We start from the raw sequence: 288,358 nt of genomic DNA, 5'->3' as shown, positions 1-288,358 counted from the left end.
CCTGGGGAAGCTCAGTACTGGGAACCTCTATTTCCAATTGAGTTGGTATTCTCCTGGGTTTCTGATTCCTGAAAATATCATATTGCCTCTAAACTCATCCCATTACAGGCTAGTAGACTGTAGCAGGTGAGATTGTCCTGGAATCCTGGGTGGGTGTTGGAGGGTAATTGTCAATTTCTGAGCACTTTTCCTTTTTAATTTCACAAGTACCAAGTACCCTCAAAATAACGGATAAGTGCCATGTTTCGGAAATCAGAATATGAGGGAGACTTTACCCCCACCAACCTGCCACTTCCATCCTTGTTTAATGAAGAGATATTTCTGATTCCATGGACTATTTTGCTACAGAACATAAAACTGCAGCTCCTAGAAGGTCTTCAATCTCATAAGGGAACTGTTTAAAATTTTCCAAGTTTTTATTCCCCATGTACAGCTCACCATCCTCAAACTAGCAATTTTTATAAATTGGATCCTAGAAGAATAACTCCATTGCTCAACTCCTGCAGACAGCAAACCTGGCCACATCCTTGGCTAATATAACACACTGTGCTTCTCAAAACACAATACTCCCGTCAACAACAACTGTAGCCTACAGCCCTATGATCTCTTCCCTTTCCTCCTGCATCACATACAGTAGGAAATAACACGTCCCCAGAATGACCTTTAGGAAATTCTTGGATAAGCTGAGGAATGAGATCATCATTTAACAGAAGTTCCTGGATTGGACGTTTCATGAGAGATGGTCTGGCTTTCTTCTAAACCCACACATACCACTAAGCCCCAGAAAGAAGGAGGGGAGAGATATATGTGGTTTTTCATCAGTGCTTTTGATCTTCTACGTACAGTTTCTTTTTTTTCTTATGTTCTGCCAAGGAAGGAAGTACTAGTGTCTTAGTCCATTCAGGCTGCTCTAACAAAATACTATAGACTAGTGGCTTATAAACAATAGAAATTTATTTCTCACAGTCCTGGAGCCTAGATGTCTGAAACCAGGATGCCAGCCTGGTCAAGTTCTGATGAGATCCCTCCTCTGGGTTGCAGACCATCAGCTTCTCATTGTGTCCTCACACAGCAAGGAGCAGAGAGGGGAAGCAAGCTCTCTCGTGTTTAGGGGCAATAACCCCGTTCATGAGGGCTCCACCCTCATGACTTCATCTAATGTTAATACTTCCCAAAGGCCCCACCCCTTAATGCCATCATATTGGGGGATAGGGTTTGAACATATAAATTCTGGGAGGACATAAACATTCAGTCCATAAGAGTGAGATTCAGAGAGATGTCATGACCAGCTTTAATACTTGGTCTTTTGGAAAGAGAGCTACACCTAGGAGTTTGACTCCTACATTCACATCATTTCTTATCAGGTCTTATTCTGAGTAAATCAAGGATACCCCCAGCTAATTTATACCTGTGCAATAGCTCAGCACCCTTAACAACTACACTATTTTTCCTACTATTTGCCCTAACTATGTCCTCTCTTATTTCTATAATATATGGAAGATAATCACAATTGTTATTCAATGTGTTTCCTAACATTGCCAATGTAGTCCCGACAGACTTAAAAAACAAACGTATGGTTACCAAAGGGGAGAGAGAGGGGTATGGGATTAATGGATACACATAGAGTAGATAAGCAACAAAGATTTACTGTATAGCATGGGGAATTATACCCAGTATATTTTAATAATCTATAATGGAATATAATCTGTTAGAAAAAACAACAAATCACTATGCTGTACACCTGAAACTAACACAGCATTGTAAATCAACTATACCTCAATTTAAAAAGAAAGAAAATGTAGCTCCAATCTCATTTTAAGTATATTCACTAGTGTTATGTATTCATAACCCATGGTGTTCAGTTTAAAAGGTAGCTTTCTTTCTATAAGGAATATTTTCTTGTTTGGAGGCTTCAATCAGGCTACCTCTTACTAGTTCTTAAGATCCATGGCTATTTTCCAGTAGAAAGTAGGTGGATACTCACAGGAGCAGAATGGATACCAGACGTGGATACATTTACAATTTAAGACCTTGGCAATGAGAGCATATAAATAATTGTATTAGTATATGAACAACAACTTTGAGTGAATCATAAATTCTATCACTTAAGCCCAGAGAAACCTAGCTCTAAGAAAAAAAATAAAATCAGAGACTCTTCTTTCCCTTCTTCCTGTAATTTTCTTGCAAATAGCATACTCACTGGTATTTTTGGAGGGCTCAGTTATTAGGGTGAAATCTTAGGAGGAGAAGTAGGCTATAATATTAAAATGTTAATGGATAGTTGCCATAATATTTCCAGCAAGAAATAATCTCTTTCTCATGTTCAAAAATAAAACTAGAATGTCTTGTTATTTCAGTTAACCAAACTCGGAGAGTTACTGGACAGTTATGTATGGCATTTTGTGGGCCAAGAAAGAGGCAACATACTGTTTCTGCTCTTAGAAGAACTTCAATTCTGATCAGGAAAATAATAAAGGTATATAAATGCTAGAATATGGTAAATTTCTAAAAAGAGAAGATCACATCAATCTGAGACAAACAGAAAAGGCTTTAGGCTTTATGGAGATGGAAACTTCAAATCAGGACTTGAGAAATTAGGTAGGATTTCCAAAAGGAGCAATCTGGGAAAGGTTTAAATAAATCAGTGAGGGAATAAGTAAATTCATCCATTAATTAAGTTGTTTATGTATGAATGACTGAACTAAGAAATTCCTGAATGAGAGAATAATAAATTGCTGCTGAATATGTGAAGCTCTTCAGCTGTTTCATTCAGAAAGATGTTGCCCCCAACTAGAACACTTGATGTTACCCTCTGGCAAGATACAGCTGGAACTCTGAAGCTGAGTACCAGTGGTTTAAATTAAGAAACAGCTTGTGATATTAAAATTAGGATATTTTTGAATAAAGCAACAAGACATATCACATACTTCACAGAGATATAGAGCTTTTCACATGGTTCAGCAAATACAGGAATAAGATTCGATTTATTTATTAATTTGATATTCATTCATTAGTTACCAAGTGTCTACCCCAAACTGCACTAATTACTATGAAAAAATAAAAGAAGGTAAGGAAAGAGTCCTTGCCTGCCAGGTTGCCTAATATCTAAGAGGTGAAATAAGATGTGTAGAAATAAAATGGGAGAAAATTTCTGGACAAAATATGAGAAACTGAGAAATGCAAATGCTACCTACAGTTTTTCTCTCCCCCGGGAGCTCAAAGTACATCATAATTACCTGGCAGAGAGTACCATTCTCGTAAGCGTTTTACAGTGTGATTGGCAGGGATGCAGGGAGTCTAAGTGATCTGCATAAAAAACATGTGAGTTGAGGGGCAGAACCAGAAATTAGTTTTCTATATGATACATTGCAAGGGATATTGGTAGGTCCAGATTCAGAAGGCCTCAAGGTTATTTTTCACTCTACTTTTTAGGCACCAGGTGATTCTAGGAAAGTTATTTAACATCTATAAAATAAAGTTTCTTCATCTGGGGATGACATCCTGAGATATCTAGCTTACCTACCTGTGTAAATTGAATGGCTGGAGGGAGGGGGCTGGATTTTAAAGAGCTTTGTAATGGACAAAGCATTTTATAAGTGTATGTTAGAATATCATTATTTTTTTGGCAAGGGGGGGGACCTAGACACTATTTAGGTGAAAGGTGAAGGGTGTATTCTGTAAAGAGCCTGAAGATACAGACATATCTCTCATTTCAGTTGATAATGGTTCCAGTAGGCATAGTGCCAAATTCTGAGTGGCAGAAGAAGTGAGAAGAAGAGCTAGAAAATAGATTTAGAAACCTCAGATGCCCAGGCACAGACGCTAGAGAACAGTAGAGGTAGATGTAGGAGCATATGGGTTACAGAGGATCGAGGCCACCCCACTACATCTCTCTCAGCTACAAAACACAGAGAAGTCTTTCTGTTCCCCAAGATGGCTTCATAAATTAACTGAAAAAGAGAGAAAGCCAGCTGGCCCAAAGGGGACTCCCTGGTTGTCACAAAGATGTGCCACAAGAGAAGGCAGCAAAGACCATAAAATCAGGGAGAGGATGGAAACATGGGGATCTGACTGCTTAGTGGACAACTGTATGGAGCAAAGGCCATGCCTGAAGACCTGCTGCAGCATAGACAAACACCACAAATGGTAATGAAATTCCAGATGACACCATAAAACTGTGTAAGTCCCTAGGAATTTTGATGCCAGGGTAAGATGAAAAGTAAAGAGAGGCAAATCATGACTGACGGAGTTTAAATGTGAAGTGACTGAGGAAAACATGAAGTGACTGGGGTCTTCTAGAATTGACTAGAAACATTTTCCACCATCAGACCGTATAGAAAACCTGACACAGAAACTATATTCTGGAGACAAAACTACAGTTATATCTTGGGGCTACCTGATATCGTAGACTGAAATATCATCTCTGCTACAGGATGGTATTCTGTAACTAGTGGAGAGGTATGGAACATTTCAAGCAGAATGTGACATAATCACATCTATGTACTGTAGGGAAAGGTGTATGGAAGGCGTTGATAGAGAGGAAATGGATGGCGGAAGGATACTAGGCGGCAGCCCGTAGGAGTCTATTTCAGTGATCCTCAAATTTAACGTGAGGACAGATCACCTGGGCGACATGTTAAAATGCACATTCTGATTTCTCCTGGGGGGGGGGAGTCAGTGAATTCTGAATTTCTAACAAACTGCCAGGTGAGGATGATGCTCCAGTACGTGGCACGTATTTTGAGTAGCAAAGGTCTAGGTGACAGGTGACCTAAAACTGAACTCGGCAGTGACAGTGGAAAAGCAGGAGATGAGACATGGGCCAAGAAGCAGCCAGGAAGTAAAACTGACAAGACTCAGTGACTGATTAGGGTAAGAGGAAACATTCACGATGACTCTGAGAGTGGAGATCGCCAGGCTTGGACAATACAGTGGATTATGGCGCCGTTAATTGAGTCCTCGATAAATAAAGTTTTATGCAGAAACACTGCAAGACCCTTTACACATATGTGTTTCTACCAAATTATTGAGAAATACGCCGACTGAGTGAGGCTGCTTTTTTAGCTCTTTGCCCACTGAGAGTTCTCTGTAGAGCACTGGCTGCCTGTGTACCCGCCACGCCGTATTACTGCTCCGCCCAACAGACCTCCACAGCACGGGATGCTTAGTGAGTTTTGGCTTCTTTGTTTTCATTGCATGTTGTTAATGGTCTGTCCTTGAACAAACAAAATATGCCATTAGGGAGATTAACACACATGGAACGCCTAAGAACCTAAAAGTACTTTAAAGAAATGTGAGTATTATTAAGTGAGTTCTTGCCTAAGTAAGGGGGAAACCATGGCAAACAGGTGTTTTAAGATTCCCCCAAGTAGTAGTCCAGAGAGGGTTCTGGAACCGAGCAGCCATCTGCAGTCATTGTGTGAGTTTGGCTCTAGGTCTGAGAGAGTGATAAAGAGATCAAAGGAGGCCTCTGCTTCCGCTGATGCCCAAGAGTCATTATCACAAGTGAAGCAGCAAGTCGAGTGGTCCACGCGGTTGCCAGAAACCGGCCATGGAGATGAACTATTGGAAATGGCTGTGGAATTTCATGCCTCATTTCCGATTCTTATTGAAGTGAGAACCAGATTAGACTCAAACCCTTGTCTGTGCTCTGTGTGTGCTTTTGGAGATGAGGGAGGGGTGAAGAGAGCAGAGAGGGGGCACCCGATACTGTGCTTCTGTGAACCGGTTTCCTTAAGCCATGGAGGTAGCGCTGAGAGCAGTGTACGGCTTCCCCAGGAAACCATTCTAAGTGGGCCACGTGCCCAATGGTTTCTATTCCAGTTAAGTAATAAATGAAATATGCTAATTAGCACCCTATTAGCTCACAGCAGGGAGTAATCCATGGCATTTTGATTGGAAAGAATTCTGTCATCCAAAAGGCTGGTCTGTAACACAATGCAAACTGGCCCAATTTCCTCCCTCTCTTCCTCGTGGCAGTAGTCCAAATGTCTGAGAAGCAGACCTCACAACTGTGTGCAATTCCGAGGATGTCACTCCTCTCCATGAAAGCAACTCTCGGCCTCCATGGGACCTGGCACCGTGCCACTCCGAACATGGATTTATACAATCCAGAAATGTGGTACAGAGCCCAAAAACACCGAGCAGGTTTGAAAGGATCTTTAGGGGGCAGCTCTTATTTCTTTCATTATGAGACTCTCCCCACTTTTTTTTCCCCTCTGGTCCTCCCAGATGCCAATCCAGGATGCATTTCTTTAACTCAGGAATGCAAGCAAGCATGTTGCCACTGAGTGGCTGGGCTGAAGGAGGCCTTCTTATGAAATGGTAGAGCTTTGGGGGTTTTGTTGGGGAAAGGCAAGCTCATTTAGGTTCACGTCTTTATATTTTTATTGTTTCAGCTGCAAAGAAACACCATCTAGCTCCTGTTTTCCTATTACTGTTTAAATGCCTAGATTTACATCTTGCTTATCCCTAGTGCTTTGCAGAAGGAAGGACTCCAATCCTGGGGGGCAGTGTGGACAGTGGGGGAAAAAACTCAATACAAAAACAGCATTCTCTCCAATTTTTCTCTTTTAAAACATCCACTTTCCAAGAGCTCTGGGTGTTTAAAGGGATTAGACATTATGACACATCTGTCAGGTTACCTTAGAATTTATCAGGAATCCCCATCAGAGTAGGACTTATGCAATGAAGCTTAGTTATACCATGAATTGGCTTGGAACACATTTTCTGTTCCTTATACCCAAAGTTACAGGGATCACTTGTGTACTGGCTGACAGCTGTTTAATAAAAGAGATGGGGGGGCAAGATTTTTAATCATCTGAATGTTACAGAGGTAAGTTTCCAGTGGGTTTACTTTCTCAAGTTTGAGTCTCCCTTTCTATGATGATCTACTAAGGCCAAATAGATATTGAATGCCTATGACAATGCCATGTAAAACCATGTTTCTCTGCATGCTGTTTTGTTTCTTCCCTAATAAAAACTGGTTATACTTTCTTAAAGTTAAAATATATCAATGGAATGTATTGGCTATAAGATTATAAGCAAGTTACTCTTTTTTTCCATACTAGTTGTTCTTTTACCTGTAAAGAAAATCAATTTATCTTGATTCGATACAAATTCAAAACAAATGCTGAATACGAGCTGTTATATCAGCAGCATTTAGAATTCATCCTTAAATGATATCTTCAAGAAAGCAAGTCCAAGAAAAACTTCATAGTAAAATATGTATCTCACTCCATACCGTTACCAAACAAACCACATTGATTGCAGTACCTGAAGACATTGTAAGGCACCATATGACACTGATGTCTGTTTAGAATGTTTTTTTTATTCTGTATTGGAAAATAAAGCACACTACCTAAATGATTCAAATGGCAAGAAAAAATCATCACTAAAAACCATCTGTGAATTAGCATATGGGCTTCTGGAACCCAACATCTTGGTTCTATATGTGAGTCAGAAAAAAAAAGAGGAAAAGAAAGGAAGATAATGGGACCCTGTCTTTAAATATAAAACAAGGAATGATTTTTTCCAGTTAAGGGGACTTCAAAGAGGGAAGGTATTTCTGAGAATGAAGCAGTCAGCTGGACCTCACAGCGCCTCGACCCAGGACTGATCCCAAGAGCTGTCAGAAAACTTTGCAGCCAAGACCCAGGCTCTGCTAATGGAAAAATGTGTTCCTGAACCAGTGCCCTGTAAATCTAGGCATGTTGTCTATGCAATAGACACTTTGTCATTTTGGCAAATCTATCTATCTTGAACTAAAAAGCAGTTCAGTGAAGAATTAAGAAAGAAAGGTCCACGGGTTGCCAAAAAGGCAAGAAGCCTAATGGTGGTAGCAGCCACTGATATTACTAGTCAAGTGTGTTAGCATTAAAAGACCCTCATCTGCCTGTCCCCAACACAGCTAGCAAAGTGGAACTTTGCTTGGTAAGAGGCTTAATGTCTATCTTACATTTCTCAGATACCATGTGTCTGCCTTGAATATATAAGCTGATATAACACTACCAGGTCTTGTGGATCGAGGAATGATGCCTAAATGCTTTTACATTTTGGAGGTTGCTGGGGAAATTTTTTCCTTGAAATTCACATGTTCCAAATACTGTCTTACTTTGAGTCTGGATTCTAAAGGGAAAACTCACAACCTGGCAGTGGAAACAAAAGACAGAAATAAACTTTCTATTGACACTTTAAATTGAACATGGTTGCAAGGCCACTCCAGATGACAGTAATCCCCACAGCAGCCCAGACTGACAGATCACATGCAAACACTGCCTGCTACCTGGTAATTCTACCTGCTAATTACTTGAAAAGATTCAGGTACTCAACAACTGACCTGAATGTTTTTGTGAGTTTGAGGACCAGTTAGGGAGGGGTAGGGGGGACATAAGTCACACGATGAAGTTGACAGTCAGTCAGGCGCTGCTGAAATTCTATCAAAAATGTTCTTACAGCATAATGAAGCTTTTCAGGCAGTCAATCTCCCCAGACATTTGCCTTTGCCAACAGTGACAACAATAAAGACAACTTTATTAGTGGCGTGGCAGTTTTATTTTAGTGCTGACTATAAAAACACCCACTGAGCTGTTTGCAGGCTCTGCCAGGTGGCAAGTGCACAGTGAATTTCAGATCAGAGAAGACTGTGGAGTCCAGCCCGAAAGTGATACTTGGGAGACGTATGTGTGTCTTTCTGGATGGAAGACAGCAGACGTGTGTGTGTGACGTGTGTGTGTGTGTGTGTGTGTGTGTGTGTGTGTGTGTGTGTGTGTTAGGGAAGCAAGAAAGATGACAAGAAGCAGATGAAGAAACGCTGAGACAAGCGAATGCTACTACTCTTCCTTATTTTTCTCCTGCCTCTTCTCAGTCATCCCAGTGGGACAGCATCTCCCGTGATAATGACAAATGTTCATGCTGGTGCTGGCTCTGGCTGTGAAAGAACTGACCCCGGAGGAGTTCCTGTTGATGGAGGAATAGCACTAGTGAGAGGCAGAGCAGAGGGATACGATGGTGAAACGCTTGTCAAGGGCCATACAGGTCACCACTCAAGGTAAGAGGAAGTGGTCCTTTCATGCAGTTGACATTTGCTGAGTGTCCATCATGTGCTAGATGCTGGAGATGCATGGTCCCTATCTGGAAGCTGCTATGGAATTCACTCACTAGAAGGAGAAAAAGGCACAGTTCCCTGCTTCCAGGACGCTCAGGATCTAGGAATAACTACTATCTTTATATTGTGACTTTGTACTTGGACTAAAGCTATTTAATTGTATCCTCGCTACCCTCCTTATAAGGTGAGAATTATTAGCCCATAAATTTGTAATTGAGGAAAATGAGCCTTGACCCTACTCAAGGTCACACAGCTAGTAAGCTCAGATGCCTTGCTTCCCAGGGGTTTTGGACCACGGTCCCTGCTATCTGGATTTTGGTGCACTTGTGAGTATTGATGCAGCAGAACTCAACTGAAGTTAGTGTCTGAGCTCTTCAAGACCCCACTAGGAGCTGTCTGCACTCAGACTACATGCCAGCCAGTCTCAAGAAGAGACACCAAAAAAAGACCAGAAAGATCTGAAATCAACAACCTAACTTTACAACTCAAGGAACTAGAAAGAGAAGAAAAAACTAACCCCAATACTAGCAATGGGAAGGAAATAATAAAAATCAGAGCAGAGATAAATGAAATAGAGAATTGAAAAAATAAACCAAGAGGGTATTAATGGCGATTATATAAATTCCTGTTGCTTTGTAACTAAATTGCCCCCCAAACTTAGCAGCTTGAAGCAGCAAGCATTTATTATCTCAGAGTTTTTTGCAGGTCAGGAATTTGGGAGTGGCTTCACTGAGTAGTTCTGACTCAGGGTCTCTCATGAAGTCATGGTCAAGCTGACAGCCAGGGCTGTAGTAACCTGAAAGTTTGACTGAGGCTCGAAGATCTGCTTCCAAGAGGGCTCACTCACATGGCTTGTGGCAGGAGACCTCAGTTTCTTGTTGTCTATTAGCAGGAAGCATCAATTCCTCACCACGTGGGCCTCTCTGAAGGGTTTCCTGAGTGTCCTTACTAAATGGCAGGTGTCTTCCTCCAGAGCAAGTGATCCAAGAGCAGAGAGGAAGCCACATGTTTTCTATGACCTAGGCTTGGAAATCCCACGTGTTTTTACTGCCACCACATTCTACTTGTTAGAATCAAGTCACTAAATCCAGCCCTCACTTAAGGAGAGGGGAATTAGCGTCCCCCTTTTGAAAGGAGGATTATCAAAGAAATTACAGGTGTATTTTATAATCACCACAGTAATCATATTATAATTACAGGAGTGTGAGTCATTTGTTTCTTTTTTTTTAAAGTTTTATTTATTTTTATTATTTTTATTTTTTTGGCTGCGTCGGGTCTTAGTTGCAGCATGTGGCATCTTCGTTGAGGCATGCGGGATCTTTCCTTGTGGCGCACAGGCTCTTCATTGCGACACACGGGCTTCTCTCTAGTTGTGGCTCCCGGGCTCCAGAGTGCATGGGCTATGTAGTTTGAAGCACTCAAGCTCTCTTGTTGAGGCGTGCGAGCTCAGTAGTTGTGGTGCGCGGGCTTAGTTGCCCTGTGGCACATGGGATCTTAGTTCCCTGACCTGGGATCGAACCCACGTCCCCTACATTGTAAGGTGGCTTCTTTACCACTGGACCACCAGGGAAGTACCCCATTTGTTTCTTTCTTTTATTTATTTTTTATTGGGGTATAGTTTTACAATGTTGTGTTAGTTTCTACTGTACAGCCAGTGAAGTGGAGTTCCCTGTGCTATACAGCAGGTTCTTATTAGCTATCTATTTTATACATATTAGTGTATATATGTCTATCCCAGTCTCCCAGTTCATCCCACCCCCCCTTCCCCCCCTTGGTGTCCATACATTTGTTCTCTACATCTGTGTCTCTATTTCTGCCTTTCAACCCAGTTCATCTGAACCATTTTTCTAGATTCCACAGGTATGCGTTAATATACAATATTTGTTTTTCTCTTTCTGGCTTACTTCACTCTGTATGACAGTCTCTAGGTCCATCCATTTGTAGAAACATGCGTGGACCCATTTGTTCCTTTTTTAACCAATTTTATTTGTATATTGTATATATTTTATTTTTATAATAAAAACTTTAAAAGAGAAAGTTGTATTTAAGTAGTTGTAAACATTATTTCTATATATCAATGCACTCTGCAAACTTTTTTTAAAAGATACCTCCAAAGGTCAAATTCAACTCTCTCAACTACTCCTCTGGTCTTTACCACACCATCTGACAATAGCCACTAGACAGACAATTCATTGTCAGATGTCTACCATACAACTGAGAAGAAGGAACATTTGGGAGAGCTGGCCTAAAGCTCAAGCCTCACCTCTGCATTCTCACGTCTACCCATCAGCCCAGGCAGACCTCCACATCAGCTTAGCTGCTTTGACAATTGTCTTAAGTTGAACAAAAACCCTGAGCCTTTAGCTTTTCTTAGTTCTTACAAGAAATAGCCATATGAAATCTGTAAATCTGTTTTCAAGGACACTGTATTATGTCTCTCAGTGCTTTCTATAATAGATCATTGGGGAAATATCTTTTAGAATGCACTGCCATGAAAAAATTTCTCCCTTGAAGAATGAGCGTACATAGTTATAAAGCTTGGCATGTTACCTTTCTCTGTCCTCGCTACAAGGAAACTCACAGTAATGTTCTGTCTTTTGCAATTAACGTTGGACCTCTTCTTTTACATGATCCTGATTTTACAATATTGTAAACTTATTTTACATCAGCCCTTTATTTAAAGCCATGAAAAATATTTTTTTATTAGAAAGAAGCAGGCAGGAACAATAGCTACTCTTTTAGTGCTTATCATATGTTAAACACTGGCAAGAACTATATATACGTAGTGAGGTCTTCAGTGAAAAAGGAATTTTTCTTTTCTTTCTTTTTAAGCAATAGAAGTGCAATTTGGAAGTGGTTGACAGTTTTCAGTTTCTCCAGATAGAGACCTCTGGGACATTCTTTTACGGAGTAGGAGGTTGGAATTATGATCAGAAAAAAACTTGCTATTACTAGTACAACATAAGTTCTATCCATAGATTTTTAGGAAAAGAAAAACTGTGACGTCACCATAAACCTTAATGATGATACTGTAGACTAATATATTGTTTGTTTATTACTACAGTACAAACTAGATCGAGCTCTAACTATGCTATATCTTTGCAGATGCAGAGAAATGTGTTTCCAAAATATGGATTTAAACTGGATTTTAGAACTCACACATGGTATTACTTAAGTTGGAAAAAACTTTTTGAGTGATGTAAATACTTTCAACCTTTGTGATTGTCTTGTCAGGACAATGGAATTCAGGCTATACCTCTGGGTAGGGTTAGGAGCGTCCCCTGAAGGAAGTGAAAGTTTCCACTGTCAGGTAGGAAGGAGCGTGGCCTTTGAAAGAGAGAAGGAAGAAGGGATTAGTGGGTCTTTCTCCATTAGGAGAGACTTTTGCCATTAGTGGGTCTTTTGCCATTAGGAGGGACTTCCATTAGGAGAATGGAAACACAGACCAACAGTCTTATAAATGGTATCTTCAAGAAACTATGGCCAGAGTATGTCATAGCCTGTCTGTGCTCACACCCGTTAGAGTGCAAATTTGCGGGAATACATGCACTCTGCATGAAATGGCCTACGTGTATATTATCTCATTTAATATTCATAACAACCCTATTATTTTGAAGATTGTGAAACCAGAAACCCTGAAAGGGTAGGACAAAAGCTGCCCAAGGTCTCACAGCTAAGAGATTATCGCACTGCCAGTGTTTGGACCCAGGCAATCTGACTCTAAAATCAACGTGCTTAACTGCCTTCAGCTCTCTGCAGGATTGTTTTCTTATTCTTCTCTGTATTCAGTTAAACTTTATTAAATTAGTCTTTTGGCACTTTTGCACTGGGGGATAGGGCGTGGAGTAATGATAAAGGAGTGACTCGGCCCATGTTTAGAGCAAAGTAGAACTGGGAACAAGGAAGGCCTTGTGAGAAATTGCCCACTGCCTACTTCCAACATTCATTCCCCCCCTCCTCAATAATAGAACCCCACATAGCAGTGAGCCCCACTAAAACATTTCTCAGTTTCCACTGCAAGCAAGCACGGTCATATGATCAATTTCTGGTCAACAAGATTTATGCCAAAGTATCCTTACACTGCCCATCTTCATCTCTTCCTCCATCCTGGATGGAGGATAAGATAACGTGAGCTCTGCAGTTATCATGGACTACTAGATGACCTTGACAGTGGAAGCCATTTACTTAGGATAGCGGAGCAGAAAAACAGGAACCAAGCAATCTAATGACACTATGAAGTGGTCAGATCCACCGTTGAAGGCCTACTTTCTTTTACATGAACAGGAAATAAACTTTTATTTTGTTGAAGCCAGTATTGCTTTGGGATTTTCCGTTACATGCAGCCAGGGACTACCCAGGGTTGCACATGCCTCTGTTGGTTTTTTATTGCACAAAAGCATCTGGATGGGTAAGAGAGATGGGGGCTGGAATCAGACTGTACTCCCCTCAACAAACCATGAATCCGATATGGGACTGAGTCCACCTGGATAAAGAAGACCCTATTTTCTAATTCATCCAAAGGCCTAGTCTGTCTGCTCCTGAAGCCCTGACCCTATCTGGAAAGGACATCTTTCGCTGATTCACACAAAGGCACTATATGGCCTTCATTCTAACTGATTCAAGCCCAGGGAAGTGAATTATACAATGGCATGAGGTTACAGGCGATGTCTGGAGCAGAGATCTTTCATAAGAAGAATAATCATCAGGGGTGTTTTGTAGAACTAGTGAGTATTTTCTTTGGTATTCCCAGAAATAACTTAGGGAAAGGGGATCCAATGGAAAATTGGACTTTCTATAATCAGTAGGGTGAGGGCTTAGGGTAATTTATGAAAGGGAATATGACTTTACTTTTTAATCACGGACGGTTGTGCATTCATTATCTCATTTAATTCTCAAAACGACTTTATAATTATAATTGTCCCAGATTTGCAGAAGAGAAAACAGACTGAGAGAGAGTAAAAAAATTGTTCAAGGTCACAGCTAATAAAAGGCAAAGCCAGGATTCTGACCTAGATCTGTCTGACTCCTAAACCTGTGCCCTTAAGCATTATTGCATATTTCGGCCTCCTTATCACATGTCCGAATTAGTGAAGTCCTAAATTTGGTTGAGATTGTGGAGACTTAAAAATTCTTCGTAATGGGCCCAGCTGATGTGTTAGAATTCCTTCATTTAGAATGGAGAGGTTGCCTCACTTCTTCAGTTTTTTTCTGTTTCTGAGAAGTCGAGGGTCCCCCACATGTGTGAAGCAGCCAGGATTCCCACTCAGCATGACACAGCCCTCCCAGCTTCAAGAAGTCAGACCCAGAGCTCTCTGTGGGAAAGGGCAAGTCCTCTTTAATGAAATTTCTCCTCTGGAGGTGCAGCTTCCTTCCCTCTGGTGCTCAACTCGGGTTCATCTTGGGATCACCCTACCCTAAGTTATTTTAAGGCAGTATTAATGTTTTATGACTCATTTCCTAGTTTCCTGCTGGGGGAAAAAAAAAATCACAGCCCAGGCAGTCAGTCTCAGACACTGCTGATGTGTAATTTGAAAACGTATATTTTACTATGAGTGGGAGGATATGCAAGAAAGAGAAAAGTATTTCTGTTGAAGTAGGCTGTTTCTGTCCTCCCTTTATCCTGGTGCCCCTGGCATGCCCCCAACCTCACACACACATACACCCGGGCTCCTGCAGAACTCTGCACTGACATTTCCTCTAGGACTATACAATTCACCTTAGAGAGACAGGGTTTTGTTATTGAGTTGACTCAAGATCATTTCAGGAATGTGTCCTTGGATTATCTTACTTTTTTTGTTTGTTTGTTTGGTTGGTTGTTTTTCTTTTGCGGTACACGGGCCTCTCACTGTTGTGGCCTCTCCCGTTGTGGAGCACAGGCTCCGGACGCGCAGGCTCAGCGGCCATGGCTCACGGGCCCAGCCACTCCGCGGCATGTGGAATCTTCCCGGACCGGGGCACGAACCCGTGTCCCCTGCATCGGCAGGCGGACTCTCAACCACTGCGCCACCAGGGAAGGCCGGATTATCTTACTTTTATCTGGTCTCTCTAGATCTTCCTCAGCCTCAGATATGCATGTATCAGATGTGTGTGTGTGTGTGTGTGTGTGTGTGTGTGTGTGTGTGTGTGTGTAGCCATTTGAAATAATATAATATTCTTCCTCCAAATAAAAGCTGATGCTAAATAAAAGAAATACAAATGAAATTGCCCTAGTACCTACGTGAGGTCAGTAATGCCTGCTTTTGCACGTGGTTGAAGAGGAGGCCATGAACTCTTAACATCTCCATCTGAGGAACACAAAGGGCCTTAGTCTGAACTCAGCCCCGGTGGAGCTCTCTCACATCTGACTCCACAACAGGCAAACACGTCATGCCTTCGTCATTCCTGGAGCTACTCCTCCCACACCATTCCAGAGAGAGCAAAGAAGCTTTCTGTAAAGCAATTGATGAAAATTGTGCTTTAAAAAAAAAAAAAAATGAAAGAAAATGGCTTAAAACAAATCCTGAAGACTCACTCACCCCACCAAAGGACTGAGACCTGAAAGTTGCACAGTCATGTAGCTCATGAGGACAATTACATTTTAAATTCAAAAGGTATTTTATAGAGCAGAGATCTGCCACCATTTTAAATTTGGATATTGTCAGGTTTGTATGACTTTCTGGTATAATTGTGATTATGTATCCTAAAGAAAAGTAATTCTTTATCTCACGTTAGAAAAGAACTCCCTTTCTTAAACCCCATATACTTAGCCCCACCCCTTTTCTAATGTTAACAATTGTTGAGTGATGGCTTTATGCTAATCACATGATGTACTATTTAATTTACATACATCAAATAGTACATACCCATGATGTAAATACTATTATTCTCCCCATTTAAAAGATGAGGAAACTGAGGCACAGAGACTTTAGGTAACTTATCCAAGGCCATATATGTTTGAACCAGATCTGTCTTGTCCTAGTGCTCAAGTTTCAGAATCCCAGTCTTATGATCCCTGATGCTTTGTCTGGATTTGTTTGGCAGGAGATGGGGAAAGTGTCAGGGTAGAGTGCTGGGGATGTGTCAGGGAAAGGACTAAAATTATAGGAGGAACTCTTGTGACAGAACATTTTGTGTATATCAGTAGACGAGAGTGTAATTTTAATGATGTGCTATCTTAGTATGGTAGCTTTAAAACTGCACATTTTCTTTGTAATCACCTTCTAATAAACTATTGCACATTTTTACATAGACCAAAGTGATAAAATTATAAGCTCACGAATGATCACAAACAACTTGTAGACTTCCACTGAGCAAGGCATCATAATTTTCAATAAATTGAAGCTATTACATCGCTGTTGTTCTTGTCCTTATTATGGAGACACAGCATCTAGATGTCTTTAGAGCAAAAGTGGTTGCACAGCCCTTTTGTTACAAATCCTAATACCCTCAGGGCCATTTAAACTAACCTAAACTATCTCTTCATTCAATCATAAAACATTTACCAAGTGCATTCTCCAGGCCAGGCACTATTTTAGGCTCTGGAGATACTGCAGTGAAGGTGATACCACAGTGAAGAAAACAATGTCCCTGCATTCTAGAGATCTCATGTTCTAGAGGGAGAGATTCGCTTTAAACTAATAACAAATGTGCATTTGCGTGTTCAGAAAAATAAAGCTGATTGAGGAACAGAGAGTGGTAGTCAGCAGTGCTAATTTAGACAAGGGTAGGCAGACTTCCCCGAAGAGGTGACATTTGAGCAGAGGCTGGAACGATGTGGCTCTGCGGAGGGATGAGCATCCAGGCATAGGAACAATAGGTGTGAAAGTCCTGAGGTGGGCCCTTGACTTCTGAGTGGTGGGGAAACGGCAAAGAGGCCCATGGGGTTGGAACACAGTAAGTAAGAAAGAGAATGAGATGAGGTCCCAGAGTAGGCAAGGCCAGGTCCCTTGGGCTCACCTGGGTCATGGGATGAAAGGCCCTGATCTTATTCTAGGTAAGATGGGAAGCCACTGGACAGCCCCGAGCAGGAGAGTGTCCTTTATTATCTGACATGTTCTAAAGAATCACTCTGGCTGCTGTTTTGAAAATAGGCCATAACACCTAGTGGTACTAATGTTAGGTGACAGCCTCTCAGGGGTTTGGAGGTGACCATGGTATTGAATGTCAACTGCTATGATGGCTGGTGTCTCCATGCTCACTTCGAACAGAAACAGGCAAGGCAATTCGAATCTGACCCAAGGGGAAAGTTTTAAGGTGAAGCTATATAAATTGAGCAAGAGTATGAATTTAAATCATGAATGTGAACTTTAAAATTATGCATGTTTCTACTGAAGCCATGAGGATTCAAAATAATAGACTTCTGTTCTGGCAGAAGACTACCTAGGGCACCTCCAAGAATCACAAACTCTCACCTTCCCTGTGAGATCAACAAAGAGATGCTGACCAAGTTACAACGTCACAGGAATAGTCCAACTATAGGGTGAGCCAATGATTATTTATTTGCCTCAGTTTGGAGCCAGGAGAAAAGAGAGAACAGAGAAGGGCAGTCATGAAACAAGAAAGCTAAGGTGGGCCCCTAGGAAGTGATCTAAGAGGAAATTAACACTGCAGGCCTACAAGGTACCAGGCCCTGGACAAATGTGATCTTGTTTAACTGGAACAACAATACTGTGAAGAAAATGTGGCTCAAGTATGTTCAATAACCAGCCCAAGGTCATGCATGCAGTTGACAAGTGACAGAGCAGGCATTTAAGCTCAGGTTTTTTTCTTTTTCTCCAAAGCTATGTTTTTTTTTGTTTTTTTTTTTTAATGCAACATCTAGTTGTACTGATGGTGTTGGCGCAGTGACAGTGAGAAGATTTCCCTAAATAAATGTGAAAATAAATCTTGGGCTACTCATTACCCAAGCTTTATAAGCAAGCCATCATCCTTGTGGCAGGATTGAGCTGCACTGGAGAAATATCAATGCACACATAGGGAAAAATCAGTCTATATTATGCTAACTCTACCTGCCAGATTGCAGGGGTCAGGTGTGGAAGAGGCAGTATCCCCCAAAACTGTCTTAACTTGGAGCTGAAAAGACAAAAAGAGAAATAGAATTCCAGCAAACAAAAAATATCTCTTAGGCTGAGCTCTCTATTTCATTCAGGAAATATTTATCATTAGTTTTAATCAATTTTTGTTAAATATCTATCTGGTTTGGAATTCCATAGGGAGTCGAAATTGTGAAATGTTTTAAATATATAGTTAGCTGCCTGAGTCCATATCCATGAATATCACCATTACAGGTAAATATATTCTTTTATCTCTTTATTCAGTGAATGTTTATTGAACACCAATTATGTGCCAGGCACTAGGGTAATTTAGTAAAGAAATTCCTAAATCCTGCTGGTGTTCTTTCTCAAGCAAGGCCTCCTGATGCATTGCTGATTCTCAATTACAAACACCTGATGGAAAGATCCTCAGTTAAATTATATATAAAATCTGCTGCCTTTGGAATTTGGAAATTTACTCTATATGAAAAAATATGACATACAGATTATTGCCCTTCATTTTTCAGTAGTCTTGCATCTTGTTCTCATTCTCTTAAGTCTGGTTATTATTAAGTAGAGAGCATTCCCAGCACACTACAGCATATTAATTTCCATTGGCAAAATGTCAACTGCTATGACTGATTTTTTGTGTGTGGTTGGCATGTACGCATGTGGATGTTGCTAAAGTTTCCTTGCATGTTCTAAAACTCTGACGGGCCTGGGTGTGGGGAGATGATATTCTCATCATGGACCAGCGTTGCCCATCTGGCTCGTCACCTCTGGCGCCACCATCATGTCCAGAATTCACATCTGGAGGCCCTCCAAGGAAACATTCTCTGTGGCCAGTGTGCAATAGAGCCTCAAGTCATGCTGCTGAAATTATATAGGCCAGAAGAGAGCATGGATTTATCTTAAAGCCATCACTGTACTATTAGACCAGGGTGTGCTCCCTTCCCGGAGCCCTGCATGTCAGAGACACTAATTCTCCTGCCTGAGGAGAATTAAATCAGGCCAAGGTGACCAAACTGCTAAACGAGGCAGCACCGCATCAGTCAGAGACTTCCTCGGGGCAGCGAGATACAGAGAACTGAGAACTTCGCAGCGAAGGCCGCCACAGAGCTGGTAGTGGGCTGTCATATATTAGAAGGTGAAGTCACAGAGTTGAATTTTAGAGCTGGAAGGGAGCTACAGCAACCCCTCATTTTACAGATGAGGAAATAGCCATCCAGAGAAAGTAGGTGTTCTCTCTAAAGACATTCTGCTGTTAAATTGCAAAGTCAGGCCTGAGCTCCATGCCCCTAGAAACCCAGTCCCGGCTGTGCATTTACCACTATCATAGGCAAGTTCCCCTGGTGCTGTATCTTCCAGAGCTGTATTTTTAATGACTACAAAAGAAGCCCCCATTAATGTGTTAGCTGGTAACATGTCCAGACCTCTCCATAGAAGCTTCTCTCTGCCTTCCCCAACTTTTTTTTTTTTAATTTTTTTTTTGTCTCCCCCAACTTTTTAAAAAATAATCTCAAACTTGTAGAAAATTGTGCATACAGTACAAAGAACTATTTTTCCTAAACCATTTGAGAGTAATTTGCTAACATGATATCCTGAATCCCTAAATACTTTAGTTTATATGTCCTATAAACAAAGATAAGTCTCCTATATTATTTTTAAAAACCCACAATATACTTCTCCTATGTTTTCAAATACAGTCATCAAAATTAGGAAATTAATGCTGATATATTACTACCATCTAATCGTCAGATTCCACTTAAGTTTCCTGTTTCCCAAAAAGTCCTTTATAGCAGAAGAGTCCAGTCAGAATGACACAAAAGATTTAGAATTGTTCAGGAGGGAAACTTCTGTACGATACTATGATGGTGGGTACATGTCGTTATACATTTGTCCAAAGCCATAGAATGTACAACTTCCAGAGTTAACCCTAATGTAAACTGTGGACTTTGGGTGATAAGTGATGTGCCAATGTAGGTTCATCTATTAATTGTGAGAAACATACCTGCTCTGGTACAGGATGTTTATAGTGAAGGAGGTTGTGCATGTGTGGGGTTTATGGAGCTCTCTGTACTTTCCACTCAATTTTTCTGTAAAACAAAAACTGTTCTAAAAACCAAAATCTATTAATTATGCCAAAGAGATTGTATGAAAGTCATTTAGAAACAGAAAACTGAAGGAGCACTTTCCTTTGGAAATCCAGAAAGAAAAAATAGTGACAATTATGAAGCCATAATGCAATGAAAAGAAGTAAGATGATGGGTGATGGAACTTCATTATTATTAAAAGACAATTTAGAAAACAAAGTTAGATTCATAGAATGTTTACTGAAGGCAAGTTGCATGCCAGTCAAGAAGCGTTCAAATAATGAGACATTATCTCATGTAATTTCATTTAATCCTTATCTATTCCTCATGAAAATGTGTCTTTAGCCCATTTTAAGATGAGGAAACTAGGGCTCAAAGTTGAGGGGTGGCTAGGCCAATTAGATTGATTCAAGTAAGCAGGTTGTCTACTGTGGGCCAAAAAGTATGCTAAACTCTGAAAAGATTCCATGGTAAGTGAGAACAATCTTCTGTAGAGAAAGAACTGACAATTTAAAGAGAAAGCTATCTAATCCACTAACCATATAGCATTCAGGGCCAAGGAAATGGGGAAGTGCATGGATCTGTTAACTTCACTTGGAAAGCACAGAAAGGCTCCACAAGGGAGATGGCATTGGATCTGGGACTTGAAAGATGAGTACAACTTCTAATAGGCATAAAATGTGGGAAAGAGTATTTCTGATGGGAATGATGGCAAAGGCAAAGATCAGGAACTCCAGAGTGGTTGAATTATGGCCCCAAAAAGGGATATGGCAGAAGAGGAGGTTGGAGGAGCATTCCAGGGAATTATGGTCCTGCCAAGGAGCATGAACTTGACTCTGAAAACAATAGAGAGCGACTGGATCCTTTGAGGAGGAAGGCTACACAATTTAACCTATAGTTTTAGAATATCATTTTGCAGCAATGTGGGATTGTTAATAACAGAGAACCAGGGCTGGGCAAAGGGAGACCACAAGGAGGCAACGGTAATGTCATGACATCCAGATAAGACAAAGGCAAGGCAGTGTTCTTGGAAGGATGAAGTAATCAAGTCAGAATTACTGAGGCTTTATTGAGTTAGAAAAAGGGTAGGATAGTGTTCAAATTGTTTCCAAGTTACTTTTCGAAAATGTTTGTCTAAATGTCACCTTCTCGGTGAGGTTACTTCTAACCACCCTATTTAAAACTGTGACTCGGGCTTCCCTGGTGGCGCAGTGGTTGAGAGTCCGCCTGCCGATTCAGGGGACACGGGTTCGTGCCCCGGTTCGGGAGGATCCCACAGGCCGCGGAGCGGCTGGGCCCGTGAGCCATGGCCGCTGAGCCTGCGCGTCCGGAACCTGTGCTCCACAACGGGAGAAAGGCCACAACAGTGAGAGGCCCGCGTACCACAAAAAAAAAAAAAAAAAAAAGATATATGTTTGTTTGGCTTGTTTATTGATCATCTCAAACACCTAGAGCACTGCCTAGGACATAGTAGATGTACAACAAATATTGTTGAGTGAGTGAACGAGCGCAGGCATGTACCGGCATGCTCCCAGCAGTACTTCAACATAGGCAAAAGATATGGCATGAACTAGAGACAATTTCAAGTGTACTTAGAGATAAAATATTTTCTATTAAAACATTTATACCTGTACCTAAGGAGAAATAATTAGAAAAGGATTTCATGATTAGTAAACCGTATGTAACACCAGTCAAGGAGACCAGATTTTTTACATGTGCTAAAGCCCTCTTGATACTGAGTATACTTGTAGATTCGGCAAGAGATTGATTTTAAGGAGGGACGCTTTAGGTGTGGGGATTGAGTCATGGCAGAAATCCTTGACAAGATTTGATAAGCAGTGTTTATCTCTTTATCATATCCGGCACCATGACGATTTATTTTTTATCTATGTTGTCTCAGTATTTGAAATAGCATATCAATGCTCGAAGGCATTGATATTTCCATTTAACAGATGAGGAAACTGAGATTCAGAAAGGCAACTGGCTTGCCCAGTGACATAGTTCAAACAAGTCCATCTGATTTTAATGCTTCCCACTATAGCAAGAAAATTATAATAAGAAAGAAAAGATTTTATTAAGCATTTATTCTGAACCAGACACAGTGGTATTCACTTTGCAATAACCCTACAAGATGGATCACATTAATTTACCCATTTTACAGTTGGAAAACCTAGCACAGAGAGTTGAAGTCAATTGCTTAAGATCTCATGTCTAGAAAGTTCTAGAACCGGGACTCAAACCCAGGCCTGATGGACTCTAAATCCTGTGCTCATAACCACTACACTATATTGCCATGTGGCAAATGAGGATATTGCCAGATGGAGCAGGCTGAGGTTTTGCTGATTTAGGGGAAAGAGAACCAGTAAAAGATCAGTTTCCACAAGTGCAAAGGCAAGTGCAAAGAGATAAACATTTAGCAAATTAATGCAGTAGTTTCAAGGGTAGTTTGAGCAGATGCTATGTGGAAGTTATCAGAGAAAACATCAGTTCTTTAAGCCAAATGGTATTTTGAGAGTATGAAGAGAATATGATTATAAGAGTTTTAACCATAAGAACAAATCTATATGCGTAAACACTTAGCTAAGAGAATAGGGCATATTGCTAAGACTATTACATTAAACATGTCTTTTACAAATTAATGAGATATTGGTCATTAAGAAATTACAAGCGCTCAAATGCAGTGATTATGTTGGGATTTGACGTATGATCACCGGGGTTAATATTTATATAGAAATACGCATCTTCCTCCTCAGTTCTCCCAGTAGAGGATCCCAAGAGGCCAAGACAGAAGCAGAGAATACCTCATCCGTGATAATTTAGTGCCCTCCAACTCAGAGAACAGAGCCAGGAACTGCGAGAAATGGAAGTCTGAATGGGGCTGGAGTCAGTCACCAAAACAAGGCTGCCACGCAGAGCTCAACAACGGCCTGCCACAGATGTGGTGCTTTTCATGTGAGCCATCTGGCCCTCCTGCTTTTACCTGCATATTGGAATGTCTGTGATCTAAAGGGCCAGGTGGTAAAGAGAAAGAACTTAAGAGTTTATGAAGAATTCTCACATATATGAATTATCTTGCTAGACTATGAATAATTCGAAGGCCGTTAAGTAAAGCTAACCCATCTTTGTTACCCCTACCTATATGTAGCCCAGTTCTTTCCTGATTTCTTGGGAGATGATGACAAGAAGCAAAATTCACTAGTCTGACATGAGAACGACCTCAGCTGAGTTTCAGCATCCCACGTCAGGTACCGAGCAGGTGTTAAGGGTACGTTTGCACATAACAATGTGGAAAGAATATGACACATTTACACTGACCATTATGGGAACTAGAAGCACAGGGAGAGAGAGGAAAACTCTAATGAAGAGCAATCTTTGCCCTTCAACAGTGAGGAACTCTCAGTCTCTCCCGACATGGTCCAGCCTGCTTACTCTGAGGAATGGAAAGAACAAATGTTTTCCTCATCCTATAGCATTTATTTCACCAGCAGTCAACATCTCTGCCTTTGCCCTTCTGCATGCCAGGCTCAGATGGAAGTCTCTTCCTTTTTTGTACTGTATAAAAAAATCTTAAAGTTAGAAGTGGAAATAAACTGAAAACAATGATGGGACCAAAACAAAAGAGCAGATAAATACTTGCCGGAGTGAAATCCAACAAACCTATTTTGTAGCTTGCATTAGGCTAATCATCTGCAAGTTGATCTCAGGAAAATTATAAATGAAAAATACTATAAACCGTCATGTCCATGATACGTAGTTGGGACCCGGTAAATATTTGTTGAATGGATTAATTAATGCTAGCTTTTGCAGTACAGTTCCAGATGTGACGATTCAGCATTCTTGTTAAAATATCTCCAGCTCTGCTCACCTGGCTTCTGTCACAGCACACTCTGCTGATTCTCATTTTTCCTCTGTACCCAGTCTCCTTCACTGACATTCTTTTCCTCTGTCCACTCAAAAAGGTCGTATCCATGAGAGGATCGAGCTTAGTCTCTTGTTCTTACTGTGCACACTGCACAAGAACATGCTAATCACCATTAACCCCAGCCTACATGGTGGTGATTCCCACATCCCATCTCCAGCCTCGACCCTCTCTGAGCTTCAACTCCAGAACGTTTTCCACGTCCATCCTGCTGTCCTTCCCAACGTCCTCATCCATTCCCTCCTGGACTACCGCAATGTCCCTGGTCCTCTACACCAGCATTGCCTTTCTCAAATCTATTCTACCCAGGTTGCTAAACCCAAATTAAAGCATGCTGTCCTTCACTTTATGACTTTTAGTACTCCATCCCCCACCACTACCTATAGGACCAAGCTTCACCTCTTCAGGAGATGTACAAGCATCTCCAGGATCTGTCTCTACCTACTTTTCTACCGTCGTCTCCTCCACTCGTTGTCTTGCTCTTTACTCACTAGAAATTCAAACTGCTTGTTGTTACCCACATGCTCCATGCTGTTTCATGCCTCCCTGCCTTTGCCCTCATTGTTCCCCTAGTTCCTACTCCCTTTCAAAAATTCAGTTCCAGCTGCCCCCCCTTTAACCTTCCTGTCCTCCTCCTCTACTCCCTGTAGACTGGGTCAGGTGCCCTTTATCCTGTGCAACCCTGCATAATACACATTGCTACCACTGAGTTTCCCACGCTGCATTAAAACAGGCTATGAACAATTCTTCCTCTATCAAAACCTGCACTGAAAGAGGGGAATAAGACAGGTTTGGCTTCACAGCACATAACATGGTATCTGGTATAGAGGGCAAAATATATATATATATATATATATATATATATATATATATTCTTTATATATCATATATATATTCTTATATATATATATATATATATCTGAATCACTTTGGTGTACACCTGAAACTAACACAATATTGTAAATCAACTATATTTCAACAAAAATTTAAAAATTAAAATTAACATTAAAAAACTAAGTAAATATTTGTGGATAAAACTGAGCTGAGAGTTGCAGACATATAAATTAATTAGCATATCAACCATCTCTGAGTGCACAACTACTCAGAGCACAATCAATTATTCCATTTCCTAAATCCCCCTGAGGAAGACGCTCACCCCACTCAATGCCATTCAGAGCCACAGTTGCTAAACTGATATTGCCAAAACAGGCCTCAAGTAATGAGAAAGGTTCCATTTCCCTCTACCGTGAAATTTTTGAGATAGACAAAGTGATGCTAGGACCCTAGCCACTTGTCCTGCCACATTTAGGATCCTGGCATCTACTGTTATGAATGTACTGCCTAATTGAGCACTCTTTGACCAATACTGTCACGGGCCAGGAGAACAAGCCAGCCACGGGTAGGTTTCTCATTAACCTCACTAGAATAATCCATTTCTCTGTCTTGACACTGTGTGCAGAAATAAATTGCCCATTTTGTTGAGGCAAGCACATTTTCAAACAACTTGAAACTACTCCAAACACCAATAGCCACGTGTGAGGGAAAAAGATGAAATGTAGTTTGTAGAAAATAAATTCTTGATTATGTTAGACTTACAGGGTATACGCGTTGTTGCTCTGTCAGAGTTAGAGGTAAGAGGCCCAGCAGTGTTTTGCTCCTACGTCAAACACAGAGCTGGCAACTTACTGTGCAAAATAAACTGCGGAGAAAAATAGAAAGGTGGCATCTCTGCTTTTTAACTATATTCCTCAAAGGTCATCATGAAGAGAGAAGTCATCATTATAGCAACCACGTGGGTGTTCTCTTGCTTCTTGGAAAGCTTTATAGGCCAGTTGTTTACGGCTAACTTTCGGTGAAAGACTAGTTCAAGTATATCAAAGCTTTATAGGCTGCGTGGGAGCCATTACACGTGGAAGCTGACCCGACGGTTACTTATAAGGAGGCCAGAGACTGTTATTCAAGAAATAATAATGTTACCATTGCAAATAGAGACCAAGATTGTCCTAGGAGATCATTCTGAGTAATCAAAGCACTAGTTTTCTGCCACCTTGATGTGCAGGGACAATATGTGTGGTGACCACATTGAAAGAAAGAAAGAAAGAACCTCTAGCCTGAGAATTGGTGAGCAGGTATATGTGTATAGGGTTTGAACAAGTCATCTATGGCTCACTTGGAGGTCAATGAATGGATAAGAAATAAAACTCAAGACAACAGGATCTATACTTAAATAGTGACTGACTTTTGTTGAAGTGTTGAATCGTAATGGATATACTAATAGCAGTGAATGCTGTAAGGTCCAAGTTTCCTTAACCCCTTCTTCATAACAGTACTCATAGCTGGTCCTTCATTTACTTTCCCACAGTCATCAGCCTTGTCCAAAACATTAGCTCTTCAGACCCAGGCTACAGTCTCACATCTGGGCCTCCAGCCTAAAGACTCTCCCTTCTCCAGTTTTTTCTTTACACCCTTACCATGTTTGTCTCCTTAAATACTCTTCGAGTAGCACAAACTTCCATCCACTTCCATTCTTTTAGGGAACTGTTGCTTCCCTATTCTAACCATGTGTTTTGGGATGACAGAAAGTTTCTCATCACAGATATCCCCTCCTAGACACAGGGGGAAGCACCTGACCTAGAGGGGACTAATCATGGTACCTATTACCCTTGCCATAGTCCGGATTCACGCTCAAACTTTTTACCAAGGAATCAGCAAAAGTTGGAGACTTCTGCACAGGTGGATTTACTGTGACACGAAAGAGGTTTAACAGGCTCCTGGGAGTGGTGGATATTCTGGGATGTACAGAGTGTCCGCCTGGGAAGGGAGTGAAGCCAGGTTGCAGTCATGAGCATTTCTATGTAGGCCGTTCTGGTAAATTGCTTAAAGAGATCTCAGAGGGTAGAGACCTGATCTTCAAGGCTCCACTAATATGATAAATTATTTTCTCATTGTAAATATTCTTTCATTCACACATGTAGTTTTACATTAATAATTTTCTTTTTTTTTTTTTAGAGGAGGTCCCTCAAATTCTATAAGCTGCAGGTTATTGTTTCAGGGCAGAGATCTCTAGGTGTCACTCTTAGAAGTTCTCCAGGATATGCCCCATATTCAGTCCAATCCCTCACAGCCTTCCATACCACATGCATCCTGGGTTCCATACTCCTCACCTCCTCATCACTCCTTCAATAGCCTGTGTCCAGCTTAGCAGCATTCCCCTGCCCTTTCCATCTTGGAATGCCCATCTGAATCAGCCAAAGACCCATCCTTCAGGCCCTGCTAAAACCCCATGCAAATAAATTTGCCAGACTTTTTTTTTTTTTTTTTACTTTTACTGGCTTTCCATTATCCTTGTAAGAATGGAATGAATATTTGTTTAATGAAATTGAATTGGATTAGGATACTCATCACAATATGCCCTGCATTAGTTACCTGTATGTCAATCTTTCCATCTTTTCTTTTTTTTTCCACATCTTTATTGGAGTATAAATGCTTTAAAATGTTGTGTTAGTTTCTGCTACATAACAAAGTGGATCAGCTATACGTATACATATATCCCCATATCCCCTCCCTCTTGTGTCTCCCTCCCACCCTCCCTATCCCATCCCTCTAGGTTGTCACAAAGCACAGAGCTGATCTCCCTGCGCTATGCAGCAGCTTCCCACCAGCCACCCATTTTACATTTGGTAGTGTACATACATCAATGCTACTCTCTCACTTCATCCCAACTTCCCCTTCCCGGCTGTGTCTTCAAGTCCCTTCTCTATATCTGCATCTTTATTCCTGCCCTGCCACTATGTTCATCAGTACCGCTTTCATAAATTCCATATATATGCATTAGCATATGTTATTTGTTTTTGTCTTTCTGACTTACTTCACTCTGTATGACAGACTCTAGGTCCATCCACCTCATTAGAAATAACTCAATTTCGTTCCTTTTTATGGCTGAGTAATATTCCGTTGTATATATGTGCCACATCTTCTTTATTCAATGATCTGTTGATGGACATTTAGGTTGCTTCCATGTCCTGGCTATTGTAAATAAAGCTGCAATGAACATTGTGGTACAAGTATCTCTTTGGTTTTTTTTTGAATTTTATTTTATTTATTTTTTGTACAGCAGGTTCTTATTAGTTATCTACTTTATACATATTAGTGTTTATATGTCAACCCCAATCTCCCAATTCATCCCACCATCACCATCACCCTTGCCATTTTCCCCCCTTGGTGTCCATACATTGGTTCTCTACATCTGTGTCTCTAACTCTGCCATGCAAACAGGTTCATCTATACCATTTTTCTAGGTTTGTGGTACATGTATCTTTTTGAATTATGGTTTTCTCATGGTACCCAGTAGTGGGATTGCTGGGTCGTATGGTAGTTCTATTTTTAGTTTTTTAAGGAACCTCCATACTGTTCTCCATAGTAGCTATATCAGTTTACATTCCTACCAACAGTGCAAGATGGTTCCCTTTTCTCCACACTCTCTCCAGCATTTATTGTTTGTAGATTTTTTGATGATGGCCATTCTGACTGGAGTGAGGTGATACCTCATTGTGGTTTTGATTTCATTTCTCTAATGATTAGTGATGTTGAGCACCTTTTCATGCATTTGTTGGCCATCTAGACATCTTCTTTGGAGAAATGTCTATTTAGGTCTTCCACTCATTTTGGATTGGGTTGTTTGTTTTTGTGGTATTGAGCTGCATGAGCTGCTTCTATATTTTGGAGATTGCTTTGTTTGCAAATAGTTTCTCCCATTCTGAGTGTTGTCTTTTTGTCTTGTTTCTGGTTTCCTTTGCTGTGCAAAAGATTTTAAGTTTCATTAGGTCTCATTTTTTTAGTTTTGTTTTTATCTCCCTTACTCTAGGAGGTGGGTCAAAAAGGACCTTGCTGTGATTTATGTCATAGAGTGTTCTGCCTACGTTTTCCTCGAAAAGTTTTATAGTGTCTGGCCTTACATTTAGGTCTTTAATCAATTTTGAGTTTATTGTTGTGTATGGTATTAGGGTGTGTTCTAATTTCATTCTTTTACATGGAGCTGTCCATTTTTCCCAGCACCACTTGTCAAAGAGGCAGTCTTTTCTCCATTGTATATTCTTGCTTCCTTTGTCAAAGATAAGGTGAGTATATGTGCATGGGTTTATCTCTGGGCTTTCTATCTTGTTCCATTCATCTATATTTCTGTTTTTGTGCCAGTACCATACTGTATTGATTATTGTACCTTTATATTATAGTCTGAAGTCAGGGAGCATGATTCCTCCAGCTCCGTTTTTCTTTCTCAGGATTGCTTTTGCTGTTCGGGGTCCTTTGTGTTTCCATACAAATTGTAAAATTTCTTGTTCTAGTTCTGTGAAAAATTCCATTGGTAGTTTGATGGGGATTGCATTGAACCTGTAGATTGCTTTGGGTAGTATAGTCATTTTCACAATATTGATTCTTCCAATCCAGAAGCATGGTATAGCTCTCCACCTGTTTATGTTATCTTTGATTTCTTTCATCAGTGTTTTATAATTTTCTGAGTACAGGTCTTTTGCCTCCTTACATAGGTTTATTTCTAGGTATTTTATTCTTTTTGTTGCGATGGTAAATGGGATTGTTTCCTTAATTTCTCTTTCTGATCTTACATTGTTAGTGTATAGGAATGCCGGAGATATCTATGCATTAATTTTGTATCCTGCAACCTTACCAAATTCATTGATTATTTCTAATTGTCTTCTCATGGCATCTTTAGGATTTTCTACGTATAGTATGTCATTGGCAAACAGTGACATTTTTACTTCTTCTTTTCCAATTTGTATTCCTTTTATTTCTTTTTCTTCTCTGATTGCTGTGGCTAGGACCTCCAATACTATGTTAAATAGTAGTGGCAAGACAGGACATCCTTGTCTTGTTCCTGATCTTAGAGGAAATGCTTTCAGTTTTTCACCATTGAGAATGATGTTGGCTGTGGGTTTGTCATATATAACTTTTATTATCTTGAGGTATATTCCCTCCATGCCCACTTTCTGGAGAATTTTATCATAAATCGGTGTTGAATTTTGTCAAAAGCATTCTCTGCATCTATTGAGATGATCAATAGATCAATGAGATGATCATTTGATCATCATCAAAATAGATCATCATTTTTATTCTTTAATTTGTTAATATGGTGTATCACATTGATTGTTTTGCTTATATTGAAGAATCCTTGCATCCCTGGGATAAATCTCACTTGATCATGGTGTATGATCTTTTTAATGTGTTGTTGGATTCTGTTTCCTAGTATTTTGTTGAGTATTTTTGTGTCTATGTTCATCAGTGATATTGGCCTGTAGTTTTATTTTTTTGTGACATCTTTGTCTGGTTTTGGTATCAGGGTGATGGTGGCCTCATAGAACAAGTGTGGGAGTGTTCCTCCCTCTGCTATTTTTTGGAAGAGTTTGAGAAGGATAGGTGTTAACTCTTATCTAAATGTTTGATAGAATTTGCCTGTGAAGCCATCTGGTCCTGGACTTTTGTTTGTTGGAAGATTGTTAAATACAGTTTCAATTTCATTACCTGTGATTGGTCTGTTTATATTTTCTAATTCTTCCTGGTTCAATCATGGAAGGTTTTACTTTTCTGAGAATTTGTCCAGTTCTTCCATGTTGTCCATTGTATTAGCATATAGTTGCTTGTAGTAGTCTCTTATGATCTTTTGTATTTCTGCAGTGTCAGTTGTAATCTCTCCTTTTTCATTTCTAATTTTATTGATTTGAGTTCTCTCCTGTTTTTTCTTGATGAGTCTGGCTAAAGGTTTATCAATTTTATCTTCCCAAAGAACAAACTCTTAGTTTTACTGATCTTTGCTACTGTTTTCTTTGTTTCTATTTCATTTATTTCTGCTCTGATCTTTATGATTTCTTTCCTTCTACTAATTTTGTGTTTTCTTTGTTCTTCTTTTTCTAGTTGCTTTAGGTGTAAGGTTAGATTGTTTATTTGAGATTTTTCTTCTTTCTTGTAGTGAGCTTGAATTGCGATGAACTTCCCTCTTAGAACTGCTTTTGCTGCATCCCATGGGTTTTGGATCATTGTGTTTTCATTGACATTTGCTTCTAGGTATTTTTTTTTAATTTCCTCTTTGATTTCTTCAATGATCTCTTGGTTATTTAGCAGTGCACTGTTTAGTCTCCATGTATTTGTGTTTTTTACTGTTTTGGTTTTTTTTTCAGTAATTGATTCCTAATCTCATAGCATTGTGGTCAGAAAAGATGCTTGATGTGATTTCAATTTTCTTAAATTTTCCAAGGTTTGATTTGTGACCCAGAAAGTGATCTACTCTGGAGAATATTCCATGTGCACTTGAGAAGAAAGTGTATTCTTCTGCTTTCAGGTGGAATGTTCTAAAAATATCAATTAAGTCTATCTGGTGTATTGTGTCATTTAAAGCTTGTGTTTCCTTATTATTTTCTGTCTGGATGATCTGTCTATTTGTGTAAGTGGGGTGTTAAAGTCCCCCACTATTATTGTGTTACTGTCGATTTCTCCTTTTATGGCTCTTAGCAGTTACCTTATATACTGAGATGCTTCTATGTTGGGTGCATAAATATTTCTAATTGTTATGTTTTCTTCTTGGATTGATCCCTTGATCATTATGTAGTGTCCTTTCTTATCTCTTATAACAATCTTTATTTTAAAGTCCATTTTATCTGATATGAGTATTGCTACTCCAGCTTTCTTGTGATTTCTCTTTGCATGTAATATCTTTTTCAATCCCCTCACTTTCAGTCTGTATGTGTCCCCAGGTCTGAAGTGGGTTTCTTGGAGACAGCATATATAAGGGTCTTGTTTTTCAGCCAGTTTGTGTCTTTTGGTTGGAGCATTTAATCCATTTACATTCAAGGTGATTATCGATATGTATGTTCCTGTTACCATTTTCTTAATTGTTTTGGGTTTGTTTTTGTGGGTCTTTTTCTTCTCTTGTGTTTTCCGCTTAGAGAAGTTCCTTTAGCATTTGTTGTAAAGCTGTTTTCGTTGTGCTGAATTCTCATAGCTTTTACTTGTCTGTAAAGGTTTTAATTTCTCCATAGCATCTGAATGAGATACTTGCTGGGTAGAGTAATCTTGGTTGTAGGTGCTTCCCTTTCATCACTTTAAATTTGTCCTGCTACTCCCTTATGGCTTGCAGAGTTTCTCCTGAAAGATCAGCTGTTAACCTTTTGGGGATTCCTTTGTATGTTATCTGTTGCTTTTCCCTTGCTGCTTTTAATATTTTTTCTTTGTATTTAATTTTTGCTAGTTTGATTAATATGTCTTGGCATGTTTCTCTTTGGGTTTATCCTGTATGGTACTCTCTGTGCTTCCTGGACTTGATCAATTATTTCCTTTCCAATATTAGGGAAGTTTTTGACTGTAACTCTTCAATTATTTTCTCAGAACTTTTTTTTTTCTCTTCTTCTTCTGGGACCCCTATAATTCGAATGTTGGTGCATTTAATGTTGTCCCAGAGGTCTCTGAGACTGTCGTCAATTCTTTTCATTCCTTATCTTTATTCTGCCCCGTGGGAGTTATTTCCACCATTTCATCTTCCAGCTCACTTATCTGTTCCTCTGCCTGTTATTCTGCTATTGAATCTTTCTAGAGTGTTTTTAATTTCAGTTATTGTGTTGTTCATCACTGTTTATTTGCTCTTTAGTTCTTGTAGATCCTTGTTAAATGTTTCTTGTATTTTTTCCATTCTATTTCTGAGACTTTTGGATCATCTTTACTATCATTAGTCTGAATTCTTTTTCAGGTAGGTTGCCTATTTCATCTTCATTTATTTGGTTTTTACCTTGCTCCTTTGTTTGTAACAATTTTTTTGTTTCATTTTTTTTTAATGGGTGGGGCTGTATTCCTGTCTTACTGGTTGTTTGGCCTGAGTCTTCCAGCACTGGAATTTGCAGTCAGTTAGATAGAACCAGTTCTTGGTGCTGAGATTAGGACCTCCAGGAGGTCTCACTCCAATGAATATTCCCTGGGGTCTGAGGTTCTCTATTAGTCCAGCAGTTTGGACTTGGAGCTCCCACCTCAGGAGCTTGGGCCTGACCTCCAGCCTGGGAACCAAGATCTTGCAAGCCATATGGTACAGCAAAAAAAAAAAAAAAGAAAAAGAAAGAAAGAAAAAGAGAGCAGTACAATAACAAAAAAATAATAATAATAAAATTAGAAAGATAAAAAATATATTAAGAAAAATTAAAATATGACTGAAACAACTGCAACAAGGTAAAATAAAACCATAACAGAAAAAAGAAAAGAAAAAGAGAGTGTGTATGTGCCACATCTTCTTTATCCATTCATCCGATGATAGACACTTAGGTTGTTTCCATCTCCGGGCTATTGTAAATAGAGCTGCAATGAACATTTTGGTACATGACTCTTTTTGAATTATGGTTTTCTCAGGGTATATGCCCAGTAGTGGGAATGATGGGTCATATGGTAGTTCTATTTGTAGTTTTTTAAGGAATCTCCATACTGTTCTCCACAGTGGCTGTATCAATTTACATTCCCACCAACAGTGTAAGAGAGTTCCCTTTTCTCCACATCCTCTCCAGCATTTATTGTTTCTAGATTTTCTGATGATGATTATTCTGACTGGTATGAGATGATATCTCATTGTAGTTTTGATTTGCATTTCTCTAGTGATTAGTGATGTTGAGCATTCTTTCATGTGTTTGTTGTCAGTCTGTATATTTTCTTTGGAGAAATGTCTATTTAGGTCTTCTGCCCATTTTTGGATTGGGTTGTTTGTTTTTTTGTTATTAAGCTGCATGAGCTGCTTATAAATTTTGGAGATTAATTCTTTGTCAGTTGCTTCATTTGCAAATATTTTCTCCCATTCTAAGGGTTGTCTTTTGGTCTTGTTTAATGTTTCCTTTGCTGTGCAAAAGCTTTGAAGTTTCATTAGGTCCCATTTGTTATTTTTGTTTTTATTTCCATTTCTCTAGGAGGTGGGTCAAAAAGGATCTTGCTGTGATTTATGTCATAGAGTGTCCTGCCTATATTTTCCTCTAAGAGTTTGATAGTTTCTGGCCTTACATTTAGGTCTTTAATCCTGCCACATCTTCTTTATCCATTCATCCGATGATGAATGGATAAAGAAGATGTGGCACATATATACAATGGGATATTAATCAGCCATAAAAAGAAACGAAATTGAGGTATTTGTAATGAGGTGGATAGACCTAGAGTCTGTCATACAGAGTGAAGTAAGTCAGAAAGAGAAAGACAAATACCGTATGCTAACACATATATATGGAATTTAAGAAAAATAAAATGTCATGAAGAATCTAGGGGTAAGAGAGGAATAAAGACACAGACCTACTAGAGGATGGACTTGAGGATATGGGGAGGGGGAAGGGTAAGCTGTGACAAAGCGAGAGAGAGGCATGGACATATACACACTACCAAACGTAAGGTAGATAGCTAGTGGGAAGCAGCCGCATAGCACAGGGAGATCAGCTGGGTGCTTTGTGACCGCCTGGAGGGGTGGGATAGGGAGAGTTGGAGGGAGGGAGACGCAAGAGGGAAGAGATATGGGAACATATGTATATATATATAACTGATTCATTTTGTTGTAAAGCAGAAGCTAAAACACCATTGTAAAGCAATTATACTCCAATAAGGATGTTAAGGAAAAAAAAAAAAGGAGTGTGGGAACAATCCAAAAGGAAAGAGCAATAACAACGTATAAAGAATAAAATAAAATTAGAAAAATAAAAGATTCATTAGAAAAAAATAAAAATATAAATGAATCAATACCAATGAATCAACAAGGTAAAACAGAACCCAAATCTAAAAGAAGAAAAATGAAAAAAAAAAAAGCCTTGGCTATGGGGACAGAGTTTAGGTGGGGACAGAAATTAGGCAGGGGCAGGATCTAGGCTGGTGGAGGGGGTGACGTTTGAGCATGGGGCAGGGCCTAGGCTCAGGACCCACAGCAGCAGCTGGAAAAGGCCTTAGGGGTGGGGCCTAGGCAGGACGACATTCAAAAGCATGGGACGGAGCCTCTGCTTAGGACCTGCGTGGAAGGGGAGAGGCAGCACATGGAAAGGAGGACCTCTGTAGTGTGGAGTTCTGGAGTTTGGAGGTAGGGCCCTAGATGAGTCTGTGCAGGTGGGGTTTAGGCCCAGCATATTGGAGGGGGTCTCAGAGGGGTCTCAGAGTGTAGGGGTGGGGCTTGGGCTTTGCACAGCAGGAGGGAGGCTCCGAGGACAGAGGATTAGGCCCAGGAGCCCAACAGGCTCCGCAGTGCCTAAGTAGACAAAGTGCTGGCGGCATTCCCTTCCGTTCCTCTGTGCACGCCCCCTCCCTGTCTCCCCCAGTGTCTCCCCCATCCCTGCTGGACCCCTAACTGTAGGTGGGTTCCACTGGGTGTAGGAACTCCTCCCCTCCCCCCAGGCGCCCCTCAGGGGTGCGTAGGTCCAGCCTTTACTTTCTCTCCCCCTTTCCTCCCTCCCACTCCCTCAGGACCTGCACTGCTGGATGGGGACAGAGCATCAGTCCCAGGATCTCATCTGGCTCCCGGGCACCCAAGTGGGCAGGGAAACCTGGCCACACTCCCTTTTGATCCTCTGCCCTCCCAGTGATCCCCCAATTTCCCCTTTCAGGCGTGGGATCCCTTCACCTCCCCCAGCTGCCCCTCAGGGGTACCGGTCCCATCCCACCTCCACTTCTCTTCCCCCTTCACTCCCCCCATGCCCAAGTCCTGCCCGGTTGCTGGGGATTCCTCCTGTCCCCTAGGTATCCGTGGTCCCCCACTGGTGCCTGGTAGTGCCCTAGTTGCGTGGAGCCGTGAATTCCACGTCCCCCTAGTCCGCCGTCTTGACTCCACCCCTCCTCCATCTTCTTTATGAACCTCCCAAGGCCAGGACTCTATTTGCTTCAAGTGTGTATCTCTACAGCTCCCTATAACTGCTTTGCACATAGTTAGAGCTCAACAAATAACTGAATTGAATTAAACACATTCTCATTAAGTGGTTGTTGATTGACTGAAGGGTAAGGATTTTTACCTTGGCAGGTATTTCCTGAGCTCAGAGACCTGGTATACTGCCATAGAGGCAACTGTTACCATTTCTCAGATTTTCTCCCCTTGGCACAAGGAAGCACACAGTGCAGAAACAGGCAAGGAACCTTGTACTACCCGGAGCAGGAACCACAGTCCTGTTCAAATGATTTCCCTTCCTCTTAGATCCCAGCCAACAATTATAGCTCATTATGCTCCCTGCAAGACCCTGCCACTACTAGCTAGCTCTTGGTTTGTAACATCCCTCTGGCAATCAATACCTTACTTACTTACAACTTTCACTAAGCAAACCTTGCTGGAGGGTATACGAAGAAAGGCATAGCCAAGGAATCTAAGTGGTAGCTGGTAAAGCAGAGCCATTTTTCCAACCTCTCTGTTTAGAGAATAAAAACCACCTAAAGTAAATAAATAGTAGGACCAACCATGATTCATGCGGTTAAGCTATTTCTACTCAAGATATGTGAGGAGAAAATAATAAATATTGTAAATTGCTCATGGGGCTGGATTGCTCAGTTCAGATTCAAGGCATATCGCTTGGGGTTATCTGGGGTGATTTATTAACCATCTTTCTAGTTTTTGTTAAGAGAAAAAAATATTCTTCAGGCAAGTTTTAGGCCCAGATCTATATGGCAGGGCTTTTCCTGAATTAGATGGACCTCTCGAAAAGGATGCTGTTCCACGAGAATAGTTACTTTCTGAGGCTGGAATGTGAGAAGGTTTGTTCCTTTTTCCAGCGCAACTTGCTAACACGAGGGCACCCAGCCTCAGGTATCCCACTTATGATGCAGAGAGTAGCTCAGACAGGCAGAGGAATTGCCAGGATCCACAGGCTGAAAGAAAAAAGGGATTCCATTTGGAGCTCGACCTCTGCCTGGCTCAGGAAGATTGAGTTTGCTATCGGTGTCTGAACAAGCTCCCAAAGGTTAGCGAGCTCTCCCTTTCAAGACTCCCCTTTGTCACAGGGTAAAATGTTTATTAGTGAGGAATTTCAATTTCAGACCTTAAAATTGTCTTGCTTGGCCTCACGCTCTGTCCATGCCATGTATTTATAATACACGTCCTATCACTGTTTGAACATTTTTTTTTCACCCTATGATCCTTCCCATGTTTGTTTTTAAAGAGATTTTCTTTTAAAACAAAGACTTATTACTTCATCTGGGCCATTTTATCCAGCATCCCAAAGGATTCTTAACAGGCTTGTGGTAGTTCTTAATGGAGTTTAGTGGAGAATCACAGCTGCAAGTGTGTCATGTCCACGTGCTGGTTGGTCTGCCCAGGTCTGAATGCATCACAACTGCCATTCCACTGAGATGCAGCGTACGGGGATCACTGTGTTAGTTTGTGAAGATTGCCATAAATAAGTATCATAGACTGTGTGGTTTAAAACAATAGAAATTTATTGTCTTACATTTCTGGAGGGTAGAAGTCCAAAATCAAAGTGTCCACAGGGTTCTTTCCTCCTGGGATGGTGAGAAGGAATCTGTTTAGTGCCTCTCCCCTAGCTTCTGGTGGTTGGCTGGCAACCTATGGCACTCCTTGGCTCTTAGATCTATACCTTCATTTTCACATGATATACTTCTGGTGTGAGTGACTCTCCGTCCAGACTTTTTTCCTTTTTATAAGGACACGAGTCCTCTTGGATCAGAGCTCATGCTAATGACCTCATTTTAACTAATTATATCTGTAACAACCCTATTTCCAAATAAGGTCACATGAGGTACTTGGGGTTAGTACTTCAATATATGAATTTGGGAGGAAGACACAATTCAACCCTTAACAATCCCTAAGGAGACACCAAAAGACCCTTAGAAAAAGCCTGTTTCTTGGGTCCAGACTTTATGTCATTTATCGTATGACAATCCTGAACTAGCAGAAGAGAGAAGGATGTGCTTTGGTCACAAACTAATGCATGGCTTAATACAACAAAGGTTTATTTCTCACTCATGTCAAAGTTTGTAGTGGATCTGGTAGCTATTTTTTGAGGGCAGGGTGGGGGGTACTACTTGCCTCTAACAGTGACTCAGGGATCCAGACTGTTTTCATCTTGCATCTATCACCATCTCAAAGTTCTTCCTTTCCAGCCTTGAAGATGAGTGAGAAAGAGCATGAAAAACTCACCCTTGCTCTTAACCGCCTTGGGTTGGAAGTGACACAAATCACTTCTACTCCCAATTAATAGACCACAGTTAGTAACGTGACCTCAACTCAGTTGCAAAGACAGCTGGGAAATATAGAGAAGCACATGGATATTTAATGAGCATAAACTACCTTTGCCACATCTTTCTTCACCTAGAACATGATAGGTTTGATAAACTGATTCTGGGATAGTTTAAAAGCCTGGACTTTAGAGTGAGATTGGGTTTGACTGCCAGCTCCACCACTAAATAGCTAAGTATACTTGACCAATTCGCTTCTTCTCTCTGTCCCTCAATCTTCTCCCTATCAAATGAAGATAATAATACTGCCTCTCTTATAAGCTTGTTCTGAGCTTGTAAGTTTTTATTATGAGTGTTTCTAGAGCAAGATACCACAAGAATTGAGCCATTTCATTTGCAAAAGATAATTTACAGATGTTAAAACCAAAAAAGGGTGGAGGGTGTGTCATGTACGAAATAGTCTGAAAATTTTATTCATCTCTGTCCTGAGTAATTATACCTTAGTGCTTAGCAAAAATTTTATTAAATAGAGGAATTTGCCTTGTTGGTGACCCCATAGAGAAAGAAAAGTCATAATTGATGTCATCATTGTCAATCATCTCTTTATAAGAGGGAGTCAGAAAACTTTTCTCCTGTATAGCTTGGAGCATATTGTTTTCATGGAACATTGTTCACCCCTTATGTAGCAAACCTCCATCTTTGTGCCAGATTTTCACCAGTAAAGTTATGAGAAAGAATGTTGGTAATAATCTGATTCTTAATATCATCCTTAGTGGAGAAAAAAAAAATGGGACTTTGTTGAAAAAAACCTTTTCATTTTTAAATTGAGGTAAAATTCACACAACATAGAATTAATCATTTTACTGTGTACAATTCAGTGGCATTTGACACATTCAGAACGTTGTGCAACCATCACCTCTACCTCCTGCCAAAATATTTTCACAGCCCAAAGAAACCTCATAACCATTAAGCAGTCATTTCCCATCCCCCACTCCCTCTGAGCTCTTGAAAACCAACCACATGTTTTCTGTCCCTATGGATTTACCTATTCTGGACACTTCATATAAATAGAATTATATCATATGTGACCTCTTGCGTCTGGTTTCAGTCATTTGGCATATATTCAAGGTTCATCCATTTTGTAGCACAGATCAGTACTTCATTTATTTTTACGAGTGAATAATATTCCATTGTATGGATTTACCACATTTTGTTTATCCATTCATCAGTAGGTGGATATTTGGATTGTTTCCATCCTTTGGCTATTGATAATAGTGCTGCTATGAACATTCATGTACAAGTTTTTGTTTGAATATCTGTTTTCAATTATTTTAGATATATATCTAGGAGTAGGATTGCTAGGTCATATGGTAATTCTAAATTTTATTTTGGGGGGAATTTCCAAACTGTTTTCCACAGTGACTATATCATTTTACATTCCCACTAGCAATATATAAGTGTTCCAATTTCTCCACATCTTTGTCAGCACTTGTTATTTTCTGTATTTTTTTAGCCGTTCTAGTGGGTGTGCTTCTCTAATGATTTGCATTTCCCTAATTCTAATTATGTGGAATGTCTATTCATGTGCTTGTTGGACACTTGTATATCATCTTTAGAGAAATGTCTGTTCAAGTCCTTTGCCCATTTTTAAGTGGATTTTTTTCCTTTTTCTTGTGGAATTATAAGAGTTCTGTACATATTCTGGGTTCTAGGCCCTTATCAGATGTATGATTTGCAAGTATTTTCTTCCATTCTATAAGGTTGTATCTTTACTTCCTTGATAGTGTCCTCTGATGCACAAAAGTTTTTAATTTTGATGAAGTATAATTTATCTACTTTTTCTTATTGCTTTTGCTATATCTGAAAAAGCCTCTTAGAAAATATCTTTCTTAAAGTCTGACTTACAAACTCATTGAAAAGAAAAACTAATTTGTCAATTTGACACATAAAGAGTAAGGAGTATTCTATGATCTTCTACACTCATCTATTAGCAAGAATTTACTAAAACTAATTTCCAATTTGTAATACATTTCCCCAAAAATGTATCTGTCATTAGTATGTCTTTATGGCTATTTGTAGAATCAGATGTGTAAATGAGAAATATGCAGAATCCAATAAGATGTCATTAAAATATCCATAACTATTGTGGCCCAGAGGCAGAAAGGATCCAAAATTTAATCAGAAAATTTAGAAAATAAAGTGTAGTTAGTTATATCCTGGTTGAAGGTACAATATTATAGGCTGGCAACTAAACTAATCAGCTGAAGCAATTAGATAAAGCGTACCTTGAACCCAGAAGATAGGGATTGTAAAACAAACCTCATCTGAAGAAAGTAGCTTGAAATCCTTGTTTTCATAGCAACTACTAAAAAGGGGTCCAGGTGTCCATATCTGAGATAAAAATAATAACCCTGAACATGCAAAGCCTTGGATTCCACATCTGAGATGAAAAAACTATTCCTTTAGTGAGTGTCTTTCCAAATCCAGGATGGTTTAGAATTAATTATAAAGTTGATGAAGTATTAATACTTTCGTGTTAAGTTCAAGAATAAGTTTTTCATCATTGGGACAACCTGTGTATATTCAGTATTTAAAGTGTTCGTAATAATTTAGAATTGGCATATTAGAGAGTCTGACAGATTAGCCTTGTGATTCCAATTTAAAATATGTAATTGACTTGTGATTTCAAGTTGAGGTATAAGATTTTTGGCTAAGTTTGTAAACAGAATTAGAACGTTTAAGAGAATTAGATTTACTATATTTATAAGTTTAATAATTTATTAGACTGAAATGACTTATTTGAATTCTCAAGGCAGTTTTGCTCATTAGAGACATCAACTTGTCTGGTCAAGTATCTAAAGTGCTTAAAAAGAAAACTGAATGCATTACATTTATAGCTGCAGTTTAAAATGCCCAAGTTTGTAAACGAGCCTGACTATTTAAAGAGAAACTAGTTTGTTAAGTTGATCAAACACTTAGTCAATTCCCCCTCAAAGTTATGCTCCATAGTTGTTTAAAAATTTAAATTTGTAACAAGAACTATTTATAAATTGAACTTCAAAGATTTAGAAAAAAAGTAGGGAGTTTTAATTTTGAGAATTCAACATTAATTTAAATTATAGGTAACCTTAATCATACAATATATTGGATTTTAAAATTTCAAAATTTTATAAGTGATGAAGGTAGTTTCTAATACACATAGTAACTAGTAATAGGACTATGGATATTATAAAATAACTTTTAACTTATCTATTTTTGTTTTGATTACATTATTTAAGGAGAAACAGAACTTTCTGGATAGCAAACCATAGATATGATAAGCTGAATATGGTTCTAGTCCAAAGTTACATTTGGTATGAATCATAGGAGATAAGCGCTTTGTGGTCACACACACAATACATCACACAGGAAAAAAAGAGGGAAATGCCTTAGACAGGCAATATATTTGAAGCACCCCTATCCTCAAGTCATCTTCTAACAGACTGGAGTTATGTGAGGTGCCCATAGCTCATCATGACCATTCAAGTTGTTCAATCAAGGAGCAGTCCTTCTGGGATAAAAGAAATGAAATTCATAAGCAAATGTCAACATGAGATAGACTCAGTAGGGGCAATTCTGCATATATTAGGTAAAGACTTAGCATTTTTTTTTAATAAGTGGAAAAGTCAGTTTCCTTACGAACAATTAAAAAAGAAAAAACAGCTTTAGAATTAGGTATTATTCTATGAGTTCTGTTAATGGAGAAATATAATTGCTGCAACTAATATGTGTCATTGAAACACTAGCGACAAGACTAAAACTCCCAGGAAAGACACGGTCTTGACATTCAGGATGGCTGAGCTCAACATCCTTTTAAACTGCCTGCATATAACTTTGTGGTTTTAAAATGGAAAAAATTGGAGATTTTTAACAATCTCAAGGAGTGACTATCCGATACGGTTCTCTAGTGGGAAATGAAGTGCCATCAGATGGCTAAAAGGCATGACTTTGGAGTCAGATAGCTTGGGTTCAAATCTTAGCTCAGGGGCTTCCCTGGTGGCGCAGTGGTTGAGAGTCCGCCTGCCAATGCAGGGGACACGGGTTCGTGCCCCGGTCCGGGAAGATCCCACATGCCGCGGAGCGGCTAGGCCCGTGAGCCATGGCCGCTGAGCCTGCGCGTCCGGAGCCTGTTTTCCGCAACGGGAGAGGCCACAACAGTGAGAGGCCCGCGTACCGCAAACAAACAAAAAAAAACTTAGCTCAGTCACTTATTAAAGGAATGACCTTGGACAAGTTACTTATCCTCTGGAAGTTTAGTGATTTAATAGAGCTGTAAGTAGAAAAGGCAATAGCTATCTCCTAGGGTTGTGAAATACTGTAAAGACTTAGTACCATGATCACCACGTAAGAACCACTCAATAAGTTATACTGCTGCTTTCACTGTATTGTTAGATATAGGAAATTTCTGTTAAAAGGACACGAGTCCACCATTAACATGGCTGCATTTTTTTTTTTCTGTCTTCAGCCTCTGGCCAAGAAATATACATTACTGTTTTACATTAAGTTCATGTTTTTCATATGCTTGAAGCAAGTTGTCTCTTTAAGAATCAAGAATGATACACTGTCATCTGTTAAACATTTGAAGAAAGGACATGAAAGCTGAAGGCTTTTATTAAAATGTCTCTAGATATGAAATAACATTCTTCTCATTGAATGGTCATAAATTGAGAAAGATGAGAAAAGCCAGTTTGCACAGCTGTGAACGTGTAGTTATTTTAAACCAAAATTTGACTTCTAAAACCTTCACCCATACATGAAGAAACTACAAAATTATTAAAATTTGTGAGAGTTTGGGAGTGTTAGATATGATTTTACTGTTATCCTAATTGGTCTTTCAGTATTTCACTGTTACTTAAATTAATTCTCACACATTGGGATTGACCAGTACAAAGCATTAAGTAAATGACCATGGTCATACCTTGTATTTTTTGGTAAATTTGGGAAGCTGGGTATACAGTATGGATCAATGTCATCTAAGATCTCTGAGCCCACCCTGGGAAAATACAGCTTCTAGAAAACTGCCACATGGTTCACATTTACCTACGTCTCCACGAAGACAGTCCTCTTGTAAGCAAACTGCTCTGTTCAATAACTGTTTATTACAAAGAGACTTGAAACTTCATTTAGCGGCAAATACCATTTTTTCAAAACAATGTGTTCCCTATGGGTTCAATAAGTAGCAAGTTTTACTAAATGTATAAGGAGCTGGAATTTCATTTTTTAATTAATTAAGGAGTATTTTAGATAGAGAAACTAGTATTTCATTTTTTAATAAAGCAAGGAAGGAATAAGATGATCATAAATTTAAAAATGTTATACAAATATGGACCATCTGTACCTTATCTTCACTAGAAGAAAAAAAATTAAGAAAGGAAACCTTCAAGTGCACAGGACATTTAGATGGTGAAGAAAATTGAAGAAGGTTTTGAAACCTCTATGCCTGAAGGTCTTCCAGAGGACAATCCATACTTACCTGGGGTGACTAAGTCCTCCTAAGCCAGATGCCATCACAAAGCCCCAATTAATCAAAATATTCCATTTTTGACAGATATACTCGTGCATATTCTATGACAGGAAAGTCAGATTTATAGTTGGGAAGTGCATCTTTGATTGTTAAGCACTGAAATATCTGCCCAAATTAGCCTGACCCTGGATGTGGACTTTGATCTCAAAATGGTTGAATCCTGAAAATACTGTCATTGTCTTTAAAAGCGCCAAGAACTGGAGACAACTTTTTAAGTAGCATCATTAGTGTAGAAGCATCTTTCACAGATTTCATGGCATAACCTTCCATGAACCTGAGAGAGAAGACTTCATCACACCCAGACTCTGGGAGGGTCTTTCTTTACACTCCCATTTACCCGATTAAAAACAATTTGTAAAACTAACTAAGGCACAGTTAGGGCTCAAAAGGTGGAGTACTTAAGAGGATTTATTTAAATCTCCCAAAAAACAGCTTGAAAACAAATCCTGTCAAATGTTCAATTTCCCTATTCTTCTCAAAATTTTTGCTTGGCTCTTTCCCTTTTATTAAGCTCTGTAACTACTCATTATATTGCAAAATAATGTATATACGGTTGTTAGCAATCACTTGTACCTAGAAACATTTCTCAAAGTTGTTTGAAAGCAAAGCCTTGAGATTTGCCAACATGGTAAAGCTTGATTATGAGCATATGATTCATCAGAGAAAATAAACTGAGAGAATATTTTTGTAATGCTATGAACACACGCCCTTTTCTTCAGATCTTTTTCCCCATTAGCATCACCTGCATGAATTTTCTTCTCTCTGAGGGGGTACCAAAACAAAGTTTTAAACTAAATATATACAGCAAAACTCAGTGAGCTTTACTTGCCCCAGGGGCTGGCAAGGAAGGCCAACCAGATCTCATCTGCAAGAAGATTCAAGGTTTCAAAATGCCTTAGTAATACTGAGACTGACACGTGACTACTAGGGCTAAGATCCTAAACTCTCCAGCAATGAGCCTTCCCAGGGGCCCCAAGCAGTGCACCTGGATAGACACAGTGAAGAAATGAAGGTAATGATGCTGGTGGTCAGATGGGGAAACAAGCCATCCTAAGAAGAGAAGTTGGAGGTTCAATACTTGACCCAGGGATGAGGTTGGGGGACGGGCAGTCACAGAGGATGAATGACTTTAAGCATCTCTCAGTTTGGTGGCACTCATATTACCTTCAAAGGAAAATGATTATAGATGCGGAGTCACTTGGGAGATCAAGCCACCAGAGATGAGAAAGGAGCAAAGCAAGAGAGAGAAGAGAGCATTTCCCCACTTCCATGTGCAAGACTGAAGGACAACTAAGCCATCTGAAAACAGCAGAAGAAGATGGGATTAACATGTACACACTACTGTATATAAAAGAGATAATCAACAAGGACCTACTGTGTAGCACAGGGAACTCTACTCAATATTCTATAATAACCTAGATGGGAAAAGAATCTGAAAAATAATGGATATATGTGTATGTATAACTGAATTACTGTGCTGTACACCTGAAACTAACATGACATTGTAAATAAACTATACTACAATTTTTAAAAGGATTTTAAAAAAAGAAAGAAAATAGCAGAAGATACTACAGATACCTGAGAGCATTGTGGCCATTGTTGAGAGTGTCAGAACAGAAATAACAAGGGGAAATACGTGGAGATCAGCAGGATCAAAGGACTTGATAACACAGATACTTCTTTCATTGATAGAAAGGATTTGGGGGAACTAGGGTGCCAGTGATTTCACTGGGGGTGTTAAGCTGGAGATTATTGTTTTTCCCCATTATTGTGATCCTATTGTGGCTGCAGATAAGAATCTCATGGAAAGCAAATATAAGTGGTGTATTGAACAATCTGGACACTGCAAGGCTCAGTCCCTGCTACATACTTTCTTGTAGGGGAGATGCTCTCTGCCATGATTTCTTCAAACTTTCTCTTTTTATTGGCCCCTTGTACAATTACTACAGCCCCCTTGCTACTGGTGTCACTTCTTTCAGCTCTTGGTCGGCATCCTGGCCAGACGGTTCAAGCCCAGCTAGCTCCCGTGGAGTCCAAGAGGTCAAAAAGAATCTCATAGAACCCTCCTAGGCCAGACAGTGGTGTAGCTGTAAGCAATATTTCCATTCTCATCTCTTGCCAATTCCTTTTTTCTTTATTCACATCAGCAAGTCCTCTTCATACAGAGATCCACCTGGAGAGAAGAAGCCAGACTCTCTCCGTTTTTTTCCAGTCCCCCTTTCAAACTTAAGTGGCTCTCCCCTCACTTGTTCTGGTGGCTGCAGTGTATAGGTGCTCCAAGAATGCATTGTCCTCTAAGCTGACAACTTCTCTGATTATTCTTCTTGACTTCCTTATATAAATGGAGGGGCTAGTTTGGCCACCTCTTAAGTATGTCTTGCAAGGATTTTTGGAGACAGTTTTTAGAATGGGAGGCCTACTGTTCTATTTTGGGGGATTGCCTGCATATCTGAGGCATAGAGAGAGTTCAATTCAAAGTCTTGTCCAGTAAACACCTTAGTAAAGAGATGTTAAGTGGGTCAGCAAGAACACTGTTACTCAAAGGAACAATCTCCACATCTTTCTTAAAGCAATGTCACTGCCATTCTATTGGTACAAAATATTATAGAAATATTATTTTTTATTCCCAATCTATAGGCAATGACAATGAAACTTAAGCATCTTATCCAAGATCATCCAACTAATAGATAGGGTGAAGATAAGATTCTAACTCAGTTCTGTCTTGAACTGAGCTTCATGATTTGACATGTTATTTGACATACTCTCACTGCTATCATATCTTGTTTCTTCTTTATAGTGAATCTCTTATATGGTTAAATCAGTATCCATGCATTAACATACCTGAATATTTTATGTTGCTAAAGGCTAAAATTCATTGTTTTAGCATTTCAAGTAGATGTTATTTGGACATTAACCTAAACATATAGCTAAATCCTCTATACCTAAGAGACTAAGCATTTGTAAATTGATGCTTCATATTCCAACTCTTTAATTGATTTGGTAAAATGGAGAATCTATTCTCTAATTATATGAGGAGAACCCAGAGTCAGTATGTTAGTTCTTATGTAAAAATTCAAGGCTGTCTCATATTGTACATCCTCTAATAAACAGCAGGCCAATTATAGGTCAATCAGGTAATGGAAAAAAGTCGTTAACAAAACTAGATCTAGCATATCTGGCTTTCCAGACAAACACCCTGCAAGAGAAAAACAAAATCAATCTGACCCAGCTTGACCCTCAAGAAATTGCAAACCTATTTAGTCATCGTACCATGTCCAATACAACACATCTCCTAAATACTGGGGAATTTTAACATTTTGTCTAGGAATATTCCTGAAAAATGACACATCAATTTGATAAACCTTTTTATAAGGTAGCCAACTTCTAATATTTTTTTCAGATTTTTAAAGACTATTTTTTTAGAGAGGTTTTTAGGTTCACAGTAAAAATCAGAGGAATGTAGAGAGATCTCCCATATACCCTCTGCCCCTACACACGCATAGCCTCCCCCGTTATCAGCATCACTTATCAGAGTAGTACATTTGTTACAATTGATGGACCTACATTAACTCATCATAATCACCAAAACTTCATAGTTTACATTAGGGTTCACTGTTGGTGGTGTACATCCTATGGGTTTGGATAGATGTGTAGTGATGTGTATCCATCATTATAATATCACATGGAGTATTTTCACTGCCCTAAAAATCCTCTGTGCTCCACCTATTCATCTTTCCCCCAATCCCAACCCCTGAAAATCACTGATCTCTACTCTCTCCATAATTTTGCCTTTTCCAAAATGTCATATAGTTGGAATCATAGAGTATGTAGCCTTTCAGGTTAGTTTCTTTCACTTAGTATTATGCATTTAAGGTTCCTCCATGTCTTTTGATGGCTTGGTAGATCATTTCTATTTTTTTTAAAATAAAGTGTTCAGGTATCCTAGGATACTTTTATTTATTTGCTTGTTTGTTTATTTATTTATAGATCTTTATTGGAGTATAATTGCTTCACAATACTGTGTTAGTTTCTGTTGTACAACAAAGTGAATCAGCCATATGCACACATATATCCCCATATCCCCTCCCTCTTGAGCCTCCCTCCCATCCTCCCTACCCACCCCTCTAGGTGGTCTCAAAGCACTGAGCCGATTTCCCTGTGCTATGCGGCTGCTTCCCACTAGCTAACTATTTTACATTCGGTAGTGTATATATGTCGATGCTACTCTCACTTCGACCTAGCTTCCGCCTCCCACCCCGTGTCCTCAAGTCCATCCTCTATGTATACATCTTTATTCCTGCTCTGCAACTAGGTTCATCAGTACCATTTTTTTTTTTTTTTTAGATTCCATGTATATGTGTTAGCATGCGGTATTTGTTTTTCTCTTTCTGACTTACTTCACTCTGTATGACAGACTCTAGGTCCATCCACCTCAGTACAAAAAACTAAATTTTGTTTCTTTTTATGGCTGAATAATATTCAGTTGTATATATGTGCCACATCTTCTTTATCCATTCATCTATCAATAGACATTTAGGTTGCTATGGTTTTCTTAGGGTATATGTCCAGGAGTGGGATTGCTGGGTCATATGGTAGTTCTATCCTTAGTTTTTTAAGGACTCTCCATACTGTTTTCCATAGTGGTTGTATCAATTTACATTCCCACCAACAATTCAGGAGGGTTCCCTTTTTACCACACCCTTTCCAGTATTTATTGTTTCTAGATTTTTTGATAGTGGCCATTCTGACCGTGTGAGGTGATATCTCATTGTAGGTTTGATTTGCATTTCTCTAATAATTAGTGATGTTGAGCAGCTTTTCATGTTCCTCTTGGCCATCTGTATGTCTTCCTTGGTGAAATGTCTATTTAGGTCTTCTGCCCATTTTTTAACTGGACTGTTTGTCTTTTTGATATTGAGCTGCATGAGCTGCTTGTATATTTTGGAGATTAATCCTTTGTTTGTTGTTTCATTTGCAAATATTTTCTCCTATTCTGAGGGTTGTCTTTTTGTCTTGTTTATGGTTTCCTTTGCTGTGCAAAAGATTTTAAGTTTAATTAAGTCCCATTTGTTTATTTTTGTTTTTATTTCCGTTACTCTAGGAGGTGAGTCAAAAAAGATCTTGCTGTGGTTTATGTCAAAGGGTGTTTTTCCTATGTTTTCCTCTAAGACTTTTATAGTCTGGTCTTAGGACACAATGCCCAAAGATAAACCCACGCACATATGGGCACCTAACTTATGACAAAAGAGGCAAGAACATACAATGGAGAAAAGACAGCCTCTTCAATAAGTGGTGCTGGGAAGACTGGACAGGTACATGTAAAAGAATGAAGTTAGAACACTACCTAACACCATACACAAAAATAAACTCCAAATGGATTAAAGATCATTTCTTTTTAGTGCTGAGTAAAATTTCATTATCTGGATATACCACAGTTTATTCATAAACCTACTGAAGGGCATATTGGCTACTTCCAAGTTTTGGCAGTTATGAATAGAGCTGCTATAATCATCTGTGTACAGGTTTTTGTGTGAACATAAGTTTTCACATTTTGGGGGTAAATATTAAGGACAGCAATTGCTGGATCATATGGTAAGAGTATGTTTAGTTTCATAATTAACCACCAAACTGTTCTAAAGTAGCTGTACCAGTCTGCATTCCCACTAAGAATGAATGAGTTCTTATTGCCCCACATCCTCATCAGCATTTGATGATGTCAGTGTTCCAGATTTTGGCCATCCTAATAGGTGTGTAGCAGTATCTCATGGTTGTTTTAACTTGTATTTCCCTGATGATATAGGATGTGGAGCATTCTTTATATGCTTATTTGTTATTTGAATATCTTCTTTGGTGAGGTGTCTCAGGTGTCTCTGACTGACAAAATCATTTTTTTAACAGAAATTGTTGGCAAGTTAAGTCCCCTTTTCATTTCCCTGATTCTATATCATTGTCATTTATTTAATTTTTATTTTAACACACATACATAATCTTACAGTTAACTCATAAAATCTTGTCTTCTTAGATTCTGCTTACCCCTTCAGCTTGTCAGTATCTTCAGTCATACTAGTAATTTTGCCTTCCAAATCAAAGTGGCTGCAGAATTTCTACACAGGAGTGTCTCTAAGGGTGGGGGAGTATGAATCTACATGGAGGTGAGTTCTTAAAGGAGTATTCACTGAACATGTTTGTCAAGACTAAGAAAACTTCTAATGGAGGTCAACGTGGAGAACAGGTTTTCCAATTCAACACTTGTTGTATTCATTTAACAAATATTTGATATTCTTCAGCCTCATCTTATCAGCAAATTTGAAAATCACCCTTTCATATTTTCAAGCAAACTATTAACAGAACATTATACAGAACAGGTTTGAAGACAGAAATGTTACAAACTTGCTATCAGATTAATATATTATTATTAATATATTGAATTCATCAGAAATATTTTGCCATAGTTGCTTAATTTGTTATGACACTGCCTAATTTTACTTCCAAGCAGTCTTTTTGTCCCCTCAATTTAAGCTTATCATGACACAGAGGAAAATGTCAATATAAAATAATACATCTCCAAGATCTTCTAGTAAAATAGCTCTGGCAAAGAAAGAAATAGATTAACATGTCTTATTTTTAGTAAATCCAGCCATCCATTCAATAGCTTGCCTATAATTTTGCCTGTAGTTGACATTGATTTCTAGAATTTACCTTTGGGTTTAATAAAGGTAAATGGAAAGCCCCATGACAGCAGGGTACCATAACTGCCTTGTGTCCTGAGAGCCCTGCACAATGCCTAGCATCCAGTAGGCACTCAATAAATGTTGGTTAGTTGGTTAATTGATGGTTGGTTGGTTGGTTGGTTGAATGAATGGATCTGTGGTTCAGTGAATTCACTCTTGTCCCATTTTTTTAAAATCCAAATGGCATGTGTTTCTAGTCTTCTGATCCTCACACAATTTCTCAAGAAGTTCTCTGCTCCAGATGTGCCAGAAGTAATATGAAATTACAGACAGAATCAGCCTTAAATTGATACTGAGGTGATAATGGCAAAGTACTATCCTTCCCAACCAGTGAATATGTCTGTAGTTCTCACACCCTATGATTCTGTAATAAATTTTGTGCCCTGAGTATCTAAAAGAGTTTGACCTCTAGCCCTTTGTTCTAACATTGAGCACATATGTTGGACTATTTGTTAGTATAAGCCTGACTACCCATGTACAGTTTTTAACTGCAGCTGAGGCCTGGCACTAATTCCTAAGCTTGGGGTACTGAACTCTTCTCTTTATTGCCAGCCAGAGACTGGACCTTGCTTCTGATACTCCTGTTATTGACTTTATACAGCAATATGACCTGCCAATTACACACTATTGCCATGCCCTGTCTACCATCTCGAAGGGCCTCTTTACATCACTAGAGTCCTGGCTAGAATTAGAATTTGTTATCTTCTATTTAGGGACCTTGGATGTCTGTCTGGCTTCACCGTAGATAGGAGTAACTCTTCTGTAAGTTCTTAGGTATTCTGGTTTGTTTCCTCAACTCCCATTCAGCCAGTCTCTGGGTTCCTAACATGTTCCATGACCAAAGAAACAATGACATTTAGAGTATAACCAGCTGTGTTAAGGACTCAATATCATTTAGATATCTAGGTTTTCTCGTCTCCTTGGATCTATTTTTCCTGTATAATTTCAGTTCTATCATATTTAGTTTGAATATTGAGAAGTTCTGAAGGTTTTCTTTTCCTTCAATATTATACGATCAGTCTTTAACAATTACATTAAACCTCAGTATTTTGTGTTTTAATCTGGTCGACACTGTTATTATAGGTCTGGTCCACTGTCTTTTAATCACCATAATTAAATGTCCTCATTTAAATCTTTTGTACATATCCTTTTAATTCATTTATTCCAAAAATATTTCTGGGAGCCTTCTATTTGCCAAATCTTTTGTAAGTGCTGATGATACTTCATAAACAAAACAAAGGGCAAACAAAGATCTGGTTTTTGGTGCCTATATTCTGATCTGAGGAGAAATAAATTCAGCAAACAAGTGTAAATATAATGTCAGGTGGTGAAAATGCTATAATGAAAAATAAGGCAGTGCAAGAGAGTTAATGAATAGGGTGATGAAGGAAGTCCTCTCAAGGTCACATTTGAGCAGAGTGGAAGGGAAGGACCGAGCTGTAAGATATCTGTGTGGAGCACTTAATAGGCAGATGGAATAATTAGGGTGAAGCCTTGAGGAGGAACTGTGTTTGTCTTTGTTCACCACAATGGATGAAAGTGAGCTGGCAGGTAAAATAAAATGTGACACTATAAAACAGAAAAGGAATACAGGAAAAAATAAAATGAGAAGTAGACAGATGGGACAAATTGAAAACAAATAGCAAGATGGAAGATGTAAATCAACCACATCAATAATTACATTAAATACGTATGGTCTAACCCAATTAAAAATCAGAGATTGTCAGTCTGGTTAAAAAAGCAAGACTCAACTATATGCTATGTATAAAAAACCGCTGTCTACAAGAATCTTTAAATAAAGATTCAGAAAGATCAAAAGCAATCGAATACCAAAAGATATGTCATATAATCACTAACCATAAGACACCTGGTATGGCTTTACTAGTGTCAGACAAAAGAGACTTCAAGACAAGAAGTATTACCAGGTATAAAGAGGGACATTTTATAACATTACAAGTGTAAACTCAACTGAAAGACAACAATCATTTTTTTGTGGTAGAATATATATAACATAAGATTTACAACTTAACTACTTTCAGGTGCACAGTTCAGTGGCATTAAGTACATTCACATTGTTGACCAACCATGGCCACCATTCATCTAGAGAACTTTCTCATCTTCCCAAACTAAACCTCTATACCCCTTAAACAATAACTTCCCATTTCCTGCTTGCCCCAACCCCCTGGATACCACCATTCTATTTTCTATCTCTATGAAGTTGACTACTTTAGGTACCTCATATAAGTGGAATCATACGGTATTTGTCCTTTTGTTTCTGGCTTATTTCATTTAGCACATCTTCAGGGTTCCTTTACGTTGTGAAATGTGTCAGGATTTCTTTCCTTTTTAAGGCTAAATATTATTTCATTGCATGTATATATCACATTTTTATTATCCATTCATGTGTCAATGGATGTTTGGATTGTTTCCACTTTTTGGCTATTGTGAATAATGTTACTGTGAACATGGTTGTATTGATACAAATATCTGTTCAATTCTCTTCTTTCTATTCTTTTGGGTATATACCCAGAAGTGAAATTGCTGGATCATATAGAAATTCTATGTTTAATTTTTTGAGGACCAGCCATACTGTTTTCCACAGTAGCTGCACCATTTTACATTTCCACCAGCAATACACAAGAGTTCCAGTTTCTCCACATCCTCATCAATACTTGTTATCTTCTGGGTTTTTTAAATATATAATGACTATCCTAAAAGATATAAAGTAGTATCTTATTGTGGCTTTCAATTACATTTCTGTAAAGATTAGCGATATTGAGTAGCTTTTAATGTGCTTATTGGCCATCTGTATATCTTCTTTTGAGAAATCTCTACTTAGTTCCTTTGCCCATTTTTAAGTTGGGTTGTTTGTTTTTTGTTGTTGAGTTGTGGGAGTCCCTTATATACTCTATATTAATCCCTTATTAGATACATGATTTGCAAATATTTTCTCTTATTCCATTGGTTTTCACTCTGTTGATCATGTCCTTCAATGTACATATAATAATCTTAATGAACTTCAAAATACAGGAATCAAAAACTGACTGAATTAAAAGGATAAACAGACAAATCCACAATCACAGTTGATTCCTTTAACATTCCTCTATCAGAAATTGATGGAACAACTAGACAAAAATATCTATCAAGATAAAGATTTGAATAACAAAGTTGACTTAATTGACATTTATTTTAAAAATAACTGACTGCAGGCCAAAATTTTATAGAATATGTTATCTGAGCACAACAGAAGTAAACCAGAAATCAACAACGGAAGAGATCTATGAAATGCCAAAATATTTTTAACTTAAGTAACACATTTCTAAATAACCCATGGGCCAAGAATAAATCACTGTTTTAATTCAATTAAAACAATTTTAATTGAATAATTGAATAGCAATAAAAATACAACATATTAAAATTTGTGTGATGCAACTAAAGCAGTGCTTAGAGGGAAATTTATAGGTTTAAACACATATATTAGGAAGGAAAGATGGTATAAAAATAGTGATATAAATTTCTACATTAAGAATCTGGAAAAAGAAGAGCAAATAAAAACCAAGGTAAGTAGAGGGAAGGAAATAAAAATATTGGAGCAGAAAAAAAAAGGAAATAGAAAAAAAAATCAGGGAAAGTTAACAAAATCAAAAGATGGCTGTTTGAAAAGAATAAAAATAACTGATAAACTTCTAGTGAACTGAGCAAGAGATTAAGACATAAAATATAACTTAGTGAGAGGGGATATCACTCCAGATCCTACAGACATTGAAACTATAATAAGGGCCATTCCAACACTGGCTTAGATATAGAAAGTTGCAAGAGACCATCACTCTCATCCTAGCAACCAAAACAAGGCAGATCAGATAAACTACAAAATAATAGGATTATAAAACCAATCAAAATACTGAGCACAAAAAGAACCGCAAATAACCCAAATGTCAGAAATAGAGGAGCCATATTATGTTGGAAAAGTAAAACCTCCAGATGCTCTCATCCCAGGCAGAAACGTGAAGAATCTACCACTGGTGGGATTAGGATACAAAGTATTGGGTTGTAGGCCAAAATGTGCCTTCGGTTCTTAAATAAAAATAAAAGACACATTTTTCATCTTTACAAAGAACTTTATTGAACTACATATTCGCCCTTTTGTTCCACTGCCTTCTGCCATTTTTCAGGCAATTTCATAATTCCATCTTCCCAAAACTTTTTATCTTTCTGAGCAAAGAACTGTTCCAGGTGCCTTTGACAGTCTTCCAGGGAATTGAAATTTTTTCCATTAAGAGAATTTTGTAAAGACCAAAATAAATGGAAATCCGAAGGTGCAATGTCTGGTGAATACGGCGGATGAATCAGAGCTTCCCAGCCAAGCTGTAATAGTTTTTGTCTAGTCATCAAAGAAACATGTGGCCTTACAGTATCCTGATGGAAGATTATGCGTTCTCTGTTAACTAATTCCAGATGCTTTTCATTGAGTGCTGCTTTCATTTGGTCTAATTGGGAGCAGTACTTATTGGAATTAATCGTTTGGTTTTCCAGAAAGAGCTCATAATAGAGGACTCCCTTCTAATCCCACCATATACACAACATCACCTTCTCTGTATGCAGTCCGGCCTTTGGTGTGGTTGGTGGTGGCTCATTTCGCTTACCCCACAATCTCTTCCATCTCACATTATTGTACAGTATCCACTTCTCATTGTCCATCACAATTTGTTTTAAAAATGGAATGTTTTCATTACCTTTAAGTAGAGAATTGCATAAGGAAATATGGTCAAGAAGGTTTTTCTGCTTAACTCATGTGGAACCCAAACGTCAAAGCCATTCACATAACCAAGCTGGTGCAAATTATTTTCAACACTTGATTTGGATATTTTGAGTATGTCAGCTATCTCCCATGTGCTATAATGTTGACTTTTCTCAATTAATGTCTCAATTTGATCGGTATCAACTTCAACTGGTCTACCTGACTATGGAACATCGTCCAGTGAGAAATCTCCAGCACAAAACTTCACAAACCACTTTTGACAGGTTTGATCAGTCACAGCACCTTCTCCATACACTACACAAATCTGTTTTTGCATTTCGGTTGCATTTTTACCTTTCTTGAAATAATAAAGCATAATATGCCAGAAATGTTGCTGTTTTTCTTCCACCTTCAATATTAAAATGGTTACACAAAAATTCACCAATTTTGATAAGTCTTTTTTTTAAATGCGCGCTGATAAGACAGCTGTTACATACAGTCTAACCAATTTGTTCTGAATGAAGTTAAAGACGACTAAGTGCTGCTAGAGCCATCTTACGGAAAAAAACCGATTGAACCTTTTGGCCAACCCAATAATAAATAAAGCAATTATATTTCTGTATCCTATCAGCAAAAACTTAGAAAATAAAAATTTTCCATTTAAAAAGCACCCAAAATACATACTTATGAATACATCTAACAAAAAAAATCAAGACATATATATTGAAAATTCAAATCATTCTGTGAAACACTAAAGAATTCCTAAATAAATGGACAGAGATAAACCATATTCAGAGATTAGAAGACTCAATAATGTTAAGATGTTAATTTTACCCAAATTGGTGTAGAGTCAATGTAATCTCAATCAAAACCCTAGAAGAATTTTGTAAAAATTGACATATATATCATAAAATTATATTATGCTATAAAGGACTTAAAACAGCCAAACAAACTTTTTTTTACAAAAAGCAAAATAAAGTTGTATTGATGCCACTATTTGATTTCAAGACTTTAATATAAAGCTACCATAATTATGTGATATACATGTAGTGCTAGTGTAACGATAGACAAAAAAAACTCTGTGTAAAAATACGTTAGGGTGTATATATGGTCAAGATAGTTTTGACCAAAGTACCAAGATTACTCAATGAGGAAAGGAAAATCTTTTCAACAAGTAGCACTGAAATAAAAGGATATCCTTATGGAAAAACAAACAAACTTCACCCCCTATCTCACTCAATATACAAGAACTAATTTGAGATGGATTACAGACCTAAATGTAAAAGCTAAATCTATAAAACTTGGAGAAGAAAATATAAAAGAACATTTTCATCACCTTGTGGTATGCAAAGATTTCTTAAATAGGACACCAAAAAAGCATTAACCTTAAAAGAAAATATTGAGTAGACATCATCAATATTAAAGACTTGTTCTTAACAAAATATACCATTTATGCATATAAAAAAGCAGGCAATGGACTGTAAGGAACTCCTATAATGCATACACCTAACAAAGGATTTGTATACAGAGTATAAAAGGAACTACTACAATCAGTAATAAAAAGAAAAACAATCCAATTTTTTCAAATGGGCAAAAGATTGAACAATTTACAAAAAAGATGCACAAATGGTCAATAAGGTCACAAAAAGTGCTCATTGGAGAAATGCAAATTTAAACCAGAATGTGGTACTATTTCACACACACTTTTTTAAATGGCTAAAATTAAAATACTGACAAAATCATATGTTGGTGAGAATGTGTAGCAACTGGAGCTCTCATATACTTCTGGCAAGAGTATAAAAATGCTACAACCACTTTCAAAACCAGCAGTTTCTTATATAGTCAAACATACATTTACCCTCATTACCTAGCAGTTCCTCTCCTAGATATTTACCCAAGAGAAATAGAGACATATGCCAAGACAAAGACAAATATAATACTTGTACAAGAATGTTTGTAGAGACCTTATTCATAATAGCCAAAAAAAAAAAAAAATGGAAGCAATGCAAAATCTCAACAAGAGAATACAGTAAAAACAAAAAAACCATCTGTGGCATATTCATAACATCAGTTACTATTCAGCAAGAGCAAAAAGAATGGATTGATACAAACAGCAACTGGATGAATCTCAAATGGATTGTGTTGAGCAAAGAAACACAAACACATACTTTATTATTCTATTATTCCATGAAATCCAGAACAGGCAGAACAAATCTAGGTACAAAAAATCAGAATGGTGATTGCCTATGGGGTTGAGAAATATTCATATATATATATGTGTGTGTATATATATATATATATATTTCTCAATGAGAGAAAGAGTGAGAGTTAGAAAGAGAGAGAGAGAGAAATAGAGAATGAGAGAGAATAGGAAAAGAGAAAGTTGAGATAGCAAGTAGGGATAACTCTGGGGAATTTCTGCTACAAAGAGATTCAGAAAAACAGAGCAGGAAGGGAATGTGGGGTCAAGGTAACGTTGTTTGTATAAAGTCGGGTGATATTTCAGCCTTTTTGCACCATGATTCAGAAAAGAAAGAGTACGTGAAGATACAGGGCAAGAAGACCTAAATATAGAAGTGACGTTCTTCAGAAGGTAAGATGGGATGGATCCAGAATATAAATGGAGGGACTCTTCAGAAAGGTTTTTGAACAACCATCGTGGTCTCTTTAAACACACCAAATTAAAAGAGATAGTGCATTTAAAATGTTTAATGCAGTGCTGGCATATACTCAGTTGCCAAACAAGAAACACACACACACACACACACACACTACTATTGCTCCTCCTTTTCTTTTCTTTGTTTATACAGATTACATACCATGGGTGATTTCACAATTAACACTTCTCACAGCATGCAAAGAAAGCAAGTTTGTCACTAAGGAAGGATGATGAATTTGGGTTAAGGAATTTTCACAGAAGGTTTTAGAAACTGATAACTTTTAATGGCTATTCTCAAAAGACAAGCACAACATAAAGAGGAAATGTAAACTTCTTGGTCCAATGCAGGTTCAAGAGCTGAATTAAGGTTACAGTAGAATAACTGGTAATCATCCTTTCCTCATTTTGAAAAGATTGAAAGCTCCAGCTCTTCCATAAATGTTACAAATATCCTAAACTGCCAGTGATTTCCATAAGCCTCACTGGTTTAGAATTAATACCACTAAAGCTCCATTCTCACCACTTACAGGACTGTCACACACACACACAAACACACACACACACACAGCCTGTGTTCAACATCGACAAATACCCACAGCTTGAGACTAATAGTCAGGAATTAGGAAGGCAGGAACCTTTGATAAAAACCACATATAAAGGCCAAAGTGGATTTTAATCTTGGGGACAACAAGAATTTACTAATTTTTTCTACTGTAGTGCACTGTCCTTCAATCTCTATTTCTGCTCCTAATTGTTCCTGCAGGTAGTAGGTTAACATGCATCGTACTTAGAAAAGGAAGCAATTGAATATGGCATAGATACTGAAAGAAAGGGCTCAATAAAAGAGCAGCATGCACTTTAATCTGGCCTTTTACAACATCCACTATCAAAGAGCTTTGGGGGTTTAAGGGGATTAGATACCATAACCCATCTGTCAGGTCATTATGTAAAGAAACGCTCCTGCTGTTTTCAAGGGAAGATACCCTACTGTATATTATTATCATTAAGCATTTACAGAATACCGTAGGCTCACAAAGTACTTTCAAGGCATTTTTATCTGTTTTTCCTCAAAAAACACTGTCAACTCTGAGAATTATTTACAAATGAAGAAACTGAGGTTCAGGAAGATGATGGCAAACATCTCAGTCACCCAGGGAGTAGCAGGAGGTATGAGGTGAATTCAGAGCCTTAAGAAAAGGGAATACTTCCTGTCTCCCTTTACCTAAAAATATTCCAAAGGATTTATTTTCTTGTTTGTTAGTTTCCTTTTTTCAGCCAAGACCATTTCTCCTGTGTTTTTCTGCAATCTTATGCATTATTTTATAGCAAATACTTATGGGTTATTTTCTGTAGACATAGGATGCATCTTAACAACAGCTGTACATCAATGATTGACATTGTTCCATATGGGAGGAGAAGCAAGATGCATTCAAGCATAAGCATGTGTAAAGATGGCCTGAAATATCATAGCTATCATTTACAAAACTGGAGATCCCAAATCTAAGGCATAATGAGGCAAAAGTGAAATACTACATGTCCATTCATCCATATTGCTCATAATTTACTAGAAATAATTTAGCATTCCAGTAAACCCTAAGCAAGCCACTTAGGATACAGGGAAAAAAAATAAAGATGCCCGCTGGAAAATAGCAAAGCTATCTAATATGGGCTCCCTGGAGAGATGTAACATGTCACAATAACATGGGTGCAGTTACCTGATTACGTTTGTTTTCCTGAGATTTTCCTGTTTTTGAGTTTTTTCCTTTTTGTCTGAGACATTCTTTATTTCTCCTTTATTTCTTTTTCTTCTTTACATCTTTATTGGAGTATAATTGCTTTACAATATTGTTACTTTCTGCTATATAATAAAGTGAATCATCTATGTGTATACAAATATCCCTATATCCCCTCCCTCTTGCACCTCCTTCCCACCCTCTCTATCCAACCCCTCTAGGCAATCACAAAGCATCAAGCTGATCCCTCTGTGCTATGCAGCTACTTCCCACTAGCTACCTATTTTACATTTGGTAGTGTATATATGTCCATGCCACTCTCTCGCTTCATTCCAGCTTCCCCTTCCCCCACCCCCATGTCCTCAAGTCCACTCTCTACATCTGCATCTTTATTTCTGTCATGCCCCTAGGCTCACCAGAACGATTTTTTTTTTTAGATTCCATATATGTGTTAGCATACGGTATTTGTTTTTCTCTTTCTGACTTACTTCACTCTGTATGACAGATTCTAGGTCCATCCACCTCACTACAAATAATTTAATTTCGTTTCTTTTTATGGCTGAGTAATAGTCCATTGTATATATGTTCCACATCTTCCTTATCCATTCATCTGTTGATGGACACTTAGGTTGCTTCCATGTCCTGACTATTGTAAATGGTGTTGCAATGAACATTGTGGTACTTGTCTCTTTTTGAATTATGGTTTTCTGGGTATATGGCCAGTAGTGATATTGCTAGGTCTTATGGTAGTTCTATTTTTTGTTTTTTAAGGAACCTCATACCATTCTCCAGAGGGGCTATATCAATTTACATTCCTACTAACAGTGCAAGAGTGTTCCCTTTTCTCCACACCCTCCCCAGCATTTATTGTTTGTGGGTATTTTGATGATGGCCATTGTGACCAGTGTGAGGTGACACCTAATTGTGGTTTTGATTTACATTTCTCTAATGATTAGTGATGTTGAGCAACCTTTCATGTGTTTGTTGGCAATCTGTATATCTTCTTTGGAGAAATGTCTATTTAGGTCTTCTGCCCATTTTTGGATTGGGTTTGTTTCTTTGATATTGAGCTGCATGAGCTGCTTGTATATTTTGGAGATTAATCCTTTGTCAGTTGTTTCATTTGCAAATGTTTTCTCCCATTCTGAGGGTTGTCTTTTTGTCTTGCTTATAGTTTCCTTTGCTGTGCAAAAGCTTTTTTTCATTAGGTCCCATTTGTTTATTTTTGTTTTTATTTCCATTATTCTAGGAGGTGGGTCGAGAAGGATCTTGCTGTGACTTAGGTCAAAGAGTTTTCTTCCTATGTTTTCCTCTAAGAGTTTTATAGTAAACAGTCTTACATTTAGGTGTTTAATCAATTTTGAGTTTATTTTTGTGTATGGTGTTAGGAAGCATTCTAATTTCATTCTTTCACATGTAGCTGTGCAGTTTTCCCAGGACCACTTATTGAACAGGCTCTCTTTTCTCCATTGTATATTCTTGCCTCCTTTATCAAAGATAAGGTGACCATAGGTGTGTGGGTTTACCCCTGGGCTTTCTATCCTGTTGATCTATATTTCTGTATCTATGTCAGTACCATACTGTCTTGATTATTGTAGCTTTGTAGTATAGTCTGAAGTCAGGGAGACTGACTCCTCCAGCTCTGTTTTTCTTCCTCAAGATTGCTTTGGCTATTCAGGGTCTTTTGTGTTTCCATACAAATTGTGAAATTTTTTGTTCTACCTTTGTGAAAAATGCCATTGGTAGTTGGATAAGGATTGCATTGAATCTGTATATTGCTTTGGGTGGTAGAGTCATTTTCACAATGTTGATTCTTCCAATCCAAGAACATGGTATATCTCTCCATCTGTTTATATTATCTTTAATATTTTCATCAGTGTCTTACAGTTTTCTGCATACAGGACTTTTGTCTCCTACATAGGTTTATTCCTAGGTATTTTACGCTTTTTGTTGCAATAGTAAATGGGAATGTTTCTTTAAATTCTCTTTCAGATTTTTTATCACTACTGTACGGGAATGCAACAAGTTTCTGTGCATTAATTTTGTATCCTGCTACTTTACCAAATTCGTTGATTAGCTCTAGCACTTCTCTGGTAGCTTCTTTAGGATTCTCTATGTATAGTATCATGTCATCTGCAAACAGTGACAGTTTTACTTCTTCTTTTCCAATTTGGATTCCTTTTATTTATTTTTCTTCTCTGATTGCCATGGCTAAAACTTCCAAAACTATGTTGAACAAGGGTGGTGAGAGTGGCCCTTTTGACTTGTTCCTGATCTTAGAAGAAATGGTTTCAGTTTTTCACCATTGAAAATGATGTTGGCTGTGGGTTTGTCATATATAGCCTGTATTATGTTGAGGTAGGTTCCCTCTATGCCCACTTTCTGGATAGTTTTTCGCATAAATGGGTTTTGAATTTTGTCAAAAGCTTTTTCCTCACCTATTGAGATTATTATATGGTTTTTGTCCTTCAATTTGTTAATATGGTGTATTGCATTGATTGATTTGCGTATATTGAAGAATCCTTAAATTCCTGGCATAAACTTCACTTGATCATGGTGCATGATCCTTTTAACGTGCTGTTGGATTCTGTTTGCTAGTATTTTGTTGAGGAGTTTTGCATCTATGTTCATCAGTGATATTGGTCTGTAGTTTCCTTTTTTTGTGACATCTTTGCCTGGTTTTGGTATCGGCGTGATGGTGGCCTTGTAGAATGAGTTCGGGAGTGTTCCTCCCTCTGCTATATTTTGGAAAAGTTTGAGAAATATAAGTGTTAGCTCTTCTCTAAATTTTTGACAGAATTAGCCTGTTAAGCCATCTGGTCCTGGGCTTTCTGTTCGTTGGAAGATTTTTAATCACAGTTTCAATTTCAGTGCTTGTGACTGGTCTGTTTGTATTTTCTATTTCTTCGTGGTTCAGTCTCAGAAGGTTGTGCTTTTCTAAGAATTTGTCCATTTCTTCCAGGTTGTCCATCTTATTGGCATAGTGTTGCTTGTAGTAATCTCTCATGATTCTTTGTATTTCTGCAGTGTCAGATGTTACTTCTCCTTTTTCATTTCTATTTCTGTTGATTTACATCTTCTCCCTTTTTCTCTTGATGAGTCTGGCTAATGGTTTATCAATTTTGTTTATCTTCTCCAAGAACCAGCTTTTAGTTTTATTAATCTTTGCTCTCATTTCCTTCATTTCTTTTTCATTTATTTTGATCTGATCTTTATGATTTCTTTCCTTCTCCTAACTTTGCAGGGGTTTTTTTGTTCTTCTTTCTCTAATTGCTTTAGGTATAAGATTAGGTTGTTTATTTGAGATTTTTCTTGTTTCTTCATGAAGGATTGTATTGCTATAAACTTCCCTCTTAGAACTGCTTTTGCTGTGTCATAAAGGTTTTGGGTCATCGTGTTTTCATCATCATTTGTTTCTAGGTATTTTTTGATTTCCTCTTTGATTTCTTCAGTGATCTCTTAGTTATTTAGTAGCATATTGTTTAGCCTCCATGTATTTATATTTTTTACATTTTTTTTCCTGTAATTGATATCTAGTCTCATAGTGTTGTGGTCAGAAAAGATGCTTGATATAATTTCAATATTCTTAAATTTACCAAGGCTTGGTTTGTGACCCAAGATATGATCAATCCTGGAGACTGTTTCATGTGCACTTAAGAAAGCACATTCTGTTGTTTTTGGATGGAATGTCCTATAAATATCAATTAAGTCCATTTGGTCTAATTTGTCATATAAAGCTTGTGTTTCCTTATTTATTTTCATTTTGGATGATCTGTCCATTGGTGAAAGTGGGGTGTTGAAGTCCACTACGGTTATTGTGTTACTGTCGATTTCCCCTTTTATGGCTGTTAGCATTTGCCTTATGTATTGAGGTGCTCCTATGTTGGGTGCATATATATTTACAATTGTTATATCTTCTTCTTGGATCAATCCCTTGATCACTATGTACTGTCCTTCTTTGTCTCTTGTAATAGTCTTTATTTTAAAATCTATTTTGTCTGATATGAGTATTGCTACCCCAGCTTTCTTTTGATTTCCATTTACAGGGAATATCTTTATTCATCCCCTCACTTTCAGCCTGTATGTGTCCCTAGGTCTGAAGTGGGTCTCTTGTAGACAGCATATATACAGGTCTTGTTTTTGCATCCATTCAGCCAGTCTGTGTCTTTTGGTTGGAGCATTTAATCCATTTACATGTAAGGTAATTATCAATATGTATATTCATATTACCATTTTCTTAATTGTTTTGGGTTTGTTTTTGTAGGTCTCTTGTGTTTCTTGCCTGGAGAGTCTCCTTTAGCATTTGTTGTAAAGCTGGTTTGGTTGTGCTGAATTCTTTTAACTTTTGCTTGTCTGTAAAGGTTTTAATTTCTCCATCAAATCTGAATGAGATCCTTGCTGGGTATAGTAATGTTGGTTGTAGGTCTTTCCCTTTCATCACTTTATATATGTCCTGCCACTCCATTCTTGCTTGCAGAGTTTCTGCTGAAAGGTCAGCTGTTAACCTTATGGGAATTCCCTCGTATGTTATTTGTTGTTTTTCCCTTGATGCTTTTAATATTTTTTCTTTGTATTTAGTTTTTGGTAGTTTGATTAATATGTGTCTGGGCATGTTTCTCCTTGGATTTATCCTGTATGGGACTCTCTGTGCTTCCTGGACTTGATTGACTACTTCCTTTCCCATGTTAGGGAAGTTTTCGACTATAATCTCTTCAAATATTTTCTCAGTCCCTTTCTTTTTCTCTTCTTCTTCTGGGACCACTATAATTCGAATATTGGTGTGTTTAATGTTGTCCAGAGGTCCCTGAGACTGTCCTCAATTCTTTTCATTCTTTTTTCTTTATTATGCTCCCTGGCAGTTATTTCTACTATTCTATCTTCCAGGTCACTTATCCTTTCTTCTGCCTCAGTTATTCTGCTATTGATTCCTTCTAAAGTGTTTTTAATTTCATTTATTGTGTTGTTCATCACTGTTTGTTTGCTCTTTAGTTCTCCTAGGTGCTTGTTAAATGTTTCTTGTATTTTCCCCATTCTATTTCCGAGATTTTGGATCATCCTTACTCTCATTACTCTGAATTCTTTTTCAGGTAGACTGCCTATTTCCTCTTCATTTGTTTGGTCTGGTGGGTTTTTACCTTGCTCCTTCATCTGCTGCATATTTCTCTGTCTTCTTATTTTTTTTAACATACTGTGTTTGGTGTCTCCTTTTTGCAGGCTGCAGGTTCATAGTTCCTGTTATTTTTGGTGTCTGCCCCCAGTGGGTGAGGTTGGTTCAGTGGTTGTGTGTAGGCTTCCTGGTTGAGGGGACTGGTTCCTGTGTTCTGGTGCGTGGGGCTGGATCTTGTCCTTCTGGTGGGCAGGACTGCTTCTGATGGTGTGTTTCGGAGTGTCTGTGAACTTAGTATGACTTTAGGCAGCCTCTCTGCTAATTGGTGGGGTTGTGTTCCTGTCTTGCTAGTTGTTTGGCATGGGGCATCAAGCACTGGTGCTTGCTGGCTGTTGGGTGGAGCTGGGTTTTAGGGTCGAGATGGAGATCTCTGTGAGAGCTCTCAACAATTAATATTATGTGGGGCCAGAAGATCTCTGGTGGTCCAATGTCCTGGACTCGGCTCTCCCACCTCCTCAGCTCAGGCCCAACACCCAGCTGGACCACCAAGACCCTGCCAGCCACATGGCTCAGAAGTTAAGGAAGAAAAAAAAAAAAGAACAGATAGAACCCCAAAACAAATGGTAAAAGCAAAACTAAACAGACAAAATCACACAAAGAGACATACACACAAACCCTCATAAAAAGAAAACAAACAAACAAACAAAACAAACAAAAATGAACAGGCACAACCATAGGACAAATGGTAGAAGTAAACCTAAACATACAAAATCACACAAAGAAACACACACACACACACACACACGCACAGAAAGATCAAAAGGAAAAAATAAAAGGGAGAGAGCAACCAAACCAATAAACAAATCCACCAATGATAACAAGCACTACAAGCTAAACTAAGATAAACATAAAACCAAAAACCAATCAGATGCAGAAAGCAAACTCCAAGTCTACATTTGCTCCCAATGTCCACAGCCTCAATTTTGGGAATTTTTGTTGTCTATTCAGGTTCTCCACAGATGCAGGGTTTATTAAGTTGATTGTGGAGATTTAATCTGCTGCTTTTGGGGCTGCACAGAGAAATTTCTCTTTCTCTTCTTTGATCGCACAGCTCCTGGGGTTCAGCTTTGGTTTTGGCCCCGCCTCTGCATGTAGGCCACCCTCAGGCATCTGTTCCCTGCCTAGACAGGAGGGGGTTGAAGCAGTGGCTGATTAGGGCTCTCTTGCTCACTCAGGCCAGGGAGAGGGAGGGGTATGGGAGCCATAATTGGAATGCTGGACGAGCCTGTGGCTGCAGAGGCCAGTGTGACATTGCAACAGCCTGAGACACACTGTGTGTTCTCCTGGGGAAGTTGTCCCTGGATCACAGGACCCTGGCAGTGGCAGGCTGCACAGGTTCCCATGGGGAGTGTGGGTAGTGACCTGTGCTTGCACACAGGATTCTTGGAGGCAGCAGCGTCAGTGTTAGTGGTCCATACCTGCCTGTGGGGTTTGAGATGATAGCTTCAGCTTGCACCCATCTCTGGAGCTCACTTAAGCCAGCTGTGGGCACACAGAGCAGGAAGCCCCTCTCCACGTGCACCCCAAAACAATGGTCTCTTGCCTCTTAGGCAGATCCAGACTTTTTCTCAGACTCCCTCCTGGCTAGCTGTGCCACACTAGCACCCTTCTGGCTGTCTTCACGCAGCCAACCCCAGTCCTCTCCCTGGGATCTGACCTCCAAAGCCCGATCCTCAGCTCCCAGCCTCGGCGGGTGAGCAGACAAGCCTCTCGGGCTGGTGAGTGCTGGTCGGCACTGATCCTCTGTGCGGGAATCTCTCCGCTTTGCCCTCTGCACCCTTGTGGCTGCGCTCTCCTCTTTGGCTCTGAAGCTTCCCCCCTCCACCACCCGCAATCTCCGCCCACGAAGCGGCTTCCTAGTGTGTGGAAACTTTGCCTCCTTCACAGCTCCCTCCCAGAGGTACAGGTCCCATCCCTATTCTTTTGTCTCTGTTTTTTCTTTTTTCTTTTGCCCTACCCAGGTACGTGAGGATTTTCTTGCCTTTTGGGAAGTCTGAGGTCTTCTGCCAGCATTCAGTAGGTGTTTGGTAGGAGTTGTTCCACATGTAGATGTATTTTTGATGTATTTGTGGGGAGGAGGGTGATCTCCATGTCTTACTCCTCCACCATCTTGAAGGTCTCTCCTCCTCTGCTTTTTAAAACAGAATTATGGGAGTCATTTTTGTGAGTTTTACTATTGAAGGATTGCAGTTTTCCTTTGAAAAAGAATTAATCCCTATTTAAAATAAAGGAATGAGTAGCATTTATATATTTAGATCTTAATGTCAGAAAATGGAATCTTCAAGTGTGCAAAATTTTATGAAGATTACGATCAAACTGAAAGACTTAATTAAAACTATGTTTTGTATCTTTTAAAGTTGTTGTGTCTCCCCCACATTGAAAAGAGGAAAATATACTATTCTTTTAATCACGAGTTGGTAAACATGATTACCAATATTCACTTACTTATTATCTACTGAGCACCTATCTTATGCCAGACATGATCCCTTTCCTAAGGAGTTCACAGCCTGATAGAAGAGATAAGATATATTCATATATAACCTTATTGCATGGTAAAAGGTGATGGTCCATCCACGAATTATAGGTTAATTATTCTGGAGCTTGAGGCAGGATTATCATCTCAGTCTCATTCACTGGATGAGTCTGGGTTTGGACATGTGAAGAAGGAAGAGGGATGTGAGAAAGCTTTACATGACAGATTTTAATTGTGGTGGTCCTCCAAGGATGTCTAGGAATTGGCCGTGCAGGAAAGTAGGATACTGGACATTTCAAAAAGAAGGTAGTGGCACATGTAAAGGCACAGGGGCAGAGAAGGGACTTATGGGGAGCACTAACAGTAGCTGGTAGACATTCAGATTTACTAGGTGGTTAGACTGGATTGTAACTACTAGTAAAAGGAGGTAGGAGAGAAGTCAAAGGCAGACCAATCAGTGCCACTATTTGCAAATCTGGTTAATCGTCAGTTTTAAGAAATTCCGACTGAGGTGGCCTGGGGTACAGCCTTTGAATCTATAGCTATAATGATCCACAAGTGATCCGATACTCAACCAAGTTGGGAGTCACCGGCTACTTTCAATTTCCTCTCATTCAATATGTCTCTTCCTTTCATACCCACCCCCACTGCCCACCTCAGGTCCTCACTATTTCTCACCTGGATGACTGTAATAGCCTCCTGCCTCACTTTCTCATTACTGCTAGAATCATATTCCTAAATTGTATGTATATTCCTCACCACCCTACTTCAACACCGCTGATGGCTCCATATTGCCTATTAAACAAAGGACATGGTATGTACTTGGTTAGCCAAAAGCAGACCCATAATCTACCTTTTATCTGCTTCCAACACAAATGTGCACACACACATACACCCTCCCAACATTTCCTAAAGCCCATTCAGCCTCTGTTGCAATGTCCTGTGCTCCCCTTCTCTCCCAGCAGAAATACTAATGACATTTATCATTTTGTTCCAGGGAATCTATTCTAAAGGAAGAGTCTAAAATATTAAACTGTCTCTCTTTAGCCCTATCTCTGTCACTTCCCACAGCACTCTCTAGCTCCAGCTGTAAGGAACTACTGGCAATTCTCATTGTCTTTTGTTAACAGTCTCCCTCTACTTAATGGCTTCCAGCTGGCTGATTCCCCCCCTTGCTTTTCACTTCTCTGTATTTCCTCCTTAAAGAACAGTTCCAATGCCCCTTCCCTGACGAGTCTTCTCCATTCCGCTAAGCAGTTAGCTCTTCCCCAGACTCCATAGCAGCTTGACTGTGTCTCCACTATCACACTCATCCCATTGCATTGCAGTGACTTACTGATGAGTCCATTGCTCTCTAAACCACAAGGGCCCAGAGAACTAGTAGCATTTCTTATCTAGCTGGGTAGGCTTTATCATAGGCCTTTCTACATGTGTGAATAAATCAATAAATGGTTCAACTCAGAAGTAATAAAGTCTTAAACTAGGGGTGTTTTGGAGGCTGTTGCATAGGTTTGTTGCCTGTTAAACATGAATGATAAAGCTATGAAGGGTGTCAAATACAAAGTCAAGCCTAGGTGATGGTGAGGATGATCTTGCAAAAGAAATCAGAAAACACAGGCTAGAATGAGTAAGAAAGTAAAAGATAAATGTTAACAATTTCAGGCTGGGGCTTGAAGAAGACAAGGAGAAAGAGAGGTCAGGGTTCCAGGCACAGACACAATAGACATGCATGTCAGCCCATTCGTACCTCTCTGTGAGCTGGGGAATCTGAGCCCCTCCATGTTCTGCTTGGGATCCTCCATCTTCTGGCTTTCATGCTTGGGATTCAGTGTGGGTTGCTATTAGTCATTGTATGACTACATGAAAATCAATAAATGTGTAACCAGTCTATTGAAAGGACTGAACATACTGAGTACAAACAGGAAGCAGCTGTATCTTCCTCCTACCACTGCCTTTCAACATGTCAGATTCCCTTCTCCCATACCTGAATGACATTTTAGGCAGCTTCATTACTTTCTAGTCATTTTCAATAACAACAACAAAAATTAGTCCCATTTCAGTAATTATGACACACTTCCAGATAGTAAAAGGTTCTCTTAAATTTGAAACTTGAGGCCTTTCTCACCTTCTGATACGGCCCACACTCTGTCTGTGGAGCGTGTTTCTCTCTAAATAAATCCACTTCTTACCTATCACTTTGTCTCTCACTGAATTCTTTCTGCGATGAGACATCAAGAACCTGAGCTTCATTAAGTCCTGAAACCAGATACTGAAACCCCCACCAGGTGGGAGAGGTTAACTGTGTTCTACCCACAGGCACATAGACCCCCAGACCGATAGGAACCAGAAGGCTGATGATGCTGACTCCTGCTTGCCTCCCCACCAGCCAATCAGAAGAATGTCTACCAGCTGATCATGCCCTCCTCTTTGTACGATTACTATGAAACTCCTCACTACCCCCTCCAGGTTGGGACACACAGTTTTGAGGGCATGAGCCCACTATGGCCCCCATTGCCTGGCAAAGCAATAAAGCTATGCTTTTCTACTTCACCCCAAAAAAAAGAAAGAAAAAATTGAAACTTTAATCTCACATCTCATTCAAAGCTTCTCTTCTCCCCCAAGCACGGTTCAGGCCCAACCTGAGTCCAGGATCCTGTAGCAGAAAAGCTGGACATTGTCTGTTCCTCTCTCTCTCTCTCTCCTCCACCAGCTACTCTGACTTTTCTAGAGTCAGGACAGGGAGAAGGAGTGTCCAGAGAAAGGGACAAAATATTGTTACTTAGGCAATGATGCTTATAGTTCTATACTGGCTGCTCCTGATACTTTACATGCCATCTGTGTATTCACATGTTAGCTTTTCTGCGGGGGCCATTTGCGGGTACATCATAGCCCCCTATTTAGTAGATGTGGGCATGCCCCACCTAACTTCTTATCACACACACACACACACACACACCAGGGTCTCATCAAAGCAGTTGGAGCCCAGTTACATTGAGAACTTGTTCTATGGAAAATACATATTTGTGTGACACCAGCTGATGGGAGCAGAGACCTGCCTTAATGCTGCCACTTCTCCCTGCACAGGTGCCTCCATAAGCCCCACAAAATCTTGATGAACCCATCACTCAATAATGAATATCCTTCTTTGTCTCTGGGAGATCAGCCTTGTTATAACAGGAATGAAAAGAGAGAGAGAAGAGAAACGGTCAGTGCTCAGTTTTTAGTTTTTTATTTTTTAACATCTTTATTGGAGTATAATTGCTTTACAGTGGTGTGTTACTTTCTGCCTTATAACAAAGTGAATCTGCTATACGTATACATATATCCCCATATCTCTTCCCTCTTGTGTCTCCCTCCCACCCTCCTTATCCCACCCCTCTAGGTGGTCACAAAGCACTGAGCTGATCTCCCTGTGCTATGTGCCTGCTTCCCACTATCTATCTAGAGTCTGTCATACAGAGTGAAGTAAGTCAGAAAGAGGAAAACAAATACTGTATGCTAACACATATATATGGAATCTTTAAAAAAAAAAAAAGGGTTATGAAGAACCTAGAGGCAGGATAGGAATAAAGACACAAACGTAGAGAATGGACTTGAGGACATGGGGAGGGGGAAGAGTAAGCTGGGACGAAGTGAGAGAGTGCTCAGTTTTTAAATTTTAAAGTAGATTTGCGAAACTGATAGCAGAGAGCAAAGTGTGAACACTGAAGTTTTTCCTTGCAAGAACCAGGTTATTTTGCAAGAAAGACTTTTTTTAATTCGAAAGCATGGTTTGGGGAATTGGGTAAGAAATAAAAAGGCAAAACACTGAAAGAACTTGGGACATAAACTTTATGCCATAAACACTAATTGGAAAGACCAAAAGAGAGCCAGGTTACTGCACTCTAGAGAAGATAAAGATTCACGGGGCTGGAAGAGGAAAGACAATAATGAAAGAGGATGTGACTAGGGGAAGAGGTCCCTGAGGCCCAAGACGGGGGCCTGAGCCTGAAGGAAAAACAAAATGCACCCCGAAACTGCCCAGCCTTTGCCAGAGCAAAAGGTACATGTTACGAGCATCAGAGAGGCATAGAAAACCCTCTCATTGTCCCATGTCCATTCTAAGAGCATCCAATGGACCAGTACACATCACTGATGCTAAGAAATTCCATTGGCTTTTCTTTTTATTACCATCCAGGAATTTACTATTCACTGCAGTCTACTTATCACCTGGTGATCATGCCTATCTGTTTCAGCCCTATCTGAATCATCCTTTATGGACAATCTACTTTCTCCTACTGACTCTCTGGAAGCTCAGGACACTTGAAAGTCTCCAACAGAGTGCACTGGAGTCTTAGTGTGGTGGTATCACAGTAGAAGGAGAGGCCACCAGCCCCCAGCTTCTGTACATGGGTTATGTTGAGTGATTACTCCCACCCAATGCCCCTAGCAGCCCCCATGCCAAAACACCACAGTTATCATTGTTTCAAACATACCAAGGTTTACCTAGGAGAAAAGCATAACAACAACAATAAAACCTGACAATCTGAAAAAAGCAGAATACAGCAAAGTAAGTTTCCATCTTACTACAAGTTATCACACCAGCTATTGTAACTACTTTCTCAACTAGAATATGTGGGGAAAATGGGCTTTCCTGGATAGCAGGGCTTCAAACCACTTTCTCCCATAGTCTCATATATTAAGAGCAATATAACAAGAATATTTTATTCTTTTCTAAAAACTCTAAGTTATGTCAAATAAGTTTCTTATTAAAAGAAAACAGAGAGGAAGGAACATATGCAGAGGTGGTATGGCTATGAGGAATTCTAAAGTCAAATCAACACAGGCATTTAAAGACACTCTATACTGAATTCAATAATACTCGGTTTTCAAAATTAAATACCTAAAATTTATTGGGTCGTAAAAAATGTTCGTGGTGCATTCCACACTTCTCTAGATATTCACAAGCAAATATTTATTTCAACTTCTTAGAAATTTTTTCGGTGTCTTTTGAAATGTATTTGTATTGACCATTTCAGAACATATCAGTGTTGACCTCAACAATTATAAGTCATGACTCCTTCTTCCATTGCTTTCCATATTAGTAGGCTAAAGCATAATGGAAAACCTTCAATATTCAGTGAATCTCTTACAGTCCTTGGATGAGTGACTACAGTTTATATATTCTGTTCATGCCTGTAGTTGCAAAGTACCTTTGTAGGCTACAGGATGAGCTATTACTCAACAAGAAATTGTTTTCTGTTTTTTCAACATTTTAACAAACATTTACTAAGAACCTACTTTGGTGTACTAGGAGCTGAAGACACAAAGATAAATGAGAAACAAGCCTTGCCTTTAGGGAGTTCATAATCTCTTTTATTTAGTGTATTTATATGGTGTTCTTTTCTTCTATTCAATTTATCTAGATAAATGGGGTGTGCCTGTTAAACTTTGTTTTCATACTTGTGTTGCTGTGTTTGAGGGGAAATCTGATTCTCCTTCCCTCTCTTGGTAGCTGTCCACATGAATGTCAGAAGTCTATTTCTTTTTCTGGTCCTCTCCCTCCTTCCACCTCAAACTTCCTTATATTTCTTCTCCCTTCCTTAGGGAGTTAAGTGACAGTATACTTTATTTTATATTTGTTAGATTTGTTAGATTTTTGTGTTCCCTGATCTCAAATCTTAATTTTTACACTTAAAATGTCTCTTTACTGCTTAGGTAGCCTATATTTCTCCCTATATATGTCAGTAGAACTCAACAGAAAAACAAGTTCTTTACCTTCTGAGCTGACAACTTTGAGGTTCTTTTCATATTTAGATGCTTCAATTATATCCCAAAACAGTTCCTCATGAAATATAATGATAATAATAAAAACCCATAAATAATAGAAGGTGATTACATTCATTTCTCATTTCTACTCATTGTCTGATAGCAAGTGTCTCACTCTATGATTTTCATTAGACTTGACCTCATTTCTTTTATGTTCTTAGTATGTGGGCCAAAATAAAGCTATTTAATTTGAGAGCAATAAGAAATGCCCTTAAAAGAAATCAGAAAATGAACAGATTATGAGCAAGAAAAAAAATTCCATCACACCTAGAAAATAACATATGAACAAACCTGGCTCAATCATCATTTTACTTTATTTCATGCCCTTATATAATCAACTCCCCCGTGCAAAGCAAGATCAAGTTTACATGTATATTAAGTAAACAATATTTTGTGAAACTCCAACATTCTAAAGTCAGATTATTCACCTTATTTATTCTTATTTGGGGACTCTTTTACTATTAAGACTTACCCTTAATCTTAGCTCAAAGTACTGAGTGAATATATTATCAACTGTTTTCTCCTGAAAACTTTGCCTCCGCCAGTCCGCTTTATGAACTCCTGGCCACGGCTGTAGACTGCTGCAGCTCCCTGTCTCTCTACCACTGCACAGCTCCCTGTCTCTCTAACACTGCACAACAAACATGTCTGAGTTCTCTCTGTAGGGACCTTGGATCCTTTGTTCTAACAGCTGCCTTCTCTCTATGCTGTGTGATGGGAGAAGTTTTAAATCTCTTTGGTCACATGTCTGCATTTGGCGTTTAAACTGAAAACGGACTGCACCACTGCACTGCTGCCTAAAGCATCTGTGTAGCTCCAGTGTTCCCTGCCCTCTCCTTACCCCCACAGCAGTCCTTACTGGCTTCATGCTCCACTCACACCGTGGGACTAAAGTAATTCAACTCGGTCAAAATGTTTGGGATATGTACTCTATGCTGCACAATCTGATCGGTGTTTAGAGATAAAAAATGAAAAGACATGTTAGGGGCAGGTGGAGATTTCAACCGATTTCAAGTAAAGGGAATAGCATTTTAGAAAAGGAAAAGCAAGGAGGTAACCAGCAGAACCTCTTCCAAGAATTGCATGAAACAAATGTTACGGATAAACAAAGAGCCTCAGAGAAGCTTAATATAAAAGAGGCTTAAAAGCTCTTGTAAAAGTCTTAAGATGACAGAACTAGTATCAGATTTAGAATTAATACTCAGGTCTGACTCCAGAGCCCATGCTCTCCACATTATTGACCCAAACAGAATGCGATTCACTGTCCATATTACACATATGTCACATATGTAGCAACATGAGATACCTTCTTAATTCCTAATTCCTTGTTGATATTGTGCTTCCCATAATATGGTCAACCTAATTTAAACTGGCTTCCTTCCCTACCGCTCTATTGAAACAGCTCTTGTGAAGGTCACAAACTGTCCCATGTTGACCAATTCACCTCTTTTCTCAACTCACTCAATGTCCATGCAGCTTTCATCTGCTTGAAACAATTTCTCCTCTTGGCTCCTATGACCCTTCCTACCCCTGGTTTTCCTTCGACCTCAGTTGTGGCTCTTTTTCTGTCTCCCTTGCTAGCTTCTCCTTCAACACCTCTAATGCAGGAGTGTACAGGCATGGCTGGGAGTCTTTCTACTCCCTATCTACCTTCTCTTCCAGAGGGAGCTCCTTCCAACACCATGATTTTAAAAATCTCCAACCCTGAATGCCAAAATGACAGAGAAGTGGCTTAAAGAGTAGACTCTGGAGCCAGACTTCCTGGATGGTAATCCTAGCTCCACTGACTAAACTAAACTGGATGATCTTGGGTTAGTTGCTTAACCTCTCTGTGCCTCAGTACTCTCATTTGAAAATGGATATGAGAATAGTAGCTATTTTTATATACAACTATCTTCCTAATAATTCCACTTGGATATCAAATTTAACACATCAAAAGTGAATTCTATATTCCCCAGCCCCTCACAAACCTTTCCTCCTCATGTCAATAAATGTCAATAAACCATACACTCAGGTGTTCACGTCAAAAAATCTAAAAACATCCTTGATTCTTTCCCTTTACTGACCCCCAATACCAGCAAGTCTTATCCTTTACCTCCCCAATATTTTAATTTCTCCTTTCTTCATCTTCATCGTCTCTTTCACCCTCATCAAATCTACTAACATTAGTAGCCTCCCAAATGACGTTATATTCACTCCTTCCACCCTACAATCTGTCTTATGCATAGGAGTAAGAAAGGTCTTTCTTCAAAGGTATAGTAGCGCCTCACTCTTCTGCTTAAGACTGTGCAGTGGCTTTCCACAGAACTTAAAAAATCCAGCCTCCACACTATGACCTAGCAAGCCCGTGTGAGTAGCTCCTTCGTCTCCATCCTCATCTGTGCCACCCTCCCTGACCTACCACAGGCCACCCCTCCCTCTTGTCAGAGCCTTTCTCTGTTCCCTAAACTTGCCATCTTGTACTTTTCAAGGACTTTGAGCTTTGGTGGGATGTCCTTCCACTGGCAGAGATATTTTACCTCTGGATCTCTACTACTCATCAGACTGCCTGGAACATAGTGCGTGTTCTATAAATAGCAATAGCTTTTTGATTGATGGATGGCCCTTTAAAGTCTACAAGTCAAAATTTTATTCATTTAATTTGTATTTTAAATGCTTTAGGGGAATTTTCTATATAAAGAAACCAGAAGTAAAATATTATTAAATGTGCAAAATAATTCCTAAGTTACAACTTTAAAATTGGGATCTTGCAGTTATAAGTGTGTGTTATACGAATTATATGAGTGTGTGTGTGTGTGTGTGTGTGTGTGTGCACATATACATGATCTGAAGATTTTTTTGCAAAGTAGGTGGCTCACTGAATACATAAAATTTGTTATATTCTGAGGTAACTATGTCTAGTATAGAGTTAGGCGCAGGATGTTAAATATAATTACTGTTTTTTCAAAACTAAGTACAATATGAAAGGACAAGAGCAGGACCAGACCTCAAGGGTACAGGGCAACGCCTCCTTGTGGCATTAACATTCCTAGCACACGCCTGTCAACATTCCCAGCAGCAAGCTACAGAAACCAGGCAAATATTTACACAGAATTTTTTAAAGCCACAAGCTTCTTCTTATAAAGAATTCTAGAAGTAAATCTTTTAAAAATAAATGCTTTAGGTGTATTTTTTCTGAATTTTCCTGAATTAAAGTAACATGAAAGTAACTTTCCTAAAAGCATAGATCTGATGAATTTATTTGCAGCCATGACCTTTTTTTTTCTTTTTCTGCCCTCACCTGGTAAATGCACTCCCAGAGGTTGACAAGTATCTAAAGATCCATAAAACTTGAATTTAAAAGTATAATAAATCATTTGTCACTGACATTTTTAAGATTTGGCCTTATCGAGTTTTAACTGATATGTTTTGCAGGCAGTCCTGCTGTTATATGGAAGCAGTATAAGTTTAATATTTAGTTACTGCAACCTAAAGACACTGTCTTACTAAAATATGAAAACCTTAAGAGGAAATTTTGTCCCTAAAGTAATTAAGGCAAGACTTCGAGACACAAAATCCAGCAAAATGTCCAATTAAAGTTAATCACAATTAATTCTTTGAAAGCTCAAAATTTATTGGTGACATCTTCACACTTCCACTTTATGGTCAAGTGCCAGTTGTTTGTATTCAGAGTTGCCATTCCATTTAATAGAACTAAAATCTCCCTAAAGAAAAGTTCCAGACATACCAGTTCTCTTAAAGTTGGATATTATACACCTTAATTATTTTCAAACAATATAAAAATTAAAAATCCACCACTCACACATTTAAAACTCCTGCAGTTTCACTTAACTTCATTATATCAGATGGAGAAAATATATCTTGTTGAAAAACATTTCTGACAGGACAGTGTCAATATTCAGAAACTTAAACATGGACGATAAATGAAATCGTAATGAAGAAACATATTGTGCATAGAAAAATATCTGAAGGCAAAAATATGATCTTTATAGAGATCGTCAACTGCCATAACCCTAACTAATCACTGCACCTCATCCATCATGTTCAGAGGCAGGTAAAGTAATAGATTCCTAAGTAAAGCTCGGACACGATTCTACCACTTACAGTGTAAAATGGCCACTTAATGTATTTTTGTAAAGCGTGCTTATGTTGCTCTCTCTTGGTGAAAAGGTAGTACTGTTCAAATTGATTGCCACCGATTTTTTTAAAACTTTGTTTAAAGGTTTTCTTGTTAAGAGAAACAGTCTGTTTCAAAACAGCATTTTCAGTGCCATTTGCACAAATTGAAGTGCTAATTGCTAACCTTAGAACAGCTAGAACTGCTTCAAATAATTCCGAGTTTCTAAATTGACATGAATTAAAAGCCAGTTGGAGCACACACTTAAACGTTTTCATTTATGGCCTGCCAGGAAATTTCATTTTGTAATAAACAAAGTACCAAAGAAAATGAACAGGAGGGTACTAACTACTTAAAAAATGCAGCTTTGAGAAACTGATTTACTGAAAAGTGAAAGTCTTTGCAGTTTCCTAAGTGCTCTATCCATTTACATATTTGCAGAAACAAATTATGAACCATTTGAAAAGAAAACTTACTGTATAAACATAAGTAGTAGCAAAAGTCCAAATGATTAATAAAAAAAAAAAACTTGTGTGATTACCAATTTTAAAATCAGAGCCAGTGGTTTGCTGGAGCCAACTCTTACCAACTTGCAAAAGCTGACTCTGAAAATAATGTCCCAACTCCACGTTCACTGACATAATTTTGATATGAGAAATCTGTCATGTGGGAGTATTAACACTACAGAAATTGGCAAACACTGTAAATCAGCGTTTTGTTTTTCTGTATGTGTGTGTATTTACCAGCACACCACCAGAAATGTCAAAAAACATGCCAAAAAGGTCTTTCCCACTGGTTAATGACAATTGATCTATAATTAACAAATTAACAAAAAACAAATTTTTTCCTAATTACGATGAATATAAACACTGAATAAAGAACCAGGGGAAGCCATTACCTACTAAACATTGTATAAATGAAAACACAACTAAACTGAGTGTAGAATCTTGGAATAAACAGGCAACTTTTCCTTTCTCTTTAATTCACTTATAATTCAAGCAACATATAGCATTTTATTGTCAGAATAGAAACTTCACAATTACCATTTCCTCTCCTCCAAATCAAGAGTCTTTTCAGAGAGTCACTCCAGTCATACTTTAACCAGTTCTCTGCATTAGTCAAATAGACCTGACTAACCTTTGGGAAATTTAGCTTACCAAAATACCACACTCAACCAACAAAGTGAAAGAACGTTTTGTATGCTTTTGTATTTTAAATACGAGACTGAATAAAGTGGATGTTCTATCAGGTGAACGAAGATATGAAAGATGTAAGCAAAAGTTTCTTTGACAAAGACATGAAAATGGTATTCCATAAGCCAAGCCCCTCTTGTGCTCACTGGGTCATCTTTGGAAGGCAAGACTCAGGGACTTCAGAGTTTTCCTTTCCCTTGGAAGACTTACCCATAAGTTTAGAGAAATAACCTCAGGAAACAAGTGTTATGTTGTTTAAAACCTTAGAGCAGGACCTTCTATCTACAAGGTACGAAAACTTAACTTCTGAAGTATCATAGTCTTCTGCAGCTCACAGATGTCAAAGGCAATGCAAGGAACTCACAGCGCACGGTCTGGTAGCTTGCATCTGCATTAAGTACAGCTCACTGTGCAGGGAGGATTATCGAATAGAGGTTTGATTATTATTATTTCAGTTCTGCCTCTTCCCACAGGATCTGCTTGAAGATGTTATACCACAAGGTGACTATTTTATTGAAAGTAATATAATATTAATTAATGATTACATATAAATAATGGAAAGAGACTAACTGAGCAATAGTTCAGTTAAGTAGCTTAACAATGTCACTAAGAGTGACAGCAGAGCTGAGCAATGGATAAACAGTACCAGATACTGAGGGCAGAAACAGTGTCTTTTAAATTAATCTTTCCATGTATTTCCTCCTAATGAAAACCAATAACAGAAGCACACTTTAGATGAAAAGATGTTAGAGAATATATAATCATTAAAGCAGCAAGAGTTGTCTCTCTATCATTTAAACCTCAGAATAGAATATCTAGCGATATAAGGTTGTTGCTAATATTGACAGACAAACAGGAAGATCATCATATCAGTAACGTAGAAAGAAAGAATTATCACACTGCAAAGATCAATGGGAATGCAATTTGCACTGTTACAAGTCATTCAGTTGAAGATATGTGAGAATCAAGTTTTAAATACAACATATAATCAGAATCTATTGTGAAACCATATAATAAAAATAACTTTAAAAACTGCATCAAATCAATAAGGTATTTCCTTACTAAAATAAAAGCCTGACCTCTGGTACAGCTATTTTGAAGGTTATCTAGCATAAGGAATGAAATGCATCTCTCTCATTGATGACTTCAGAAATGCACAAAAAATCTTCATAACCACCCTATCAACACTGTCATTATTCTCCCCATTTTACAGATAAGGAAAGTGAGAAACAGGGTATTAAGGTCAGACTCTTAGGAGGTGGTAGGACTGGGATTCAAATCCTGACAGTTTCACTTCTGAGTCCTGCCTCCGAGCAGCTGCATTACACACCTCTCATCATTTGGACTAAAGCTGAAACTGTAGAAAATCCAGGAGTCCTTTCTGAAGAGAAAGTTTAACTTTTTTGTTTTTTTTTTTTACCTCTTCCTATTATGTGCTCCTATTTTTAATCTAAATATTAAGTCTCAATTCCGCTTTCTGTTAAGCAAATTACTCATGGTACCTGGATGCCTATAAGGGCAATTCCATCTGGCAACCAGAGCTAAGCCCTCACATTATAGAGGTCCTCCATGTCACCAAGAATAGAACATTTTACAGAGTTCCTTACATATCTCTCTGTTATTTATCCTTAGTATATTTTATTATAACGATCTATTTAGCTGACTTTTTCATCTGCTGGAATTGCAGCTCATGGAAAGTGAGCATGTTGTCTTATTAATCATTTGTTTCTCTGGTAACTAGCACAGCTCCTGACATACAGCTAATACTTGATACATGTTTGTCAAAATGAAATTACATGCCTCAGCCAACAAAAGCAGGCTTGAAAGGAACAGCTTCAGCCTGAATATTAAACACAAGTTTTTTACACTAAATTTTTCACAATAATTTTTTAAAAAGTAGACAATCCCTTGATCTCTCTCCTTCATTCCTCATATAAAATTGGTCCAAAGGTCTGAAGGATTCTTCCTCAGAAGTGTCTCTTGAATCTGGATCCACCCACCTAAGTTGAGGCCCTGGTCCTAACTCCAGTCCTAACTACTTTCCTGCCGCCCAGCCCAGTCTTCCTCCTTCTCCCACCAGGCCAGCGTAGCCAACTCCATAAGTCGCAGACCCCACCTCCTTACTACTTGATTTTTTTTTAATGCCCATCGATTCCAGTGTGTAAAGGGTATAATCCAAACTCTTAACTGTAGCATCTAAGGATTTTGCAGTTTGGGCTCAACCTACATCTCTTCATCCACTCCATACCCCAACCCACGCTGAGCCACACGGAGTTTCTCGGCTCTGTGAGTGAGTCGGGCCCTCTCACCTCTGATATTCCCTGTATCTGGAACCCTCTTCTTTTCTTTTGAAATCCTGCTCATATATCAAGATCTAACACCACTGCTGTCTTGTGACACTGTTCCCAGTTCTCCCACGCAGGATGCTCGTGGTTTCTGCTGTTCTCGCACAAAACCCTCATATCTCCATTGTGCCACCTGCCTGCGTTACCGCTACCTAGCAGTGCCTATGTATCTCCCCACCCAGAATGTGAGGTCTGTATACCCCAGAGCTCCGTTCAGCAGTGCTTGACAGGTAGGAGGCCTAGTGCTGTTTGTGGTGCTGACAGCATACATCAAGCCCTAGTGAGCAAAACCAAGAGCAGCCCATAAAAATTTTCACTTATTATGATTTTTCTTTACATCTTCTTGTTTCAGAAAAGGCATGTGCACGGTAATTCTGTGATGTTTATACTTAGCATTTCCTAAGAACAAATATGTAAGTCTGTTCCTTACAGAACACTCTATTTTCCCTTCTATTCAGTGTATTCAGAGATCTTGATGGTTAGAGGAACTTTTGGGGAATTGAACAGACACATTGTTCCCTTGACCAAAACTGACCTGCTTCAAGAGGAGGAACGAGCTAGACAGCAAGGCTGGAAATATGTGATGGGAGGACCTGGAGCATGGCCCAGAGTGCTGTGACAGTTCGGGGAGCTCTCAATCCTAAAATATCACCACAGAATTGTGTTTCTCTGGGATGGTGGAGAAAGGCATCACGTGGAAGTAAAATGACAGCAACGAACATTTATTGGGAGGTATGCACCAGGCTCAGAACCCTGCATAGAATAGTCCAGTTAGTTCCCTTACGACACTATAGGGAATGCCCTATTCTACCATGAAGAAACTGAGGCTCAGAGTCATTGAAACCCAGGCCATCTGGCATCTGAGGCCAGTCTTTCAACCAGCATCTTACTTTACTTAGAATAACAAAATCTACAGATTTTGGTTTTGTTTTGTTTAAAATCCCTGGCTGTGTAAATAACTTTTTTTTTTTTTTTTTTTGCGGTACTCGGGCCTCTCACTGTTGTGGCCTCTCCCGTTGCAGAGCACAGGCTCCGGACACGCAGGCTCAGCGGCCATGGCTCACGGACCCAGCCGCTCCGCTGCATGAGGGATCCTCCCGGACCGGGGCACGAACCCGTGTCCCCTGCATCAGCAGGCGGACTCTCAACCACTGTGCCACCAGGGAAGCCCTGTGTAAATAACTTTTAACTTACTTGTGATCTTGAGACTGAATTTAGTGGGTATATGTACGGTGTTTTTATAGAATGGGTGAAGATGATCACCACCTGGTAACAAGTTTCCTTCGTCTCATTCTTACAGATCCTGACATCCTGATGATACCCGACAGACTCAGAATCACAAAGAAGAGTCTTCTGATCGTCGGTGAGATTTTTTTTTTATATACAATGGGGAAATGACACTACTTCACTACAGAGACTAGTGCTTCCTATTTTCCTTACAACACAATTCTCATATAGACAAAGTTGGTTTTTATTTTTAAGAAACGAAGACCCTGTCCCACTCAGGTAGATCATAGCAGAACCAGGATTGGAACACACATCATCTGCTTCCTATTCCATTGGATGTTCTATTACATAAGAAAAGTAAAAAAGACAGTAGATGAGAGATAATAAGCTAAGGAAGGTAATAAAGCAGACTCCAACCTTTATAAAGAACTTCCTTTTATTTTCCCAAAGCCTTGGGATTACTTAGCAAGGTGTTATGGTGCCATGGAGTTCTCTAGAAATCTGTAATCCCCTATTTAATAATTAAGTACCTAGGTCAGATGTGCAAACTGGTGTGGAAATTTCTAGCACGTATAAGAAGCAAGATCGATATTAGAACATTTCAGCTCTAGAAGTGAGCTTCTCCTGGTTTATCAGGATGTACATTCTCAGGAGATTCTAAACCACACAACTTAAGAGAAGTGAAACCATTTACCTGTTGCTCAGAAAAAAATGGATACTATGTGGACCAAAATGCTGAAAAAAGTATTAATCCAAAAGTGTAGACAGTAATGCAGAAGTGGAATCTGCCTTTGCACTTTGTATACATTTATAAGAACTCAATGTTTTAGTTAAAACAACCAAAATAGGCAATGATCATTTAGTAGTTTTAGAGTGAGAATAATGTGGTAATGCTTCACATGGTAATAAGTGGAACCAGAGGAGATGAAATGCAGAAAATTAGAAATGATCAGGAAAAAAATTCAAAAACACAAATATAAGTAATCTGTGGCTGAGAAACCTGAGGCTAAAATACAAAATGAAGCTAACTTCTGAGGAATGTACTTATTCTTTATTTGCAGTAAATGTTTCATGACAACAAGATTGTTGCTTCAGTTTGGAAGTCAAAAACATAATGGGATTAGCTAAAGTTGCTTTTTAAAAAAATAATCCCTTCATTTTCTTCCACAAATGTGAGATTTCCTTTCTACATCACATTATGGTGTAGAACATTTACTGAACAAATACCAATTTGAGTTTAAATGATATTAGGTTTTGATGATCTACCTATTTTTAGACTAAGGACTATGTGATTTTCTGAATTCATATTTTCATCATTTTAATGAAAATGAGGTAATATGTTGAAATTGTATTTTCTTAGATTGCATTAAGGTTTATATACTCTGTATTTTTCACACACACTGTCATATATTTTCCACAAAATCAGATATATTATAACCATGGCAATATATTAATGTTTTTACTGCTAACAGCATACTGTACTGCCATTTAAAAAAATAAATTTTATTATGTTTCTTGACCTTTAAAAAGTTATCTTATTCTATCACTAGCAACAGCAGCATCTGTAATAGAACAAAGCTTGGCTAAATTTACATAGTTTTGTTATTATCCTTGAAGGTTTTTGTTACAACAGTGCCAATTTATGTGGTTTATGTCCGCTTGCACCTGTTCTTAGGACAAAATTTGGAATTTGCTTACCTTCACTGTATATTTCTACTTCTATATAAAATATTGAAGGCTGCCTTCCTATAAAGTTATAAAAATGGTGTCATTTCTGTACAAAAGTCTAGACACTACTTTCCAAGCCAAAATTTTAGTATTTTTGATAACTATATAAAATAGTTCAGTTTAGGTCATTATAGTACCATTCAGTGTATAACTCCCTAAATATACTGAATAGCAGTATTTTTCCTATATTTTTAAAGAGGGAGACTAATTTGGCAATATTTCATAAGGACAAATAGAAATGAAAGATGAAACTTCTGAAGGCTCCCAAAGTGTCTAACATACTGCTTAAGGAAAACTTAACCACAGAAAATAAACTGGTTCAGTAGATTTTGTCTCTCACAAATACAACAAATTTTTAATAAATTCCAGCTCTGAAGGAAACTTATCAGCCACAAACAGGCCTTTTTGTTTATATAAGAAGAGTCTTTCAGATGGCCAGCAAGGGCATCTAGATATATTGTCTGTTATACAAAGCTCTTATCATCTGCTGATGGGTGACATTAGACTCTCATTAAAGACAAACTTTTATCATGTTAGACCCAATACATCATTAATAGTTTTTCATAAGGGCTTGAACCACATTCTGACCACATCTTAAGCATTTTATATTACTTTGCATATCATGATTATGTTTCAAGTATCTAATATAACTCATGTTTACCATTAAGACTACTTATCTGCAGTCATCCTTCTTGGGTCAAGACATTCCTGCTGAAACACTTGTTCAAATATTCCTCTGGAAATGACCAAATTCTCAAGCAACAAGTGCAAGTAAATTCTTGCACTAGATTTGTCAGTGTTCATAATTATATCACAGTATATATTAAATAAATAAATTAATAAATACCTTGATTCCTTTATTAGTGAATGACTTGGTGTAGTTAAGTGTTTTCCAAACCTTAGTCAATAGAAGACTAGTCCTGGGAGATGCATTTTAAATAAGATACCATAGCGAAATTAGTTTAGGAACTAGTGTATGTCCCAGTCCCTCACTGGGGACTCTCAAAGCATCTTAGAATACTAAAGACTCTTGACACGTCCTGAAAGTAGAAGGAAACACATTCCAATTTATACATCCAATGTTTTCCACATTTACTTGACTGTTGTGATGGACATTTTCGTCACTATATTCTATATGTACATGAATAATCACTAAGAGACTACTCTCTGCAAATTAAAGATCTATTATCTTACTTTCTACAAAAGAGTGAAATGTTAATCTTATTTTAAGGCACTACAAGAAGTTTTCTAACACTTGAGATTATTTCAGAATGATTTATTTATAGTGTTAAAAGATTTTCAATCATTTACTATATGTATATTTATCTTACAAATTATTTGATATAATAGGGAGATACTAAACTACCCACATTGGTCTCATCTTTATCTATCACTGAAAAAAATTCAAAGTTTAAAGCTTTTATAGAATATTTTTACTTTATAAAATAACAAATCTTTAAAAATACATTTAAAAAGTCAATATCTATATCACTTGTTGCTGAGGTATACATGCATTGAAGTTCCTATCATGATAGATTTTTATCCAAAGAGCTTCCTTTCTTTAAAGGAAAAATATTCAATTTCTTTATATACAACCGTCTTATAGACAATGGTAATAGTGGCAATAAGACTAGGATATGCTACTTATTGAGGTTTAGTATATTTTAATAGTGATAAAATTATAAATTCCTGAAAAAAATGTCATAGCTGAGATGCTGACATATTTCTATTCAGATTAGTAATACTATTGTTATAATGATGCTAGAAAGATATAAAAATGTCATTTCTAAATTTTAGACCAGTCTACCTTCCAGCTAACTAAGAGAGGAATTGACACCAATTCTGTTTACTCAACCTGACTTTAATAGCAGGTAAAGTTATCCCCACAGTTCTACTGCTGACTCTACAGCAGAAGAAAATTACTGTGAAAATATATTTCATTACCCTGAAAGCTTAATTGAGAGCCAGTCTCTTCTACTACTAAAAACAGTGTGTGTGTGTGTGTGTGGGGAACAGAAATAACCATCTGATGACATATGTAGCTTTCTTATATTAAATATTTTTTATTATAGTAACATATCTGAGTAATTGAAATAACTTCACCATACAGATATCACATGCTGAAGCATGACAATGCAATACTAATTGCACATTGTGTTGACATTTCAAGCATATTTTCTGTAACAACATTTGCATTCATATACAGGTAGTAAAACACATGGGGATAATTTGCGTCATGATTCATGGTAGCAAATGTATTGCTTTCAAGCTAACCCTCAAACCCAGAATCTTCAGCAAATCTATTAATATTCAATGTAGTAGCATGTACATTAGTTATTGTATGAACCAACCAGCTCAGGACCAAGAACTGTCATTGTTAGCCTTTGAAAGAGAAATATCAGCATTATCTGATTATTTTTGTAAGGTAAGTCTTACTAATTTAGAAAATATTAGTGTACTGAATGATGACTTTACCAATAGTTTTCAAATTAGCAGGTGGGGATAAAATAAAAACTTTACGTAGCTCTTTTTAGGTAATACAGCCCAGTTAATGCAGAATGTTTCACCTGAATAGTTTTCCTTCAATACCCATAACAAGGCAAAAAAGCACCAAAAAAGGGCAAGAATCTCAAAATGTGCAATTAGTTTTAATTTAACAATTTTTGGTCGCAAGACTGTTATTTGTGGCCATTATCTTGGTTCATATGGATCCAGACAATTAATGCTTTTTAGACATTGAAAGTTCAACCTTGTTCTTAAAAATCTCAGCAGAAAAACTGAACTTGATCCAATAACACATCTTATAAGTTTTATTGTTGCTGAAGCAAAAATACACCACCATAAACCAATGTTTAAAAGGCAGGATTTCTCTTTTCTTGAATTTGTCCATGCAAAGGTCAAAACTTCAAATGGAACTTAAGTTTAAAAAAGAAGAAGAAAGAAAAAACAGTGTAAGGAGTAAAATTTTGATTATCAAAATACTTTCAAAATTTTAATTTATTGGTAAGTAGCATTAGTGCAAAATATTTAGATAACTAATTCAGTTCTTGAAAGCTTTATTAAATTTCTCAATTTAAAGAGAAAAGAAATTTTCAAAAACCATCAGGTCACAGGAACACAACTAATTGTACTTACACTTTTTATTGTTTAACCCTTAGAACCAAGTAAACTAAGACTCAAAATGTAAAACAGCATTACAGAACAGAAAAGGAAAGTATTTATTGTCACTCTTCTCAAGGTATTTGGTATTATATTTTCAAGAATATACGTTTAAGAATGAAGCAATGCTTTATATAGAGTTTATGCAACTATCAATTTTTTGGTACTTTTGAAAATAAGTAATTGGAAGTTTAGATTTAAAGAGAAGTTTTAAATGGAATGACTTTGTCATGCTAAAGAAGAAAGCATTTGGATTAATTTATATTAAAATGTGAAATTTAGAGTTAGGTAACAAAATTCTATAATCATATACTTTCCAAATTAAAAAAAGAATTAGAATGAAATCTTTTTCTTGATGTCTAGAAGCCACTATCATCTAGCTGTGTGTAAATATTAGATGAGAAGAAGATCGGGGTTTTTTGCTTGAGTTTGGTTCATTTTAGCTCTGGGGGGAGGAATTAGTAGAAAAATTTTGTATTTAGACCTAATTCAGATATATGAAAAAATTTGTATAGATCTTTGCATCTGATAGAGGTTACCATTGGCATTTCCATATTTGATCCTGTTATAATTTCATTTTTACACATGCAACATGAAATAAAATTTGTTGCTAATAATCATAATATGAATCACAAATAGTTCCTTCAACAGAATACATAAAGCAAATGGTAATTATTACAATGCTGGATTATTACAGTGAAAACTAATCTTCAATCTCATACAATGTTCATAGATGATAATTTAACATTAAAAGGTTACTTCTTATACAATTCTGCAATCATTCCAAACATATACAGTTCTGGAAAGCATTAGTCACAGAATGAGCAGGGATATATTTTTTAATAACAGAATGAAAATATGCTTTCATCATAAGTAAACCAAATTCCCTATCAAAATCTCTTGGTAAGATTGAATAGCTTCTGAGTTTTTCAGATAAAGTTATTTTCTCTCCTAGAAGAGAGAGAGTCAGACCCATACTATCACTTATACTGCTACGTTTTAACTCTATGAATAAAAAATTTATAATTAAAAACTAAGGAATATTTTATATCACTAAAATATTTCTATGGCCTCTAAAGACTTCCACGGTTTATTACTGTATCTTCTTTTCTTAGTTTCTCATTAGGGAATAAGCATTAACACAACCGTAGTCCACAGCATACCAGGTAGTATACATAAATAATGAGCACATGGCTTTTATTCACAACTTCATCATATCAGACTAGATCAGTATAAAGAGGCAAATGTGGGCAATAAAATTCTAGCACTCAAACAATGCCAGACTTAGGTAACTAGAGGAATGAAAATGAAATTTGCTCATCAGTAACTAACTGGGTAGTTTCATACATTTAAATTTACTTTTTTTTGTATTTATTTTTCCCCAGGGGGAGACATGTTAGATATTCTTTTCTCGTTTTAAATAAAAATTTCACTTTTATACAACTAAGAAAAGAACTTCCAAAGTACCCACTCTAGCAAATTAAGTCACCGTTGTGATTTAAGCTAATGCAAGTGAGTGGCCAACAAACTGGGTTGATATCATATATCAGACACTTGAAATTGTGTCTCATTCATGAACAAAATCATGAATTTCAATGAAAAATGACTAAAACTGCTCCATGAAAAGGCCTACCTGACGATCATTCTTATAATAATTTTGTTAATCTCCCAATTTTTGCATTATTTATTCCAAAAAATTCTAAACATATTTAAGAATTCACAAAATGGCGTCATAAACACTCAGAGCTACACTGCAATTTCCTTCATCCTGACATCCTTATCCTCTTTTCCCACAAAGACAATAACAAACTCTTCTTTGGGATGCAATTAGCAAGGAAAAGTATCCACTGGAATACGGATGATAGGTAGTCATAAAGAATCAAGTAGCCAGCAATAATTTAGGGAAGAACCTATTTTATCCTAATCCAGCCTCAGAACATGGCTTTAAAAGCACAATATATCAACTTACAACTTTGGGTTGCCAGTTATCCAGCTTGTGAATTAAAGCAGGCCAGTTTGCCCCTCTCAATTCTCCTTCTGCTTTGGGACCATTTCTCCATTTACTGGAAATAGCTTTCAGGATAGTAAAAGGAGGTAAAACACTCATGAATGTTGCAAATAATTACCATCTGTGAGAGAATAAAACTACTGGGAGAAGTTTAAATAAAATTCTAAAAGGTGAATATTGCAATCTCTAAGGATATCCATGGTGCTATTTATATTTGTATAGAAAACTGAAAGCTCACTCATTGTTTTTGAAACTGTAAGCAAAAAAAAAAAGGAAGTAAACTGCTATGAAACTTACACATAATAACTTTGGACAAGAAGAAAACTTCAAACTCTATTTTGACTTTTTTTTAAATTCTCAAGGGCACATCGATAACTAATAATATTTAGTAATCAGAATCTCCTATTTGCAATAATTTAGCTTATTTTCTATGGTGCAATATGAAACTCTGTATTAGTCTTTGCAATGTAATTTGGTCTCAGCATTGAGAGACTTATAAAATAAGTGTGACACTTCTGTAACACTGAAATAAGTTTAAAATACCAGCTCTTTGAACAGAAGAAATTGTATTTGACCATATGTACTCATCAGAGATATACTTTCCAAAAAAAAGTGAGTGGTAACAGCGGTAAGAGATACCAAAATCATATGGAACGATTTTGTTATTACCACCATTTTCTGTTCCCTTTATGTGACTCCCAATAAAAAGTAAAAATACAAGCTAGTAAGTTTTGTTTATTTTTAACCCACTGGATTGTCTTCCATTTTAGATCATAGTATGACCTTACTAGATCCTTACTGAAAATTTACATTATCACTTTCACAAGTAGCTAAATTTCCACACTGAGGGATAAAAATCTTGGAGAATCTGGTTGGGATTTTTATAGTACTTTACAGTGTGCTATAGTAATGACAAACCTGTTTCCTACTTAATCCTATCATCAAGCAACACCAGGCTTCTAATTTTTGTTTTCATTTTAAATAGCCACTATATATGAGAATTAATAAGGTAATTTACTATTAATGCTTTTTCAAGTCAAAAGACATATTACCTAGAAAATAATTTAACACTGTAATGGGATCTTCAAGATCAATTCTGTTTTATACACTCTGCAGCAAAAATAACATTTCTAGTAGGAAGGTATTAATTATAAACCTAGCAAATTCTAGACATTCACATATTTGTGTAAACAATTTTAACATGGTTTATTACATTTCCAGAAAGGTTAAATCTTATATCCAGTTTCCTGCTAATTCTTCCTTCATATATTATAATAAATATATATGTTATTTGAGTGCATGTGTGTATATAGTTTCACACACATATATGTCATATATACATAAAACAGCACTTAATGGTCACTGTCTTTGCAATGTTAAGTTGGGAAAAATATGAATTGCTATTGTGCATAACCCATGGCGATCTTCCCTCTGTTTCACAAGTGGCCATACCGGGATGTAAACAAAACATTGGAGCGAGCCATTCCAGGTGAACTGTATTTCAAGTTGTAGGTTGGTGTTCTCATGAAGAATTGTGTACTTCCTGGTAGTAAATACCTAAAAATGATAGTTAAAAAATTAGACTTTACAAACTAATATTAACATCTCTCACTAAAATATTATGTGGTTAATAATTTGTACATCTTACATGAGAAATGATACTATAACAATGCAACCCACATAAAAAGATTTCCTCTCCTGAGTTGAGGAGGGGAGGCAGGGAGAGGGTCATAAAGCCTCACCCAAAGAGTTGAATATAGATGTAACATGTGATCTTAGTGTCCCGAGACATCCCATAAACAGCCATGAACTCACATGCTAGGAGACTGTTTATATGACTCATGTTAATTTGGAATTCATCATTCACCTCTGTAAATAATGTGTGTAACCAGTCAAATATTTCTTAAAAACATGTGACATGAGAATTTGGCTAACCAATTAAAATAATGTTTCAAGGATGTTGAAACCATTGATTATTATTTAATAAATATATCATTGATGTGTTATGACTATAGGTAATCTAAAAGAAAAAGTTAAAGATTAACATTCATAACTAGATTGTAAATTTTATATTCTTGGACTACTGGGTGCTTGTGATTACAGAAAACCAAAAACAATCATAATTACAGGTTGCATGCAACCGTTTCAGCCAAATATATTTCAGAATACATAAATTTTCCAGATTTTAGGACACTATAGTATATACATTATATATAATGTAACATCATCAGGGTCTTGGGGCAGCATCCTGTAAACAAATCATTAATATTTCTGTAGTGAAACAGAGAAATATTCACAATAAATTGGATAAAGACTATAAACAACTTCGTGTCAATTCAGATGTGCCAATAAATGGGTTACTTTTATTTTACTTTTATTCGTTTGAGTTTTCAGAGCTTTGGGATTCAGTAATTACAAGTAGGAGTGTGTGCCTGTATAATCTGTTTTCTCTGGAAAACCTCTGATTAGCATTAGGCCAGTCCAATCTATATGTCGAGAGAGAAATGATCAAGGAAATCCACATGAGCAAATGCAAATAAGCATCACTATTAAAAGCGTTAAATCCTGGTAATGATGAGAAGGACATGCTAGAAAGTCAGGACAAAGATATCTATAAAAAATTCCAAGAGCAGAAGTAGCAACAGAAGGAGATTTATAATTAGTCTTGAAAAAAGAAACGAAGGTAGAGCATCAAATCACTTATTTTCTTCACTTGACTTTAGCATCTTCCAGCCACAGTATCATACTTCCAAAGACACATGAAGAAATTGAAGGCCAAGGATTAGCTACCTATTCTATATGAAATAATGTTGGTAACTACTAACCTCTGCGTCAATGGGAAATTACATTTATAGTTGTGTTATATGAATTTTGTAGAAGAATATGAATTCACTATGATCAAACTGCATATAGCATTCAGATTAAGATGGCAGAATTCTCCATAATATTCATAAATATCATTTGATCATGAATTATCTGATAATATCCCCTTAATCTATTACTTAATATCACAAACTATAAATAATTGCTCAAATCATTAAGTTAATAGAGCAGTTAAATAATATACAACAATATAAATTAAATCAAAATTGCACAATGGGTGATGAATAATGAAACAATTGATTTCTCACATCACAGATTATATAAATTATTTTCTTAATACCACTTGGGTAATTTATATGGATTAATTATTATGTCAAGAGCTAGTGGAGTCATGATGATTGATCTGATATCTTCTGCCAGGAAAAGGCTACCCTTCCTATCTAGGGCAAAGGTGCAAAAGAAACTAAAGTGTTTGATCAAAAACCACTATTCCATATTAGTTGAGAGTTATTCTATCTTCTACTGAAAATACATTCTGATTTCATTGATAATTATTATAGTAAACAGTAACTTTTGCTGACTTTCTTTTGAAGAATTTCCAAGCAGTAGTTACTACTGACATTACGATAACATTCACATAGCCTTCTGAGCTAAAGATCTCCATTTTCACAGATGAAAAAATAAAAGTACAAAGTCCAGGGTTAGAGCTAACTTACACTATTTTCTTTAACACTATTTTGTATTTTAAAAGTGTTTTTGTGTGCCAGGACCATTATAATTGATTTAAAAATATTAGTTATTTCTAACGATTCTCTATGATACGTATTATTATCAGCTCCATTTTAAAGATGAAAACACCAGAGTGCACAGGAGTTAAATGCCTTGCCCACAGGCACGTAGCTAGTAAGTGGCAGAGCCAGGATTCAAATCCATTTGGTCTCACTCCAGAACCAGTGCTCCCAGCAACTATACTATACTGTCATTTCTGTGTGAATCCCAATTTTAAAACTAAAGGATATAATGATTATACTCATTTTTTTCAGAAATATAAAGTATAAAAAACCTAAAACGTAGAAAAATATTATATATCTGCAAACCTAAACTTTTTAATAGAAGCAGAAAAGGCTAAAATAAAACTTTTTTAAAGACTTAGAAAGGAAAAGAAATTCAGTGTGAACTAGAAAAAGCATATAAAATCACATTGGAAGAAACATTTTGCTTCCCTAAAGCAAGTGCTGTGGGATATTTTAAAGCATTACAGGGAAACACAATGGATTATTTGCCTTAATATCTCCATTAGTATCTCTTGGGAGATCCCACACTAGCTGAACATCAAAGATTAGTTTTGAAATGTTCTTTGCAATGAAGTTAAATAATACAATTTGATTTTTTTAGCAGGAAGAATCTCTAGAAAGTGGTTCTATAGACTGTATCTAAAGAGTTTGTGCTAAAGCACCAAAAAATGTGAAGTTTCCAGCTTTATTTTTATTGTAGCTTACTCTCGAAGTACAAAACTAGCTAACTTGTAGCTAACTCATCCCAAGGAGAAACACCTTAGACTTACACATTTTTGTTACATTTATTCCTAAGAATTATTCTTTGATGCTATTGAAAAATGATATTGTATCTAAAATGTCATATATTCTAGCTGTTTGTTATTAATATAGAAAAACTACAATTGATTTTTTTTTTTTTTTTTTTTGCGGTATGCGGGCCCCTCACTGTTGCGGCCTCTCCTGTTGCGGAGCACAGGCTCCGGACGCGCAGGCTCAGCGGCCATGGCTCACGGGCCCAGCCGCTCCGCAGCATGTGGGATCTTCCCGGACCGGGGCACGAACCTGTGTCCCCTGCATCGGCAGGCGGACTCTCAACCACTGCGCCACCAGGGAAGCCCCTACAACTGATTTTATCCCAACTTTGATTTCATCAAAATTGTTAAATTTACTTAATAATTTATCTGTAGATTTACTTAGATTCTGTGAACACAATCATATCCATTAGTAATTAGTTTTAGTTCTTTCTCTCAAATCCAATGCCTTTTACTTCTTTGGCATGCTTCCTTGAATGAGCTAGGTCCAACACAATGGTAAATAGAAGCGGTAATAACAGTCAATCTTGTTTTGTTTCTCACCTCAGAAGGAAAGCCTTCAACATTTCACCATTAAGTATATGATTGTAGGGTTTTTGTACTTATCTTTTATTAGATTAAGGAATTTCCCCTTGGTTTCTAACTTGCTAAGCATTTTTTAAGCATGAATGTAATATACTGAATTCTAACAAGTGACTTATCCTTTTTTTTTTTTTTTGCGGTACGCGGGCCTCTCACTGTTGTGGCCTCTCCCGTTGCGGAGCACAGGCTCAGCGGCCATGGCTCACGGGCCCAGCCGCTCCACGGCATGTGGGATCCTCCCGGACCGGGGCACGAACCCGTGTCCCCTGCATCGGCAGGAGGACTCTCAACCACTGCACGACCAGGGAAGCCCATCCATATATTTTTAAATGATTTTTTATTCTACTAAAATTACATTGATCACTTTTTAATGTTATTGTACAATTAAGCTGATGCAATAAACAAAAGTTAGTCATGATACATTATACTATTTAAGGTTTCTGGGTTTGTTTTGCTAATATTTTATGTAAGATTTTTACATCTATGTACAGGAGTGAGATTAGACTGTCAATGTCCTGGTCAGGTATCAAAGGTATGGTAGCCTCATAAAACAAGTTAGAGAACATTCCTTCCTTTTCTCTCTTCTCTGGGTGGGTTTAATTAGATAGAATTAGATAGTACTTCTCTCTTCTCTGGGTGGGTAGAATTAGATAGAATTAGATAGTAATTTTCTCTTCTCTGGGTGGGTAGAATTAGATAGTAAAGACCTATGAATCTGGACTCATCTTTGTGGGAGGGTTTTTAATTACTGATTCAATTTTTTCAATAATTAAGAGTATATCTTCTTCTCACTTTTGGTAATATGTGTTTTTCAAGGAATTTGTTAACAATCTAAATTACCGAATTTATCAGCATGAAATTATTCATATTTCTTATAAAATTTTCAATATTTGTAATATCTGCAGTAACATCTCTATTTCTATTCTTGACGTTACCTATTTTTGTCTTTTACATTTTGATCAGTCTCACCAGTTGTTTATCAATTTTATTAGCCTTTTAAAAAACCCACTTTTGCCATTTTGATCTTCTTTATTCCGTTTGCATCATTATATTAATTTCTGCTCTCATTTTTATTATTTCCTTTTTCTGTATTCTTTGGGTTTACTTTAATATCATTCTGTCATCATTCAGGACGGTTGCTTAGATCATTTAATTTTTGCCTTACTCCTCCCTAATATGTTCATTTAAGCCTATAAGTATTCCTATAATAATGATTTATGTACATACTGTGTTTTTATTTGTAATATTTTTGTTATCATTCAGTTAAAAATATTTTCTTACATTCATTATGATTTCTTCTTTGATTCATGGGTTATTTAAAGTATATTTTTTATCTTTCCAAAGTATGGATTTTCTGGATATTTTGTTATTTTTAATAGCATGTGATGAGAAACAATACTCTGTGTGATTTCAATTTTTCGAACTATGTTTTATTATTCCACTATATAGTTGATTTTTATAAAAGATTCAGATATGCTTGGTGTATTGTATTCTGAGGTCACTGAATTCACTATTATATGACTTAAATTTGTTAATCATATTGTTAAAATGTTCTTTGTCTCTAATTTTTTGAGAAGTATATATTAAAATCTCCCTCGATGGCTGTAGATTTGTCTATTTTTCCCTGTAATTTTGTCAACTTTTGCTTTGCAAAACATCTGGGACATTGTCACTTGAAGGAACCTATGGTGTTTATCAAGGCCCCAATCTTTGACAGGCCCTGAACTCCTACTTTTTTCCCTTAGGCCCATGAGTCTGTCAAAAGCATTATTCAGTACTAACAAGTACTCACTAACAAGTACCTGGTTTTAACTCTCTGATGTCTTCAAGCAAATGTTTTGGTATTTTGTCCAGCTTTTCTTGTTGTCATCAGAGGGAGGATTTGTCCAAATACCCAGTGCTTGCTCTATTACCAAAGGCAGAAGCCCTAACTCAGTGGTTTTTAAAAAATGTTTTTACCCACGTAAATGAGCTTATATGGAAGCTCAGTACATGAAAGATAGAAATACAGAGATGCTGAGACTGAAAATTGTCTCTGAGAGTACTACAACTTACACATACTAAAAGTCACATATTCGTCTTTAATTCTAAATGGAACTACGACTGTCTTGAGAAGTGCTAAAATGTACTTCCTGTTTATTCATGTATCTTTGCAGCTTAAAAACAATATTTTCATACTTTTGGAAAACTACCTATTTTAACTGGACAATATTTATAAAAATCCAGTTTTTAAATGGAACTTAAAATCCACCTCCCATAGATCTTTTTGGTGATGAAGGAAATAGTAGAGGCATACTGAACAATAAAAATTAAACTAAAGGCATCTTCTCAACTATATTAGGATAAAGGACAAATGTTGAAATATCCCTACTGGGGGAAAAATTAAATTTATTACCCTTTTGTATGCTCTTACTTGGCTTTTGAAAGCAAAAGTATATAAGTTAAATAATACCATCTCCATGTAGGTTATTTCTGTCACCTCCGGGTTTGTAATTGCTGTCCTTGTTCAGTCCTTTAAAGGTAAAGATTGTTCAAATTAAAAGGATCTTATAGATAATAGCATGTATGAATTTTTAGTCTTTAGCTTTTTCTCTAACCATATAGACAAAAAGAGACTTTCAATTTCAAACTGCATTGTGGCATTACTTTATATAAAACTCACAGGGTCTAGGAAATGTAAACCAGTACCTGGAATTACCCCAATTGGTACCAATGCCTGAGAGTGATCCTCTTGAGTCAGTTGCATATTTGTAAACCACTAGCAGGCACTGTTTACAAAGCTCGACCAGGCGCTGGCAACATTGGAGCTGCAAAGGAGTCACCACCTCCCGGCTTTTACTGAAAATACTCTCCCAAGAGGATCTGTTGGCATGGAAACAGACATGACCTCATGTGGCTGTTAAAAATGGCAACCAACTATATCACTTACCTAGCAACAAACCCATTAAAAAAATGTAGAAATGGCCTCACACATTTGAAGTGACTACAGATGGTTGAGAGGTATGAAGTAAATATACAAATTTGGAAATTAATCTTTACATGAAAAAAAACACAACATAGAATTCATACCTTTAAAGACTTCACTGCTGCTAGCTCTAAGTAACAGGATGGTTTCCCAACACCTCCTAAAAATTGAGTTACTCTACATTAAAGTAACTGTAAAATACTGAGCTAATTTCTCACAAGTTAGGTATTCTAAGAATTTACATTTTCTAGGAAGCTACATTTATTTTTATATTAATAATGATCCCACAAATTAAAAAGTTGCTGCAACTTAATTTGTGACCTCTTAATTGTTATCTCTCAGATTCTCTCTGAGAATTTTGGTTAATCCTTTGCTTATGACCACCCCTTTCAAAACACTTTCATATGTAATTATGTCCATGATATTCCTAGAGCACAGGTTCTATACTGTAGATGTAATGTAATCTCCACAAGTCCTGCCCTACTGCAGTTCCAAAGGTAGTGTCTTCCCTCCTTCAGTGCACTCAGCTTAGTGCACAGCAGGCAGTAGTACATACTGTCTTGGTAAATTTAAATGTGTGCATGCATGCATGCGTGCGTGTGTGTGTGTACACATATATATGTATTCACAGTTCCTAAGCTGATTGTCATGGCCCAAATCAGGAAACATCTTATCATCCTACCACCATCGAGAAAGGGAGAGAGAGACAGAGAGAGAGAGAGAGAGAGAGACTGACTTATTTCCTTAGTGTAACTGAAACTCCTTTCAAGCCTCAAGGGGAAGGTTTGCTTTAAGATTTGGTAATGGTTCAAGTCTCATTTTACATAAACCAATTCGCTTAACCCGCAGAGAGAGAAAAGACTAGAAAGAAAAAAATATTAAGGAAAATATTTTTCTGAAGAAATGTACTTCCCAGTGGGAAATTCAAAGATTCCATTTTCAATCTCCTGTGGATATTTGATATCTTTGGAATTTTTTAAAAATGCTTTAGAAACTCAGAAAGGTATTTTTTAGTAGAAAGGCTACTGTTTATTTTTTCTGGAGAAAAGACAGCATGTCATCAGTGAATGACAGATTTTCTTAAAGGGAATAAGATTCAAATAAGTAGATTGAAAGGAATAAATTTTCCTCCATTTTCTAAGATGTTCAGGGCTAAATATAATACTGTTTTTATTATTTAAAAAGGATTAAAAGTTACTTTCATTCAAGAAATAGTAATATGTTAGTTAAATTAACTCTAAAAATTTAAATTATTACTAAATATAAGAAAAACTAGATATGATATGCATATTTGTGTGTATATAGATATATCTCCAATTTACTTGATGTAATCAAGAAAAACAGGAGAACACCAATTAATAAGGGAATATGTTTATAACTGATAAGTCTTGATCTAGCAAGGCTTACATGCCTGGGCCCAGAGAAATCAAAATTTCATACAAACGTAAATACACGAAGAAAACATTCTGACTGTCTGACTCTCAGCTGAGCACTTTTACTTTCTCTCCCCTGGGATTCTGGGTATTTCTGTAAAAGCCTACCTCCATCACCACCCTCCCCCCTGAATTTGAATATATTTATATTTTGGTACTTTGGAGACATCTGATTAGATTCACTATCAGGTTCCTCACATCACGGTAATTTTTCTTTTGCTGACTTGGAGTACAGACGTAAGAAAAGAACACATAAAATGGAAGAAAGGCAAAGGACCTTCTTCAAATAGCACCTTAATTTGATGTAACACTCTGAGTAATATGTGAGTTATAATATAAGCAGCTTTGGCTTCTCATTCTCTCATTGTTCCTTAAATATTTAAAATAAACATATGAATCAAGGTTCTCTACCTAATTTTGGTGTGTATGTTCACCATCACTGACCAAAGACCACATTCTACTCTATTAATCCATATTTAAGTGTCAACACTCCAGAATCACTCATAAAGAAAAAAGAAAATGACCAGGACTTGCTTTGTTTGGTACTAGGCTAATGGCACCCCCTCTGCACAAAAGAAACCTATTCTTCAACCTGAATGTTTTTGAACCGTGTCCCCTCCCTCCTACCCACTACCTGGCACAGCTGAGTAATATGAAATGCCTCTAGAACATGACAGTGTTCTCAATTTTCAATACTAACACACAAAATTTTAAGAAGGTGAAAGGATGGAGAAATAATTTAAAATACCAGTGCCTTTATCAAAGAACCCAGGGTCTTATCTGCCTGCTTTCTAAATCTAAATTCCAAGGAAATGGGAGGGCCAAAATCTATGAATTCAAAAAGAAAAATTAAATGGTTAAAAAGTTCTCTCCAGAACTCCCTAATCCTCAGAGAAATATGAAAAGAAATGACTTCAAATGACATTTTTAATAATATAACAATAAGATACAGAATACTGAATAACCTCCCGGTAACAAAGGGGAATGATTAATGAAATCCAGAGACTTGAAAAGCCTCATATTATCCAGTAATCCAATAATCTTTACCAGCTTTTTCATCAAAATATTTAATAAAGCAGCTATCTAAAAAGTGAAACATTCATTTCTTTCTCCTCTGGTAGAAGCCCAAATGAATGACTGAGTAGCCCAAAGAAGAAAGGAAAGTAAAAAAAAAAAAAAAAAAAAAAAAAAAAATCTGGACTACACCAACCGGACAATCAGCAACAGAAAGATTAATGAGCTGAAAAGTATGAACAACGCAACATCCAGTTGAAAGTGATATAAGAACAGAAAGATTCACATCATTTTAAGTAGTCTATATGATACGCATACATTTTCAGGTAGGCATATAATTCAGCCTAGAAGCAGACTGCTGCCTTAGAATATTCCTTACAATTTCTTCTTTCCCTGAGATTGTAAAAGAAAAGCTTTTCTACGACAAACTTCCATAGGAAAATGTCTTTGGCTAAAGGGTCTAAACTAGATTCTTTTCTTTGGGGTTTACATATCAGGAGTTTGAGTGGAAAGAGGGCTTTTCCAAATAATACATTCCTTCTCCCATAGTCCCCCTGCCTCCTCCTCTTTGCTTTACCTGGCAGATTCCTCTTCTTCCTCATCCTGCAAGTCTAAGCTGAAATATTGCTTCCCTTGGCCACCCTTCCTGAGCTCTGTGGCCTGAGTTTGAGTCCCATAGCACCTAGGCTTCCCCTAGCTCAGTAAAACATGGTGGATAATTTTATGCATGAAAATTCCAAGAGCTGTTCCCCTGGAGAGGACACATTCAGAACGTGGAGCATCATTCTGAATAGCACTCCCAGGAGGCTGCATGTGATAAAAAACGGTCACTGAGCATGGGCTTCAGCAGCCTGGAAGAGCAAGAGAGGGGGATGAGGGTGTTTTCTCTTTGATGCATCAGCCAAACCCCTGGGCCAATTCTAGGAAAACCTATGACAAACATCTACAATATTCTTTGAAGTTTCTGGACGTGGACAGGGAATGGTTTATTCATTTTGTTTTATTATTGAGATGTTGACAGGCAGAGGCAGGAATCAAGGTGGCCCAGAGTTATTTGGAATATTTTTTCTAAGAGTTTTACACCTAACTGTGAAAGACAGCTACACCTTTTATTAAAATCATTCCTTTAGAAATGAGCTAAGAGTAGATTTTTACCTAGACCGCTAGGCTGTTAGATCAAAGGTTAAAGGAGTATACATTGACTAGATACGATTCAAAGAATAAGCAGAACTAGTCTGGGTTCAAAGTGACAATCAAACACACACAACACTATGTGACTTCACTAAGTTGAAGAAGCCTAGGAATGCCATTTGTAAGGGTACAAAAAAAAAAAAATCGGATGTAAAACTCATCTCTACAAGCCTCCAAGTTTTTAAAGAAATGGATGGAGAGTGGAGGTCAAATAGGACTCAAAGCTACTCCTGCTCCAGCCGCTCCAGTGCAGGGGGCTGGGGATTGGGCTAATGCTATGGGCTTGCAGTATAGCAAGCTCGGCAACCATGGGCAATGCTGCTTTGAGAGGACTGAATAAAGCATAGAGTTAAGAGCTTGGGCTCTTGACTCAGACAACCTGGGTTTAAATCCAGGCTCACTATGAGAACTTGGGCAAGTTATATACTTTATGCTTCCATTTCCTTATCTATACAATGAAAATAATAATAATAGTTTATTCAAAATATTGTAGTGGTAATTATAAAAATGTTTACTATGAAAAGCAGTATCAGGCACTTAGTAATCTTTCAATTAATGTTATTTACATTCTTTATGATTACTAGTAGTAATAGATACCACCAGAGACATCTGGGGGGGAGTAGTGTGCTAGGTACAAGAGGAAAGGATTCTGAATGGAGTCAGAGTAAATTACCAAAATGGTGTCATCAGCACCAATTTCAGTAGCAGACTATCTCAGTGCCTTCCATTTGTGAAGAGTAGCTGAAATCCATGTTCAACATTCCAACCAATGGATCAACAAACAGAAAAAAATTCTAATTATGACTTTAGATTAATTGAACTTCTACAGACAGCCATCAACTAAGGGCCATGGAGTACAGTTCAAATGTTTCACTTAAGTCTCTGGAGAAATAATTTATGGCCAAGATTATTCTCAGATTTCATCACAACCCAGAGCACCTTGTGAATTCTCCCCGTCGGTGAATGGTAGCTGAGGAAAATTATAGTGGTGAGAATAAGTCTGCAAATGGTATAAATGATTCAGTACTAGATGACTAGAATATTTAAATGGAAGACATTCAGAGATCATGTCAGACTAGAATAGTCTGTTAAGGTTTTACCAAAAAAAGGGCATGGTCTGGGTCTTTACATAGGATTTAAATAATGCAGAGGGGATTGGAGAAATGGGGTTGTAGAAGGCAGCCCAATCAGCTACTCATTGACACTAACAGTTCGGAGGCAGAAAAGGACAAATTTTTAAGATATTTGAAAAATAATGAATTTATTTTTGGGGAGCAAAGTTTAAGTAGGAGAGTAATGAGAGGGAAGACTGGAGAAATAAGAAAGAATCAGCATATTAGAGAGTCTTATATCTCTAGATAAAAAGTCTAGACTTTAATGATAAATGAGGGAAATCATTAGATTTTAGGAAATGACTCTGACAGTAGGATGGATAAGGGAAACAAAAAACTGGAGGCAAAAATGCCTGGGAATCTATTAATTTCATTTAGCCTTTCTACCAAAAAGGCTCCTCTTCTCTGAAATCCTACAATAACGTATCTGTCATCTCCTTCATGATCATGACTTTTGCATGTATCTTATTTTGTCTATTAGAGACAGCAGAGTTTTATTGGTTAAGAGCATGAAATCTGGGACCAGGCTGCTTAAGTTCAAATCCCAGTTGCACTAGGTCCTTAGCACCTATCTGTGCCTTGGTTTCCTTATCTATAAAATGGAAATTATCATAAAACCTGCTTCAAAGTGATGTTGTGTGGATTAAATTACTTAATACATGTACAGTGCTTAGAACAATGCCTGGCACATAGTATAAGTGGTATAGTGTTAGCTATTATCATTTTTAAGTTTCTTCAGGGCAGGATCTATGTCAGATTCAGCTTTGTATCTCCAAAAGTATTTAAATTATCAAGTAAATACTCGATAATTGTGAAGAACAGTGAAAAACAACCTACAATTAAATAATTGATAATTGTTAAGAATAATGAAAAATAATCTAGAGTAGCCACAGTGGGGATGTGACAGAAAAACTAACAAGATTTAGCACATGACTGAATAAAGAAAATGAAGGAGAACAAGGATGCGGATGCCCCTGAGATATCAAACCCATGTGATTGGGAGAATAACAATGGGGTTTTGGGAAGTCCAGAAGGGAAGCCATTTCTGAATAAAAGGGAGGTATGGAACGTTTGGTTTTAGATATCTTGAAGACAAAATGACAGTGAGTCACAACAGCTTTGACAGGACTGAAAGTCTGCAGAGGAGCAGGAGTGTAGCCATGATTTTGGAAGTCTGCTACATAAAGGCAACAGCAGAAGAGCTGTAAGGATACAGAGGTCTAACTGAGACTTTTTATTAATTAAGACTACTTTCTCTCCACTGAATTCAAATTTGTTGAGTGGTGGTGTGTTCATATCCATCATCTCATCTACATCAGCTTAAATGCTATAAATTATAGTTGAGTACTGAAACTTACATGCAGTTACAAATCCACACTTTAAGAGATCAAAGAAATTCAGCCATTTTATTGGGCTAACTTTATAACTAAATAGTAAATTATTAAAAATGACAATAATAAAAGGTAACTTAACACTTACCCTGAATCACAGAAACAGTTCCACAGTCCTTGGCCATGACTCCAGAGTAAGCGATTAAAAACTCGGTTGAAAATCCGATATAAATTTACTTCCTCAACATCAGGTACCTTCCAGATGCGTGGAAGAACTGTACGGACACTTGTTTTTACTATGTCCAAAACCTAGTGGAAAACCCAAAATATTTCAAAATCTAGGTGTATACATGTGTGCCTAAAATTCAAAGATGAATATATATAATTCAAAAATGAATACACACACACACACATACTCACTCACTCACTCACTCACTAAACGACAGCACAGAATGAAAAGTCCAGAAATAGATCCAGTATTTATGAAACTCTGGTATATGACATAGGTGGCAAGTCTGACTCATTGGAGTAAGAAGAGATTAAATTTAAAAATTAAAGTTAAGTGAAATTTAAATTAAATCAATAAATGGAGAATTTTTAAATAGTAATCTTCATGGAAAAAATAGATAAAGTTGAATCATTCCCTCAATTCACAAAAATCAACTCTAGAGTGATTAAGGTTTTAAGTTTGAAAAATAAGCCATTAAATATCTTAGTGAAAAGTATTAGTGAATATCTTTTAGACCCTGGTTTAGAAAAAGGTTACTTAAGTAGCAAAAAAGTATAGAACATAAAAGATTAATAGGTTTCCCTTATATTAAAATTAAGAACTTCTGGCCGTCAAAAGATAGCTTAAAAGAAATAAAGATCAAGTTACAAACTGGGAAAATACATTCAAAACATATACATCTAACAAAAGATTAGTATCAGGAATATATAATGAATGCCTAACCAATTGTTAAATACACACCAACAAATTAACAGAAAAAAATGGACAAAAATACATGAACAGGAATTTCACAAAAGAGGAAATAAATATGTCTGATAAACATAAAGAATAAAAATTAAGACATATAAGACATCATTTTCTATCCATTTAATTGACAAAAATTAAAAGTCTGACAACACCAAGTGCTGGAGAAATATGGATCTACAGCATCTCTTAGACTTGTTGGCAGGAGTACAAACTGGAAAATAGCTGGGCATTATCTCCTAAAGTTGAAAATGCATATACCCCAAGACCCAGCAAGTTTATTCCTAAGAGAAACTCTCTCACAGGTTAAAAACAAAAGCCACGTACAAGAATGTTCAAACAGCTGTTCACAATTACAGACAACTTGAAAAATTCTAACTCTCCATCAATGGGAGAGTGAATAAAAGTCGTATACTCATTCCCTTGGACTTTTATACAACAGTCAAAATGAATGAAATTAAAGGGCACACAACAATCCGGAGCATCTTAATTATCAATGGTTAAGTTTTTAAAAAATACATACCAGTCATTACATACAGTATGAAACTCTTTTAATAGAAGTAAAGACAATTAAATTTTAAAAATACTTACGAGGAATACACATAGATATAATAAGAATATATAAAGAAAGAAAGCAAGGGACTGGGGAATACTGAATTTAAGAAAATGGCTACCTGAGACATAAAGGGCCAGGGGGATGGAAGGTAGTCATTTGATAAGAAAATAGATTATTGCCAAGATACTTGATTTGGGTGTTGGGTTCACAAATAGTACAATAACTTAAAAACACTAACTAAATAAAAGCAGACCACATATGGACCAATAATGAGGAAGTATCATGAAATAGGCCTAGGATTAATCTAATTCTGGGAAACTAAAATCCTAGAGGTTCTGAAAAATTTATAAATCCCAAAAAGCTACTTTGACTAATTCAATGTATTTAATACTTCTGCAATTCAGGTATTTGCAAGGGAACACTTTTTTTAAAAAGTAAATATGAACAAACACAGTTATCCTAATTTCAGTTCACCAAAGTAGAATTTTCACTTCTTATTTTATCTAATTAAAGGGACTCCTTGTAAAGATGACAGTGAGAGATGAAAAGAGAAAGACTTTCAAACATACAGACTGAATGAAGATACGATTTTTCTCCATAGGTACAAACGTATAGAAAATTGGGAGCATATAAAAGAAGAATTGAATTTGTTTCTCTTTAAAACAGCCATATTTAAAGAAGTGATATTGGTTTTCTCGGAAAAAGGCAAATTTAGAATAAACATCTGTTTAAAAACTCATTCTACGAGGCCACCATCACCTTGATACCAAAACCAGAAAAGGATGTCACAAAGAAAGAAAACTACAGGCCAGTATCACTGATGAACATAGATGCAAAAATCCTCAACAAAATACTAGCAAACAGAATCCAACAGCACATTAAAAGGATCATACATCATGATCAAGTGGGGTTTATTCCAAGAATGCAAGGATTCTTCAATATACGCAAATCAAACAATGTGATACACCATATTAACAAATTGAAGGAGAAAAACCATATGATCATCTCAATAGATGCAGAGAAAGCTTTCAACAAAATTCAACACCAATTTATGATAAAAACCCTGCAGAAAGTAGACATAGAGGGAACTTTCCTCAACATAATAAAGGCCATATATGACAAACCCATAGCCAACATCATCCTCAATGGTGAAAAACTGAAAGCATTTCCATTAATATCAGGAAAAGACAAGGTTGATCACTCTCACCACTCTTATTCAACATAGTTTTGGAAGTTTTAGCCACAGCAATCAGAGAAGAAAAGGAAATAAAAGGAATACAAACTAGAAAAGAAGAAGTAAAGCTGTCACTGTTTGCAGATGACATGATACTATACATAGAGAATCCTAAAGATGCTACCAGAAAACTACTAGAGCTAATCAATGAATTTGGTAAAGTGGCAGGATACAAAATTAATGCACAGAAATCTCTGGCATTCCTATACACTAGTGATGAAAAATCTGAAAGTGAAATCAAGAAAACACTCCCATTTACCATTGCAACAAAAAGAATAAAATATCTAGGAATAAACCTACCTAAGGAGACAAAAGACCTGTATGCAGAAAATTATAAGACACTGATGAAAGATATCAAAGATGATACAAATAGATGGAGAGATATACCATGTTCTTGGACTGGAAGAATCAACATTGTGAAAATGACTCTACTACCCAAAGCAATGTACAGATTCAATGCAATACCTATCAAACTACCACTGGCACTTTTCACAGAACTAGAACAAAAAATTTCACAATTTGTATAGAAACACAAAAGACCCTGAATAGCCAAAGCAATCTTGAGAACGAAAAATGGAGCTGGAGGAATCAGGCTCCCTGACTTCAGACTATACTACAAAGCTACAGTAATCAAGACAGTATGGTACTGGCACAAAAACAGAAAGATAGATCAATGGAACAGGATAGAAAGGTCAGAGATAAACCCATGCACATATGGTCACCTTATCTTTGATAAAGGAGGCAGGAATGTACAGTGGAGAAAGGACAGCCTCTTCAATAAGTGGTGCTGGGAAAACTGGACAGGTACATGTAAAAGTATGAGATTAGATCACTCCCTAACACCACACACAAAAATAATCTCAAAATGGATTAAAGACCTAAATGTAATGCCAGAAACTATCAAACTGTTAGAGGAAAACATAGGCAGAACACTCTATGACATAAATCACAGCAAGATCCTTTTTGACCCACCTCCTAGAGAAATGGAAATAAAAGCAAAAATAAACAAATGGGACCTAATGAAACTTCAAAGCTTTTGCACAGCAAAGGAAACCATAAACATAAACAAGACCAAAAGACAACCCTCAGAATGGGAGAAAAATATTTGCAAATGAAGCAACTGACAAAGGATTAATCTTCAAAATTTATAAGCAGCTCATGCAGCTCAATAACAAAAACAAACAAACAACCCAATCCAAAAATGGGCAGAAGACCTAAATAGACATTTCTCCAAAGAAGATATACAGACTGCCAACAAACACATTCTTTCATGTGTTTCAACATCATTAATCATTAGAGAAATGCAAATCAAAGCTACTTTCATGTGTTTCAACATCATTAATCATTAGAGAAATGCAAATCAAAACTACAATGAGATATCATCTCACACAGTCAGAATGGCCATCATCAAAAAATCTACAAACAATAAATGCTGGAGAGGGTGTGGAGAAAAGGAACACTCTTGCACTGCTGGTGGGAATGTGAATTGGTACAGCCACTGTGGAGAACAGTATGAAGGTTCCTTAAAAAGCTACAAATAGAACTACCATATGACCCAGCAATCCCACTAATGGGCATATATCCTGAGAAAACCATAATTCAAAAATAGTCTTGTACCAAAATGTTCATTGCAGCTCTATTTACAATATTCCAGAGATGGAAACAACCTAAGTGTCCATCATCGGATGAATGGATAAAGAAGATGTGGCACATATATACAATGGAATATTACTCAGCCATAAAAAGAAACGAAATTGAGCTATTTGTAATGAAGTGGATAAACCTGGAGTCTGTCATACAGAGTGAAGTAAGTCAGAAAGAGAAAGACAAATACCGTATGCTAACACATACATATGGAATTTAAGAAAAAAAAATGTCATGAAGAACCTAGGAGTAAGACAGGAATAAAGACACAGACCTACTAGAGAATTGACTTGAGGATATGGGGAGGGGGAAGGGTAAGCTGTGACAAAGTGAGAGAGTGGCATGGACATATAAACACTACCAAACGTAAAATAGCTAGCTAGTGGGAAGTAGTCGCATAGCACAGGGAGATCAGCTCAGTGCTTTGTGACCGCCTGGAGGGGTGGGATAGGGAGGGTGGGAGGGAGGGAGACGCAAGAGGGAAGAGATATGGGAACATATGTATATGTATAACTGATTCACTTTGTTATAAAGCAGAAACTAACACACCATTGTAAAGCAATTATACTCCAATAAAGATGAAAAATAAATAAATAAAGCAAAAAAAATCAATTTAGGGAAAAAATTTCAAAATAACATTTTATTTATAGAAGAATATCAACTACAGCTTCTCACAGTGAATTGTGTAAGCAGCATGATTCCTTCCTTTCCTACTCCAGCTTCTTTCACTGTGAAGTGGGAACAGTATGTAAACCCTACAGGTGTCAGGGGTGTGTGGGCTGAAGGGGAGGAGAATGAGGAGAGATAATGCAATCTGTAATAAAGTAGCTTGTGAAAAAAATTGTCCTGGAAAAGCTTGTTATTAGATAATGAAATCTTAATTATGAAAAGGGATTTAAAAATTTTTGATATGAGTTGTTCACAATAATACTGATATAATTTGGATATCAGACATTAATTCATACTTTTTATCTTTTTACGATTTTCAGTTAAGCTAATAGTTTAACCTTTTATATTTTTAATGTAGAAAACAGGACTCATAATTGATGTGATACAAGAATCAACACTAGCAGTAAACAGCAAATTTTAATCAATTCTCTTCTCAACTTCCCTCCCTCCTTTCTATGTATTAGTGAGTAATAACAGGCCAAAAGTCATAACGCAGGAAGAATTTAAAAAGCAGCAAAGATAACCCATAAATTGGTTTCAAGAATAAATATGAGTTCTACATAATAAATGCAATTAAAATGTTAACAATACTGGAAATTTTAACATTATCTTCGTTTCATATTCTATTATTAAATAATTATTCAGCTTTAAAGTGACACAGCATTTGAGATGACGAGTTATTCGTTATTCCTTCTGAATATGTGCACAGTGAAATCCATAGGATGCAACAGAACCAAAGAGGAGGGCAGCTCACATGAACTGGCTGCCTGCTCCGCGCCAAGCACTGCTCTCCGTACATCACTTAGAGGAGGCTCTCTTGGCCGCTACTCTGTATATGCTTTGTTCTTAATTTCGAGGGAATTTTAAAGCATGATGGTCTAATATACTAGCCTACACATGGCTAAAAGCAGCAACTTCGGAAAACGGCCCAGGAGTTAGGGACAGGGAATGCAGCTGTGCCACTCCTCATGTTTCCTCCAACATGGAGACGGATAAATCTTCAGGCCTCTTGCAACCCAGCAAACAACTCTGCCTGAGGAGTGATCTCCCAGATTGTGAGACCAGCATGGTCTGGGCAACCCAGAAACTTGCTCGTTCTTTGCCAGAGCACCTTCTGGGAAGATACATTCTCCTTTGCTTCCCTTCATCTTTCAATTTCAAGCTCTGGTCCTGGAGAAAGGAGTGGGTTAGAGAGACCTGTAATTTGGAGGATATGAGGGCATATAAACCAAGGAAGCAAGAGCCCAAACCCTTCATCTCTCCTCTGAGTCTTCACACAGCCTCACTCCTCTGCCTGGAACAGTCTTGCTCCAACTGTTCACCTGGTGAACTTCTATGTTTTACCTCAAACATCACTTCTCCAGGGAGACCTTTACCTGCCACTAAACTATTGTATGATCCCTGAATGCCCAACTCTTCCCCTATTAATAATTATCTCACTTTATTTTAATTTCCTGTTTAGTTAATGGAGACTGTTGGCTACATAAAAAGAGGAATTATACCAGTATACCTACCATGTCCCCAAGGCTCAAAAGAGGTCTAGCACTTAGTAGGTGTTTGTCTTAGTGAAAATGCTTCTTGCAAGAAAGTGAAACCTATGCAAACAAGGTAAAAATCAGAGCTAACACTTATTGAAGCCTTACAATGGACCAAACACTGTTCTAATCACTTTTACATATAGCAATTCATTTAATCCTCAAAATAAAAACACTGAGATAGATAACACTGGTCCACAATCCCTTTCCAAAAATCTTGAGGCTAGATTTCATAATCATACACATTACTATTTCCACAGGAAAACATGTGAATATTCAAACCAAGAGACAGACAAAAATAACTTCCTGTAGGGTCATTGTCTCCAAAGGAGTTCCGGCGGGTTAGGTTTTGCTGCCTAATGGTTATGAAAAATGTTTGGTTCTGAAAACATTTTGGATCTCATTTTATGGATGAGAAAACCCAGGCATAGAGCAGATAAGTAACTTACCCAGGATTGCACAGTTAGGTAATGGATAGCTATGTAGCCTGACCCATGATCTTAACCACTACCTGACAATGCCTCATAATTAATTTGATCTGTCCTGGTGCCAACAGCAAAATCCTAGAAGAGATTGTCTCTTCTTAGATTCAGATTCACCTCTAGTCAAGTAATACTTGGGAAAATGGGTGGAGTCACTGTGTACAAACAAGGTTGCCCAGGCACCCCCTCCAATAAGGCCATGCAGTCCATCAGGAACCAGTTTGCTTAAAAGGCCACACAGATGGGGAGACAATGCCTGTACCTCTAGCAAAACACTGGCTGAGTAATTTTAGGAAGGCAGAAAACAGGCAAGAAATCAGACTGGGATGAGGAAAATTAGTGTCAGTTCTATCTGCAATGCTATTTGGATTTCTGGGTGTTTTGCAGTTAGAAGTAAATGGATGGGAGATGAATAACTTGTGAAACACAAAAACAAATAGTCAGCAAGGTGCCCTTTGTGTTTACCTGTGGACTCATGTGAGGCTAACTTATAGAATATATTAGGTAATGGATCCATTTCCTGACATTGTGACTTTTAAAAGCATCCCGATCCAACATCAAGCTCTCCAAGGGAAAAAATAAATGGGATATTCAGTCAATGAAAGCATTAATAAAATGAAAAGATTTATCTTTTCCATATGAAATATAGCACACTTGAAGGCATAAAGCCCACAGACAAATTCATATTTTGCAAGAACATACAGATGCTGAATGACAAACTGCTCCATATGGCTGAACAGTTGGTCCTAAATTAAAATAATGGCATGAGGTGAGGGAGGTTTAGAAATAACATTAAAAACACTACATGCTGTACTAATGATGCATGCAGCAGCCGTGACATAGAGTAAAGGCATCTTTGCTGATGGAAAATGAACAGCCCTGTACAGCATCTATGTCAGCCCAAATGAAAAAGAGATGGAAAATAATAACGTCAAAATTCATGCAGAAGCAGCTACAGTAGGTATTTAAAAAATTGCTATTTAGAGAAGAAATACTTGATAAACAAGGGTTTCTTAGAACCCCAAAATAAATGCAAATATTGTACAACCTTATTATCACTACTTATTTCTCTTCCTTCTCCAATCTTAGTTTATGCCTAGATATCAGAGAATAAGCTTTTCAGAAAATTTGGCATTCTTCACAGCCCACCATTGCTGTGATATTTTCATACTTCAAGTATATTCCTTACAAACTATATAAAGCAACTGCATTCTTAGCAGAAAGCTGAATTATGCTAGTGTGGAGTTACCACAACATGCATTAAGTAAGATCAGCTGATTCCATTTTCACCTGGTGAGGATGCCTTTCAGTAGTTTAGTCCTACATCACTGACCTTTAAATTTTACTCCCATTAAGAAAAATTTGAAATAAGACATGTGGAAGAGTTTGTGTGTGTGGCATTCTAATCTTAAGAGTTTTGCAATATTCAAATGAAAAACTAGCAAAAGCTTCCAATACTGGAGCAGAAAAAGTGAGATACATATTTCAACAATGGTTTCTAAATGGAATTAAGAGATTTAAATGAGTCTTGTGCATTCCACATCTAGAATTCTCCTTGCGACATGGTCGTCTCTCAATCAATATTGTTGAGTGCATGTTTTAATGAGCAAATAAATAAATGAATGAATAAACAACTCTCAAAATCCCCAATAGTGCCTAGTATAGCTCTTGAACAAAATTGGCAACCAATAAATGTTTGTCAAATTAAATTGTATCACACACAACCTTTGTGGTAGTCATGGAGACATGCCATTTGAATCAACCAGCTTCTAAGAGTGCAGTTAGCTGACAGCATCCCCATTCAGGATTTGTTACAACAGTCAAGCCAAGCTTATACTCTCCCCAGGCTGCTCCCGACCAAGGATTGAGCACGGTTGGGATACCAGAGGGGGAATATTTCTGCCCAGTGTGATCCTTCTAACAGGCAATCTGTGTTCTGGGCTCCCCATCAGCCTGACAGGCCTTTCTCAGAACTTCACTAAAGTCTGAAGATCTTCCTCCCCAATCCTCCTGCCTTCCATTCACTGGTGTTAGACCAATATTGCAGGTGGAAGGCTCTTCTACCTGCTCAAACTTTCTCTCCCCTTTATCCTTCTTGGGTGTCTTCTCTCATAAATGTCTTTCACTTCTAATTCTGTCTTATGTCTGCTTCCCAGGGAACTGAACTGACATAGCCATCCAATGATTATTGACTATCATCATAGTCCAAAGGATAGATCTGATTAATCCACATCTAGATGTTAAATGAGTTAAGTTCTTGGCCTTCTAAATGGGTAACTTTTAATAATACCTAATGCTACATTCTAAAGCCGACCCACATTTCTAGGTTTCTTTTTTGTCTTGGTTGCAGTTTCTAGCTTTATAAAGCAATAGCACAGGTTTCAAACAGATAGTCAAATGAAGAGTCAACATGTTACAACCCAACAGACAAATTTTTATACTTCATTTATACATATTCTACATAAAATAATTCTACACATGAAGAGTTCTTAGTAATAAAATACATCAGAGAAACAGCCTGGCATGAAGATCCTTAGAAGGAAAAAAATTCACCTGCATTTTATACCTTCTAAGCCTAGAGCACCTTTGCCATATGATGGCTTACTTCCTCACAAGAACTCTCCAATACTTAATGCTACGAACCTCAGAGAAGTTGTGAGAGGTTACCTGCCCCCGCAAAAAGGGCAGGGGCAGTACTGAACCCAAGTCCATACGACTACAAGTCCAGTTCCTCTTTCCACTACCTATTATTGCCCCTTTAGTTTAATATCAACATATAAAAGCTTTAAAAAAAAAATTTCAATACACTTTGCAGCTAATTATTATATTGGCTCTCTTGTTGTCAAGAAAAAAAATATTCCAGTCAGTCAGTCATTCTCTGATCCCACTTTACCTCTGATTTCATCTGAAATAAACAAGGTAGGGAATAATGTATAATATATACATTATTATAAATACATAAGGAAGTCTCATCCATCGCTATATATCCAGGAAATTAGAGTCTGTTTTGGGGGAAAAAAGCCTTTTAAAGAACAAAATGTTGATGAAAGAACAGGAAACAGAGTAATCGTAACAACTGGAAGAAAAGTTGCTACAGATAAGTTGCATACTGTGTAAATACTGGGCTTCCTCTTCTCATCATAACCTACACCTAGCATCCCTCAGCCACCTTTCTGGACCCTCCATGAACCTGGGCAACTTTGCAAGATAAACTTATTCTTGTTAAGATCAGCCCTTACTCTTCTCTGAGAGTCAAAATTCAAGCTATGAAATAATGCCATTTGCAGCAACATGGATTGCCATACTGAGTGAAGTAAGTCAGACAGAGAAAGACAAATATTGGGTTGGCCAAAAAGCTCATTCGGGTTTTTCCGTACAGTGTAATGGAAAAAAACACAAACGGACTTTTTGGCCAACCCAATATCATATGATATCGCTTATATATGGAATCAAAAAAAAATAAGGTACAAATGAACTTATCTAAAAACAGAAATAGAGGCACAGATGCAGAAAACAAACTTATGGTTACCAGGGTGTGAGGGAAGAGGAGGGATAAATTGGGAGATAGGGATTGACATATACACACTACTATATATAAAATAGATAACTAATCAGGATGTACTATATAGCCCAGGGAACTCTACTCAATACTCTGTAATGACCTATATGGGAAAAGAATCTAATAGAGTGTATATATGTATAACTGATTCACTTTGCTGTACAGCAGAAACTAACACAACATTGTAAATCAACTATACTCCAATAATTTTTTTTTTTTTAAATTCAAGCTATGAATTCTTCTGCCCCAAATAGAACTGTCTATTAAATTACCTTGTAGAAGAATGACTATAACTGCTTGGGTAGCTTTGTGTTGGAGATGGGACATCTTATCACTGATAACAAGCACAAAGGAAATATAGTAGCTTTGAGTAATGCCAAAATGGAAGATGCAACAAAGGAGTTCAAAGAAAAAGAAAAAGGTGTTTAAGTTGTAATAAAAAACATGCCCTCTCTCATCAGTGCTCTCACTCCCTTAACATAACAGGGTATGATGAATACAGAGATGCAGATGCACATCTGAGAACTGGAGGGAAGGATTACACAAAGATAACTTACTCCAAATATTCTTAGAGTAAATCAGTATAGCAGAAGTCACTATACTGACACAAGTACTTGCTAGTAAATTTAGAAGCAAGTATTTACTTTTACTCGAAATTTATAAACACAATCGAGCATAACAACCCTAAAACATGAAATAGATTGTTTCTTCTAATTGATAAACATTATTACTATTCATGCACATCATTTGATCACCCCATACAATGTTTTATCAGACCTTCTCATATCACATGTTAAAAAAAATAACAGCATTATCTTAATTTGTTGATGTTCAGATAAATACATAGCACTAGTAAAGAAACAAGGGTAAAGAAAGAAGAAGCTAACTTGCTATTGACAGGATCCACAAAAGAGTCTAGATTTGAATCAACTGAACAAATGTTTATAGAAAGCCTACAGCTGACTACAAAGTAAGACACACCTCCCCCCCTCGCCCCTGGCTTTTAGAAAGGTGGAAAAATTAATACAGAAACCTCTCAAGTCAGATCATAAGTACAACTGAGTATGAAGTACTGTGAGGATTTAGAATAGGGAAAGATAATATCTGGTTATGGGGGAATACAGACAGGCCTCACAGAAATGCCTGTGTCTCCCTGTCATTGTTTCATTTCTAAAAAGATTATGTTCACTTGAAAAAAAACAGAAATATACAAAAACAAAAGGAAACATGACACCAAATATTACCACTTTCCTTCCTCTGGCTCAGTAAGTCTATCCTCCAGAAATAAAATATCTTAATTTTTGAAATTTTTTAACACTAGATATATATTTTTAAAACAGTAAAAATCAGAGTGGTGATTTAAAGTAGAACAACACATATTACTGTATAACTTGTTTGTTTAATTTACTATCTTGGTATAAGATGGCATATGAAAAGGAAAAAGGCACTCTCTCTTTGAGATGCCCAAGGCAATGGTGACCTTAATGGACATCCTTGCAAACCCTCTGATAGAATTTCTCAGCAGGAAAATAACTGAGAAGGTTCTCATGTAAGAACTTAGAAGGCTACACGTGGTCTGTCTAGATCCACGCTCTTAAATGCAGTAGTCACTAGACACATTTGGCTATTTACATTTAAGTTAATTAAAATTAAAAGTTCAGTTCCTTAGTCACAATAGCCACATTTCAAGATCTCACTCAATGGCCACATGTAGCTAGTGACCACCGTATTGGACATCACAGATACAGAACATATCCGTCATTGCAGAAAGTTCTATGGGACAACACTCACAGTAAATAAACCTGGTATTTTTATTTCACCTGGCTAGAGAATGGATTGGTCACAAAGACTGCATGGGTAACTAATGAAGAATAAAGATGAAAGTCACCCCAATCTGGAAGGCTCCCTCAGTGCCAACGTGAACCACACTTAGTTGGCCTTCATCACTCTGAACCAGAATGCTTCCCATATGTGAAAAGAAATGCCTGACGGCTGATGGACTCATGACCTCCCAGAAACCATGCACTTGGTGGCTGCTTATCGCTTATATTCTTCACTCATGATTAGTAAAATCTGGCTAATTCTACCAATGTACATATGTTGCATATGTCACAAGTCATAATCTTGTGCTGTATCTCAAGTTAAGATCTATGATTCCAGAATAGCACTCAATTTAACACAACTGAATAGTATGGATGTACTATAATTTATTTAACCATAAATCTACTGATAGATATTTAGGCTGCTTCAAGTGTTTTGCTTGTACAAATACCACTGCAGTGAATGCTCATGTGCATAAATCTTTTACACATACATTTTATACAGATTATTATTCTGTAGGACAGAATGCTGGAAGTGGTTTTGCTGAGTCATAAGGTTGTGAACATTTGTAACTTTAATAGATACAGCAAACTACCTTTCTAAAGAGCTGTACCGATGTGTTCTCTCTCTAATAGTATAATAAAGCCCCTTTTATCCAGACTATTTCCATCATTGCATATTATGTCTTATTAATTTTTGCCGATATGTTTTTTACTTGCTTTTCCTTCAGCATTAGTGAGGACAAGATCTAGTTACATGTTAATTGGCTCTTTGAAGATCCATAAATTGTCTTTTCATGGCTTTTTTATATGCTTTTCCATTTTATTTATTAACTTTACAAGATAGTGTGTCTTCTGCTGATTGATCGGTAGGAAGTATTGGTTTACTTGTGCTACTTTGTGTTTTATGTGCTGCAAACATCTGTCCTCTTCAACATCCACCCCTTTCCCCTGCCACCCAATTCTCCTCACCATTTCTGCCTTTTAACCTGGTTTAAGACATCTTTTGCCATCCATTAAGTTTTTATGTCATCAAATATGTCGTTCTTCTCATTTATGATTTCTGGGTTCTAAAACCTAAGTCTTCCTTATGAAGTTGTTTCTTCATTCTAAGATTATAAACATAGCTTTCTGTATTTTCTTTTAAACTTTTAATATTTTTTTACATATAAAACTATCATCTATCTGGAATTTATTTCTGCATATGGTGAGAGGTAATGCTCCAACTTAATTTTCTTACAAATAGGTAGTCAATTGTTTCAGTATCATTTAGGGGAAAAAATTATCTTTACTCCACTGATTTGAAATGTCACATTTATCAAGTATTAATATCTTATAAGTATTTTAATCTGTTTCTGGGTTATCTATTTTGCTTTAATTACCAATTTAGCTAAACTCTTCTATCTTCTAGGTTACAAAAAGTACAAGGACTTGAAAAGATTCAGGGTTCCAATTCCATGAAGAGGTCCTTATTTTAATGAATAAGGCCACAGTTAGTGACTTGACAAACAGGAGTACTGGGCTTACAGTATGTTTTCAATCTACTTCTGTTACCAGCTTTGTTACACCCTCCTCAACAGCAGCAGTGTTTGGCACATGACAGGACACTAAGTTGTCCTTTGTTGAATGAGTTAATGCTTAATAATGAGTTCAGTTTACTCAGAGGAAAGTACGTAACTTCAAAGTCATTATTTGATCGCTGTCAACTTTCAGCTTACTAGCAATAAGTCCTAGAAAGGGGAAGTAATAGTTTGCACTATTTAGGAATACAACAGCTTCACTAAAGCTATTAAAATAGTACATCTCCCCCCAGATAATGTTGCAATGCATCTATGGGCCCCTCGGGCTGCTGGCCACTCCCCTCTCCTACTCTCTGAGATGTTGTACTGTCTCTGAAAATCTCCAAAGCCCCTCCCCATTGGAGGAGAACCTTCACATCTTCCCACCACAATGCCACAGACTCTACCTTCCCTCCTATTAGAATAAGTGCTCCTGGTAGGACAAACCTTCCCAGCTTACTCACTTCGAGGATTTTCTATCACCTCTCTTTTCTGTACCATTCCTCTCTTCTAGATCATTCTCATCAGCAACTAACAAGTGTAAATAGCTTCATCTTAAAACAAACAAACAAACAAACAAAAAAATACCTTGTCCTCAACCCACATACCTCTCCAGCTACCACCACATTTAACTTTCCCCTCTATAGCAAAATTCCTTGAAAAAGTGCTTGGACTAGCTGTGCTTTTTCCCATTTCTTGAACCTACTCCATTCAAGTTTTACTCCCCACCATTCCCCTGAATTTGTTATGATCAGGTAACCATTAACCTCCAAGTTGTCAAAAACAACAGTCAGGTCTTGGTGTTCATCTTATAACTCCTATCAGCAACATCTGACTCAGTCGATCACTCCATCCCTGAAATAATTGCTTTACTTGGTCTCAAGGACCCCAAGTTCCCATGGTTTTTCATACTTTACTGGCTGCTCCTTCTTAGTCCCCTTAGATTAATCCCTCCACCCCATCTCTCTGATTTCTATACATAGAAGTGGCCCAGGGCTCAGTCCTCAAAACTCTTCTCTTTTCTAACCACACTTACTCTCTAGGTAACCTCATCTAGTCCCAAGGCTTAAATATCCTAGTGACCCTTAAATTTTGTATCTCCATATGCAACCTTAGCTCTGAACTAAAAAACTCATATATACACCTACACACTCAATATCTTCAGTTGGATGTCTAACCAATATATCAACCTTAGCAGGTCCAAAACCAAAATCAAAGTAAAACAAAACAACAGGAACAACAAAGCCCTGCTCTTTCTCCAGCATCCACCCAATTCAGTTACCACCCTAGCTAAGCAACCATTAGCTCTTGCCTCAGTTACTCGAAAAACCTACCTGGTCTCTACTTCTGTTCTGCCACATTCCCTCTCCCCTAGTTCTATTCTTCACAAGTAGCTCTCATGAACCTTCTAAATTATAAACCAGACTATGTAACTCCTCTGCTCAAAATTTTCCAGTGTTTTTTCATTACTTGGAATAAAACCCAAAGACTGCCCATGGCCTGTAAAGTTGTGATCTGACCCCTGATTATCTATCCAACTGTCACCTCCACATCACTCACTCTTAACCAGCACAAACCAACTATCCTGTACATAAGGAAATAAATGGTGTCTCCTGTCTCATGGATACATCAAGCTGACTTCTACCCCAGGGCCTCTGTATCTGCTCTTCCCTCTGTCTGATGCATTGTACCTACAGATGTCTGCATAGTAATTTTCTCATTTCATTTAGGTCACCTTCTCTCAATTTTTTAATCCTGATTTATTTTTCTTCATAGTACTTAATACTACCTTACATTCCAGTATATATTGGTTTATTGTCAAACACCTTAACTAGAATATAAGCTCTATGAGACCATGGAATCTTTTTTTAATCTACTTGTTTATCCTCAGAAGCTAGAACAGTGCCTGAAACATAGCAGATACATAATAAATATTTGTTGAGGAAATGAGTAAGCAGATGAGCATTTATATAGTTTGATTATGAATGTGGCTTAATGATCCTAGCTTAATACATAATCCAAAAGAGCAAACCTGTTTTTGGATATTCATTACTCACTTTTCGTTGTTTTACAGAGTCCAATTTTATGAGCCAATATGAAGCCACTTTTGTTTTATGATACTTCCAGTTATCAATCATCTGTTTTGGAGGAGAAACATTAAGAAATTTAATCTAATTAATTTGTGAAATGAAAGCACTATAATACTATTTACAATAAAGAATGTCTACTTTCATAAAAAGACATGCGAAAAGACTTTTAATGTAAGATAAAGAAGCCATCTGAATTTAAAGCTTTTCTCTTTTTGCTGTAAAAAAAGCACACAATCTCTAATGGTTGAAAGTCAAATGTCTTCAGGAATATAAGGTTTGGGAAGAAGCCCAAAACATAGATTTTTCATTTTAATTCCAAGAACTGTATTTACAACATCATTCACAGTAACAAAATATTGAATAACACATTAGAAGATAGCCTATATTTAATTAGGATTCCATTATGCCCCTGTTTTGTTTTTTGTGCAAATCTGCAAAATTTCTGAATATATATTCTAGTTATATATATTATAATGAATAGATAAAAAGAGTTGCTGCATAAGTAAACATATAGTAAATAATCTAATGTCTTGTATAATTATTAATATCTTTTATCAATTATATAAGCCTATATCCACGTTTTTTATAGAACAATCACAGTAGCCACAAATATTAGTTCTACTCTGATTATCTAATTTTTCATCTAGCTGATTCAGAAAGGTATTACATAACTTATATCTCTAAGATATAGAAATAAAATGTCTGGTACAAAGACATCCTACTTTATTGAATAAAATAACATATGTAAATAAAAATATATCTAGCATAATGCTTTATAACTAATGTCCATTTTTCTTCCTTTTCCCCTGATGTAACAAATAGCACCTCATTTGCAAACAAAATACCATTTCACTTTTTAAAAAATATATAACAAATGCAACGCATAATATTTGGGGATTTTGATTATAACTATGTTATGACTACAAAATACAAATTGCCATTATTGATTTGTTAACTAAGAAAGTCTTTTTTATTATTGTTTTTTGTTTGTTTTGTTTCTAGACAGCGCTTTTAGACAGGCCTAAAGTAAAGCTAAAAAGTGAAAAAAGCCAAATGTATGGCTGTGGTTTTTATCCTACAACTGGCCACTAGATGGTGCCTTCTCCTCTGGATTAAAAAAAAAACAAAAAAAAACAGGGAAACCAGAAAACAACGTTCTATTCTGAGGAATTATCTAAGAAGGACAATTTGAGAAGAATTCTTGAATGAAGAAATAGAACTCTGAGTGAAGAAATGCTCTTTCACCAAAAATATTCGAATACCTTGGACCTTCTTTCTAAATTAGGAGTAAGTCATTGACTTTAATGTGAATTTTAGGACTCTGACATTTTAGAACGTTCCACTGGGTGGTGCAAATGCTTGTGTAACAAGAAAACACACACAACATAAGCCATTTCAAAATCTGACTAACACCATGCAAGGTGTCACATTCAAATATTCTGGACACTTTATGCCCATGGCCCCACTTTTTTCCTTATTATCTCATTCCATAATAGATCTTTCTAAATCGTTACAGAAGCAGGCTTAACTTGATGTGTCTTTAATCATTAAGAACGATAATTATTTAACACTAATTATTTTCACTTGATGAAGCATCATTAAAATAGGACTATACACTAAAAGATATTTTGCATTGCTGATTATAAATGTGATTTCGTTGCTCGTGAATCATAACGATTAAAATAACCCCTGTATCTTCTAAAGCTTGTGGAGGTTGAAAAGAACATCAATTAAGTTTACTATGTCATTGAGGATAATGCCATCAAGCAATAAATTTTAATATTTTAAGAAGAAGAATAAAAAGGCACGAGCTCCTTGGTATTTTATATACATCAAATACTCACATCTTCTATCAGAAGTAATGATTCTGCATCTGATTTTCCTGGAAACCGGATCTTCATGTCCTTGAGAACAAATAAGGTCTGACTTGTTAGATCGTCTTCTTGTTCTTTTGGTCTCAGTTGCCGCAAAGACTCACTCTTAAATTTGAAAGAATACAGATATTTGGAGGGGGTCTTATTTCATTGTGCCACTATAATCTGAAAGATATTTCTAGGTAAAAATGATGCACTTTTAATTGACAAAATAACAATAAAAAAGGAAGAAAATAATGTTTTTACATTTATTCTTAGCATTAAAATCTTAGCATTAAAAGGGTATGATTTCCCAAGAGTGTCTTTCACACTTCCACACAGTTGTATTTTATGTAGCTCAAAATACTAAAACAAAAATACAAGTGTTTAAAAAAGACTTCCTGGTCAGTTTCATTTTCTACATATACCTTAGGCAATTCTTGATTAGAAAAAAAAGCATTCATTGTTACCCAGTGAAATTCATTCACTTATGTTCTTCAGACTCTTCCCTTTGGAAGCAACTTCCACATTAAATAAACAAATTAAATAAGTCCCTGGTCTATGTGAAGGTACATGGAGATATCTATTTGAGCATTTATAAAACTAATACTATATGTTAACAACACACAGGAAACATTATAAACAATGCCGTACTTCAGTGCTCTAAGGCTAATTTACCAATAGTTTATTTTTTAAAACTATTAATCAATAGTCCCATTAAGGAAAATTTTCCATACAACAAATTTCCCCAAATTTACAGATATACTGTACAGTACACTGGAAAATCACATATCTACTCAGATGATTTTCAACAAAATTATCCTACTCCATCAGCAAATGGAAAATAAAATACTATTCTCAGTGTTCATCCTCAAGTTCTGTGATACAGTGAAGTCTGCCTTTTAAGAGTCCATACTCAGTTATAGGTGAAGAAAGATGAATAAACGCAAATTCCAGGAGGCCATGAGTTGAATTATAGAAAGGATCTGAAGTTCAATCTGTCCTCCTTCCAGCTAATCTCTTTGCCACTTAAATCCTAAATACAGCGCTAATCTCAGGGGAGCAAAACAGAAGACTTACCATCGGAGAGTCGGTAGAGCTGGAATCATTTCTTTGAGGCGGATGCCCCACGTAGGAGGAAGCACGGTTTAAAGAATGTGACCGAGACCCTGAAGCTGACCGGGATGATGATATCACTTGTTGAGCAGAAAAGGGGCGGTTGTCTGCACTGGATGGTGATTGAGAAGAGATGGACCGAGGGCAACTGACTGAACGCCTTATGGAGCCTATGGATGATGGAGAGGAGGGATCGCACAGCAGCAGAGTTAGTAGAAGTTTTCCACTGTATTGGATCTATATAAAGTAATAATTAGCAGGGTGGCAGTAAATGTCAAAGCATAGGCATCATCATGAGAATATGAGTTTGGAGTTAATTCTTCAATTTAAGCAGTGAACTTGGTGCAGAACCCCTGTCATGTGTAAAGAATGGCTATCATGAGAATAATACTTATACAGTACTTTAATGTTCTAGTCTCAAAACATGACATAAAAGGAACAAAAGAAAGGAACGCTAACATGTATGGAGCTCCTTCTATAAACCAGGCATCATGCTAGGCGCTTCACTTTTATTTTTGTTCTCACAGAAACCCTCTGAAGTACAAATCTCCATCACCTGGAGACTCAGAGAAAGAAATTTCTCAAGGTCACATGACAAGAAAGTTACCAAGTTCAGATTTAAATCCTGACTTAATGGCAGCAGCCTCCCTCTTTCTATGACATCATGATGCCACCTACTATCTTCAGACTAGACTGGTCGCTCATCAGAATCTGTGTAGAGGTTAGAAATAGAATATTTTACAACAGGATTCATAGGGGGAAATGGATAGGAGTCTATATAATGGCCAGGATAAGTGGATGTTATAAAATTTAGGGCCCATGAGAATAAAATAATGATAATAAAACAGAAGAAAAACAAAGATTATCCTAATGAAGTTTAAATATGTAACTGGTTATTATAAGAGTAGTACTAGACAGATAAGTCTTCTTATTCACAGGACAGAAGAATTTTAAAAATTAGATTTACATTCCTATAGTAAAAGATTTAAGTGAAGAAAAATGTCTGGATCAAAAGGGTTGTTATCAGAACAACTAGGGAAAACCACAGAACATCTTCCTCAGGGCATATTGAGAACATTTAAAAAAGAGAACCAACTATTCCAGGTAAATTTTAATTCCTGACACAGAGAAATAGAATATCACTCAATATTATCAACATTTATATCTTTTTTAATACATATATTCTATATATCCTCTGTTGTATATTCTCTCTCGGCTTGGGAAATATATCAATCACTCTTCATTAATTAAATAATTTAATAAAACTCACATGAAGGCAGGATGAATACCCAAATATTTCTCTTCATTAGCTGTTGAAAAAAATTTAAACCTTTATAAAGGCAATGGACATGAACCTTATGTTTAGGGAAGTATTTCTAAAGAATATTTTGAATTGATGATAAGTCTAATAGTCCTCTTTTGGTTCTGGAGAGGACCAAAAATGTATACTCATTCAAGCTATAAAAGATGTTAAAAAAAAAAAAAAAAAACCTTCCATTTGTTCCAACCTCCTTCTGAACCTGAAAGTCACACTATTTTTTTAAAGAACGGTGCTTCTAAAAAGGGCTGTGTGGGGTACATAACACTCGTCAATCTTCTACTAAGAAATACCCATAAGCATGTACTAATACCTACACCTTGGCCCTGCTCTCTTCAAGGGCTTACAGTGATGGGTTTGGACATATATAATCTGATCATAGCTGCAGAAAGAAATATCCTTTCTCTTGAGTCACCAGAGATTTCCATTTTTTCTTCTGCATACACTAGAATTCAGACAGAATAACTAAATAGCTAGACATGCCAATGATACTTAGGTAGATTAACAATAAATGGTTGAAACTTGCATACACAAATTATCTGAGAAAAAAATACTTCATATAGTTTTGTGTAGGACTACCATATATCAAATCTAAATATATCCTTTGGTACTGTAACAATTTTAAATTGCCTAAATTAACTATCTACAACAGAAAGCATTGTACATAATCTGGATTTTTGTCCTCGGTTATCAACATCCCTTTGTAGAGAAAACTCAAGGAGTGTTTGTGGCTAAAATATTCCTTAGTGTAAGATTAAAGAGGGAATATAAAACAAATTGAAACCCTTGCTGCAATTCTTAATGACTATAAAAACGAATAACCAATAAGGAAAAAGATATTAATTGAAATAGACTAGCTATAAAGTGTGAATTTATGCTTAAAAACATTTCTAGTACACTCTTTGTCTGATCTCAATTTATTAACCTATTGGTCTGAGAAGAAAGAAGAATCTCAGAGCTATAGGAGCCCTAGCAATTTTTTCTCACCACTACCCTTATCCTCTGTCAGTTCCTGCTGTTAAGGATACACACATTAGCCAATAGAAAAGGGGCTCCAAAACTGACAAGATCTGGGCAGAACAATGTCAGCTTCCAAAAGAGAAACAGAGTCATATTTACACAGAGATGCACTGAAAGTACTTAAGGAGCTTTTAAGAAAAAGGGAAATAATAGATAAAATAGCTTACAAACTCTGGAACAGGTGCTCAATAAACATATATTAAAGGAGTAAATAAACAAATGAAATGGAACATAATACGTTATTTCCCCTCCAAACACATAAGCCCTCAAAGACAGGAACTTTAGCACGTATCTTTATGGAATAATTTGGAAGTAAAAGAAAGACCATTGAAAACCTTCAACTATTAGGTCTGCATTCCTTATGCATCTTCTCATAAGTCTGGAAGGCCAGGTTTAAAACATACATATTATCAGGTAACTATTAAACCATTGCTGGAGATAGAGCAACAAAGGCTCAGAAATGTGTTTATTGCGTGATTGGACCGGTCCCTTTGTGGAGCCCTAGGATGAGGGAGGACAAGGCAAACAGCGAGATGAGAAACAGAGGTTAAGAAAAGTCCTGCTTTGGAGGCAGCATCAGGAAGGGGTATCCGACTGAGCCTGGGCAACAGCAGTACCACACTGGACATCTGGGGATGAAAGACGAATAACAGACACAATAGTGGACATTTGGGATCGAAGAAGGAATGAAAGACAGGAGAATGGAAGAGAGAGAAAATGGGAAAAGGAATAAAAGAGGAAAGAGGAAAAAGGCAGCAGGAAAGGAAGGAGACAGAGAAGCTGGTTGGTTCCTCTCCTGAATACTTCCTTCCTATACACCGAAGCCCTGACTGAAGTGCTTACCCGTGACGAAAATGGGAGGGAACAAAACTTCTAACTATTTCACAATTGTGTGGCTCACAGATACAGTCAAGTCAAATGCCTAGGGAGATACACACATTTTTAAAAACAGGCGAGAATATGAAACAAAATGAGTGCCAGAGTGGGGAATGCAATGAGAGAATATTTGGGCTTAAAAGAGAATGCAGTCATCAGATCAACCATGAGGCACATTTTACACAATTCATGCAGAAATCTAGGACTTAACAAAAACTTTGAAATATAGAAGAATGGACTGTAGAGATCCTTAAGTCAACTCTTTTGTTTTCTATTTGCAGACCCCGAAAAGGGTTGTGGGATCCAGACCTAATCAAGGTCTGGTTGGAGAAGGAAGTGGGATAGAATCCAGGTCTCCTCACACACAAGGGTTCGTTTGGCCCAAGGTCTTTTTATTGAGTTCAGTAATTTCAGTTCCATAATTTGTCACATAACAACTAAATTAGAAGAAATTAACTTACTGGATGGTTGGATTAATCTGTAGTGGTTGGACTGTTTAAGATTATATGTAACTTGCTTTTCTCTTTTCTTATTTTGGTACTCTTCTTTTTCATTTTCTTCTGATTCTGAAGAGCTGCTGCTACTACCATAGCTGCTGTCACTGCTGTAGTACTTCTGTCTTTTTGTTATCTCGGTACTCTCGGGCATGGAAGACAGAGGCTAAAATGGAAGGAAATGTGATATTTTGTTAGAATTCAGAAAGGCTCATTCACATGATTACCTACTATTTTTAATTTCTCACTTACGATTACTGCTTTTCACTTAAGTCTGAAAAATCCCCCCGAAGTACTACTGCTCTAATGCTATCCACTAATTGTTGTGTTTCTATGAAATATTCTTTCTTAAATAATACAGTTCAGTCATGATGAGGAAAATGCCGTTTATGCACGATTCAAATAAAGGACCAAAATATCCACAAAGAATAACAAAATAAAGAAAAAACATTTGAGCTAAAAACATAAAAAATCAAACATAGCTTTTCTTCATTCCATGCAGAATGATTACTCATTACTCATCAAGACTCAGAGGTATACCTCTGTTGTATCCCTAATGTTCAAAATCACTCAACAAATGTGTATTTGTGTGTGTGTGTATGTGCACTTGTGTGTGTGAGAGAGAGAGAGAGAGAGAGAGGAGAGAAGAAGGGGAAGGAGGGGCAAGAGAGGCAAAAGTAAAATAAAATAAGGAAGCAGAAGCCAGATAAACCACTATAAGTAAAATAATCCACTATCAATAAAATAGGTCATATCTTAAAACAGAGCCTATGAGCCTATGATACACTCAGATAATATGCAACAAGAAGCAAGGCATTCCTCACATGTCTAATTTCTCTTTGGACATTTTTAGAAATAAAAATTTTTAGTTAATTATCCACTTTCCAAATTGGCCATGCACAAACTCACAGCTTTGCTTGGAGAATTTCTACCTCTGTTACATAGGATCTGGACATAATGGAGCAACATTACTTTTCATTGCCCACACTACATTTTTAAAAAGGGATATAATGTAAAAATCAGTATGGCATAAATTTTTTAGAGGATAAGTGCCATGTAGAAGGGTAAATCTGTAAAGATTTTAAATGCCAGGCTATCATGTTCCAATAATATCTCCATCAGAATCACTTGTCTCTGAATCTCCCAATCAATGTGTTTCCAATGATGCCAGCTGAAGGAATAAAAGATAAGTGGGACATCTTCACTTCAGAAAGAATGTGCACAACCAAGAGCACAACAGTTTTGTAACTTAGTCATTTTAAGAGACAATTACACATGCCACATGCCTCTTATTTCCTGGGGAAGGTTCCTGCAGTTGTATACTAGTTTCTTGTTCTCTGTTAAATCAAACAAAAATGCTTTGATGTTAGCATATACCATAATGAAATCCTGGGTTACCCTGAGATTTCACTGAAATAAGGTATATCCTCTCATGTAACAGTGTAGGATGAAAGATAAAGAAAGAAATAACATTTCACGAAGTGCCTGGAATACATAGTAAGCCAAAGCATGATGTTCTTAAAGTTACTGTCTTAGCAGAGGATGAAAAATAACCAAAGCGGGGAAGTAGTTTAATACACTAAGGTACCAACTTGTGTTTAAAAATATGTTCTCCTTTTGATAGTCTTAATATTTACTGAGCACTAACAATGTTCAAAGAGATATGCATAAAAACATTTACCAGTAACACAATCATCAAACATTTTGATAGTCTTAGGGAATATGAATTCTAGAGGAAGGATGTTTCTTCAGAAGTCTAGCGTACCCAGAAGAAACAGTGGCACAATCAGGCTTGCTAGTAGTGCCTTCCTTCAAGTAGGCAAACAGCTTTAAAGTTTCTTAAGGAGCTTGACTACATAATGAGTTACTCGATCCTATAAAGAATCACAAAGGGAAACGGATAGTTGAACCTTTGTGTCATATATGCATTTGGGATTTGTTAACCAATACACTGTTAAAGCAATAAGTAATAAGAAGTCACAGCAACATAAACTCCAAACAGTGCCGTAACTACAAATTGGAATTTGTAAACCGGCGCTGAGTTCTGACACAAACCATACCATTTATTTTTATGTCCAATTGTATTATGAACTGGCTCATATATTAAAATATATATAAATGGCATAAAGAATAATAAATACTAAGTACCTAGCACTTGGCTGAAGAACAATGCTAATACTTTACGTGATATTATTTACATAGCTAATTAATACTTCTTAGATTCTCAAATAAGTGAAAAGTTATTTCTCCCAAGTTCAATTTAACCTTGATAACCTTCAATTATTCTACCAGTAAAGACACTGGAAATCAGTGTTTGACATGTGATAACAACCCTCTAAAAAGGAAAGGCTGCTTTGAAGTTTGGCTCACTCCAGACCCTCAGTATACCTAAGGTTAGAAGTTATAAAAATAATTTTACTTTTTTTACTTTTTACCTTTTTACTGATTATGCAGTTTTCAACACTTCAAAACATTTCTGGTGTTAATAACTATAGGAACTAACCAATTCATTTCATTTCAACGAATACATTGTTAGTTCCTACTATTTGCCTGGAATAAGAGGGGTTGAAATATACACAGTGTGAATTCTGCCCTCTAGGAGGTTATATTTTTATTTGGATGATAAGCCTTATTTGATGAAGCAAAGGAAAATATAAGACAGTAGAAGACTGACTTAGAGCCTTTGCATTTGCCAATCTTCCATGAATATTGTGCCCCCAGGTTGCCTCATATCTGGTTTGCCAAATTGCTAAATAATTAATATACAAAGTTTAGAGACTTTCCGATGTTTTCCAAAATGAAGCAATAACTCACGAAGGTATTGACTTTTACAGATACCCTAAAAAATATTTGTTCCAAAGGAATTATCAACATCTTCTACAGTTCTTTGATATAGAATACATAATTCAGAAGAACAGTGCCTGACATTCAAGGTCTCTGGTCTTCATCAGATATGTATCTTTTACCAGGTTCATCTTGCACCAATTTACTCTCCAAGAATCTTCCACCTGAGTCATACCAAATTCCTTCTCATTTCTCCAACATCCTAAGCAGCATCATACCTCCATGTCTTTGCCTTTAATGTTCAATTCAAATGGCACTGCCTTTATGAAGCCATCCATAATCTACCAATCCCTTTCTTCTCTATGTTGCTGTAGCACTTCCCACTCCCTTAATTACAGTACTTGCCACAATATACCCTGGTTTTTGGTTCACCTATCTGCCCTTCCACTAGTCAGTGAGGTCCTTGTGGACACATTCAACAAATTTAACTAATGGTTTTGAGAACCTACTAAGTGCCAGATGCTATGCTAGGTGCTAGAGATGTAAAGATGGAATACACCTCCTATCCTCAAGGAACTTACAAGCTCATACTAAGGCAAGCATGCAAACAATTATTTGTCACATCTGCTCTATAAAAGTGTCACTTGTGGTACAGCAATAGAAGGAGGGAACAGAAGATCTAAGTCCAGCTAGGAGAAAGAGGGAAGATTTCACAAAAGCAGCTGGATTAGGAGGGGGGTCTCTAATCAATCAAGCAATTAATCAATTATTCTTTTAATAGGCAAGCATTCCAGGCGTATAGAAAAAGCATGACAGAGCATGATGTATGTAAGGATATAGTAATAGTTCAGTATTGCTGAAATGTAAAGTGAAAAACAGCAGAATGAAAAAACTTTCCAAGACTTTACAAATTCAACTCTTTCCTACTCTACTAGCAAGGACTTTGACATATAACAAAAGAACATGTGGATGTCATCACCACAGAGCAGATGAAGGTAAAGCAAACACCTGCCTATTTTTGCCAGCATGACAGCTTTCTATGTCTTCCTAGAAACTGTAACTATTTTTCCTTACAAAATTTCAATATTGCCGTGCCAGCAAAAGATGGGGCTCCCCATTAGGATCTCTGGAGTCATGATTTGCCTGATCTATAATGCTACACGTCTCTGATAATTATATGTTTGGAGATAGGAAAACATAATACTGAGTATAGAATGAGGGTACCAGTTCTAGGTCCTGCTTGGCCCTGACTCACAGGGCTTTCACTAGATGAGGGAAAGAGTCAGAAAATGAGGAAAACTATCAAAACAAAACAAAGCTTCTCCTGAGTATAAGAAAGCATGATCTTCCTAATTCTATCTTCACTGGAAACACAGTCCACAGAGTTCCTTGAAAGTAGCATCAGTCATTCTTACAGTGAGAAATACAAAGGGAAAATCAACTGTCCTTAGTAGAGTCTATCTACTCTGATATTAAGGAAGATAAAGATACTGCACCTTTGGTCCTCGAGACTTGGCAGTTTTGCCCATCAACTTTTCGTCGTCAATTTCACATTGTTCCAGAAGATCCAAAATATCTTCCTCCTTAAAAAATATTTAATTAAAATTGTTATGACTAATGGACTCCAGAATTAATTAAAAGATTATTAATCTTGTGTACAACAAGGATTCCGAAAAGTATTTAACAAAGATTGCTCAGATCAAATGAGAAATAAAGGGTCATGGCAAACCCTCTTAAAGAAACTTTCACTAAAACCTGGCAATAAAAATAATACTTAGCTGAAATCTATTATGTATTGATTATCATAAACAAATATATCCTTATGTTCTAGTATACTATTAAAATCTTAGTATACAATACTTCAATAAATTAGCCTATTGGACACTTTAAAATTTCTAAAAGTTCACTCTAATTTTTCCAGACCGCAATTTCATCAATCATTGCTGTATCAATTAGTGCAAAATAATATTACGACTGCAGACAGAACACTGATGATTGGCCTAATAGTTTCATTTAGAACAATCTAATGTTAGTATTTAGGTAATAGGCACAATTTAATGAAACTTTAAAATTTTTACCTATTGCACACGAGTATCTTTAGAACTTTATGAAAGGTTTTCACTCTATAGGCCTAACACCTTTTCTCATGCTCTTCTAGAGTCACTTTGAAGTCAAAGGGTAAAGTTACAAAAACATACACCCAAGTGGATGTTGAGCAAACCAGAGCAATAGGAGTACAACAGCTTTACTAAACGAGGTAGAGTTAACTGCTTTCATTGAGTTATTTATTCAACCTATACAAATATCACAACTTCATTTATATATTTATGATTTATATCTGTGCTTTTTTTAAAAAAAGGGTTTTAGAGAAACTAGAAATCTCACTGTGCAATGGAAATCTGTAAAATAGGTTACTCTTCATCGCAATCTAAGATTTAGCTATTAAAATATCAAAAGACTCTTAATATAAAGTTTGATTAAACAATAACCCTACAAAGGATTCCAAAGACAGCAGCACAAGACAGTTAAAAAGTAAGGAGTTCTGCTTCTGTTCAGGAGAAGGAAGGTCATATAGACAGCATTTTCATCAAGAGCTAAAAAAAGATGATAAACTAAATAATCATATATTTTAAGACATTAGAAAGCTGTGGATAAAAGTAGTGTAAAAGGAATTATACCAGAGAGGGAAAAGTTCCCCCCCAGGTGAGCAGAGATAAGTGGCCACTTTCTACTTTACGTTCATTTGTCAGGTCTGGACACAGATGAGCAGAGATTAGGTCTATAATAGAGAGATGCTGTGGGGGTAAAGAGAATCCAGTGGAGTTTTCAAAGGTCACGTGGGCTACTGAGATATCTAGAAGAGCCCCACAGAGCTGGTTCTCTTCGCCTGCTGGGTCTTTCCAATAGCAATTTTAGTTGAGTATGTAGTAGAATAGGAGGATAGAGGCATGGATGGAAAACCAGAACTAGAGAGAAGCTCACGCACTGCAACAAAGAGCCCGCGCTGCAACGAAAGATCCCGCATACCTCAATGAAGACCCACGAGCTGCAACTAAGACCCACCGCAGCCAAAAAAATTAATTAATTAATTAAATATAAATAAATAAATTAAATAAATAAATAAATAAAACTCTATAACCATCGCCTGTAGTGTACACATTATTTTCAAGTAGACTTGGACATTCACTAATATAAGTACCATATTGAGTTAAAGCAAGTCTCAATTTATTTTACAAGACTGAAATCAGAATATGTTTTCTAACACCAATGAACTAAGCTAGAAACTTTACCAAAACTAAAACTAGAACATTTTAAATGTATGGAAATTAAGCAACAAACTTCTAAGTAACCAAAATAAAAATAAAAAAATAATTTAAAATGCAGTTAGTAAAAATACAATATATAAAAATGCTAGATATAAGGGTAATATACAAAAATAATCAGGTGTTCACATCCTGGCAACAAGTTAAAAATTTAAAAAAATTACAAACAATATTATCAGCAACAGCAGCAAAAACATCAAATACTTAAAAATAAATTTAATGAAAGATGTACAAAAACTATAAACTGAAAACTACGAATATAGCAGAGTTATTAAAGATCCAAGTAGATGGAGAGATATGTCATATTAATGGATCGGAAGACTCAGTATTGTTAATTCCCCAGAAATTGTTTTGTAGATTCCTCAGTCCAAATTAAAATCCCAGCAGCCTTTTTTTGTAATTAAAAAATTAATCAAAATCTAGAATCAAACTGATTCTAAAGTGTGTATGAAAGCATAAAAGGACCTAGAAAAGCCAAAAGAGTTTTAAATAGAATAAATTTAAGGACTCACACTACCTAGTTTTGACACTCATTATAAAACAACAGTAGTAAAGACTGTGTGAGTGTTATATAAGAAGAGGCTCCCAGATCAATGGAAGGGGGCAGGCAAAGTGGTGACATTTAAACTAGATTTTGAAGAATCAAATTGAGACTTGAAGCCTATTTATTATGTGCCAAGGTACTTAAAACAGACTATTTTAATTAACCTCAATTTTAGTTTCATAACCTGTCAAGTATACTTTTAATACTACTATTTTAGTGATCTGATTGATCAAATAGTTTAATGTAAGTTTACAAAATTAACATGTGGGGGAGCTGGAATTTGAATGTAGGTCTATCTGGCTCCAGAATCCTTAGGATTTCTAGGAGCAGAGTGATGGGAAGATGGAACAGAGGCTGCATCCAGAGGAGAGAGAAATGACATTATAAAACAGGTAGAGGAAAATGAAAAGGTCTCTCACTGTCTGGGTCAGGAAAAACAAAAAGACCACAGAACATAATTCTAATGGTGAAAATACTTGCATATGTCAAAAGAGGGATATTTAAAGGAAAAGAGCATTGGGGTATACAATATTCCTTCTGCTTCTGTCCCTTAGGCCTAGCCAGCTTGAAAATGGCTTTATATCCTCCTGTTGCAGAATTTTAGTGAAAAGACCACAGCAAAATCTATCTATAATAAACTTTATCAAGATTTTTGAATCACTCAATATAACAGGGTATCCAAGATACTGGAGGTATCACTCTAGGGAGATTTCCAGTAATGTAAAATATAAACAATTTTAATAGGTCTGTGTGATGGAATGAAGAACACAAGGAAGAGTAAGTACGTGAGTAAATATGAATACTTAGAAAACTATTAAAGACCACTGACTGTTTAGACAACAAATAAAAACTTGTTTGTCCAATGGAACATTAGCAAGCATGATGCTAGCAGAGGCTTGATTAGTCGCTGCACTCTGGGCTTGTCCTCTTGAAATGCTCCATTTTGGAACCCTGAGCTATCGTATTAAGAGATCCAGTTACCCTCCTTACATGGTCATGTAGAGAGAAAGAGACACCCAGCCTGCTCCCCAGATGTTCCAGCTATCTCATCTGATGCACCAGACACAGAAGTGAAGCCTTCTTGGATTTCCTTCCCCATTTGAGTTGATAAATGCAAATATATGATTCACTCCAAGCTAGCTCAGCAGAAGAACCACTCAACTAAGCCCAGCCAAGACTGTGGAATAATGAGCAAATAAATGCAATGGCTCATTATACTGCAAAAGATAACTAACAGACCTTTTAGTAAGGCAAATAGATTACTCTGTGTGTGTGTTTCAATTACTTCTCATATGCCAGGTCTATGCAGTATCAGGAAAAAATTATTGTATAACGTTAGTTACAATCTAACTATGTAGCAATATAGTTACATAGTTAACTATATTGTTAACTATGTAACTCATATCTCATTCTCAAACAATGAGAACATCACAAACCACTAGGTTATTTCAATCTATTTTTTTATTCAGTTCTGTATAAATAACTGTAATAAAACATTTATTAAAATAGATTACAACATAATATCAACATTTTCTACTGCTTAACTTGTCTTGTTAAAAAACATCTTATTTATGAAATCATTTGGTTGGTTATGAAACATTACCAACTGTTAAAATGGAAGGAAAGTGCATCTTAAAAGTAAAATGTTTTTATATGTGGAATTAAGATGGGTTGTTTATAAAGACATATTGTGTGGCTTCATTCTTTTTTTTCTTTATAAACATTCATTCCTTTACCTTCATCTTTTTCAAAGGATTATTCATCTCTCGCTGGAATGAAGCTGCTCTTCCTGAAAGGAAGGTCTGAAAGGCAACAGCCAACAAATTTTCATACTTTTCAAGTAGTGTTTTATCTTCAGGAGGATAAATTCGCCTACAATAAAATCAGATAAACCAGCTTGTTTAAAAAAAGCTATCATAGCACAAGAGTTAAGGTCAACTACATAGATAATTCTTGACCATCTACTCTGTCAGTCACTTTACTAGGTGCTAGAAATAAAGGTGAATATAGTTACAAGAAATCCATAAATTTTCATTTGTTACCAATACAAATTGAAGTTTATCTAGAAAATTATCATTAAACAATGCAGTTCCAGAAGGCACAGTATAAAGGTTTGGTCAAGGGGAGGTGGTTGAAGAAGAATCACAATTGGGCATATTGAGAAATATAGAACTTTACTGGAGAGAGTTTAGGTGATGAGGGATAATTTGAGAAGTTTTAAGACTCAGTGTGATTATTGATGTATACCAGAATGTAGGGATTAATCCTAATGATCTTTTGAGGGGTGGTGGAATTTGTCTCTCTGGTGGAGAGAATTAGGTAGACGTAGGGTGAGAGGAATGTGTTCTCATCATCACTGTTGATAGTGTTAAGACCGGAAAGAACATCTTACCAGGAGTGCGGGAAGCTCTATGATGTCAAATCCTCCTAATTCTGCTGAGTCAGTATCAAAGCTTGGGAGGAGGGGCTGTCTTTCCAAGAACACAAAGAGCTTAGGGGATCCCCTTTTCTCCTGTCAAAGGTGATACTGTGGAGGAGGTCCAGTTCTGTACAGTCCAAACCCCTTTCTATTGTCTCATACCTGCCTCCTCCAAACATTTTCATTATTTGCCTGGTTCCTGATATATTTGAACTTAAAACAAAGTACAGGGGCTTCCCTGGTGGGGCAGTGGTTTAGCGTCCACCTGCCGACACAGGGGACGTGGGTTCGTGGCCCGGTCCGGGAAGATCCCACATGCCGCGGAGCACCTGGGCCCGTGAGCCATGGCCGCTGAGCCTGCATGTCCGGAGCCTGTGCTCCGCAACGGGAGAGGCCACAATAGTGAGAGGCCCGTGTACCGCAAAAAAAAAAATAGTAATAAATAAATAAAAGTAAAACAAAGTACAGCAACCACTCTGAACTGACAGAAAGAATACTAAGAGACCTGAAACCTGACTTTTTCAAAATAGTGTATTATAATTAAATAAGGTCATATGATTACATCAGCCTGAAAAGACTTCACACAAACCACCCCAGGAGCTCTCTCCAAGTCTGAACCATCTACTTGCTAACTATCTTTTCTTTCTGGAAATAAATTAAACAAAAAGCACTTTCTCAGAATGAAATAAACAGCGCTTAAGATAAGCTTAAAAGTTAAAAAATGCAGGCACTTCTGTTTTGACACTTCACTTCTTCAATCTATTAAAAAACAAAAGCACAGTTACCTGTAATTCCCCATGTGTCGATTTTCATGTTCTTCTTTCGAGATCTGCTTCCGTACCTGAGCAAGTCTCTCCTTCTAGAAATGAAGAAATTTTACAAATAAAACCTGACAAATGAATTATGCAATTCAAATTGCAGGTACATTGTTAAATTTTTCATACCAACTCTTCTTTCCGCCTCTCCAACTGATGTCTCTGCTGTTCTGAGTCTGAGGAACCCGGTAAAAGCCTTTTGATTGAATTTTGACCATAAAGCCTCCTTTGAGCCTCAGCTTTTTGTTTAGCCAAGTTTCTCCTTTTATCACTGGTCCTAAAATATAGAACACAAGACCATATTCAAGAATTCAAATAAGCTCTAACCTTATCCCTGTGAGAATCAGCAGAAGAGGGGACCCAGTGGAGATAAGAATCAGTTTTTATTAAATTTATATATTCACATATGTTATATTCACCTAGTCATTCATCAAATATGGATCTCCATACAGTAAATAGACGTTCTGAAGGTAACAAGATAAAATGGAGACAGTATAGCAACTTACTAGCAATACAACCTTAGGTCAATTAACTGCGGGGTCTGTTTTCCCATACATTAAATGCTAACAATATCATTTCCCTCCTAGAGTTCTTATAAAGATTAACTTGGGGTAACATTAATAGGTCCTTAATAAATGTTGTTTCCTTACTCTTCCTTCAACCAATGCCCTTTATATTTAAGCATTCTTACTTATACTGACCACCCTTCAGCATATTTTCAATTCAGATTGAAATCTCAGCCTAACAATCATTACTGAATTGAAAGCATCTGCATAGTCCTTCTCATTTTTGCCCAGTGATGCAAATTTAATCATAGCTGTCTGATTTTTATTGGAAAATTCCTGTTGTAAGAGTGCTTTCCTCTGAACTTGTTTTCTCTCTCTTCCCTCCCATGTAGCTGGTACGATCAGATAAGCCTGAGGTCTCTTCTCTCTCCCTCTGACTTACACTATTATATACCAATCTTAAAGATCTAGCAGGAACAGGGTGAAAAAAGAAAAAGGCAAAAAAGAAAAGGCAAAGCCAATTTTTCCCTCAGCCATAGGAAAAAATAGAGTTCTTATTCTTGAGCTTATATTTCCATGCCTTGCAATGTCATTAGTCTGGTAGGGCCCAGATGAAGGTGTAAAGCAAAGGAAAGGGTACAAAGAGGCCATCTGGCCAGCTTCTAGTGTGGAGAGGTAAAAGACACACCTAAGTTTACAGGAGGTCCCATTCTATTCAATAAGGGATTGCACTGAAAATACTGGGCCAAGGCCCTAGATAATAGAGAGTGTTCTTTTGCCTCAAGTATGCACCACCTCACAACTTGAACTTGCAAGGGTATTAGGAAACTGATCTATTATCTTTCATAACAACATTACGGTTTGAGTGGCAGGAGTTCAACAAGTGAACAGGATAGAAGGAATAATTTGAGAAAAGGAATAAACACGTCCAGAAAATTGTAAGTCATTTAGTATGTCTGGAGCTATCAGTGAATGCAGGAAACTCAGCTAATTAAAGCCTTCTAGCTTTAATACTAGGTTACTGACTCTCAAATTGAACTTTAGGCAATGGGGGAGAGGAGAGAGTGAGTTTTAAAAGGAGAAGAGAATAATTATATTTGCAGGTTTTAAATGTTATGCCTTGGCAGCAGAAGCAAGAAGAACCACAATCCTGCAGGCTGTGGAACGAAAACCACATTCACAGAAAGATAGACAAAAAGAAAAGGCAGAGGACTATGTACCAGATGAAGGAACAAGACAAAACCCCAGAAAAATAACCATATGAAGTGGAGATAGGCAATCTTCCAGATAAAGAATTCAGAATAATGATAGTGAAGATGATCCAGGACCTTGGAGAAACAATGGAGGCAAAGATCAAGAAGAGGAAAGAAATGTTCAACAAAGACCTAGAAGAAGTAAAGAACAAACACCTAGAAGAATTAAAGAACAAACAAACAGAGATGAACAATACAATAAATGAAATGAAAAATACACTACAAGGAATCAATAGCAGAATAACTGAGGCCGAAGAACGGATAAGTGACCTGGAAGCCAGAATGGTGGAATTCACTGCTGTGGAACAGAATAAAGAAACAAGAATTAAAAGAAATGAAGACAGCCTAAGAGACCTCCGGGACAACATTAAAAACACCAACATTCACATTAGAGGGGTCCCAGAAGGAGAAGAGAGAGGGAAAGGACCGAAGAAAATACTGGCAGAGATTATAGTCGAAAACTTCCTAACATGGGAAAGGAAATAGCCACCCAGGTCCAGGAAGTGCAGAGAATTCCAGGCAGGATAACCCCAAGGAGAAACACACTGAGACAAAGAGTAAGCAAATTGACAAAAATTAAAGACAAAGAAAAATTATTAAAAGTAACAAGGGAAAAATGACAAACAACATACCACGGAACTCCCATAAGGTTAAGAGCTGATTTCTCAGCAGAAACTCTACAAGCCAGAAGGGAGTGGCATGATGTATTTAAAGTGATGAAAGGGAAGAACCTAAAACCAAGATTACTCTACCTGGTGACGATCTCGTTCAGATTCAATGGAGAAATCAAAAGCTTTACAGACAAGCAAAAGCTAAGAGAATTCAGCACCACCAAACCAGGTCTACAACAAATGCTAAAGGAACTTCTCTAAGTGGAAAACACAAGAGAAGAGAAGGACCTACAAAAATAAACCCAAAACAATTAAGAAAATGGTCACAGGAACATACATATCGATAATTACCTTAAATGTGAATGGATTAAATGCTCCAACCAAAAGATACAGGCTCACTGAATGGTTATAAAAACAAGACCCATATATATGCTGTCGACAAGAGACCCACTTCAGACCTAGGGACACATACAGACTGAAAGTGAGGGGACAGAAAAAGATACTCCATGCAAGTGGAAATCAAAAGAAAGCTGGAGTAGCAATACTAATATCAGATAAAATAGATTTTAAAACAAAGAATGTTACAAGAGACAAGGAAGGATACTACATAATGATCAAGGGATCAATCCAAGAAGAAGATATAATAATTATAAATATATATGCACCCAACGTAGGAGCACCTCGATACATAAGGCAACTGCTAACAGCTATAAAAGAGGAAATCAACAGTAAAACAGTAATAGTGGGGGACTTGAACACCTCACCAAAGAACATATCATCCAGACAGAAAATTAATAAGGAAACACAAGCTTTAAATGAAACAATAGACCAGATAGATTTGATATTTATAGGACATTCCATCCAAAAACAGCAGACTACACTTTTGTCCCAAGTGTGCACGGAATATTGTCCAAGATAGATCATATATTGGGTCACAAATCAAGCCTCAGTAAATTTAAGAAAAATTGAAATCATATCAAGCATCTTTTCTGACCACAATGCTATGAGATTAGAAATAAATTACAGGGGAAAAAAATGTAAAAAACACAAACACATGGAGGCTACACAATATGTTACTAAATAACCAAGAGATCACTGAAGAAATCAAAGAGGAAATCAAAAAATACCTAGAAACAAATGACAATGGAGACACGACAACCCAAACCTATGGGATGCAGGAAAAACAGTCCTAAGAGGGAAGTTTATAGCAATACAATCCTACCTCAGGAAACAAGAAAAATCTCAAATAAACTATCTAACCTTACACCTAAAGGAACGAGAGAAAGAAGAACAAATAAAACCCAAAGTTAGTAGAAGGAAAAAAATCATAAAGATCAGAGAAGAAAACACTGAAATAGAAACAAAGAAAACAATAGCAAAGATCAATAAAACTAAAAGCTGGTTCTTCGAGAAGATAAACAAATTGATAAACCTTTAGCCAGACTTATCAAGAAAAAGAGGGAGAGGACTCAAATCAATAGGATTAGAAATGAAAAAAGAGAAGTTACAACAGACACCACGGAAAAACAAAGCATCATAAGAGACTACTACAAGCAACTCTTCACCAATAAAATGGACAACCTGGAAGAAATGGACAAATTCTTAGAAAAGCACAACCTTTGAAAATGAACCAGGAAGAAAGGAAAAATATGAACAGACCAATCACAAGCACTGAAATTGAAACTGTGATTAAAAATCTTCCAACAAACAAAAGTCCAGGACCAGATGGCTTCACAGGTGAATTCTATCAAACATTTAGAGAAGAGCTCACACCCATCCTTCTCAAACTCTTCCAAAAAACTGCAGAGGATGGAACACTCCCAAACTCATTCTACGAGGCCACCATCACCCTGATACCAAAACCAGACAAAGATACTACAAAAAAAGAAAATTACAGACCAATATCACTGATGAATATAGATGCAAAAATCCTCAACAAAATACTAGCAATCAGAATCCAACAGCACATTAAAAGGACCATACACCATAAGCAAGTGGGATTCATCCCAGGGATGCAAGGATTCTTCAATATATGCAAATCAATCAATGTGATACACCATATTAAAAAACGGAAGAATAAAAACCCTATGATAATCTCAACAGATGCAGAAAAAGCTTTTGACAAAATTCATCACCCATTTATGGTAAAAACTCTCCAGAAAGTGGGTATAGAGGGAAACTACCTCAACATTATAAAGGCCATATTCTTGGATTGGAAAAATCATTATTGTGAAACTGACTATGCTACACAAAGCAATCTACAGATTCAATACAATCCCTATCAAATTACCCATGGCACTTTTTACAGGACTAGAACAAAAATGTCTTACAATTTGTATGGAGATGCAACAGACCCTGAAGAGCCAAAGCAACTTTGAGGGAAAAAAACAGAGCTGGAGGAATCAGACTCCCTGACTTCAGACTATACTACAAAACTACAGTAATCAAGACAATATGGTACTGACACAAAAACAGAAATATAGATCAACGGAACAGGATAGAAAGCCCAGAGATAAACCCACGTACCTATGGTCAACTAATCTATGACAAAGGAGCCAAAGATATACAATGGAGAAAAGACAGTCTCTTTAATAAATCATGCTGAGAAAACAGGACAGCTACATGTAAAAGAATGATATCAGAACACTCCCTGACACCATCCACAAAAATAAACTCAAAATGGATTAAAGACCTAACTGTAAGACCGGACACTACAAAACTCTTAGAGGAAAACATAGGCAGAACACTATGACATAAATCACAGGAAGATCTTTTTTGACCCATCTCCTAAAGAAATGGAAATAAACCCAAAAATAAACAAATGGGACCTAATGAAACTTAAAAGCTTTTGCACAGCAAAGGAAACCATAAACAAGACAAAAAGACAACCCTCAGAATGGGAGAAAATATTTGCAAACGAATCAGCGGACAAAGGATTAATCTCCAAAATATATAAAGAGCTCATGCAGCTCATTATTAAAAAAACAAACAACCCAATCCAAAAATGGGCAGAAGACCTAAATAGACATTTCTGCAGAGAACACATACAGATGGCCAAGAGCCACATGAAAAGCTGCTCAACATCACTAATTATTAGAGAAATGTAATTGCAAAACTACAATGAGGTATCACCTCACACCAGTTAGAATGGGCATCGTCAGAAAATCTATAAACAACAAATGCTGGAGAGGGTGTGGAGAAAAGGGAACCCTCTTGCACTGTTGGTGGGAATGTAAATTGATACAGCCACTATGAATAACAGCATGGAGGTTCCTTAAACAGCTAAAAAAAGAATTACCATATGACCCAGCAACCCCACTACTGGGCATATAACCAGAGGAACCCATAATTCAAAAAGAGTCATATATCACAATGTTCATTGCAGCGCTATTTACAATAGCCAGGTCATGGAAGCAACTTAAATGCCCATTGACAGACGAATGGATAAAGAAGATGTGGTACATTTATACAATGGAATATTACTCAGCCATAAAAAGGAACAAAATTGGGTCATTTGTAGAGATGTGGATGGACCTAGAGACTAAGTCAGAAAGAGAAAAACAAATATCATATATTAACACATATATGTGGAATGTAGAAAAATGGTACAGATGAACCAGTTTGCAAGGTAGAAATAAAGACACAGATGTAGAGAGAGAACAAACGTATGGACACCAAGCGGGGAAAGTGGGGGTGGATGGTGGTGGGATGAATTGGGCGATTGGGATTGACATATATACACTAATATGTGTAAAACTGATAACTAATAGGAACCTGCTGTATAAAAATAAGTAAATCAAAATCAAAAAAAAAAAAAAAAAGAGTATCCCTTGGCAATATGTACAGTGGCTTAGAAGTGGATGAGAAAAGAAGCAGGCTGTTAAGATAGTCTATGGTCTGAATGTTTGTGCCCCCCCCCAAAACCCATATGTTGAAATATTAACTCCCAAAGGTGATGATATTAGTACGTGGGGCCTCTGGGAGGTGATTAGGCCATGAGGGTGGAACCTCCTTGAAAGGGACTAGTGTCCTTATAAAAGAGACTCCAGAGGGCTCCCTAGACCCTTCTGCCATGTGATGATACAATAAGAAGTATGTGACCCAGAAGCAGGCCACACTCAACCACACTGGCACCCTAATCTTGGACCACCAGCCTACAGAACCATGAGAAATAAATCTCTGTTTTTTATAACCTATTAAGTCTATGGTATTTTGTTATAGCAGCCCAAACAAATTAAAACAAATGGAATGCTATTTCATTAGCAAATATAAAATATGACAGCCTGGACCAGGGAAGCAGCAGTCAGATTAGAAAATAAGGAAAGATTCAAAGGGTTATTTTAGAGGAAGAATGAATGACTTTGGTGATTAATTATTATTATTAGTTAGATGTGAGGAGTAACAAAAAGGGCTGAACTTGAGATGGCAACAAGATTGATTTTAGTGACTGGATGATTGAGAATATCATTTTTCCAATGGTAAATACTAAATCTGGATGAGTTTCCTTTGTTTAGGGAAAGGGGAAATGTGGTTTAGGTAGCTCTTAACTTTTAATTTTTTTGATATTCCATTTTACGTAGAACAATCATTTCTATTTACCATACAATTTAAAGGAAGGAGAGGAGAGAAAAGAAGAACAAAGACCAAACAGTTGGTAAGAAAAAAAAATGTAAGAGAGGAAGGAAAAATGAAATGACAGAAAAGAGGAAGGGAGAATTAAAAAAAAAGGATTGAGAATATTATGAGAATGCTGTGGAAGAAATGAACATAGAGCTATATGCACCTTCACAGCAAACACGGCACTCACAGACAAGGACACTGACACACACACAGCTCAAGAACATACCTATAAAGAAGAGTAACAGAAATAAGCTCACAAAGTCCTTTGGACACACTGAGAAACAAAGAAAAGCCAGTCACACCCAGATATTTTCTCTAGACGACTGCTCCCATATTCTGGCGTTGAGCAATACTGCCATTCTAAAAACTGTGTTTGGATTCCTATAAATATAGGTATAAATCAGCACTAATGACTCTTAGTCCACAATAAAAATTTAACCAGAGACCAAAGGATCACCATTCACTTAGCATTGTAATCAGCATTTTTCCATTCAGCTGTATCCACACACTGTCCTAAGGAGTTTTGTTTATAGTTTCTGGAGCTCTTTCCACTACTCATTACTCTGTGATTCCATACAAGGGATTTCTCTTTCTAATCAGCTGGCTTCACACACTCAAGCTCCTGTAATATGGAATCCCTGGAAGTTCTATGAACATCCTGTGCTTGCCTCACTTCCTTATCTTACCACAAGGAGTTACCTTGGAATGAAATGTCCTTCCCCTACCCTTGTCTTCCAACCTAATTTTTTTTTAGTACTCACTATACGCTAGTCCTAGATATGGCCCTGGAAATACAAAGATGAATAGACAGAGACATTGCCCTCAAGTGTCAGCAATGGCATGTGAATAAATACATAGAGTACAATGGATGCTATTTTAAAAAGTGATAGTAGGTAGGGTGATGGCACAAGGGAGGAAGTAAACCACTTTGCCTCAGCAAAAGCTTCAAATAGGAAGTCAGGCCTGTGCTAGGTATTTAAGGATTAGCTGACAAAAATGTGGTATATGCATGCAATGGAATATTATTTGGCCTTAAAAGGGAAGGAAGTTATGACACATGCTACAACATGGATGAACCCTGAAGACATTATGCTAAGTGAAATAAGACAGTCACAAAAGAGCAAATACTGTATGATTATACTTATATGAGGTACCTAGGCAAATTCATAAAGACAGAAAGTGGAATGGTGGCTGCCAGGGGCTTGTGGCAGGTGGAAATGGGGAGTTGTTTAATGGGTACAGAATTTCAGTTTTGCACAATGAAGAAAGGTTCAGAGAAGGATGGTGGTAATGGTTGCATAATAATGTGAATGTACCTATCGCCACTGAGTTGCAGACTTAAAAATGGTTACAATAGTAAAGTTTAAGTATATTTTACCACGGTTTTTAAAAATGAATCAACATTCACCAGAGGAACAAAGCTAAGAGAAAATTTAAATAAGAATACACGCAAAACCATGAACATGTGAAACAGCATCGCACGAGAGTTCTTAGAAAAATTAATTCTAAGTCAGGGAAAAGAGAAGAACAAAAAGTGATCAGATTGGCGAGATATGCAAGGGCCAGATCAAAAAAAGTCTTGTGTCTAAAGATCAAAAACACTTTGTAGGCAATGTTTAAACTTTATCTGATTGTGTGAAACAATCTGAGCAGAATATTAGAGTTTATAAATATCTCTTTAAATGTTGGCATCACTCAGGCTCTGCCCTTACCCCACTTTACTTCTCAATATATACACTCCAACTGTATGTTCTCATCCACTGGATTCAACAGCAATCTATATACAGATTTCAATCACATAGATGTCTCTATCCCCTGGAGCCCTGTATATCAAATCTCCCACTTAACAATTCTGCCTGGGTGTCTCAAAGCACTTCAAAATCAACATGTTTAAGACTGAATTATCTCTCATTTCTACCTTCTCCCATCACTTCTAAGCCTGTTTCTTGCCTTAAAGCTCTATCTAAATAAATGGTATACTGTCAAATAAGTCATCCAAGCCAGAAACCGAGACTTTGAACTCCCAGCACCTACCCCTATAGTAGCGGGCACTCAATAAATACTTGTTAAGTGATTTGCAGATCAACAGAGTGGACACTGCAAAACGGGGTGAAGGTTAGTGCTGAAGGAAGGAAGGAATCCAATAAAATAGCCAAGGAGAGAAATTAGAAGTCCCTAAACTTGAAAAGGAGTCTAAGAAATTAAGCGGAAGTCATACATTTGACAGAACTACTTAAACAATATATATGCCAAAAAAATGTATAGGCATATTGCTTAAATAATCTAAAATACTTGATACACTTGTATAAGCTAAATAAAATTTTCCGATTCTACATTTCTTTCCTTTCTCCTCATTTCCTTTAGAATAATTGAAATATCAGTAGAGTTTAGGCAAATCATAACTTGATCATACAAAAGAAGGGGCCATATGAAAATTTCTGAACAAGTTTACATGTCAATCTTTTTTTAATAATGCCTTCCACATAAATCTACTTCTCAATCAGGCATCTGTTAAATGCTTGAAAACATTTCAAATAAATAAATTGCTTGGAAGTATCCCACAACTCTTTTAGAGTTCCTGAAATGACAATTAGAACCAACTGAGATCATAAAATTCCTGAGTTTAAATGACCTCAGAGGTCCTTTAATCTAATACCTTAAATGCTATTTGTTTTTTGTTTTCTTTTTCGCACACACACACTGTATTTTATTTTTACAAGAGATAAAATAAACTGACACCAAGCATTGTAAATGGATGACCACAACGAAAGCAACAATGATTGCAATTGCCAAACATGAAACACACTCATACTATGTCACAATATTGACATTCAGTCCAGTAATCCTCCACTGTAACAGCTCCTTTACTTTGCAGTGAAAATTCAGTTGTATATTTTTTGCCTCTGAGTTCTTGAGGGATTTTTTTTTATTCAAACAGAAAGTCACAAAAATTATAATCATCCTCATCAGTTCACTCAGTCCCATGTAATTATTTTTTTTATCTTGATCTTCTGTTAGCACTTTTATGAATTCATCAGTTTTCCATTAGAGTTCTGAAAATGCTTATTCATTCAGTTCAGCAGTATAGTCAGTTACCAGAAACCTGTACTTGTCAGAGTCTTTTCCATGAATTCCTCGAAAATGAAACCCTTTTATAAGAACATTTTTGCAAAAGCATCAGAATACACCCAGAACTGTCTGTAAATGACAAAAGACTTAAAAATGACCACGGTTAAAGATTTGATGAAAGTTCATAATAATGCAATTGACAAGGAAATTTAGTTACTTCTGAGATATATATTTTAAAGTAATAACTAGAATTATGACTTATAACATTATACTAGAACGTATAAGATTTTTAGAAATTTCATGTAATGTATGAAACATTTATATTAACATATTTCCATACAAATAACCCAAAGAAAGTTTAGTATTAGTTGTTTGTTTTTGTTTGTTTGGTTTGTTTTTTATACTGCAGGTTATTATTAGTCATCAATTTTATACACATCAGTGTATACATATCAATTCCAATTGCCCAATTCAGCACAGCACCATCCTCACCCCACCGCGGTTTTCCCCCCTTGGTGCCCATACATTTGTTCTCTACATCTGTGTCTCAACTTCTGCCCTACAAACCGGTTCATCTGTACCATTTTTCTAGGTTCCACATACATGCGTTAATATACGATATTTGTTTTTCTCTTTCTGACGTACTTTACTCTGTATGACAGTCTTTAGATGCATCCACGTCTCAAGAAAAGACTAAATTTCAATCCTTTTATGGCTGAGTAATATTCCAATGTATATATGTACCACATCTTCTTTATCCATTCGTCTGTCGATGGGCATTTAGGTTGCTTCCATGACCTGGCTATTGTAAATAGTGCTGCAATAAACACTGGGGTGCATGTGTCTTTTTGAATCATGGTTTTCTCTGGGTATATGCCCAGTAGTGGGATTGCTGGATCATATGGTAATTCTATTTTTAGGTTTTTAAGAAACCTCCATACTGTTCTCCATAGTGGCTGTATCAATTTACATTCCCACCAACAGTGCAAGAGGGTTCCCTTTTCTCCACACCCTCTCCAGCATTTGTTGTTTGTAGATTTTCTGATGATACCCATTCTAACTGGTGTGAGGTGATACCTCATCGTAGTTTTGATCTGCATTTCTCTAATAATTAGTGACGTTGACCAGCTTTTCATGTGCTTCTTGGCCATCTGTATGTCTTCTTGGCAGAAATGTCTATTTAGGTCTTCTGCCCATTTTTGGATTGGGTTGTTTGTTTCTTTAATATTAAGCTGCATGAGCTGTTTATATGTTTTGGAGATTAATCCTTTGTCTGTTGCTTCATTTGCAAATATTTTTTCCCATTCTGAGGGTTGTCTTTTTGTCTTGTTTATGGTTTCCTTTGCTGCGCAAAAGCTTTTAAGTTTCATTAGGTCCCATTTGTTTATTTTTGTTTTTATTTCCATTACTCTAGGAGGTGGATCAAAACAGATCTTGCTGTGATTTATGTCAAAGAGTGTTCTTCCAAAGTTTTCCTCTAAGGGTTTTATAGTGTCCGGTCTTACATTTAGGTCTCAAATCCATTTTGAGTTTATTTTTGTGTATGGTGTTAGGGAGTGTTCTAATTACAGTCTTTTACATGTAGCTGCCCAGTCTTCCCAGCACCACTTATTGAAGAAACTGTCTTTTCTCCATTGTATATCTTTGCCTCCTTTGACATAGATTAGTTGACCACAGGTGTGTGGGTTTACCTCTGGGCTTTCTATCTTGTTCCATTGATCTATGTTTCTGCTTTTGTGCCAGTACCATATTGTCTTGATTACTAGAGCTTTGTAGTATAGTCTGAAGTCAGGGAGTCTGATTCCTCCTGCTCTGTTTTTTTCCTTCAATACTGCTTTGGCTATTTGGGGTCTTTTGTTTCTCCATACAAATTTTAAGATACTTTGTTCTAGTTCCGTAAAAAATGCCATTGGTAATTTGATAGGGATTGCATTGAATCTGTACATTGCTTTGGGTAGTATAGTCATTTTCACAATTTTGATTCTTCCAATCCAAGAACATGGTATATCTCTCCATCTGTTGGTATCATCTTTAATTTCTTTCATCAGTGTCTTATAGTGTTCTGCATACAGGTCTTTTGTCTCCCTAGGTAGGTTTATTGCTAGGTATTTTATTCTTTTTGTTGCAATGGTAAATGGGAGTGTTTCCATAATTTCTCTTTCAGATTTTTCATCATAGTGTATAGGAATACAAGAGATTTCTGTGCATTAATTTTGTATCCTGCAACTTTACCAAATTCATTGATTAGCTCTAGTAGCTTTCTGGTGGCATCTTTAGGATTCTCTATGTATAGTATCATATCATCTGCAAACAGTGACAGTTTTACTTCTTTTCCAATTTGGATTCCTTTTATTTCTTTTTCTTCTCTGATTGCCATGGCTAGGACTTCCAAAACTATGTTGAATAATAGTGGTGAGAGTGGACATCCTTGTCTTGTTCCTGATCTTAGAGGAAATGCTTTCAGTGTTTCACCACTGAGAACGATGTTTTCTGTGGCTTTGTCGTATATAGCCTTTATTATGTTGAGGTAGGTTCCCTCTATGCCCACTTTCTGGAGAGTTTTTATCATAAATGGGTGTTGAATTTTGTCAAAAGCTTTTTCTGCATCTATTGAGATGATCATATGGTTTTTATTCTTCAATTTGTTAATATGGTGTATCACATTGATTGATTTGCATATATTGAAGAATCCTCGCATCCCTGGGATAAATCTCACTTGATCATGGTGCATGATCCTTTTAATGTGTTGTTGGATTCTGTTTGCTGGTATTTTTTTTTTTTTTTTTTTGCGGTACGCGGGCCTCTCACTGTTGTGGCCTCTCCCGTTGCGGAGCACAGGCTCCGGACGCACAGGATCAGCAGCCGTGGCTCACGGGTCCAGCTGCTCCACGGCATGTGGGATCCTCCCGGACCGGGGCACGAACCCGCATCCCCTGCATCGGCAGGAGGACTCAACCACTGCGCCACCAGGGAAGCCCCTGTTTGCTAGTATTTTGTTGAGGATTTTTGCATCTAAATTCATCAGTGATATTGGTCTGTAATTTTCTTTTTTTGTAGTATCTTTGGTTTTGGTACCAGGGTGATGGTGGCCTCAAATAATGAGTTCGGGAGTGTTCCTTCCTCCCCAGTTTTTTGGAAGAGTTTGAGAAGGATGGGTTTTAGCTCTTCTCTAAATGTTTGGTAGGATTCACCTGTGAAGCCATCTGGTCCTGGACTTTTGTTTGTTGGAAGATTTTTAATCACAGTTTCAATTTCATTACTTGTGATTGGTCTGTTCATATTTTCTGTTTCTTCCTGGTTCAGCCTTGGAAGGTTATACCTTTCTAAGAATTTGTCCATTTCTTCCATGTTGTCCATTTTATTGGCACAGAGTTGCTTGTAGTAGTCTCTTAGGATGCTTTTATTTCTGCGGTGTCTGTTGTAACTTCTCCTTTTCATTTCTAATTTTATTGATTTGAGTCCTCTCCTTCTTTTTCTTCATGAGTCTGGCTAATGGTTTATCAGTTTTGTTTATCTTCTCAAAGAACCAGATTTTAGTTTTATTGATCTTTGCTATTGTTTTCTTTGTTCCTATTTCATTTATTTCTGCTCTGGTCTTTATGATTTCTTTCCCTCTGCTAATTTTGGGTTTTGTTTGTTCTTCTTTCTCTAGTTCCTTTAGGTGTACGGTTAGATTGTTTACTTGAGATTTTTCTTATTTCTTAAGGTAGGCTTGTATAGCTATAAATTTCACTCTTAGAACTGCTTTTGCTGCATCCCATAGGTTTTGGATCATCGTGTTTTCATTGTCATTTGTCTCTAGGTATTTTTCGATTTCCTATTTGATTTCTTACGTGATCTCTTGCTTATTTAGTAACGTATTGTTTAGCCTCCATGTGTTTGTGTTTTTTACTGTTTTTCCCCTGTAATTCATTTCTAATATCATATGTTGTGGTCAGAAAAGATGCTTGATATGATTTCAATTTTCTTAAATTTACTGAGGCTTGATTTGTGACCCAAGATGTGATCCTAAATGCTATTTGAACACTTATAATAGCAGACAACTCACTACCTCATTAAGCAGTTCAGTTAAACTTCTAACAATTTTTTTCATAATGAGCCAAAGCTTACCACATAATAAGATTTCAAACATTTGACATTCATGATTATGTATGCTTCAACCAAACTAATAATATTCTATTGATGCAGCAATCCCAGTTCTGGGTATATATTTAAAGAAGTTGAAATCAGGATTTGACTGATCCTGTTGAACCAGGATTCAACAGATACCCTGTGGGTATATGATCTAAAGATACCCACATTCCCATGTTCACTGCAGCATTATGCACAACATCTAAGACATGGAAACAACCTAAATGTTCTGCAATGGATGGATAAAAAATGTGGTATATATAAGATGGAATATTATTCAGCCTTAAAAACGAAGGAAATCCTGTTAATGCTGTTCAATGGGAAGGTTAACTCTCACTTAACTGCTTCTCTTTTCTTCTCTGTTTACCCAGGCAGCATGATACAGTGGAAAGACCTTTGGACAGAAAGGTTGGAAATGCATTTTTGAGGTTTTTTAACTCCCTGAGTGACCTTTGTGCTTTAGTTTTTTCTTGTGAGGTGAGGAAAACAGTCCAGAAGGTTGCCTAAGGTATTCTCCAATTCCACCCCATAGTCTGTATTATACCAACAATGCAATTTAAGCATATTTACTGTAGGTTCAAATAATATGGGGAGAAGGAGAAGCTGAGGTCAGGAGAAGAGGAAAAGATATTTAAAAAGAAGAAAACTAAATGGGTTTGAAGAATGGAATCAAGAAATTCACAATACAAAATACTAAAATTACAAGACAATTCTACTTACAAATGATTGTTCTATGCCAAATATGGTGACAAAAATTCCAGAAGATGGAGGAAACACTTTACCTGATATTTAGTAGCTTCAGTGCATTTAGCAGCACTCCCCTTTTTACATCATAGTCTATTTTCTGATCAGTTCCAAAGCTTGGAGCTCGATTGATCTGAAATTTACAAAGAAAACAATAAGTAAACAAATGTTGGTAGGTCAATCAATATGCAGTACAAATTTGTTAATTTAATGTGGGATCCCCAACCAGTAGAAGGACTCTACAATAAATCTCAAAGCACTATATGGTAGATGGCCCAGTCACCATTGCCACTCCTCCCTTCCCCAACACCTTAAGTCAAAGAGTTGCAAGGAATTGACTGTCATCACTGCCCCTTCCCCCTGCTGCTTTAGCTTCAGACGTTCAGTCAGCATATCTGTCTTCTCCCTCCTCTCCACTCTCTCCAATCTATTACTCCATGAACTCTAGGTCTTAACTTTAGGAAGTTAAAGTGACTCATCCAGACAAAAAGGTTGGAGGGCCAGTAATAACAATAACAATAATAAAAATGGAACAAAAAATAATAGGGATATTACCAATATAGTAATAATTATATTCATGTATGTATTTCCCATATTGAAATTATCAGTGCCCTCTTTTCACTGCTTTCAGATCTTCTGGATGAATATGTCTATTGTTGCCTGAAAAATAAATTGTATTTCTTTCTTCCTGGGTCAGACAATAATTCATCAATTTTCATTTCATTTCATTGAAATTACTCAGAGGATATCATTAAAGGTAGCTGCAAACTAACCTCTATGAGCTTTTCTAACTGTTTAAGGAGTCATGGGAATAACTGAGCCATTTGTGGTTGTTCTTTCCCACATCATTTCTAAGATTTCACTAAGAAGAAAAATAAGAAGTAACTACATATACCCTGAAATCTAGTATACAATATATTATCACTTCAAGAGCTGGAGTGTTTGTTTTTGTCTTTGTTGTTTTGGATTTTATTGTTGTTGTTGTTGTTGTTATGAAAATGTAATTGGGATAGCAGATGTTTAAGAAAATTACTTACTCAATTAACTCAGTTGGTGAGAACACTGCTGAGTTCAAAACTACAGCTTTGCTTCATGACCACCAACTAACTCCACAGGCTATCTCAAAAAACATGCATGCTACTCCTCATAGAGGAGGGTCATCTTATACAAAACCATCAGCACAAAAGACAAGATAACTGACAACACGCATTTTACAACTGGCAGCTGAAGGAAATGCCACATTACACTTAAGAAATCATCCAGGAATACAAATGCCTCTAATTATAAATGTGGCACAAGATCACTGCAGAAAAATTAGAAACAAAAGCCAAACAAACACAGAAAGATCACCAGCAATTCCACTACCTTGTGTCTTGTTAACCATTTGATAAATGGTGCTCCAGATATTTGCTATGTATACATTTTATAATATTCATTTGCCTTCCAATATATCTCTATACTAAATATACTACTTTATAATCCAAGGTTTTCTCTTAATAATGTATTGTGAAAATCTTTCATGTCATCATTTTGATAGTTACCTGGTATTCCTTGTGTAGAATTATGGCAAACTGTATTTTTTTCAATAGAGAAATGCCTTACTATATTATGCCTTTGCTGATTTCTGATATAGAAGGTGATGAACATATTCTTGTCTGTGTGATGTGGTCTCAACGGGAATAGAATAGCTTGGTAATTGCAAGAACATCCATTTATTCCAGGTAAATTTGAAAAAGGAAGTTTATTAATCTACTACTTTAAAGCTCCAAGTATTTCCTCTTACAAGTACAGAGAAAGGGTAAAGTAATATTTTTATATGAAAAAAGTTTCAACCATTCAATACTGATTCAAATCTCTGGAATTTGAAAAACAAAGATAGTTCTGCTACTACATGTAACAGGATTATTAAAAAAAAACATTTTTGAACTGATGATTAAGTGGTTTACTGAAATGTTATCTATCTTTATAGAATTCCTCAGTGCTTCATTCTAAAACTGCAGTCTGGAATTCTGCCAAGCATATCCCTCCTCCAGGATGGTAGACAGTCTTGGTACAACATAATCTCAGACCCTCTCTCTTTTCTATTTCAGATTCTTCACTCTACTCTCATGCAAGAGAAATTGGTCTATCAAGAAATGTACCTACACATCAAATAAACTAATACATGGAAAGGTAGAAAAACTTAATTCAATTAACATTTTGGATTTTTTCTTTAAGTTTTATGAGAAAGGTAAAGAAAAAAATAAAAGAAAAACCACAAATGGCTGACAGAAGAAACGCTGAAAATTAGGGTTCCAGCCCAAGTTCTATTCTATAATGTGGACGGCTTCTTTTGGTTCTCATTTCCTAACCCAACTGTAAAACAAACAAAACCCACAAGTGTTAGAGTCTTAAAGCTCAGCAGCTTGTAAATGCGTGCAAAAAGGAAAATTATTAGAAAGCAAATTAAATTAATAAATACTATTTATTAACCAACCAAATCACAGTTTTATTATCAAGATAAGCACAATCATTTCATGCACACATAAAAGTTTCCATAATAGATTCTGTGCTCCTAAATTAGTGCTGTTTCCTCCGACCAGTAACTTCTCCCAGCCCCAGCCCCTACCCCACTTTCTACCACCTTAAATACTCCTCAGGTGTTCCCTCTTCTGCAAAGACATTTTTTTAACTCTCAAATTTACACATGTACACAGAGAGATTAATCACTCTGCTTGTGCTGGCTCCTTATTCCCTACTTATACTTGTAAATACTAGCATAAACACATATCTGAGTCCCCACTAGACCAGGACAACCTTATTTTTCTTCTATCTCCACCATCTGGCCCAATGATTTGTTGAAATTAATTCAAGGATACTTAAAATATTAGCATTATATTTATACTCCACTCAATTTCCATGTTTTTCCCTAAAAATGTTTTCTATGATTGAAAATTTCTGCAATTTGCCACTACGAATCATTGCCTGCAATTATTCCAGTCAACTAAAAGTTAACATGTTCAGAGGCACTCTCCACCTAATTCCACTTGATGGCGCCAAAAGGTTTTTAACCAATGTATATTAGAAGTACTATGATTGCAGCCGGGAGAAAATACAAAGGAAGATCTAAATAAGATTCTTTAAACTGTTTTGATATAATAAATGTTCATTATCCACAGCTGTTGGTTATTGTGGAGTTTTTAAATGGTTATGATTGATCTGAATATGATGAAAGAATGAATAGAAAATGAAAAGAAGTTATTGTGGAGTTTTTTAATGGTTCTTATTGATCTGGAAATGATGGAGAAAATAAAGTATAAAGAAACATGAATGTAAACAATAGTATTTCTGAGCCTTTAAAAAATACAGAACCATTTAGTCAATTCGGATCTACCAAGCTAATGGTAAGCTCCAGTTAGGCAAGTGCTTTTAAAAACAGGTAAATAAAATATATATAAAATCATTATTCCTTGCTATCCTTTCAGTTCTACTTCATGCATACTGCCTTCACTTCTTTCCCACTCCATCAAGGCTAAAAGACAAGCAACAGGGGCAGAAAAAAAAAAAAATACAGGTAAAAACAGGAAAGGAAAGTAAGAAGAGGAAAACAGCAAAATAAAAGGAAGAAAATGTTAGGCCTTAGGTGAAGGGCCATAGTCCAGAGTCAAGTGCTTTCATATCCAAGGAATGGAGGAAGCAAAATGATAATCAAAATTCTTCACATTTATCATATTTCTAGGACCCAGGCAGGAGCAAAATTTGAATACCTGACAGAACTGTATTTGATTGGAAATATAATACACATTATTTGCTCATAGTAGATTCAACACACACACAAATGAAACCAGTAGCCCTCAAACTGGAAAAGTGTTCTTTCCTAAAAATATATTTTGAGTGTCTTGATCTCACCTATCACTCATTCAATTTGCTTTTGCAAACCTTGATATTACAGATATAACTTCTAACTTCTAAATCATTAACAAAAAAAGAGATAACCAGCTTAAAATGACAGGTAGTTGTTGATGATATCTTCTATAGTAATATTTTCCTTAAAATGTAACTAATCTAGTAAACACTGTTTAGGTAGGTGTTATTTTCCTGACAAAGTTTCCTAAACACAGTATTCTGTGGCCATGTGATCTATGACCATGGAGCTCGATGATCAGAGCCACATACTCTATGATCAGGGAGCTTAGGGGAATTGCTGGATGTGGTACTGTGTGACTTCCAAGGTTTCTTCTGTATACAATATAAATACAAACATGACTGAAAAGGTACAGAAATCTTAGACATTATTTTTATTTTGCCTTTATATTATTCTATATTTTCCAAATGATCTTTTATAATGGAAGAAAAATAATGATGACTCTGACCAAACCAGGGTCTGGGAGCAAGCCCAAAGGCACAGTTCACAGGCTAGACATGAGGGGAGCCCCAGGCACGTAATATGGCCTTAAAGGAGAATTCATGTCACCTGGGGTGTGAAGTATTAACTACTGATTAATGAACTAATTGGAGCCTCTCTCCTCCTAGAGAGTTTGAAGGGGAGACACACTGAAGGCAGGGAACTACAGTCCTGCAGCCTAGGCACCCACGGAGAGGAAAGACAACAACCAGAAGTCATGAAGTGGTAGAGCTGTGAGGCTGAGAAAATAGTGGAGAGAGTAGACAACAAATCAGTAAAAGCAGATCCATGTGTATATGCAAAATGCCTAACCTAGAAATTCACCCAGTACTAATTTGGGAAAAGTAGGATTAAATACACTGACCCACTATCGGAACTGTTCTATTCCCCGAATGCTCATTCTCTTCCTCCCACATACTCTATTCAGTCTTCTGTCTGCTCAGTTAATGAAACAACTGTGCCAAGTACACATGTAAGAAACATTTGTTTTAGTACACAAGAATAGGGATCACAGGGGCCCTGAACCAATATGGCAGAGTAGAAGGATGTGCTCTCACTCCCTCTTGCGAGAACACCAGAATCACAACTAGCTGCTGGACAATCATCAACAGGAAGACACTGCAACTCACCAAAAAAGATACCCCACATCCAAAGACAAAGGAGAAGCCACAATGAGATGGCAGGAGGAGCACAATCGCAAAAAAATCAAATCCCATAACTGCTGGTGGGTGACTCACAGACTGGCGAACACTTATGCCACAGAAGTCCACCCACTGGAGTGAAGGTTCTGACCCCACGTCAGGCTGCCCAACCTGCGGATCCACCAATGGGAGGAGGAATTCCTAGAGAATCAGACTTTGAAGGCTAGCAGGATTTGATTGCAGGACTTCGACAGGACTGGGGGAAACAGAGACTCCACTCTTGGAGGGCACACACAAAGTAGTGTGCATATCGGGACCCAGGAGAAGGAGCAGTGACCCCAGGGGAGACTGAACCAGACCTACCTGCTAGTGTTGGAGGGTCTCCTGCAGAGGTGGGTGGTGGCTGTGGCTCACCGTGGGAACAAGGACACTGGCAGCAGAAGGTTGGGAAGTACTCCTTGGCATGAGCCCTCCCAGAGTCTGCCATTAGCCCCACCAAAGAGCCCAGGTAGGCTGCAGTGTTGGGTTGCCTCAGGCCAAACAACAAACAGGGAGGGAACCCAGCCACATCCATCAGCAGTCAGGCAGATTAAAGTTTTGCTGAGCTCTGCCCACCAGAGCAACAGTCAGCTCTACCCACCACCAGTCCCTCCCATCAGGAAACTTGCACAAGCCTCATCAACCAGAGGGCAGACAGCAGAAGCAAGAAGAACTACAATCCTGCAGCCTGTGGAACAAAAACCACATTCACAGAAAGACAGAAAAGATGAAAAGGCAGAGGGCTATGTCCAGATGAAGGAACAAGATAAAATCCCAGAAAAAGAACTAAATAAAGTGGAGATAGACAACATTCCAGAAAAAGAACTCAGAATAATGATAGTGAAGATGATCCAGGACCTCGGAAAAAGAATGGAGGCAAAGATCGAGAAGAGGCAAGAAATGTTCAACAAAGATCTAGAAGAATTAAAGAACAAACAAACAAAGATGAACAATACAATAACTTTAGTGAAAAATACACTAGAAGGAATCAATAGCAGAATAACTGAGGCAGAAGAATGGATAAGTGACCTGGAAGACAGAATGGAGGGATTCACTGCTGCGGAACAGAATAAAGAAAAAAGAATGAAAAGAAATGAAGACAGCCTAAGAGACCTCTGGGACAACATTAAACACAACAACATTTGCATATAGGGGTCCCAGAAGGAGAAGAGAGACAGAAAGGACCAGAGAAAATATTTGAAGAGATTATAGTCGAAAACTTCCCTAACAAGGGAAAGGAAATAGCCACCCAAGTCCACGAAGCACAGAGAATCCCATAGAGGATAAACCCAAGGAGAAACATGCCGAGACACATAAAATCAAATTAGCCAAAGTTAAAAACAAAGAAAAATTATTGAAAGCAGCAAGGGAGGAACAACAAATAACATACAAAGGAACTCCCATAAGGTTAACAGCTGATTTCTAAGCAGAAACTCTACAAGCCAGAAGGGATTAGCATGATATACTTAAAGTGATGAAAGGTAAAAACCTACAACCAAGATTAGTCTACCCAGCAAGGATCTCATTCGGATTCGATGGAGATATCAAAAGCTTTACAGACAAGCAAAATCTAAGAGAATTCAAAACCACCAAACCATCTCTACAACAAATGCTAAAGAAACTTCTCTAACTGGGAAACACAAGAGAAGAAAAGGACCTACAAAAACAAACCCAAAACAATTAAGAAAATGTTCACAGGAACATACATATCGATAATTACCTTAAACATGAATGGATTAAATGCTCCAACCAAAAGACACAGGCTCACTGAATGGTTACAAAAACAAGACCCATATATATGCTATCTACAAGAGACCCACTTCAGACCTAGGGATACATACAGACTGAAAGTGATGGGATGGAAAAAGATACTCCATGCAAATAGAAATCAAAAGAAAGCTGGAGTAGCAACAATCATATCAGATAAAATAGACTTTAAAATAAAGAATATTACAAGAGACAAGGAAGGACATTGCATAATGATCAAGGGATCAATCCAAGAAGAAGATATAAGAATTATAAATATATATGCACCCAACATAGAAGCACCTCGATACATAAGGCAGCTGCTAACAGCTATAAAAGAAGAAATCGACCGTAACACAGTAATAGTGGGGAACTTGAACACCTCACTTACACCAATGGACAGATCATCCAAAATGAAAGTAAATAAGAAAACACAAGCTATAAATAACACAATAGACCAGATAGATTTAATTGATATTTATAGGACATTCCATCTAACAACAGGAGATTACACTTTCTTCTCAAGTGCGCATGGAACATTTTCCAGGATAGATCACATCTTGGGTCACAAATCAAGCCTCGGTAAATTTAAGAAAATTGAAATCATATCAAGCATCTTTTCTGACCACAATGCTATAAGATTAGAAATAAATTACAGGGAAAAAACCGTAAAAAACACAAACACATGGAGGCTAAACAATACGTTACTAAATAACCAATAGATCACGCAAGAAATCAAATAGGAAATCAAAAAATACGTAGAGACAAAAGACAATGAAACACGATGATCCAAAACATAGAACTGCAAAAGCAGTTCTAGTGGGAAGTTTATAACAAGCCTACCTCAAGAAACAAGAAAAATTTCAAATAAACAATCTAACCTTACACCTAAAGAAACCAGAGAAAGAAGAACAAACAAAACCCAAAGTTAGCAGAAGGAAAGAACTCATCAAGATGAGAGCAGAAATAAATGAAATAGAAACAAAGAAAACAAAGCAAAGATCAGTAAAATTAAAAGCTGGTTCTTTGAGAAGATAAACAAAATTGATAAACCGTTAGCCAGACTCATCAAGAAAAGAAGGGAGAGGACTCAAATCAATAAAACCGGAAATGAAAAAGGAGAAGTTATAACAGACACCACAGAAATACAAAGCATCCTAAGAGACTACTACAAGCAACTCTTTGCCAATAAAATGGACAACCTGGAAGAAACGGACAAATTCTTAGAAAGGTATAACCTTCCAAGACTGAACGAGGAAGAAACAGAATATATGAACAGACCAATCACAAGTAATGAAATTGAAACTGTGATTAAAAGTCTTCCAACAAACAAAAGTCCAGGACCAGAAGGCTTCACAGGTGAATTCTATCAAACATTTAGAGAAGAGCAAACACCCATCCTTCTCAAACTCTTCTAAAAAATTTTAGTGTAAGGAACAGTCCCAAACTCATTCTATTAGGCCACCATCACACTGATACCAAAACCAGACAAAGATACTACAAAAAAAGAAAATTACAGACCAAAATCACTAATGAATATAGATACAAAAATCCTCAACAAAATACTAGCAATCAGAATCCAACAACACATTAAAAGGATCATACAACATGATCAAGTGGGATTTATCCCAGGGATGCGAGGATTCTTCAATATAAGCAAATCAATCAATGTGATACACCATATTAACAAATTGAATAATAAATAACAAATTGAATAATAAAAACAATATGATCATCTCAATAGATGCAGAAAAAGCTTTTGACAAAATTCAACACCCATTTATGATAAAAACTCTCCAGAAAGTGGGCATAGAGGGAACCTACCTCAACATAATAAAGGCCATATACGACAAACCCACAGCAAACATCGTTCTCAATGGTGAAACACTGAAAGCATTTCCTCTAAGATCAGGAACAAGACAAGGATGTCCACTCTCACCACTATTATTCAACATAGTTTTGGAAGTCCTAGCCATGGCAATCAAAGAAGAAAAAGAAATAAAAGGAATCCAAATTGGAAAAGAAGAAGTAAAACTGTCACTGTTTGCAGATGACATGATACTATACATAGAGAATCCTAAAGATGCCACCAGAAAACTACTACAGCTAATCAATGAATTTGGTAAAGTTGCAGGATACAAAACTAATGCACAGAAATGTCTTGCATTCCTATACACTAATGATAAAAAATCTGAAAGAGAAATTATAGTAACACTCCCATTTACCAAAACAACAAAAACAATAAAATACCTAGGAATAAACCTACCTAGGGAGACAAAAGACCTGTATGCAGAAAACTATAAGACACTGATGAAAGAAATTAAAGATGATACCAACAGATGGAGAGATATACCATGTTCTTGGATTGGAAGAATCAAAATTGTGAAAATGACTATACTACCCAAAGCAATGTACAGATTCAATGCAATCCCTATCAAATTACCAATGGCATTTTTTACAGAACTAGAAGAAAAAATGTTAAAATTTGTATGGAGAAACAAAAGACCCCAAATAGCCAAAGCATTCTTGAGGGAAAAAAAACAGAGCTGGAGGAACCAGACTCACTGACTTCAGACTATACTACAAAGCTATAGTAATCAAGACAATATGGTACTGGCACAAAAACAGAAACACAGATCAATGGAACAAGACAGAAAGCCCAGAGGTAAACCCACACACCTATGGTCAACTAATCTATGAAAAAGGAGGCAAGGATATATAATGGAGAAAATACAGTCTCTTCAATAAATGGTGCTGGGAAAACTGGACAGCTACATGCAAAAGAATGAAATTAGAACACTCCCTAACACCATACATAATAATAAACTCAAAATGGATTAAAGACCTAAATGTAAGACTGGACACTATAAAACTCTTAGAGGAAAACATAGGCAGAACACTCTATGACATCAATCACACCAAGATCCTTTTTGACCCACCTCCCAAAGAAATGGAAGTGAACCCAAAAATAAACAAATGGGACCTAATGAAACTTCAAAGCTTTTGCACAGCAAAGGAAACCATAAACGACAAAAACACAGCCTTCAGAATGGGAGAAAATATTTGCAAATGAATCAATGGACAAAGGATTAATCTCCAAAATATATAAAGAGCTCATGCAGCTCAATATTAAAAAAACAAACAACCCAATCCAAAAATGGCAGAAGACCTAAATAGACATTTCTGCAAAGAAGACATACAGATGGCCAAGAGGCACATGAAAAGCTGCTCAACATCACTAATTATTAGAGAAATGTAGTTGCAAAACTACAATGAGGTATCACCTCACACCAGTTAGAATGGGCATCATCAGAAAATCTACGAACAACAAATGCTGGAGAGGGTGTGGAGAAAAGGGAACCCTCTTGCACTGTTGATGGGAATGTAAATTGATACGGCCACTATGGAGAACAGTATGGAGGTTCCTTAAAAAACTAAAAATAGAATTACCATATGATCCAGCATTCCCACTATTGGGCATATACCCAGAGAAAACCATAATTCAAAAAGACACATGCACCCAATGTTCATTGCAGCACTGTTTACAATAGCCAGGTCATGGAAGCAACCTAAATGCCCACCAACAGACGAATGGATAAAGAAGATGTGGTACATATATACAATGGAATATTACTCAGCCATAAAAAGGAACGAAATTGGGTCATTTGTTGAGACGTGGATGGATCTAGAAACTGTCATACAGAGTGAAGTAAGTCAGAAAGAGAAAAACAAATATCGTATATTAACGCATATATGTGGAAACTAGAAAAATGGTACAGATTAACTGGTTTGCAGGGCAGAAATTGAGACACAGATATAGAAAACAAACGTATGGAAACCAAGGGGGGAAAGCCACAGGGGGGTGGGCGTGGTGGTGTGCTGAATTGGGCGATTGGGATTGACATGTATACACTGATGTGTATAAAATGGATGACTAATAAGAATCTGCTGTTTAAAAAAAATAAAATAAAATTCAAAAGAAAAAAAAAAAAAGAATAGAGATCAGTTCTCTTTCTTCTTAAAGAAATGCCTTACCTCCAGAAGCCATGGCTTTAGTTTTCTATCCAACAAAATATCAAATCCCAGGACTTCGAAGCAGACACTTTCACTTCCTGGAGGTTGACCAGGTCTGCACATTCGATATGCATGCAGGACATGAGGTTCTGCTACAATCAGAGTCTTTACCACCAATTCCTGTAAAGATTGTCATTTAAAAAAAAAGATGAAAAGCCTTATTTCTTTGTATCTCATTTACATACTTGGAAATCAGGCCTGGACTTACCAACTAGCATCCTGGCCAGGTTCACAAAGCTCTGTGGCACCTAACCCCTGCCACTGCTCTGACCTCATCTCACCCAACTCTCCCCCTGCCCACTGTACTCCAGCCATGCTCCTCTTCTCTAGGCCTCTCACACTAGCTGATCCCTCTTCCTGGAACACTCTTCCCCCAATATTCCCATGTCTGGCCCCTTGATACTCAGAGAGTCCGTCCCTGACCCCTGAGTCAAAAGTAGGCACCCATACATCATTCATTACTGTGTCACTACACAGCATAGGACAAGCTGATCTTTTTCTTTTTTTTGTTAAAACAGAGTCCTTGTCTGTATTATTTACAACCCCATTCCCAGTGCTTAACAATAGTGCCTGGCATTTAGTAAATGCTCAAGATCACCTGTGAACAAATAAAAATTTATGAATGCGGCTTGTATTTGTTAAATAAGTAAGGTAGGATCACATGCTTGCCTTCTCAGAAACCATACAGAAGGCAAGGGGATGGGAGGGAAGACAAGGAGAGTAAACTTCCAAGGAGAGAAAACTATTTCACAAACAACATTATAGAACCTCCACTTAGACAAAGCCTGAAAGGTCAAGAGGACAGAATCTAGGAGAGCTGGGTTTCTCTGTGCAGTGATGATTCTGTTGTTCATAAGGTTTATCTGAAATCAGAGTACTGCCAATTAACAAACTAGCTGTCAACATTTTCTGTGAGAACACATAATACTACTAGGGTGAGTTACTAATGCTAATAAAAGAAAAAGTTGGTTTACCGAAGTTTGAGAACAAGCTATGGATTGTGGAAAAGCTGTCTTGCTGGTTTTTGCTTAGAATATACTGTCTTTTTAACTCCCATTCTACAGGTACAGGCAATATAGCATGGCAGTTAAGAAAATGGCTCCAAAGTTGACTTTCTGGCTTTATCCCAGGCTTTGCTACTTGTTAGATGTGCATCCTCAGTCATGTTGCTTAAACTTTGTCTCATTTTTCTAAAATGTAAACTGGCAATAGCAATAATACCTGCTGCAAAAGACTGATGGAAGGACAAAATGAGACTCCATGTATAACTCTTAGCATAGTGCCTAGAACAGAGTAAACCATCAAGAGGGGTTAGCAACTGAACTACTGTAGTTATATTTATTCTATTATTCTTCTGGAATTCCACCTCATATATCTGGTCAGACACAAACATTCAGCTGTCTGGTGGGAGCAGTATTTATTATGAGAGAAAGAAATGGAAGATGAAGTTAACCTCGCTGTTACCAAGAATCCCAACCCAGAACGTATTTGGGGATATCAGAGATGCCACAAGAGGCTGTTCTTAGAAAATTCTATTCAAAATAACAAATGTGTGGTAGCACCACAGTATGTGAGGATAAAAAAGAAAAGTCCACATTATATAAATCTTGAGATATTACTGAAATCACCTGAGTAGGAAAAAGAAGTTAAAACCTTGACTAGTAAGTGTCTATGTGAAACAAGACAGGTGGGGAGATGGGGGGGCAGAGTGAGGGGGAATGAATATTTAGACTCTGGATCACAAATCTGTGTTTTTACTACATAAAAACAGCACAATTTTAGGAATCCAGAGGCAAGATTGCAGGTATATGTGAAATCAGTAATGATACAACCAAATACAAATTCCACTAATCAAATCAAATTCCACTAATGCTTTTGAGAATTTCCAACATTGCTTTGAAAGATGATTTTGTAGATTTGTACCCGAAGTATATAAAAAGCATTCATTAAGGATGATCTTATGAGTGATTAAAGTCATTTTTAACCTCCATGGCCTGCTTTTCTGTTGATTTCTTATTTATTCTTGACCAGCACAAAAGCACATATATCTGTTCTTCATAGAAGGTATTGCTGAATGTTAGTTTTCATATGCAGACAGCTACTTTTTAGAGAAATTACCATCAATAAAGTAGTCACCGAAAAAAAGTTCTAAGTTAAATTCATGAAATTAGTAAACTATTAAGATAAAAATTTATTGCACAATTGCCTTCTTCATCTCCTCTTATTCTCTTTTTATACTATCCTATTGATTCACCTTCAACAGACATCTGTAAGTACATGCAATTCTTAACAAGAAAAAGTACTACTTATCTATTAAGGTCCATGACAAATTTCAATTCTTAAAAGAATTACATAAGTGCAGATAGTTTGACAAGATAATTGTAAGAAGGTACTTGGAAAAGTTAATGTTATTATTTATTAATTGGTTACTTATAGATTTATTAATATACATTTTAACAAATGTAGGCAAGAATGATGCAAAATTTACCCATTTATAGAAATGATCATGCAGTGTATCAGAGCTTAATAGGCCGGCAATTGCTATGTTCAGGTAATATCTGAAAATTATATTTTAAGCTCTGAGGAGTTAATTTCCATACTCTTATTAGTATTAGTCTTAGTTGTATACCTTGTCCTAATTCAATTATGTGGGGAAAGTACCACTTAAAACCAATGTCTGTAAAGCTAATGATATCCATTTTTCTCTCTGACTGATTCTCTCCGTACATTCCTCACCAAGGCAACCCAACAGATTGCACCTTTTCACAAAGACTTCCCTGAACAATCAAACTCATAAGAAGTGAAGAATCTGGTAAAGAAAAAGAATACCAGAGGGCATCTAAAACTTTCTTGGTCTCTCTGAGCTAGTCACCAAATGACCCATTCATTAAATCATCCAGGTATCACCAAGTAGATCTTCCATCATTGAGCTACTGTATCAAAATTGCAAATTTTACCACTTTGATGTTTCTGACCCACATGATAGTAAACTATCATTATTAGAATATTTTTTGGAATTTCCAAAAAACTGGCCTTGATAAAGTAAATAGATAAATAAACGGCATTGTTGGAATCAAATTTCTTGTTTGGATGTATCAATATTTAGTCTCTCGGGAAGACATAAAAGAAAGTTAACAAGTTGGTGAGAATCTGACCAAACCCAAATGACAAACTTTAAAATTTGATGGGACCCCTAAATTTTTAAAAATTTTGAATTTGTTGCCAACATTTATAAATCAGGAGACTTAGGGCATCTATTGACAAATTAGAGAATGAGGCACACTGGGCCCAAAATACCACATGGCACCAATAGGCTGGTGCTGAGTGATATCTATCCCCTTTAGACCGCTTACGCTCTTCAAATGACCACCGTTCTCAGCCTGCCCTATTTTCTTCTATCCAGGCTACTTAACTCCTTTTTACTTGTCTGACACCTAAGTATCTTCCGGTTTACATTCTGTGAGACAGAAAATAAGATTTTTAAAAAGATTCAAACTAACAAAACACTAAGAAAAGGAATAAATATAATGATGCTGATTTTTTCTCTGATTTTCTCAAGAGAACCAAGTTCAACCAACAATGAACTTTCACATCCATTTTCCACAATATTTTTATTTAAATATATATTACTTGTCCCAGAAGTCAAATTGTATAGCCCTAATCATGTTAAGTATTTTCAACATACTCTTCTTAACTATGAATACCATTTTAATATTTCTGCTAGGATTAATAAAAGGGTCTGTTTCACCAAGGTTATCTTCTCATACATGTTTCCTTTTCTCTCTTTACCCTTACCATTTGGAATTTCATCTACTGCCATGGCTTTAATTATCCATTACACCTCATACATACACTTTTAACTGCCTGCTCAACTTTTCTACCTGAGAGAGCATTTCAAGTTTAACATATCGAAAGTAGAATTCATCATAGCCTCATGGACTTTTAAAAAACTGAGTTCAGGTGTCAATGCCTCCAGGAAGTCCTGCTATGCCCATCCACTCAAAGCTACTACATGTGGTCTTCCTCTACAACCCCACAGAAGCCAATGTATGCCTCTGTTTTTGTACTTGCTACATTGCATTTCATTAACAATTTATGTGCAAGTGTTTCCTACCAAACTCTTGAGTTTTTTGAGGCTTGGAGCTGTATCTTATAAATCCTCAAATTATCAGCCAGGGACAGGCTTATATTATGGGTTCAATAAATGTTTACTGAATAAATGAATAAATGAACTAGCAAATAAGTGAATAGAACTCTTTTCTCTCATCTGCAAAACTAAGCTCTACATCTTCTCAAAATAAACTCCTTCCTATTATATTTCAAATAAGGCCACACCCATTCTCCTTATAATTATTCCTCAAAACTGCAGAAGAATATCTGAATACTTCTTCCCCCCTCCCCATTCTAATCATTCAGTTAATCTCAAGGTCTACTTCATTGTCACCTCTTTTATTGTGGTTCAATTCAGGCCATTCTTTTCCCTGAAACTACTCCCAAATGCCCTCCTCTACCTACTTCTGGTCTTCACTCTAACCCATCCTATACCCATTGTCAGATTTATCTTTCAAATGCATGCATGGTCTTTGGCCTTATTAATATCCTCCCTTAAAAACTGAATGAATCCTTACTGCCTACCAAGTGAAGCCTTGATTTCCAGACCTAAAACTTGGCTCCACATATCTTTCCAGCCATTAAGTCTTCATGTATCTCCCACAAATACGACATGCACCAACCTGGGCCACTTTGAACTATTTTCATACCTCCATGCCTTTACTCATGCTTTTGCCTCCGCTTAGCATTCCCTCTGTCCGATCCTAGCAGTAAAAGTACTACTTATCTATTAAGGTCCATGACAAATTTCACTTTCTTCATAAAAGCACACTTTATCTGCCCAATCTAATGTAATCCGTTTTTTATTTAAAATGGTTGATGATCCTTTCAATTAATATGAGGAAAGACAGCTAAAATTGTGAAATGGTATAATCTTACTGAAATATCACTCCAAAACTTAGCAACATCATGTTGATTTGCTTGTAGAAATTCTGTAAACCATCTGATGGAACGTTTGCTGCCTTTGTTTTCAGTTTCATCCCTTTCAAAATGCTCATTGTGCTTGTTCACAGAGTAGTTTGTCAGATGCATGTATAACTGGGTCTGTAACAAGTCAGAACCAAAGTTGTTATCACCTATGAGACTCTAGAACCATGACGTTTCACAGAAAAGAAAGCATCCAAAGAGGAAAGCCAATTTTAAAGTTTAAAATATACATATTCATAATTTAATGATTATAAAGGTAATTTTCAAAATGCAATGGCACATTTTTCTAAAAAAGGTTGTGAAAGTAGTCACCTTCAAAGTTACTTTGTATATTATTGAAAAGATATCTACCATAGAAAGTATGAAAATAATAAGAATATATAGAGTAATTAAATGAAAATGTGAAACTACATATTGCTAAGCAAGAAAAATGCTGTAACTTTGAAGTCTGTTTTTCTTAGTTGGTTTGTTTTTAATGTTTTTCTAAAATTTTCATCCTAACTTGTTTTGGGAAAGGAATTTTCTGAGAGAGTATTCTATATCTTCTCAAACAAAGATTTAAAAGTAAAAGCTCAAGTAAGTAGCAGAAACCTAGAGGTAGGATACCAACCTCAACCTCTGCCCTCCCATCCTGACTGGAAGATCACTGTAACTTGTTAACAAGACAGAGTGCACTCAGAGTCAGGAGACAGAAGCACCACACGATGCTGTACAAATGTCTAAATGATTAACAGCAAATTTATAGCGCCCCATACTCGAGTTCTTAGGTCTTAGTCTCTCTATATTCTTATGTTTGTTGACAGTGTTATCCTCAAATAAACTTGAAAAAGAATACAAAATTTAAAATTTCTCATAATTGTCAATTAATATACATTAATAGCTCCTTATCAATCTATCATAAACATTCATGAGGTCTGTAAATCCCACCCTCATGATCCTATTCCCAGAAACCACTTTAGATAGCAATGTTGCATCACAATGAATACATACTTTGAGCACATCATTACTATTCTGATTTGTTAATAACCAATGATATTTATATCATATTTTATTTTCACTGCAGTTACTTAAGTCTACAGTATTGAAATCTTTGAAGCAAATATGCAGAACTGATCATATGAGCTACATGTTGTTTATTAATCCATATGCCCACCAGTAATTAAGAATTTTTTTTGTATATTGAACAATATTTAAGGAGCACCCACCACTGGCAGGAATGTGTGCTGTGCACTGTGGACACAAAGATTAATAAGGCAGACATAGTCCCTACCTTCATGAAAATTATCACTTTAAGTGATATTTAAAAGAAAGAGCATAACCTCATACTTGTCTAATTTTAAGTGCTTGATTTAAAGAAAAAAGGAAATTAATCAAACTATAACATTTCTTAGTTTCCAAAATAGAAATTATTTTTGTTTGGAAAATAATTTTTTGAGGAGCTCTCCATTTGGCAGGAATTTCTTAAAATAAATACTAATACCAGTAATAAAAACTCTAGCTATCCTAGTGGAAACGTGAATAAGAAATGGAACTTTGCATTTTTCTTAAAACATTATTTTTATATGTAGCATTGGAAATTCCACAAGTTCACATCTACTTTGACAAAAATCCCCTTCTAAACAGTTCACTGTCAGTTGGACATTTGCCATAAGGAGAAGTAATGGCAGCTCTGAATCAAATAGCAACCTGCAATGCATAAAAAGTATATAACTATTCTCTATCCTATTTTATAGTGTATAGGCTCAAAAGAACGAATTGGAATATACAGAACCTTTCAAGGATTGACTGACTGCTACACGGGGTGGCAAAAAAATTTATGTTTATTATATTTCAATTTCTGAAATTCTCTCATGATTTCCTTACATGTAGCTTATCAATATACAGCTCATGACAAAACGCAGGCTATTTTAAAAGTTGGAAATACAAAGAAGGAAAAAAATATGAAGCAGTCTGCTGTCCAAAAACAACCAATGGGAGCATTTTGGTTTATTTTTTCCACCTTTTTTCTTAAACTTATCTTTTAAATAAGAGTGATCTCACTTTAGATAAAGTTTTGCACTTCACTTTTTAAATTTTTAGTATCTTCATGTAGGAACTCAACCGTGAAATTTTAGAGATATATGAGGAACACTGATGTTTACACAGGAGAACATCATTTTTCATATATGTGAAAACCAAAGCCAGGAGATTATGTGACTCAAGAGCACTTGGCAAAGCGAAACCTAGAGGCCACATTTCCTGACTCCCAATCTTTCAATATGATTTCCTAACCCAGTGTACTTAAGCAAATCACATACATCCAACTTAAGAAATTAGAATAAATCACTTTATCACCTAAATGAGCTTTCAAGTCTTACCCTTTCCTATCTCTTCCTTTACTCTTTCCTCTCAAAACATGACTATCTGCTTTACATATATATAATCCAGTCTTACCCACTCCACCTATTTTAATTATAATCTATAAACTGATAAGCCCCAAATTATGCCTGTAGCTCAGTTCTCTCATCTGAGCTTTAGACCTATACTGTATATCCAAATGCCAATAGTATAGATCCATTTGGAAGTCACACAGGCATCTCAAATCAAACACATCAGCTTTCTGCAAAACTTTAAAAGCTCCTATACTCCCTATCACAGTGAATGTCACCATCCACCCAACTGCTGTGCCAAAACTCTTTTGAGTTTTATCCTTAATTTCTCTCTCTCTTTCCCTTATTCTACAAATCAACTTGTTGGTATATCAGTGTTACCCATGGTATCGTAAATATATCTGAAATCTGTGTTCTTATTCGTAGTCCTGCCCTACTATCACTTCAAATTAAGTCATCTTGTCTCTCACATGTGGTTAGACTAGAATACAGCTTCTTGTCTCCCTTACTCTAGTCTCCCCTATCCATCTACAGCCCCATCTCACATTCCCCACACCATAGACCAGGTGACCTTTTTAAGACAACAATCTCATTCCTTCTTTCCCTTGTTTAAAATCTTTCAATGCTTCCCTTCTTCTTAGGTTAAGTTCCAAAATCCTAGCCATGATCTACCAAGATCTGGCCTCTGGGACTCTCCATCCTGATGTCTTAGTCTGTACTTTAGCCATATTGAACGTGTGTGCTCTCTCCAGACGTATCACTCTCCCTCCTACCTCTGGGCCATTCTTCTACCTGGAGTCTTAACCCATCCCACCCCACCTCTAACTTAGCTAACCCCTCACTCTTCAGATTTCACTTTACAAACTCCCTCTCTAACTGTATCTCCAACTGAGTTAGATGTTCCTGCTATGCACTGCCATAGCATTCTCAGTTTCTTAAACCATTACACTTACCACTGGGTATTATAATTGCTTATTTTATTTTCTGCCTCCCCACTAGATTGTTGCTTTTGTGAGATCAAGTACTGTATCTGTCTTGGTCACCGTTTTTCCCAAACCAGCACAATGTCTAGAATGCAGTAGAGTTCAAACATTTCTTGGAGCTTGGATGTATCCACACCTTATGAGCTTTGAAGAGATGATTCTTTCTTTTATCTTCCTTCCCTGTAAAAACTTTGACAGTTCCCTTATTCTTCCTTTGCCAAGTTTACAACATTTTTTAGTTAATTGAACGTAGCAACATTTATGATTAGTCATTTAATTTTGGAAAATGACCACTCAATGTAGTCATTTATGTGCATAATATTATAGAACAATAACCAGGCCTTTGACAAAAATGGGAAACGATCCTTAATTAGGTATATTTTTTTACTGTAATTAGTAGATCCAAAAATAGAGGTAGAGGTTAACTAAACTTTGAAGTATGGATAATAAACTATGGTTTGTCTCTCATAAACTATAAATTACATTTATGACTTTCATGATAAATTATGATAATAAATTACAGTTTGACCTTCATAAACTACAGTTATGACTTTCATCAATATGTTATGGTTACACAAAGATAATCTTAATGGAAAAATACTTACAAAAATCTCCACTTAACAGAATTAAAAACATACTATGAAACTGCCAATTTATGTCTCTACTTCACAATTGATCAACATAAATTTAAAATCTTCTCTTTTGTTCCAACAAAAAATAACTCTACTTTCTGATAACTTTTGCTTTCTCTGTTTCATATACTTTCTCCCACATTCTACATGTTTAAACCATACCTTTCATACAAAGACTGCTCAAATACCACCTCTCCCATGAGAAGCTGAACAAAACCTATTCCTACACTCAATTCTATAACACTTTATCTGTATTTCTCAATGGCATATTATTTTAATTTGTATTTCTGTATCAATCATTTCTATCCAGTACCACTACACACACATATATACTTCGAAATCCATACTCATGCTCACAGCACCCAGATGGGGTGTATTTTCCTAATTAGCCTACCTGGAGAAGCAGGCACTTTTTTTTCTAATTTCCACAAAGCTGTCTTAAATTAGAGGCAGTCTTATTTATGTATATAATTCTTCTAGACTATAAGCGCCTGAGAGGAGGAACTTTGTTCATTTAACATTTATACACAATAGGTGTTTTAAAAAATAGATGTTGAATAAATTAATAAAATCATAGTGTCTGGTATCACTTACCAAATTGGTCTCATTAGGTGGAATGTACTTCTCTGTTCCCATTCGCACAAGTCCATCGTGGTAGAGAAATATTTTTAGTGGATCACACGATGTTACCAGAATATAAATTCGTAAATCAAACTTGTAACCTTCCATTAGGAAAGGCTTTTCAATGTATTCTTGAACAATCAAATGATCCTGAGATGGAAGTTTGTCACCATTTCTTATCAAAGAAATCCTAAATTTAAAGAAAAGGTTAAAAGAATAATTTGTTATGGAGTCAGGATTTTAACAAAGTTATAGGTAATACTCAAGAGGAAAGTGGTCCCATCACACACACACACAAAAAATACAGCATAAAAATACTGTCAGAAGCAACTTTTTTAGAACCATGGATACTAACCAAGGAACATGTAATAAAAAACAAACAACAACAAAAAAACCCAGCTGAATCTGTGTAAAAGAGATTCCTAGCATTTTAATTTACTCTGGTACCACCCCCAACCCCCAGCTCAGCAGTGGCCTTGAGCAATAACCTGTGTTCCCAGTACAGGTACTGGTTCTAGAGGCAGTAGAACAGACCTATTCTTGTGGTTGTTTTGTTTGTTTGTTTGTTTGTCTATTTGTTTAATTCAGTTCTGTGGTTCCCTGGACAATCTCAAAGGTTTTCTTTTATCTTGTCTAACTGCAAACTCTCCCAGTGCTGAGGCAGCTACTTGCGGGGGGCGGGGGGGGGGGGGTGGTCGGCAGAGACAATATTGAAAACATTTAAAGACAAATGTAGTAGTCCCTGCAACAAGTAGCAGTTGGGAAAACCATCAGACTAACTGCAAAGATTGGGGGGAAAGACAGGAATGACAATCTTTGGGGAATAAGGACTTTGAAAAGCTCTCATATATTTCTGGGATTCTAGAAGACTACATGAATGCCCAGGGCTAAGTGCATGCTCAGGAAAGATCTGAGATGGCCCTAAGCTCTTACCTCCAGCTAACCATCAAGTAGGAGGTGAAGGCTAAGGCAGAGTTATAAACTACCTAGCTAAGTGTTGAAGGCATGTTCTAACACACACACACACACACACACACACACCATCTGCAAGGATTGGGGGATATATATGTATATCTATACCTATATCCATATACACACACACACATATGTGTGTGTGTATATGGATATAGGTATAGATACAGATATTTGGTTCCCAGTGTTTAAGGAAATTTCTGTTCAATTACTAACGGATTGGACAATTACACTGACCACTGATCTAACAGAACAGGAACTTCAGAGGTCACACACAATTAAAAAATACAAACTTTACAAAATTATTTCAGAAAGGTCACTAAACAAATAAACATCAACTAGAACAAATGGTAACAAAAAACCCTGTAGAGGAGGGAGAATCTAATTGGCAGAGTTGCTACATTACAATACACAAAATGTCCAATTTTCAACAAAATATCATGAGTCATTCAAAAAAAAAAAAGTATGACCCATACACAAAAAAAATTCTCAATTAATAGAAACTATACCTGAGGAAACCCAGACATTTGGCTTACTAGACAATAAATTATTTAAATCAACTATTTTAAATTTGTTCAAAGAGCTAAAGGAAATCATGTACAAAGAACTGAAGGAAACCATGGGAATAATATCTCACCAATGCAGAATATCAGTAGAGATAGAAATTACTTTTAAAGGTGGCGGGGTAGGTGGGGGTAACCAAACAAAAATTCTGAAGTTGAAAAGTACAATAACTGAAACAAAAATACATTAGAGGGGCTAAACAGAAGATGTGGGAAGGCAGGGAAAGACTCAGTAAACCTGAAGATAAATCAATTGAGATTAGTCTGAGGAACAGAAAGGAAAAAGAATGAAGAAAAATGAACAGAGCTTAAGAGTCCTGCAAGACAACATCAATAATATCAACACACTAATAATGGGTGTCTCAAAAGAAGAAAAGAGAGAGGGGCAAAAAGACTCTTTGAAGAATTAATGGCTGAGAATCTCCCAATCTGATGAAAAATATTAACCTACAAATCAAGAAGCCTAATAAATTTCAAGTAAGATAAACTCAAAGAGAGCCACACTAAGACATGTTCTAATCAAACTGTCAAAAGCCTAGAGAAAGAGAAAAAAGTAGCAAGACAGGCCACTCATCCCACCCAAGGGATCCTCATTAAGATAAAGAGCTAATTTCTCATCAGAAACAATGGAGGGCAGAACACAGTAAGATGACATATTCAAAGTGCTGATAGAAAAAGAAAAAAAAAAAAACTGTTAACCAAGAAATCTATACCTGACAAAATATTCAAAATTGAAAGAGAAATTAAGACATTACCAGATAAACAAAAACTGAGAGATTTTGTTGCTATTATACCTGGCCTATAAGAAATGCTAAAGACAATCCTTCAGGCTGAAGCAAAGGGACACTAGGCAGTAATTCAAATCTACACAAAGAAATAAAGAGCACCTGTAAAGATTACTACATAGGTAAAAATAAAAGTCACTACTAGTGTAGTTTAGGTTTGTAACTGCTTATTTTTCCTGTATTATTTAAAACACAACTGCATAAAACAATTATTATAAATCTATTTTGATGGGTACACAATACATACAGGTGTAATTTGTGACAAAAACATCATAAAGGGGGCAGAGGCAAATAGAAGCAAGTTTTGTTGTTGTTGTTGTTGTTTTTACTGTTAAAAGTAATGATATTAATCCAAACTAGGTTGTTATAAATGGAGATGCTAATTGTAACCCCAAAGCAACCATTTAAAAAATAACTCAAAAAACATATAGTAAAATAAATGACAATGAAATTAAAATGGTACACTAGAAAATACCCATGTAATACACAAGAGGGCAGAAATGGAGAAATTGAGGTATGAAAACTATATAAGACATAAAGAAAACAAATAGCAAAATGCCAAAAGTAAATCTTTCCTTATCAATAATTACATAATAAATAAGAATGGATTAACTCTCCAGTTGAAAGACAAGATTTGGCAGAATGTATAAAAAATATGGCCCAACTACATGCTGTCAACAAGAGCCACACTTTATATTCAAAGACTTAAATAGGCTGAAAGTGAACAAATGGAAAAGATATTCCATGCAAACAGTAACCAAGAGAGAACTGAAGTGGCTATACTAGTATCAGACAAAATAGACTTTAAGACAAAAAGTACTGCAACAGACGAAGAAGAACAGTAATATAATAATTTTTAAAAGTCAATGCATCAAGAAGATATAATAATTATAAACATATGCACCTCACAACAGAGCTCCAAAATATATGAAGCAAAAACTGATAGAATTGAAGGCACAGATAGACAGTTCAACAATAGCAGCTGAAGTGTTCAATGCTCCCCACTCTCAATAATGAACAGGACAATTAAACAGAAAACCAGCAAGGAAATAGATATATTCTACAGATGAGACAGGTGTACTTTACCTATGTACTTCTGCATTGCATGAGATAAACCATGGCAGCACAGTATGTATAGTATACTTTTTCAGCTATTTTATTACTGTAGTCAATTCATATTATTAACTATTATACTAACATTAAATATATATAAAAATGAATTTTTAACATAATTTTAACATTAAAATTGAGAAAATGTGAACTTCAATTATCTTCCCCAAAATGTTTACCTTGATACTAACATATAGTGAACCAAATTTACATTAAACAATTAATATACAATTTCCACTAACACTACATGTCATTTGTCTTTTAAGTCACTAAACCACAGTTTAAAATAATGTCTGATTAAATTATTAAATTATGATTAAAAGTTAAAAGGAAATGTGTTGAACAGTAATTTACCTGGCAGCTATATTTCCAAATATATTTTTTCCCCACAGCACTCTAAATCAAAGATAAAAATTACTTGTGTTTTTATTAAAAGTAGCTTCAGCCACATTTTCTTTGAAAAAGTAAACAGCAGAAAACTAACATAAGAAAGCAAAAGTAAACAGGAATATTAAGTTGTATAATCTATCCCCAGCTAACAGGTCTAGTTCTCAGCACTTTAACTTAAAATGTGTTCTACTCATCTTCAATCCAATTACCATGGCTACATAAAGAAAAAAATCATTTGTAAAGCAAAGAAAATAGATATTTTGTGCTTAAGATTTTTTTTTTAAGATGAAAACAGTAACACCCTTTCCATTTCATTCACCAACTCAATTTAGCTCTATTGTATCAACTGATTTTCCTCTCCAAGCTTACTCTAAAATTATGATGAATGCAAATTTTATGTTTAAGAAAAAAATTAGAAAATATTTACTTTCTCTATTTTGTAGTCTCCTATCAAAGTCTCACAACCTGTTGATTAAATTTTTAGATTGAATTATTGAAGTCTCCAGGACAGGGTAAAAGGGCTCATTAAATATTTAGTTCCAAAAAAGCAAAAGTTAGAAAGCTATTTTATTTTTTTTTCATATTAGTACTCAACCATGAGCAAATGGTCACACTTATTCTTTCCCCCAATTTTTTAAAATTTTTATGTATTCCATATGAAAAATACCTACCCATGACCCATTGCACCATTAGCTGGTTTTACTATAAAAGTCTTCTGCTTTCTTTTTTTCTTTAATTCTTTCATATAATTCTGAAATTGTGTATATTCAGCAGGGAAGATCCATGTTCGAGGAACAAAGGTATAATCCAGAGGCCGGGACTTGATCATTCTGTAAGTTAGAGATAATATGAAAAGTAATTTCTGTTCAAACTTATCTAAACTTTCTTTCTCTGTGCTACTGACATTTACTACAAGGATTTAAATTCCCTCCATTTCTTCATTTATTGATCAATTCATTAATTTTTTAAAATGCCTATTAATCACCTACTATATGTTAGGCACTATTCTAGATACTAGGGATACATTAGTGGAAAAAATAGACAAGAATTTCTGCCCCATGTATTAATTTACATATTAGTAGATCAAACATTTGAGTATATACTACGTGTTGGGCACTGAGGATTAACATGGTCTCTGTTCTAAGGAATTTATATATAGGCTATTAGTTAAATACAGTGTGATAGGTGCAATAAAGCTACATAAGGCAAGGTAACATGTGGAAGGTGGCATTAACTCTGCCTCTGGGATGCGGGTGGTTAGTACGGTTCACAGCCAGGTGCCATTCATATTGCTTCTTAAAAGATGATTTGGAGTTTGCTGGGTCATCCATAGGGAAAAATTTTAGATTGCCTTTTACCCCGGTGTTTTCTGGAGTTTTACTACTTTTGTGAGAAAACCATTGAAGCCTCTGAGTCAGGTTTTGTTTACATCAACTACATCTACCTATACATGTAGTTTTATGGCTACAATGTATGGCCTGACATTTTTGTATTTGCTATAAATCAGGCTGCCTATTTGGTACATAACTTAGGGATACTGATACAATACTAGGTATAAAATGTTTGCTTTTGATTAATCCAAATGCTAATTATTTGGTACATACTGATTCCCAATAACAATTTTAAAATCCTTAGAAATATTTTAAAATATTACCTATTTAAGAAAATCTGATTGTTTCAAAAAGTCTTCTTTACAAATGTATGCAAGTCTTTTATAGATGAGTAGTTACTGTTTCCAAACGAGATCAGTTAAAACTAAAATGGGACCATAGTATATAATATGCACAGAAGCAGGGCCTATACTGTAAGACTAGGGTGTGGAATATATAAGCTACCTGGCTTCCACAAAAACTGGAAGGTCATACAGTTACATATTTCAAGTGCTCTTTCAAGAGAACCCGATAAAAAAAGTTACGTTTCCTCTATGAGAAGGAAAATAATCACCAACTACATCTGTCAAATCCAAAATAAGCCAACCAGGTAAATAATCTCAGTACCAAATAGGCTAACACTGATTGCTTTGAAACACACACACACATACACACACACACACACACACACACATCTAAAGGAAGCACAATAACAGTGCTAATGTACTTGTTTTTATTTCCAACACCTTTGCATGTATTTATTATATTTTAACAATAATGTGAAATTAGATCAAGTTAAAGCTTTAATAGAACAATACATTTTAAAACTAACCATGAGGTGTTTATGAATGATACCATTCTTTGTTATATTTAGAAAAAAATCCAAGCATACAATTTATCAACTTTCTTAAAATAAAAAAAAATCTAATCAACAGAAATATAAGCTGCACAAAAATTCCGCAGTATATTCAGTATAACACTTTACCTGTTAACAGTTTTTCCCATGAAAGCAGATTATTACTCTAAATAATGGTCTCTGAGATAAATATGTGTGCATGTATCCCCAGGTAGGAACATATACATGTGTGTATGCGTATATGTGTGCACACAGGCACCTATTACAGTGCCTGGCTCATATTAGATGCTCAATAACCAGTATTCTGAACACATACATACCCACAGGCGGGATATAATGCAACAAATTAGTTCCTGCAAGGTTTAACTGAAAATAATTAAGTATATATGGAATGCCATGTACAGAAAACTTTTTACATTTAAAAGAAAAACTTATGCTGCTAGAGAGACAGCAAGTTGCAGTGAAAAGAACCTTGAAATTCTGGAGACCAGGTTTCTACTCTAGCTCTGCTGTTAGCTATTTGACTTTGTGCAAGATATTCATGTCTCTGACCCTCAATTACCTCCTCTGCAAAGTCAAAGAATAGAACCAGGAAAATTTTAAAACACTCCTAGCTCTAAAATTCTATCTCTTCCAACAAAATATCATTTCAAATCAATATAAATTTGTGAAAGATAGCACTATGACATTCAAAATGTAATTTTTGAACAGGTCTTCTCTACTACAAGAAAATGAAGATTACTTGGTCATATTTCTTGCTAGGAAATCCTTCCTACAGATCTCTCCCATTCCTGGAAAATGGTTGATCCTCTGGAAAATAAAAAGGTCAACATTAATATTTTCATTAACTTAATGAATATATTCATTTATACTATAATAAAGTTACATTCATTCTTTGAGTTTAATTTTTTTTAGTAGAAAACAAAAAACCTGATGAAAATGGACTAATTTGTTGCCTACAGTCAATTTTGTATAACCCTCTACACTAACAGGAAGAACTATTCAAAATCTCAATTGTCTAAAATTCCATGTATTTGGCTTTTTTATTTTTTAATATGTTTGTATTACATTCCAGAAATAAAATAATGAAGCCAAATTACACATAGCTGACATTACAAGGGATATCTGTGTTCAGATCTCTTTATGCAATCTACTCCACATTGTTCATCTTTAAGCATAATGCAAAGCACCAGCGTAGGAAGAGTTTTCCTCTATCAATTCTTCCTTAAAGATGGAAAGAGGTTAAAAGTTAAATTTGAGAGGATGCAGTCTTCAGGCAAAGAGTCAGTATAACTGGACAGCAACAAAACAGGCTATTCAGGTAAATTAGAACTGAAATTTAATATGTCAACTTATTAAGAGCCTTATCTAAAGAAAATTATAATGGAATTCATATAACTTTCCTACTGACCAAAAATTGGTCATGATTAATTTCCCACCTGGTAATTTCGCAGCTCTGCAATCTTCTCCTGCTGAACAGCTGAATCACACCATATAAGGTTACTTGTTTCATCCTCATCTGGCGTTTTCATAAATCCCATTTCATCTATTACTAAACGAACTGCAAGTAAACAGTTAAGTTAAACCAAAATTAAAATACTTCTGAAATACATTCATTATGAAAATATTTTTTGATATATATCAATTTTAGCTCACAGTATTTCACTTGTAAAATTTCCATTAGTTATAGCATAACCTTATCTTTAGCTACAACAATTTAATGCCAAATTATACTCAATAGCAACAGAGAACTGTTTTTAAGTGGCACCCAAAATCCTTAGTTTCAATTTTCTGAGATTTAACAGGTACAAACACTATTAAAGAGTTTAGTGATTATTCATAGCATAGTGAAAATACACACACAGCTGACAACACCTCTACTCAGGAAAATGTACTTATGGCTTTTTCATGACCTTGGATTAGGTACAAAAAGGAAAAGATAAAAATAGCCCCGATCATTAGACCTATCCTATATTTTCCACCTCCCTAGTTCAAATTATTTTTAGCAGTTAAAACCAAGTCAGCTATATTGACACAGGATACAAAATAATGAAGCAGAATTACAGTAGAGATTTGGAAACTCTGGCCCTCCTATCTGCTCCCAACCCTCTAATCCTATGGAAAAAATTTATGCTCAGAGAAAATCTTGTTTTTTAGATTTCACAATCAACACATTGATATCACAATTACACAATTAACATATTGACATTTTTCTTCCAATGAAGTTCCAATTTAGAATAAAGATCAGCAAATACTTAGGATAAATTTAGGTTCCAACAGAATTTGGAGTCTTAATAGAATGGCGTAACAAATTAGCAGCACTTCGATGTTTATTTTTAAACATTTTCTTTTTACTGCCCTATATATGGGGAGATATGGTAAAAAGGGATTAATTGTCTGAATGTACTTGGCTCATGTATGCAACTGATGACCAGACACCTGCTGGTCAAGTCCTAGGGACTCTTGATTTCTTTTAGGCTGAGGAGAAAGAATGGGCTTTTTATGCAATAATGCCTAGAACACAGGCATAATAAAAGAAGAGGACAGTGACTGGAGACGGATGAGGTCAGGGAAGGGATTGTTGAGGTGAAGTTGCTTTTATCCATGAGAAGCTTGATAAAACGTGGGATTGTTCTGAAGACCTACGTGACAACATACAGTACAAGAATTTGGGGAAAGGGCTGTTCCTCTCTCTGCTGCAGACCACCATGCAGTGCTGGCGTCCTGAGGGCCCAAGAGCTTCTGTGTCATCTAGAGCTCGTGGGGAGGGCAAGGACCGTAGTGACACAGCCTAGGAGAGTTCTTTCACTGGTTCACAAGCAGAAAACAATGACAAGGCCAGAACCGCAGCTCAGGGGCAGACCCATTTCTGAGTGCATGGAAGTCATTGCCCTGGGCCTCTCAAATAACTGGGAAACCCCTGAGGAGAGAGATGGAACTGGTGGCAGTTATGGACGGAGGGAGTATAATGAGCTACTAAAATGTGGGTATTAATGTACACATGAGCTGGTGAGGCTGGGAACATTCAGGGTACATAATGGTGGAAAAGATCCATTCTTTTTTTAGATTCTCAAAGTCAAATTTGTAAGGTCGGTCATATATAAATCTCTCTTATTATGAAATTCAAAGCTTGGAGAGCTGACAAAGTTGAACTTCAAAGAAAAATACAATGTAGGGTATTAAACTGTCACTATTTTTTTCAGCTAAGCTATTTAATCATATTTTTGTTTGAATTGAAGTTTTAGAAATCAATTGGCATCTTTTTAAGTATACCATCCTCCATTGCATAGAAAAGAACTTCCTTTAACATGTCAGTTTCAAATAGAAGGCTGTTGGCAGCCAAAGCCTAAATCCGTGCTTTTAAATGTTGGTCTTTTAGGAGCTCTCTGTACAAAAAGAAGTGAAGTAATTGCCTCAATATTGAATTTCTACCAAACCAAACTCCCCACTGATAAAATAGAGATAACCACACCAACCATTTTTCTCACATTTCCCCTTGCATAATTAAGTACCCCCTTCTCCAATCTGTCTTGTCCCCATTTAATGAAAATTACCAAAAATACATTCCTCACAAATTTGTCCTACTTTTTTCTTACCTTGACCCATAGAGCTTTCAGAGGCTGTTCAGGAGTTTTAAAAATAGGAATCCATGCAACAACTCTCTGAATTTTAGATACAGAGGACACCTTAATGTTCCTCAATTTAAATTTCAATTCATATTTTATTTAGGCAGTATGATAGAGTAAAAAGAACACTAAATTTGGAAGCAAATTAATTCAGATTCAAGTTCTACTTTTGCCATCTGTACGATCTTGAGTAAGTTGCTAACTCTCAGTGAGCTTCAGTTTCTTCAACTGTGCTAAGGGGCATTTTAAAAAGTAATAATTAAAATTTCATAATGTATTAATTATAGGACTAGTGCGAGAATGTAGTTCCCCATTCCACAACTTGTCTCCAAGAGGAATTATGGGAGAAATTTCTCTCAAGACTCAGAATTAGAAAAAAATTGCATTTCTCGTGAATAACCAGTATGGTTTTATCTTCTGGGCACTGTGTATTCTATATAGCTGATTATGTTTCGATGATTTGCTTTGCTTGCTAGGAAGCTCAGAGTCAAACCCATGCACATCTCTAACTATACAGGATTTCATGGAATGCAGTTTGTATTCTGATCAGCCACAAGATTCATCCTATTTTACTGTTTTTATTTTTCCTTATTTATTTTCTTATGGCTGTTAGCCACTTCAAATTCACTATTAGAGTGAGGAAAGTCAGGGAAAAGGACAACAAGGGAGTAATGCAGCCTATTTGACAGGGTTACTGGAAGATTAAATGAGGTAATTCATGTGAAAATATTTGGTCCAGGGTTATAAAAGAATTAATATTAAGACTAGTAGTGATCAAAGTATTCTACATGAGGAAACAGGCAACACCAGGAACAAAACACAAGTGTCCTGACTATGGATTAATTATCTTTCTATTATATAATTCAACCTGTCAAAGGAGCAGTAATTAAATTACAAGAAGTAATCTGTTGCATATCACAAGGTTAAATAAGGGAAAGCAAGGTAACACTTTCTCCTGGACACACAGCCAATTGTCTCTTTCCCTCCCCTATACTTAGCTTTGTATTCTCCCAGCAGTCCCTTGTCCAAGTCTCCAAGCCTGATCTAGCCAGGGCTTTTGCTAAACACAACTGAGCAGGCTCAGCAAAGAGGTCTGGAATCAGTGTGAAGAAGGCTAATGCAACTTCAGCCCTTAGAAGTGAGAGGGAACTACAGTCAAAAACACTCTCCTTTAGATCAAGTTGCTTATAAACCCCACCAAGACCTTAACAGCAAACAGGAGGATAAGTTGACACCGCCCATTAGTCACCTTGACAACAGTTACTCTTGTTTTTTCACTCTAGAAAATACGCTACACATAATTCACATCTCACCCTTCCACACTAACTCGCCCAAAGTTTTTTCCTCTGAGGAACACTTGTTGAAATAGAGTATTAGGGGACCTCGATTCCTATGAAATATTCCATTGACCCCTGATGAACTTTGGTGAATTACTGTAAGTGGAAACACGACCCTCATCCTTGAGATTCACATGGTTTCCTCAACTCTTTTAATGCAAAATTATGTTTTAAAAAGAGGAAGATTTTTTGAGTACTTGTAGTAGTAATGAGTTTCTCAGTGCCGGGCAAAAGTATCTTAATTTAAGGTAATTAATTCTTACCTATTCTCTCCACTGCAGATACTGCTTACATATAAAAACTAAAATTCTATTAATAAAAGGCAACAGTATCATCAAAATAATTTTTAAAGTATAGACAGAAATATGTTCTTACTCTATTGTCAGGTTCTCATTGTTTAATATAAATCTCAAATTCTGCACTTTTCATTTTACATTTTTAATCTGTTTTTAAAATGATTTACAGGGCTTCCCTGGTGGCGCAGTGGTTGAGAGTCTGCCTGCCAATGCAGGGGACACGGGTTCGTGCCCCAGTCCGGGAGGATCCCACATGCCGCGGAGCGGCTGGGCCCGTGAGCCATGGCTGCTGAGCCTGCGCGTCCGGAGCCTGTGCTCCGCAACAGGAGAGGCCACAACAGTGAGAGGCCCGCGTACAGCAAAAAAAAAAAAAGATTTACAAAGTAATGAACGTTAAAGATTAAACATAATTTTAGCCCCAAGTGAAAAATGCATTACAACAATACAATTTTCCTAAGCACTTCTGTATTTAAAGATTAAAGCTAGAACCATTGGTTTCACTGCTTATATTACTTTACACTTGATTTAAAAACTAAGTATTAATCAAAATCATATATATTTAATCCAATCCCATCAATAACTAAAGCTTTTTAGTTTACAGTGATGTTCTATTTGATTACTGACATGTTAAATATCTCATAAAAAAAGAAAATTTTATAGAAGCCATTCAAAAATCCATTACATAAAAGATAATTATCTCTGAGAAGATAATTATCTCTGAATTTCTATGTTGTTTTCAACATCAAATTAGTTTTTCCGACAATTATGAAAATCTCATGATTCTGAGGAGACCTACCAATTTCAAACTTTGTCCCAGCAACATTTGCTGTAATGGTTCCCTTCTTTTTCTTCTTTCTGACTTTCCTTTTCATCGTGCTTTGATAAGGCAATTCTGTATTCAGATCCAGGGGAGAGGGTCCCTGAATAACTTTAAAAGAAATGTAAACCAACCAAACATCACTGAAATAACAAAAAACTCCATACCAGAGAACATAAATGCCCCCCACAAGGTAAAATTATAAATGCTGATTCTTCGAGTCCCCAATTAATTTTTAATTCTTAAAAAACTTAGCAGTGACGATCTATAATACAGCCACATAATAGGTACACATGATTAAATCAAGCTGCTTACCTCTTTCTTGAGGCAAAGATGGCATTCTTGCCTGTGCCGATTAACAACAGCAGTGTGTGCTGCTGTACAAGCTCTTAGGAAACCTGGAAGGCCCGCATTAGTCTAAGTAGGATACGGCTCCAAATCACTGAAAGTTCCTATCATATTATCTTGGTGGAATCCTCAGATTTCAGGACATTGACATTATGAGATAAGAAGGGACCTGCAGTGATTTTAAAACAAAGGCATTAGAAAACAACTTTTATGACATTTTTTTGATATATGCCAATATTCTTCTTTTTAAAAGTCAAGGAGAGATGAAAGTTAATGTAATCAACAAATATTAATTTATTAAACCTTATGTAAAAATGCCAAGCAATAGTCCCCCGTTTTTAAAAGTGCACAATCTAAAGGAGGAGGTTTTAAGTCATGTATCATATTTGCATACAATAAATAACATGCTTTACACAGACAAGAACAACAATAACAATATTCACTACCATTTGTTGAACATTTACTATCTCAGGTCACTTATACCACTTAAACTTTCAACAAAACAATAAGGTAGAAGCTTTTATCCCCATCTAACAGATAAGTAAATTGAGCTCAGAAAGGACAAATCTTCACAAAGAAAGTAAGTGACAAAGTAGAGATTAAAATAACATCTCTCTGATGTTAAAACCAGTGCCCTTAACCAGGACCCCATACAACCTTCAAACCCAATGCCTGTAACTTAGTTGCAGCCCCGCTTTTAATATGAAACAGTGAAATAAGTGCCAGTGCCAGGGTAGAGATCACATGCTGACAGAATGGAGGAAAAAGAAATTCCTTTTAAGTTGTGTGAGGGGGAGGGGTGACTTCATCAAACAGACCACATTTGAATTACGCCTTTAAAAATGAGAACAATTTTGAAAGGCAGAAAATAGGAGTCATTACCATGATGATCTTATTTGGGCACACGGAGGAACACAATAAACATTTTGTAATGAATGAACTAATTAGTTTGGCTATGCCTCAACATGGCCTATTACACTTCACTTATATTTTCATTGTGTATGTATGAACCTAGGGGTTGTGCCCTGACTATACTATACTGCCCAGTCTATACTATCAACTTTCTAACTTCTCCCTTCATACTTCAAGAATCTTCAAGTTCTTGTAAAATGTCTCTAAACATAATGAAAGTTATAAAACCTATCACAATAAACACAGGTATGGTATCAACACCTTTATCAGGATATTATCAGGTTTATGAGAAGTTCACAAGTATTTAAAACTTCAGCTACATAAAATGTGACTCATATACACCACTCCCAACAGACATTATTAATAATAAGATTCATAATAGATTCAATAAGAAAATATAGAGCTTGATTTGTTCTCAAGTATCATTTCACTAGAATAATTCTCTAGAGTAATTCAATATCAAAACCAGGGCACTATTATTTATTACAGACCAACTGTGGGCAGGCACTATGTTAAGAATCTAAACTATTTTACCTCATTAACAAACTTGGAACTTAGGTATCATTTCCCCCAGTTTTCCAGACTTGGAAACTAAGGTTAAATAAGTTAAGTAAATCAAGGTAATACAGCTTATAAATAGAAAATCTGGGCTTTGAACCCAATTTTGTCTGATTATCTGTTCTATTCACTGAGCCCCACTAGTTTCAGACAGCGTGCTAATATGCTACATAGATGTACAAGAAGTTTGTGACCCTACTGCAGTCCATACTGCAAGATATGGGTGTATCTGGGAATTCACGATACTTCAAACCCAACAGTGAAATCACAGTAAACATCCCTAACCTGACGACAGTTCCCAATTCCAAGCTGGAAATAGACTAGATCATTTTTCAGAATAAAAGAAAGGAGTAGTCTATGGTTCAGTTTGGTTTCCTTCTGGAAGGTCTGATACCTCAGGGAGGTAACTATTTGAGTTTACAAGTCCTTGTGCAACACCTTGTTACTGGAATAAACAAAGATCCTCTTACGGTAATGGAGTACTTATTACATTGAAAGTAGGTGACAAAGTAAACAAGAGCTTGAGAACAATGTTTGCCTAACTATACTAACAATAAATTAATAATTGTTATAGGCTGTAAAAACAGATTTATTAATTTCTGACTTACATAATGAGCCTAATAACTTTGATTTGTATAGAGATCAAAACAAGAACTGTTATCCCTTCCCCCACCCACACAGAATTTAAAGGCCTTAAAATTATTCTCTCCATAGATTATGCTTAATTCCATTTATGGTTTGGTGATTAACAATAAAAGTGCTCTAACAAACTCCAGGACCTCATTCTGCCATCCAATTCTAACCATTTCACTTTATTCTAAACAAGAGATTTGAGATGACAGATTGATCACACCACTCAGGTGAACCATGGTTACCTACTTTCCGAAAGCAGAAAGCATGTTTTGGTTACCTCCCAAATAAGCCAAGTTTCGCTGCAAAGTAAAATCACCTGAGGCACTTTTGAAAATCCTGGTACCCAGGCCACATCCCAGACCCAGGTGGGGTTTAAGCATCAGCATTTTTAAAACTCTCCAAATGATCCTAGTGTACAGCCAAGGTTGACAACCTCTGCTGTAAGCACATAACTGCACTAAAGCAAATAATAGTTAATTACAACATACACATATCAAATTATAATAAAAAAGTAAAACAAAGATGAAAACTCTTATAACTGAATGAAAAGGGTCAAATAGGTAGAAGTCATCTATAAAAATCCTCATATCTAGTTCAAGTAAACAAATTAGAAGAAAAAAGAATTAGATCAGCAGAAATTGATTTCTAAGACAATTTTATTTTGCAAGTAAAGAAGCCATCTCCAAAAGGAATCAATTTACTAAAATGTCAAGCAAATAGTATCCTTAAATGTAGAACTTCAAGTGCTACCATGCAAAACAACAGCTGCATAAGACTGAAACAACAAAAATTCTAATATATTCGTGATGGAGTACCCTTTCTTCCCAGTTCTTCCTGCTGAATTTCTACCCATCACTTAAAATCCAAATAAATTTCCACTTTTTCCTTAAAGCTTCCTCTGATCATGTCTGAAGAAATTCATTTCTCCCTCTTCTGGCCTATCCTAGAGACCATTATTTGTACCCCTATCATATCACCAATCACAAACCAAGAAACTAAGCTCTGTGAAAACAGTGGTTTTCTTCTATCTTGTTTACTCTTCCACTCCCAGAGCCTAGAATAGTACCTAACTCAGTGCTCAATGAGTGCTTGTTCATGAATTTTAAAAAAATCAATCAACTAACGACACCTGGGAGTAAGAAGAGGCGGTTATGGAGCTCTGAGAAGCAAAACACATGTATATAGTACTTTCACATTTTTAAGTGAAAACAGCAAAGTACATAAAAGTTTACATTTGTGTAAAATGATAGGTGAATACATGGATATATGCACAGAGCAGTGGTGGCCTTTTGTAGCTGGGGGCAGAGCTAAGGGAGGCTAACTTTCATGTATACCCTTCAGTGACCCAAGCATGTATCACCTATTCAAAAAGTTAAATATATGTGATAAAAGTTTGTGTCAACATTATCATGTGGACAACAAAACCCATCAAATTGTGTATTTCATTTAGATGAAAATAATTTAATCTAGATGAAAGTATAATATGGTAGAAGGAGCACTGAACAAGAAGTCAATTAGAACTCTTACCCTTTACTCTGCCATTTACCAAATAGATGACTTAATTTCTTAATATGCGAAAGGAAGGAATTGATTCTTTCCAGCCCTAAAGTCCAAAATGTCAACCAATGAGGATAGCATTGTTGATATTTCAGATGACAACAAGATGAAGGCAAAACTACTTTTGTGTAAAAAAACTAGGAAACTCAGACCTTCTCCAACAATTCCCCCAAACCCATGCCCTGGTGAATGGTATATGGGCTCTTTGTATGTACTGAAATTTTAGCTTACCAAAGATTACTAAAATAATCTAACAAAAGGTCATGGGAACCAAAATTAGAGCTAAATTGAAAATATGTATAATAACATTAAATAGAAATGTAATAAAAGCTGGTTTTCTGGTGATGAGAGAAAGGAGAAGGGACCCAAATAAACCAGTACCTACTGTATACTAAGCACTTTCACATAACTTTATGTGTATTTAGTCCATACAAAGCATTTTTTATTCTAATTTTACATATGGTAAAATTTAGAGTCCGTGGATAAGTAACTTGCCCAAAGTCACACCTTAATAGGTGACAATGAAGTGATTTCTCTCTAAAGCCCATATTCTTTCCCACTTTTTGTGCTACCTTCAAAACTCAGTCTTTAAACATGACATATTAACAATTTCACAAAGAAGCTTAATTCTGCTTGACTGGAACTATTTTAAAAGCTAGGGAATGAAAGTAAGAGAATCAAAGTGTAGTTTAAAATGTGGTTGAGATCACAAAGTTGCATCAGCTTTAGTTTTTCTTCTTGGAACACCTAGGCAGCTAGCAGGATCCAGATCATCTTCCCGGGTTTCTCCTTCATGAATGTACTGCAATTCAACAAGTATTGTTATATATCAGGTACTGTTCTCAGTAAACAAAATAGATAAAAATTTTCTTTCTCTGTGGTGCTTGCATTCTAGTTGTGGAGAGACAAACAATAACAGTAAACTACAGAAATTTTCTTAGGTCACTCTTCCAAGGCAATAGATATAAAAGCAAAAATAAACAAATGGGACCTAATGAAACTTACAAGCTTTTGCACAGCAAAGGAAGCCATAAACAAAATGAAAAGACAACCTACAGACTGGGAGAAAATATTTGCAAATGATGTGACTGACAAGGGCCTAACTTCAAAAATATACAAACAGCTCCTACAATTTAATAACAAAAAACCCAGTTGAAAAATGGGCAGAAGACCTAAATAGACATTTCTCCAAAGAAGACACATGGATGGCCAATAGGCACACAAAAAAGATGCTCATCGTTGCTAATTATTAGAGAAATGCAAATCAAAACAACAAGGTACCACATCACACCAGTCAAAATGGCCATCATTAAAAAGTCTACAAATAATAAATGCTGGAGGGGGTGTGAAGGGAACCCCCCTATGCTGTTGGTGGGAATGTACATTTGTGCAGCCACTATGGAAAACAGTACAGAGGTTCCTCAAAAAAGTAAAAATAGAATTGCCATATGATCCAGTAATCCACTCCTGGGCATATACCCAGACAAACTATAATTAGAAAAGATACATGCACCCCTATGGTCATAGCAGCACTATTTACAATAGCCAAGACATGGAAGCAACCTAAATGTCCATCAACAGATGAATGGCTAAAGAAGATGTGGTATATATTCAATGTAATATTACTCAGCCATTAAAATGAATGAAATAATGCCATTTGCAGCAACATGAATGGACCTAGAGATTATCATACTAAGCAACGTAAGTCAGAAAGAGAAAGGCAAATACCATATGATATCACATACGTGGAATCTAAAATACGACACAAATGAACATGTGTACAAAAACAAGAACAGACTCACAGACATAGAGAACAGATTTGTGGTTGCCAGGGTGTTGGGAGGGGGCAAAGAATTGGGAGTTTGGGATTAGCAGATGAAAACTATTATATATAGGATGGATAAACGACAATGTCCTACTTCATAGCATAGGGAACTATATTCAATATCCTGTGATAAACCATAATGGAAAAGAATATATATGTATAACTGAGTCATTTTGTTTTACAGTAGAAATTAAAACAACACTGTAAATCAACTATATATGTCAATAAAATTATTGACATAAATTTTAAAAATAAGTAAATAAACTAAAGAATATGCTAAGTTCTATGGGGAAAAAAAAAACAGAGCTACTAGTTAGGATGTCAGTAGTGTGGGGGGGAAAGGGTGAAAGTTTGCAATTTTAAGTACTGTATCCAGACAGGCCTCATGGGGATGATATACTAAGGAGGAAAATGATTTGTAATCACAAGTGGAGTTGATAAAAATATTATGCAGGGGCTTCCCTGGACGTAGTGGTTAAGAATCTGCCTGCCAATGCAGGGGACATGGGTTCGAGCCCTGGTCCAGGAAGATCCCACATGCACCACAACTGCTGAGCCTGCGCTCTAGAGCCCGCGAGCCACAACTACTGAATTCTGAGCGCCTAGAGCCCATGCTCTGCAACAAAAGAAGCCACCACAATGAGAAGCCCGCACACCACAACGAAGAGTAGCCCCTGCTCGCCACAACTAGAGAGAGCCCGCGAGCAGCAACAAAGACACAACTCAGCCATAAATAAATAAATAAATATTTTTAAAAAATATTATGCATATGTGAGCATATGGGCATGTAAGCATGTGTGGATGTGAACATGTACAATAGGGAGGAAATGGGGAAACCTACTACCTTCTGGGTACTGAACAATCTTTCAGCCCTTCAACATGATTCTTCCTAAATCCTAGTTTTCCTACATCATTTTCTACATTGATTTTCATATTTCTATTTTCACACTGGCAAGGAGTAGAACAGATATGTTTCACAACGTATGTAGATTTGTATACTTTTGATAGTGTATCACTTTTCTGAAGGAGGGAGGCACTAGAAAGATCCCAACCACTCCCTCCACCTTGTGTCCCCTATACCGACACTAGGCTGTGACACACTCCTGAGGACTCTCTTTGGTTCTTGGGCTCCTAGCAAAAACTGTGTAGTTTTTGGCATCTACCTCACTCTCACCCCACTTCTATACTTTCAGTTTTCAAAACCCATCAAAAAATCTATATTAGTCAGTACAAGCTATATAATGCTGCAATAATAAACAACCCCCAAATCTTAGCAGCTTGAAACAACTAAGGTCTATTTCTTGATCATGTTACATCTCAACCATGGCAGGGGTGCTCCACATATCACAGTCACACAGAAACCCAAGCTGTCAGAACAGCCATCATCCTAACAATAACCAGTCACTGTGCCAGAGCGAAAGAAAGTTTTGGAGGATCTTTTCCCAGCAGCTAATGACACACACAATTTCTGCTCACAATTCAATGGCCTCAAGCAGTCACATGACCCTGGCCAACAAGAGTTAGGAAGTGCAATCATATCAAATGACTAGCAGGAAAAAAAGCCAGTAAATAACACTAAGAACCATCACAGACTCAGACCTTGATTACTGCTTACATGAACCTAGTTTCTAGTTCTCCGTGACTCCACTTTATAGTGTTCTCCCTTGCCTGGAAGAAAAATTGCTGAGATCTGTCTGTATTGGGTCCACTCTACCTCTCAGCTTTACGCAGTAGATAGTTAAATTTCTCTATCCTGAGCTGCTATGGAATGAAATAAAGATGGTGAAGAAGAGGAAGAAGGCAAGGAGGAAGAGGAGGATGGGGTTGACACAGTCATTTATGTAAAACATCCTATGTGCCAGGCACTCTTTTAGGTTTCTACATATAAAACTCTGATCTTCCCAACCCTAAATGGTATCCTGTTATTATTATCCCCACAGACGGTTGTTTAAAGAAAAGAGGTATAATGAACAATGATATTAAAACACAAATAAAATTTTTAAGTGATAACAATTTTGCAAATTTGCCCCAAGATAATTCTCTCTGGATGTCAAACTGTTATCAACTGATGAAAGATGTTTCGACTACTACTTCAAGAAAAATGAAAAATAATAAATATAACAAAAATTATATCCATTTAACTTGGTGGGGAAAACACTCGCCTTACACATAATGTATTATTTGCAGAGAGGTTATTGCAAGTAGCAGTCAGGAATCTATTATTTCATGAAAATCATCAAAATAAGGCAGTTGGTTTTTTAGGTAAAATAGTAATATTTCCAAACATCAGGTCATAAATACAATTTTGTCCATTGTTGTGTTTTAAAACATCATTAAATGTCAGCAGTTGGTCCTCAAACCAAATTTGATGTTATTTTTATTTTCCAAGAAATGATGCATTTTCTTACATGAAAATAAGATAATGAAAGTAAATGAATCATGTGCTACTTTTTAAACGTTAAAATTTGAAGTGTTTCTTATTTGTTTTACATATGATTAGGATCATATTTAATGTGAGCCTTAGACCACCAACTTCAATTTTAATGTGCATACTAATCACCTGGGTATGTTGTTAAAGTTCAGATTCTGATTCATTAGGTCTGGGGTGAGGCCTGAGAGTCTGCATTTCTAACAAGTTCCCAGCTCTGTTGGTCTATAGACCACACTTAGAGTAGCAAGGCTCTAGACAACCACAATGCTTAATATTATGCTGATAGAATTTTTTTAACTTAAAGCCTTTCTTTATAATATGTAAAAATTATGAAATTATAAACTGATTTTTTAATTTTTTTTAATTTATTTATTCTATTTATTTATTTTTGGCTGCATTGGGTCTTTGTTGCTGCGCGTGGGCTTTCTCTAGTTGCAGCGAGAGGTGGCTACTCTTGGTTGCGGTGCGTATGCTTCTTATTGCAGTGGCTTCTCTTGTTTCAGAGCACGGGGTCTAGGCACCTGGGCTCAGTAGTTGTGGCTCACAGGCTCTAGAGCGCAGGCTCAGTAGTTGTGGTGCATGGGCTTAATTGCTCCGCAGCATGTGGGATCTGCCCGGACCAGCGATCGAACCCATGTCCCCTGCATTGGCAGGTGGATTCTTAACCACTGTGCCACCGGGGAAGGCCTAAAATTATTTTTAAATTCATGTAGTTATGTGAAGTTATGTATTAATATTAAATGGGTCCATGAGTCAAAAAAATTAAAATAAAATTTAAAAGGCTGGGAAATGTTGACCTAGAACAGTGATTCTCAAAAGTACGGTCCTACGAACAGCAGTATCACCTGCAAACGTATGAGAAATGCATATTCTCAGACCCAACCTGAGATCTTCTGAATCAGAAATCTGGGGGTGAGACCCACCAATTGACAAGCTCTCCAGGTGATTCTGATGTAGGCTAAAGTTTGATAACCACTGTACTAGAGGGCCAAGCACCAGTGACATGCAAACCCCAAGAAAGTAAGGGACACCACTACTGGAGCCTACTCTCTCCTCACGGGTCTTTTGAAGCAAAGCCATATGACTTAGAAATCACCTGGCCAAGCAACAAGTAGTGGAGAAAGCACATGCCACACAGGGCTTTGAGCAGCTGCAAAGGAAGGCATTTGCTACAAAGGATCTCATTTACTACTGCAGACAGCCCTGCTAAGTGAGGTGAGGTTTTGCTAATTTAGAAAGACAATTTATACCCCTTGCTTGAGCCCAAGGCAGTTGCCAGTGCTGACCAACAAAGACATTCATTTTAAAGATAAGCAATCTACCAAAAATAATTATTTGAAGATTAACAGCAACCACAAAGATCAATTATATACCCTCTACTCCCAAGTATTGGTCCAGGAGCGTGGGAGCTTGATCTGAAAAGGTCATGGATAGCAGTAAAATGGTGGGGGAGGGGATAAAATGATCAACAGGACAGTGCACACATTGTGGTACACTCATACAGTGAAAGTACTATACACGAGTGAAACTAAATGAACTAGAACTACATGATGAATCTCACAAGCAATGCATATCAAAAAAGTTGAGGAATATACACGGCAGTACATTATTTACATGAAGTTTAAAATTATTAAAACAATAATATATGATAAACATTGAGATATGCATATAGATCTCTTAGAAATTAATGCATATGAAATAAAAGTGTAAAGAACTACATGGGGATGATAAACACCCCATGATACCTCTTGAGAGGAAGGGAGAGCATGTAATAGCCAGTCCTGTTTTACAGAAAGTGAGCAGCTATGCTCCTATACATGCCAAAGATGTAACCCTTAATGTAAAGAATGAATATACCCTTATCATTCTAGCCTTTTGAAAGAATAGGTAGAAATGAAATAGCCAAAATACTTTTGTTTGAACCACTATATGTCTCCTTGGAAGTATTCTGTTTTAAGTCACACTGTTGAAAATGTAGGTCCAATTCTGACTCACTAGCAATATGGTGGAGTCACTGAAGGATTTAAAGAGGAGTAACATAATCCAAATTTCTTTTTTATAGATTACACCAGCAGTTATTGTGGGGGCTGGATGGGAGAGGGGCAGGAGTGAACAGAGAGTCTCAAGAGTTGCACAAGTCCAGGAGAGAGATGGTAAGAGTTCGATCATGGATACAAGCAACAGACACAGGGAGAAAGAACACGTTAACTACGGAAGAACAGCAGAACTTGGTGATCAAGAAGGAAAAAGTAATCTTGGATGACTTACAGATCTCTGCCTTAGGAGAACTGGGTAGAAGACAGCACCATTCAACAAGAGAAAGCAGAAAGAAAAGGCATTTTGAGGGATAAGATGATTTCAGTTTTATATTTGCAGAAAAGGATAGATGGAAAAAAAAAGACAATAAGACAATGGAATTAGTGATGACTGAAGATAAGGAAAACCTCCACTTTTAAAAATAAAATGCTTTTGGTTAAACACAGAAAGGTCCTTTCCAAAGCATAAATGCTCTTATCTCTGTGCTCTCTGCCAAGAAATGGCAACAGATTTTCAAAATGCCCAGCTGCCTGACTGGTGAACAAATGACATCACCCAAACAACTGTCACAGTGATACTGCTTTGCCACCACTCATTGTGTGTACAAATTAAAAGGGTTTTTAGAGAAGCTACTTACTCCCTGAACACAGAAACTTTTGTCTCCCTATCCCAGACTGGGTATATTCTCAAAAGCTAGATCCGTAGTGTTTTCCAGACCTTAAAAAAAACCATTTGATCAACCACTTGTAAAGACCCAATAGGAAGCCAAGTGTGACATTACATAAGAATAAACAGAAGAACTATTTATTCATTCTAGCAACAATTAACATTTACCTTGAGCAACAGTAGCTCCCATGAATGTACTGCTTATTTATATTTCAAATTGCCTTAGACTGTTTAGCATTTGTTCAATGTTTATAATTAAATTACAGCACCCATACAAAATTCCACTAAGCTCTGTGGAATTCCTTGTCTTTGGAATTTAGTGTAGTATGACATGAAAAAATAGGGATGGATAAATAAGTAATGATAACAAAGCATAGCTTGAAGGCATTTTTTTCCTTATTAATAGATGTATTTCCAGTACTTAGGATAATGAAAAATACGCAACCCATGCTTGACTCCACAAAGACCTCTCTCTTGTTCTAAGCTATAGAATTGGAGTTAAAGGTTCCTTGGACCCAACTTTCCATGATTTTCAGGCACCTAGATCACAAGTTGAAAGAGAGGGACTGAGGGAAGCGGAAAATTTCTAAAGTATCTAGTTCTCTGTACTCTGCCAGAAAATGCACAATAGATATCAAAATGCGCAGCTGGTGAACAAATGACATCACCCGAAAGGTCATCTGATGCCAGCATTTATAGTGTTCAATGTCCAAAACTTAACGCTTTAACTTCTGCTGAAAACCTGGCACTCCTCTTATGTTCCTTATCTTAGGCAAAGGCATCACTACAGCCAAGTATTCAAGAGACAGATAAGTCAGAATCATCTTTAACTCTTTTTTTGACTTCCTTGTTTGATACTCATTCAATGAACACCCTGTTACTAATTTTAGGGTATATATTAGTTCCATTATTCATCTTACCATCTACCTCTAAAATGTGTTTTAAGTCGTAAATGTATAAAATGCATTGGGTTGTTAAACCTCAGATGGCATCCATATCAGTTAATGAGTTAACACATGTAGAAAGACCACTAGCTATCTACCTAATAGCCTTTCACTAGTTCTTCCTTACTAACAAAACACCTATTGAGTTATTATTAGAGGTGGCATTGTACCGATCTAAATAAGCACATTTCCCAGACATCCTTACAGGTATACATGGCCATGTGACCAAGTTCTGGCCAGTGAGGTGCAAGTAGAAGTTGTTGAGCAGGACTTTCCAGTAAAAGGGAGGTAGACAATTGATGGACACTCATTTATTTGCTTTCTTCCTTCCATCCTGGAATGCAAATGTGATTGCAGGAGCTGCAGCAATTCAAAGGGGCGTTGGTTTTGTCATGGAAATGCTAATTCAGTCTTGGACTGCCTACCTGGGGTGGGGGGGCCTCCATCTTGTTAAGCCATGGTTATTTTAAGTTTCTGTCATCATCAGCTAGATGTGCCTTCTAATGGACATGCTACTCCAATAGAAATTATGAGTTTTGTTTCTGAAAAAGATAAACCAAATGCAAAGTCACTGGCACAAGTGACTTTAGGCATTTATCGTTTTTGCCACAGCTTACATTTACCCATTTTCTGTGAACAGTGATCTGAATCTCCTGTGAAGAACTACTCCGCCTGCTTTCATTCCCTGTGCCTTCATGCGGTTGATGCCAATCCCAGCTCCAAGGCTAGGCAAATGACTCAGATCTAAAGTGATTGTGGAAGTCCATTCCCTTGACCATGGAACTGGTTCAGAGAGGAACACTGGATCCAACTAAGACCAGCAAGAATCAAGTCTAGAACTCGCCTTCAGACTCTTAAAGAATATAGGTTCTCTTCTGAGCTGGATTTGAACCTGAGAGGATCTGCATTGCTGGTCGTCATCTTGCCTCTACACAGAGTCTGAGGATAAAGTCAACGTGAAGGAGGCAGAGACAAAGACAGATAACATATTCCCGAACTTTTCAGTAACATAACCTAAAAAATTCATTTTTTGCTTAAAACAGATTCCTAACCAATGGAACTTAACCAACATAGGTTCCATTTTTAATTTTGATTTTAAATAAAGAAAGTTACTTCAAAATGTCCTTGCATAAAATTCCACAACTCAAGTGAAATAAGAACAGGCTTCCTTGCACGTTTTCTCCATGAGACAATTGGCTCCAAGGCAGCAGCTTTAGAAAAAAGTATTTTAATTTACATATTCTTCAATCTCAAACACACAGTCTGGAACATAGAAACTAAACTGCTGAGCTTCCATATCAGAGGGATACAGTTCTGTAGGAGGTTTTTGAACTTAAAATAAGAAAGCAGACTCACAGATATAGAGAACAAACTAGTGGTTACGAGTGGGGAGGGAGGGGTGGGACAATATAGGGGTGAGGAAGTGGGAGGTATAAACTACTGGGTGTGAGATAGGCTACAAGGATGTATTGTACAACACAGGGAAGATAACCAGTATTTTGTGATAACTGTAAATGGAGTGTAACATTTAAAACTATATAAAAACTTTTTAAATTTCCATTGTATTAATTTCTATCAATAGAATCAGGTAAATTTGTCACAGTTTTCAAATCCCTCTAAATTAAATTAAATCCCAGTAAAATTAATCCATGGTCTTAGAGTCAGTCTAAGTGTAGAAAATCCATATGGAAAAAGGAAAATGCACAGGCCTAGTTCATATAATGCTCTGCATGCCCCCATCAGCTAAATTAAGCTGAGTATGTCACCATAAGATCCTAAGGAGGGAAGGAATAATAAGACTACTTTGTTTCTAGATCGTTAAACTAGGTGTAAAGAGAATTTACAAGATCAGCTTTTGGAAAGAAGTAACATACTAATAGCTTTTATCTAACAGGCCCAGTATTAAGAAAACTAATTAAACTTAACTATATTTTAATAAGTTTAGCTCATTTTAAAATAAGAATCTTTCCCCAAAGTCATTCCATACCTTTAAAAACAGTGTATCTATCTGGCACCACAATCTTTGCTGTGAAACCAGTCCTTTTATAGAAATGCATAGAAAAAGAACTATTTTTGTCCTTCATTCTAAAAACAATAACGGAATGCAGAATAGAATTAGTGCCCGAAGTTAACCAGTGCTCAATAATATAATATCCACAGATACTAAACGCTCAAGCAATACAAATTTCTCTTTTAATAGTTCTTTCTTCTCTTGACCTCTACCGTCCCTTCTCACACAGAGTAAATAAATACTATTAGGATGTATCACCGATCTGTTTGAAGTTTAGTTACCCTCCATTATCTCATCACATTCCTAATTAAGGCAATACACATTTTAATGCTCATCATTTTATTAGGTCTCTACTGAGAAAAAAAATATGCATCTTGCCTTCGACATACACATTTATCTTTGAGAGAAGTAGCTAAGCATATCCAAAACTACCTAAAAGATAAGAATTCATGTAAAACAGACTGACATACTGATTATATCAATAGAAATATACTTAAGAATGAAAGTAGACCCTAAGTATCTATAAAATTATACATGCAACCATATATCCACAACATGTATCTCAGTGTTATAAATTAACTACTATATAAAATCAACAAAGCTGATTTTCAGTTGTGCCTCATGGGATTTACATTTACTATTTTCTATTCTTACCTAGTATTCAAAGTTATCCATATACAGGAGCTCAAGATGGCAATGTAAGATGATGTGGAGCTCACCTCCCCCACAAACACATCAAAAAAACAACTACAAGTGGAATAACTCTCATGGGAAACTAACTGGAAACCTGCAGCAGGACTCCTATATAACCAAGGCTGCAGAAAAGATTTACACAGAATTGGGTAGGGTGGGAAGAAAAGCATGAGGTCGGGACCTCTGCCCCTAGGAGGGGACTAGGAGGAAAAGGGACATTACACAGGCAGACATTCCTCCTGAGGAATGAGTGGGTGTCCCAGTCCTGGGGTCCAACGCATAAGAGACAAGCCACCTTGACTACTTGGAGAACTGCTGGGACAGGCAGAAAGACTGGGGAAGCCTAGACTCCACTGGTGAGAGAGCACCGGTGCTGGTTTGCCCCCAGGCAGGGCGGAAAGAGGCCTGCCCTAGCAGCTACCGCCTCTCCACTACCTAATCTGAGCCAAGTGAACACCCCAGCCCCCCTCACTCCACGCCACAGCTTGATGCTGGGTCTATAGCAGCCAGGACCTGGGAAAAGACTCAATCTAGGGATGCACAGGTGACCCAGGGGCCTAGGGTGTGGTCCAGGTGGAGCAGCAGCAGCAGCACTGTTAGCGCTTACACAAACAGCACCCCAGAAGCAGCCCAAACTCCTGGCACCATGGCCACCAGAATTCCTGAGACCACCTTGCCCTACCCAGTTCTAGCTGAGCAAATGCTCCTGCCCCATCCACTCCATGCTATAGACTAGCACTAGACCTGGGGCAGCCACAACAGGGGAAAAGACATGACTGGGGGCTGCATCTGAACAGAGCCACAGATGCCTACACAAGCAGCCGATCAAATCTCTGTAAGTACACAAACTCAAACTGCTTCAGCACCTCCCTCTATTGGGGCAAAGGCCCCAGTGCAAAGAGAAGGAAAAACACACACTTAAACGGAACAGAGTCAGCTCAAACCTGACACTCAGGGATTCCACTCCAGCAACTTGGAAGCAGATAGGCCCTTAAGCAGGCAGTGATAGCCACTGAGCAAAGAGAAAGTAGTGCCTCACACCCTGCACAGGCTCTAGCTGCTCCATCACCAGCCACACCACCTATTAAGGAGATAGTGGTCAGCACACCCTGAGGAAAGTCAGCTGGGGTCCACATCAAATCCAGCCCTCCCACCAAACGCACTGGGCAAACACAGTCTACGTAAGGATGCTCCTACGTAAGAATACCCCTTCAAGACCACAACAGATAACTATTTCACCTAAATTCATAGAGACAGATAAAGTTAAGTAAAATAAAAAGGAACTACTCTCAATTGAAAAAGCAAGAGAAAACCCCTGAAAAAACTAAATAATGAAACAGAAATAGTCAATCTACCACACAAATAATTCAAAACCTTTGCAATAAATACACTAACTGAATTAGAGGAGAGAATTGATCTAAACACAAATCATTTTAACAAGGAACTAGAAAATATAAAAAGCCAATCAAAAATAGATAATTCAATATCTGAGATAAAAAGCACACTAGAAGCAATGAATAGCAGACTAAATGACACAGAAGAATGCATAAGTGATCTGGAAGAGACAATAATGGAAGTCACTCATTCAGATCAGCAGACAGAAAGACAAATAAAAAAAAATGAAAGCAACATATGAGATCTATGGGATAACATTAAACATGCCAGCATTCATATTATAGGGGTTTCAGAAGGAGACGAGAGAGCAAGATGAGTAATGAGAATGTATTTGAAGAAATTATGGCTGAAAAAATAAACTAAAAAATTCCTTTTTTGCTTAAACCAGATTCTTAACCAAAACAAATAATTATAAGCTTATGTTCCATTTTTTTATTTTGTTCTTAAACAAAGAAAATTACTTCCCAATGTCCTTACATAAAATGCCACAACTCAGGTGAAATAAGAACAGGCTTCCTTACATGTTTCTTCCATGAGAAAATTAGCTCTGAGGCAGCAGCTTTAAAATTGTCTTTTAATTTACATATTCTTCAATCTCAAATACACAGCCTAGAACAAGGAGCTAAACTGCTGACTACCAAGACTGAAACAGGAAGAAACAGAAAATACGAACAGACAAATTACCAGTAATGAATTTGAATCAGTAATTTAGAAACTCGCAACAAGCAAAATTCCAGGACCACATAGATTCACTGGGGAATTCTACCAAACGTATAAAGAACTAATACCCATCCTTCTCAAACTATTCCAAAATATTGAAGAGGAAGGAACACCCCCCAATATAATAAAAACCCTTTATGACAAACTCACAGCCAATAGAATACTCAACGGTGAAAAGCTAAAAGCGAGAGGGCAGACAGCAGCAGCAAGAAGAATTACAATCCTGCAGCCTGTGGAACAAAAACCACATTCACAGAAAGATAGACAAGATGAAAAGGCAGAGGACTATGTACCAGATGAAGGAACAACATAAAACCCCAGAAAAACAACTAACTGAAGTGGAGATAGGCAATCTTCCAGAAAAAGAATTCAGAATAGTGACAGTGAAGATGATCCAGGACCTCAGAAAAAGAATGGAAGCAAAGATTGAGAAGATGCAAGAAATGTTTAACAAAGGCCTAGAAGAATTAACGAACAAACAGAGATGAACAATACAATAACTGAAATAAAAAATACAGTAGAAGGAATCAATAGCAGAATCACTGAGGCAGAAGAATGGATAAGTGACCTGGAAGACAGAATGGTAGAATTCACTGCTGTGGAACAGAATAAAGAAAAAAGAATGAAAAGAAATGAAGACAGCCTAAAAGACCTCTGGGACAACATTAAATGCAACAACATTTGCATTGTGGAGGTCCCAGAAGGAGAAGAAAGAGAGAAAGGACCTGAGAAAATATTTGAAGAGATTATAGTCAAAAACTTCCTTAACATGGGAAAGGAAATGGCCACACAAGTCCAGGAAGCACAGAGAGTCCCATACAGGATAAACCCAAGGAGAAACACGCCGAGACACATAGTAATCAAATTGGCCAAAATGAAAGACAAAGAAAAATTATTAAAAGCAGCAAGGGAAAAATGACAAATAACATACAAGGGAACTCCCATAGGGTTAACAGCTGATTTCTCAGCAGACACTCTACAAGCCAGAAGGGAGTGGCATGATATACTCAAAGTGATGAAAGGGAAGAGCCTACAAACAAGATTTCTCTACCCAGCAAGGATCTCATTCGGATTCGATGGAGAAATCAAAAGCTTTACAGACAAAGCAAAAGCTAAGAGAATTCAGCACAACCAAACCAGCTCTACAACAAATGCTAAAGGAACTTCTCTAAGTAGGAAACACAAGAGAAGAAAAGGACCTACAAAAACAAACCGAAAACAATTAAGAAAACGGTCATAGGAACATACATATTGATAATTACCTTAAACGTGAATAGATTAAATGCTCCAACCAAAAGACACAGGCTTGCTGAATGGATACAAAACCAAGACCCATATATATGCTGTCTACAAGAGACCCACTTCATACCTAGGGACATATTCAGACTGAAAGTGAGGGGATGGAAAAAGATATTCCATGCAAATGGAAATCAAAAGAAAGCTGGAGGGCTTCCCTGGTGGCGCAGTGGTTGAGAGTCTGCCTGCCGATGCAGGGGACACGGGTTCTTGCCCCGGTCTGGGAAGATCCCACATGCCGCAGAGCGGCTGGGCCCGTGAGCCATGGCCGCGGAGCCTGCGTGTCCGGAGCCTGTGCTCCGCAATGGGACAGGCCACAACAGTGAGAGGCCCGCGTACCAAAAAAAAAAAAAAAAAAAAAACAGAAAGCTGGAGTAGCAATACTCATATCAGATAATATAGACTTTAAAAAAAAGAATGTTACAAGAGACAAGGAAGGACACTACCTAATGATCAGGGGATCAATCCAAGAAGAAGATATAACAATTATAAACATATATGCACCCAGAGCCTGTGCTCTGCAACAGGAGAGGCCACAACAGTGAGAGGCCCGCGTACCACAAAAAAAAAAAAAAAAAAAGAATGAAATTAGAAAGCTTCCTAACACAATGCACAAAAATACCCTCAAAATGGATTAGAGACCTAAATGTAAGATCGGACAGTATAAAACTCTTAGAGGAAACATAAGAAGACTACTCTTTGACATAAATCACAGCAAGATCTTTTTTGATCCACCTCCTACAGTAATGGAAATAAAAACAAAAATAAACAGATGGGATCTAATGAAACTTAAAAGCTTTTTCACAGCAAAGGTAACCATAAACAAGACGAAAAGACAACCCTCAGAATGGGAGGAAATATTTGCAAACGAATCAATGGACAAAGGATTAATCTGCAAAATATATAAACAGCTCATGCAGCTCAATATTAAAAAAACAAACAACCCAATCCAAAAAAGGGCAGAAGACCTAAATAGACATTTCTGCAAAGAAAACATACAGATGGCCAAGAAGCACATGAAAAGCTGCTCAGCATCACTAATTATTAGAGAAATGCAAATCAAAACTACAATGAGGCATCACCTCAGACCAGTTAGAATGGGCATCATCAGAAAATCTACAAACAACAAATGCTGGAGAGGATGTGGAGAAAAGGGAACCCCCCTTGCACTGTTGGTGGGAATGTAAATTGATACAGCCACTATGGAAAACAGTATGGAGGTTCCTGAAAAAAGTAAAAATAGAATTACCAGATGATCCAACAATCCCACGACTGGGCACATACCCAGAGAAAAGCATAATTCAAAAAGACACATGCACCCCAGTGTCCACTGCAGCACTATTTACAATAGCCGGGTCATGGAAGCAACCTAAATGCCCATCGACAGATGAATGGATAAAGAAGATGTAGTACATATATACAATGGGATATTACTCAGCCATAAAAAGGAACGAAATTGGGTCATCTGTTGAGCCATGAATGGGTCTAGAGACTGTCATACAGAGTGAAGTAAGTCAGAAAGAGGAAAACAAATATCATATATTAACGTATATATGTGGAACCCAGAAAAGTGGTACAGATGATCCGGTTTGCAGGGCAGAAATTGAGACACAGATGTAGAGAACAAACATATAGATACCAAGGGGGGAAAGCGGCAGGGGGTGGGGGTGGTGGAGTGATGAATTGGGCGATTGGGATTGACTTCTATACACTGATGTGTATAAAATTGATGACTAATAAGAACCTACTGTATAAAAAAATAAATTTAATTTAATTTAATTTAAAAATTTAAATTAAAAAAATGTGACACAGACAGTAAGTAAGCAAATACTGTTGGAAAAATGGCGCCAATAGTCTAACTCCATGCAGGTTGTCACAAACCTTCAATTTGTAAAAAAAAAAAAAAACAAAAAAAAAAACAAAATACAGTATCTGTGAAGTGCAATAAAGTGAAACAATAAAAAAAAAAAGGAATAAGAAGAGCTAAAAGCCTTCACTATATTCAAGAACAAGACAGGAATGCCCACTCTCACCACTTCTAGTCATATAGTATTAGAAGTCCTAGCAACAGCAATCAGACAAGAGAAAGAAGTAAAAGATATCCAAATTCAAAGGGAAGAGGTAAAATTATCACTATTTGCAGATGACATGACACTCTATAGAGAACCTCAAAGTCTCTACCCAAAAAAGTATTAGAACTAATAAATGAATTCAGCTAGGTTGCAGGATACAAGATTAATATACAGAAATCTGTTGCATTTCTCTACACTAATAATGAAATATGAGAAAGTTTTTTGAAAAAAAAAAACAACTAGGAATAAACTTAACCAAGGAGGTGAAAGACCTATACTCTAAAAACTATAAAACATTGATGAAGGAATTTAAAGATGATACAAAGAAACAGAAAGATATTCCATGCTCTTGGATTGGAAGAATTAATATTGTTAAAATGGCTGTACTACCAAAAGAAATCTAGAGATTTAACATGACACCTATCAAAATACCCATAACATTTTTCAAAGAACTGGAACAAATAATCCTAAAATTCATATAGCACCACAAAAGACCCTGAATTGCCAAAGCAGTCTTGAGAAAAAAGAACAAAGCTGGAGGTATAAACCTCCTAGACTTCAGACAATACTACACAGCTACAGTAATCAAAACAGCATGGTACTGGCACAAAAACAGACACAAAGATCAATGAAGCAGAATAGAGAACCCAGAAATAAACCTATGCAATTGATCTACAATAAAGGAGGGAAGAGTATACAATGAAGAAAAGACAGTCTCTTCAACAAGTGGTGCTGAGAAAACTGGACAGCCACATGTAAAGCAATGAGATTAGAACATTCTCTCACACCATATACAGAAATAAACTCAACATGGTTTAAAGACTTAAATGTAAGAGCGGTTTGAAACCATAAAACTCCTAGAAGAGAATGTAGGTGGAACACTCTTTGACATAAATTGTAGCAATATTTCCTTGGATCAGTATCGTAAGGTAAAATAAATAAAAGCATAAATAAACAAATGGGATCTAATTAAACTTAAAAAGCTTTTTTGCATAGCAAAGGAGACTATCAACAAAATAAAAAGACAACCTACGGAATGAGAGAAAATATTTGCAAATGATGTGACTGACAAGGGGTTAATATCCAAATTATACAAACAGCTCTTATAACTCAATATCAAAAAACAAACAACCCAATCAAAAAATGAGCAGAAGACCTAAATAGATACTTTTCCAAAGAAGACATGCAGATGGTTAACAGGCACATGAAAAGTTGCTGAATATCACTAATTGTTAGAGAAATGCAAATCAAAACAATGAGATATCACCTCACACCTGTCAGAATGGCTATCATCAAAAAGTCTACAAATAATAAATGCTGGAGAGGGTGTGGAGAAAAAGGAACCCTCATACACTGTTGGTGGGAATGTAAGTTGGTACAAACACTATGGAGAACAGTATGCAGGTTCCTCAAAACACTAAAACTAAAGCTACCGTATGATCCACCCAACCCACTCCTGGGCATATATCCAGAAAAGATGAAAACTCTTAATTCAAAAAGATACATGCACCCCAATGCTCATAGCAGCACTATCTACAATAGCCAAGACATGGAAGCAACCCAAGTGCCCATCAACAGATGATTGGATTAGAAGATGTGGTATATATACATATATATATATGTAATATATGCATAATATGGAGTATAATAAAATGGAATATTACTCAGCCATAAAAAAGAATGAAATACGGCCATTTGCAGCAATGTGGATGCACTAAATATTATGCTTAGTGAAATGAGTCAGACAAAGAAAGACAAATACTCTATGATATCACATGTGAAATCTAAAAAATAACACAAATGTATATGCAAAACAGAAACAGATTCACAGATATAGAAAACTAATTTGTTACCAAAGGAGAGAGTGACAAATTAGGGGTATGGGATTGAGAGACACAAACTGCTATATATAAAATAGATAAACAACAAGGATATACTGTATAGCACAGGGAATTATACCTATTACCTTGTAATAACCTATAATGGAGTATAATCTGCAAAAATACTGAATCACTATGCTGTACACCTGAAACTAACATAATATTATAAATTATACTTCAATAAGAAGGAGAAATTTTAAAAAGCTATCCATATATTATACAAGTCTGACTATAAAAATGTGCTTTCTTTAAAACAATTTTAAACAAGGTACTGAAAAACTGTCATTTATTTCTGTCTTGGGCTGACTTTGGTGATCATGCCACATTGCTAGAACTTATACTAACAGATTATTTTTTTAAAGCTTCATTTATATCTTCCCAATCAATCTATTAAAGAAAAAAGATTTGCTTTCTTTAAGAACATGAAAAAGATGAATCTTAAAACAGCAATATACATTTGGTGTGCAATTTTAAATATTGTCTCTACCTATATTATTTTCTGCTATTATTTAGTTATTTAAATATTCACTTTAATGTCTTCTTTAACTAGAATATAAGCTTCTGTACAGTATATATATTCTGCATTCTCCACAGCACTCCGCATGTTCAAAATGTGGGTGGGCCTCATTCAATTAGTTGAAGGCCTTAAGAGAAAACACACTGAAACCCCAAAGAAAGAGGGAACTCAGCCTCAGACTGTCTTGGACTTGAGTTGCAACATCAGCTCTTCCCTGGGTCTCCAGATTGCCAACCCTGCAGATTTTGGATTTCCCAGTGGCCACAGTCACATAAACCAATTCATATTCATTCTCTCCTCCTCCCTCTCCCACTCCCTCTCCCCCTCGTTCTTTCCACTCTATATATACTATTGGTTCTCTTTCTTGAGAGAACCCTGAGTAATACATTCATTATTCCACAGGGTCAGCTACATTTCATGAGACTAAAACCATGATTTAACATACTCTTTAAGGCAAAAAGTTTCTGGAGAAAAAGATATACCAACCTAAATATAACCAAGGCCTAAACTAAGGATGTTAGATTATTATAAAAAGGATGGATGAGGACAGTTGTATAAAGAACAATCTACAGGAATTACCTTAATAGAAGAGAGAAAAAGAGTAGATTATATAGACTATTTCATAATTACCACCATATTTCTTTGATTCTAAACCATACTGTTTTGGTTTTTTTGTTTGTTTGTTTTTTGTTTTTTGGGTTTTTTTGTGGTAAGCGGGTCTCTCACTGTTGTGGCCTCTCCCGTTGCGGAGCACAGGCTCCAGACGCGCAGGCCCAGCGGCCATGGCTCACGGGCCCAGCCACTCCATGGTATGTGGGATCCTCCCGGACCGGAGCACGAACCCGTGTCCCCTGCTTCGGCAGGCGGACTCTCAACCACTGCGCCACCAGGGAAGCCCCTGTTTTGTTTCTTAACATTCAAAAACATATAAAATTGTGATGCATCTTACAGTCAGTGACAGCGGGGTGGCAGTCCTGACATAGTGATCACTGCCTGTGCATTTACATCAAAATTCGCAGAACCAGTGTCAGAGACTGAGAGAAAAACGCAGATATGATAATGGAACACTCTTTTAAGAAATGTTGCATCACCAACTCTTGATGACAGAGAGGATGATGTTGTACAGAAAAACATGGACAATGAGGACTCTAAAGAATAAGAGATTCAAAAGTGTCTGCCTTTGAATGTGAAGAAGTTTAAGGAATGCCTTGATCAATTTATTTGACTTATATTTTTCCTTTTCTTGTTTGCATGAAAGTGATGTGACTTTTTAAAATTATCTTTAAGAGCATTTAAAATAAATGCTCTTCCAGTGTGTATAAAATAAAATTGTAGTACTAAGAAAGTGTTGCTTCATAGTTGAAATTGCAGAGGGTTTTTTTTTCCCCAAACTGATAAAACAACAGTGTGTCTTACAATGAATGTGATCTTAACTGCAATGAAAAATAGCAGCATATTGGCTATCAGAATATAGAGTGTATAGAACTAATGACAACTTCAACCATCTTTTGAACCTTCACTCTATGCCAACAGTTCTCAAACTTGAATATGCATCAAAATCTCCTGGAGGGCTTGAATAAGATTGCTAGGCCCCTTCCCCAAGCTTTTCGCTCAAGGCAGCACAACTCATGTCAGACCTACTACAGCAAGGCTGCAAAACCTCATATACTCTTGACCTGGGCAGGATTAGCTCAGGGCAAAGGGTTGAGCCTGCAGAGAAAGGGTATCAGTACCTGCAGCTGCACAGAGGGAGGGGAAACAGTGACTGACACATGTGTGATCCATTTCCAAATCCAATTCTGACACCAACAATCTGTGTGGTAACTGCACAACGTACTAACATTTCCAATTATTAACCTGAAAAACAAGGAAGAACTAAGACCCCTTCTAGCTCTAAAATTCTAAAATCTTTGTCCCAAGCAAAGAAAAACAAATTATAATCTAGGTCACTCATGATCTGAATAGGCTTTCTACTCAGGCCTCACTCAAAATATAAATTTTAACATTCCAGTTAAAACTGGACTCAAATGAAGAACTTCTAAAGTAGTGAAGTGCAAAGTTCAGCAATTCTTCTCCTCAAAACAATGTTTATCACTGCACAAAACTGTCACAAACAACCATTCCAGGCCTCTGGAATATAAGAAATTGAAAGGCTTTCACTCAAGAAAAAGTACTGAACTTGGAGGAAGAACAGTGGGAGTGGCATTTTAGCCTGGAGCCGTCCTCATACACCAGTACCCTCTAGCTCCATCAGTACCAGGGCTGGGCAGGGCATGAAATGCAGCAGCTTTGCTGCTAAATAGACCTGACTTGATTTGAAGCAAAGTGTGGAAAAGCACCATGCCCATAGGCATTATGAAAAAGAATAGCAAACTTGGTGGCAAATAATCAGGGAAGGCCAACATCACAGTTGCCTGTGGCTGTGATCCTGTCTATACCATTACTGGACCAGAAAAATACTGGAGTCATAAGTACCCACCCTCCATCACACCTAATCCCAAAATGAAGAGTGGCCTGCCATTTTCTCTGCCCTCTTTACTCATCACCTCCACTCCTTACCCACCCCTAAAAAGAATAAGAACTTAAGCATGGAATCCAAAGACACACAGATTATATCTAAATTCATGTTTTCAATGAAGACATGACTCCCCTCTGGCTAGTGAGAAGTCAATTATATCTGCTGCTTGACTCTCAGTTGGGTTCTAGTTAGATGAGACATATTACAATTGAGTTCCAAGGAGAAGAGGTTTTATTACAAACACTAATAAAAGTCAGCTAAGATATTGGCCTGGAAAAGCATCTTTTCTTTTGCCCTCTTGTAACACTAAGGTTAAGGAATTGAGATAACTTTCTCAACTTATGAGTCCCTAAGGTTTATCCCCACAACAGAGTTTCCATCTTATGCTGTCAAAGAAAAATGGAAATGCTAACTTTATAATCTCAATCTATGTAACTGTCAAATGGAATTTTCCTTCACCCAAGGAGGTGGTAAGTTGTGGTGAAGATATTAATAATAAATGTAGAAGTTCTTTATAGGAAGTCTCTCTGTCTACCCTTTATTTAAATATGTATTTTATTTATTTTTATTATTTTTTTATACAGCAGGTTCTTATTAGTCATCAATTTTATACACATCAGTGTATACATGTCAATCCCAATCTCCCAATTCATCACACCACCACCCCCACCCACCACTGCTTTCCCTGCTTGGTGTCCATACATTTGTTCTCTACATCAATTTCTGCCCTGCAAACCGGTTCCTCTGTGCCATTTTTCTAAGTTCCACATATATGTGTTAATATATGATATTTGTTTTTATCTTTCTGACTTACTTCACTCTGTATGACAGTCTCTAAATTCATCCACATCTCTACAAATGACCCAATTTCGCTCCTTTTTATGGCTGAGTAATATTCCACTGTATATATGTACCACGTCTTCTTTATCCACTCATCTGTCTATGGGCATTTAGGTTGCTTTCATTACCTGGCTATTGTAAATAGTGCTGCAATGAACATTGGAGTGCATGTGTCTTTTTGAATTATGGTTTTCTCTGGGTATATGCCCACCAGTAGTGGGATTGCTGGGTCACATGGTAATTCTATTTTTAGTTTTCTCAGGAACCTCCATAGTGGCTGTATCAATTTACATTCCCACCAATGGGGCAAGAGGGTTCCCTCTTCTCCACACCCTCTTGAGCATTTGTTGTTTGTAGATGTTCTGATGATGCCCATTCTAACTGGTCTGAGGTGATACCTCATTGTAGTTTCGATTTGCATTTCTCTAATAATTAGTGATGTTGAACAGATTTTCACGTGCTTTATTGCCATCGGTATGTCTTCTTTGGAGAAATGTCTATTTAGGTCTTCTGCCCGTTTTTGGATTGGGTTGTTTTTTCTTTAATATTGAGCTGCATGAGCTGTTAATATATTTTGCAGATTAATCCTTTGTCCATTGATTCATTTGCAAATACTGTCTCCCATTCTGAGGGTTGTCTTTTCGTCTTGTTTGTAGTTTCCATTGATTTGCAAAAGCTTTGAAGTTTCATTAGGTCCCATCTGTTTATTTTTGTTTTAATTTTCATTACTCTAGGAGGTGGATCAAAAAAGATATTGCTGTGATTTACGTCAAAGAGTGTTCTTCCTGGGCTTCCCTGGTGGTGCAGTGGTTGAGAGTCCACCTGTCGATGCAGCGGACACGGGTTCATGCCCTGATCCAGGAAGACTCCACATACCGCGGAGCGGCAAGGCCCGTGAGACATGGCCGCTGAGCCTGCACGTCTGGAGCCTGTGCTCTGCAACGGGAGAGGCCACAACAGTGAGAGGCCCATATACCACAAAAAAAAAAAAAAAAAAAAAAAGTGTTCTTCCTATGATTTCTTCTAAGAGTTTTATAGTGTCTGGTCTTACATTAAGGTCTCTAATCCATTTTGAGGGTATTTTTGTGCATTGTGTTAGGAAGCTTTCTAATTTCATTCTTTTACATGTAGCTATCTAGTTTTCCCAGCACCACTTATTGAAGAGACTGTATTTTCTCCATTGTATATCCTTGCCTTCTTTGTCATAGATTAGTTGACCATAGGTGTGTGGGTTTACCTCTGGGCTTTCTATCTTGTTCCATTGATCTGTGTTTCTCTTCTCGTGCCAGTACCATATTGTCTTGATTACTGTAGCTTTATAGTATAGTCTGAAGTCAGGGAGTCTGATTCCTCCTGCTCCATTTTTTTCCCTCAAGACTGCTTTTGCTACTGGGGGTCTTCTGTGTCTCCATACAAAATTTAAGATTTTTTGTTCTAGTTCTGTAAAAAATGCCATTGGTAATTTGATAGGGATTGCATTGAATCTGTACATTGCTTTGGGTAGTATAGTCATTTTCACAATATTGATTCTTCCAATCCAAGAACATGGTATATCTCTCCATCTCTTGGTATCATCTTTAATTTCTTTCATCAGTGTCCTACAGTTTTCTGCATACAGGTCTTTTGTCTCCCTAGGGAGGTTTATTCCTAGGTATTTTATTCTTTCTGCTGCAATAGTAAATGGGAGTGTTTCCTTAATTTCTCTTTCAGATTTTTCATCATTAGTGTATAGGAATGCAAGAGATTTCTGTACATTAACTTTGTATCCTGCTACTCCACCAAATTCATTGATTAGCTCTAGTAGTTTTCTGGTAGCATCTTTAGGATCCTCTATGTATAGTACCAGGTCATCTGCAAACAGTGGCAGTTTTACTTCTTTTCTGATTTGGATTCCTTTTATTTCTTTTTCTTCTCTGATTGCCGTGGCTAAAACTTCCAAAACTATGTTGAATAATAGTGGTAAGAGTGTGCAGCCTTGTCCTTTTCCTATGTTAGAGAAATGGTTTCAGTTTTTCACCATTGAGAACGATGTTGGCTGTGGGTTTGCCATATATGGCCTTTATTATGTTGAAGTAGGTTCCCTCTATGCCCACTTTCTGGAGAGTTTTTATCATAAATGAGTTTTGAATTTTGTCAAATGCTTTTTCTGCATCTATTGAGATGAGTATACGGTTTTTATCCTTCAATTCGTTAATATGGTGTATCACATTGATTGATTTGCATATACTGAAGAATCCTTGCATTCCTGGGATACACCCCACTTGATCATGGTGTATGATCCTTTTAATGTGCTGTTGGATTCTGTTTGCTAGTATTTTGTTGAGGATTTTTGAATCTATGTTCATCAGTGATATTGGCCTGTAGTTTTCTTTCTTTGTGACATCTTTGTCTGGTTTTGGTATCAGGGTGATGGTGGCCTTGTAGAATGTGCTTGGGAGTGTTCCTCCCTCTGCTATATTTTGGAAGAGTTTGAGAAGGATAGGTGTTAGCTCTTCTCTAAATTTTTGATAGAATTTACCTGTGAAGCCATCTGGTCCTGGGCTTTTGTTTGTTGGAAGATTTTTTAATCACAGTTTCATTTCAGTGCTTGCGATTGGTCGGTTCACACTGAGATCTTATATTCACCACTTACCTGCTTTACATGCCACATTCCATTTGTTTTTGTTTGCTTGTTTGTTTTTAACATCTTTATTGGAGTACAATTGTTTTACAATGGTGTGTTAGTTTCTGCTTTATAACAAAGTGAATCAGCTATACATATACATATATCCCCATATCTCCTCCCTCTTGAGTCTCCCTCCCACCCTCCCTATCCCACTCCTCTAGGTGGTCACAAAGCTGAGCTGATCTCCCTGTGCTACGTGGCTGCTTCCCACTAGCTATCTATTTTACATTTGGTAGTGTGCATATGTCAGTGCTACTCTCTCACTTCGTCCCAGATTATCCTTCCCCCACCCCATGGCTTCAACTCCATTCTCTACGTCTGCATCTTTATTCCTGTCTTGCCCCTAGGTTCATCAGAACCTTTTTTTTTTTTTTTTGGTTCCATATATATGTGTTAGCATACAGTATTTGTTTTTCTTTTTCTGATTTACTTCACTCTGTATGACAGGCTCTAGGTCCATCCGCCTCACTACAAATAACTCAATTTTGTTTCTTTTTATGGCTGAGTAATATTCCATTGTATATATGTGCCACATCCTCTTTATCCATTCATCTGTCAATGGACACTTAGGTTGCTTCCATGTCCTGGCTATTGTAAATAGAGCCACAGTGAACATTGTGGTACATGACTCTTTTGGAATTATGGTTTTCTCAGGGTATATGGCCAGTAGTGGGATTGCTGGGTCATATGGTAGTTCTATTTTTAGTTTTCTGAAATTTCAAAATACTTTAAAGCAAAGATAAGAAAATCATCAATTATGAATTATATGCCAGGATGAACTTTAGTATACAGTATTAATAAAAACCACTTAAAATAAATCTATAAATTGGCTACTTCTAAAAAAAGACTGATTCCTAAGTAGTACACAAGGATTATGATTGTGAATTACAACATTGTGTTTATTTTGGTACTTGAAGTGTTTTCTAAACTACCTCAGAGGTTAACATTTCTAGAGTAAATCAAAATGTAAACTAAGTGATCCCAGATTCCAGGAATTCAAGCCAAGACTTAGATCATCAAGTAAAAGTATCTAGCAAGTTAGATACAGTACAAGTTATACTTGTTTGAGGTTTTATTCACATTGCAACTCAGAGAAAATTAAGAACACATAGTAATACTGAACTCACTTAAAAATGTTTCCCTTTAGGGCTTCCCTGGTGGCGCAGTGGTTGAGAGTCCGCCTGCCAATGCAGGGGACACAGGTTCATGCCCCGGTCCGGGAAGATCCCACATGCCGCGGGGCGGCTGGGCCCGTGAGACATGGCCGCTGAGCCTGCGCGTCCGGAGCCTGTGCTCCCCATGGGAGAGGCCACAACAGTGAGAGGCTCGCGTACCGCAAAAAAATAAAAATAAATAAGATGTAGTTCTTCACTTGTCTACCTTTCAGCTGGGAATATTATGAAAGAGATCTCCCTTAGTTTGAGATCCCCATAAACAAACCCTAATAATAGGATTCAGATACAAGTAGTTTATTTCAGGAAGTACAGGAAATCCTGTTAGGGGAACTGTGAGACAGGTAAGGGAAGGAAGCCAATCAAGCCAGTCAAAGCCAGCTACACTATAGGTGGCTGAAGCTTAATCCCTGAGGAAACTCTGAGAACCAGTGTAAAACGCCACGCTTCAGAGTTAACGTAGCCATGGATCAACCACTGGTTGACGGCTGCTGTAGGGGGCAGATGAGTATTAATTCCCTAGCACTTTTAGCCCTCCTGAGGGGTGAGAGTGGGTGTGGGGAGATGAGGTCTGGAAAGGCAAGGGTCCTGTAGTTCCATGGCTTCCAGAAAGGTTGTCAAAAGCCCTAAGGGAAAGTAATGCAGATGTTGGCAAGCAGGTGGAAGTAGGGAGAGCATAATGAAGTGGTAAAGTACCAAAGATATGGTCAGGACACTGAGGGCTTTTAATCAACAGCTATCCCTAAATTACATTATTTGTGTCCAAGACTTAATTATCACTTACCTGATGATGGATCCATTCTACACTATCGTTTAAATTCAACCAACAGACCATCTATCGTGGCCCAGCTATCATATAAAAACAAGTTAAAATATCAGCACCAGTTCTTAGCAAGGTCTAGGATCCAGTTTCTACATGGAGGACTTAGGAATAACAATCTGGTTTAGATGGGTATGCTAGGAGATTTGATATTGCACATCAAGTACACTACAGTTGCTTATATTGTTTACTTGCTGTATTTGCATAGTAGGTATTCTATATTAATTAGATTGGGTTTTGTGTGTGTGTGTATGTGTGATTTTGATGAAGTTGATGTAGAGGTTCTACATATGTGGTTCACATCCACAGGATACACCTCAGTGGCCCACTGCTGGAATCTTTCATTCTGTCAACTCCACTGCATGCACTGGAGTTTGCTACACTCCTGGTTCTGTACCCCATCCTGGAATGTTTCTTCTGGACCCTACAGTTTTACTGCCTATTCAGACTTATCTTCCAGTTCTTGGCATGTAGTCCTTGGTTCTCTTTGCTGTTAAGGTTTTAATGCCTCTGTTATCTCTAATAATAAACTTCCCACTCCAGTCCCCCTGCCCTGTAAAAACCAATCCTAAAAATATAAGGTAAGAGGAAGAAAAGGAAGAGATGGGAAGGATTTACACCATTTAAACCTCTAGTTCCTAACTCTCCTTTAAACTCCAGATTCTATAACCAAAGCTTTTCCCTCTGACATTTCAAACTTAGTAGCATTTTCTATCTTAAAACTTCAACAATCCCAGTAAGTAACACATCCCATATGTCTACCAAGAGACTTGTATGAGAATATTCATAGCAGCTTTAGTAATAATAGGATGAAACCAGAAACAACACAAATGACAACTAAGAGTAAAATGAAGAAATAAATTGTGACATATCAATACAATGGAAAACTACATATTAAAAAAGAATGAACTACATCTAGTCACAACAACATGGATTACTATCACAGCATAATGATGAGTGAAAGAAGATGGATATGAAATAGTATGCCCATATATTCTGTATGATTTCATTTATATGAGGTTCAAGAACAGGAAAAACTAAATCTATACAATAATCAAAACAGCATGGTACTACTGGCACAAAAACAGACACGTAGATCAATGAAACAGAATAGACAGCCCAGAAATAAACTCATGCACTTATGATCAATTATTCCACAACAAAGGAGGCAAGAATATACAATGGAAAAAGAAAATCTCTCCGATAAGTGGTAATGGAAAACTGGACAGCTACATATAAAAGAATGAAATTATAACATATTTTCATACAATGTACAAAAATAAACTCAAAATGGATTAAAGACCTAAATATAAGACCTGAAACCATAAAACCCCTAGAAGAGAACATAGGCAGAACGCTCTTTGACTTACATAGTAGCAATATTGTTTTTTATCTGTCTCCTAAGGCAAAAGAAATAGAAGCAAAAATAAACAAATGGGACCTAAAAACTTAAAAGCTTTTGCACAGCAAAAGAAACCACCGACAAAAAGAAAAGACAACATACTGAATGGAAGAAAATATTTGCAAATGATATGACTGATAAGAGGTTAATATCCAAAGTATATAAAATGTTCAAACAAATCAGTATCAAGAAAACATAAACAACCTGATTAACACATGGGCAGAAGACATGAATAGACATTTTTCCAAAGAAGATATACAGATGGCCAACAGGCACATTAAAAATGCTCAACATGGGGGCTTCCCTGGTGGCACAGTGGTTGAGGGTCCGCCTGCCGATGCAGGGGACACAGGTTCATGCCCCGGTCCGGGAAGATTCCACATGCCGCGGAGCGGCTGGGCCGGTGAGCCATGGCCGCTGAGCCTGCGCGTCCTGAGCCTGTGCTCCACAACGGGAGAGGCCACAACAGTGAGGCCCGTGTACCGCAAAAAAAAAAAAAAAAAAAAAAACTCAACATCACTAATCATCAAAGAAACTGCAAATCAGAACCACAATGAGATATCACCTCATACCTGTCAAAATGGCTATTATCAAAAAGTCTATAAATAACAAATGGTGAGGATGTAGAGAAAAGTGAACCTTAGTACACTGTTGGCGGGAATGTAAATTGGTGCAGCCACTATAGAAAGCAGTATGGAGGTTCCTCAAAAAACTAAAAATAGAAATACCATATGTGCTAGCTATTCTACTCCTGGGTATATATCCAAAGAAAATGAAAACACTAATTCAAAAGGATACATGAACCCCAATGTTCATAGCAGCATTATGTACAGTAGCTAAGATATGGAAGCAACCTAAGTGTCCATCAACAGATGAATGGATAAAGAAGATGTACACACACATACACACACGCCCACACAGACAGGGGTATTACTCAGCCATAAAAAAGAATGAAATAATGCCATTTGCAAAAATGTGGCTGTACCTAGAGGGTGTTATGCTTAGTGCAATAAGTCAGACAGGGAAAGACAAATACTCTATGTTATCACTTACATGTGGAATCTAAAACAATAAAACAAATGTGTATAACAAAACAGAAACAAACTCACAGATATAGAGAACAAACTATTGGTTACCAGTGAGGAGAGGAAACAGGGGAGGCACAAGATAGAGATATGGTATTAAGAGATACAAACTACTATGTATAAAATAAATAAGCAACAGGGATATATTTTATAGTACAGAGAAATAAAGCCATTAGTTTGTAATAACTGTGAATGGAGTAGAATCTATAAAAATATTGAATTACTATGTTGTACAACTGAAACTAATATAATATTGTAAATCAACTATGATTCAATTTTTAAAAAAACATAAACCTAAAATGATACAATTCAGAATAAAGGCCACCTCTGGGTAGAATCAGAGGTCATTCACTGTGACTAGTCATGAGGGAAACCTGGGATGCTGGAAATGTTCTATATCTCTACCTGGGTGATGCTTACACAAGTTTAAACATACTTAAAAATCCATCAAGCCATATCCTTAATATGTGTGCCGTTTACTCTATATATGTTACATATATTTGTGTGTGTGTATGTGTGTGTGCATGTGTGTGAGACCTCAATTTTTAAAAAGGTAGTGATACAGAACCATCAGAGATAGGAGGAGAATAAGGAGACTCCAGGGTCACAGAAGTCAAAAGGAGAACAGGGTTTCCAAAAAGGTAAGGTATGATCAACCACATGAGTACTACAGAAAGAAAAATCAGAAAGAAAAACGACCAAGAAGTAGTCACCTTATTTAGAAAAGTGGAAGTTATGACTGTTTGGGGAACAGCAACAGGAAAAGTCAGATTACTGAGGGTTTACTAGATAAAAGAAGGAAGAGATGACCTTCAAAAGGGAATGGGAAAAGAAAGATGGCATGTAGTTTAGGGGAAAGAAGGTCTAAAGGAAAGTTGGGTCTTTTTGGAGATGTGTAGTAAGAGAGGGATATGAGAGAAAAAACTTGAATATGTTGAGCCAGTGAGTTAAAAATAATTAAAAATAAAAAAGGAATGAAATGCCTAATGGGCTAGGCACAAGGATCTAACTACAGCCCACAGGCCAAATCCAGCCTACTGCCTATTTTATAAATAAATATTTAGTGTAACACAGTGACCCCCCCCATTTGCATATCATTGTCTAAGGCTGTTTTTGCCCTAAAACAGTAGGACTGAATAGTTGCAATAGAAACCATCTGACCTCATACAGAAAAGTTTACTGACCCCAGAATGAGGGTACTCTAAGAGCTAAAAGGAGAATTAATAGACATAGAGAGGTTAACTCTCTACAAGAGTAGAAAATGTGAGATTTTGTCAACAAATAGTGGTCGAGAGAGGGAGGGATATAAAAAAATTAGTCCTATTCTATGCCAGGGAATGAGCAGTGCACTGAGTGTCCATATATAAATTAGAAATGGTTTCAGGCCGCCAGAAAATAAGTCAACTATAATAATGTTAACAACTACTACTGATGCTTCTACTACTACAGCAATGACTAATGTTAATATCATACTGCTTACTGAACATTTCCATCTGGATATTTTCAATGTCACCACAAACTCAAAATCAAGCTCATAATCTTGGAATCTTCCTCTCCCTACCCACTAGCAATTCCATGCTCAAGTCCTGCTTTGTTTATCCCCGATTATTTTTGGAACCCATCTACTTGTTTCTGTCCCCTTCACTTCCACATCTAGTCCTAGCCACCATCACTCTTTCACTTGAACCACTACACTAGCTTCCTAATAGAACTACTCATACTTATATCTTAGTCCAATCCATTTCCTACAATGCAGATTCCAAAATACAAATCTGATCACAATCTTGTCATGTTATTCTCGCACTTCCCTCCCCCCCACCCCCCGTCATCCTAGCTGGCTTAAACCCCTTTGACAGCTTTTCATTGCTCATCTGATAAAATCCAAAAGCCCACTCATGGCCCAAAAAGACCTTTCCAAAAAAGACCTGTGATACTAGTCAATTCAGCTAAGCTAATAATATTTCCTAGATATCCCTTCCTTACATAGTTTCAGGTTAGAGTTAGCCACAAGAAGAAATCTGCATGTAATTTTGAAGGCAGAAGTAAAGAAGTAGCCTTTATGCTCCAAAGGTCAGTACAGGGGCGCCATGCACTGTTGTGCATGTTGACACTAATCTGCTGGCTCCCCCTGTTGGTATAGAGCAGCATCTGAGCCTGCAGCTGCTCCAGATCCTGCCAGATCTTCTTCAGCTTCTCCAAATCCTGGCACATCAAGCCTTTCTGGACCAGGCACATGTGCAGTTCCATGGCAAAGAACAGCACCTCTTCCTGGAGGTCATCCACATTGTCAAGACTAAAGAAGGCAAGAGTCAGATATAGGTTCCAGTTTGTTCTTATGGGTTCCAATCCGTTCTAGTAGATTCTAGTTCATATTAGTTCTTTCCGATTTTCAGCCCTGCTGACCCAGCACCAGATGCAAAATTATAAGCCCTCTGTAGACCGCTTTTCATCTTTATAATAAATATTTTATTCCATATCACTCTTAGTGGTTCTGCTTCGCTGATGGAACCCTGAACAGATGCAAGGGCCGATTAGCCTGCCTGTCTTTCCAGCCTCTGAGCCACCTTCCCTTTCACTCTCTGTGCGGTAACCACCCACTGCATGTTCCCACTACACAGGCTTTATACATGATACTCTTTCTGACTGAAATCCACCTCCATCGGTCCCTGGCCTTTGCCTAGTTAGAGCCCACCTTCCCTGACATTACCCTCAGAGCATTGGGTACTTTTCCTTCATAGCACTTATAGTAATAATTATACATTTATTTTTAATCAATTCCATCTCTGTCACTGGCCTATAAACTTGCAAAGAAATGCGACTATGTTTGGTTCTGCTCACAGGTGTTTTCCAAGCACCTAGAAAAGCACCTGGGACATGACAGGCGCTCAATAATGAGTGAATAAATGAATGAATATTTGCTTTGTACCAAGCACTATGTAAAATGCTTTATGTAGATTATCTCATGTAATACTTACAAAAACGCTATGAGTCTGGAACTATTATCATTCCCATTTTACAGATGAATAGATGAAGTTACATTGTTATAAGTGGTAAGACTGGTACCTTACCACTTATGCACAAAGAACAGCTTTACTCCAGCATTCACACTATCAATCCCTTTGCCCTTCACAACACTATAAGGCCAATTTAATAAGATTTTTCTTTTTCATTTGACAAATGAATAAGCTGAGAGTTAAGAAGTTAATTGACTTGCGTAAGGCCATGCTAGGTACCAGCTAAGGCTAGAGCCCAGGTCCAACACCAAGTCCGTTGCTTTTTTAAAAAAAAACCTTAATCCCGCTACCTCTCTGCAGCCAGGCACAAAATTCATCCCTGTACTGTATCCACATTCAGATTCACCAAATCTCTCCTTCTGTGACTAACCTCCACAGTAAACTCTCTATGAGCACGATCTTCTTTTCAGAAATTAATAAAGTTAAAGGAAAGACATAGCACAGCACTTTAAACAACACAGTTGTATGCTAATGTCATACAATGCCATGGCTTAGTTTCCGTTAGCATCATTTTAACACATCTTAAGACCTTTAATCAAAGGGAATATAGAACGGGGGAAAACGTATATCATAGCATATTTATATGGAAAAGTTCTTCAAAAGGATGAAGTTAACTTTTCATAAGGAAAAGGAAGTAAGGAAGAAGGAAGAAATAAGAGTAAGGGAGGGCTTCCCTGGTGGCACAGTGGTTAAGAATCTGCCTGTCAATGCAGGGGACACAGGTTTGAGCCCTGGTCCAGGAAGATCCCACATGCCACAGAGCAACTAAGCCCGTGCACCATAACTACTGAGCCTGCACTCTAGAGCCTGCAAGCCACAACGACTGAGCCCGCGTGCTGCAACTACTGAAGCCCACGCGCCTAGAGCCCGTGCTCCGCAACAAGAGAAGACACCGCGGTGAGAAGCCTGCGCACCGCAACAAGGAGCAGCCCCTGCTCGCCACAACTAGAGAAAGCCTGAGCAGCAACGAAGACCCAACACAGCCAAAAATAAAAAAATAGAATAAAAGAGTAAGGGAGGAAAGCCAAGGGAAGAGGGTGGAAAGGATGGGTTGAGAGTTAAATTTTTCTTCCTAACAAAAGTAAGCCATTTTTTCAGTCACATAGGAGTGTATGATTTCATTTGCCTCTACAAACTATGCTTAGTCATTAATTCTAAGTATATCACACGGCCTCTGACAACGGCTGTCCTGTGTGACACATTCTAGATTTCAACTGTCAATCACAAGAGACTCTAATAGTTCCACAGTGTCAAAGGTAATAATTTGAGAATGAGGACAGCAGAGTGAGAGCACATGGCAGATAATCATACCGACAACACATGTCAATCTTTATAAGACTCAACTCAATGGTTTAGATACTTCTCACAAATTCTAAAGTCCAATCCAAGTGGATTATTCCTAGCTTGGGTTTTATCATATTGGAATGCTCTGGAAACAAATAATCCTTCATTCAAATCCAACATTCAGAAAATGTTCTTCCTTTCTCTACTAATACCTCACCTCAAAACTGTTCTACTGCTATCAAATGAATTTAATTTTGTGCCTACAAAGGCTAACAAAGTAAAGGATTAAGCCCTTCTTTAGGCTTAAAATTCTTTAATTTTCTTGATAACCTCAATAGCAAAGCTTTTTAAACTAAATCATCTGTAAAACCTTAAAAAGCTAATTTTCCTTCCTGAAATCTGACACTTCAATTTTAAATACCTAATTTCAGCTTTGAATACATGATGCCTGTTGGTATATCAAGCATTTCATTTTCAGGTGCACTGACAAGCAGAAATACCAACTTTTATTCTCAGTCACAAAGCATAAAGTTCTTCAACTTCTTTTGCAAATATCTGACTCTACCATGATACACTTTTGCATTACACATTTTTGTAAGTCACTGTCAATAAACAATAACTAACATATAGTAAATGCTTACTAAGTACCAGATACTATTCTAAGAACTTTACATCTATTAACTCATTTAAATTTAAGAGCATATGTACCCTACAAATGCTTTAATACTTGAATAGGTTGAAAGAAAATGCACAAAGAAAAAGGTAAGACAAGAATGCACTTTATCTAAACAGAGTTGATGTAGCAACTTACAAATCCATTTCCTGGACACAAAAAAATGTTTGTTTTGTTATTTGAACATTATTAAGTATAAGGAACGCATACATCCATGAAAAATGAATGCTTTCTCAGTCACCATTATGGAAGCTGTTATTGAAAACTAAGAAGCAAACTAAAGATTATGACAAGAACTAGTAAATTGTTATTTAAATGCAAAGGCAACTAATAAATTATATATTTGAAATAAATCATTCAGATATTCTTTTTGAAGCAATTATATTACAGAAAAATCATACTGAAAAATAATTATAATAAATAAATAAGCTTCCTAAGACCAAAATCAAAACAAACAACAATAGGAAAAAGCATACCAGAAGACTACTAAGTATATCAACTTAATACAATGGAAAATATAGACGTTGTTAATAAGCACACAAAAAATATTCCAGTCATCATGATATTAAGCGTAACAGATTTTGACGTCAAGTGGCAAAAGCATTTGTAGGTTAATACTCACTTTTTTGTACTTTCTAGAAAATATACACCAGACACAATCCACTATATAATATCAATACATTTCTAATAAAATTAGAATACTCACGTTTGAGATATTTATCTGAATCAAACTGATCTGCTATACCTGCCCTGTAAGTCACTGTGTAAGGTTTAAACTTGAATCTAAAATATTTTTTTAAGGTATTCAATCTATATTCTTGAGGCTGTTCAGTGAAAGACAATTCTATAATTCATTGAAATAACTGCATGGGTAACTCAGCTCCTGATGATAAAAGTAGCCATTTTCCTCTCTAGTAAGCAGTGTTCTCCCTTTTTTTCTCAGTCATATGCTATTCTATTGTTTGACAGAACAAAAACAAAACATGGTGTTTTCTACATGATATGAAAAGTGTTTATTTAGCACAGTGCCTGAAACATAGTAAGCACCACAAAAGGGTTAGCTATACATTATTGTTGATGTTGTTAATCAAGGAAACCAGACATGTATCAAATGTCTACCATATTCCACACATTGCACTATAGGCTTCACAATCAGGCATTTCAACATACACTGCACCAGAGGAGGTTTAAAAATATACTTATGCCTATACAATACTTAGGAATAAGCTTAACTAAGGATGTGAAACTTGTACACTAAAAACTACAGAACAGTGACAAAAGAAATCCTAAAAGGGCCAAGTAAATGGAAAGACACCCCACGTTCATGAATTAGAAGACAATACTGTTAAAATAGCCACACTTCCCAAAACGACTTACAGATTCAATGCAATCCCTACCAAAATCCCAATGACATTTCTTATAGAAATAGAGAAAAGAATCTTAAAATTCATATGGAACTACAAAGGACATCAAAAAGCCAAAACTATTTTGAGAAAGAACAAAGCTGAAGGTAACATACTTCCTAATTTCAAAATATATTACAAACTTATAGTAATTATAATAGCATGATACTGGCATAAGGCTAGACACATAGACCAGTGGAACAAAAGAGAGTCCAGAAATAAACCCATGTAAATATGGTCAACTTATCTTCGACAAGGATTCCAAGCATAAACAATAGGGAAAGGATAGTCCCTTCAACAAATGGTGTTGGGAAAACTGTACATCCACATGCAACAGGATGAAATTGGACCCTATCTTAACACTATATGCAAAAAATCAAAATGGATTAAACACTTAAGTGTAAGACCTGAAACTGTAGACTCCTAGAAGAAAACAAGGGAAATGCTTCATGATAGTGGTCTTGGCAATGATTTCTTGGATATGACACCAAAAGTACAGGCAACAAAAGCAAAGGTAGACAAGTGGGACTACATCAAACTAAAGTTTCTGCACAGCAAATGAAACTGTCAAAAGAGTGAAAGGACAATCTACAGAATGGGAGAAAATATTCGCAAACCATATATCTGATAAGGGGCTAATAGTCATAATATATGAGAAACTCCTTCAACTCAATAGCAAAACAATAAACCAATTAAAAAATGGGCAAAGGAGTTGAATAGACATTTCTCCATAGAAGACCTGCAAATGGTCAACAGGTATATGAAAAGATTCTCAATATCACTAATTATCAGAGAAATGCAAATCAAAACCACAATGAGATATCACCTCACACAATTGGCTATTATTCAAAAAAAAAAAAAAAGATAACAAGTGTTGGTGAGGATGAGGTGAAACTGGAACCCTCTCACATTGTTGGTGGGAATGTAAAATGGTGCAGGCACTGTGAAAAACAGTATGAAGTTTCCTCAAAAAATTAAAAATAGAACTACCATATGATCCAGCAATCCCACTTCTGAGTATTTATCCAAAATAATTGAAATCATGATTATGAAGAGACATCTTCACTCCCAGGTTCATTCCAAGACATGGAAACAACCTAAATGTCCATCAGTAGATGAAGGGATAAATAAAATGTGGTGTATGCACACAATGGAATATTATTATGCTTTAAAAAAGAAAGAAATCCTGCCATATATGACAATATGGGTGAATCTTGAGGATATTATGTTAAGTGGAATAAACCAGTCACAGAATGACAGATACTGCATAATAACATTTTTATGAGGTGTCTATAATAGTCAAACAAGGAGAAACAGAAAGAAGAATGGCAGTTGCCAGGAGTTGAAGGGAGGGGAATATGAAGAGTTGCTATTCAAAAAATATAAAGTTTCAAAAAAGAAAAAAAAAAAAATACTGATGCCTGGGTCCCAGCCCCAAACATTCCAATTTAATTGGTCTGAGATACAGGCTGGGCACTGAAATTTGTTAAAGCTCCCCATATGATTTAGACATACAGAAAAGTTTGAGAACCACTATCTAAATAGATGTGCTGTTTCATTTGATCCTCATAGTTCCATTTTACAGATGGGAAAACTGAGATTCAGACAGATTCACTAACTTGTCAAAGACTTGGACAGGTCTCCTCCGCTCTCAAAACCTTTGAACTATACCATGTTGCCTTCTGAACTGCAAATATGCTAAAGCCATCGGTCTGTTTCTCACAATCTTAAAACCCTGATGAGAAAAAGCCAAATAGTTCCTTTGTAAACCTGCATATTGGATATGAAAGGGTCCTCCCTATGAATTCTGAACTCTAGGACAGGTTTTTGCTTATTTGTTTTTTAAATACAGACCATGACCTATAGAGGGTCATGAAATCAATTTAGTGAGATTCAATCAGCATTTTTAAATGAAAGAATAGAATAGATGAAAATATAAGAGAGACAGACTGCATTGCATGTAGGAGGAAAAGTAAGTACTGAGTCTTGACATTTTTCTTTCTGGTGGGGGGCAGGGGGGAACGCATGGGTGTGTTTGGGTGTATGTATACTATGGCAAGAAATAAATTGTTATTTCTTCTTACCATGAGTTGCAGCCAAATATGTTTGAAAAATATTCTAGCTAGAGATAAAAGCATGAGATAAAAAGACGATCCTGAAAATGGTATTCATTTTCTAATTTGCATGCACTTAACCTGTGTTTTTCTCTAATCCTGGAATGTTCTCTTTCACCACCCAACATTCAAGCACAGCTTAGATGCCCTTTCTTTTCCTTCTGTCTCTTAGGCACAATGGTCTGTCTTTCCCATGAACACTGTTACATAATCTACCACATTGTATCGTATTTTTAAAGTATTTGATTTAAAGTTCTTTACTGGAAAAGGCAGTGTCTCTCATTCTGAGCAATATGAACAAAACACAGAGCCTGATACATAGTAGAGCTTAATGTGTTTATCTGGGTTTTTTTTAAATTAGGTTACAGCAACTCTGCATTATTTTACTCATGAAATTTTGGTGATACAAAATAAAGGTTAAGAATGAATCACATCTTCCATCTTTCTAAATAATCACAAATATAGTTACTTTAATATCTGGCTTATCGACAGCTAGTCTACATGATACCCTTTCTCTGCCAAGGATTACATCAAAGAAGCAGGAAGACAAACTTTGAAGATATCTCTATTGCATTAGCCTACATTGTTTATACCAGCCTACTCTCTTATCTATTTTAATATTAAATAGACTTTTCCAATTTCTGTTTTCATACTTGGTTTTAATTAAACAGATTTACTGAACACTTACCAAACAAAATACACTAAATAGGTTATGTTTTGTTTCCATTTTACAAATGGTAATGGGGAAAAAAAAACATTTTTACTAAAAGGCAAATCAAAATGAAACAAATAATGATTTATTCTCTCTTAATCTTGAATTCTTAACTCCACCAAACTCTTTTTATCATCTATGTTCATCTACATAAAGGTATTTTTATCATGTCTTTCACATTTCTTAACTTCACTGAAATACTGGCACTATTTGATTATTCAAAAAAAGTCTTAAAAATATACATTATATATATAAATATATATACAAATATGAGGTTTTAATATCTTATATCCCTGACCAGTCAAAAGTCCAATATTATCACACTGATCTGAATAATTAAGACATTTAACAGATATCATTCACCATATCTAGTAAGCAGTTAATAGAAACTACAGAAATTTAAATAAAACAGAACTCAAATTTATTTAGCATTAGAAGAAAGTAATTTAAAATTATAATAGGATATAAATGAGAATTAAAATTGGAAGAATGCCAGAAAGCATACTCCCTAAAAATCTATTTTAGGAATCCATGTGAAAAATTCTGCCAGTCTTTCTGCAAAGTTAACCTTCAAAATTTCTAGTTACAAACTTTTGCAATCTTAAAATGTGAAGAAGAAAATCACATACCATTCTTTGGTTTCAAATTTTTGGCCCAAATCAAATGGCTTTATGACCTTCTACTTTATGCAGCTTCATGGAACATTATGGGCCCAACTATTAGAATGAACAGCCAGCCATGGCTGGAGCGGACTGGCAGACAGCATCGCTGATTCATCTCAGGAGAAGCAGGCTGCAGCACCCACAGTTCTGATGATGTCCAAAGAGGGTAAAGTAATGGTCATAAGCCAAGTATTTCCTCTTGGAGCACAGACAGAAGGACTGGAAGTAGACAAAACTCTGAGCTCGCTACATTTGAATTTCAATTTAAATGTGGTTCCTTTGGGCCAGAAAAGGGCAGTGGGGAGGTAAAAGTAATAATTTGCAGAGCTATACTGTGATCCCAAGATTGGACAATTTAAATATGCTTTTTAGAATACAGTAACATTTTCCTGTTTCACGTAATTTCATTAACAAGTTATATGACTATTTCACCTATACTATACTAAGTATTTAGCTTGTACTTTATAACCTGGAGGTAACCTATAACAAAAAAAATGAATTTCCTATTTTCCTCATTTTAGTCCATTAGAATTTATATAACAACTATCTCACCTACCAAATATATACCTAAACATTTTAGAGTTAAAATAATAACCCTTCATCTATTATATTACACAATCTGAGACAACTGCTTAAGAAGACCATTAGGATAAAAATGATGCAGACACCAGTCATAGAGATTGAGTTACAAATGTGCCCTGGGGACTATATGCACCAGAGAAGCTTTTCTTTCTCAGCTTCCCAGTCCATTTATCTGGCTCCTCACAGACCAGAATCCACTAATTAGAGGAGATAGACTAAGGGACCCTAAACCAGAACCACATCCAAAACTCAAATGAGACAGATAAATTATAGTCATAGAAAGAAAGGAAAGGAAAGGAGAGGAGAGGAAAGAAGAGGAGAGGGGAGGGGAAGGAAGGGAAGGGGAGGGGAGGGGAGGGGAGGGGAGGGGAAAGGGTACCCCTCTTATTTACCCTCTAGAATGACATCCTGCAGATTTTCCATAATATAGAGAAGAATTGCTCTTTGCCAAAAATTAAACATTCATCTAGTTTTCCTATGAGAAACTGCAAATCTCAACCATGAAAGCAAGACTAATAAATAAATCTAATAATTAAATATTTTTATATTTTTATAACTGATTTTTGTTAACACATTGTATGACTCATTTTTTAAGGATCAGTTTAAATCAAAATTAAATCAAACTATACAGAAGACTTTCCAATAAAGCAAGAGGTGTTTTGGTATTTGGAAAAGGAAAACTGAATGAGAATTATAGTTTATTATATTATTATAACATATAATACTATATATTAATAATCATTTATAATTAATAATAGATTATGTTATTTTTATATGTTACAAATAAATAAGCATTTATTTAAACCCCAAAACTCTAATCTGGCAGTGAGGAAAATGGAAATTTCTAATATGATGGAAATTTGGCTACGTTATAATCCAATTAGTTGCTTAGAATTTGAAAACAATCATTGAGGCTAGGATATATAATTGAGTCTAATTCATTCTTTAGCACATGTTAAAAGTACCTAACTGACTCCAAACCTAAGATCATGACCTTCCCACTGATTTAGTCTGGACAAGAAGGATGGGCCCTCCTTTCTCTTGTGGGCCCTGGGAAGCAGAGAGGAGCCCGTGCTCTAGCTTCAGCCGCCTGCAGACATCACAGTGAATCTGAGTTAGTCCACCGTGGGCAGCCCCAGAAGGCTTTAAATGATGTGGAAAATGTGTACAGATTGTAGGACTTACTAAAGGCAAATTCACAAGGGATTACTAATGAAAGAAAATTAGACTCAAACGCTCAAAAGATTTTTAAAAATCAAATACCCATTACGTTGATCTGATAGCTGACTTTAAAAGACTACTGCTCAGGAAGCAAACCAACCTAAAATGCTCATGCAATTACTACAAACTAAGTTTACTCCTCTATTCAAAAAAGTCTGAGGCCTAATTCAACTTTTGCTAGGTGAGAATTTTCCAAACCCCAACAATTTTGTTTTCACTTTCTCTCGACAGAAACTTAACTGATGGTTTAAAAAACACTCCAGAAAAAATATTTTGGTCTGAAGAAAAAAATTACACTTCTCTGCAAGAGAAGCGGAAGTGGTAATTCCAACTATTTTATCTCTACCTAAAACTGTTCTAGCTGAAATGGGCATTTGGAGCCACATTCCATGTCATAAATTTAGGACTTCCAACACCTACTCTTCTGTGTGTTGGAACAAATGCAAAATTGATTTTGGAGGAGATTTAAACCTGTCTAAGATCATTACTTTAGCCCATTTGCTGCAGAGGAGCTGTGGCCTTCTATTTAGCTACATACATTTGGTAAAGTCCTCCTATTACTTGGTCCAGCTGACTCTCAAATCATGGAATTCTTTACTTGACTGAAAAGAAATAATAGCAGGTAATTCTCAGGGAGCAAAACCTCAAACGGATTGCTCCTTAACATCTCAGCTAAGAATAATAATATGTATGAAGGAATTCCTAAAAGATATGCAGAACTTTCTTTGAGACACTGTAACATCCATTCCTAGATTAAGCCAGATCATCAGAGAGCTACATATCTGGACCACACTACACTGTTGGTCACAGCCACCCTATAACAGAATAGTTATCATTTATTGAGCACAGACTACAATCTTCACCTATATCACAATGCTCTCAAGGTAGCTATTATTCTCATGTTAGAGAAGAAAATAATCAGATCTTTGGAGGTTACTTCCCCCCAAAACACAGATCCACATCATGGGCCCATTGAAGGACATTATAAAAAATAGCCCAAAATATCCTACTGAATTCCACTGTAAGGATGTTGAAGACATTTTGCATTACACTATACTGAATTCATTTTAAAAGAAACTGTAGCATAAATTTCACTTTGGATTCTACATAGCAACAACTTTGTTCCTCTTAGGCAATTGGTTTGTTTTTCTCTTTGATTAGCTTTTCAATTAATCATTAAACTTTCTGTGTATGTCCCTCTTTGCCTGGAAGTTAGAAAACTTGAATTAAATGTGTGCCCAGCTCTCAGTGCTTTGCGACCACCTAGAGGGGTGGGATAAGGAGGGTGGAAGGGAGATGCAAGAGGGAGGGGATATGGGGATATATGTATGCATATAGTTGATTCACGTTGTTATACAGCAGAAACTTACACAACACTGTAAAGCAATTATACTCCAATAAAGATGTTAAAAAAAAAAAAGCGTGTCCAGCTCTAATAAACATGCAGGATTTCATAACATGGATTTTGTGAGCTAATGTCTCCCCTAGCTCACTTCATCTTATTTTTTCCCCTCACTGATATTCTAAGTTTTTTTTTTGTTTTTTTTTTTTGCGGTACTCGGGCCTCTCACTGTTGTGGCCCCTCCCGCTGCGGAGCACAGGCTCCGGACACGCAGGCTCAGCGGCCATGGCTCACGGGCCCAGCCGCTCCGTGGTATGTGGGATTCTCCCGGACCGCGGCACGCACCCGTGTCCCCCGCATCGGCAGGCGGACTCTCAACCACTGCGCCACCAAGGAAGACCCCTAAGATTTTTTTATCATCTCATCTTGCATGTTCATTCTATTACAAACTAGGTATCTTCGAATGGTATTACCAAAATCTTATAAAAACTCTACAACGTGTACATTTTACTATATACAAATTATACTTCAATGAAGTACTGGGGAAAAATACAAAAGAAAAGCCATTTACAATAATCAAAATCAAAAGACAGTAATGTAAATATCTCTTGTACTATCTTTTAGTCAATTCTTGGTAAAACATTCTAAATTACTTAATCCTTGCATAAGTTATAACTGAATATTTCTTTTATAATTTGTAACTTAAAATATAGTTATATGTCTATATAAAACATTTGTTAAAGTTAGGGTGGAGATAATTTTGAGGCATTTCATTTTGTAAAGATTACATTATGGACTTCTATTGGTCTATTTATCGTATTTTTTCCTAAGAGATTAGCATACATATCAATGAATTGATGTGTTGTATTTTTTCCTAAGAGATTAGCATACATATCAATGAATTGATGTGGAGGAAAAAGCATCTTTTTGTGAAATAAAAATACTAGCGGAGAAAGAGGAAAATGTGCACGTGTAACAACTTGTTTAAACCAATGCCAAGTGTGAGATGCATATGCCCATGCCTCTGGCTTCACTTTTCTCCTTGCCTTGGTCATCTTAGTAGTGCTTCTCAAACTTTTGGTGCTGGAACTCTTTATGCTCTTTCAGTTTTGTTGAGCTTTGTTTTTGTGGGTCATATCTATCAATATTCACCTTATTAGAAAGTAAAACTGATAAATGTTTAAAATACTTATTCATTCATTTAAAAATAACAATAATAAAACCAGTACATGTTAACAAAAACATACTGTATTAAAAAGTAACTATAGTTTTCTTAAAAAGGAATGAGTAACATTGTTTTATACTTTTTCAAATTCCTCTAATATCTTTCTTCAAGAAAATAGATTCTCATACCTGTTTCTGCATTCATTTTTTTTTTTTCTGAGTAATAGTCTTTTATTTTTTTTTTTTAACATCTTTATTGGAGTATAATTGCTTTACAATGGTATGTTAGTTTCAGCTTCACAACAAAATGCATCAGTTATATATATACATATATTCCCATATCTCTTCCTGCTTGCATCTCCCTCCCTCCCACCCTCCCTATCCCACCCCTCCAGGCGGTCACAAAGCACCGAGCTGATCTCCCTGTGCTATGTGGCTACTTCCCACTAGCTATCTACCTTACGTTTGGTAGTGTATATATGTCCATGCCTCTTTATCGCTTTGTCACCGTTTACCCTTCCCCCTCCCCATAGCCTCAAGTCCATTCTCTAGTAAGTCTGTGTCTTTATTCCTGTTTCACCCCTAGGTTTCTCATGTCATTTTTTTTTTTAATTCCATATATATGTGTTAGCATACGGTATTTGTCTCTCTCTTTCTGACTTACTTCACTCTGTATGACAGACTCTAGGTCTATCCACCTCATTACAAATAGCTCAATTTCGTCTCTTTTTATGGCTGAGTAATATTCCATTGTATATATGTGCCACATCTTCTTTATCCATTCATCCGATGATGGACACTTAGGTTGTTTCCATCTCTGGGCTATTGTAAATAGAGCTGCAGTGAACATTTTGGTACATGACTCTTTTTGAATTATGGTTTCCTCAGGGTATATGCCCAGTAGTGGGATTGCTGGGTCATATGGTAGTTCTATTTGTAGCTTTTTAAGGAACCTCCATACTGTTCTCCACAGTGGCTGTATCAATTTACATTCCCACCAACAGTGTAAGAGGGTTCCCTTTTCTCCACACCCTCTCCAGCATTTATTGTTTCTAGATTTTTTGATGATGGCCATTCTGACTGGTGTGAGATGATATCTCATTGTAGTTTTGATTTGCATTTCTCTAATGATTAGTGATGTTGAGCATTCTTTCATGTGTTTGTTGGCACTCTGTATATCTTCTTTGGAGAAATGTCTATTTAGGTCTTCTGCCCATTTCTGGATTGGGTTGTTTGTTTTTTTGTTATTAAGCTGCATGAGCTGCTTATAAATTTTGGAGATTAATCCTTTGTCAGTTGCTTCATTTGCAAATATTTTCTCCCATTCTGAGGGTTGTCTTTTGGTCTTCTTTATGGTTTCCTTTGCAGCGCAAAAGCTTTTAAGTTTCATTAGGTCCCATTTGTTTATTTTTGTTTTTATTTCCATTTCTCTAGGAGGTAGGTCAAAAAGGACCTTGCTGTGATTTATGTCATAGAGTGTTCTGCCTATGTTTTCCTCTAAGAGTTTGATAGTTTCTGGCCTTACATTTAGGTCTTTAATCCATTTTGAGCTTATTTTTGTGTATGGTGTTAGGGAGTGATCTAATCTCATACTTTTACATGTACCTGTCCAGTTTTCCCAGCACCACTTATTGAAGAGGCTGTCCTTTCTCCACTGTACATTCCTGCCACCTTTATCAAAGATAAGGTGACCATATGTGCATGGGTTTATCTCTGGGCTTTCTATCCTGTTCCATTGATCTATCTTTCTGTTTTTGTGCCAGTACCATACCGTCTTGATAACTGTAGCTTTGTAGTATAGTCTGAAGTCAGGGAGCCTGATTCCTCCAGTTCCTTCTTTTGTTCTCAAGATTGCTTTGGCTATTCGGGGTCTTTTGTGTTTCCATACAAATTGCAAAATTTTTTGTTCTAGTTCTGTGAAAAATGCCAGTGGTAGTTTCATAGGGATTGCATTGAATCTATAGATTGCTTTGGGTAGTAGAGTCATTTTCACAATGTTGATTCTTCCAATCCAAGAACATGGTATATCTCTCCATCTATTTCTATCATCTTTAATTTCTTTCATCAGTGTCTTATAATTTTCTGCATACAGATCTTTTGTGTCCTTAGGTAGGTTTATTCCTAGATATTTTATTCTTTTTGTTGCAATGGTAAATGGGAGTGTTTTCTTGATTTCACTTTCAGATTTTTCATCATTAGTATATAGGAATGCCAGAGATTTCTGTGCATTAATTTTGTATCCTGCCACTTTACCAAATTCATTGATTAGCTCTAGTAGTTTTCTGGTAGCATCTTTAGGGTTCTCTATGTATAGGATCATGTCATCTGCAAACAGTGACAGCTTTACTTCTTCTTTTCCGATTTGGATTCCTTTTATTTCCTTTTCTTCTCTGATTGCTGTGGCTAAAACTTCCAAAACTATGTTGAATAAGAGTGGTGAGAGTGGGCAACCTTGTCTTGTTCCTGATCTTAGTGGAAATGCTTTCAGTTTTTCACCATTGAGGATGATGTTTGCTGTGGGCTTGTCATATATGGCCTTTATTATGTTGAGGAAAGTTCCCTCTATGCCTACTTTCTGCAGGGTTTTTATCATAAATGGGTGTTGAATTTTGTCAAAAGCTTTCTCTGCATCTATTGAGATGATCATATGGTTTTTCTCCTTCAGTTTGTTAATATGGTTTATCACATTGATAGATTTGCGTATATTGAAGAATCCTTGCATTCCTGGAATAAACCCCACTTGATCATGGTGTATGATCCTTTTAATGTGCTGTTGGATTCTGTTTGCTAGTATTTTGTTGAGGATTTTTGCATCTATGTTCATCAGTGATATTGGCCTGTAGTTTTCTTTCTTTGTGACATCCTTGTCTGGTTTTGGTATCAAGGTGATGGTGGCCTCGTAGAAGGAGTTTGGGAGTGTTCCTCCCTCTGCTATATTTTGGAAGAGTTTGAGAAGGATAGGTGTTAGCTCTTCTCTAAATGTTTGATAGAATTCGCCTGTGAAGCCATCTGGTCCTGGGCTTTTCTTTGTTGGAAGATTTTTAATCACAGTTTCAATTTCAGTGCTTGTGATTGGTCTGTTCATATTGTCTATTTCTTCCTGATTCAGTCTTGGCAGGTTGTGCATTTCTAAGAATTTGTCCATTTCTTCCAGATTGTCCATTTTATTGGCATAGAGTTGCTTGTAGTAATCTCTCATGATCTCTTTTATTTCTGCAGTGTCAGTTGTTACTTCTCCTTTTTCATTTCTAATTCTATTGATCTGAGTCTTCTCCCTTTTTTTCTTGATGAGTCTGGCTAGTGGTTTATCTATTTTGTTTATCTTCTCAAAGAACCAGCTTTTAGTTTTATTGATCTTTACTATTGTTTCCTTCATTTCTTTTTCATTTATTTCTGATCTGATTTTTATGATTTCTTTCCTTCTGCTAGCTTTGGGGTTTTTTTTGTTCTTCTTTCTCTAATTGCTTGAGGTGCAAGGTTAGGTTGTTTATTTGAGATGTTTCCTGCTTCTTAAGGTGGGCTTGTATTGCTATAAACTTCCCCCTTAGAACTGCTTTTGCTGCATCCCACAGGTTTTGGGTCGTTGTGTCTCCATTGTCATTTGTTTCTAGGTATTTTTTGATTTCCTCTTTGATTTCTTCAGTGATCACTTCATTATTAAGTAGTGTATTGTTTAGCCTCCATGTGTTTGTATTTTTTACAGATCTTTTCCTGTAATTGATATCTAGTCTCATGGCGTTGTTGTCAGAAAAGATACTTGATACAATTTCAATTTTCTTAAATTTACCAAGGCTTGATTTGTGACCCAAGATATGATCTATCCTGGAGAATGTTCCATGAGCACTTGAGAAAAATGTGTATTCTGTTGTTTTTGGATGGAATGTCCTATAAATATCAATTAACTCCATCTCGTTTAATGTATCATTTAAAGCTTGTGTTTCCTTATTTATTTTCATTTTGGATGATCTGTCCATTGGTGAAAGTGGGGTGTTAAAGTCCCCTACTATGAATGTGTTACTGTCGATTTCCCCTTTTATGGTTGTCAGTATTTGCCTTATGTATTGAGGTGCACCTATGTTGGGTGCATAAATATTTACAATTGTTATATCTTCGTCTTGGATCGATCCCTTGATCATTTTGTAGTGTCCTTCTTTGTCTCTTCTAATAGTCTTTGTTTTAAAGTCTATTTTGTCTGATATGAGAATTGCTACTCCAGCTTTCTTTTGGTTTCCATTTGCATGAAATACCTTTTTCCATCCCCTTACTTTCAGTCTGTATGTGTCTCTAGGTCTGAAGTGGGTCTCTTGTAGACAGCAAATATATGTGTCTTGTTTTTGTATCCATTCAGCCAATCTGTGTCTTTTGGTGGGAGCATTTAGTCCATTTACATTTAAGGTAATTATCGATATGTGTGTTCCTATTCCCATTTTCTTAATTGTTTTGGGTTCGTTATTGTAGGTCCTTTCCTTCTTTTATGTTTCTTGCCTAGAGAAGTTCCTTTAGCAGTTGTTGTAGAGCTGGTTTGGTGGTGCTGAACTCTCTCAGCTTTTGCTTGTCTGTAAAGGTTTTAATTTCTCCATCAAATCTGAATGAGATCCTTGCTGGGTAGAGTAATCTTGGTTGCAGGTTTTTCTCCTTCAACACTTTCAATATGTCCTGCCACTCCCTTCTGGCTTGCAGAGTTTCTGCTGAAAGATCAGCTGTTAACCTTATGGGGATTCCCTTGTGTGTTATTTGTTGTTTTTCCCTTGCTGCTTTTAATATGTTTTCTTTGTATTTAATTTTTGACAGTTTGATTAATATGTGTCTTGGCGTATTTCTCCTTGGATTTATCCTGTATGGGACTCTCTGTGCTTCCTGGACTTGATTAACTATTTCCTTTCCCATATTAGGGAAGTTTTCAACTATAATCTCTTCAAATATTTTCTCAGTCCCTTTCTTTTTCTCTTCTTCTTCTGGAACCCCTATAATTCGAATGTTGGTGCGTTTAATGTTGTCCCAGAGGTCTCTGAGACTGTCCTCAGTTCTTTTCATTCTTTTTTCTTTATTCTGCTCTGCAGTAGTCATTTCTACTATTTTATCTTCCAGGTCACTTATCCGTTCTTCTGCCTCAGTTATTCTGCTATTGATCCCATCTAGAGTACTTTTAATTTCATTTATTGTGTTGTTCATCGTTGCTTGTTTCATCTTTAGTTCTTCTAGGTCCTTGTTAACTGATTCTTGCAATTTGTCCATTCTATTGTCCATTCTATCTCCAAGATTTCGGATCAACCTTACTATCATTATTCTGAATTCTCTTTCAGGTAGACTGCCTATTTCCTCTTCATTTGTTAGGTCTGGTGGGTTTTTATCTTGCTCCTTCATCTGCTGTGTGTTTTTCTGTCTTTTCATTTTGCTTATCTTACTGTGTTTGGGGTCTCCTTTTTTTCAGGCTGAAGGTTCGTAGTTCCTGTTATTTTTTGTGTCTGTCCCCAGTGGCTAAGGTTGGTTCAGTGGGTTGTGTAGGCTTCCTGGTGGAGGGTACTAGTGCCTGTGTTCTGGTGGATGAGGCTGGATCTTGTCTTTCTGGTGGGTAGGTCCACGTCTGGTGGTGTGTTTTGGGGCGTCTGTAGACTTATTATGATTTTGGGCAGCCTCTCTGCTAATGGGTGGGGTTGTGTTCCTGTCTTGCTATGCATTCATTTTGATAAGTTCTTCTGGTTGAAATATATGGAAAAAATTGGCCTCACAGAGATATGTAGTTGGAAAAAAGGAGTATTTTAATACCCTTCTCAGATTATAGATATTTGAATTTGATACAACACCCAAACTCAACAAGCGGTAGTTTCTTGGTACCACATGAGGCCAGTAATATTCTAACAACCAAAACCAAATAAAGGAAGCACAACAAAAAGGAAACTACAACCAATATCTCTCCTGAAATTAATAGCAAAAAATATTTAACAATGTTGGCAAATTGAATACTACAATAAGCATGTATATGTATGTGTGTTTGTATATGTGTATGTATGTGTGTGTCATGTATACATGACCAAATGGGATTTATTCCATGTATGCAAGGCTGATTCAATATTAAAAAAATTAATCAATACAATCCACCATATCAATAGGCTAAGGGAAAAATCATATGTCCATATCAATTGTTGCAGAAAAAGCATTTGATGTAATTTGATATCCACTCAGGATAAAAAGTCTCAGTACACTAGGAACAGAGGGGTGAACCACCTCAACCTAATAAAGAACATCTACAAAAAAACATACAGCTAACATCATACTTAATTGTAAAAGACAGAATAATTTTTCTCTAATATTGGGAAGAAGGCAAGGACGTCCACTTTCACCATTCAAATTATTTAGCACAATACTAGAAGTTCTAGCCATTGCAACAAGGCAAGAAAAATAAATTAAAGGCATACAGATTGAAAAGAAATTGTTTCAGTTTGCAAATGACATGACTGTCTACATTAAAAAAAAAATCAAAGGATCTACAGTCCTAGATCCAAAATGTGAGTTCAATGAGGTTTCAGGATACAAGACCAACACAAAAACCAATTGCATTTCTATATATTGACAGCAAAGAAATGGAAACAAAAAAATTTTAATGCAGTATCATTTACAGTTGCCCCAAAGAATATGAAATACTTAAGTATAAATCTAACAAAACATGTGCAAGATATGTGTAATTAAAATTATGATATTTTGATAAAAGAAATCAAGGGAGACATATATACCTGGAGACACATATCATGTTCACAGATTGGAAGAATCAATATAGTAAAGATGTTAATTCTGGACTTCCCTGGTGGTGCAGTGGTTAAGAATCTGCCTGCCAATGCAGGGGACACGGGTTCAAGCCCTGGTCTGGGAAGACCCCACATACCATGGAGCAACTAAGCCCACGGGCCACAACTACCATGCCCACGTGCCACAACTACTGAAGCCTGCGTGCCTAGAGCCCATGCTCCACAACAAGAGAAGCCACTGCAATGAGAAGCCCTAGCACTGCAACAAAGAGTAGCCCCTGCTTGCCGCAACTAGAGAAAGCCAATGCACAGCAACAAAGACCCAATGCAGCCAAAAATTAATTAATTAATTTTTTAAAAATGTTAATTCTCCCTAAATTAATGTACAGGATTAACATAATTCCTATTAACATATTAGTTAAGTTACAGCAACAAAATTCTACATTAAACAGATTAAAAAATGGATCTTTGAAAAAGAAAAAGTTAATCAAAATTAAGTTTAATTTGTTAAATAATTACACCAGGCATCATAATTGCAAAGTCTCAAAAAATCTCATGGACTTCAAAGAATAAAGAGGAAAATAATAAACAGCAACTTGAAACAATTCTATCAATACATTTTTAAACTGCTAAAAATAATCAGTGCTACACAGGCAATAAAAGCAAAACTACACAAATGAGACTACATTAAACAAAATTTTTGTGTATGTCAAAGAACACAATCAATAGAGTGAAAAGGCAACCTATGGAGTGGGAGAAAATCATTTATCTGATATAAAGAATTCCAACAACTTAACAACAAAAAATCAAATAACCAGATTTAAAAATGGGGAAAGGGGCTTCCTTGGTGGCACAGTGGTTAAGAGTCCGCCTGCCGATGCAGGGGACATGGGTTCGTGCCCCGGTCCGGGAAGATCCCACATGCCGCGGAGTGTCTGGGCCCGTGAGCCATGGCCGCTGAGCCTGCGTGTCAGGAGCCTGTGCTCCGCAACGGGAGAGGCCACAACAGTGAGAGGCCCGCGTACCACAAAAAAAAACAAAAACAAAAAAACAGTTGTTTGACTGGTTTAGAGTAAAAATGGGGAAAGGACTTGCATAGACATTTCTCCAAAGATGATACAACAATCCCATTTCTAGCTATATATCAAAAAGAACTGAAAGCAGGGTATTGGAGAGATATTTGCACACCTATGTTCATAATGGCATTATTCTCAATAGCAAAGATGTGGAAGCAACCCAAATATACATCAACAGATGAATGGATAAACAAAATGTGGTGTATATACAATGGAATATTACTTGGCTTTAAAAAGGAAGGAAATACTGTCATATGCTACAACATGGATAAAACCTTAGGGCATTTTATTAAGTGAAATAAACCAGTCACAAAAAGACAAATACTGTATGATTCCATTTATATTAAGGTATCTAAACTACTAAAACTCATAGAAACAGAAAGTAGAATGGTGGTTACCAGAGACCTGGGGGAAGGGGAAAGGGGAGTTGTTGTTTAATGGATATAAAATTTCAGATTTGCAAGATGAGAAAGATCTAGGGATCTATTTCACAACAATGTGAATATATTTAACACTACTGAACAATACACTTAAAAATGGTTAACATGGTAAATTTTATGTTATGTGTTTTTATCACGATAAAAAATACAAAACATTAACTGAAAGAAAAAATTGTTGCATTTGTGGAATGCCTACAAAATATCAGAAATCACCCAAACAATTACATAAATCACAGTATTTTTACACTACTCTAGACTCTTTTCTTCCAGAAAACATGAATATCACTTGCATATTACCATAATATGTATAGTTATACCAACGGGAGAAAAACTCTTGGATTACCATTAGGTAATTTTACTTGGAGATCTAAATATCTATATTCATAGGTATTGCTGAGTGTATTTGTTTAATTTTGTTCTCAGTAGAAGCTATACTTCAGGACCTTCACTTCATCCTATATTTATTATTCTGGTTCCTTATGAATTCAAAAACAAAATTCACAGATATGCTTTCAAGCACATTATGGAAGTAAATAGGCCATATTACAACTAATGAAAAATACATTTAACTTTTAATTCCTTAGTCAAGGATGAAAATAGCTCTCAACACATACCCAAGATACATGTTTGTTTGTTTTTGTTTTTGTTTTTTGCGGTACGCGGGCCTCTCACTGTTGTGGTCTCTCCCGTTGCGGAGCACAGGCTCCCGACGCGCAGGCTCAGCAGCCACGGCTCACGGGCCCAGCCGCTCTGTGGTATGTGGGATCTTCCCGGACCGGGGCACGAACTCGTGTCCCCTGTATCGGCAGGCGGACTCTCAACCACTGCGCCACCAGGGAAGCCCCAAGATACATTTTTAAAAGAGAAAATGCCTCCTATTCCAAAATGACAACCTCCTAACATATGTAGCAGCAAACTTTTCTTTCTGCCAGAAATGCCCATTTGGCACTGATTTCTGACAAGTGAAAAAGTTTTCCACATATGTATAGTCCACTTGATTTTAAGAAGCACTGATCCCTCCCTTTAAAACTTTCCTGAATATTAAAATGTATGTTTTCCTTTAATTTTTGCAGCAAATTCCAGAAATAACTTGTTTAAATTTTCCAAAAATAATGGATTGAAGTATGTGTGTGTTGACTAAGGGTGAAACTGACATGGACTAAAGTAGACATCAGAGATTAGGAAAAAGTATTCAATGGATTTGATGACTTTTTTTTTTCCTCAAATACTGTAAAAGTAGTAAAACCATCTAATTAAACTAAAACTATCTAATAAATGAATGAAGGTCATCCCCTTGTTTACATGTAACAGTAAATAGTAGCGCCTATTGTCAAAATTAGTATAAAAGGGGCAGCTGTAGACCAATTTCTAATCCTATGATGATTCGGCATGCATTTTGCCTGGTTTTTTTTTTTTTTTCCCTCTGCCTAGCTCGATTTTTCACATCATTAAAACGGAGGAAGTAATATCTGTCAATCTTTAGGATTCTAGATTGAGAGATGTAAGTAATTAAATACAACATTATCATCTTGGATGTGCTCAAACCTACAGCTAAATGAAAATGTCTCCATCTGGTTTCATGTGAACTAAACTGATTGTAGAAAGTGTTCAATTTCTATCTTTCCTCTCCATAGAGTAGCTAGCACATATTTGTTTGGGTAACTGCAGACAGACCGATTCTAAATATAAACTGAGACGCGTGCTAAAATTACTGTCCTGATTTTTCAGCAATCACTATGAATGTCACACATGATTACAGATTTTATTTATTAAATACCTGGAAAAAATATATTTTAAATAATAGCAATGACAAAATTACACATGAAAATCTTCCCATCAAATGCAATGATGCAAATTAAATCCACAGTTCCTAACTTTTCCTACCAATACACCACACATACAACCATTCATATCACAAAGCCAGTCAAACACAGCACTAGAATCACATCAATTAGATTTTACACAAATTTTAAGTGGGCTCTCTTCTCTTACAAAAGAAAGACAGTACTACCTTAAATGAGAAGTATACCTAAACAGCCCTAAAATTCTAATCCAGCAAAGAGCATAGAAATAATCTTGAAGCTGCTGCCTGGATTACTGCTGATCCATCTTCCAAATTTACAAATGCTCACTTTACTTTAAAAAGTCAACTTCACTGCAAATAAGCTCACAGAGGAGGGAGGAGAATTTTTATGAAAACAAGCTACTGCCACCTTGCTGAATTAGATGTGTCACCAGTTCAGACTTTGCAAAGTAGTGGGTAAAAGAGATAGAAATGTTCAAAATAATCTTTTATCAAACATAATGTTCCATTTCACGTAGCTACGCAGAACAAAAATAACACAGAAGTTTGGAAGCTCAGGTGCCATAACACAATTTAGAAAAACCAAACAATGTGGACAGTTCAGCATGCCCATTGGACCAAAAATATCATCAATTTCAAAAGAAAGGAGTAATCAGCCCCAGGGGAGACGCAGTGACCACTTGACCACCTAACTCTAAACCTTCAAAGAAGTCAAAGAAACACAGTCCAACTAGTTGCTTACAAGTAAGAAGTGAAAGAAAAAAGAGAAAATTGGATTTATCACTCAACTCCCAGAGCCTAAACAACCCAACACCTTGGCTTTGTCAACTATCATGTATACCATGGGTGGGAACGTGTCAGGTAAATGTCAAATGGGAACTAACGAAACAAGGGTAGTGGAGAATAAATAATAATAATAAATAATTTAAGTTTTTAGCTTTAACTTAACCCTAGGGAAAACTGTTGACTAAGCCCAGTTGAACTTTGACAAATAATGCCTGGGAGGAATGGAAATAGACTTACCACCTTCTAATAGCTTAAGCAAACTGTTTTAAATAGTAGGTCCCAACTAAGCACACGACAAATTCTGCCCAGAATATTACTCAGCCTACCTCAGTGCCCAATTTCCACCAGAAATCATCTGTCAGGTCCTAAAAAGACGGGGCCTATTTTTGGTTTGTAAAGTGATGCTTCAGTTTTCATTGTTTCCTTTCACATCTTCCCAAACTGATGATATATTCCAAGTTCCTGCCTCTCTGCTAACTACTTGTGCCCTCGAGGCACTTTCGTATCCCTAACTCCCCTTCCACTGGTTCTCAGAGACACTTCATGGCCTCCCTGCCTCAGTGGCTCCCTGGCCTCAAATTCCAAGGAGAATGGGGGTGGGATCCAGAGGAAACCCAGGTGAGAGCCTGGGGAAGCAAGGCAGAGGCCTGGCCAATGTACCTGTCCAAGGAGGTAGCGTCATGTAACCCTACAACTGGTGGGACACTGAAGCACACTGTCTCTCCTCAATGAGGGGAATTTCCTCTGGTCGAGAAATACTGGGAACGAGAGGAGGGGACACCGGAATGCCAGCAGGGGATGTTGGAAACCTTAGGCGACTCCCCAGCGGCTGCTGTTCTCAAAGGCCATCTCTGGCAATGTGCACGGTGGAGAGGGCGAGAGTCTTCAACGTCCACCAGACACTCTTGCACCATGTAACCTGGGCTTCTGCTGAGAACTGAAGGAGGTCTGGAATTCCTGCGCTTACCTATGTGGATTCTTCAAATTAGAACGCGATAGTGAGTTCATAAGCCTTGCACTGCTGGGATACTGCAGCTGAGACCTGGGAACCTGATACAGAAGGGTGGAAGAAGTTTGAAAGAGACAGATATTGTGTGGAGGATAGGGGTGGATTCCTGAGGGAAGAGCACGGTAAAGGAGAGAGTTGACGTCCACAAATACAACACCAGGACCAGAAAGTAGTCTATCACACAAGCCCCTTCTCTGGCTACAAACTCTTGCTCACTCTCACCAAACCTGTCCTCCATTATTTACATCTTCTCTCTTCAGTGGCCCCAACTGCCTGCCTTTCTCCCAGTATCCATGATTTAACTAATCTTTCTAATCAAAAGACAAGTTTGCCTGAAACAGTAATAATCTGAGGAGTCACAGACAGGAGTGTTATTAATTATTAACATGCAAATATCCTGTACTTAATATGCTAATGCTCCAAAGAATACAAAATCCAGTAGAGTTTTAAAACTTGCATAAAATTTAGTCAAAGTAAGCATCACAAAAAAAACCTGTAACTATGTGTAGTAATGGATGTTAACTAGACTTACTGTGGTGATCATTTTGCAACATATACAAATATTAAATCATTACGTTATATACCCAAAACTAATAAAATGTTATATACCAATTATAGCTCAATTTTTTTAAAAAAAGTCAAACAAGAACTCATACCTTTTAACCCAGAACTTTTATTTCTGAGACTCTATCCTAAGGAACTAATTTCTAAAATTTAGAAAAGAGCTTATGAACAAAGATGTTCATCACAGTGTTATTTATTATACAATGGCTATGTATTTGTATAACAGATTCACTTTGCTGTATACCTGAAACTAACACAACATTGTAAATCAATTATACTGCAATAAAATTTTTTTTAAAAATACAGTGCCAATGAGGAGTGATTAGGAATTTATGGCACATCTACCTCATGGAAACTTATGTAGGCATTTTAAATGTTCACTGTCAAATTGTAATTAAGTGAAAATTACTGTTATAAAATTTAAAGTAAAAATGTATAAAAAGTAATATACACAGCATGATTAAAACTATGTGCGGAAAAAAGAGTGGAAGGAAACACATCAGTATGTTAATAGTGGTTGTCTTCAGTTAGTAAGATTACGGTGATTTTTTTAATATATTCTTAGTTTCCAAATTGTTTGTAATACTATAATGAAAGGGGGAAAGCTTTTAAAAAGGCAAACCTCCTTGGAAGAGGAAAAATCTTACTTGCATAGAAAACTTTCTGGGTTAGTACTTTTAATATCAGTACCCAGGAAATATAACATTTTCTCAAACAGCACTTGGAACAAGGAATATGGAGCAAGACAAGCCAAAGAGAAACTTGGCTTGCTCAGTCACCTACACTAGTTCCCTATGATTACCCAATAAGGAGCAGATTTCACTGCCTGATACGCAAGGTTCCTCATAATTTGTCATCATGCATCCAAACAGTACATGACCACTTCTCTGCTGAACTTCTTCATCTGGCTTTCTCTTTCCTACTAAAAGCCTTCCCATCTCTCAGAGAGTGATTTAATACACTTCCATCCATGAAGACTTTCCTGATCCTCTTATGGCCCTAGCCATTACTATTTCTCCTTCTTCTTAAGGTGTTCATATGGCACTTAAGTCTGCACTACATTTTTCCGGTATTAAGCCAATTCTACCTATTTGGTTAATCGCTCATATGTAGGTAAATATTTTCCCAGCTAGACTTTTAGTTTCCCCAGCTAGACTTTTAGAATTTAGATGGTCTGCAGATAGTAGTCATTTGACAAACACACACACACACAAAGGGAAGAGAGAGAGAGAATACAGTTCCAAAGCCAAGTTGGTATTATATTCATACTCAGTGATGTTATCTAAATAAAGTGTATTGCATCTGTTTTAAAATGCTCCTACTGACCCTCCAACGCTAGAACATGCACTTTCCTTTTTTTTTAAATAGCAGTGGGATTGTATTTTTGCTTATTCATTTATACCAATTCTGCTGTCTCCTTTGGGATTAAACAGATTGGACCACAAGAGGCCTCACTGAGGTCAGGGTATGGTCTATAGCCATATAAAGAACAAAAAGAAATGACCTCCTAGAAATCAAACTTAAGACTCATCTCAAGACCCTACTTCTCTTAACAGCCTTGTCTGAACAACAAATGTAAATTTGTGCCTCCATTTTATCCCTTTAGTCTATCAATATCCTCATCAACTCAAAAAAGAATTCTCCAATGCAAATGGTTAAATACTTTAGAAATGATGGACGAAGATGACTATGATCCTATCTGCCCTCATATACTAGTCCAGTACTTGGAGATAATGGGCATTTGTACTATAGCAACCTGCTTCCTGAAACATCAACAAGAGTTGCATATCTTAAGAGAAAATACATAAATCGTAAATGAAAGCAAATCAAATGGCCAAGCAAGGAACAAAGAAAAACCTAGCATCCATTATTTTTATAGAAAGAGCATACAAGGTCAATATAACTGTTGACTCTGAAGGGCAGGGTAAAAACAAATCAATACAGTCTCCCACTATACAGAGCTACACTTTGCTACAACACATGTTTTGTGTAAGAGTCAATGCTTGTCCAGATTCCACCACTAGCTAGCTGTGTAATCTTGAACCTTCTCTGTATTTCAGTTCCTTCGTCTGTAAAATGGAGCTATCACCTGCTATGCCAAAGCACAAAGCATTCACCATCTATCACTGCCAAAAAAGTGTTGAACAGCTCCTGTTATGACCTAGCTCTCCTATGCAGTGTGGTCAAGATACTACATTTTGGCATATGCTTTCTAAGAAAATAGTATATTTTTTCATATAATTCAAAGAATGCTCCTACTTTTACACTAAAAGAATGATAATTCCATACATAGGAAGTTTACAGGTTGTTGCTGTTGTTTGAGATTACTTCTATGAAAATTAATACTATGTTTAATATGTAATAAATCATATACTTGTACATATAACTTGGACACACTTGGATACACAACTCCTTAATACAGTGGAAGGTTCGTGGGCTTTGGGATCAGGGCATCTCATATCCAAATACCTATGCTGTGACCTTGAGCACGTAATTTAACTTCCCCGCTTTTCACTTTGTACATTTGGTTCTGAGTTGTTGTCGTGATTTAATGAAATTATTTATATATATATATATGTATGTATACATAAAGTGCCTAGGCTCTGAAAGTATTATTTCCTACCTCCCTTAAATCTTTTCCTACTATGTCAAGACCAATCAAACCCACTCTGAATACAAGACAGGTTGGATACAGCATCTTTCTCACACGTTTGCGGGGGATGCAACGCGATGTCAAGTTGCACGAATGATGGCACGAATTGGGCATCCAACCGAGGAAGAAGTAGAAAAAATGACAGGTGTAGAAAAGGGCCCTAGACTTCACTCGCCTGTGCGAAAAAGACACACTGAATACTGCACCGCACACTCACGGAGGTCTGTACCGTGATGTGGGAAAAGGACAGAATCACAGAACAAGCCAGCAGGGAGCCTCCTAGCTCCCCCCACCCGACCTCGCCCGCCGGGGTCGTTCATCTGGAACCCAGAAGCTGAGGAGAGAGCAGCAACTGACCTCGCCCCCCCACCCTCCCCCATTCTGCCCAAATCTCTCAGGGTGCGAATGGTGCTGAATCATTAGCACCAACAGCAGCAGCTCCCCGTGCCGCTGCTCCCGCGGGGGCCAGTGTCCCCGGAGCAGTGACCGTCCGGGGGGGGACCGACACCTCGGGGGCGTGGGGACAGGGAAAGGGGGTCAGGGAGGATCGGGGCAGCAGGTACTCACCGGAGTAAGGAAAACCCAGCCCGGGTCCTCGCCTCCGGGCTGCGGACGGTCCCTCCACGGCTCCCGCGCGCCTCGGCTTCCCACCGCAGCTGCCCCGGGCCCGGCAGCCCGCGCTGAATGTCGGCTGCTCCCCTCCGCCCGCCCACCCACCCACCGCCCGCGGCAGCCACAGCTCTGGGCGCCGGCGCTCGACCCGGAGCAGCTGGAACAGGGGTCGTTGCCAAAGGGGTGGTGGCTACCGACGGGCCAGACCATTCGCGGGCGGCGACCGGGGGTGCGCGACGTGCGCGGCGGAGCGGGAGCGAGGGCGCCGGGGCCGGCGACGGTTGGGAGGAACCAAGGACGAGGGGGCTTCTCAGCACCCCGCCCCTCTCCGGGATGGCTACGGGCGGGAAGGGCCAACCGAGGAGCGACCGCTTTTCCCTACTGATGACTGAGAAGGCGCTTTAGCTTTTCCGGCCCCCTCCCGGTTTGCTTTGGTCCCGCTCTGGGTTCTTTTAGAAGCCGGCAAACAGAAGACCTAGCAACGCGGGCGCCTGGGCGGTGTCCCCTCCTAAGGAGATGTGAAAGGGCGCTGGCCCGGAGCCCTGCCTCCGTGCCCCTGCTGCTCCAGCGCGGGCCCCCGGGGCGCCAGTCCTGCTGCAGAGCTCACCACTGATGTATTACCACCAAACAGAGCGGGCCGTCTGGAGCACTTGAAGGGACTCTTCAGATCTTTTATCCAAGCATCTCTGTGGAGCAAAAAATAAGAGGGTATTTATCCAAAGCCAGCTTGAAAGTTAGAAAATAAAATCAAGTGGTGCCCCCATCCTGTAGGTGCTTTGTAGTTACGGAGAAGTGAGCGACAGTCTGATATCCGTTTTCCTTTCCTTCGCAAAGGTTGAACCACAGCAGATGGAAAATGTAGATTTAGGAAACCGCTTTAACATATAGATCTATACAAGATGATTAAAGAAATGCACAACTATTTGAGGGTCATTGTGCACCATTTTACAGATCAGTGTCTTGGGAATGGGGAGGGAATCGTGTCTTCATATGAAGTGAACTTTATGTAACTGGAAAGAGACGCCCCACACGTGACATCCCTTAGACTTTAGTGAAAGCACTTTTGTGGTCCCTGCCCCTGACACAACCAGGCTGAAACAAGTTCCTGTCAGACCATGGTGGAGATGGAGACAAGTGTATTGTTCTCCTTATAGAAAGAAAAAAAAAGAACAGAGTTGGCAACTACCTATAAAATATGATTTAAGGGAGACCAAAAAAAGGCCCACCAGATTCTCCTCAATATGAAATTCCACAGTTAAAAGCCGTTTTCTCTGGATTAAGGCTTTGTTCTCTTTTGAGTAAATTAACAAGACTTTTTAACATAAATTGAGTACCAGCTATGGACCAAACACGGGGCATGAGGGATTTTAGTTTCCCAACCAGGAATCAACCGGTGGCCCCTGCAGTGGAAGCATGAGGTCTTAACCACTGGACTGCCAGGGAAGTCCCCATATAGCTGCTATTTTTAAAAAAGAGAAACTGGCCTCAGAGTTTGTTGTGCTGGGTTCACATATCATAGAATGAGTGGCAGACCAGGCATTGCAACCTGGAGTTTTTGACTAACGCCTTTCCACTAGAATGCCTCTGGGAAACACAGGCTAAGCCTTATCCCACCCATGATTGGCACTTGAACATGAGTTTGTTTATCCTTCCCTTGTGAAAACTAGGTTTCATAGTGGAGAAAGGAACACTTCAGTATCTAAGTTGGACGTCACCCTGAGATTAGGAATAAGGATCAGCAAGAAGAAGCTGGACTTCATCCAGAACTAGACTGAAAACATCTATTTCAAAAACGCATGATTAAAGTCATGTGAAGGTGAGGAGGAATTCTTCACTATTTTTTTGTTAATCACTATATGGCATTTTACACAACACTTAAACAATTGTTACTCTATTACACTTTACGCTATTATTCTTCCAATCCCAGGTAGGAGAAAGAGTTTTTTAATGAGCCTAATGTCATTATATACCTCCTTATATACCTTACTAGAATTTAAAGAAGTTAACAGGGCATTAACAACTTTCATATCACCTTAAAGAAGCTTTCTGAAAATTAAGAAATTAAATTGTTAACCTTATGTTGTGCCATTGTTATGATGTTAACTTTTGTTATAGATGTTCGTACATCACTACCAGCGCAACAGAAATGCCCTGAGCTCCACGGTGCTGAGAAGCCGGGGCACTAGATCCTCAGTGAAGCCAGGCAGCTGTGACTCAGGGCCAGGATGGCCTCTGCCTCGGAAATGTGTGATTCTTCTCTCCACGCACAGATGTTTCACTTTCAAAGGAGACAACAAAGGAACAGAACTGAGGTAGACAAGATGCCTTTTGAATTAGAATTCTCTGTCTGGTTGACAGAGATATAAGCAAGGAGCATAAGGTCTTTGGTGGGCCACCTGAGACCAAACTGGGATTTAGAACCTTATCATCTATAAACCTGATGGACTTGGTGACAGCTCCAGCCATCTGTTCGTATACATTGATGATCTTGGAGCATGTGTTTCTGAATAAAGAAGGATGGAGAAATTTTGTGCCAGAGGCCTTGGGAAACTGTCGAAAGGAATGGAGGGAGTGATGTTGTGCCTGCATTCCCTGCTCTCCCACAGAGTCTTTGAAGGGTTTTAAGCCCTTTGGGGAAATAACTTAGGGCCAGAGACTGAGGAATCATTTTTGCAAATGACTGTGGGATTTCAGATTTAAGAAGTATTACTTTGGGCTCTGGTGACAAAGTATAGCACAGAACTGGAGAGAGGGTCATTCTCTCAACCCAGTCTGCCACAGACCTCTGTGTACCTTGTCACCAGTAAGGAAGGGCTCTACCCAGAGAAGGCATATTCTCATAAAGGACACTAGTGCCCAATCCAGGGTCAAGATAACTTGATGAGGAGCACAGACCAGTAGAACAGAAGTGGAATTCTTCCTGAGCATCTGAGAGAAACAACTGAAGATTTCCAGTCCTAAGTGGTGGAGCCCGGGTAGAGGGAGGTAATTGATAAAACTTATTTAGGCAGTGATATTAAGGTGAATTCATTTGTATTCACAAACCAGAATCACCTGGGGATGTTCAAATGATATTACACTTTAAATTATATTAATAAAAAGAGAGCTAGAGAGAAAGAAACTACTTAATGCCTTTGATAAAAGTACAGTGTGAGCCACACCATGTTGAAACTTGATTCAAGAATATTAAGTACCTACTATGTGTTGGCCCCATACTAAGGTGTATGGTGACATTAACCTTCCAAGCTAGTCTTGCTGAGGAGAGTATTTACTAGCGTAATTGAGGCAGGAGATAAATGGGTTCCAGTTGTAGAATTTACAACTAGCCTCCTATTTATACTTCAGATAGAAATAACAACAGGAATAGGATGAATAGCTGGACTTTGTCTCCTGTGAACACTTTAAGATAACAGTAATGGCAGAGGCAGAGAGGGGCTAAGCCCTGCTTGGATAAAAGATAAGGAAGTCACATCTTTCTCATTGTTGGGGTCAGGGAGACGCCCCAAATTACACATGCACAGAAAGTTTCCTCAGGAGAGGGGGCACCAGACCACAATAAGTTTTGCTAACTTCCCAGAGACCCTCAAGTTGAAAACCATCTTGGCTAAAGGATGCACGTGCACATAGGGAGGACCCTGAGACAAATCAGGTACAGGGTCAAAGCAAGACAATTGGCCAGAGGAAAACAAAGACCTGGAAGACTGCCCCCTTATAAATGATCTAAACTTCCCAAAGGTACAACTCTTACTGAGCCCACCCATGTGTCTATCCGCACATATTCCTCTCTTAATAAGCACTTTACCTGCTTGGCTATTTTCCATCTCTTTGTTGAAATTCTTTCCCAAAGGGGCCGAGACCCAAAGCAGTGCCGCCATCTAGGTTCAATCCCTGGTCGGGGAACCGAGATGCCACTTCAAGTCCCCACAGCCGTGGCCACCCTACAGGTCCCCTGAGATCATTATTTCTGTTTATTTGCTTTTAGCTAACATTTTTTAAATCATTATTATTTTTAAAGTAAGTACTATTATCCTATGAAGCACTATTTTCATCCTCATTTTTTAGATGAAGATACTTAAAGGTTAATTTGTCAAAGGTAACACAGCTGGAAAAAAGCAAAGCCAGGTTTCAAACTCAAACCAATACATGACGTAACTGTCTACATACTTTTACTGCCTCCTGATACACAGAAAGCAAGTTTCACATCGTATGTTTGTCTACCGTGGGAAATCTATTTTCTTTTTTTGTAATTGATTTTCAACTCTCATATTTAAAAGGAAATGAATCATTTCTCACAAAGAGGATTTAAATGAGAGTCCTCCCAGTGGAAACACTGTACCCTTTTCTATGGACTGTTTCAGTGGAACATTGGGTAAACGTTAGGTTTCCGTGCTCGGAATAGAAACCCTGAAACAAGAAGTGACCATTGCAGTATAGACTTAGCCAGTGATTTCTACACTTTTGCTACAGATTCTGATTGCAGGAACTCCTGGGTGAGACCCTAGAATCTCTACTTTTATGAAGCACCATAGGTGATTCTAATGCACAACCAAGTTTGACCAGTCCATACAAACAAGAACAGCTTGGGGCTCACAAAAACATCCAGTCTCCTAGACTCGCCCCTTAACCCTACCAATTATTGAGAAGGAAATGGGAGACTAGTATTTAAAACCTACTATATATAATTTCACATTTCTTGTACTGAAGTGTATTTATTAAATTGTTTAGAGTCTTTTTCAGTATTGTTTTGATCAGTCTGAAAATTCTTCAAAAAGCCTTAAGTTAAAGATTATACTCACTCACAATTACTATTATATGTAGATATCTGGAACTTAAGACTCTTTTCAATTATTATATGGTATTTTTCGTGCAAGAAAAAAGAGTCCAATCAGCACAGTGTAAATTTATGCATTAATTTTTGGAGAATTGACATATCTGTAACAATAAGTCATTCCATCCAAGATGATAATGGACTTTTCCATTTGCTTATATTTTGTCATGCATTTCCTAAGAATATTTTCGTAGTTTTGTTCATATATGTTCTGCACCTACTAAACTTACACCAAATTATTTTCTAGCATTTGTCCTTTGAGTAAAATATTCTTCCCATTTCTTTTTTTAGGTGCTTTTGCGTGAACAGAGCTAGACTGGTTACTTCTGTAATTTATTTTGTATTCAACACACCAGATTCTCTTCTAACTTGCTTTTTCATGAGAGTCTTTTGGGTTTTCTAAAAAAACAATCATCATCATCAGGAACTTTATCTCCTTTTCCATTATTTATACTAGTTATTTTACTTACATTTGCTAGAACCACCAATACAAGTGATTACAGTGATGCCTGTCTGATTCCTGATTTTAAGTGAAAGATATATTTTTTGCCATTTAAGATAATGTTTATTTGTGGGCTTCTCTTTATTATAAGTAATTTCCTTCTATTCCTATTTTGCTTCAAGTTTCCCTTGGCATTGGTTGCTTGACCTTTGTCTGATGCCTTTTCACCACCTATTGATAATGGTTGGGATTTTTCCCTTTAATTTTTAATGTAATCAATATGTAGGTAGACTTCCTGGAATTGAACTGCCCTTTCATTTCTCTAATAAAAGACTGTTTTGTCATAGTGTATCACTCACTTGATTCACTCCTCTATTATGTTCTCTAATATATTATTTAAACATTTGGCATTTATAGTCATAGATGAAATGGCCTGCACTTTTGTTGTTGTTGTTGCATTCCTTCTTTGGCATCAGTATTGGAGGTGCTCTGGTCTCATAAAACTAACTGGAGAACTTTCAATCCTTTTCTAAGACCCACAATAGTTTAAATAATATTGGAATTATCTATTCTTTAATGGTTAGATTAAAAATTCACCTGTGAATCCATCTGCCTGCTGCCTTTTTTGATAGGAGATCATTTATCACTTTTCCAATCTTTTCTGTAATAATTGGTCTATTCAAGTTTTCACCTCTATCTCATTTGTGATCATGTATATTTTCCTAGGAAAGTATTCATTTCTTCTAGGTTCTTGTTCTTTTAATACTGCTTTAGAGTCACTGTATTTACTTGGAATTCTTTTAAGTTCTTTCTACTTTCACATTATTAATCTTGTCTAATTTTTATTGCATTCTCTTTTCTTATCAGGCTCACATAGTATTTATCTATTTTATTGGTCTTCTTAAAGAATCAATCTTTGAATTTATTATTCTTTTCTGCTATTTCATCTATTTTAATAATTTCAGCTTTTATCAATATTAATTCTCTCTTCAAAGTTTCTTTTGTTTTGCTTTCATTGATGTTCTTATCTGGATTCATTAAGATAAGTACTTAATTCTTTTATTTTTACATTTCTGCTTCCATACCTAAGGGCAACACATTTTCCTCTAAGTTCACCTTTGCTGTTCCCCATTATTTTAGTACAAATTGTTTGTTTTTCCATTGCTTCTGTGGTATGAACATTTATGTCCCCTCCCAAATTCATATGTTAAAATCTTAATCCCCAAAGATAATGGTATTAGGAGGTGGAGCCTTTGGGATGTGCTAAAGTTATGAGGGTGAATCCCTCATGAATGAGATTAGTGCCTTTGTAAAAAGAGTCCTAGAAAGATCCTTAGTCCCTTCCACCATGTGAGGACACAGTGAGAAAGTGCCTGCTATGAACCAGGAATAAAACCCTCACCAGAAGTGATATTAGACTTCCAGCTTCCAGAACTGTGAGAAATAATTTTTTGTTGTTTATAAGCTACTCAATCTGTGATATTTTGTTATAACAGCCCAGAGAGACTAAAACAATTCTTTAATTTTCTCTTTCATACCAGGCTTATCTCATTGTGTATTTCTTAATTTCCAATTAACTTTATTGGACTGTAATGAGAGAACATAATGTGTAAGCTCTCTACTTTGAATTTGTTAAGGTTTTCTTTTTGCCTAGCACATGATTGATTTTTGGAAATATTCTGTGGAAACATGTTTTTATATATCCTATTCAAGAAATAAAATGTTCTATATTAATATGTTAAATCAAGTTTATAAATTGCATTATTCGTTTCCTCTATATCCTCTCTATAGCTTTTGCGGGGGGAGTCTATTAATTATTCGAAATTCGAAATTATTCTAATTCTTGGAAATATACTGAAAAATTCAGTACAATTGTATTTTTATCATGTTCTTTCATTTATTTTTTTTCATAGAAATAAAATGTCCCCTTGTAATCCTAAATGTTTTGTTTGTATATTTAGTTTCTTATTTTATTTGCTAAAAACAGTGCATTTAATCAATTTATAATGTCTGTCCTTATCCTATTGGGTGCTTTTATCCTTCTATTCCACTTTGTCTGCCATTAATATTTCCTCTCTTGATGTCTTTCTATGCATTTCCAATGTTTTGTTTGGTTTTGGTTTTTATGGTTCTTTTATTTTCAAATCCCTTTTATTACTGTATTTTAAGTATGTATTTTGCAAAGAGCAAAATTCTGCTCTTTTTTAAAAAACTGTAACAGACTTTTGTAATAATAGAATTTGAGTCTATCACATTTTATATAATGCTTGATATGTATCACATTGCTCTTTCCATATTATTTTTTACTTACTTATCACACCACATTATGATAAGTGGGATAAGGGGAAACCTTTACCTTTTTTATGCTTGCTTGTCTGATCAAGTTTTATTCATTCCTCTTTCCCCTTGTTTATTTGCAAGTTATACCATCTTTTAATTTGTTTTTCATAAATGGTTATCTCCCCTTCTCTTGTTCTCATAATCAGATATTATTACTGGGCTATTATATGAGAGCAAGATATTAATTACTTTCCTTACCAAGATTCTATTTTCGTCCTTTTCCATTTCAATAAGGTTTAGAATACTTTCACTTTCTTCCTCTTTCAACATTCTTTCTCTTTCAACATTCTTTCTCTCCTACGCTCCAGTTCTATTTCTGTCTTTATCTTTTTCCATCTTGAAATTTCTATTCTGGCCTGTGTCTTATTTGGTTAAAGCCTTTTCTTGTAGATTTGCCTCTGATGAGGTGCATAAGTAGTAAACTCTTTCTTGTATATCTTCAAATACCTTTCTTTCATACTTGTCCAGGTATTGAATTCTTTGGTTGTGGTCCTATTCTGAGAGAAATCTACAGATACTAGTACATTCTTGTTTCTAGCTCCATTGTTGCAAATAAGAAGTCTGATGGGTTTTTTTAGATAATTTGTTCATAAGTGCTTGGAAACATGTGAGAATTTCCCCTGTATCCTTGGCATTCAGGGATTTTAGCAGACTTAGGTCTTAAAATAGGGAAATTTTTATACTGATTATTTTTACTTATTGCCTTATCTCCAATTGTTCTTTCTTCTCCCTTTGAAATTCCATAGGTGTTAGGTCCCTTGGACCTGACTTCCATTTCCTTTTGAGGTTCACTTCGCTTTGCCTTATGCTTTGAGATATTTCTTAGCATGTGATGTTTCAGACCACTGATTCAGTTTCAATAGAGACTGTCCTCTCCCACAGTTCTTTTCCTGATTTTTTTTTTATTTTGGAAGCCACATTTTCAATTATAGGAAGAATTTTTTTATTCTAGTCTTGAATCTTAATTCAAAATGTCACCATCTCCTTCAACAGCACTCTATCAGTGGTGTGTCTGTTCTAATGACTGCTTTTCTCTCAGTTATTGTGTGGGTTATTTTTCTATGTCAACTCATTGGAGCTCAGATGCTAAATGAAAAGAATCTCACAGACCTTGAAAGATGAAGCTATCTCTAACTACAGGAGCCTGCCAGACCCTGCTGCTGGTCTTGAAGGAAACCCCCTCCCTGCTCTCAGATCTCCCACAGCCTGAGGAACAGGGAGATCCAGTGTTCCTGCACAGCTTTGGTTTGGCCGTGTGAAGGTAAGAAGATCTGGGCCAACATTGTCTTCTGTCTGGAGAGTTACAGATCTCTGACCTCCCAGCATTTCCGAACATCCACTGAGGACGTTACACTTCCCATAAAGGAAAAAGCATCAGACTAATTACCCTCTGCTAGAACCTCAACAGAGCCTGAGACCTAACATCTCCCTAGCTTCCCATGGAAGCCAGCAGCCATTAGGCTCTTGAAAGGCAGATAGCTTAGAGCTGAGGGCGAAGGAAAGAGGAGCTGAGTTCATGTCAACATACCACCAGAATCTCCCTTAAGCCTGTTTTTTGGGGTTTTTTTAACATCATTTTTGGAGTATAATTGCTTTACAATGGTGTGTTAGTTGCTGCTGTATAACAAAGTGAATCAGCTATACATATACATATATCCCCATATCTCCTCCCTCTTGCGTCTCCCTCCCACCCTCCCTATCCCACCCCTGTAGGTGGTCACAAAGCACCAAGAGGATCCCCTTGTGCTATGCAGCTGCTTCCCACTAGCTATCTATTTTACATTTGGCAGTGTATATATGTCAATGCTACTCTCCCACTTCATCCCAGCTTACCCTTCCCCCTCCCCATATCCTCAAGTCCATTCTCCACATCTGTGTCTTTATTCCTGTTCTGCCCATAGGTTCATCAGAACCATTTTTTTTTGGTAGATTCCATATATATTTGTTAGCATGCGGTATTTGTTTTTCTCTTTCTGACTTACTTCACTCTGTATGATAGACTCTAGGTCCATCAACCTCACTACAAATAACTCAATTTCTTTTCTCTTTATGGCTGAGTAATATTCCATTGTTTATATGTGCCACATCTTCTTTATCCACTCATTTGTCAATGGACACTTAGGTTGCTTTCATGTCCTGGCTACTGTAAATAGTGCTGTAATGAACATTGTGGTACAAGTCTCTCTTTGAATTATGGTTTTCTCAGGGTATATGGCCAGTAGTGGGATTGCTGAGTCATATGGTAGTTCTATTTGTAGTTTTTTAAGGAACCTCCATACTGTTCTCCATAGTGGTTGTATCAATTTACATTCCCACCAACAGTGCAAGAGGGTTCCCTTTATTCCATACCCTTTCCAGCATTTATTGTTTGTAGATTTTGTGTTTTTTTTTTTGCAGTATGTGGATCTCTCACTGTTGTGGCCTCTTCCATTGTGGAGCACAGGCTCCGGACACGCAGGCTCAGCGGCCATGGCTCACGGGCCCAACCGCTCCGCGGCATGTGGGATCTTCCTGGACTGGGGCACGAACCCGTGTCCCCTGCATCGGCAGGCGGACTCTCAACCACTGCGCCACCAGAGAAGCCCTGTTTGTAGATTTTTGATGATGGCCATTCTGACCAGTGTGAGATGATACCTCACTGTGGTTTTGATTTGCATATCTCTAATGATTAGTGATGTTGAGCATCCTTTCATGTGTTTGCTAGCAATCTGTATATCTTCTTTGGAGAAATGTCTATTTAGGTCTTTTGCCCATTTTGGATTGGGTGGTTTGTTTTTTTGATATTGAGCGGCATGAGCTGCTTGTATATTCTGGAGATTAATCCTTTGTCGGTTTCTTCATTTGCAAATATTTTCTCCCATTCTGAGGGTTGTCTTTTCATCTTGTTTATGGTTTCCTTTGCTGTGCAAAAGCTTTTAAGTTTCATTAGGTCCCATTTGTTTATTTTTGCTTTTATTTCCATTACTCTAGGAGGTGGGTCGAAAAAGATCTTGCTGTGATTTAGGTCAAAGAGTGTTCTTCCTATGTTTTCCTCTAAGAGTTTTATAGTGTCAGGCCTTACATTTAGGTCTCTAATCCATTTTGAGTTTATTTTTGTGTATGGTGTTAGGAAGTGTTCTAATTTCATTCTTTTACATGTAGCTGTCCAGTTTTCCCAGCACCACTTATTGAAGAGACTGTCTATTCTCCATTGTATGTCCTTGCCTCCTTTGTCATAGATTAGTTGACCATAGGTGTGTGGGTTTATCTCTGGGCTTTCTATCCTGTTTCATTGATCTGTATTTCTGTTTTTGGTCCCAGTACCATACAGTCTTGATTACTGTAGCTTTGTAGTTACTCCAAAGTTTGACAGTCTGATTCCTCCAGCTCCATTTCTTTCCCTCAAGACTGCTTTGGCTATTCGGGGTCTTTTTTGTTTCCATACAAATTTTAAGATTTTTTGTTCTAGTTCTGTAAAAAATGCCATTGGTAATTTGATAGGGATTGCATTGAATCTGTAGATTGCTTGCAGTAGTATAGTCATTTTCACAATATTGATTCTTCCGATCCACAAACATGGTATATCGCTCCAACTGTTGGTATATTCTTTAATTTCTTTTATCAGTGTTCTATAGTTTTCTGCATACAGGTCTTTTGTCTCCCTAGGGAGGTTTATTCCTAGGTATTTTATTCTTTTTGTTGCAATGGTAAATGAGAGTGTTTCCATAATTTCTCTTTCAGATTTTTCATCATTAGTGTATAGGAATGCAAGATATTTCTGTACATTAACTTTATATCCTGCTACTCTACCAAATTCATTGATTAGCTCTAGTAGTTTTCCAGTAGCATCTTTAGGATTCTCTATGAAAAGTATCAGGTCATCTGCAAACAGTGACAGTTTTACTTCTTTTCTGATTTGGATTCCTTTTATTTCTTTTTCTTCTCTGATTGCCATGGCTAAAACTTTCAAAACTATGTTGAATAGTAGTGGTGAGAGTGGGCAACCTTGTCTTGTTCCTGATCTTAGAGGAAATGGTTTCAGTTTTTCACCATTGAGAATGATGTTGGCTGTGGGTTTCTCATATATGGCCTTTATTAGGTTGAGGTAGGTTCCCTCTATGCCCACTTTCTGGAGAATTTTTATCATAAATTGGTGTTGAATTTTGTCAAAAGCTTTTTCTGCATCTATTGAGATGAGCATATGGTTTTTCTCATTCAGTTTGTTAATATGATGTATCACATTGATTGATTTGCGTATATTGAAGAATTCTTGAATTCCTAGGATAAATCTCGCTTGATCGTGGTGTATCATCCTTTTAGTGTGCTCTTGGATTCTGTTTGCTAGTATTTTGCTGAGGATATTTGCATCTATGTTCGTCAGTGATATTGGTATGTAGTTTTCTTTTTTTGTGACATATTTGTCTGGTTTGGGTATCAGGGTGATGGTGGCCTCATAGAATGAGTTTGGGAGTGTTCCTCCCACTGCTATCTTTTGGAAGAGTTTGAGAAGGATAGGTGTTAGCTCTTCCCTAAATTTTTGATAGAACTCACCTGTGAAGCCAACTGGTCCTGGGCTTTTGTTTGTCGGAAAATTTTTAATCACAGTTTCATTTCAGTGCTTGTGATTGGTCGGTTCATATTTTCTATTTCTTCCTGGTTCAGTCTTGGAAGGTTGTGCTTTTGTAAGAATTTGTCCATTTCTTCCAGGTTGTCCATTTTATTGGCATAGAGTTGCTTGTAGTAACCTCTCATGATCCTTTGTATGTCTGCAGTGTCAGTTGTTACTTCTTTTTCATTTCTAATTCTGCTGATTTGAGTCTTCTCCCTTTTTTTCTTGATGAGTCTGGCTAATGGTTTATCAATTTTGTTTATCTTCTCAAAGAACCAACTTTTAGTTTTAGTGGTCTTTGCTATTGTTTCCTTCATTTATTTTTCATTTATTTCTTATCAGATCTTTATGATTTCTTTCCTTATGCTAACTTTGGGCTTTCTTTTGTTCTTCTTTCTCTAATTGCTTTAGATGTAAGGTTAGATATTTTATTTGAGATGTTTCTTGCTTCTTGAGGTAGGATTGTATTGCTATAAACCTCCCTCTTAGAACTGCTTTTGCTGCATCCCATAGGTTTTGGGTCGTCGTGTTTTCATTGTCATTTGTTTCTAGGTATTTTTTGATTTCCTCTTGGTTTCTTTTGTGCTCTCTTGGTTATTTAGTAGTGTATTGTTTAGCCTCCATGTGTTTGTACTTTTTACAGTTGTTTTCCTGTAATTGATATCTAGTCTCATAGTGTTGTGGTCGGAAAGATACTTGATGTGATTTCAATTTTCTTAAATTTACCAAGGCTTGATTTGTGACCCAAGATTTGATCTATCCTGGAGAATGTTCCATGTGCACTTGAGAAGAAAGTGTATTTTGTTGTTTTTGAATAGAATGTCTTATAAATATCAATTAAGTCCATCTTGTCTAATGTGTCATTTAAAGCTTGTGTTTCCTTATTTATTTTCATTTTGGATGATCTGTCCATTGGTGAAAGTGGGGTGATAAAGTCCCCTACTCTGATTATGTTACTATTGATTTCCCCTTTTATGGCTGTTAGCATTTGCCTTATGTATTCAGATACTCCTATGTTGGGTGCAGCAATCTAACTGTGCTTTTCTGTAACTCACGTCAACTTTTACTTAAGTTTCTCGCTCCATCAGGTAATAAAGATTTAATCTCAGTCAATTCAAGATCCTGTCTTTTTTTCTCTGGAACAGAATCCTGATTCTGGAGTTCTTATGTGGTGCTGAGATGTTTGGACAGGAGAAGTGGGCATCTAGTCTGAGTCATGTATCCATTTTGCAAACTCCACCTGTGTAGAGCCAAACTGTGTTAGTTGTTATTACATGTTCTAACACCTATTTCATGTTATAGAAAGGACACATAAATGACAATGAAACTAGGGTTCTTGGCTGAGCTCAGGCAGTCCATGCTTTGAAGTTCAGTTAGGGCTTGTCTACAAGACTAATGTCTGCCAAGAACATATTTCAATGAGAGACTGAGGAGTCTTCTGGGAAAAAAAAGTCAGGTTCGCCAGCTTGTTTCAATAATTATGCCTCTGTGCTCAGTGGCAGAATTTGAGTGCAGCTAGGTATCTTTTGCTCACATTGAGTTCTAGCCCAGTTCTCAGGTTCAAGTCCTAGGAAAACGAGGGCTCAAGAAAAACTGTTTTACTGAAAACTCAATAAGACACTGAAAACATAAAACAGGAATAATTGGGACCTCCATGAAAAAAATGGGTGGGAGTTTTTGTTTAATTTTGGTGTTGTTACTGCTTGTTTGTTATCCTAATATCAGCTGTGGCCATTTTGAGGATAGTCACTTATCACACACGGGCATCAGCAATACCAGCAAACTAGGGAGAAGCTGCATCACAGGCAGAAACAGACTGTGATTTCCTGGATACTCAAGCAGAGGGAAAGGAAATGGCAAGTTCTCTAAGATAACTGGGCATCTTAAGTTCTCAGGCAACTCTTCACCAGTCCCATTTTTCTCCCTGAAATAACAGGAACACTCTGAGTAAAACTCAAGGTACCTCACACAAAGATGCGGGGAAATCCTAGGAAACATGGGGAAAGAAAACAGGAATACTAATTGTTGTAGTTATTGTGTCTCTCTTTTTTACTCACAGCTGCTGAAGTTGGAGGAAACACAATTTTATAACCAACGCTTGACAGAGAAGGAAACTGAGTCACATGAGCACTTGCCAGAGTCACATAAGAAATTAAAAATGGGTCTGACTAAAGCCTAGTTTGTCTAGTTTTTAACCCATGATGTCAGTCCCCTTTCATTGAAGGAAGGAATGATTCAAAGTAAATCATAACAAAGCAGACAAAATATAAAAACCCTCAAATATTTGTCCCACTGATTAATGGCTCTACGATTTTATAATTGGATTTGAGAGACTACAAGCTTGTCAGCCCTTCAAGCAGTGAGTGATCTTCAGTCTTGTGCATGTTTCCCACACAACAGTGATATGTTTTGAAGAAGGAACTTGGCCCTTCCTATCCAATGCAACCCCTCTTCTTCACTCTGTCGAGGATGTAGCTTAAGGTTTTCTGTTTGCTGCTCCCAGTGACAGACACCTTTCTTCTTATAATTGTAATTTGCACATCTGGTTATTTAAAAGTGAGACTGTAATATTTCTGGTTGATAATTATAGTAAATCCATGTGTTAATAACAGGATTTCAGTGTATCAAGTTCATTTCCAGAATAAATTATAAATAATTCAACATAAATCATCCAGAGAACATACAAGCTTGGTAGATTATTATGGTAAGAGAGCTAATAATAATAGTACTTTTTGGGCTTCCCTGGTGGCGCAGTGGTTGAGAGTCTGCCTGCCGATGCAGGGACATGGGTTCTGGGAAGATCCCACATGCCGCAGAGCGGCTAGGCCCCTGAGCCATGGCCACTGAGCTGCGCGTCCGGAGCCTGTGCTCCACAACGGGAGAGGCCACAACAGTGAGAGGCCCGCGTACCGCAAAAAAAAAAAAAAAAATAATAATAATAATAGTACTTTTTTATTGAGTTTTCAGTAAGTAAAATACACTATACTAAATACTTCATTTAATCTTCATTTAAACTCATGAAAAGACCATGTTAGTCCCATCTTATAGATAAAGAAACTGAAAATGTAAAGGAATTAAATAACTTCTGGAATGTTAAAAAGCTAGAAATTTCCAAAGTGCGACTTAAATCCAGGTTTGTCTAAATCTAGCTCGTTCTGATTCCTGAGCTCCTGTCCCATTCTACTGCCTCATTGAGGAAGAGAAGCTAATATATTTTATCCCATTTGTGGACCCAAGTATCCCAGACTTAGCACATTTTATCATCAGACCAATTCCTTAGGAAAAGCCATTCCATTTGCCAGGCAAATAAGAAAAAATTAAACTTGCAAACCATTTGGCCCATTCTCAGATTCCAAGAAGAATAATTTCCTTAGAAGTACAAGGAATGAAAATCTCACTCACTATAAATAATTCTATCAGATGTACTTCTGTACTGCCTCTGACCTTGCCCTTTTGCCTTAAGTTACTAGTTCTCATAATATTTTCAAGATATAGAGAATAATTATTGAAATTCATCTAATTATACAAAGATTTTTTTAAGTATTTTTGATACTAGACAGAGCATTTCTCTTCTAAAGTCTATTCTATCTCTTAAAGTATCATGCAACAATCTGAATGATGATTTCACATTTTCAGTGAGTAAAAATACATTCCCTATTACTATTGTTTACTCTTCCCCTGTAACTCACTTCCAAAACAAAAGATTCAAATTTTACATACTCATTATTATCTAAATATCCAAGAATAAAACTGAGAACATGGAAGCAAGCAAAAACATTCATATATATCACAAAATTAATAATTTAATTAATTAAATGTTCCCTATTTTGGGCTCATTTGCACATGATTCTAACAAGAACATTGCCTTGCATATAATAAATATTTGGTAAATATTTGTTGAACAAACAAATGAATGAAATCTTTATAACAGATCGAAATCAGTAAATCAGGAACCCCTATAGGCATAGTAGGAAATTGTTTTTCTTCCCTATCCAGAGTCCACTCACCCTATTCCAGTGATATAACACCTATTTTGGTACATTCCTATCTTCCATTTGTATAACCACTGTTTCTTCTTAAAACTAAGAGGAAAGCATGAGGGCCAAACTGACCAATTAGAAATTTTCCCAAGGCCAAATCTTGAGAACCTAGGACTGCTGGAATTTGTTCCTTCCTGTAAAGGTACCCTGCCAAGAGAGCTAAGTGGTCCTTGTTGACTGGACCCTTAGAATGCCCCTGGTTCTTGTCTAATTTGAGCTTTGTTGTTTACCTTACCTGTAGATTTTGTTAATTACCTGGTATCAATGTAATAAGATGTCTTTTCTGCTTTAATTAGCTAGAATTAATTTCTATTACTTAAAACTGAAGAACACAAAATTTCAGCTCCCACCTAGGATGTACAAACTTGTAAAGATTATCGCATTAAACCTAAACATGAGGGGGGGTGTGAAAGGTAGTTAACCCACAAAAGCAAAAACTTTCCTTGAGCATTTCAGAGAGCTGAGATCACAAGGCAACTGCATAACCTGAATTCTAATAAGGGACAAAATCCTTCCAGGACAGATGGAACACGTGAGCCTTTCAACCTGTGGCAGAGTAGGGGGAAAGCTGGTGGCAGCCATACAAATAAATGGGTTGGGGAAAAATAGCTAAAATTTTAAAAATATATATTAAAGACACATGTGGGCTGATGCATCAGTTTGGGATAGCTGAACCTCCTAGAAACAAGGGGAGATTGCACTCACTGCAAGCTTTTGCCCACAGGCTTCCACAGGGTACTCACAAAGAGACTGGGGACTGGGCAGGAGATTTGAGAGAACCACCTCGCTAATGCAGGTATGAAGAAGTAATGGACGGCTATTTGGGGATGGGCACAAGGCCTTACTTGCTCCCTTGTTTTCTTCTCCCCTACGAAGCAAAGGCCTTAATCTCTGCAAGGAAGGGCAGCAAACCCTCTTGCTTACAGGGTAGAGGCAAAGACACCTTGCATCTAAGGAGGAAGTAGAAGCAAAAAGCCACCTGCTCTGGAAGAGAGGCAAGAAACCATCCTGGATCTTGATCTTATCAGAGTGCTGCCACCAGCGAGGGAGAGGCAAGAAACTCCTGCACAAGACCAATCCCAGATACAAGACAGAGTCTGGCTGCCATCGACAGGATGTGTAGACACAGTGAGAAAGCTCCAGTCGGCTCAGGTTCCCAGTGCCGCCCCCGCACCCCTCCCCATCTCCCACATCAGGCAAAGTTGAGGTGATCCAGCCCCAAACAGAGGCTGCCCTGCTCATGGCCCCAGTGCTCCACCCCCGGAGCCCACGGCTCACCGCGCCCCTTCCCACCTCCTCCCCGAAGCCGGAAGCCCTGCTTGCCCTCTGCGTCCCCTTGTAACATCCAAGGAGTATGAAGCGTCCCTGATCAAGCTCACATAGAGAGAGGCTTTGTTTTGTGATCTTTGACAGCTGGGCAGGAGCAGAAGTGGCCAAGAATGCATGGAAATGTATTCACTTAGATCCCAAGAATCTGCAGATCTTGAGGGTAGAGTTTGCCAAAGCCAAACCGAGAGGGCCAAGAACAAGCTAATGGCTATACCAAATCCCACCAATGCCCACCCCGCCCTAGGAGTACACTTTATCGCAAGGGCCTCTATGACCTGATGGGGACCACTCTGATCCCCACATCCCCAGAGGCCTGGGTCTCCTACCCTCTGTACCCCACAGAGCTGACCCCAGCCATCTCACCTGCTGCTCTCACCTGCCCAGCTACCACTGCTGCCACCGCCCTGCCTGTTCTGCTACGTTGGCCCCCTTCCTCAGACACCACCCAGAAAGGATGGAAATATGGCCAGTTCTGTTAGATCTTCAGTCTTGTCACCACGGCTTGAAGCCCCTGCCCCACTGGGGAGGAAGATTCCCTGAGCGCCCCCTGCCCCCAAGTGGCCTGTGCAGAGCTGCCACTTCCCTCCAAAGACTGTGAATTTTAAGCCTGACTCAGTGGACTGCTTCCTGTTTCCTTTTTCTCCTCTTCCTCAGCCCTGCCCAGCCCTAAATCCCCTCTCCAAGGCCTCATGGCAGGATTCAGGGGCCTTCTTGCTGGGCCACCCAGATCCAGCTGAGAGGCCTCTCTGGGACTGAGCAAGACCCGACCTCCACTCCAAACTTGCTTCTGTAGCTCCAACTCAGAGAAACAAGGCCTTTCATTTTCCATGTTTTCTGACATGAATTAAGACACAAACTTGTGTATATGTGAGTGTACAGTTTGTTCTCACATTGTGTCGCCATAGCAACAGGTCCTGGCCACGAATAGTTCATCATTCCTGGTCCCTCCCTGTACCTCTCCCCTGTACCTATCCTGCTTCAGTGAGGGCCAAGCGCTGCAGCCTGTTTTTCCCCAGGGACCAGCACTCCCCACTACCACACACACTCCCAGGCTGAACAGGAAGGACCACCCAACACAGAGAGAGTGTTTTCTTTGTCATTTCAAATCAGGGTCCTCCACGTCCTTCTCCTCAGACAGGCCAACACCCTTTAAGGAAATTCTTTCTCTGCCCTTTTTTTTTTTTCTTTTTTTTTTTGCAGTACGCGGGCCTCTCACTGTTGTGGCCTCTCCCGTTGTGGAGCACAGGCTCCGGATGTGCAGGCTCAGCGGCCATGGCTCACAGACGCAGCCACTGCACGGCATATGGAATCTTCCCAGACCGGGGCACGAACCCGTGCCCCCTGCATCGGCAGGCGGACTCTCAACCACTGCACCACCAGGGAAGCCCTCTCTGCCTATTTTGCTTACCTCTTCCCAGGGCACCCCACCCGTGCCATGGCTCCTCATTCTTTCCACAATTCAAAACCAACCAAAAAGCGAAAGTATTTTTGTACCCTGTATAATGAAATATTTGTGAATCATAAAGAGTTTTTCAAGTGTGTGCAATTATTGAGGAGACCTTTTTGCCTGTCAGATAAGTTTTTCAGATAAAGTTTTGGTGTTTTTTTTGTTGGTTTGGTTTGGTTTGGTTTGGTTTTGGTTTTTCTTTCTTTCTTTTTTTTTTTTTTTTTTATTTGCCACACCATGTGGCTTGAGGGATCTTAGTTCCCCAGCCTGGGCCCTCAGCAGTGAAAGCAGAGTCCCAACCACTGGACCACCAGGGAATTCCCCCACATAAGTTTAACATTGTGTTTGAGGTGTGAAGCAGAAAAGAGTTTCCGTTCTCCAGCAGTGAGCCTTAGTGTCAAACTTTATTTTAAGAAAAATAATGGGGCTTCCCTGGTGGCGCAGTGGTTGAGAGTCCGCCTGCCGATGCAGGGGACACGGGTTCGTGCCCCGGTCTGGGAAGTTCCCACATGCCACGGAGCGGCTGGGCCCGTGAGCCGTGGCCGCTGAGCCTGTGCGTCCGGAGCCTGTGCTCCACAACGGAAGAGGCCACAACAGTGAGAGGCCCGTGTACTGCAAAAAAAAAAAAAAGAAAGAAAAAGAAGGAAAAAGTACACAATTTTTTGTTTCACGAGCACATCAGTGCTTTACCTTTGGCCGCAGCTGTGGCTTTCTTGCTATTTTCAGACTTGGGAAAGGAGGAAGCTGTTGTAACTGCTGATCCTGTGAGAATGTGAAACTGGATAATATATGAAATGTAAAATAAAAAAAAGCATCCAAAGGTAAAAAAAAGAGAAAGAGAGAGAAAGCTTCACTTCCAAGGCCCAGCTGCACAGGGCTTGCCAAAGAATAAGGCTGGAACAGGACAACAGAGAGTTGTTGGAATGTAGGCAGAGACTGACAGGTGAGGGAGGAGCAGAAACATCAAGAGAAACCCTCCAGCACTCAATCTCTCATTGCAAGCACAAGAGAGTAGTAGCCCAACTGCTAAAAGAATCTGAAGGCTGTGGTGCACAGAAGACAACAAAAGCAAAACAATACCTAAGCCCAATTCAATTCCTGACTATGTTGACTCAACCCCACACTAATGGTCTGACAGAAGAAAAGGTATTCCCATATCCAGGACTAAATACTATTTACCTTAGTCTCTACTGTCCTACACATGATATTCAGCAGTCAATACAAAATTATAAGACAAACAAGCAAGAAAAAACAACCCACTGAGAGGAGATAAAACAATCAACAAAAATAGACTCAGAGATGACCCAGATGTTGCAACTATCAGAATTTTTAGAATAATTATGCTTAATATACTAAAGGATCAAATGTAAAAGTTGGAGAACATACAAAAATCAATGAGGAATTTCAGCAGAAAAATAGACCAAGTGCCTTCTAAATTTTTGAAGAAATTATATTGCTAAAGAGATTATGAACTCTGACTAAAACAACATTTAACTATTTGAGATTTAACACAACCTTCAGGCTCCCAAACTTGCAACCAGAAAAAAGGAGCAGTGAAAGCTGGACAGGGCTGTCCTGAAGGATTTGCTTAAGGATTGGATGTGGGATGTGAGAGAAAGAGGGGAGTCCTGACTAATCTGATATATAGGATGGAGATGCGTCAAGTGATCTGCAGAAGTGTACTGAAGTAGAAGGTCTGGTGATGGTGTGGGCAGGGTTTGGGGCGTGGCAACAAGGAGTTCCATTTTATTTTTTTTATTATTATTTTTTTTTTTATTTTATTTTTTTTCTGTATGCGGGTCTCTCGCTGTTGTGGCCTCTCCCGTGCGGAGCACAGGCTCCGGACGCACAGGCTCAGCGGCCATGGCTCACGGGCCCAGCTGCTCCGCGGCATGTGGGATCTTCCCGGACCGGGGCACGAACCCGTGTCCCCTGCATCGGCAGGCGGACTCTCAACCACTGCGCCACCAGGGAAGCCCAGGAGTTCCATTTTAGACACATTAAGCTTGATTTGTTTATCAAACATCCGAAGTGGAGAAGTCAAGTAGAAAGTTGGATGTCTGAGTTTGGAACTGGGGAAATATATCTGGGCTTGAGAAGTAAAATTGGGAGTTCAAAATATATAGATGAGATTTAAAGCCATAAGTCTAGCTGAGGGTACTGTGAGAGGGGATATTCATTGAAACAGAAAAGGCCCAAGGACTGAGCCCTAAGACATTCCAAACTTAAGAGGTTGAGAAGAAGAGGACCCAGCAAAGAAGGCTGATCCATTATCCCTAGACACACCTGATTGTATGAGTGGATTGTATTAATCCTGACAGACTGACAATTATCACTGAGCCATGTTTGACTGGTCACCTTGAAGATCCGGAAATACGATTTTTTTTAATGAATAGTCATAATATTCTTTTACTTGCACCATATTTTTGAGCTTTTTGGGGGACAAGGCTAAACAATTTGGTAGGAAAAATGTCATTTTCTGTTCATATAGTATTTTTTAAAAGGTACATCGTAGTTAGTTTTTAAACAAGTTGCTTTTAGCCAGCCAGATGTCATGCCATTGTATAAATCTATGAATGTAACAAATGACGTAAGAAAAGTATAAATTAAAAGTTTTACAATATTTATACTTATACTGGAACTACTCCAAATGGTACTAAAAAATGTAAATTTGCAAATAAAACGAAACTATGGCTTTTACATACTGAGAACTTCAATGTTTTTCAGGGTTTTGTTTTTTTTCAATATGAAGTTTGGCCATATTTTTATGCACTTTTATGATTTTTTCAGTTATGAAGTGTGACATATTTCTGTGTAATAACCATGTTTTCTAGTTTCTGTATTTTGATGTTTGACATCTGAGGTCTTGCTGAACCAGAGGGACTAACCCTCCCAGAGATAGTTAATTTCTAGAGCTAGCAAGCAACTCACCAGCCAGCGTGTCTTTCACATGCAAATTAACCCATCCAGAGCCCACACCCCTAACCCCTTCCTCTAATGGGCTCTCACACTCAGGGCCACTATTACCCTGCCCTATCATCCCAGGGCCAGGGACCAGACAACCAGCCCCTGTCCCCCACAGCCTGCTGAAATTCTTGAAACTAGCCTATCCCAAACCTGCTCAGCCCGCCTCACCTGTTCCTTCCCTCAGAAACCACAATAAAGGTTCTTGCCTGCATTTTACCCTCTGCCTTTTATTCCCTGTGTGGCCCTGTGGCACCTGCTGTGCCTTCTCTCTCTAGGGATCAGTGAGCGTAGAGCTCCTTCATGACAACCATTTCTGTGTCTGCATCTTACCATACAGGAGTAAAGCAAATCCCGTGTGCCTGATTGAAACATTCTGCATTTCACCTCACAGCAGGACCTTTACTATATAGCAACACCCTAAAACAAAACACCAAAAAGCAAACAAAGAAAACTAGCTCAGAAAGGGCAAAATCCTCCCAATTCTTGTTTTCCGTAATGTCTGGCTGACTTCTTCTTCTAGGGAACAAGCAATACATTGTCATCTCTGGTTTGCTGCAGGGAGTGTTAACTAGGAAAATAAAGCTTCATCATGCAGCATAACTGAAGATCTCAAAATATAAGGTTTTCAGGAGATAGAAGTTTGGTTGCTTTTCCCTTTTTCTTTCAGCAAATTTGTTATTCATCTTTGAGATGGTTCAGAGCTTTGCTCTGGTACTAACATACTTTCCAGTTTTCTGATAATTCTGTGCAGCCACTTTATTTTTACCCCTCTTAAGTAGATCTCAAATTAATGCCGGTTGAGTCTTATTGAATTGCTCCTTTGACACCCTTTTATTGAAGTCATTAATGGAGGGATTAATGACATTTTTCTACGGGGAAAGGGATATGGAGAGCTTTTGCCCTTAGCTCATCTCTTGTGAGATGGGATTACAGGCAGCTTGAATGTTTATCTTTTGTGAGTGGGTTTTTCATGATGACAGGACTTACAGGCTATTCTTTTTTTCATGTGCTTACGTTCTGGCATAACTCACTGGAGCAATTTGCCTCAACATCATGCGTGGAGACACCCTAAGGCCCCAGAAGGTTTGACTGCCATGTCTGAGGATCACTCTGGTGTGTCCTTCCAGGCCCTCTGCCCCTTCTACCTCAGAGTTGCTGAAACCACGTGGTGCATATCCATAGCTGGAGCATTCCCGAGTGTTCTTGCCATGCCACGCCATGCTCTGACTTGTGTTCAGTGAAATGCCAGGAGTTAGAATCATCAAATTATGCTGGTTTCAGAGTGGTTTGGGTTGAAAACTTTATGAAGTGATAGATCAGAAATAGCAATATTACTAATAATATTAATAACATTATCATTTGGAAGTTCAGAAAGAGATTGTCTGAAAGTAGCCAAGAAGGGGGTGCTATTGTTCATACTGGGCTGAAAACAGAATAAAATTCATCAACACATTAGTTTTTATTTTATTATTAATTTTATAATACAGATTTATTATTAATTTAAAGAGTTCTCTGCCAAGTGGTTGGGACCTTCTGTGGAGAGGATATGACCAAAAGAATACTCAAATCATTGAGAAAATATAGAGTGCAACTTCTTTTTCCTATGAAGTGATTGATGTATGTAAATGATAACGGTTATCTGTTTCTAATCAGTTTAGATTCTGAATTAGGTGCTGGGCTGATGTCAGCCCCTTTGTCATTTTGAACGTTAAGACACTAATTCTGGAGTGAATCATAGCTCCTCCCAAACTTAATTGTATTATGCTGTATGATTATCATACCATATCATGTCATATTATATTATGCCATATGAGCCAAAGCTGATAGACATTTTAGGCAACTGAGGCTTTTTCAGAGTAACGAAGGGTAGGCTGTCAAGGAGGCTAGAAACATCATGAAGAAGGGCTGGAAATATAGCTGCAGGCACCTCATTGTCTTACAAACAGGAATGTCTGCCTGCAGAGGTGTGGGAGCAGCTGGGAGAGTGTGCTGTTGGCTGACTTGGGTGGAATACAACATTCTCTGATCTAGTTATAACTGAGCCAAAAAAGCTTTCTCTTGCCTCTCATTGAAGTCTTTGTGTCATTCCTTTTTAAGTTTGTTCTGTTTTGCCAACTCATATTCTTTGGATCACTGTCAGAAATTAAACATGTCATGACTGACCATAGGTTTATATTTGTGTTCAAATTATATCAAGTGTACATCTTGCTGGAACAGCAATTGGGTGGCTGCAGGTCCATGTCCCTCAGGCTGGGCTCTGGAACATATGCTGGAGCTCCCCCAAGGGAAGCTTGAGTAGAGAGACATGGGAGCAAGAGCTCAGGGAAGCTTTATGAAGCCCCATCTTGGATGTTTCTGATAAACCACAGAATGCTTGCCAGTTTGCAAATTTAAAAATTTCTCATGCCCCTCAGGACTGCTTTACTGATAACAGGGTTCTTGGGGACAGCTGGGAGATTGATATCAATGCTTGACTAGACCCAAAGACACACAATACTCTTCATTAATGGCAATTATAATGGTAGTTAGTATAATGATTGTGCTAGGATCACCAGTATCTCATTCAATCCTCCTAACAATCTCATGAGGTAGGTACTATCATCATCCCCATTTGATGGTTAAGAAAACTGGTTTAGAAAAGTTACCCAAGATGACACAGTGTGTGGCAGAGCTGGGATTCAACCCAGGTGTACATGGCCTCTGAGCTCTACTTCCACACAAAGGAAATGGTCATTTATTCCCCAAAAGTCAACCTAAAAATTTACGTCTTTTGCTTTATAACATCACTGTCTCCTACGCTGATTATCCTAAGCCCACTAATTATACACTGCCAAAGCCTTCTCTACTTCTCCCTCAGAACACTCATCATGCATGTTATTACCTTTTTTTTTTTGATATCTACCTTTCCTGAACTCTGTAGGGGACAGGACCATGTCTGATTTACTCCCCACTCTATCTCTAGCACTTAGCAGACACTCAATAAAAGTTTTTTGAATATTTTTAAACTCTCATAATTTTGGAATTTTCATTTTAAAACATATTCAAATATATGATGCATACACTCTCTCCAAAAGAGTCTGCCTTTACATATGTTCCTCAAGAGCTGAATATGCTAAAACAAAAATTTAACTCCATGTGGATAGAATCCCTCTTATAACATACGTATTTGTAGAATCACAGAACATGGCCCTTAGGAAACCAGTTAGTTCTATTCTTTCATTTAAAGATTAGGACCCAAACTGATTATGTGACTAAAGTCACAAAGTTATGCATAGCAGAGCTAGAACCAGAAGCCTGACTTCTAGGTTAGTGACCTTTTGAAGTCCACCTGTCATTAATTCAATTGGCAGCTTTACATTTATGGAAATATAAATGCAGGGGTTTCTTGATTGCAGGGGAAAAAATCTGGTCAGTGGAGTTTCAGAGGTCCTAGTATCATGTGTACATTTAGAAAACTTGGGAGATGAAAGAAGTATCAGAATAATACTAGCTGAATCCTCTGATATATTTAATACATTCGATGTCAAAACATAGTGAAGAAAAGACCAGGTGCTTGGATGGGAGTGTCTGTAATAAGCCAACCAAAGAAACATGGCCTTCTTTGTGAATAGAAAAGTGCTTTTTCTCATTTTAACTTTGCATTTATCTCCCCTGCAGCTTCCGCACTATGGCCATCATTGCATTATGCAGCTTGAAACCTTTCCTACACACCCAGTATACCTGATGTGGGAGCAGACTTCATGCCTTGTCCGGACAAAAAAATAAGGGTCCTGTTGGTGCTGGTACCAAGGCAAATATCCTGTGGTCTGATTTCTGAGGACTGAGAGAGCCATAACCCTCACAAAGAATGTGAATCTTTAAAAACGTACTTGAGAATCCCCTACCTTCACTCACAATGTATTCATTCACTCAAAAAGTGAAATAGCCTTGAATGTGTGAAATTCAAGCAATATATATATGCACAATATGGAAGTGTGATGACTTCTGTACCCAGAGAATTAAAACTCAATTATAGTCACATTTTAGACACCATCTTTAATGGTACATTTTAATCATTTAACCTTTTTAAAGTGTGTTCTTTTCTTTTATAGTTGATTGGCACTGTACCAGGCATTTTATTTCATGTATTACACTAACTTGCTATAAATGATGAAGAGACTCAAACATTCAGTGGCTGAAACAAAATGGAAACTAGTAGTCTCCCATGTAAGAGGCTGGAGGTAGCTGGGCTATTAGTGGTTTTGCTCCACAAGGCCATCCAAGTCCTTCGGGTTCTTTATCTTTGTTTCCCTTGTTTACATGGTTGACAGTCACTCAATTCTCATGAGAAAAGGAACAAGAAAGTGAAGGGCAAGGAGCTTCCTCTCAAGCATGTGACCTGGAGACTGCACTTCCCACTCATACTCATATCGTTGACCAGATGGTCACATGGCCAAAACTTGCCACAGAGTGGATTGGGTTATACAGTCTTTGGCTGAGTCTAAAGTTAGGGAGTTCTATGACTAAGAGAAAGAAGGGGAGAATGAATATTGAGGGATAAATAGAAATCATCATTTTATGTATCCAGAGTAAATGGATACAAACATATTTTTCCAGTTTGACTTTTCCCTTTTGATTTTTTTATGTACCTCAAGAAATCTTAATAGACTTTGGCAAGACTTCAATTGGCCATCTATCCTTCATCATCCTCATTGTCACATCACAAAAGTAATAGCTTTTGTTGCTTACAATGGGGTGGGCAATCAGTATTAGGGTGATATTAAGGCATTACAGTTAAGTACTCTGTGATTCATCACTAAAGTATTGGGGTTTATTGTCATAGTTGATCCAAAATTTTAAAAATTTACTGCCTACTTTCTATGTAGTTTCCTTTTCTGTTAAGCAAATCACTAATCCTTAAATGTGTCACCATTCCTCCCTAGTGGATGTGTAACATCTATACTAATTCTGAGTACTGAGAACCTGGAGTTGGGTGAAGGCTCCAGCTCTAAGGCATCTAGTAAGGAACTAAAGAGAGAAGAAAAGTCTTCAAAGATAAACATTTGTGAGGTCAACCCGAACTGACACAGTGGCAAGATGAAAGTAAAAGTTTTTAACATTTAGAAAGCATTTATTAGAATATCCATTTTGAAGCAAGACTAGAGACGTTCATGCTCCGTTGTCCATGTGGCCTATCCATTCCAGCAATAAAATGGCAGTCTAGATGGCAGACTGGTCTATCTTAACATGTCCCCAAGTCTCAAAAGTGCCTTAAAGGGTCTCTGAAAGCTGGCACTGGTCACAGTGTGTAACTTCTCACAATAGTTCTATGATCGGAGTATTATTATCAGCTAAATTTTACAGAAAAGGAAATGGAGGCTGGCAAGATAAAATAACTTGTTCAAGGTCACAGATCTAAGAAGTAGCAACAAGGGCTTAACCCTAAGCCTGAATTTTTATACTTGCCCAGCTGCACCAAGCCCCAAATTTGGCAATTGTCAGAGTCCTTCTCATTCAGCCTTCTCATCCATCAGTCACCAAGACCTAATCTTTTTTTTCTCTATAATAGTTTTCCATTTGTTCTCATTTTTCTATTACTACTACTCTGGCCTAGTTTCAGGGTACTTCACTTATAGCCAACATTACTCTAATTATAATAATTACTCAGCCTTGTCTCAAATGTTTTTCCATTTCCAATCCACCCTCCATATTTTTGTCGGAATAGTTTTGATCCTGTCTCTTCCCTGCTTAAAAGTCTCCCTTAGCTCTTTATAGCCTCCAGAGTAAGTCCAGACTATTAGTTTGACGTAAAAACACTTTGGATATCTTCTGTTTTCTTATCTCTTTCATTCTGGTCTAATTCCAACACCAGCTCCTCCACTCAGCTGCACAGTCCCCACATGAAACAGAGTCATATCTGCCATGACCCAAACAGTTCTCATCATGGACTTACAGAGAATTCTCGATCTCTGTGATTAATTATTCAAAATTTTATTTTTAAAGTACAAAGGCTTTATCAACTACATGTAGGTAGCCATGAATATTAATATTTCTGAAAGGCAATGATGGAATAAATGGAGATGATTTCTTCCTGCAACTCTGCAAGTATACCTGCTATAAATGCCTGGGAGTTCCATTTTCTCTTCCTGCAGTGAAATCCATCATAGGTTTTTAGATTACTCTGCCTTTGAAGGAAAAAGCACTTCCAAAATATATGCTATACAAAAAAGGTTTTTCTTACTCCCTAGAGATCATTTATTTCATTGTGTGGAATTGTCAAATGTCAAACCATGACTACAAGATTTGATGTAGTATATTTAAATATAGCTAAATTATTTCCTCCCTTTCAGGGCCATCTTTCCTTCCCTTTTGATGGCAGGCTTAGCCAAATGTCTTGCTGTGACCAAAGAAATGGAATGGAAGTGGTGATATCAGCTCCAAGAAGTTTTAATAGCCTCCATGTGGTTCCATAATTCCAGCAATGTCTAGATACAGGCTTCTTTTTCAGCCTGGACTCCAAGAGTAGAGTGGTCTAGACTTCAGTCAATCTTCAGCTAACATGTAAAGAGAGTAAGAAAGAAATCTTTATTATAGTAAGCCACCACGATTTGGGGATTGTTTGTAACTGCAGCATATCTTAGCCAAAGTGAACTGATACCTTGGGGCTTTGACATTTTCCTGCTCCATACTCCACCATGTGGATTATTTACACACTCCCATCCATAATCATTTAAGCATCTTGGGTTGGCTTCCATACATATGCATATATCTTCAAAGCTCAAGGAGGAGGACATTGATTCTTAAAAGTCTCAGGTTTGGGAAGGACCCTAATGTCATTTGGTCTGATTCCCTATACAGTTGGTCCTCAATATCTGCAGATTCAACCAAGCTCAGCTCGAAAATATCCCCCCCAAAAAATTCCAGAAAGTTTCAAAAAGCAAAACTTGAATTTCTGCACAGTGGCAAGTATTTATACAGCATTTACATTATATTAGGTATTATAAGTAATCTAGAGATGATTTCAATTATATGAGAGGATGTGAGTAGGTTATCTGTAAATACTACACCATTTTATGAGACTTGAGCATCCCCGAATATTGGTATCCACGGGGATCCTGGAACCAATCTCCCTCAGATACCAAGGGACAATTGGATAACACTTGCATATTCTATTTGATATCTGTGACAAACTTCTGCTTAACCAACTGTAGTGGTGAGAAACTCACTCCTTCACAAGGCAGCCCACTTCATTTAAGACAGCTTTACATGTTAGAAAATTCTTTCTTACTTTTAGTGGAATTTAATTTTCCTTTAACTTCATATAGCCAGTGGTTCTAATTCTACTCTCTGTGGCCGCTCCCATCTCTCTCTTCCTCTGCTCTCCTCCTCATGATCCATGAAAAAATAGTTGAGGGCTTCCCTGGTGGCACAGTGGTTGAGAGTCCGCCTGCCAATGCAGGGGACACGAGTTCGTGTCCCGGTCCAGGAAGATCCCACATGCCACGGAGCGGCTGGGCCCGTGAGCCATGGCCACTGGGCCTGCGCGTCCGGAGCCTGTGCTCCACAATGGGAGAGGCCACAACAGTGAGAGGCCTGCGTACCGCAAAAAAAAAAAAAAAAAAAAAAATAGTTGATAACCTGGACTTCATTAAAATTAAAAACTTCTGCTCTGCAAAAGACAAACTTAAGAGGATGAGAAGACAAGCCACAGACTGAAAGAAAATAACTGCAAAAGACACATCTGATAAGGGACTGTTATCCAAAATATACAAAAACAAAAAACCCACAACTCTTAAACCTCAACAATAAGCAAGCAAACAACCTGATTTAAAAATGGGCCAGGGACTTCCCTGGTGGTGCAGTGGTTAAGAATCCACCTGCTGGGCTTCCCTGGTGGCGCAGTGGTTGAGAGTCCGCCTGCCGATGCAGGGGACACGGGTTTGTGCCCCGATCCGGGAAGATCCCACATGCTGCGGAGCGGCTAGGCCCGTGAGCCATGGCTGCTGAGCCTGCATGTCCGGAGCCTGTGCTCCGCAACGGGAGAGGCCACAACAGTGAGAGGCCCGCGTACCGCAAAAAAAACCCACCAAAAAACAAAACAAAACAAAAAAAACAAAAAAAGAATCCACCTGCCAATGCAGGGGACATGGGTTCGAGCCCTGGTCCAGGAAGATCCCACACTCCCCGGAGCAACTAAGCCTGTGCGCCACAACTACTGAGCCCATGTGCCACAACTACTGAAGCCCGTGTGCCTAGAGCCCGTGCTCCACAACGAGAAGCCACTGCAATGAGAAGCCCGCACACCACAGCAAAGAGCAGCCCCCGCTCGCTGCAACTAGAGAAAGCCCACACACAGCAAGGAAGACCCAGCACAGCCAAAAATATCAATAAATAAATAAATAATAACTTTTTTAAAAAAGTAATTTAAAAATGGTACAAAGACCTTAACAGACACCTCACCAAAGATGATACGCAGATGGCAACTAAGCATAGGAAAAGATGCTCCACATTATATGTCATCGGGAAAATGCAAATTAAAACAACAATAAGATACCACTCCATATCTATTAAAATGGCCAAAATCCAGAACAGTGACAACACCAAGTGCTGATGAGGACGTGACGCAGCAGGAACTCTCATTCATTGCTGGTGGAAATGTCAAGTGGTACAGCCACTTGAGAACAGTTGGCTGTTTCTTACAAAACTAAGCATACTCTTACCATACAATGCAGCAATCACACTGCTTGATATTTACCCAAAGGAGATGAAAACTTATGCCCACACAAAAACTTGCACGTAGATGTTTATAACAGCCTTATTCATAATTGCCAAAATATGGCAGCAACCAATATGTCCTTCAGTACGTGAGTGGATAAATAAACTGTGTTACATTCAGACAATAGGGTATTATTCAGCACTAAACAAAAATGAGTTATCCAGTCATAAAAAGACATGGAAGAACTTTAAATGCATACTACTAAGTGAAAGAAGCCAATCTAAAAAGGCTACATATTGCATGACATTCTGGAAAAGGCAAAACTATGGAGACAGTAAAAAAAAAAAAGTCATTGACTGCCAGTGGTTGGAGTTGAGAGAGAGATGAATAGGCAAAGCACAGAGGATTTTTAGGGCAGTAAAAATACTCTGTACAGTACGATAATGATGGATATGTGTTGTTATACATTTATCCAAATCCATAGAATGACAACACTAATGTAAACTCTGGACTTTGATTGATAATGATGTGTCAGTGTTGGTTCATTGATTGTAATAAATGTCCCATTCTGGTGGGGAATGTCGAAAATGGGGGAGGTTATGCATATGGTGAGGGGGGCGGAGATATACAGGAATGTCTGTACCTTCCTCTTAATTTTGCTGTGAACTTAAAATGGTTCTAAAAACATAAATCTTTAATTAAAATAATATTTTATTCGAGACTCAATTCCCACATCTATAATATTTACCACAAAGGATTGCTGACAGCTTATTTCTTCTTCTTCTGGTATGCGCATAAGTGTATGTAGGCAGCACAGGTAGAGGGTAGGGAACGGTGGGGTTGGGAGAGAAAGGACTATGGTCAGGTAAATTAAAATAAGTAGGGTTACTAGTGGCTTCCTTATTATTCAGTTTTCTGAAGGCAGGTAAGAAGGCTAGGCAGGTCCCCACCTCCTCTCCCCCGATAATCTATTGTAATAACTTTGAAAAGAATTGGTGTTTTAAGAATCTATGCTAGTTAATTAAAGTTTTATTTTATGCCTTTCCACTGAAATATGCCATGCTCTGATAGTGGTTGACAAAATATCAAATGAAATTAAATGGAATAACTTAACAGGGTTTATAACAATTTTGGTTAAAAGCTTTTAAATAAACTGAGGAATAAGGAAAAAAATGGAGAGGAATACTTTGCTTGATTTGAATGGTTAGCCCAGAAAAGAAATGGTCATAACCAAGCAAATATAGGGATTCCCCAGGGCAAAGGAAGTAATCCAGATGAAAGTGGAGCAACAGGCAGGGATGTGGACTATCATGGACTAAATATCCATGTGTCCCTCAAAATTCATATACTGATGCCATAACTCCCAGTCCCCCAGTGTGTCTGTGGGGCCTCTAAGGAAGTAATTAAGGTAAAATGAAGTTGTAAGGGTAGGGCCCTGATCCAATAGAATTAGTGTCTTTATAAGAAAAGATACCAGAGCTCGCTCTCGTGCACTCTCTCCCTCTCCCTCTCCCTCTCCCTCTCCCTCTCCCTCTCCCTCTCCCTCTCCCTCTCCCTCCCTCTCTCTCTCTCTCTCTGCACATGCACCAAGGAAAAGCCATGTGAAGACATTGTGAGAAGCTGGCTATCTGCCAGCGAGGAAGAGGGCCTTTTTGCCAGAGACCAAATTGGCATTAACCTTGATTTTGGACTTCTAGCCTCCAGAACTGTGAGAAAATATATTTTTGTTGTTTTAAGTCACCCAGACTCTTGAATTTTGTTATGGCAGCCCAAGCACACTAATACACCAGGTAGTAGGCAAGTGGTAGCAGCAAGAGCTAAAAGTGTACATTATAAGGCAAGCAACCAATATCAGAAAAGTGCAGCTCCACTTTAAAAATTCAGTGCCAGGAGTGACCATTGGGATAAAGCAGACACCTGGAATTTTAGTATAAGACTCCTGGGTAGGGAGCCATGAAAATCTGCATGGTCGGAGGGATATTGTTTTTATTGTATTATTAAGTATTCTATAAATATTTACAACAATAACAATTGTAAATATTTATAGAATACTTACTATGTGCCAGAGGTTTATATGTGTAGCAGTGTCATATGTGTACAGATGAGCAGCAGTGTAACCACTTTTATTTCTTTGTAACTGAAATTAACTCACTCATGTTTCCCCTGCAACTCCCACTTATGTCAGTCCAGAGGAAAACACTCAATCTTGTCACTAAGTAGCATAACACATTGGTTCCCTGACTTGTAGAGTGAGAGCCATTATGGTAGGAAATGCCAAGTAGCAGCTACTAGAACTGCCTCTACCTAGGAAAATAGTAAACCAAAAGCAATAATATATTCTTGGGGTAATTGCAGAGATTAGTGCCACCATCGTGGCAGGCATCGTGAAGGATGCAGGGGTGGTGATTCCCACACGTCTGCATTCAACTTGCTTATTTGGCCTGTGAGGGGACAGACATATCTCAGAGAATGACAGTGGATTATTGTAAGCTTAACCAGGTAGTGACTCCAATGGCAGCTGCTGTACCAGATGTGGTTTTATTGCTTGAGCAAACTAACACACCCCCTGGTAACTGATATGCGGTTATTGATCTGGCAAATGCTTTTTCTCCACCCCTGTCAATAAGGCCCACCAGAAAGAGTTTCCTTTCGGTTGTCAAGGCCAGCAATACACCTTCATTGTCCTACCTCAGAGGTATATCAACTCTCTGGCAGTATATCATCCTTTATTTCACTGGGATCTTGATAGCTTTTCTCTTCCAAATGATATCACATTGGTCCATGACATTGATGACATTATGTTGATCGAACCTAGTAAGCAAGAAGTAGCAATTACTCTAGAATTATTGGTAAGACATTAGTATGCCAGAGGGTGGGAAACAAATTTGATAAAAGTTCAGGAGTCTCCGATCTCACTGAAATTTCTAAGGGTTCAGTGGCGTGGGGCATGTCAAGACATTCTCTTCTAAGAGGAAGAAAAACTTGTTACATCTGGTTCTTCCCACAACCAAAAAAGAGTCACAATGCCTAGTGGGCCTCTGATTTTTGGAAGCAATATATTCCTCATTTGAATGTGTTACTCTGGCCCATTTACTGTGCCACCCAAAAAGCTGCTAGATCAGAGTTCTCTGAATGGGAAAAATATGGGGAGGTGTTTGTGTATTTGTGTCCCATGTGAATGCTCGCTATAGGATGACTTCAGCAGAGGAGGATTTTAGTAATCAGGTGAATAGGATGACTCATTCTGTGGCTATCAGTCAGCCTCTTTCCCCAGCCATCCCTGCATCACCCAATGGGCTTATGAACAAGGTGGCCATGATGACAGGGATAAAGGTTATGCATGGGATCAGCAACATGGACTTCCACTCACTAAGGCTCACCTGGCTACAACCATTGCTGAGTGCTCAATCTACCAGCAGCAGAGTCTAACACTGAGCCCTCAGTATGGCACAATTCCCCAGGGTGATCAGTCAGCTCCCTGGTGGCAGGTTGATTACATTGGACTGCATCCATCATTTTATTCTTATTGGCATAGATACTCTGGATACAGATTTGCCTTCCCTGCACATAACATGTCTGCCAAAACTACTATCCATAGACTTACAGAATGCCTTACCCACACAGTATTGCTTCTACTCAAGGAACTTACTTCATAGCAAAAGAAGAGTTGCAATGGGCCCATTCTCATGGAATTCACTGGTTTTATCATGATCCCCACCATCCTGAAGCAGCTAGTTTGATGGAACAGTGGAATGGCCTTTTGAAAATTCAGTTATGGTACAAGCTAGGTGGCAATACCTTGCAAGGCTGGGGCAAGGTTCTCCAGAAGACTGTGTATGCTCTGAATCAGCATCCAATATATGGTACTGTTTCTCCCATAGCAAGGATTTATAGATTCAGGAATCAAGGCACAGAAATGGGAGTAATAATGGCACCACCCTTTATTACCCCTAGTGACCCACTAGACAAAATTTGTGCCTCCTGTTCCCAGGACCTTGTGTTTTGCAGGCCTAGAGGTCTTCATTCCAAAGAAAGGAATGTTTTCACCAAGAGACACACAATAATTCCATTGAACTGAAAGCTAAGACTGCTGCCCAACATCCTTGGACTCCTCATGCTGCTGAATCAACAAGCAAAGAAGGGAGTTACTGTGCTGGCTGGTGTAACTGATCCTGACTACCAAGGGGAAATTGGACTGTAACTCCACAGTATAGGTAAGGAAGAGTATGTCTGGAATACAAGGGATCTCTTAAGATGTCTTTTAGTATTAGCATGTCCTGTGATTAAGGTCAATGGAAAACTACAACAATCCAATCCAGGTAAGACTACTAACAGTCCAGACCCTTCAGGAAGGAAAGTTTGGGTCACTCCACTGGGTAAAGAACCATGAAATGCTGAGGTGCTTTCTGAAGACTGTGGGAATACAGAATGGATAGTAGAAGAAAGTAGTTGTAAATACCAACTGTGACCATGTGACCAGTTAAAGAAATGAGGACTGTAGTTATTACGAGTATTCCTCCTTATTTTAAGTATGTTTCTGCAAGTATGTATTTATCTATATATATACATATATATAAAGCAAGTATCTCTGTTTTTTTCCCTCTCTTATTCCCTTATCTTGTAACATAAGATGCACTGACTTATTATCACAGTATTTAAGTATTATTAATCTTACATCATAGTATTTAGGTTATGGGATATCAAGGATGAAAGTAAATATCACTTAAAAACATTAGCTCCTTTTCTGAGAAAGGGTTTTAGTGCATTTTCAGTTGTAGGCAGAATAGTTGTGTCATGTTAGGTGAAATTATGACCTTGAGTTGTCTTTACTTGGAGATTAAGTATAATTTAAGGAGGTGTGTATGGATGCCAAGTTGACAAAGGATGGACCTGTGATGCTTAATTTTATGTGTCAACTTTACTGGGCTAGGGATTCTCAGGTAGTTGTTAAAACGTGATTCCTGGGGCTTCACTGCTGGCACAGTGGTTAAGAATCTGCCTGCCAATGCAGGGGACACGGGTTCGAGCCCTGGTCTGGGAAGATTCCCACATGCCGCGGAGCAACTAAGCCCGTGCGTCAAAACTACTGAACCTGTGCTCTAGAGCCCACGTGCCAAAACTACAGAAGCCCGCGCTCCTAGAGCCCGTGCTCTGAAACAAGAGAAGCCACCGCAATGAGAAGCCTGTGCACCTCAACAAAAAGTAGCCCTCTCTTGCCGCAACTAGAGAAAGCTCGCATGCAGCAACGAAGACCTAACAGAGACAAAAATAAATAAATACAATTAAAAAAAAAAAAGAAGTGATTTCTGGGTATGTATGTGAAGGTGTTTCTAGATGAGATTAACATTTAAATTGGTAGACAGAGTAAGGAGATTGCCTTCCCCAACGTGGGTGGGCCTCATCCAATCTGTTGGAGGCCTGAGTACAACAAAGGCAGGGTATGGGAAATTTTGCTCTAAGTACATAACTGTATGAACTAGGACATCAATCTTCCCCTGCTTTTGAACTGGGACCTATACCATGGCTGTCCAGGTATCAGGCCTTTGAACTCAGAATGGAATGATAACACCAGCTTTCCTGTGTTTACAGCTTGTAGACAGCAGATTGAGGAACTTCTCAGCCTCCATAATTATGTGAGCCAATTTATTATAATAAATCTTTTTATTTAAAAATGTATATATGTGTGTATGTGCATGCGCATGCTCAGTTTCTCTGGAGAATCTTGACTATTTGGGGCAATTTTCTTCAGGATCTAAATTGAGTCATTTTCGTTTTGTTTTTTTTTTAACATCTTTATTGGAGTATAATTGCTTGACAGTGTTTAGTTTCTGCTGTATAACAAAGTAAATCAGCTATTTGCATACGTATATCCCCATATCCCCTCCCTCTCGCTTCTCCCTCCCACCCTCTTTATCCCACCCCTCTAGGTGGTCGCAAAGCACAGAGCTGATCTCCCTGTGTCATGCAGCTGCTTCCCACTAGCTATCTATTTTACATTTGGTAGTGTATATATGTCAGTACTACTCTCTCACTTCGTCCCAGATGACCCTGCCCCCTCCCTGTGTCCTCAAGTCCATCGTCTATGTCTGTGTCTTTATTCCTGTCCTGCCCTTAGGTTCATCAGAACCGTTTTTTGTGGTTTTTTTTAGATTCCATATATATGTGTTCGTATACTGTATTTGTTTTTCTCTTTCTGACTTCACTCAATATGACAGACCCTAGGTTCATCCACCTCATTACAAATAACTCAATTTCGTTTCTTTTCATGGTTGAGTAATATTCTATTGTATATATGTGCCACATGTTTTTTATCTTCTTTATCCATTCATCTATCAATGGACACTGAGGTTGCTTCCATGTCCTGGCTGTTGTAAATAGTGCTGCAATGAACATTGTGGTATATGACTCTTTTTGAATTATGGTTTTCTCAGGGTATATGCCTAGTAGTGGGCTTGCTGTGTCATATGGTAGTTCTATTTTTAGTTTTTTAAAGACCCTCCATACTGTTCTCCATAGTGGCTGTATCAATTTACATTCCCACCAAAAGAGCAAGAGGGTTCCCTTTATTCCACACCCTCTCCAGCATTTATTGTTTGTACATTTTTTGATGAAGGCTATTCTGACTGGTGTGAGGTCATACCTCATTGTGGTTTTGATTTGCATTTCTCTAATCATTAGTGATGTTGAGCATCTTTTCATGTGGTGGTTGGCAATCTGTATATGTTCTTTGGAGAAATGTCTATTTAGGTCTTCTGCCAACTTTTGGATTGGGTTGTTAGATTCTTTGATACTAAGCTGCATGAGCTGCTTGTATATTTTGGAGATTAATCCTTTGTCAGCTGCTTCATTTGCAAATATTTTCTCCCATTCTGAGGGTTGTCTTTTCGCCTTTTTTATGGTGTTCTTTGCTGTGCAAAAGCTCTTAAGTTTCATTAGGTCCCATTTTTTTATTTTTCTTTTTATTTCTATTTCTCTAGGAGGTGGGTCAAAAAGGATCTTGCTGTGATTTATGTCATAGACTGTTCTGCCTGTGTTTTCCTCTAAGAGTTTTATAGTGTCTGGCCTTATATTAACGTATTTAATCCATTTTGAGTTTTTTTTGTGTATGGTGTTAGGGAGTGTTCTAATTTCATACTTTTACATGTAACTGTCAAGTTTTCCCAGCACCACTTATTGAAGACTCTGTCTTGTTTCCACTGTATATTCTTGCATCCTTTATCAAAGATAAGGTGACCATAGGTGCGTGGGTTTATCTCTGGCCTTTCTATCCCATTCCATTGATCTATATTTTTGTTTTTGTGCCAGTATCATACTGTCTTAATTACTGTAGCTTTGTAGTATAGTCTGAAGTCAGGGAGCCTGATTCCTCCAGCTCTGTTTTTCGTTCTCAAGATTGCTTTCTCTATTCAGTGCTTTTGTGTTTCCATACAAATTGTGAAATTTTTTGTTCTACTTCTGTGAAAATTGCCAGTGGTAGTTTGATAGGGATTGCATTGAATCTGTTGATTGCTTTGGGTAGTAGAGTCATTTTCACAATGTTGATTCTTCCAATCCAAGAACATGGTATATCTCTCCATCTATTTGTATCATCTTTAATTTCTTTCATCAGTGTCTTACAATTTTCTGCATACAGGTCTTTTGTCTCCTTAGGTAGGTTTATTCCTAGATATTTTATTCTTTTTGTTGCAGTGGTAAATAGGAGTGTTTTCTTGATTTCACTTTCAGATTTTTCATCATTAGTGTACAGGAATGCCAGAGATGTCTGCACATTAATTTTTTATCCTGATACATTACCAAATTCATTGATTAACTCTAGTAGTTTTCTGGTAGCATCTTTAGGATTCTCTATGTGCAGTATCATGTCTTCTGCAAACAGTGACAGCTTTACGTCTTCTTTTCTGACTTGGATTCCTTTTATTTCTTTTTCGTCTCTGATTGCTGTGGCTAAAATTACCAAAACTATGTTGAGTAATAGTGATGAGAGTGGGCAACCTTGACTTGTTCCTGATTAGTAGAAATGGTTTCAGTTTTTCACCATTGAGGGCAATTTTGGCTGTGGGTTTGTCATATATGGCCTTTATTATGTTGAAGAAAGTTCCCTTTATGCCTACTTTCTGCAGGGTTTTTATCATAAATGGGTGTTGAATTTTGTCGAAAGCTTTCTCTGCATCTATTGAGATGATCATATGGTTTTTCTCCTTCAATTTGTTAATATGGTGTATCACATTGATTGATTTGCATATATTGTAGAATCCTTGAATTCCTGGGATAAAGCCCACTTGATCATGGTGTATGATCCTTTTAATGTGCTGTTGGATTCTGTTTGCTAGTATTTTGTTGAGGATCTTTGCATCTATGTTCATCAGTGATATTGGCCTGTAGTTTTCTTTCTTTGTGACATCTTTGTCTGGTTTTGGTATCAGGGTGATGGTGGCCTCGTAGAATGAGTTTGGGAGTGTTCCTCCCTCTGCTATATTTTGGAAGAGTTTGAGAAGGATAGGTGTTAGCTCTTCTCTAATTGTTTGATAGAATTCGCCTGTGAAGCCATGTGGTCTGGGGCTTTCGTATGTTGGAAGATTTTTAATCACAGTTTCAACTTCAGTGCTTGTGATTGGTCTGTTCATATTTTCCATTTCTTCCTAGTTCAGTATCAGAAGGTTGTGCATGTCTAAGAATTTGTCCATTTCTTCCAGGTTGTCCATTTTATTGGTATAGAGTTGCTTGTAGTAATCTCTCATGATCCTTTGTATTTCTGCAGTGTCCATTGTTACTTCTCCTTTTTCATTTCTAATTCTATTGATTTGAGTCCTCTCCCTTTTTTTCTTGATGAGTTTGGCTAATGGTTTATCAACTTTGTTTATCTTCTCAAAGAACCAGCTTTTTGTTTTATTGAACTTTGCTATCGTTTCCTTCAATTTTTTTCATTTATTTCTGATCTGATCTTTATGATTTCTTTCCTTCTGCTAACTTTGGGGTTTTATTGTTCATCTTTCTTAATTGCTTTAGGTGTAAGGTTAGATTGTTTATTTGAGATCCTTCTTGTTTCTTACGGAAGAATTTTATTGCTATAAACTTCCCTCTTAGAACTGCTTTTGCAGCATACCATAGGTTTTTGGTCATCGTGATTTCATTGTCATTTGTTTATAGGTATTTTTTGATTTCCCCTTTGATTTCTTCACTGATATCTTGGTTATTAAGTAGTGTATTGTTTAGCCTCCATGTGTTTCTATTTCTTACAGATCTTTTCCTGTAATTGATAGCTAGTCTCATAGCATTGTGGTGGGAAAAGATACTTGATACAATTTCAATTTTCTTAAATTTACCAAGGCTTGATTTGTGACCTAAGATATGCTCTATCCTGGAGAATGTTCCATGAGCACTTGAGAAGAAAGTGTATTCTGTTGTTTTTGTATGGAATGTCCTGTAATTATCAATTAAGTCCACCTTGTTTAATGTATCATTTAAAGCTTGTGTTTCCTTATTTATTTTCATTTTGGATGATCTGTCCATTGGTGAAAGTGGGGTGTTAAAGTTCCCTACTATGAATGTGTTACTGTTGATTTCCCCTTTTATGGCTCTTAGTATTTGCCTTATGTATTGAGGTGCTCCTAGTTTGGGTGCATAAATATTTACAATTGTTATATCTTCTTCTTGGATCAATCCCTTGACCATTATGTAGTGTTCTTCTTTGTGTCTTGTAATAGTCGTTATTTTAAAGTCTATTTTGTGTGATATGAGAATTGTTACTCCAGCTTTCTTTTGATATCCATTTACATGGAATCTCATTTTCCATCCCCTCACTTTTAGTCTGTATGTGTCCCTAGGTCTGAAGTGGGTCTCTTGTAGACAGCATATATATGGTCTTGTTTTTGTGTCCATTAAGCCAGTCTATGTCTTTTGGTTGCAGCATTTAATCCATTTACATTTAAGGTAATTATCGATATGTATGTTCCTATTACCATTTTCTTAATTGTTTTGGGTTTGTTATCGTAGGTCTTTTCCTTCTCTTGTGTTTCCTGACTAGAGAAGTTCCTTTAGCATTTGCTGTAAAGCTGTTTTGGTGGTGCTGAATTCTCTTAACTTTTGCTTGTCTGTAAAGGTTTTAATTTCTCCATGGAATCTGAATGAGATCCTTGCTGGGTACAGTAATCTTGGTTGTAGGTTTTTCCCTTTCATCACTTTAAGTATGTCCTGCCACTCCCTTCTGGCTTGCAGAGTTTCTGCTGAAAGATCAGCTGTTAACATTATGGGGATTCCCTTGTATGTTATTTGTTGATTTTCCTTTTAATATTTTCTCTTTGTATTTAATTTTTTACAGCTTGATTAATATGTGTCTTGGCGTGTTTCTCCTTGGATTTATCCTGTATGGCACTCTCTGTGCTTCCTGGACTTGACTAACTATTTCATTTCCCATATTAGGAAAGTTTTCAAGTATAATCTCTTCAAATATTTTCTCAGTCCTTTTCTTTTTCTCTTCTTCTTCTGAGACCACTATAATTCTAATGTTGGTGCGTTTAATGTTGTCCCAGAGGTCTCTGAGACTGTCTTCAATTCTTTTCATTGTTTTTTATTTATTCTGCTCTGCAGTAGTTATTTCCACTATTTTATCTTCCAGGTCACTTATCCGTTCTTCTGCCTCAGTTATTCTGCTATTGATCCTTTCTAGAGAATTTTTAATTTCATTTATTGTGTTGTTCATCATTGTTTGTTTGTTCTTTAGTTCTTCTGGGTCCTTGTTAAACATTTCTTGTATTTTCTCTATTCTATTTCCAAGATTTTGGGTGATCTTTACTATCATTATTCTGAATTCTTTTTCAGGTAGACTGCCTATTTCCTCTTCATTTGTTAGGTCTGATGTGTTTTTGCCTTGCTCCTTCATCTGTTGTGTGTTTTTCTATCTTCTCATTTTGCTTAACTTACTCTGTTTGGGGTCTCCTTTTTGCAGGCTGCAGGTTCGTAGTTCCTGTTGTTTTTGGTGTCTGTCCCCAGTGGTTAAGGTTGGTTCAGTGGGTTGTGTAGCCTTCCTGGTGGAAGGGACTAGTGCCTGTATTCTGGTGGATGAGTCTGTATCTTGTCTTTCTGGTGGGCAGGTCCACGTCTGGTGGTGTGTTTGGGGTTTCTGTGGCATTTTTATGATTTTAGGCAGCCTCTCTGCTAATGGATGGGTTTGTGTTCCTGTCTTGCTAGTTGTTTGGCATAGGGTGTCCAGCACTGTAGCTTGCTGGTTGTTGAGTGAAGCTGGAGCTTGGTGTTGAGATGGAGATCTCTGGGAGATTTTCGACATTTGATATTATGTGAAGCTGGGAGATCTCTTGTGGACCAGTGTCCTTAACTTGGTTCTCTCACCTCAGAGGCACAGCCCTGATGCCTGGCTGGAGCACCAAGAGCCTTTCATCCACACTGCTCAGAATAAAAGGGAGAAAAGTAAGAAAAGAAAGAAAGAAAGAAAGAAAGAAAGAAAGAAAGAAAGAAAGAAAGAAAGAAAGAAAGAAAGAAAGAAAGAAAGAAAGGGAAAGAAAGAAAGATAAAATAAAATATAATAAAGTAAAATAAAATAAAGTTATTAAAGT

General features: G+C 37.4%; 1 protein-coding gene across 6 annotated transcripts; it reads right to left on the bottom strand.

The window, feature by feature from the left end:
- Nucleotides 1–85,851: 85,851 nt before the first annotated feature.
- On the bottom strand, nt 85,852–246,190 carry TTLL7 (tubulin tyrosine ligase like 7). 6 transcript variants are annotated; one of them, XM_082656215.1, is made up of 22 exons: nt 246,068–246,190; nt 183,573–183,774; nt 183,237–183,368; nt 178,621–178,742; nt 177,924–177,991; nt 175,627–175,785; nt 171,109–171,325; nt 166,483–166,647; nt 161,455–161,613; nt 150,648–150,742; nt 135,805–135,952; nt 135,646–135,719; nt 134,178–134,313; nt 130,071–130,157; nt 125,758–125,956; nt 122,047–122,252; nt 120,958–121,092; nt 119,081–119,161; nt 103,141–103,301; nt 96,635–96,808; nt 90,406–90,510; nt 85,852–89,018 (listed from the first exon to the last, which is right to left on the bottom strand). In XM_082656215.1, the coding sequence occupies exons 2-22, from the start codon at nt 183,595–183,597 to the stop codon at nt 89,006–89,008; spliced, it is 2,661 nt and encodes an 886-aa protein (XP_082512341.1). In that variant the 5' UTR covers nt 183,598–183,774; nt 246,068–246,190; the 3' UTR covers nt 85,852–89,005. The 6 variants fall into 6 exon arrangements, with proteins under 6 accessions (XP_082512341.1, XP_082512339.1, XP_082512340.1 ...); XM_082656213.1 differs by having other exon boundaries at nt 85,852–90,510; XM_082656214.1 differs by lacking the exon at nt 246,068–246,190 and adding an exon at nt 226,084–226,107 and having other exon boundaries at nt 85,852–90,510.
- Between the last annotated feature and the right edge of the window lie 42,168 nt (nt 246,191–288,358).

Source organism: Grampus griseus (assembly GCF_964374135.1).
Source record: "Grampus griseus genome assembly, chromosome: 1".
Lineage (NCBI taxonomy): Eukaryota > Metazoa > Chordata > Mammalia > Artiodactyla > Delphinidae > Grampus > Grampus griseus.
Note: the sequence above shows the minus strand (reverse complement) of the source record. Positions and strands in the feature narration are given on the sequence as shown.

Excerpts from the sequence above, each read along its gene's own strand:
- TTLL7 (XM_082656213.1), bottom strand. The coding sequence starts at position 183,597 with ATGCCATCTTTGCCTCAAGAAAGAG. Across the intron at positions 178,743-183,236 it reads TGGGACAAAGTTTGAAATTG|TTCGTTTAGTAATAGATGAA; the intron begins GTAGGTCTCCTC and ends GTTTACTTGCAG. Across the intron at positions 134,314-135,645 it reads CGACACATGGGGAATTACAG|GCGAATTTATCCTCCTGAAG; the intron begins GTAACTGTGCTT and ends ATTTTATTGTAG.